A 225,438-nucleotide genomic window follows, 5' to 3' on the forward strand; every position below is an offset into this window, starting at 1 on the left:
CTTTCTGCTTGTCCATTTCTCCCTTTCTCTCTGACATAATGGTTTGCCCCTCAGCCTGGGGGTCAGTTGGTTTCTTTCTGCAATCTCTGTCTCTCTGATGGTCACTCAACTGACATCTGTATACTTGCTCCCTGAGAAAACATCGTCCCTCGGGCCAGAGTGATTGGAAAGCTATATTCAGGCTATCAGCATGTACTGCATTCAACTAAACAGAGAGAAAAATAACAATTTACATTATGTCCTTATGTGCTACAAATTTGCATTGATGAATTTGTGTGTCAGTTAACCTCATCTTTAAGTATAATTTCAGAATTAAACTTTGTTCCTCATTTGCAAGTTGCAATTAATCTACATCTAACAAATCAGGAAACCTGAGCAGGTGTGAGCTGGGACATGCGAGCAAACACTAGAGTGTAGGATGTGTTAATCTAAAAAATATTTAAAATGCTTATCAATAAATACAATTTAAAGCCAAGTACAAAGTGTATTTATGCAATTCAATATAACACTATGTGTTTAAAGGAAGGTTATTTTGATGCAATCCTGTGCAGCAGGTGATTAATAGCTGCAACAGTGTGCCTGGTATTTTATGTTTCTGCCTCTGCGTGTGTGCGTCATTGTAGCCAAATGTGGCTCTGGAGACCTACTGTAGCAGAAAATGCCAGAAAGACTGTACCTATGGCTACTTTTATGCGTAATCTATCTGTCTGGACTGTCTAGACGTTTGTCAACACAGCATTTCAACTGTCAAAGATGTGTTTGTGAAACTTTATAGGTGTATCCTGAACAATGGGCCCTTGAAGTTAAACTGAAGACCCCCGTCTTTAATATGTATTTGTAACTCCTCACATGTATTTTCATCTGATATATTAGCCTAGCGCAATTTTTCCTGTCCATCTGGATTTACCCAAGTTTCTCCTAAAGGTGCCCACTGGTAAATGTAATAGTTCTGATGTTCCGCTTTTCTACTCTGCTAGAGGGCTCAGAGCGCTCAGAAACAACATGCCTCATTCCCCTTTATACACACACTCAATCAAGCACTTTTTTCTATGCTTAAGTGATTTCTATCTAACATCCACATGCATTTACACTTCCATGAGCAAGTTAAGGTTCAGTATCTTGCTTTGGCTTGCAGACTGGTGTAGCCAGGGATTGAACCACCTACCTCCTGATCCACAATCACCCCACTAAAGAGTAAAGTTACTCTTTAGGGTGAGCAAATAGTACTGCCTGCATGGATTTTCTCAAGGTGCTCCAGGTGCCTCACACAGGAATGCATTTTAGGTTAACTGTTGTTATTGCATGTCTAAATGGTCTATTGTTGTGATGGAGGATTGCTAAGTGCACATTTCAACACAGTGGAGCGCAGTGTCTGAAAAATGTTAAAGTAATGGCCAGTCAGCACTCAATTCATTCAAAGTGTCCATTAAAAACAAAAACATAATGGCCTTAAAAATATAGACCGTGTAGACAAAAAGCACTGGGACACCTACACATTATGATTGCAGGAGCTGTCTACCCATACCATAGAGCTCACGGTGCACAGTTTTCTGCTAATGTTAATGCCAGTAGAGATCTGGAACACCTCAAGCTGATTTAGTCAACAGAGTGTTAGTGGATTTTACACACTACACGCTTCAGCACTCTGTAACTTCACGTGGCCGAGTTGCTGTGGTTCCCAAAATGCCTCCACTGTGTAATTACAAACGGCAAAATATAGGAGGAAAGACATTTTTAAAACTGACTTGTTACAACAGGTAAATACTGTTACAATACTACTCTGCCGTTCAGTGACCACTTTAGCACGATCCATTCTTTCACACGTTTCTAAAGGTAGTGTGCATGGCTAGGCGCTTGATTTTATACACATGTGGCAACACCAGAACTCAAAGATTAATAGGTGTCCATATAGTGGATCTATAGGTGTACATGCAAAATCCTTTTTTTGCATTTTACACTTCAGATTGCAAATTCTCCCCTTTTTCACTCATTTATTCACACCAGGAAATAAGAAAAGCGAGAAGTCTACTGATTTAATTCTGTCAGACACTTTATGGATTTATGCCTGTATGAATATTGAAATAAGACGAAAAGCCAGAGCAAAACTCAAAACAACCGAAACTGGCTCACATGTCTTTTCAGTTCCCTCAGTCTCACACTTTTTACTCACATACATCCACCTGCATGGTCACTCCTGCGCATCTCTGCTCTGAACTATTTTCAGAAGTGGCATGTTTTAGTGTTCTAATGGATCTCAACAGGGTAGGTGTGTGTGTGTGTACACATTGTTGCACTTTCCAAGCCACTTTTCAGGGTTGCTAAATGGGGGAAAGGTAGACAAAAAGAGTTCACTTAAGTTCACAAAAAGGTGTTTTAGCTATGAATAGCAACAGTACAGTATGAACAGGATGACATGTAGGAGAGGAGGGTGAATGAATGACACCATATTTCTTTATGTATTTATAGCCTTAAAAGCTTAAAGCCTTAACATTCTTTGTGAGTAATGAGGGGGTGTGGTGGTGGTAGTGGGGCAAGGGCTGGAATAAATACCTGTTTCCTGAAAGCATCTGAGGATGACTCAGGTCTGAGTACAACCTCTTGATAGTTGGATACTGTACATGTTTTCTCTGCTGCTCCCCTTTTTCCAGAACAAAACACTCATTCTGTTTCTGTGAGCGTTCACGAGTAGAAAACTGTGTGCCACTGACGTCAGTAAGACTTACACCTCTATTTCTGTCCAGCTAGCCAAACGCCTAATTATTACACTGATAAAGTAATGTGTAATTTCTTTTTTTCTGTGAAGCTGGACAATTTTGGTGATGTGTCACTCCATTACCAAAGCATGATACATAATACATGTAATTCAATGCAAGTGCAACAAAGTGTGAAACTGCATCACTGTGGTACAAATGAGCTGACCTGATGGTGCGGCTGACCCGCTGGTGTGGCTGTTGTCACAACACAGTGTGACACTGAGAAAGTTGCCCTGCTGGTATCCGCTCACAGAAGAGTGTGTGTGTGTGTGTGTGTGTGTGTGTGTGTGTGTGTGTGTGTGTGTGTGTGTGTGTGTGTGTGTGTTGTTCTGGGATAGATTTACTGCAGCCTGGAGTGATGGTGAATGTAGTAGTACAGCAGAGCTGAAGACTCCCTCCACAAAGTTCTGCAGCCTGCAGCCGGACATTAATGATGCATATAGATACTTGCAAGACTCCAAATTTTTTGCTTTTATAAACTTATATTGAAATAAAAATTGTGAGACTTCTTTTTGGCATAAATATAGTTGTTAAAGTGAACAAATACGGCATTACAGTGCTGTGCAAAAGTCTTAAGCCACCCCATATTTCTTTATATTTTACTAGGAAAATGGGAAATAGGTGCAACAATTGCGCTGGCAGTGTGTTTGGGATCATTTTCGTGAAATGAAGCTGCTGTCAGTCACACAGTGGAGGCTCTGTCTGGTTTATTGCTGCATTTCCAGATGGTATTGCATGGTGGATCAAAATCTGACAGCACTTTTCTGTGTTCATAATTCCATCAATTTTGACAAGATCCCCCAACATCACCATGGCAGAGGCTCTACTGTGTTTTACAGATGACTGCATCCATACAAAGATCGGAACCAAAAACTTTAAATTCACCACTGCATAAGACCTGTTACCATCGATTTTCAGCCCAGTTCTTATGTAATTAGCATACCTCAGCCACCTGTTATGTGTCGACACAACACTAGTTTATCCGTTCAATTACGTGCTATTTTCGGTTCAGTGGTTCAGAGAAAGTGATCTCTTAAACTTTACAAGGACGGAAGTGAAAATATGTGAAAATGAAGGTAAATCCAAAGCAGAACTACGGCCTAATACCACTTTAAAAAACTCTAAGACTCCTTGGAAGGAAACAAATTAGTAGTGACTTTCACAGTGACAGTCCTGAATATCAATATTCAACTTGTATCATAGCTTTAACTGACAGAATAGACAATAAAAACTGTAGCATAACATTATAATTGATTGTTTAATATGTAAAATATGTAGTTTTAAGCAGCTTTAGTTTAGCTCTTTTCTTAAGTGCAGTAACCCATATAGCAAGCTGGTGTGACAGATAATGAAAGTATGGACAAAGCCTAATTGTAGTATGAAATGTTATGATTGTAGTTTTAATGTTTGACAATGTTGACAATTACCGTAATAAAAGCAGCCATCAATTATCTCTTAAAATGTCCCTGCATTCCTGACATCATATGCTAATAATGAAGCCCACCTATTTACCCTGTCTTTCTGTGACATGTTTTAACATGTGTGAAAATATGTCATCAACAGAGACTCATACAAAAGAAGAGACTATTATGCCCTGCTAGCAGTCAAGAGCTAAGGGTATGTTTAAGTGGAACGATATAGATGTACTATAATAGTATAAGGAGGAAACTTGGCTTTGTGGTAAAGCCTCAAATAAGCTTCCCCAAAGTGACAGAAGCAATAAGATGTATTTGAAAAGCTCAAAAAACTAAAACAACAAAAACTAACAACACAGTTTTTAACAGCTTTGATTAAAAATGTGGCCATACAGGATTTTATTAAATTTACTGACGATGATTGGCGAGTCAGATCACTATATTACAATCCACATAAATGATGCTAAAAACAAAGTTTTGTCTATTTTCATTCTAACACAAAGCACTTCACACCCTCTCACAGTGTAAAAGCGTTTCCTGTTATTACCTTTGGATGTGAAAAAGAGCTAAAACTGAAAGGAGCTTTAACTGAGCTGAGATGCCAATACAAAGGATTGAAACACAATTTTACACCCACAACTATTTCACTCCTCTAATTTTTTTACAGCACTGACGATAATTACCTTTTGCTTTTAAAATAAGCCATAATTTTAAAATAACTTCCGAAACTAGTAATAAAGTGTTTACCAAGGCCTCTTCACGTTCAGAACACGGTGTGATTTCCATTAATTGCAATCTGCATATCACAGGAAGTGCAGGTGTGATAGCTTTAACAATATAACAGCGTTTTTAGTATCATTTTCTTCCTCATCATGATCATTATGCATGACCCAAATTACACCAAAATGTATCTAAATATCTAATCAAAAGCACATTGTCCACTCACAGAGGTTGGTGATATATGCTGTGTACCATTATTAGTGAGATTTAATCGCAGGTTTGAGTAGGAGGCAGATGAAATCAAGATGGAAATGTTCTAAATACAGTAAGTGTATTGATTTATAGTGTGGTTTGCTCTGGACTTCATTCATATCTGGCGTATGGTTTGCTAAGTAGGGACTGACTGAATTTGATTACTTTCTTTTCATGATGAATCATTGATATTTATGAGATTTTACATTATCACTAAAAACAGGGAGGTTTTTTTTATGTAGCTATTAGAAACTCTTTCAGTGAGAGTGTGCCTTGGGAAAGTCCTTGCACTTCCTTAGTTGGGGTGCCTGTTTTTCATTGCCAGTCACCTGCAGAATAAAGCTCCAATCCTGATCTCCACTTGTAACCAGTTTGTTGTCGCTCCTTGTGTAGTACAGTCTCTCAGGCACACTATTGTCACACAGTTTTTTGTTGGTGTTTTGCTTGCTCGGTTTAACCAGTCATGCTTTTCTAACTTTACCTTGTCCACCTTAATCAGTTTAATCAGCCACGGTCGCCCCTGAGCCACGGTCGCCCCATGGCTCAGGGGGTTAGGAAGCATATCTGTAACCGGAAGGTTGCCGGTTTGATTCCCGGCCTCTCTGTCCTGGTCGTTGTGTCCTTGGGCAAGACACTTTACCCTACCGCCTACTGGTGTTGGCCAGAGGGGCCGATGGCACGATATGGCAGCCTCGCTTCTGTCAGTCTGCCCCAGGGCAGCTGTGGCTACAACCGTAGCTTGCCTCCACCAGTGTGTGAATGCGAGAGTGAATGAATAGTGGCATTGTAAAGCGCTTTGGGTGCCTTGAAAAGCGCTATATAAATCCAATCCATTATTATTATTATTATTATTATTAATCACAGTTTACTCCAGTGTCAGTGATCCATCCCGTCTCAGCCCCCTATGCAAGTCTCATTGACTGCTGAAAACCCCTTGTTTTTGAGCTTAGTTGAAATGTGCACTTAGCTTTCATTTGAAGAATCTCTTGGAGCTGTGGATTCCAGCACAATTCACCAGTGATTACTTCTTCTTTTTTTAAGTTTTGGTTTTAAGAAACTTTTTCTATGTATGTCAACTTTGTTGTCCTTCTGGCAAACATCAACAAAATGTTTAAGTTTCATCAGATGTTTTTTTTATCATGTTTTTTCTCTATAATATACATGTAATCCATTATTTCTATTCCTTTTCAAAGCCTGCCAACAACATGTGCTCATGAGCATATCATTTTAAGGAAATTTCACTGAACATGGAAAATTTGGTCGTAACAAACAGATTTATTCCCACCAGCTGTGGCGATGTTTGCTGTATAAAAAGTGACGCCTCTCTGTGTGCCACCAGTTTTATTTTTATCCTGCTGATACCTCATGCCTAGGTTCTCTGCAGGGGTTGAAGTAGAATTTGGCAGGTGGGGGAACCCTTTAAAGATCTGGTGAAGCCGTGCAGCGCGGGGAAAAGAATCACTTAGAAATGAGTCACATAATAATTTGCACTGGGAGCTCCAGTAGATTTTCCTTTGACCATGAGCTGCAATCAGCTGACCTGTGGTGCTGCTGCTGGGTTTAAGAGTCACTAATCTTTGTGGAAACAAATGAATTGGACAAGATAGAAGCAGATGTCATATGAGCCATAACAACAGCTTTTTAACACCTAACCAATATAAAGCCACCCGGGGGAGAACAACCAGAATTTGGCTAATGAAAATAAGTAGCACGATTAACCTAAATTTAATTCAGAAATTAGTGTAATTCGATTACTTTTTTCAAATAACGAGTAAAGTAAGGGATTACTATTGCAAAAACGGTAATTTTATTACAATTACTTTCCCGTAGGAACGCTGCGTTACTGCGTTACTAAGACCGTGATTTTTTGCGAGAATGTCTCATGACAGTGACGTAAGCGAGTGCAACGTTCGTGACAACAGCTGTGTGCAGATCAACAATGGATAATATATCGAGTACAGGAGAGAGTGTGAGCGTGCAGCTTTTAAAGTGTGGAAGTACTGACCTTACTTTGAGTTTGATTCCATAAAAAGTGACAAAAACATTAGTGTCCGTTGTGCGTGGGAAGAAAACTTTTTTTTACAGCGAAAAAACCCCCTAAACTTCCAAGCAAGCACCGAGTGCGCTACGACGTAATGGGAAATACACAGAGAATCTCGCGGATTCTTCAACTGTGGCACACCTGCACCAGGGTAAACCTCCGCCTACCCCACTCCTGCTTTACAGGTGAAAATAGAGCAACAGGACCGCTAGTCTTTGATTTTATTTATTTTCTGCTGTGTTTCACTTGCATCTATTTAAAAGACTGAGTGTAAACACAAAAAAATATTTTATTTTATGTGCTGGAATGTGCAGAAAATAAGTTTAAATGTTAAACAAATTTCTTCCAGTCAGAGAATGTTGCATGTAATTAAATTTTTGCTTGATGCATAAAGTTAAAAGATTAAAACTGATAAAACAAGTTAAAAAAAGAGACTTTTCCATTTGATTACATTTTGTATGATGGATTATGCAGAAAAAGTAGAATTGGGCTGAAAGATCTATCGCTTTATCACCTATTCAGGTTGTAAATCATGTTTTTAAAAAGTAACTAAGTAACTAAGTAATTAATTACTTTTGAAAATAAGTAATCAGTAAAGTAACAGGATTACTTTTTTGGGGAAGTAATCAGTAATTAGTTACTGATTACATTTTTCAAGTAACTTGACCAACACTGGTGCAGAGTTAGAGTGCAGTACCAGTCCATTTGCTATTTTAACAAACAGATGAATGCTGCCTTTGACCTAACCTGACTACATACAACACACCATGCAAGTACTGCAAACAACCCAGGTTAGCCTGCACTAAACTCTACTAAACTAACTAGTAATTATTCATTTATTTGTTTATTTGTGATTTGTAGTATTTTGTTGTAGTTTTGTCCATACAAAAACATTTAAATAAGGTCTGCAACACATGTTTAGATCCGTTGTCTAATTTTGTTTAGCCATTTGAAGTGTTAGACCAAAAATCAAAGAAGCTGTTGGCTAGATGTTGAATTAATGTGACCTTAGCTTTATTGATGACTGCATTAATGAATGCATGTCAGGAATGAGAAGGAAACATAAATTCACTTGATATTAAATATTAAACTGCCTGTCAGATTTTATAACTCATTATTTGAAGGTGCTGGAGTGGTGGATCAATATGTGGCCTAAAGCCTTGAAGGTTCAAATGCACTGCACCTTAAGAAAACATCAGTAAATAGAAGTGGTCAGTGGTCTGGTTAGCCTAGGTTGAGGTAAAAGAGCAGTAGTAGTAGTAGCAGCCACGTCATTGTGCCACTAATGACATTTCATGAAGAGAAACGACTAATGACACAGATTTATCTTGAAGGCTAAACAAGTCGTCCAGCTTGTAGGCGACATTTCAGCTCCCAAATAATTCATCTTTTTTGTTGTTTTCTTGTTTGTTGTGTCAGAGCAGGATGCATCATTGCTACAAATCTGTCTGTGAATACGGTCACGTAGATTATGTAAATAATGTCACTGTGATATGGAACTGGAGGGTAGCTGAGACTGAGGGTTTTGTTATTCAAATGTCAAAGATCTTTTTGACTCTGTCTCACACCCACGTGTAGCAAAAGCTGACGGTCTGATTAAATCCACCTCTGATGATGAGGTTGTTGCTAAGGATGACTAATCAGCTGATAAATAAGCAGATGTTTTGACCTTAGTGATGTAGTGTAATGTGAAGGTTTCTTGTCCTGCGTTTCAGAAGTTAGTGGCACTGTACAATGTTCTGTTTGTTTATGAGGACATACACGTTTCATCTTGTGATGCTCTATGTACTCCCCCCCCCCCCCCCAATTCCATGAAATATTCATTTGCTAAATCACACCAAGGATTTTTAGACCAGGAGGTGTAAAAAAGATGTGAAGATTTTCACATATGATCCATTTGAACTTTTACAGATGGGGGGGTGTAGAGTACAGCCTGGGAACTGCAAAGAGTTACTCACTGGGAGCAGATTGGGTCAGAGGGTAGCGTGTTTTTATGTGTGCATGTGTACGTGATGATCTGTACACATGCATGTTCACACATTAAAGTTTTTCAGCCGAAAATCTCACTTTCTCTCCCACACGCCATCATAATGTCACACACCAGAAACCATATTTTACCCCCTAACATGCAGGGTTGTACTGTATCACTCTCTCTCTCACACACACACATTGGTATTCTGAGTTTTCTCCAAATTATACTGTCCCACTTACACCACTCCATCTCCTTGTGAACACTGTCCTTCACACTACCACCATCTCACAGAGACATATGTCAGTGACACATGTGCCCGTGAGTGAGAGTGGATGTTCTTAAAGATGGAAATGGTACTCTGACATAACAAATCTTAACTCTGGTGCCACTGAAGCTGTCTTTACATAATCTGATCATGCACACGACCACATGTATATTCCAAGTGTCAGGTCTCATAATGGAAAAGTTCGAGCTCCTCGAAGCCTAACATGATAAAGAGGTCAGTGTTGTTGTTTTAAGCTAAACAGCCATATTTGAAATGGGACAATTTGGCACAGCTCAGAAATTTGACTTGTATTAGTGAATGTCGGAGGCACATGTTTGTGTGAATTAAGACAATACCTGAAGAAAACAATTTTTGTTAAAGACGAGATAGATTTTAGTGCTAAATTCAATAAACAGACAATAATCAAAGGATGCCTAATACAAAAATCTAACTAGGAAACTTACTATGAGCAATGGCAGATAATCTGACAAAGGCTGTGAGGAACACTGGGACTATTTATACACATAAGGCAATAAAGCAAATCAGAGGGAAACGGACCAAGTAACAGAAGTAACTAATTAAACACCGAAGCAAGACACCAACCAACACAGAAATTTGATACAGAGTAATATTTGGATGGGGGATTACCCAAAACACAAGGAAGTTTACATAAAAAACAAACTAATAAAGAGAGATTAAGGATTAAGGATCCTTGAAGACTAAACTGAGAGCACATAGTCAAAAAATTACTAATAACAAGGAAGATGATGATACAAAACTTAAAAGGAACTAAAAACCCTGAGATGATTTTTAAATTATGTGGAATTAAACAGAAACTAGGAACAAGACTAAAATGACTGAGTCTGTGGCACAAAGAAACACAATAACATAATCCTTTAACCATAAGAGTCTTACTTATAATTACAAAAGTAAAGCAAAACCCAACTGACAGCTGAACCTGAAAAAGCTTCAAACTAAGGGCGCCAAACAACAAAATCCACAGACCACGACAGTAAGAGATGTGTGACTGCAAAGGCAAGCCAGAACAGTCAGTAAGAAGCACTAAATATGAACATAATTTTGTTTGTTTACAAGAACACCCTACGGGGTGAAAGATTGGGAGTTCACCGAATGAAGCCTTTAAAATTCTTAATCATTTACAGGAAAAACTGCTGGTAATGCCTTAGCTTCGGGGTGCATTCACAATCAAGCCACACCGGCTTTTAAGTAATCCCTGTAAAATTTACAGAGATTTGCTTCAACTGCAGTGATGCTGCAGTTGTTTGTTCGGTTGTGTAGTTTTTAAAAAAAGTTAGCAATTAAATGAATTATCTTGTGCAACCATTAACATTTTCTTCTTCATGTATTCAGTTTAAATCCGTGTTTTCAAACAATTCCCTGAAAAATCAATTACTACCTCCCACCCAACGCCCTCAGAATAAGATGATTTTGTTGTTTATACACTAACAGTACTTATATTTTATATTTTTAACTTCATACTAAGACTATTTTTGAAGTTACAAACCCTCAAAGTGCAAAGGGTTGTTGCACTTTATAATTCGTGGCATTTTGATTCCAGTATTATTGAGACTATATTGATTCATAAGCACAGAATGTTTGACCCGAGTGTGCCCGAGCAGATAAGGGCACTGAACACAAGAGTCACAGCAAGTGGATGCCCTCTGCAAAAGATTAGTGAAATGGCATTTCACCTTAAGGCAGCAAAATATGAAGAGCTCATCCATTGATCCTGAGACCATCTGTGATCCAGGCCCTTCTGTGTGCTCACATTATGAGGATTTATAAAAAAGTTTTTGAAGACCTAAAGATGTTTGATGAATGGAGTGTCTCCAAACTATGATATAATAGAACATTTCACAAGTTTCAAAGTATGACTATGATAGAAAATGCTTTTGACACACGGAAATCACAGCTAGATTAAAAGCCTGATGTTCAAATGTAGAAATGAGACATGTCCAGTGTTGGGTAAGTTACTAATTTAAAGTAACTTACCCAACACTGGACATGTCAGATGTTATACGTTTTTTTGGGGGGGGTTTTTTTGAGCTGCCATCTATCCACATACTGACATGACTCTTAAAAGTTTACCCAAAATGTACTTTTTCAGGTTTTCTCAACTTTTATCTATTTCTCTACTTCAAAGATTTCAGATTAAACTGGTGCAGCTATGGTGACGATACTGATGCAGAAAGTTGCTTAAGGAGAGAAATCGTGATAAACAAAAACAAGATTTTGGATTGCAATTTAATTGCAGTTTCTAACTAATGAATAATCTAATGAACTTTTTTATATAGCTGATTTTATATGGGATCTCTTCCATGTAATGTGAAGGGATAGTAGAATCTGTGTGGCGCTCACAAGATTAAGATTTGCAGTAGAAGGAGCATAATTAACGGCTAATAACAGAGGTCCACACACCACATTTAATGCTTTTCTGATAAACATGCACTTATTATTTATAAAGGTACAGGTGAATTTGGCAGCAATTACTAAAGTTATAGGGAAAAAATGAGAAACAGGTTTCTTTTGATTGCCTTACAATTAATATCTGTGAATAAATATGCCTTAAAAACTACCCCGAGGACAGATTGTACTCTAATAGGCTGCACATCATCTCTAACTATCATCTTCAAAATTGCAGCATCACATGGAGGGTTTTCAGATCCAGATGGCTTTAGGAGAGGTAATCTCCCTATCAGCTCCCCGACTGTACTGACAAACACGCCAAAGAGCATGTCTGGATCCACCGCCAATTCTCTGTTGACACAAGTGGCCTTAACCTCACCAGAACACTCAATCCTGCACAGAAGTTCAAAACTCTGCACAAGCCGTCAGTTTAAACAAATATTTTGCTTCTTTTGCTTTTTGCAGTTTTGCTTGCTCATGAAATGAGAACATGGAGCACACGTTTAAGTAAGACTTAGTTTAAAAGTTGCACTGTAGTAAGTGTTTTGGCTGCTGCATTGCTAGCATTTCATAGTGTCTGATACATCCAGTTCCTTCCTATGTTATTTTAGAAACCATGACAATGGAAAAATCTACCATGTCCTACTTACTAAGTGATTCATGCATATTTATGCATATTTATGAAGGAGTAATCCCATTAAACATGGCGGCATGTCTCCACTGAGGACTATTTTGAATGCATCAACATTAAAAGCCACTTTTCAAAATATGCAACCTTTATGCCTTCTCTGAGTGAATACAAGCAAAGGTTTCAGGCTTGAAAATGACACTTAGCGCACTCATCACGCAGAATGTTAATGGAGCAGATTACAAAACAATAGTGTGTTATTGATGGATGATGAGTTAGTTCTCAGTTACATGTCCAGAGACAATGACTACAACTCAATCCTTTTAAAGGCCTCACCTTTGATTTACTGGGGAAACCAGTATTAGTAGTTTCTTTATGACAGTCTTCCATGTCAGTCAGAAGTAACAGAAAAATGATAGAAAATTATTTGCTATATGGCAAATAAGTATGTTCTGCACCCCCATAGTTATATCTCATAATGGTTTGTCACACAGATTTTAGCTATTTGTTCAGTTTTGCAGCAACATCTGAATAACTTTGAGAAACAAAAAGACTTGCCTGACAATCAACAGCTTATTACCAAAAGTTTGAGTGGAAAGAAAGTTTGTGGACCTTTTTAAATGTATAAAGAGGATTATATTCACATAAAGGGGGTATGGGGAAAGGTGTGCATCAGATACTGGGCTAACAAACCAAGATCTTATATGGTGTTGCGATGGATGGATAGAAGGATATGACTAGCGTCTCCATTAAATAATAGCACTCTCACTGCACTCTTAATCGTCACTACGATGCACAATTATTTTAGACTTACTGATCAGATTTAACAGAACATCAATGTTGAGTTTAATATAATCAGTTATGAAGAAAATCAAATGCTGATGAGCAAATCACAGAGAAATGATTTATTACGCTTTGCAAATATTTTATTGGAAGTTTATAAACAATATATTTTATTAATCATAAATAGTTGAGTGTAATATCCATGATACTGATAAAGACACAGCTGTACAAATGTTATTGAAGAAAATCATCTTTATGGCCCCGTTTGTCATTCCCATTGGACTTGTATTCGTCAGACTGATGCACTTGTTATGACGCACATGAGCTCCATAGAGCACCAGGAGGTAGGCGCAGACTGATGGTTCCCAGGATGGAAGTTGTAGTCTGAAATTTAAATTTAACACAAGCTTTTTCCCAGTTACCAACTCAGACAAAGTGCGAATGTGTTGAAATTTAAGGACGATGACGTAAAATGTGGTCTACAATATTATGTGCTTTTCCTGGCTGAGGCCAATATCGTCTTGGCTGGTAATCGAAAGAGACACTAAATAGTAAACAGGATGGTTTATGAGGGTGGCAGATGAAGCACAAAATTACATACTGAGCTTGCTGTCAAATATATCAATTTTTACCAGTCTCTTAACTGGAACAGTGGGAGTGGGAGAAACTTCAATGACAGACTTTACAGAAAATTGTGGTAAATTTACATTGTAGACTTTAAGCATGAATCAGAAAACCAGTTGAAGTGGTTATGATGTGGCCTTTTAGTGTTCACGCAGACATCAATATCAAGAATATCAATGAGTGAATGGCTATTATTAATTACTTTGAAAAACATGTTGAAAAACTTTGGGAAGCATTACTATGGGAATCCAACGCTGTAGAGCACCTACAGTCAAGTTTTCATAAATGTCAACCAAACCAGTGCAATCAAAACACAAATTCACACCAACAGCTTTTCATTTGAGCTCATTGCAGCTTTTATGTACTCAGCTTGTTGTTTAACTGTCTTTAATTTAGGAAACCTCTGTTCAAACTCATTAACTGCAAATTGTATAAAGCATGCAGTGCTTTATTTGTCTTCTTCTTAAGAGAATAGGTCTCCAGGCAGCTATCACTGGCTATTGTTAGCATCTCATTTGGATGAAGAGGCAAAAGTATGCCAGCTAATGTGACAATCTTTCTTTTTTATGAATGAAAAATTTCCAATTTTTGCTAAAAAAGCAAAAAAAAGAAGAAGAAAAGAAAAGCAGATGTAAGAAATTCAAATGTTGCTTTCCTCACACTATGGTATCAAATGTGAAACTCAGTATATCTCAGCATGTCTTTAAAACATATGAGGAAACTGGAAAAGTGGAGGACAAAATAAGTGGCAGGCCTAAAAACTTGTGGCATCTGCGGCAGATAACTAGCATTTAGCTAGTTATGTTTTTAAGAAATAGGGAACAGCAAAGACCTGATACAGAACCTGAAAAATCCATCTGGCCCTGTTGCCTCAGTAGAAGATTGGCTGTCCCTTCCATTCTTAATGGAGAGAATATCATCCATCCATCCATGCTGTTGGGGGTCGTGCCAAAATGGATCTAGTTATGCAGGAAAGCATCATCTGATTTTCATACACCATGCAATACCATCTGGAAAAGTTCCAGTAGCAATGGCTTCATTTTTCATGGATAGAGAAAACACACAATGGTCTTCCCAGAGCCCAGACCTCAACATTATTGAAGCAGTGTAGGATCATCTTTACAGAGAACAGAACAACCAGCCAACATCCAACAAAGAGTTTTGAGTATCCTTCAAGGAGCCTGGAGAAGTATTCCTGAAGAGTGCTTAAATAAATGACAAGAACTGAGTTGCCCACCCCTGCCTACGAGAGTTCAGGGTGTGATGAAGAATAGAAATGGGCATGCAAACTTTATTGTTGCCGTAAATACTGTATTTTTTTTTTTTATCTTTTACCTTTTTATTGAAGAAAAATAAGCACATCATGCAGTTTGCTTATTTACAGCTACCCTCTTAATACAACTCTATCTTGATGCTGAGTGATGAGGTTGGAACAAGTCAATAGTTTTAAATAACTAAAAAGTGTTGATGCATAGTGTATCTGATTTTTTTAATTTGAGGTACTGATGAACCTGATATTTCAGATTCAGCTCTTCTCATTTGTTGAAGGTTAAGGTGCACATGAATACCAATGCCACTCTCATTTCTTTCACGTGAACCAACAGACAGGAAATGGTTAGTTCAGTGGAAAACAAGTGGAAAAAAGAGAAATCAGCTCACCCTCTTTTATCTGAAGGTTATGAAACAATTCCAGATCTTAAAATTATTATTAAACAAACCAACAAATAAATCAATCAAATAAAAACTTATTAGGTGTGGGATTGTTTCTCCTGCCTTGGTTTTCAGAAGCCGTCCTGTAACTTGAAGTCACTCAAAGTAGCACAAAGAAATCTGCAGGCCCTTCAAGTGACCAGTAAACCCAAGTGAGGCACGTGGCTCTCACAGATTTTTTAGTTTATTACATCAGCTGGGTGCATGTCCTAATGGTAATGAGGTAATAGCACCCGACCTTCTTGATCAACCATTCACATTATCCTCTTTTAATCCCTGCACACAGAGCTGTGTGGTTGATCTTGCAGCCCTCCCCTTCAATCTTCTGCTCTGTGTACTTCACCCACATTGAGAGCACTGTGTGTTTCCCCCGCTTCTGACTCATCACATGGCCCAGTGTGTGAGTCGAGAGTATGCATATTAAACACGAGCAAAGACAAGGATCAGGAAAGTCTACACAGCTACCAAATCTTTGTTAATAGGTTTAGTGTCTTGGTGACCCTCGGGCAGCGATATCATAAATATATGAGAGGCTGAATTACACCAGGCTGGCGATGAATTGATAATGACAAAGACCAGCACAACAGAGTTGGACTGAAAACCAATTTCTGAAACATGGCTAAAAAGGAGAGCTCATATAAGAATTGAGAGGACAGGAAAGAGAGTGTTAGTCAGCCTGTTCCCTCTCTGCTACAATCATAATTAGGCAGGCAAATGGCATAATGAATATAAATTGCAGGAGAATATATTAAGGCAGACCGTCTATCCCACACACTGCCTATGCTAACCAGACTCTCGAGTAATAATGACAAGAAAACAAAGGTAGTGGTTCGGTGTTTTGTTTTGTCAGGCCAGTGAGTATGTGTAGGGTGTAGGAGGTGGACACTGAAGAGCCTCGTCTTTTTGATCCAGGTGTTATGCGAGTGCCTGAAATCATGGAGCTTTCAAACAAAGTCCTCCATTTTAATGCCATCTAATATGCTCACCTCTGCAGTCTGAATGTGTGGATGGATGACAATATGCTTAAACACAAATTTTGCACCATTTTTACTTTCACAGCATTTAGTGTTTGGTTCTATGCACTCCTTTTTATCCCCCTTACACATGCAGTGAAATATCATGACTTCGCCTGATATTTGTGCTATACCTTGGCAAATAATGGAAAGTGCTTCTTGTTTTTTGTCTATTGCCCAACGCACTCAGCAGAAAATTACTTCTCAATATCCTTAATGAATCTGTGACCATGTTAGTGTCGTCTAAATGTCTAAACAAAAAAGTAACTCAGTTTTCAGGTTCAACAAAAGCTGAAAATGATACGCTTCATAAGTAAAATTTATAGCTGAATTCTTGCATTGATTTACATTAGGCTGTACAGTACCAGCACAGTTTTCTGGAGCAATTATTTGATCATACGTAGTGGATGGCGAAACAAAGGTGCTACAGTTTTGCCAGTAAGGCCCTCAAGTTGTGCTCCCCTTGAGATCACCTCACAGTGTCCATTCCCTGCCTCCAGTTGGATTTCCTGTTGCTGAGGTCCAACCTTCTTGCCCAGTGGTTATTGCAGTTGTTTGTTTGATCTGAGTGCATTCCTTCAGCTAACTGTAGATCTGTTTATTTGACCTCTGACCTTCAGTGTCTCAGCTGACTGTTCATTCCTGTGGCTTGAAGCCTGAACTTTAACAGAATCGTCCCTAAAGAAGAAAACAAAAAAGAGAATATTAAGAAGTCAAGGATTAGGCGTATTAAGTAGACCTTGTTACTTTGAATATTATGTTTTAATACTTCATTAAAAATACTCGAGTCTGTGGTTCTAAAGTTAAGAAGAAGACCCTGAACTGTGAGCATGTACAATTTTTTCCATCCAGTATCTACTTCTTCTCCACAGATCTAAGATTTTAAACTTAACCCTACTGTTCGGAGTTGTTACATTTTCTTCTACCACAGAGTGTGAAGGATAGTTTAGTCAGTAACACTGAATACAAAGTATTTGTAAATCACTCAAATCCTGCAGAAGAATAACTTGATATAGGTAATGAATAAATGGACTTCCTGCATGCAAAAGCCCTACATTGGGCTTATTGGCAGCAAGAATGCTACAATATATAAAATATTCAAATAATGTAAAGTGCCTGAGAAGAGCTTGTAAAAATTCTTGTAGATTTGGTGATAAAAATGTTACTGTGAGGGGGAAAAATGGTTGTTTTATATGTTTAAAAGAAACGCAGCTTGAAAACAGGACCTCACCTCGCCTTATTTATTATTTCATTATCTCAGTTAACCAACTTTTACTTTCAGTAGTTCCTTTTTAGATTTACTGCACTTTGCAGGTGATTTTTCAGCCCCGCCGGTACTGTACTGCCACTCAGCTTGTTTACTGCCTCATATACCGTTCTCTCTGAGAAATTCACATCTTCTGCAGCCATCTGCTTTCTGTTCATTTCTACCAAACCATGACAGTCTGAGTAGGCTTCGTGATAAGCTTCAGTGATTAGCATAGGTTAAAAAGTAAACAGGCCTCATGTGTACACACTGGAAACTTGTGTTCTGCAGTGTGAGTGCATGTAGTTTTGCAATGATGTTTGACAGAAAACACTGAAACTGAGGTCAGGTGAATCAGACGTGCGGTTTAGAAATTAACGGACTGTGACAGTTTGCAGTGTTGATGATCAAATTTGCAATCATCGACAGTTCAGAATGAGGGGGACCTGACCTGTGAGTTTAGGGTGTTATTCTGAGGGTGTTGAAGTGAGAAGGGTGAGTATACTGAACACACAGTAAGGCTCTAGTCACCAAGCAGAGTGTGAAGGTCTCGTGGGAGTGTCCAGATGTTACTGTGAGAGACTCAAGCCGCCTCCCTCTCGTGCTGACATTTTCTAGAGTCTTGACATTCAAAGCTCCAACAAGAACTACTCAAAGAAAAATAAAACGATATTTGCCTATTTGCATTTAAACAATGGAAAATAAAACTGTAGTGTGATAATAATCCCTCTTTAAATCCATTTGGATGAATCGTCTTGTTTTTTGTCTTTTCATCCATGTTTTATTTTCAATGATGTGGATGCTGTAACGCTCCATTGTGATGAAAAGAGAGTTGAGTGTAAAAGAGAAGTTGATTGCAGTCCCAATACATCCCTACCCTTGCCTATGATCACAAGCTCAAGGTAGTGGCTGAAAGAATGAGACAAGCAGATACAAGTGGAAGAAATAATCATGGCTTGGATCAGCCTTGGAGATTGGGTGAGAAAATTTCAGTTCTTCAGGAGGGACTCATAGAGCTGCTACTCCTCCATGCCAAAAAGAGGTGTTCCGGGCATGTCCTATTAGAGAGAGGCCCCAGGGTGAACCCAGAAATTACATTTCTTGGCTGGCCTAGGAATGCCTCAATGTTTCCTTGGATTGGCTTCTCTGTTTAAGATTGTCCTGAAAACAAATAAATAAGAGAATGAGTGGCTGGATGACTGGTCAGATCTAGTTTTCCATTTTTCCTTTCATCTCTTGTTTCGTTAGGGATCCTTTGTGTTCCTGTTTTTTTTTTTCGTTTGTTTGTTTGTTTGTAATCATTTATTTTATTTGTCGATCTTCAACTTCATTTTGGCTTATTTCCTGCTCAGCAACCTACAGGTCATCCACATAATTTCAGGGTTAAGCCTGGATTTTCTGTACTTGTGCAGTAGGTCAAACCTGCTTGGGAGCAGGTTATGTTTGAGATCGGAATAAACAAATTCACCAAATCAGTTCTCTAAAAAAATAACGCTGCCATTCCTGGAATCCATGAGACCTCTGTGTATGGGTAGTAGGAAGGTCTAAAGTTCTCAGAAACAGACAAACACAAACAGACAGGGGAGAGGAGAGCAAAAAATGAGGAGAGACAGAAGATGATGGACTGAAGGACCATGACACTAATATATGATCCTAAAACAAAGCACCTGGACCCTATATCAGATTCATACATAATCTTGTCACGGTTGCAGTGGCAGACCGTGTGGAGAGTGTGTTGAGGACCCAGGTGCGAACACAAGTGAGGATACAGGGGTGCACTTAAACAAAAGCGAGCCTTTTATTGTGGCTGATGATCAGGAAAGAAACAAACAAGAATGAGGGCAGCACAAGAGCAGTAACTAAACAAACCTAAACTGGGAACAAACTATGCTATGGCTGGTGATACAAAAGACTGGGCATGGAAACACGGAGGGTGGGAACACAGACGACGCGACACAGACTGTATGAAACACCGAGACTAAATACACATGAGGGATGATCAGGGGAAGTGGCCACACATGGGAGCACAGCTGACACACATGAACCTAACGACAGGACAGGAGAGTGCAACTGAAGCGACAGCATGGACTTGACAATACAAGACACACAGACATAACACACGAAGGGCAGGGGAGGCTTAATACAAGGGTAACATAATTACAAATGGGATGGACTAACTTAATGAACCTAAACAAACAATAAACATCAAAATAGGCTAAACACAAAACACTGGGTCGCACGACCCAGGACCATGACAAATCTAAGCTCTGAGACTTGCTCTGAGATAATTAAAAACCACCAGGGCAGCAGCTGAAAAAAATAAAAATGTCTTTAAAACATTAATCAAATGAAATACTCTAATATAATCCATCAGATTCTTTTCTGTCATAATAATACAGCTGTGGTAAGGATAAGTCTGCTAACTCACACAGTCTGCATATTTGATGGCTTTCTTTCCAGGTTTTAAATACACTGAATTATTATTATAGTGTAGCCTATCCCTCTCAGTCTCATATATTCATACAACACTTTTACTACTAAACTACGACACAGAGCTTTACCTCTCACACACTCACTGCTGATTTCTGTGTGTTACTTTCAGATGGTTTGATCTTCCTCTGTAAAAATTAGCCCCTCTGCTCTTATCCTGATTATGATTGGTCATGTGAGTCCAGCACCACTTTTTTCATGCAAACACTCAGGAAACTCTGGGTTAAAATATTGAATTCAAAACCAGCTTAGCATGACTGCTTATTCTAATGGCCAATATTACGGTAAGCGATATTGGAAAGAGGCCCTGGGTACATTAGCACAGCTCTTGCTTGTGTCCTTAAAGCAGTGATTCTTGCACAAAAATTCATGCTTACACCTCTCAAATTTTATCAGTAATTTACTTGCTGGGACCACATTTTCATTAAGACTGGACAATGGCAGATGGAGAATCATAAATTCAGGCTGTGGTTTGGGGAAGGCCGGGCGGATCCTCGTGTACTAATAAGAATTGAATGAATTTTAAAAGGGGTGTGGCATCAAAATGAAATGTTTGATGAAAATCTCCATCACTTGCACCCCATAACTAACAATGTAATCCATATACAAAGTGAGCAAGCAGGGGATGGCAGGTTGAAAAGACAACGAAGTTGCCCGTCAGACAAGCAGAAAAATTGTGGTGATCAAAAATCACTGTTGAAGTGAAAAAAAATCTCCATAAGCTGCATTTTAATATCCCCTCTTTCTCCCTGCCATAGACCAGTTTTTAAATAAATTAAAAAAGAATCAGAAAAACTGTAACCACTTCCAGGAGTCACGTGAACTAGAAAGCAAATTGATGTATGAATGGAAGGTATTTTCTTACATACCTCTGTGTACTTCACATTATTTGTGAAAAAAGCAACTTTGGAAATCAGATTTTAACAGCTGACCTGAATTTTATGGAGTTATTTGCAGCTGAATATGACTGCAAGTATAAAATACCAGACCTACAGTTTTCACATCTGGTGATAAGTGCTCTAATCAGGGCACAGACAAGTCTGTTCCCGTCATATCCTGTTCCTGACATAAGATCATGACATGACTCAAGCTAAAAGGAAAGCTTTTCTTTGATTTACTTCGGAAAGTATTGCTGTGCGGCTCAGGGACTTGGTTGACGCCATTACAACGTAGGTACAAGGCGTTGCCATGGCAATAAAAGGGATTTCCTGTTCAGCACTAAGAGCACAGCACATATTACCAACTGAGCCCTCCACATCCTCCACAGGTGATCCCCCAAAAAATCTCGTCCCACGTTCTCGTGCAGAAAAAAAAAAGCATGATGTTATGCTACCAACGACAAACCCTGTTTTTTCACGGGTGCATCACCTCGCCTCCCACTGCAGTCTGCTTGGAAGGCCAAAAGTACCCAATTTAATAATTAGTTGTTGGCTTTACTCATTTCTGATGAAAAACATTTTAGTGGTGCACCACTCCGTTGTAAACACTCTCTGCAGTGACATCATTGCAATTGCAAAGACAAAAAGACGTGGTCCACTTAAAATGTAGAGAAAGTGGTACATGTAAACACATTTTACAAAATCAACAGCCAAGGCCAGTTGTGGAAAGTAAAGTATAAAGTGCTGTGTAAATGTTTTAATTCACCCCTCATTTTTTTTTAGTTTTGCCAGGAAAATGGAAAATACATGGAGCAGTTTATTGAAAAATACACAAAAATGCATGAAAATGCAGTAATTAAGGCAAAAACAGAGTTTTTACAATTCAAGCAAGTGTTGAAAGTCTATATTTGGTATTACCACCTTAATTCTTCAACACTTCCAACACATAGACCATTTCTGATGAAACTTCAGTGAACGGTAAGCGATCATCTGAAGGTTCAGATCTATCTCTCAGGTGCTGTGTCGGGTCTTTACAGGATTTTATTTTTTCCTATTTCTTAAGGGCATCATATATGGTTTTATCTTCTGCAGCAAGCTACAATAGATTTTAATAACCAACCAGTAGATATGCTTCTACCAATTTAGACTTGCAAGACCTCCCATGTGATTGCAAAACTTTTCTGTGTTACTTTTACTTCTTAAAAGAATCGGAGAACTTGTTCCCCTCGTGTCCTCAAAGTAAGAAAAATAAGTGATCGTTCTGACAAGTCAATTAAGGTGTCAGTCAGCAAGTTTCATATAATTTCAGGATTAAGAAACCGAGACCTTTCAAAACTCAAACCTATTATAATTGCAAGTACGTCATTATGAGAGCGGAACCTCTTTTCTGAGAACCACTTATTGTAATCATTACAATACCGTCATGAAGAGAAAGTAACAGGAAGTGAGTTATACAGCTGGATGACACAAATGTCAGGTCTTTGCTAGATTATGTCATTCACTCATTCCTGAGGCCTCTTTCTTTGCTGTCATGCGTTTCAGAATTTTCTGTGAATACTCTGATTGGAAATACAATGTTCGTATGCAAATCCTTAAATTATGAATGCAACATTCAGCATTCAAATCCATCTGTTGGTCCGTGTCACATTTGGAGCCCGGTTCTTACGATTATCATTCCTAATGTGCGGTCCCAAATTTTCCCCTGCTGTCCTCATTTCGGTAGAATAACATTTGACTGAGAGCAAAAGACATCTTGTGACATTTGGCAGCATTACATAAACATGGTGAAAGACCAGGGAGGGGGCGTTGTGAAGTTTATCAAAGATGTTGACTTGCCTGTTGCCTGTTGAGATGTAGTTGTCAGCAGGATGTCTGGTGCCAGAACATCAGAGTTGCTGAAAACCAGACAGTGATACCAAATACGCTTGTCTGCAACCTCTAAGGCAAAAACAGACAATTTATGCTACAGGAGAAACTAATGACTTGTCAGAGACTAGATGTGTTTTTGTGCCCGGTGTTCTCATTAAAGCCCTGCTCAATTTGCCTCAGCTTTTCTCTCTTTATCTCCCTTTTGTGCTTATCTCTCTTTATTCCCTCAATAAATCACCTCAGTGTCATAGTGCCTTGCAAATTAAACACACATTTAGGTGATTGCATGAGGGAGTCAGCTTCTTGGTTTGGGTTTTGTTACACACACAAAAAAGGGTGTTTCTCCTGCAGAAGACTGGCAACGTGTCCAGGGTAGTACCCAGCCTCCTGCCCTATCATAGCTGAAATGGATAAGTTTAGGAACTTAAAGTCAGGATGCTTTCAAAATGTTACGTGTAGTTTCAAAAAATTACATTTTACCAAGAGTAGCACTCATAATGAGGTAAAGGTGCACTGGGCAATGAAACTGATCTATTAAATGCCTTTAATGCATTTAATAGATCAGTGCAATCTCCATTAACTTTGTGATGATGCGCTGAGTCTGAATATCATAACAAGCATCACAAAACCACAACAAATAAAAAGAAAATTTATTATCCAAGCAGAAAGAGGTTGCTTTAATTTAGGTTAACCGAGAATTTTAACTTTATTTGCATGACATAAATTAAATACTTCGCCATGGTAACTTTTCCCTTTGTTTGGTGAAGATAAACATGGCTTCATGGCTGGATTGCATGGCTTCTTTCATTTAAAAGGGATTGTGACTACAGGGGTCCAACAAAGAATGGCCACACATCATACTGATGTCTTCGGAAATTTATTTTTCTCTCTCTCTTATTGTCTTCAGACACCATGAAAACTGAAGAAACACAAAGTTTACAACATAAATGTCTTTGATCTTATTAAAGTCTCTCATGTTAGTGTCCATAAACATTCGTGAGCAAGCAGAACAGAAAAAATGCAAATGAATGGATATTACTTTTTACCAATGTAGAACAGGTATGCAACATTATATGAACAATATACATGAAACCATACCGTGTGCGCCTCTTGGACCACATACAGAATAACATTAATGTTGTGGCTGTAGCTGCATCTGTAGCTCTGTATCCATGGTAGCTCCACAATGCCATGCTTGTGCTCTCAGCCAAACTCTGGTCATGTGACCATTACAAACTCTACCTAATACAAACTTTACAGCGCTTTACATCATTAACAAACCATTACTTTCTAACTACATATTTTAGTTTTTTTAATCAATGCTACACTTTTATCATCTTATCCAATACATTTTTAATTCTTTCCAACAAATGCATGAACTAAATTAAGCATGAATCTATCACAGAAACATATGAAATAAACAACTTCATTTTAACTGTCTCAGGGACAGTGATTACTTCTCGAAAAGAAGCCAACACTGCAGTTTCCTTCTGCTGGTTTTAGCTCAGTGCTTTTGTTTACCTTTCTTAATCTAGCTTCAGCCACTATCTTCCATATCTTTATGGTATTGTTCATCATCTTTATCCGTCTGTAGTTGCTTAATCTGGTCAAAGAGTTCACTGCCCTCTATCCTAGACATCTCCATACCCCTACTAGAATCTTGTTACCGCTGCCACCAGCCGTCTTTCCACTCTTCAGCCACTTTGTTGTTACTAATCCCACTCATTTCCCGATTCCCTAACTGCCTTCCATTCATTCTCCTTTCCCATTCATTTTTTTCAATCATCAGTTCCTCAGAGTAGTGCTTCTATCGTCTAAGCGCACTCTCTTTATTCATTACTACATTTCCATCTTGGTCCTTTATCACCCTTACCTGCTACACATCACTTCCAGCTCTGTCGCTGTCTAGCCATTCAATAGAAGTCCTTTTCACCCTTCTTAGTGTCAGGTCTCACTTCACTTCACTTTAAGCCTCTTCCTCTGGCTCTCTTTGCTGAACATGCAGCCTCCCAGTACTCCTGTACTTTCTCATTAGATCACCAATTCTCGTTATCGCCTTTCCTCTGTCCAGAGGATACCCCAAACACCTTCTTAGCAGTTCTTCTCACCACTTTTGCTGTACTTTTACCTGAAGCCTGCCTCAGCTTCTCCCTAAACCCTGGGCAACATTCTTCCTTCTTCAGCTTTCACCATTTAATCCTTGCTTCTGCCTTAACTCGCTTCCTCGTGTTGATTTACAAAGCCATTCTGCAGGCTACCAACCCATTCCCACTAGCTACAGTCTTCCATGTCCCGTTTCTTTTAGCTTTGTTTGCAGCTTCTGCATAAGATACAGTCCTCCTGTGTATAGCTTCCTCCACTCTGTCACCCTATGTTCCTCCCTCTTCTTGAAATATGCCATTTCTGTCCTTTTCAGAAAATCCAACCTGTGGTGCAGCTTACGCATGATCACCTCCACACTCATGCTCTCGCTTCCCTAAACACACCTTTCTCCATTTCTCTTCCTGCGTCTTCAGCCAAGGGTAGCACAGTTTACACCAGCACCCTACTAGCCAACAGCACCGGAGGTTGTCGTTGTCAGACCTCAGTATGGAAATCACATTCTTGGTGATCTTGATGACACAATTTCCAGGTTTGAGGACAAGTGGGAGATGTACTTCCAGTTCACAAACTGACTTATATTAAAGGAACAAATACTACATCACAAAATAACTCACTAAAACAAACCACAAATATACAAATTAGCATCTACATTTTCTGTCATCTGCCTCTCCAGCTGAAGCCCAGGACACTGTGTTGGGAAGATCAGTCACACCACCACTCTGCACCACAGATTTCCATCAGATGCTCAGGCTTTTAACAAAGACACCGTAATTTCCCGCACCTGTGCATGTGAATGGAGAACACCTTCCTACAGTGGTCATATTAAACTCCATCAATTGGACATTATTTACTGCAGGTCCTAGCTTTACCATGGCAACTTTGGAAGTGATTTTGCATAATCTCCACGTGTTAGCTGCGTATCACTTTACTAACTCCTGAGTGATACCTGCTGTTTTAAAGTAGTGCAGAGTGACTCTCTCCTACTGGGGCAGCTTTTACCAGATAATGTCCCAGCAGTTCTTTGCCATTTCTGTTAGGTTTTTGTTGTTTGGTGTCTATTTTTTGTTTTGTAGACTAGACATATTATTTTGTTTGCTCTGAATGGCTGCTGCCCATTGCACCAAAACGGAAGCTGCGCATATCCAGTGTTATTTTGACCGGACACTACAACCACAATTTTTTTTTTAAACTTAAATCTATTCAGAGCACTCAACATTACGAAGTTAGCTTTCCTGTTCCAGGAAGTACTCCTGCTGATTTACCTCGTCATCATGTTTTATTTTTACATTATTTTTGTCCTGGTTTGCTTAGCAACAGGATCATGAATAACATCCTTGCAGTTGTTTTAATGGACCCCAGTGATATTATTATGTTGCCTAGTGAGAGATTCATAAAAGGGCCAGCGAATCATTTTTGCTCACCAGATGGGGACTCTTAAGAGTCTCAACTTTTCAATTGATAAACCTTTTGTGTTTACCAGCTCTGTGAATGGGAAAACCTTTGGTTAAAGAGCATTGATGGGCCTCCCTTTTAAATCCATTACCTCTGTTTACATAAAATCTAAATTTAAATGCATCACTTTATTATAATGAGCAAAAATATTCTAAAAGCTGCTCGGTGCTGTCGTCTGCCTGATGGGGCAATGGATAAATGGTGCTAAGGCATACTGTGACCTACTGTAAGCTATTCTGAGTGTCTGAGGCCAGCCATTTGTGCTCTGAGGTTACAGGCTGCATCGAAAAAAGTTAAATTGACATCCATTTGTATTGTTCCACTTTTCCAGTTCAGGGTGACAGGAGCTGTCATGGGGTGCAAGAGAGGGTGCACGGTCACAGTCTGTCTCAGGGCTAACACAGAGACAGACTACTGTTCATGCCCATATTTGCAACTACAACCAGTTTAGAATCACATAAGGAGGAAGGCATATAATGCAAACTCAACCCAGAGAGGCCTCAGGCGACCAGGATTCAAATTCATTACCTTCTCACTGTGAGGCAGCAGTGCTAATCAGTGCACTGTGCTTCCTTGCTTCTCTCTGTAAACATTTTAGTTTTATAGTCCATTTCTTAACTATTGTTTTAGAGATTCTGCACAGCAAACTGATGTTTCCATCAGGAGGGTTTTTATTTTCAAACATACGAGCATGGATTACTTCCAAAGTAAAATAAAAGCATAAAAGATGTGAATGAGAGCCTTTTAGGCTTTCAGACACCGTTTTGAATAAAATTCTTATTGGTCCCTTCTTTCATGGTTTTTGTAGGAACCTCATGATTCACACATGCTCCTCTTCGGAAAAATATGAGTCTTTCCTTTTCTGCCTTCTGGCTTTTTCCCACAACAAGCTGCTGTAGCAATCAGTTATTCAAACAGCAAACTTGCCAGTTCTTTTAAATCCTGGCATAAACAAAATCAGAAATTTGATATGGCAATATCCGCTTTAAAAAAAAAATCTATAAAGTATTAGATATGGCAGCAACCTTTAACATTTAAATGTTCCAAACTGAACTTTGGTAACAGACATCAGAGGACTGCAAATGGGGTTATCACGAATGAGTCACCAGGAAGCTTCTATTCTGCCGTTGGCTGTAATGGCCAATAGCTGTGGGGATAGCGCTATGAGGTCATTAAGGAAGATGACATCACTGGGCAAACCCATGAGACTGCAGCAGGTTGTCTTGCTCTCCCTCAGTCTGTCTCAGATTCAGGCGGTGCCACACTACTGGCCATATGAGAAATTAATCACCAGGTGACCCACACCCTTACATCAAACAACCCTCCCTCTGTTTCGTTTGTTAGCATGTAATAAAAAAAAATCAAGAAAAATAATGTATTTTTAAAACAAGACACTGTAATATCTGCTTGCGCTTCCTGAGCTCCCAGTTTAAGCCAGCTGACCCCATCACCTGCTTTCTTTCCTCCTCTCCTCCGCCTACCATTCACTTCAACCTGGTAAGCCCTGCATGCTTGCAATACAGAGTGGGTAACACATGAAGGAAGCCCACACATGAGCCCAGATATAGCTAGCACACGTCTATGACGAATCCCACAACAAGACTAAGGACACCTCATGATAAATGCATGAATGGAGGAGGGTGAGAGGGAAAAAAAAAGATGTATCACCCTGGAATTGATAAGAAAATGTGTGAGCCGGATATTTCTTTGTATGGTTAGAGCTCCTACACACAATCTGCTTTAAAAAAAAAATACACTGAATGACTCGCATTTGTCTGATTGTGGGGAGGGATTCCTGTGACTATTTTGAGATTGTGGTTCAGATTAATCACTAAGTGCCGTGCATGAAGTTTGAAGAAAAATACAAGCTGGAGAATGTCATGTAAATGAACTGCCGACCTACAGCAAGTAGGACAGCATGAAGGAAATGTTAATGGTACATTTGGCTGTTTGTAATGACAAAAAGATTTTCCCTTTGAGAATAAAAATAAGCTGAGGAGGGGGAGTGGAGGATTGCCTTAAGATATTTTTATTTACTTATCATATACATGTGATAGCTACAGTTAATGTAGCAGTGACAATTTACATTACCTACACAAGGAAGAGCCGTTGACATACATCCAAATCAACAACTGACTTTTACTATTAATGGAACCAATTTGAACCAGTAAAGCCATGAATATGAACAATAGGCTTTTTATTGGAACGCTTAAATGCCAAGCTAAAACAGCTGGTGCCAGACATCAGTGACCAACCTAAGCAATTAAAATAGACAGAGTGCTTATTGCAGGGAGTATTTTTAAAAATAAATAAATAAAGGCACGTCAACCTACACTCTTCTTCTTCTTCTTGTCCTTTAGTACATTGCTGTAGGTGCCGCAGGTTCTCTGGCTTGACCAACGATTATCTTCCACACTTTTCGATCTAAACTCCGCCAAGGACGGTCCCAAGCCCGGCTTTAAAAGGAGGAGGGTGGTCACCCTGCCGAGGTGACCAGAACCGATTAATCGGGGAAACTTGGCTCGAAACCAATGGAATCTCATCAACCTACACTGCAGCACAAAAGGGACAAAATCTGTCAAGTCTCAAGTCACTACCAGAATTCAGGTCCACCACATTAGACACAAGGAACGATGAGAAAACCAAAGCCTGGGACAAAGGAAAAAACAAGGTTAGGCCACTCTAACCTTGTCTGAAATTATGATTCTCCGCGTAATTACTAAAAACAAATTTAGAAAAGATAGAATCTTATTCTTACAGAAAAGACTAATTAAAACCATTTTAAATATCACACGGCAGATGTGCAGCCTTAGAGCGACGTGGGTAGAGGTGCAGTTCGGCCTGGAAATCTAAAAATTGAAATATATTTAATGATTAAAGAAACAGAGGGTAGCTTGGAGGGACTATCCCTGCTACTTTACAAAACTCCATTAAAATACCTGTCTCAGCATTAGGTAACACCAGAAGAAGAGACTGTGTCTGAGCTTCTGACAGGAATGAAAAATGGGTCCTTCTCGTAAAAGTTAAGCACAGTTCTCAATACCAAGCTCTACAAAGATCCAAAAGGAACTTTTTTCCCCCCTGTTGCCCATCTCTTCAGTGGAAGACTACAAAACCCAACTTACTCTATTGAATTCTTTATTGTTCATTTCCAGATTTTCGTGCTGCATTTGATACAGTCAGATCCACTGTGAGTAATTTGCCAATCAAGGATGGATCAGATGTTAATTTGGCCAGCACAAATGAATCTGAGCTCCAAACACTCATTACCGGAATGACACATCGTGTTCTCATAATGCCACAGTCTGCAGTTTACAGATGGGAAAAGTAATTGTGAAATGTTGTAAAGCTCTGACACTCAAACTACAGATACAGCTGTGGAGCAGCTTTGTAAAGGGTTAAAAGTGGCCTAAGATGGTTGCTTAGTTCTTCAGAAAAGATTTTTCAGCAGATTACAAAACCTTTTAAAAATTCATTTGAGTTGGAGTTGATAACCAATAGATACAAAAAAAGGATACAAAACAAATGAATGCTATATCCATATTCTTTAATGGAGAGAAATGTGGGGTTTCTGTCTATAACAACAGAATAATGAAGTTGGAGAACACATTTATGTGGATGGAATATTACTAAGGCACATACTGAAGTGTTTCATGACATTTATCAAAACTGAAGGGGAAAAAAGTCCCCATGAGACTGAATTTTACTCCTTTGATTAAATTTGAGCAGGTCTGATCGTACGGTGGCAGCTTTATTATCTCTAAATCAGAACTGGAGTCACCATTAAATTGAGTCTAGGTTTCAGGAGATGTGAATGACTCAGGCACCGGTCAATACTGTAATATCATGTGTGCTGCTGCAGCATCTGACCTCCTCATTAGCTCTTGTTACAACAGACTACTCTGTTGATTGAACAGATCGCATCACAGCACAATGTTAGCAACATACGTCACATATTATTAAGGCTTAGTGGTTGGTTTGGTGGAGCGCTGATGGCAACTATGGAAAAATACAAAAGCTGCGGAAGGAAGCAATCACCAGCAATGCTGTAAGCAGAACTGTCACCATGTGCACCATAAATTGTTTGTTTATCTGAAGAATGGCTCCTAAGATCAGGGCACAGTATCTTATTTTTGATTTATTGCATATCTTCAAGCAGAAAAATCATCAGAATTTCTCACTAAAAAAATCAATCACTAAGCTCTTTTAAGAACAAATTACTGTCAAAAATCAGCTTCCAAAAGCAACGAGGATCGTGATCTGCATTCGGAAATAAACAAGGCCATTACCAAGCTGTGTGGGGGCATTACAAACAAGTAGAAGTCACGAGTCTGGGTTAGAGTATGTACCTGGTCTTCATGTCATTAGAGGTTTTGATTTCAGCGCTATGATCTGTAATTCGAATACACAATAGCAAAATCATTACAAGTAATCTCGGTGCAAAGCAAAGGCAGCCGCCCGCGCAAAAGTCCTAAATCTGCTGCTTTATACATCTTATCTCCAGCATAAATAGCTGTAATTATTTGGAATCATTTGTCCTGAGGTTATTCGGCATAACAATTGGCTTGTTCTTTTGAAAACTCACAGAAAAAAAGGTCTAATTTCAGGCACAGTTTTGTAAGATGTTACATATTTGAAACAGGTTTATTTTTCAAGCACACAAACTAAACCATTGTGCATTATTTCAGAAAGCTTCTCGACTTTTCTTAATCCTTCCAACTGTAACTGGTAGGGCTCCATCATAAGTGATAACCTGTTTTTTAGAAGGACAGTTAGAGAAACATTCACATTTCAATTATGATATTGGAAAGAGAGGGCTTTGGTGAGTGTGAGACGGAGCAATACAAGACCAAGAAAATGAGACTACCCAGCTGTGGAAGAAGCCACCAGGATTAGCTAGATTATACTGCTAAGCTGCTTCCAACTGGTTCTTTTCCCAGCAAAAACAACTGAATCAAAAGCAAAGTCTCTGCTGCGATGCCCTTTGAGTCTCCGCTCCGGTATGTGTTTGAGTTTACTTTGTACTCTGTGTGTGTGGTTGGTTGCATAAGTGGGTGTACGTGAATCGTGTAAATACAAATGTAGTTATGGAGGTGTGCAAAGGTGTGGGTGTGCAGGTGGGTACATTTGCATGCACCAACTGTCTTTTCCTTTAAGAACAAAAGCAAAAGATATATAGGGGTGGTGCACTTAAATTATAACTAGTGGGTTTTTGGCTTCTTTGGCAAACTGATTTTAAAGAGCAGATAGTAAAAGAGATAAAGAGCACTAACCTCACAACTCTGTAGTATTTATGAAGCAGGAGCCAGCGGCTTGTCAGCTTACTTTAAAGAATTACAAAAAGGCCTAAAGAGATCTAAAAGCATCTGGAAAGAAATAATAAAATTCATCTTTTTTAGGCATTATGTAGCAGAGTATCTCATATGGTCACAGAGATCAGAATTGTTTGTGTTTATAGTCTACAGGGAGTGCAGAATTATTAGGCAAGTTGTATTTTTGAGGAATAATTTTATTATTGAACAACAACCATGTTCTCAATGAACCCAAGAAACTCATTAATATCAAAGCTGAATGTTTTTGGAAGTAGTTTTTAGTTTGTTTTTAGTTTTAGCTATTTTAGGGGGATATCTGTGTGTGCAGGTGACTATTACTGTGCATAATTATTAGGCAACTTAACAAAAAACAAATATATACCCATTTCAATTATTTATTTTTACCAGTGAAACCAATATAACATCTCCACATTCACAAATATACATTTCTGACATTCAAAAACAAAACAAAAACAAATCAGCGACCAATATAGCCACCTTTCTTTGCAAGGACACTCAAAAGCCTGCCATCCATGGATTCTGTCAGTGTTTTGATCTGTTCACCATCAACATTGCGTGCAGCAGCAACCACAGCCTCCCAGACACTGTTCAGAGAGGTGTACTGTTTTCCCTCCTTGTAAATCTCACATTTGATGATGGACCACAGGTTCTCAATGGGGTTCAGATCAGGTGAACAAGGAGGCCATGTCATTAGTTTTTCTTCTTTTATACCCTTTCTTGCCAGCCACGCTGTGGAGTACTTGGATGCGTGTGATGGAGCATTGTCCTGCATGAAAATCATGTTTTTCTTGAAGGATGCAGACTTCTTCCTGTACCACTGCTTGAAGAAGGTGTCTTCCAGGAACTGGCAGTAGGACTGGGAGTTGAGCTTGACTCCATCCTCAACCCAAAAAGGCCCCACAAGCTCATCTTTGATGATACCAGCCCAAACCAGTACTCCACCTCCACCTTGCTGGCGTCTGAGTCAGACTGGAGCTCTCTGCCCTTTACCAATCCAGCCACGGGCCCATCCATCTGGCCCATCAAGACTCACTCTCATTTCATCAGTCCATAAAACCTTAGAAAAACCAGTCTTGAGATATTTCTTGGCCCAGTCTTGACGTTTCAGCTTGTGTGTCTTGTTCAGTGGTGGTCGTCTTTCAGCCTTTCTTACCTTGGCCATGTCTCTGAGTATTGCACACCTTGTGCTTTTGGGCACTCCAGTGATGTTGCAGCTCTGAAATATGGCCAAACTGGTGGCAAGTGGCATCTTGGCAGCTGCACGCTTGACTTTTCTCAGTTCATGGGCAGTTATTTTGCGCCTTGGTTTTTCCACACGCTTCTTGCGACCCTGTTGACTATTTTGAATGAAACACTTGATTGTTCGATGATCACGCTTCAGAAGCTTTGCAATTTTGAGACTGCTGCATCCCTCTGCAAGATATCTCACTATTTTTGACTTTTCTGAGCCTGTCAAGTCCTTCTTTTGACCCATTTTGCCAAAGGAAAGGACGTTGCCTAATAATTATGCACACCTGATATAGCGTGTTGATGTCATTAGACCACACCCCTTTTCATTACAGAGATGCACATCACCTAATATGCTTAATTGGTAGTAGACTTTCGAGCCTATACAGCTTGGAGTAAGACAACATGCATGAAGAGGATGATGTGGACAAAATACTCATTTGCCTAATAATTCTGCACTCCCTGTATAAAATTGGGAAGGTAGTGGCTAAAAATTGCTCTCTATCAGTCTTTATAGTAGTTTGCTAAACGATCAGAGGCTTGAGCTTCACTTTACTTCACAGACCTGAGTCTAATACTAATGTTTTAACTCTAAGCATGAGTGCCATTTTGCAACAAAGTGTCCAACTGATCCTTTAATTTGTCAGTTTTACTCCCATATGCATTGAGCATAATTTTTAAATCATGTGTCAGGAAATGTTTTTTTCTTTTTCATTACACATTTTAGCAAAACTTCCATCATGTCAGTGAAAGTTTCGCATCATTTTCCTGCCCAATGGGCAAAGCAGTGAGTGGTAAATGGAGACAAGCTCATGTCCGTATGTTTCGTCATTCCCTCTCCTGATACGTGATGAATACAAATAACATGACGGTAAACCAAATGAAAATCAGTAGGTGGCTCCCAGTGGCATCCTGTCTGCTCAGATGAGTCCATATTGTAGCCACTCATAGTGACCGTGTGGGTGGGAGACCCTGCTATTGTGTGCCAAACCCACTGATGATTCAAACCTCATGCCACTTTCTGCAGATAGAAGGAAGACTAAGTTGAGCCCTGTGCCTCGTATCGGGGACCTACCAGTTGTCAGCAGCCTGTTCTGGGCGTTTGGCCCAGTTATCAGTCATAAACCACATGTAATGAATGATGGGTGCCGTGCAATGTGTCATACAAGTGGTTTTCTGGCTGAGATGGACAGTGACAGTTAGGCCCAAGCCCTGGGCAGTGTGGGAAGAGGTGTAAACGAAATCATCATTAACTCCCCGCTGTGGTGTTTCATCAGCACACAGACTCTTGAGGCAGACATCGTCGTCACTGGTTTTGTGAAACACACGTCTCAGCATGGGCATGCTGTTATTTTAGGCAGTGATGGGATATTCCATTTACATACTGCACAAACAAAAACAAGAGCAAAGGGGAGAGAAGTAAACAGGTAGGACATTAACACAAATAGGGTAGTGAGACAGTTCTGGGAACTTACTTTGATGGATTTGAAAACTATAGTTTACAGTTCATACTACTGAATCAGGTTATAAACATAGATTATTGACTTGGAACATTTTTGTAAAGATTCTGAATCGGTAAATGAGAAATTAACTTGGCAAATGCTTTATTATGAGCTACGCTAATAGCTCACTGATGTAAATATCTATAGATAGATAGCTGGGGGGAGGGCAGGGGCACATGCATCGCACAGTTGCTGCAGAATTGTGTGCTCTATATCCATGCTGTCATGGTCTGTCCGTTGGTTTGTGTGCTAACTCTCTTCAGGTCCAGGTTGGGTTGAGCAGGCAGGCTCCACCCTTCTGAATTTTCCACTCCTCAGCCAAGACCACCTGTGCCTCATCAAACAGGAAAGGAGGGCCACCCTTTGCTCCCATCTTTACCAGATTATGTGCAATTTTGATAGGTAAACAGGGTAAATCAAGTAGGGTTTTTTTATTTTTTATTTAACCTTTGGTGTTCTAGCATAACATTTCCAGTATTTCCCTGCTGGCTGATGGAGTGGACACTCATACTCACCTGTTTCCATCAGGCTGGATTTTATAACCTCGACCCTTCACTGTTTGCTCACCACTACACTTGTCTGTCCATCTTCCAACATTTCCATGCTGCGGAACCAAACCCCTCCTGGATGTTGCCTTCTAATAAATCAAGTAAGCAATCTGAATCAGCCACTTCTACTCGTGGTGGATTTTTCTCCGTGGACAGTTTTGGAATTAACTGACCCCATTTTATACCCGTTTCCTCTTCTCTAATCAACTGATGTCTGTCACTTGTGCATTATCCCAGAACTCCATGAAAGCCCTTTTGTTGTCTAGAACTATCTGCATTGTTTCTGGATGTTGAGCTCACTAGTTTTGCTGGCCTAGCAGTCCTGACACATGCTGCAAATTTCCCATTCAACCACATCCCAAAGGGTCCTCTACTGGGTTTAGATCTGGTGACTGAATACAGTGAACTCACTGTCATGTTCAAGGCACCAGTTTGAGATGATCTGAGCTTTGGTACACTGTGGCCATAAAGGTACGAGCATGGTAAGCAACAATACTTAAGGCTGTGGTGCTTAAATGATGATCAGTTGGTGCCAATAGGGACAAATTGTTGGTAGACAATATTCCCCACACCATTACACCACGTGCAGCCTGAACTGTTGATACAAGGCTCCATGTTATCATGTTGATGGTAGGGTCTTTTTTTAGTAATCTTTTTACAATTGTGGTGAGCTTATCCAAACTGCAGCTTCATTTTCCTGATCTGGGCTGATAGGAGTGGCACCCGGTTTGCTCTTCTGTAACCCATCTGCTTTAAGCTTCGACATACTGTGCATTCAGAGATGCTATCAGTTCAAAGCAGCATGATAATGTGCAGTTTAACCCATGTGCCTAATGAAGTGGTGAGTGCATCTTTGGTCAATCACTCAGCAAATCCAAAATAATTTGGTCTTGTCCAGCTTTGGTTCATTTTCACTTGTCACTTTGCAGGACCTGTTAGCATCACACTAGTTAAAAACACGAGCATAGTTTTTAAACACACACTCTTCAATTGACTGAAAAAAAAAATGACTGAATGAGCACCAGCTGTTCGGACAGATGTTCTCTGCTTGTGTCGCCACCGTCACAGAACATTTCAATGTAATAACAGAAAATCGGGGGGAGCTTGTCGCAGATTGGAGATATTTACTTTGAAGCATGTCATTAACCATATGAGACAGTATAAGTATATTTTAACCAAAGCGCTGATCCTTCCCAAAACAGCAGCTGGAAACAAAGAAAAGAAAAGCGTTAGATGTGAAGTTCTTCTGTTGTAAGTCCTGCAATTTATTTCCCTCATGCCTCATTGTGGATTTTAAGCTCTTCATCTGGCCATAAGCTGAACTGGAGTACTGTCCTGTTCATAGAAAAATTAAAGCAGGGGCCTAACCAATAATTTATGAGTTGGAAATGAGAATGTGTAGGAAGGCATTAACTGTTACTGAAGCCCTTTATAAAGAGGCCCTCATAAGAAATTGGATCAATATATCAGTGATTGGAACGTTTTTTTGGTTTTTTTTAAATGGTGCATTTCGGAGAAGTAGATGTCTGAGATGGAGCTACTCATGTGGAATATATATCAGTAGAAAGTCTTTTGTATTTGTACCAGCTTTTTCTCTTTGTTTGTTAACACCCTCATCATCTTGCATAGTGGGATAAAAATGTGAATATTTAATGAGGTCATCCGCTGTTTCTGGCTTTCTATTTAGCAGTCAGTACACCCATCGTCTTAACCTTTCCCAGGAGCCGCAGGGCACATTCACACAGGCCATCCATCCATCATAGGGCTAACACAGAGAAACAAAACAGGCTCTCATACATACCCAGGCACGATTTAGAATCGCCAGCCTCACAGAAAGAGCCCAACTGCTTGTCTTTTTCAGCTTTGAGCAGTCATTCTGTGCATGTCAACGTTCCTCCTGTGTTTTTGTGCCCCGCCGTCGACGGTCGCTAATAATCTGCAGAGACGCCAGTAAAACGTATTTCTATAATATGCAAACAGAATGGTCTGTGATCAGCATTTGATGTGTGCCACGAACTACAAAAGTAAACCCAAAAGTACTGCACACCTGACAGAGCTGTGAGTAATTTTTTTCCTGGTACCTGGCAAAGAACAGATGACAGCTTTTGCTGACTGTGAAACACTTGAAAAAGAGAAGGGTGAGGGGACAGACCATGATCTTTCTTTACCAAGTGTGAGGAGAATAAGATGTTCTGATTTAATGAATTTGACATTACAGGTATGACATAAAAACAGCTTTAAAAATAAATGAGTAACAGTGAAGTGGTTGTCCACGGGCAGCAGATGTACTAGTGTTGATCCGTGGTTTCATATTTCACCTTTCTTGGGATTTTCAGCCTTTATTTTTTTGTCTACATAAGTCCTATGTATGGGTAATTTTTGTCATCTTTATATCTTTTGGGTCGAAGCCAAACAGTAAACTAATAGTTTTAGTACAGCATATCTAGAAATACACTGGTACGCTGTTGAGATTTTATAAAAAGAGTCTCCCTTTGAAATAGATATTTGGGTGTTAAATGTGTCTGATATTGACCAACATGCAGCGAGAATAGTGGTCACTCCTGTGGACCTTTTGTTTGTGAGGATAAAAGTACTTTTAAAGCCATGTTGGCCAGACTTTCATGACCTTTGATATGTCTGACTAAACAGCATGTGCCGCTGTAACACAGGGCACATACTGTATGTTGTATATTGTGTATGTATACATGTATGATACATGAAATTTCATGTAAAGTTTGTGGGGGGCTTGTTTTAGCATTTTTCTGCAAAATATGTAAACAAGGACAGGGCAACATGACTTCAGCTGCAGTTGGGCTTTCGAGAACTCTTAATTAAGTCAGACTGGAGTTGATCTTTGATATAATCTCTTAACAATAGAAAAGCTTCAGTTTCTATTAATCAAATTAAAACCGTCATATAGCAGCGACAAAAGGATCCTTCAAAACCCTCGAGACTCTAAAATATTTTATAGATCTAAGATTTTCTCTAATTGCAAATTACTATACAAGTGATTGCAGAAACCCTGAAATTAAGCACCAACAAGAGCACTTGTCTTTCCCCCCCTTCAATTATAAGCAAAGATATCTGCACTTTATGGGATGTGATGGAGTCTCTGACGCACGTTGGCAAAACCCGATGACACATTTTAACACAGAAAGTCACAGTGATCTGCATCTGGCCACAGAAGTAAACCCCCTTCTTGCCTCGTTTAAAGATGCTGTCATACATTTACTGCTCCTGCCTCAATAAAAAGTCTTTAATGGCCAAAACAATTCCCATTCCCCTGCATGAGTCTATGAGCACAGGAGCAACCTAATGACTCAGGAAAGACCAGGAGAGCCATTCAGGTAGGATGCACATTTGCTGACATTATATTAAAAGGATTTAGTCCCAGTTTGTATGTAAATGAGGGTGGAAAAGATATTTTGGTAACACTTTTGAGTATAATAGCCACCAGCACCTACTGTCACAGAAATTACTGTCGAATTAAATGAAAACCTCCCTGATCCTGCCTCATTTATTCAATTTCTATTTATATAGCGCCCAATCACAAAAACAGTTGCCTCGAGGTGCTTTATATTTTAAGGTAAAGACCCTACAATAATAAAAAAGAAAGCATTCAAACCTGAGCACAAGCTTCACAGAGGCCGGACTGATTATGAAGGTGTTCAAAGTTTTATTTTTACATTGTGGAAGAATTCCTGTTTTTTCAAATACATGACAGTAAAGCCCTGGGCCTCCAGACTGATCAGTAACACCCTGGCAACCACTAGTTGCTAGGGAAAAAAGTATGTTCCCCAAAGCTGACCACCAGAATTTTGGGTTGCAAGGACATCACTAACCAGCATGTTTGACTGGGCCTTAGATGACAGTGTGAGTTTGCACTCTATTACAGTAAAACAACAAGTGAAGCATATTTTCATTTCATTTACAGCAGACTTTTAACTGAAGCCAGACCAACAACCTACAGTAGAGAAAGTCATGCATGCTTTTATTACATCTAGACTGAATTACTACAGTTCATTACATGTTGGACTGAGCAACACATTAATATCGAGATTGCAACCTGATCATATTTTGCCCATTCCTGAGTTGCTGCACGAGTTTTCTGTGAAGTACCAGATCAGTTTCAGAATATTGCATCTTACGTATAAGTGTCGTATGGACGTGCTCCTATATACCGTACCATTAGATCCACTGATCTGCATCTCCTGGCAATTCCAAATTCCTGATTGGCGGATACAGCAGGCATTCTTCATTGCAGCTCCAAAACTCTGGAATTGTCTCCTTTTTCAGATTTGGTCAAATCCCACCTAAACCCAGTCCCAACAGCCTTATGTCACTTTCCCCAGAACATCTCTTTTACTAGTTTTACTCTCCTTTCTCATTGTTATTTGCTACTTTAACTTTTATTATTTATTTATTTGTTGTTATTGTTCTTAAAGTATTTGTATTGGTGCTTTTATATTGCTGCTGTTGTGGTTAACTGTCCTATATGAATAAGCTGTCTTGACTTGAGTTGTTTATCTTACAACAACAAGCAGTTGTACCTCCATTGAGACCCACTTTCACCCAGTTTTCTTCTGATTGGCTACCACTTGCAAACAGGTTTGAACAGTAGGTGGGCGGGGCTTATGTGTTCTCCAAGACTAGAAAATACTGCCTAGAACGGAGTGTTTAGAGCAGGCTGATTGTACTGTGCATACACTGATACACTGTCTTCATTGCTTGAAACTTTATTCTTCTGCACATAGAACAATATGTAACGCAGTGTTGACTGTATGATTTAATAGTGCAAACTGGATGCTTTCCAACACCTTTCCGTGTATGCAGTTGAAACTCTGTGCCCTTGCACCCATTAACTCCTTAATCCTATCAAGGATTTAAACAATCAATACTGAGGATCTTTTATTAGATTACATTGCTCATGCTTTGGGTTAAAAACAGCAAGCCCATGTCTGCGTTCATCAACCATGTCTGCTATTTAAAGCATCTTCTCCTACTCCCCTCCTCATCCAGATTTAGGATGTGACTAAATTTCATTCACATTGTGTCTCCATGCAGCCTGACATAGCTGAATGATGAAAAGCTGTGTGGTAATAAGTGCATCACAGATAGAAGCATGTCAGAACAGTATATTTCCATAAAATTGTGACGTGACCGTGTTTTTTTTTTTTGTGAGTTTTTTTTTTTTTTTTTTTACAAAAGAGTTTGCACCAAGACTTCAGAAAGCTTATAAATACACATTTCATTTAGTTGAACATGTGATGTTGCAGAAAGAGAGGTGTTTGTCTTGTACAGCAGTGTTACACCGCAAGAGGGGATTTCTTAGTAAAAAGAAATCATCGTGAGAGAGACGAATAAACAGAGATAAATGAGTCTGTGAAGGTTCTCAGAGATAAATGAGGAAAAAAAGAATGTTTTGTAAAAGTTAGTTAAGCCCACTGTCCATCAACATTTTTACATCTACTGCTGGCTGATATAAGCCTTGTCTTTCAGTCTCACGCCCCCCTGGTGTTTGTTTTCTTCTGATTTTTCTGATCCTTTTCTTGAAAACACAAATGTGTGTTGATGTCTTGACAGGTTGTTTTTGTTTTATTTTTGCATCGTTTTTGTAAACTAAAAACATGCTATCTTAAGTACCGGTTTCAAGGATCCTATGCCTGTATCTGAAAAATAAGTACATATAATGACTGAATTGCTGCCGCTTTGTGTTATCAGGAGTGCTGTTTGTTTTTTGCTTCTGGAAATGGCCATTTTATGCAACTACAGGACATGAACTGAGAATACTGAGAATTGTTGACTCCAGGTGATGAAGTTAAATTCAGTGTTGGCTGACTTTGGTTTAGCCATTCAGGGGTAAACAGCTAAAAAAAAAAAAGGTCTAGCCTTACTTTTACATCTTATTTGAGCAGCATTTAAACAGTTGCACCAGTCCATCCACCACTGATGGAGCACTGAGAGTGTTGCACCTGTGACACTTCAGATTTCAAATAAAATACTTGAATAAAATGTCCCACCGCAAACTATATGAGTGAATTCCAAGCACACAGACCAAATTCCCTTAAATCTGGTAAAGCAACAAAACAATAACAAAAAAGACCACATCTTATAAAATAAACCTAAAACAATGCAAATTTGTCAATTTTCATGTATATCATTTAAAAGTTATCAATCTCTTTTCATTCTTCTAAATACAATGAAATTAATGGTCACTCGGTGCGTGTACATACTGACAGTATGCAAATAATAAAAACACAATAAAAAACATAATAAATAATTAAAAAGAACCACAGGTTTGGATTACAAGAGCAATCACTGTTTCATTTTGAGCCACATAGCGAGAGATTATAAAGCGCCATAGTCCGTGTGTGAAGGCAGGCAGCAGTCTCCACATCTGCTGGCAACGAGCCTAATTATGTGCGGCCCTAAACAATTGTTGGAATTATGTAATTCTCTTAACAATAGCAAATTAGAAAAAATGTCAGTAAATTTATATGTGTGGATGCAGTGCTGTGCAAAAGTATGGAGTCGAAACTTTCTTGTGGTCTTGAGCAAAAGTTCTCCAGGCTGTCTGAAAGGCTTTTCTTTGGACACTGGCTGCTTTTTCATTCGTTTTCAGTCCGGTTCGTGTAACTGAGCATGTTCATAGGAATATTTCTTCATTTGTTTTTTAAGAGACTTAATGCTGATCTCAAGCATAAAAAATGAACCTAACTGAAAACATTAACTAGTGTTGTGTCTACACATAACAGACAAGTTAACAAAGAGCTATTATTTGAAAAGTTGACATATATCAGGTGGGTGTGCGGGGTTTCCTTTAGAAATTTTCAAGGAAATTGGACAAATGGGGGCCAAAAAAAAAAAAAGAAATGTTACAGCTATAAAACTATCAAACTAGCAGTATCTGAAAGTCATGCCCTTAAGAAAGAGGACAGAATCTGGCCTTCAGCTGACCCATCTACTGCCTCGTCAAAAATGATCTCAGAGGACTGAAAATCAGCAGCAACAGGTCTTACTGATTAATTAATCTAAATTAGAAATGTTTGAGTCCAGTGTCAACAATATATACATTGGACGTGGAGAGTGAGATGCAACAGTGGAGTTTGAGATTCATCCAAAATTATGAAATTATGAGTTCAGAAAAGCACTACCATATTTATCCAACACCTGGAAAGCACCTGATTGTCAGCTGCTTAATTCTTAGCATAACAATGACCCCAGACACACTTCCAGCCCTGTAAAAGCATACCTGAATAGAAAACACATGATGGGACACAACCAGTCATGGATTGGACCTCAACGCTATTGAAACAGTGTGATATCATCTTGACAGAGAGCAGAACCAAAGGAAGCCACTGTCAAATGAAGAGCTTTGAATGTCTTTAAGACAGATAAGACAGAAGAAGTTGGTAAAAACATCTAATATTAAATCACGCCAGCAAACACACAGAAAGGTCACGATGGCAATAAAGCCAGCTTAACAATGCAAGTAATGACTGCAAAACTCAGCAGTTGCCGTGGAGGCACTGAGAAAGACCAGATAGGTACACAACTGGGAAATAAACAGTCTGGCTTATTCTTCAATCGTTTCTTCTTCACCCACTTCACACCAGTATCTGTGAGTGGGTTTAGCAAGGGAGAGCGTGCCAGACCGATTATATTTTTACCTCACAGACGTAAAATAATCAGATGACTAAATGTGATATAATCACAGTGAGGAAAATTATGAGTGAAAGTGGGTGTTAGTGGGCTTCAAGATAACAGAAACTGGCATGAACCAAAGTATCACGGGGATACTGTCGCAACACGGGAACACGTGGATACAATACATCTGCTTAAAGCTGCACTGATCAGTACTTTTTAATCATCAGTGGATCGTATAAACATGTAAGTCGTGACTGCGGTTGCTCATAGTGACAAAGTGGAAATCATCACCAAACTCTGAGGATTCCCACAGCTCTAGAAAGAATTTATTCTTTAAACTTTTTGTGATGGTTTTTCCCTCCACCCTCCCTGCTTTCATCTTCTACATTTAAGTAGCAACAGGCAGCTGCTTTTAAGCTCCAACACCCCGCTGTTCTGAACTTCAATTTATCAGACGGACAGACAAATAAACTGTAATTCAGCAAATGTTTGCACACTTTTGCCACAGAGACTCTTTAAAATGTAAATGCTGTTTGTCCAACATGTTCCACATATTTTTTAAGTACATGAAATAATTGCTTGGTGCGATGTTTCCTGTTTTCATTCACTCAGAAAATATTCTGGTCTAGTTTGCCAGATACACAGCAAAGTCATCACATCACCAACAAAAAATTTAATAGCAGGACACAGCAGGGAAGAGTTCACAGGTTTCATGAAAAGGAGATAGCTGAAAGAAAATCTTCCAGCTATCAAATCCAAGACATGAACCAGACAAACTCAGACAAGTCTAAACGTCCAGTAAATTCTTAACTCATCTTTACTCCACAAGGCCAGCTTCCTGATTCCTGTTCTCCTGAAGGTAGTGAGCAAGACACTACTCAAGGTATGCAGGATTTCCTGTATGGAGGGAGAATACAAATACTAAGTTGCAAAAATTAGAAAAGCAGGCCAAATAACTAATGCTGTTTCAGACATGCTCCAAAGACACCTGTTAGTGATATTAGTGAGCATCCTAGTGAGTATACTAATAATTTCCCCTTTTCTTCTTACTGAAAAAACATGTGCTTCATGGTGTAGTGGCAGCAAGTGAAAGGTTGCTGGGTCGATTCCAATCAGGAAGGGCATCTTGTGTGAAACTGTGACATAAACAGTCTGTGCTAATGTCATGTTGATAAAGCTAGTATGCGCGCTGCCTTGTTCTGGGACCAGGTTAGACAAAAAAAAGTGTTTTCCATAATAACATTAGATCTAGACTTCATTAGTGATATTATATATATATATTGTAATAATGGGCTTGTAAACTGAAATTTAGTATCATAAAGTCAAAATTGAGTGGGTTTTTCTCCTTAATAAGTACTTGTCTTACTTTGTGTCCTTGGGCTTCACTAATAATCCAAGACAGCAGTAATTTGCCACACGGAGATTTAACTTAAGCCTCTAAATTGTGAAGAAACTGTAATAATTCTTCAGGTATTCTGTTTTGTTAATTAAAGATGAGGTTGAATCCAGGACTCCCACAAAGCCTGTCAAACCTTTTTCTTTTTTTCTGAGTTAATCTGGTTTAACAGGACACTTTAATCCTTAACAGACAGAATTTTTGTCTTGGAAACTTGCCCGAACTATTTGAGAGGAAGCCAAAATTTAACCAAGCAAGTCACTGCCTACTTCTGCTTATTCATGTGCAATGTGGTAGGGAAGATGGAGTCGGCACCAGTGTGCTGGCATATGCCAGAATAAGAAGGCATTTAGAGCCTTTGCTGCCCCAGCATGTCTTTATGCTGCAGGTAAGTGGGCAAAGAATTATGAAAGACCAGGCACAGATCAAGTATTTTAACACCAGGCAGTGTAACCATCATTATGACTTGAATTAAATAATGTTATTCACAACTTATTTGATATTTAACAATCCCATTTAATTAAAAAAACTTACCAAAGACACTGCCTCGCAGGGCATTGATGATGAAATGTTTCATCCGATTCTACCTTCATTTTCTTTCCGCATTGTTTCGATATCCAACAGTGTCTCTGCCACACACACGGAAGCTGCTTCTGTTTGTTCCACAGCAGGTTGTCACAGCAGCAGCTTTTTTCTGCAGGATGTATGTTGTGGGTTTTTGAAAACACTGCGAGCTGCTGACCTGCAGAAACTAGGGCAAACCTACCGAGATATGATGCAGATGAAAGTGTCTGATCAAGCTGTCATTCTGACACAAATGTCCTCCATGGTGGGCGCAATGAATGCAAATATGCACAAATAGTAATAGCCCAAAGGTGTAACGGTGTCTTTACTTTTGAAGAGGGAAGACTGCTGGGAGAGAATGTCTTAGATGGAATAAAAACTCAATTTTTGTGTATCTGTGTTGATATGGCACTCTGCCACATATATTCGGACGACAGCGAAGAAAATCAATTTACGCAATCACTTCATGAGGATCCGCCACCCCTTTGGTGACAATCAAGCCCCCATTAAGTAAAAATTCATATTTATTATGAGCGTTAGTTCTCAGTTAGTTAGTTCTCAATGTAAGTCGAAGGCATGTCCTCTGAAGTGATGGGAATGCAACTGTGTTTTTGTGAGTGCGAGCATCTGCACATGCAACAGAAGCGGACAGAAAAGTAAAATTGAACAGATCAATATGACTTTAGTGCTAAAATCCTTTTTTGTCCCTGCGTCAAGTCCCAAAAATCTTTTGTGTGTGTGTGTGTGTCCTGTTACTGAAAGAAATCTATTGACTTGCATATTTTCCACCTTCCTTTCTTTGCTGTCTCCACTGTGTGTGCACACCAACATATATGAGCACAAAAGAAGCTGCATTTCATTTTTCTGTGAAAATCACTGAAATATGGCGCATCACTTTTGTCTGCAAGAGCTGAACATAGATTAATACCAGGCCGACAAAGTGTAAATCTATGAAATGTGAGAAAAGGAAACACTGACAAGTAGGAAACCTGTTGTTTTGTCAAGTTAATCTGGCCTAATGAATACAGTAATACGGGTATTATGTGGTATTAGGTTCATATGGTGTGTGAGTGTGTGTGCCGGGTGTGTGAGAGTGTTCATATCTCTGAGAGAGGGAAGAAACACATATCCATGACTGATTGTTCATGAAATCTAAAAATGTGAATAATGAAAACCGTGAGGAGCACATGTAAAATTAGCCCCACATTTGTTCACGTGATGATGAACAAACTGGGGCACTTGAATTAGAGGACCATGCTTTGAAAAACAGTACAGAAGAAAAAAGAAAGTAGAAAAGAGCTCATCATGTTGTCTCTGCATTGCCTGCTTCTCTCTGCTACACCAGAAAAATGGATTTCCGGGAAGCCCAAATATGGCCAGGCAACGATGAGGTGTGCAACAGATGAGTCATCCCTCAGACTCCCACACTCCCTAGCCTTGCATGTGTGCAAGTCAGAGAGGGAGAGAAAGCAGAGTGAGACAGCAAGCGACAAAAGAAAGAAAAGCATTGCAAAAGCTGTGTAACAGCAGACGTTTAAAACAAGTAATGGTGTTCACATTATAACAACCGCACATTCCCACTGAGGAAGTAACACGGCCGGAGAAGAAAAGCAATGACTGTGCAAACATTAATCTCTGCACTCTGCAATATAAGCCAGTTTCCTCTCTCCAAATCCACGCAATGCTCTACCCACAGCACTGCAGCCTGCTCACACTTGTATGTTTCATGTGTCGTGCATTGAAAAATGCATTAAAAAATGTGCATTAAAAATGTATTCTGCAAGTTCTGCACACAGGGTTTGAAATTAAAAAGCAAATTTTACATTTCTTGATATTTATTTTTTACTTTTACTGCATTATACATGCAATGGCACATCTTTCAAATGCACAGACTGCAATATACAAACCTTATGTCGTCCTAGAGGCGCTGTGAATATGTTGTTCACAGTGATATTACAATTGAGTGCTTAGAAATAAAATGCATTTACTGAAGAAACTGAAAAGCTGACTCCAAAAAGTGTTTTTTGTACAATCACATGCTAAGCAAGAATCAAACACCACTCGCATTTTTGCTTCATTTTTCCACCCCAGAGGTTGCAATTAGCAAATATACAAAATAAAGCTATTGCTCTTCAGATTATCTGGACCAAAGTTTATGCCAATTCATCTAGAAGTTCCTGAGACTTTCAAACAAAGCAGTCAAGATACCCACTCTGGTCCACGACTAACCTTTTCTTTTATCATGCTAATAGCCATGCTACAGACAGAAAGGTTAATGGAAACATTCAGGTTATAGACTAAATTTATGCCTCTGTGATAGGGAGCAGGGAGAAAAATGAAGTAAATGTATAAAGTAAACAAATACTGCCAGTAGTGTTGCACAATTAAAACTGTTGCAACACTTTTTACACAGCTTAGAGTAATTCAAGTCTATAATTCAAGTCTGTGGACCCCTCATTGGGAGAGAAGGAGTATAATCCCCTCTAAGACAGAGCTGTTTATCTCTCTGCTGTCTCTGTGTGAGGAGACAGGATTTTACCGAAATGTTAGCAGTAACAAATGTTAACTATATGAGAACCGGGAAAATTACACGGCTGTGACAAGGACAGATTATGCACTCATTAGTCCATGACATTGTGTTCCAACTGTAATCCAGTTATATTCGTTTAAACAGGAGATGCACTTTGAAGACAGTGATAAAGGTGTGATATGTGTTTTTTCACTGTATGAAAACCAAGCAGCACGGGGGGCCGGTTTTAATGTTTGATCTGCAGGTAGTCACCCATAGAGACATGGAGCTGTGTGGGAAAACTCATTAATGGCATTCTTACCACATTTGAATGTTGATATGTCTGTAATATTTTTAGGCTGCCATTGCGCCTTCCATTGAGTATTTTTACTTTCTTGAGAACAAACTGTAAACTGCAGAGCGTTCATAAGATGGAAATAATCTTATGAAATGCCAAATGCGAAGTGCGATGTTCATGTTACGTAAAACTCTCTTTTCAGGTTTGCATAAGACTCTTGAACTGTTTTAACTCGAGAAAATGATCTACAAAGGAAAGATTTGACATTTTAAGATAAAATACATTCTCACATTTTCTCGTTTGTCTGATAGAACTTGAACTTCTCAAAATATGTTTCACAGAGGCATAAATGTGTGTCATGTAAAAGGATCATACTCATTTTAAATCATGTAAACATTACACTGACCAGTCACTTAATTAATGCTTGTTATTGTGAAAGTCTAGTCAACCAATTACATGGCAGCAACTCAATGCACTTAGGCATGTAGACTGAAATTCAAATTTGCTGAAGTTCAAAGGCGATTTTAGTGACTTTGAACATGGCATGGTTGTTGATGCCAGACAGGCTGGTCTGAGTATTTCAGAAAATGCTGATCTGCTGGGATTTTCCCACACGACCATCTCTGGGGTTTACAGAGAATGATCTAAAAAAGTGAGCGGCAGTTCTCTGGATAAAAATATTCTGTTGATACCAGAGGTCAGAGGAAAATGATTAGACTTTTCAAGTCAGCTGAATTAATTTCATTTCAGTTATATGGGATTAGGAAACAACAGTCTCCTCAAGGTGCTTTATAGTGTCCTGATTTGGTGCTTTATAAATAGAATTCATTTTAATTTAATTCAGCCTCACAGGATGGCAACAGTGGACAACTACAGTATGCAGAAAAGCATCTCTGAACACACAACATGAAGCTTAAATCAAATTGGCTACAGCAGCAGAAGACCACACGCTGTAACACTTCTTTCATTTACAAAGAGGACACTGAGACTGTAATTTGCACGGGCTCACCAAAAGTGGAAGATTGTGAAAATGTTTCCTGGTCTAATGAGGGTCAGAATTTGGTGTAAACAACATGAAAGCATGGGTCCCTTCTGTCTTACGTCGATGTTCAGGCTGGTGGTGCTGGTGGTGTAATGGTGTGGGGAATATTTTCTTGGCACACTTTGAGCTCTTTAGTACCAATCGAGCATCATTTATAGACCACAGCCTGCATGAGTATTGTTGTTGACCGTGTCCATCCCGTTATGACCACAGTGTTCTCATCTTCTGATGGCTGCTTCCAGAAGGAACACGTACCAAGTCACAAAGCTCAAATCATGTCAAACGTGTTTCAGGGAGTTCACTGCACTCATGTGACCTGAACCTGTTGAGTTTATGCCACAAAGAATTAAGACACGTGTACCTAATAGTGGCTGATGAGTATATGCCATATGAGTCTGTCTCTTCATGCAAAGCTCAGCAAACTGTCCGATGACTGTCGTCTTATATTTAATGGATCGGCATGAGCTTCTCATATTAGTCGTCATAGGATAGCAAGGTTGCATCTGTCCTTAAACCGTCCCTTTAAAGCTACTTACAGTTTCTTTAGTTTCTGTACATTCTTGACTTTTTCTGATGTGGTTAGTTACAGATTTACAAGGTAAATGAAAAATGTTATGTCAGTGTCGCTTTGATTCCTCTACATTTATGTCACTCTTTTCAGCAGCTAAGCAAGAAATGAGTCAGACCCTCAAGGCCAGCCTGGCTTTTGTATTATCCAGGTTTTTCATCCTCTCTCTACTTGTTTGGGATTCACCGCACTACTCATCCACAGGTAACACCATGTATGTCTTTCCTGTGGCCAAATCTGTTTCCTCTGAGGGGACCTGTTGTGAAGAGGCCTTCCTCTGGCACTCAGTGTAACGAAACTCCTGTGAGTCATTCTCCTGCATGCCTACATCTCTTTCGCGCTCTCTCCCTGGTGTTTATTAAATTCACACCACCTGCCCTATCAGTGCATAATGAATCTTGCTCTTTCACAGACGTGACGATGACAAAGAACAGTTCGGTGCGTGCTGTTAGCTCACTGTAATTGTTGTCGCTGAGAAAGTCATGAACAACGGGAAAGCTTCCACTGGATTAAAATGAACATTATGTTCCATGCATATCATTCATTTTGTTGGTATGATCCGACACAAACGCACAGTTCTCTTGGGTGCACGCCCTGCCTGTCCACCTCAGTTTGACACGTGGACAGGCAGGGTGATTTTGCTTCTGTTCTTGAGAAAAATCTAGGGGGTTCAATTCAGCATGCGCTAAATGTTAAGGGAGGGGAATCAATTTTCTGTCTCAAGTCAATTTTTTATTCTCTGCCTCCAAATTGATGTCTAAAACGATTCTACTGCCACCCAGTACACTCAGCTGTTGCAGTGAAAAATGGGAAGTGGACACAATGGGGGAGTTAATGACCAGTTGATGAGCCCTGAGGGATATTGATTGTGAGGAGTGAGACCATCTTAGTGTAGTTGAGTGTGAACTGTAAGTACCTTGAGACCTTTAAAACGTTCCTTCATAATCTTCCTTCTTCTCAACCTTGTCTCTTAAAAAAGTATTTATCTACCATGCTGCCATCCAGGATATGTTACTGAAATTGTGTGGAAACTTTAATTAGTTTATTTGGTTAAAGTTGGGGGGAGATTGTTGTCTTGGTTAAATAAACAGTGCGTATTTAGTTTTCTAGTATATAATCTTTCCTGAACTTCAATCATCCTCTATGACAGTGTGTGTGTGTGTGTGTGTGTGTGTGTGTGTGTGTGTGTGTGTGTGTGTGTGTGTGTGTGTGTGTGTGTGTGTGTGTGTGTGTAGTGCAATATCTAATGAGATTATGCTCTTACGACTACAGAGCTACCAGTGGGGGGGCTGACCAAATCAAAATAACAATAATATGATGTTATATAAGGTAGATCACCCAAACAACAACAGCCAGCTCGTGTTTGTTTTCATGCTGCCACTTATTGTCCGTGCGGTACAGTATGTCCTGGTACATCGTACAGTTTTTTCCCTGCTCTAAAGGTGAGTTATGGTTTGTGTGTGAGTGTAGCAGCTTTTGACCTTTTATGGCTATGTTTTATAGAGGTTCAGTGAGTTTGTGATGCGCTTTAGAGAAAGGGATGTGAGGTTAACATCCTGCCACCAAACACAAGATTAGCTTTGACACGTGTCCACTCACTATGGGGACCTGTCAGGGGTGCACCCCGCCTCTTGCCCTGTGATTGCTGAGATAGGCTCCAGCACCCCCTGCAATCCTAAATTGGATAAGTGGTAGAAAAAGTACGGATGTGTCCACCGACTGACAGCGGCAGTTGTTGCTGTCTTGTCAATCAGTGTTTGAAGGATGAAGACAAAGAAAAAGGCGAGAAAAACGATGAGCAGCAAAAGTCTGACTGGCACATGGCGATAAGAGTGAAAGTGTGGCATGAAAGACACCTTTGAAGATATTCTTTTCTCACTTTTTCTCAGGTTTAGTTGTAAAGGGAAAGGGGTCTCCTTTTGTCACTGAAAGTAGGTCATCGTGTGAAAAAAAAAATTCAATTTTCATGTTTAAATGCAAATTCCCACGTATTATATCAAGTACGATCTCTTTTATTTGTAGATGTAAGCCAAATTCTTGAATTGAGAAGTGAGTTTTCCTCACCTTTTGTTTTCTTTCACTTCCAGGGAAGCTCTTATCAGTACTCCCACTAATAACGAGTAATTGAAACCATTACTTTAACTATCAGTACACATGAAGTGGCAGTAGATAAACAATGATGGGCAAGTAGGCAAGTAGGTGGTCATTTAGAGGGAAATTATGCCACACTGCAAGTGTAAAGACGTGTTTTTTTTACAGCAGAACTGCTCGTTTTTATGTTTTATACATGTATGTGTGTGTAACTTTTAACCAAGATTTGAAATAAAAGCCATCTTCCAGTGATTTGAAGAGCAAGTAGAGCATCGGAAATATCATTAAAGCTACTTTAGCAGAATTTCAAATCCACGCCAAGCATAGCTGTTGGAGGCCTGCCTTGCTCATGCCAGCAGACACCCACCAGGATTTCTGTTTTTGCCTTTTGTTTCAAGTTACTTGGCCAAAACCACACATACGCAAAAAGAAAAAACTAAGAACTGCATATCTGGCTGACTTTTAAAAGTGAATTCACACCGGGTGCCAGTACGGTTCACCGGGTCAAACAGGCGGCCTGCACATGTGCTAAAAAGGCTTCTCCAGGGGTCTCAGTTCAGGTCTGCCATGGGCTATTTCCTTTTGCGCTCTCTCTTTACTCTACCATTCTGATCAGAATAAAGGCCAAAACATACACAAAATCAATTTAAAAGTTAGTTTACACATGTGCCAGATTAATGGGATCCACTTTATTTTACCGGATGAAAATATGAAAATATTTATTTATGAAACCTCCAGATTAAGATTAAACACCCTGGTTAGGAAAGTGTTCCGTGAGTTATTTATCTGTATCATATAGCAGATTACCAGCTACATCTGTACATATAGTTTTGGATTTGTTTCTGCTATAGTTGTGTTTTATTTTCTTTTTCTTTTACAATAGGAACTACAGCATTTGCTGAACTGTTTACTCTCAGGCACTAAGCATTGTGGGCTTTTTGTTGTGTTTTGTTCTGTTCTGTAAATGCACTCTTTCCACAACTTTTCCAGGTGAATCAGGTGAGTTGAGAAAAGATGAACTGCAGTAGTTCATCTGTGTTGTAGCGTCCACAGGATGTAGACCTCTTTAACAGAGTGGTGTGCTGTCTGCTTTGTGAGGGGTGATTTGCAAGCCCAGGTCATGGTAATTGGTTTTGGACGAGGACCAATCCACCGTATCCTTTTTTCACCCTCTACTGTGTCTGTGTCCTACTTTTGCTCTCCACTGTGAAAAAGGAAAAGTAAATAAAAACATTTGTATCTCCTGTTTTGTGTTGTTCATTGCCTTTCTTTCAAGCTGTCAGGAGTATTAAAGCTACAGCAAGTGTGCAGCATGAAGCAGATCATTTGTGCAGCATCTTATTTAGTTAGAGTCTCAGCAAATACGCTAATTGTACGTGGCAAAAAGCTTCTGCACACAGGCACAGCTGTCTTGTTATGCAAGTACCTGTAAGATGCATGCGATGTTCTTCTTTCAAGCAGACTGCAGCTGAGCACATTTCAGACTGAACGATCAATGTAAGCACTGAGACTTCAGCTGCCAAAGAGTAACAGGGACAAAAAGCCTCTTTAATGTCTGTCTCTCCAGTTTCATCCAAATTTTTGCAGTGCATGTAATGTACATGAATCTCAAGTAGTAACCGGTTTTCAAAATCTTTCCTTTATTTCCATATTTACAATTTTTTTAGTATTTGTTTATATAATTTGAGCGTTGCCAATGCAGAAGCCCAGCTCTGTGTTCTCCTGGTTTCGACATGAACAGGAGGCCAGCACAACATGCTGCAGCTTCATCTAAAGACAGCACCATCTAGAGTCCAGACACCTTCATAGCTGCTGGTCCATGAAGGCAAACCAGGAGCTGAGCATGAGAAATGACCTCAGTCATTTTGGTGTAACTAAAGCTGGGCTTAGTCAACACAGGTGCAAAGCTGAAATGGCTGAAATTGGGTAGAAATAAATACCTTTCTGACACTGCTGTGATCTTTGAAAGAGTTGTAAATGTACCTGTTTTAGGTCTTAAAGTACAATCAAACCACCAATTTTTTTTTAAATCACCTGGTTCCTTGAGAAAACTACATCCTGTGAGTCACCTGCATGTGGGGATTTGCCTCCGTTTGGGCGTGATGCTTTTTCTGGGCCCATGCGGTCCTCTCGCCTCCGAAATACTTGTGTAGTAAGAGGGCTGTCCTGGCTCATGTGGAACAGAATGCGGAGGCGAAAGGTAGAAAGGTGCACTGGTGTTTCCTCAAAACCTTTTTTTCTCTGTTACAATGGCATATATGGGCATTTGTTTATATAACTGTGCCTGCAGCAGCCCACGCCTCCCTCGCAAATGAGCACCGGCAAAGCAGAAAGCATTCACAGGTTCAAATAACTAAATGGAGCGGTTTGGGTTTTGAGTTGTTTTGAGCTAGATCGCTGTTTATTAGCCATGGTGCATGCTTGTTAATTACTCTCACATTCGCTGCAGGCATGCACTCATTTGCACAGTTGCTGTTATGGCCTCTGAGCAGCTCTACTTTAGTAGCTGGAGGTGAGGAAAGGTCTGGTAAGCAGTAGACAGTGAACAAACATGCTCTACATTTATTTGCCCAGACTGTCTGGAGTCTTCCAATCACAATTCCTACCACTGTTTACCTTTTTAGTCACAACCAGCATCCACTCATCATCAAAATTCACAAACTCTCCTGGCCCTTTAAGTCTGCCATCCCCAGTAGGCGAGCTTAATGAGGGAGGGTAGTTGTTGAACAATGGGTCAAACTTGTCCCCAGCTTCTCACATGCTGGGACGTCTAATGGCTCATTTGATCACACAGCTGGACGTATATTTGGTATTTCCACTCAAAAGCACTCTGCTCAGACAGCAGAAGAAAAGAAAGTATAATCTATCCGAATAAACGTGACATAAATGTATTACTGAAGGGGTGAAAAGTTATGGGACAATGTATGCATAGAGGATGCTTGCTATGGGATACAGCATCCACAGCAACAGGAGCGCAGACAACATGTAGCTTTATGACTAAATGCAGGTTAATGGCAGGGTTACAGTGAACTCAAAGAACTGCCATTACTGTAGACAGTATGATATGATGATAATGGATAATGTACAGTAAAAGGGAGCCCGACTTGTGTTGTGTAACAAGTGGCTTTATAAATGTCGAACATGGCTCGTAATATGATGCACAGGATGTTGTTTTGCAGTGACAGTTTGTGTCACCCATGTGTAAAGAAATACAAACGCTGTTGTTCCTACTCATAACGCCAGCGTCACAAGCCTGTGTGCTGACTTCAGTCCAAAAAACAAATACAATTTTGCTACAGCTGTTCTCGTAACTCTGTGAAATGTCATTAAGTGTAAGTCGCTGAAGGGATTTGGCAAGACGTCCTACACACGCAAAAGAGACAGTTCAGACAGTTTCCGTGAAAAGAAAAGACGCTGCCTTCAAATGTAGAGTTTCAAAGCCCTTACAATTAAATGTGTGACACTACACAAAGAGCAAAAGTAGTTTACGAGCCAATTAAAGTCAGCTCGGGTTTTATTTATTGTTGTTAGACGCCTTCAATTTTATTTTATGCTCTAAAATCCATACATTTAGTTTACTTACATGGAACAGTTATTAAAATTATTCATAATAAAAGCTGAAAACAGAGAATGTTAGGTATTTGTGAGTGGTGAATAATCTGCAAATGATTATTTAAAATTTAAAATTTTCTCCACAAAAAATTAAAAAAACGGAAAAATAAAGCTTAAGTGATTCAAACAGTGACAAAATCCAACTTTGTCCCAGTTATGCGAAGAGTTATAAAGGTTATTTTAAAAAAACGTGTTGTCTGGGGGGGGGGGGGGTTTCGTTTTTTTTACACTGTTTATGATCACTCTAGTCATTTTTAGTCTCATTCGGAATCCAGTATGTAGTTGCATCTTGATAGAGGTGCCATGTCTGGCTTTTTAATTGCATTCTGAAAATGTGCAAAACAGACCATATTTCCAGATTACTCATACAAAAAAACACATTCAGCTCTGAAGGTCACCTTAACCACAAAACTACGGGGTCAAGTTGGTCCCTTCCTGACTTGAATATGCGCCACACACACACCCCTTTAAATGTACTACTTTGTAAGTCTGTGGTGACTCCGCACTTAAAGAAGATTCCCATGCCATCACAACACAACTCAGCATGACTCCTCCCTCCCACTAACCGCGATGAAACTGCGGGACAGAATTTAAAAAATACAAAAAAGGACAATGACTGATGATCAGTTGTTGTAGCTCCTCTGCTTTACACTTCCTGAATCATGCTGTTTGGGCAGTCATTTATTTATTCCGATCTCTTTTTTTCTGTCATGTAGTTCTGCTAGGAGAGGAATCAAGCCAACATTACACCAACAGGCAGACACCCACATTAGGTTATCCCTTTCACACTTCGAGAACTACCCAGATCCACCCACATCCCCAGAGAGAGCGAGACTGAGAGAGAGAGGGAGGGATGCGAGGGGGGGGGGCGCCTAGTCCTGTGTGTGTGTGTGTGTGTGTGTGTGTGTGTGTGTGTGTGTGTGTGTGTGTGTGTGTGTGTGTTTTAGCGAGACAGACAGACGGAAAGAATGTGCGCGCCCGTATTTCCTCCTGCATTACCACACCGTCTGCACCACACCTCGACTTTTAATTGGTCGAGGAGATACCGCCGTTTGCATACATCATGTTCGATGCACGTGTGAGCTTGCAAAATACCCCCACATGACCGTTTAACAACTTTTACTTTTCCCTTATCTAAAGTAGGGGATCGTCCCTCGATGAGTTTCCGCCACAAATCAAATGTGTCTGACATTAAAAAACATAATCATGTTCGCTATATGATATTAAATGTCATAATATAATTAATATAATATTTATTATTGTAAAGCCACGTTTTTCAAAAACGTATCTTTCAATGTCCAGCGTTCGCGCACACAAAGTCTTGTGTTGCGTTCGTGTTTATGTGAGGACAATTCATCTCTTTATGTCGTCCCCGTGGCTGCACACCTATTTCGTTGATCCTCTTTCCGGTACCTTTGGCTCTGCGTTGATATCTGCGTAGTTTGGTGTTCATAATCGTTTGTCTCTGTCTCCCTGCACAAATCCCTCCCCTCTCTTCAGGCTCCCTCCCTCCTCCGTGCGCTGACATAGTCACTCTCACACTTTGGCACGCACGCGCGCACGCACACAAACACGTCTCCCCCGCACACTCCCCCCGTCTTGGTGCTGTCTCATTCACTTCAGTACTCCATCCACGCACAAACTCCAACTTGAAGCAGGGGGGGCGGGGTTGGATATATACAACCAAGAGCAGGCCACAAGCTACACTCAGACTGGACCCACTTGCAGTGCAAAGACCACAAGCAAGAAGACTCCGAAGCCGGGAGTAGAAGTACCAACATTTATCCTGGAGCTTAGAGCGAAAAGACAAGCGAGACCACGGCGTTTGGTTCTGCGGACTGTCTGCTGGAGCTCCGATACAACCAATTTGTCACTCCGCTATACACCAGTTTCTCTGGATATAGCAACTAAACAAAGTTGGTAGTAAACTCTTTGGAGTTTGGTTAGAGTCGCTTTATATTTCTTTGCTTGTGAGATTGGACTGCACTGAAACTTGGGATCGACCCTCCTGGGTCGGGCTGGACCTGGCGCATCCTTTTCGCGGCGTCAAACACTGCGAAAGTTTTGGCCAGAGCGCAGATCTCAAGACTTTGAGTCGGGTCAGACTTTGAGATATCCTCAGCAGCTGCTATCCGTGTCCAGATTCCAGATACCTGGGCGATCGGTTAGAGAGCCACTGACCAGACTTCAAAGAAAACGTTTTCAAGGTAAGAAAAGAGCACACGTGGGGGTTGTTTTTTTTCGTTCTTTCGTTGCTTCATCTCTTAAACGTGCCTTATGTGAGTGCGGGCTTGTTTTTTCTGTGTTTCATAACTTAACATGCTGTTAAGACACTGAACACTGAAAGTTACAAAGTGATTGTGTATGAGTGTTGTCCTCCGGCAGCGGAGTTTGTTGTCACTTGTAAGTCGCTGTCTGTGGTGCTGAAACTCTCGCCTGTCAGTGATCTGATCTGCTCTGTTCGTGCAAAGCGTTTCTGCCGAATCGTTCTGTTGTTGTTCTTTGTAGTTATTCAGCTCTTGTGTGTAACCCATGTTTGTTCCTTTAACAGCCCCTACAGCTGATCCGCACAGCTGCTCTGAACTGTTAGAAAGTTCTAGCTCAACAATCCTGGAAGGGTAGCGATAGTACCATGTCATGCCGCTCTGATTTTGGCAACAGGTTGTTTGACAGAAGTTTCTGGTATAGCTGTATCTTTTAGACTACATGGAAGATTTGGGTGTGGCTGTGAAAGATGTTAGAATCTTTTGAACTGTATAAAGCAGAACATTTAACTATTGCAGATGCTTTTTAAGTGATGCCCTCAACAGCTTACATCGTCTGACTACTCCATGTAGCAGGATTTCAACGATAACTAAGACAGAGACTTTGCACAGCAAAAAGAAATGTCTGCATCCCTGAAAAAAGCCTACAGACTGAGTTTATTTAACACACATGCACTCTGCAAACTGTGCCTCCAGGTGCCTAGAGTCCATGTGAGCAATCGGTTGAGTTTCGCTGTTTGATATTTTTACTGTAGCAAAGCCATCTCCAGTGGTCTAGTTTCCTGCACACGTGTGCAACTACTTGCAATGGGTGCAGCAAACAAAAAAGCGAGCAATTTGTGGATGAAGCACAATCAGTAATGGCTTCAGAAATTGCTTTTCTTGAGTTCGGTTCAGCAAAAGAGAGCAGCTTGCAAAGAAAAGACAGAGGTCGAGAAATACTGATTATCTGTTTGTTATCCTTCCTCTACTGCACTCAAACATACATACACACAAATCTACCAGTGAAGAAGGAGACAGATTCCATCTCAAACAGCATTCAGACAGAAAAGCTTAAGTTTCACATTTCAGTTGATACAAATCTAGATAACTAAATGTATCTGCTTTCAAAGTGTTACATCAGATTAAAAGTAATTGGTTTGTCTTAATGGATTTTAATATTAAATATCTCTTCTGGGAGATAGTATTCTGACTAATTTCAATACTATCCTCTTTATCACATCTTAACCAAATCAGAACTCAGTGCTTACTACAACCCATGGAAATTATCATAACTTTCTGATTTACACAGTAATATAGTTCTTTATTTATTCAGGTAAAAGTCTCATTAAGATCAAAACTCTCTTTTACAAGAGAGACCTGGCCAAGACTCATGCAGATGTCTTAAACATCTGCAGGTGTTTCTTAACAGCCTGTGCAAATGTAACATTTCATCAAATGGATGCTTTTTTGCTTTTTGCATTAATAAGTATAATTGTTTCTTTGCACCTGACACGAGTAATGCAAAGCTTGCTGTATGTGCCATAGAGGAACTGTGTATGCCAGCAAAAGCAGACAGCATGCTGCGGATTGTTATTTTGCACTTTTTATGTGTTTCACACTGATCTGCAAAAAATAACCCCGTCTCCATAACGACAATCTGCCTGCTTTTTAGGCTGCCCGCTATGCAAAAATTTTGTTGACGACAGCAAATGGAAAAAGCAAGACGAAAGGGGCAGAAAGACTGGGTGTGGGGTGGATGGGGAGGGTGAGCAGGGAGGGGGGGGGTGTTGAAAGAGAGCAACACAGACTTTTTCAAAGACAGCTGGACCTTTCTTTTCACTCTGTGTCTCATCCGATGCCCATTCATGGAGCTTCCGGTTGTTGGGAGGCGGGTGGGAGACACCCACCTACACAAAGCAGAGGTCTTTGCTGCGCTGCTCAAAAAGAGGAGAGGGAGGGTTAGCGAGAGGCAGGGATGGATGGAGAGAGGTGAAACGAGATGTGAGGAAAGTAATTATGAGTTCTCTGCCTGAAAAGTGCAGGTGCCTCTCAAAGTGACTGCCACTATAGGCATCAATTGTGTGGCTGTGTCGCTGCCCCACCTTTATGATTAACCCTATGGCAACATGTAGCCAATACAGGCTTTTACTGAAATAACATGTTTAGTATCCTGCATACACATATCTTACAATTCCTGATCACAGCTTATGTATTAAATGTTGCAGTGGATGATAGCTTCAGTGAGCTGCACTGACAACAATCAGTCAAGTATAGCTGAACATGAAAAAGAATAACCCTAAAAGGTGTTGCTGAGCAACAGTGTTTTGTCCTCCCGTCTGAGCTCAGGGAGCATCTTGGCCATTTCTTCTGTGAGTCCAGTCGACTACACAGACTTTGTAGTGACTGTGCACTGCTTCTCCAGGCAGGATTAGTCATATAGTGGCAAAGGTTGGAGTCTCTACAAGATAAAGCAAGTTCTGTACAAAGTATGCCTGCAGGATTAGTAAGACAAAATAAAGAAAAGTAAAGAATGCAGCAGATGTCTAATGTGCATGCATATAGCTTTTCAGCAGAGCAGAATTAAATGGTTCACTAGAGTGGGTTTCAGTGATTCACAGGTATGATATGTGCATGCACCTCGCCTAAAATGCATGCTTTTTCCCTAATTATGCACAGAAGACAAGCATTAGTCACCATAGCTGCATAGATCATTTCACTCACTGCAATGGTATGTAATGCAAAAGCAATTTTATAAATGCCATAGCAGGATATGAAGTCACACACAGACTAACCATTTCACTTGTTTAGCATTCAATAGCAGGGGCGCATTGCACAAATGATGGAACTAATAGGCGTCTGTGGTTGCCAGTGGCAATGCTTGTATGAACGTCAGACTGACGCACACGATTCGCAGTACAGTTCAGTGTGTGGGAGGAAAGAGCAAAAGCTTGGAGATACCAGCTTGCTGTGAAGGACTGTAATTGCACTGCCTGAGTAATTATGTCCCAAAGAACAGGGCATTTTAGATCACTGAACATACCCCGAAACGCTGTGATACAGATCAAAGGCAGATTCCTGATGCATAAATATTAGTCTGACAATAGGGCCAATTAAAATGCATATCATGGAAGTGGAAGAAATGCATTGTATTTGAAGAAAGCGCCTCTCATGCATACTAATATGTGGTGTTTTGTTTTGATTAGTTAGATGTTAGTGCATACTGACAATTTTTTTCCTCTTCTTCATTTCTCTGTTTTTCTGCAGCTTCCTCTTTGATACAGACATGGCACATTGTCTGAATTGCTAAAACTTAAGCATCCAACAATTCTTGAGAGGGGTTGTGAAGATAAGTAAGAGATCTGAGTGCAGTAACTTGCAACAAAGAAGTCAAAGAAACGACCTGGTTAAACCAGAAATCACAGCTATATCAACAATATCCTCTATCTAAGCCGACCCAATGGCGTGGTCAGCTCTTACCGGCCCCTGTGTGGCCCTCGTCCTGCTCTTCTTCGGTTTGACCTCCTGCACTCCTTCTGGACCTGCCTCTCCCACCTGTGCTACCCTGGAACAGAGCCGCTTCTTTGGTGTTTTCACTTCCACGACCACCCTGCACTCCACACCATGCTCCTGGACCCTGCAGAATCCTGATCCTCGCCGTTACACCGTCTACATGAAAATCACCAAGCCCACCGAGTCCTGCGTGCCCCGCCAGATCCGGACCTTCCAGTTCGACTCCTTCATTGAGACCTCCCGTACCTACCTGGGCATGGAGAGCTTCGATGAGGTTGTTAGGCTGTGCGATGGTACAACCACTGTCACCTATCTGGAGTCAAGCAAGCAGTTCCTGCAGATGCGCAAGGTTGCTCCACAAAACGGCCTGCAGATTGTGAACGGTGAGAATGATGTCAGTGAGTTCAAGGCTGAGTTTCTGGTCGTGGGGAAGAGGAACCCAAGTATGCCTGCCTGCCAGATGCTGTGCCAGTGGCTGGAGAAGTGCCTGTCCAGTAGCACCCATGATTACCCCTGTGGCATCATGAACACCCCCTGCCAGTGCTGGGAGGTCCCAAAGAGGAAGCCAGGAAGCTGCTACAGAGGCGGTGTCTATGTTGAGAAATGCCTTCCCATTCCCAAAGACAATGGACGTGATGCTGAGATTATCAGTAAGTTTGTAACTTGAGTGTTTTGATTTGTGCTCAATCCCCCTTTTTTCCCCAAGTATGTTCTGGCTTGCTTATTATTTGCTTAGCAATAATCAAATAGGTCAGACTGTTGTTGGGGTGGTTAGATAATGTTGTGCAAGACCCCACAGCTCTGCATGCTTTCTACAACTCGTCTGTTAGCGTGTGTGTCTGAAGAGGAGCTAAGGTAATGATCCTCGTCTGCAGAGCGGGGCCATAGGCAGAGGTTGTGTACTTAACCATCGCAGAGTAATGAGGGGTAAATCAAAGGTGTTAGAGAAATTCGCCAGTGCATGTTCACACCTAAGTGGCAGGACCTCCTGAACTGCACACACAGTCAGCTCTTCATTTTATCTAGATGCTTGACAAGGAGGCTTAGTCTTAGGGGGAGATAGAGGGCATGTTTGTCTGTTAGCCCGGGGCAGAGAAGAACACAAAGAACTCGCAGCCAGCTGGCACCAGAAATCGAAGTGCCGCACTTGAGGTTGTCATAGCAACGCACCAGTCAGGCTAACACACACACACTGCTCTGCTGTGGTTCACACCATGTGGTTAAAAGCAAACATTCATCATTTCAAATTGAACTTGTATTGCTTATAAAGAATCGTCCTTGCTCATTGTCTTTACATAAAACATATATTACTCACTTCCTGTTCTTTTATTGGAAATGTGATTGAAAATCAGCTACATTACAACAGTTTAAGTTTCCAACTTTTGCTCAATATCTCTCTCCCTCTTATCTCTTCCTGCAGAGGGCTGGTCTGGTTGGGGCCGCTGGTCCGTATGCAGTCAGGAATGCGGTGGCGGAGTCCAGGTGCGCAGCCGAGCCTGCCAGCCTGATGATACCGCGTGCGAGGGAACAGTGGAGGAAGGGCGGGCTTGCAACTCTCAGGCATGCATTGGTAAGCCCAGCTCTAATTTAGTCATGCAACTGAGAACGATGGTGCAGATGATGCAGATTAAGTAGTGTAATGGCGTAATTTTCAAACTCTTTCAGGCAAGGAGCGCAACAAGAGCCAGGGTCTGCGGGCCATAATTGGGTTGAGAAGGGACAATGCTGATGATTCTAACCATGGAGTTGTTGCCACTCAAACAGGTGAGATAGCAAGCACTTGTTAACACTTTTGCACACTGTGATCCAAGCCAAAGGTGTTACTCAGGGCATCTAATTATCATCCTAACATTTCTGAGTGTTAAGGGGCTGTGATGACCCTCTATTATATCATGTTCATAGATGCTACTACAGATGAGTGGACCCCCTGGAGTGCATGCTCAGTTACCTGCGGGGAGGGCTGGCAGGGCCGAAGCCGTGTCTGTGCTACTTCCTCATTCACCACCCAGTGCACCGGACCCCTGCGCGAGAACCGGCCATGTAATAACACAGTTGTCTGCCCTGGTGAGTCCCTGGTTGATCCTCTTTAATGTTGCAGAAGGAGAAAAGAAAAAAAACAGAGAGAGCTGTAGAAAATTGGAGAGACACCTGACGTCTTTGAAGTGTATAATACAAGTAGAAGCCATTATCTCTTAATTAGGTTCCTTTATGCAACATCAATCACAAAAGTAAAGTAGATGACGAGATGCAGACAAGTTATAAAAACATCTCTGAGCTCTCACAAACTGAGATTTAGAGCCTGAAAAAAAGGGCTGACTGTCATCATCAAGGAAACTTCACTATCTTCCACCTAGCTGACTGCCCCACCTAGTGGAGAGTTTATAAAATGTTCTAGGACATTAAAGCTTACATTTTCATCCTGTGTTCTATAATATCCTTCATCAAAATACCCCCTTGTGTTACCTTTGTGCAGTGGATGGTGCTTGGGATGAGTGGACCCCCTGGAGCCTGTGCTCATCCACTTGTGGCCGCGGCTATCGTGATCGTACCCGCACATGCAAGCAGCCCCAGAATGGCGGAGAGCCTTGCCGTGGCCCCTCAAAGCAAACCAAGTTCTGCAACATTGCTGTTTGCCCAGGTGAGTCATGAACCTTTAGACTGTAAGTGCTTATTTAAGTGTAAGTATAAAAAAGACATACGTAATCCTCATCAAATAAGTTCTACTGGACTCATGTTCTTTTACTACTGTCCTTAAAAATCTATGACAACTGACCCTGGATATGCTATTTAACCCCCCTTGGCGAAGTGATTCATAGACGGGAGCTAATTAAGCCACTTATTGGCATCACCACCATCACAAACAGCGACTGCAGTGGCAGGTTGATTTTACATCTGACGCATCAGAATAAAATCCTCTGTGGGCATTAGTCAGTAGCTTTATAACAACTGCCAGTGACTCATAATATGCTCACGGTCATTCAGCCACCTACACATGTACTGAAAAGATTTAACTCATTTTGAAGTCACAGCAGCAGTTTGTTAGTTTTTCCCTACTTTGTTCACAGTTGGTTTAGTCTGTGTTTTTCCTTCTATTTTTTAAATCAGAATAAAATCTCATTGCAGTTGCATTTTACTATCAGCAGATGTCTCTGTCGTCTACAGCTAAATCACTGCTAGTGTTTGAAACAGAGAGTTGGCAAAGTCATTTACTGAGAGGATTATAAATTCAATTTGAAACTGAAATGTTTAGGAAATTAAGTCATCCTTAGCTGCCTATTTGCTGTAATTTAATTCTTTATTTTGACCAAATTTTCTAAAGACCACGAGGAATATTACATCTATTTTATCATTTCAGGACAGCATTTAATAACAATTTTGATTCTTTCTTTTTTTTTTTTCAGGGTTATTATGCTCTTAAATATAAAAATAGGATGTGAAAATTGGTTTCTGTTGTCAGTCAATCTTCAATCTTAGTTGCATTTCTGAGTAATTTATTTAAAAATACATTACAAGAAAGATGGCTTCCGTGGTCAGTGTAATTGCGTGTGTTCTATTTAAGGAGAGTGGATCTTAGAGGGTGAAAGGTACATGCAGTCATGCTTGAAGGGCAGATTACTGAGCTCCAACTTTCTGTTTCGTTTAAACTCAAAAAAGTAGTTCATGTGAAATGTTAATGTACTGGTGACTGTGCTATGATGCCTCTGGCCTGAGGGCCTGTCACGTCTTCACAAAGTTATAACTTTCCGGCGAACGTGCTCTTCTGCCTCCCTCTAGTGGACGGATTCTGGAATGAGTGGTCTGCCTGGACTCCATGCTCTACCACCTGCTCCAATGGCACCATGCAGAGAACCAGGGAGTGCAACGGGCCATCTTACGGGGGTTCAGAGTGCCACGGCAGCTTTAAAGAGACAGCCGACTGCTTCCTGAAAGAGTGCCCTGGTAAATATATGTATATATACACATATATATATTTATATATGTTTATATCTATATATCTAATTCACTTAAAGAAAAAAAAAAGAAATGAATCAGGCATTTCACAGTACAGAGTTAATGCTGTAAAATATTTTGTGTGTAGTTGATGGACGCTGGCATGAATGGAGCTCATGGGGCAGCTGCAGCAAGACTTGTGGTGGAGGCAACCAGCAGAGGCAGAGGGTCTGTGAAGGGCCTTTCTTTGGAGGAGAACCTTGCCCTGGTGATTCTAGAGAGCATAAGCGCTGCAATGACAAGAGATGCCCTGGTTAGTGGTCTTGATACAATAAATAAACATAGTCTCAGTACAGCGCAGCCCAAATACAAAGAAAATAGATTTCCTATCTTATCTCACTTGATTCATTTACCTGTCAGAACCCCATGAGATCTGCCCCGAGCAAATCACTGGAGATGTCGTGTGGAAGCAAACCCCCGCTGGAGACCTGGCTGCCACTGGCTGCCCTGCTAATGCCTCAGGTAGAGTAACACTGATGTTTGATGTGATTTGTAGTTTTTATTTCCGCCCCTTAGGTGCTTAAACTATATAACCCCCCACTATGCCAAAAACAAGATTTTGCTTTCTCTTTACAACAGGTCTGATTCTGCGCCGCTGCACTCTTGATGCTATTGGCCTCGCCTCCTGGGAGAACCCAACTTACATCAAGTGTGTCTCCAAGAACTATGAAAACATTCAGATGCTGGTAAGCCCTGAAAAACATGCCCCAGTTCATTAAAATCCTAAATGCCTCATCTGTTTTTTGGGAGCGCAAAGGCTCAGACTAACCTCTTGACTCTCTGTTGTAGTCGAGGGACTACAACGCCAAAGCACAGATGGGGCGAAGCGTGGATGGGGTCGCTGAGGTGATCTCACGCCTGAGAACCTCCTCTGATAAAGGGGCAAGTTACAGCGGCGACATCTTGGCCATCATGGAGATCTTGAAGAACACCACCGAACTCTACAAAGAAACTAGGCTGAGACTGAGCAACTCCGATATAGAGGTGAGGCCTTAAGATTTGTTAGCAAGGAATTCAAAAAGCACCGGTGTTGGCACCTTCTTACACCTCTGCCTCTATTTAATGATCTGCAGAACTACGTCCAAACCATCAGCAACTTACTGAAGGAGGAACATCGTGACAAATGGGATGAAGCACAGCTGGTAGGTGATAAGGGGGTTCATACACAAGTGATTCACAGTAGATGCGAGCAAGCTGGAGAAAAAGAGTCTATTTTCATGACATTCTCCAGATGGGATTATGTACAAGAAAATAATTAGAATTATGGCTCTAACATCTAGAATTTCTCAATTTGTTTAAATATGTTCTTAAGTTGTTCTTACAACAGACCGGGAAGAACATATTCCCCCCTCCCACTTCCATGATGCTCTGTCAGTGTTCCTGCTAAAGCGAGTGATGAAACAACTCCTACTAATTGAGTTCCCAAAGAGAGACAAGACTTTTTAGATAGAAAAGTTCAAAAAGAAGAAAACTCCCACCGCATCTTGCAAACACGTGTTTGTGTACAAACTGAAAAACAGGAGGGTGGATTACTAAGGCCATTGCGACACAGAGAAAAGCACGTCAAGGTGACAGCAAGGGAGAGAGAGAAACTGAATCAGGGAAAATCACTACTCCCACTCGGCAATCTGTGAGCCTCCATCCCATCCTACATACTGATGGCTGTTGTAGGGAGACACAAGCTGTACATCTCATGCAAGCACACACCTTGCGCCCACATCGCTGCAGTTGTGCGTCAGAAACACGCAAGTCGGGCAGCCCTCCCTTCCACTGAGCAGGAGAGAGTGGACGAAAAAACCTCAGTATGAATCAACAGCCTGCCCATTTATGGCCTTAAGGAAGTTCCGAGGTTGCATAGCAGCAAGAAACATTTTTTCTCCTCCTTTTTCAGTCCACTGCAGAGCACTCTGAAAGAATAATCACAACCCTAACAGTCAGAGGGACAGGAAAACTAGATATGAACATGTAATTAAGGAACTGCGACTTTGCCTTTCTACACAATTAAATCCATTTGCACGCTTTTTATACAATCAAACTCAATCAACTGAATTCACCTGTTATTGACTCCTATCCTTCTCTCTTTTGTCTTTTTCTTAACCAGATGGGTGCCACTATTAAGGAATTCCTCCGCCTCGTTGAAGAGTTTGTGAGCATGATTGGGATGCAAATGAGTGGCTTTCAGGAAATTTATGAAACCACTGAGAATTTAGGTGAGCCCCAATTTCCTCTGCCAGCCTCTCTCTATCCCTCTCATGTCTGCTCAGAGTGATTTGTCCTTTCTCCACCCGGAGAGTCCATCAATCTTAATCTCGCCGCTGTGTATCTGAACATACAAACGGCAGCAGGCTGTCATCTTCATCAGCTATGCCACCTCCAAAATGCTGCGGCAGTATTTTTAGCATAACATGCGTGTGGTGCCTTTTGCACAAACTTATCAAACTTTCAATTAGCACTACAGCGTGAAATACAAACGTCACACGCTGAATCACTTTCTGCAATTTGCATGGCTGTTTTGGCTCAGTGAAGGTGACATTCTCACAGAATTTAGTGGGAAGTGACTACTATGGTCAGCTAGCACTACACACGAAACTGCAGTGTCCTTGGCGCAGTTTGCATCAGTTCATTCAGACAGTTTTTCAGCTGTTGCAGTATAAAATAAACAGAGTTGAAATAGATGACCTCTAAGTGCTGTTTACTAACAAAAAGCCATAATGTCTAAATTTCTGTTCCTCTCAGTGCTGAGCATTCACAAGCGCTCTCCGGCTACAAGCTCCAACTTCACCTTCACTTTGAAGGGCTGGAGAGACACGTCTGACTGGGTCAGGACCTCTGAGGAGAAGGTCACAGTGTCCCGTGATGCTCTGTCCGTTGAGCAGTCAGGTGAGAATTAACAAACGTGTATCGATATCATTTTTACATAATTTATTTTATGGGGGAGATCAGCCAACATGCAGCCTTGTGAACATGATTTATTTTTTTTGCTTGTTTTTTTCTAGATGGCAGCGATGCGATTGTGACTGGCATGGTCCTCTACAGAAACCTTGCATCCATTCTGTCCTTCCATAGGTAATACAATCTCTCTGCTTATGTGTATGAAACTGGCCTTCCATGAAATGCATTTTGTAGCCACTAGATGGCGCCCCTTTGACTTTATCCTCCTGTATTTTCTTGCATTTATGAGTCATTTTTACTGCTAAGCCTTACATCAGACCATACCCGCGTTCGTTCTGCTGTAATGTCTCATTGAAATGTCCTCTTTCTCCACAGCAACACTACCCTCCTCAATTCTAAGGTGGTGACGGTAATCGTCAAGCCCAACCCAACTCTGCTGTCATCCCCCGTTGAGATCGAATTCCCCCACCTTCATAATGTGAGTCCCTAATGGTTCTCCAAACTAATGGAGCCTCACGAATAAATATCACCCCCCTCTGGCTGTTTGCTCACTACAGCGCACAAGGCCTGACATTTTACTGACATTTTCAGTGACACTGTGACTTTTACTTTACTTGTGTCAGTTGAAATTCATGGAAGATCACAGCACAGCCAAGTGGTCGGCTGCTGATGATGATGGTGAATGATGATGATGACAAATCATGCGTAATGATTAGCCTCTTGTGCTGATAAGGAGCTGTTTTTAGTTTCATGCATGCTTTTACAAGAGAGTGTAAGAAATGTGGGCAGGTGGCTGGCAGCAAGCTGTTGCATCTCACACATTTATAGTAAGGTGTCCCAACCCACGCGTTTCCCTTTTCTGTAGCGATTCCTCACACTTTCTTCTCCATCTGCCTCTTCTTGCAGGGCACCATAAACGAGACGTGCCTCTCATGGGACGAAAGCGAAACGTAAGTGGTGACTAAAGTTGTTTTTCTTCTTATATGTGCGTCTAACCATCACTCACATGAAGTCCTGCATGGTCTCGTCACCTGATCTGGTGCTAGCTGCTGTTTATCTCCTCACGTAGAGCTGACGTCCCTACAATAGCTATTCAGCCCCCTCCACTCCACGGGCACTACCCACTGTTAATCTTACTCTCACCGCAGAGAGAGCAATAATTTCTCATCCATTTTTCATGTCAATCACTTTGACAGCAACACAGAGGAATGCCACAACATGTTCATTTTTTTGAGCCCCATGCCTGAAGCTTTAGGACTCAATCAGCTGTCTTACACACTTACTGCAAAGCACACAGATGCGAGAAATGACAGCCCTAATGAGCCACACTGGTTGCAACTGAGTGACACTTCACTTTGATCTAACAGTCTCCTTCGTCACTTTAAACTAACCACATCCCGAAGAGGGAGAAATACAAAGGCGGCACCTCTAACCTCATTATTAGCATCACAGTGAGCTCACTGCTGCACCTTTAGGTCAACTGCAGAGTGTCAGCGTAAAGACGATGGACACTGTCCCTCTCCTTCCTCTCAGTTATGCTCATCCGCCACCGCTGAGGTTAATGTCTGTGGCATTTGGAAGTTTAGTTTTTTAAAGATGCTTACATCCATTTGAATGACTTGCCCTGGATCAGTCAGCCTCCAGACCCACTATGCCACTCTTGAGCAATACACAGGTGGACAATTTGCATATAGATAGACTTGTATACTTCAGAAAGACTGATAAGAAAATACACCTGCACCTCACATAATAACCAGAGTCTGAGAAAATGTAATTAACTCGTATACTTTCAGAGAGAAGGCATGTGCCTGTAGTCAAATTAGATTCTTTTTTGACAGCGGATGTGATTAATGGCAGGATAGAGACGGTGGAAATGGCAGAAGATGGAGCTCGGGATGATGGCAGAGTTGGGGGGGGGTCGCTGTTTGCTTACAGAGCTGCATATGTCTGAGAGTGCTCTCATCGCAGGACATGGTCTTTTTCTGTGACATTAATGGGGTCACACATGCTTTTTAAGACCTGCCTTTCATCACAATTCAACATGCAACCTTTAGCCTATCACAGCTCAAACAGAGTGCACATTAAAAAGTGCAGCCCAGCCTACTTAGATGTAGACAGTCATAATAGTTTTACCCTGCAGCTGTCCTCCCATGGCAATCTATACCAGACTGGACCTGCTGGCTATAATACCCTTCTCTGTTTACCACCCAGTCAGAGCCTGAGGGTGCTGGACATTGCCTTAAAGTCCCCTGTGCTCTCTGGCATCTGACATGTGCTGCTGAGGTGTAGGTTTCCTCAAAATTGAGAAAGGATCACAATTCACATCGCCTCCATATTCCTGTCCTTCTATTTCTAAAGAGGGAACATCTTGTCCTTTGTCTTCTTATCCTCCATAAGTTGGACATCTGTTTGCCTTTTATCTCATGTCTGCTGAAGAAAGATAGTATGTAGCAAGAACTGTTGGAGATTAAGACTTTTATGAAGGTCTTTTATCACTAATTATGTCACAGATGGACCCATCAAAAAGAAAATAACCTGCAAATAAGTTCTAAAATAAAACAGTTCAGTCGTAGTATGTTATAGAAAAAATTATTTATTCACATAAACGGTATTTGAATGCATAGATATGTTTTATATATACATATTTTCCCACCACTTATATAACAAAAACCATAATAGTAATCCATCAAGAGACATTCACACGAGAGATTTCTCTGATCTCTCCTCTCCTAACCCGTTGTTGCCTTCCCTCTCCTTCTCTGTGCAGTTCCTCTCTGCTTGGGTCTTGGTCTGCTCGGAGCTGCAGAGCGGTGCCCGTTCATTCATTCAGAACCAAATGCGTGTGTGACAGCCTCTCCACCTTCGCCATTTTATCGCACGTCAACTTCGACTCGGTAAGTTATCCATCTGATCATAAAATAAGCTTCTTTATTCCCTCCGATGTACATGTTAAGTGTTTAGTGCAGTGTGCGCGTGAATGCGGTGCAGTGTGAACGTACAGTGCTTGTTTTTCGAGCGCTTTGCTGTAGCGCTGCCTGCCAGCGCTCCTTTGTCTCCGTACAGGTGCCGCTGATCGGAGAAATGCAGCTTTTTCTGGGTTATGTATATTTAGCGGGGGATAACCGAGCAACATGTTGATGTGCGCGGATTGCGTTTAGATTTTGAATTCAAAACCTTGCGAGTTGCGTTTCGGGCGTGCACATTTTTATTTTGCTCGTGCTTGTTAATTTGATGATGATTTGTTTGCTGCAGCTACATAAATTATATTAAAAAAATAGAAAAGATATATGTTTTATCTGTAGTATGAAATACGTTAATGCCTAGCTGCTTGTATTAGAAGAAAGATCGCCTGCGAATGATTAATTCAACACCATAAAATAATTTTCTGCCCGTCGGACTGCATTTATTGTCCGATTATGGTTATGAATAATGCACGTTTGTCCAAACTATACGGAGTTAGTGCAGCTTGCATGCCCGATGCGCTGATTACCAAAATGTGCCCTTGTGCATCGCTTTATTTCATGCGCAAAGACAATGTGTAATTTTCCCCCTTTAGACTGTGTTGCCTCTAGAGCATCTTCCTCTCCAGTTGCCTTGGTAACGGCTTCTGCAGCGCAAACTCGGCCTGTGTGATTTTTGATAACTGAGATGCTGAAGGGGGGAACACACAGTCACATCCCCTCCTCCTCCTCCTCTCTGCTATACCCCTCAGGACAGAGGAAATGGTCTGTCCATCTCCGATCTGATAAACAATCAACAGATGTCCATTAGTCTGAGGAAATGTATAGTTTAAATACGCAAATTTTTCTTATTTCCTTAAGTGTGCAGGCAGGAGTAAGACAAACAACCAGTGAATTTGGTATGCAGTGTTTTTCTGCTGCTCAATCCCCACTGAGGATTGTCATTTTTTCCTCCCCAACCTGTTGTTTACATCCTAGATTTGATTTGCTTTGTTGTTGCCAGTCTAAATAGTCCCTCCAATATTTGTTACAGGCTACACACACACAAACGCACACACACACACGGCCCTCCCCTCATTCCCCCGCACCACTAAAAATGCAGCTGCGCCAATCATTTCGTCTGCCAATATCTCTGAATTCTCGATTACATCCATTCCCCTCCTCCTCCTCCTTCTTCTATGGCCACAACACCAAGTCTGAAATGCCAGAGAGGCGACCAATGAGAGACAGACGTCTGGTCATGCACTGATGCACCCCCCCCCCCCCCCCCCAATCCATCCTTTGATGTGTGCTGTGGACATTTTCAATAACATCTTCCTGCAAACTGTATAAACAACACAAGCGAAATGCACAAGGCTGAAATAGAGAGTAGCGGAAAAACAGCCAGACACTGCAGTATGTTAGCTCTCATTCGATGGTATCGTTTCACGAGTTCTGAGGCAGGTGTTTGAAACACCATGGTCCTGTGGGAACAGCCCACAGCTTGAACAGCCGATTCCCTCGACCACTACTTAGTGCTAGTAAGGAACACCTTAAAAATGTGCACGAGCTAAGATGTTCCACATTTAGATTTCTTCACAAGTAGCTGATGCGATTTGGTGAAGGGCAGGCAGAAGACATGCCTCATATGTAGGTCAAGCTGGCTTTCTAAATTCTAGTCAGTGGCCCATGGTAAAGATTCAACCCAGATATAGAGAATGAGAAAGAAAGGGGTCAGGACAAACTGTATGAACCCTTTTGTTCTCTTTGCCTGATTTAGTAAAGTCTGGGGAAAAAATACAATGCACTTCTATCTGCCATCTGTTTTGGGCCCCTTCTGATGTAGCTGGATAGATTTTGAAACAAATTTGCCACACTAAATTAGTCTTTGGCTGCCACAGGCTGGACTTCATGGTAGTGCTTTAATATCAGGGGGGGGGAAACCCTATGTGGAGCAAATACTGAGATGAAGAGGAACAATCCCTCAAGGCTCTGTATTGTACCATTTAAATTTGGGGGCACAGTGGTAAACGTATTAGAAGCTGTGCTTCTCATGTGCCCTGCAATACAAGAATTTATCACCATCATAAATCAAATGAAGGCCAAAGCAGACTCTATCTCCCTCTCCTCTATCAGGGCTAATTTGATACCTGCAGATTCATTTCATTTCAGGACAGTTTTCTCACTCTCCCTTTGCAGCTGTTATCCGTCTTTTCCCTGTCAACACATTATTAAAAATACAATCACAGCATTTGTCAAAGACAGATTTTTTTTACCAGTAATCACACGCTCTGTGGTGATGACAACTTGATCAGAGGTGTTAGATTAACTTAAACCCTTATTAAAGCCACGAGGGTAGGTGTTAGACAGAGATTCCGGGCACACAAATTGTGCGAAACTGCACAATTATCTTGTGGGGGCTTTGCAGGTGCGTTAGCCAAGCAGCAAGGGTGTTTTGAAGTCTCAAGGAGATGAGATTTGTGTGCACAGCGGTGACCTATTGGCCCTCTAGGTGATTGAGCAGCAGGGACGAAAGACAAAAAACAATCCCTCCTCTGTTTCCCCCACCAGAGGTTCGGTGACAGGGCTGTTTGAAACATGGGATGGTCACCGCCGCTGGCAGTGGCAGGCACCAAGCTGCTGTCAGAGATCAGAAGGGCAGGTGGTGGCAGATTAATGCACAGGTGATAATGGTCCACCTGTTCACCCCTCCAGGGATGGATGAGGAGCTGCTGGTTGGCACAATTATGAACCAAAATTCGGAGGCACAGCTAACAGGGGAGAGAAAAGACGAGCACAGGATGTCTGTCAGTGATTAGACTGTCGCTGTAGCAGCTCAGACTAATGACTGATTACGGCAACCCTACCTGAACTGCCCTGGGATTTGAGCAACCCCGTTCTTGCCTAATGGAGAGAGATATCTGTGTATTATTTTCACCTCATTTGCTGACTCAAATGCTCAGTGGAGAAATGCAGTGACCCTGACCATTTGTCTAGCTTGCTGGTCCATCTTTCTGACATGTCACCTTGCCTCAGCCGTGGCCTGATTGTGCCATTCAACTGTTTGCCTGTGGGGAGCTGTCTGCTATTCCAGATAGCGCATACCCAGAAGCTTAGTATCCTGAGTGTGTATGTCTGTGTGTGTGGCTTTTATTGCTGGTTTCTTCTCTGCATAAATGTGCATGTGTGTTCATAATCAGCTCTAAGAGGCATGCGTGGTCTTGTCTCCTCTCTGTAGAACATGGACAAGGCACTGCTCCCGTCCGTGACTCTCATCGTTGGCTGTGGGGTCTCCTCTCTCACCCTGCTGCTCCTCATCATCATCTACGTCTCCGTGTGGAAGTAAGTATCCCTCCGAGCAACGATCAGCCATGCTAGCCTCTAATATTTTATGCCGTGTTCTGTGTTTTTCCCTTCCTTCTGCCCGCGCATTGCCAAACTCACTCTTTTTTCCTTCCACCTTTCCCAAACTCTAGGTACATCCGCTCAGAGCGCTCCGTTATCCTTATCAACTTCTGCCTTTCCATTATATGCTCCAATGCCCTCATTCTTGTTGGACAAACTCAGGCTCGCAACAAGGTAAGGCACTTTTCTAAGCAATCCTACCCTCTCTTTTTCAAATTTACTGCTTAGGGGATTGACACAGATTTCTCATCTTTCTATCTCTCCCTTCCTTCCGGGCTCCCACAGGTGGTGTGCACTCTCATCGCTGCATTTCTGCATTTCTTCTTCCTCTCTTCTTTCTGCTGGGTGCTGACCGAAGCTTGGCAGTCCTATATGGCTGTCACTGGTCGTCTGCGCAACCGCATCATCCGCAAGCGCTTCTTGTGCTTAGGCTGGGGTAAGCGTCTTCACGCTCGTGTCGCTCTCTTTTTTTTTTTTAAATCTGTGTTGCATCATTTGTTTTCTCCATAGCTTTTTATCTTTGATGATCTAACTTTTCTCCCCCTTTTCTGTCTTGCAGGCCTTCCTGCACTGGTGGTGGCTGTGTCTGTGGGTTTTACAAAAGCTAAGGGATACGGCACTGTCAACTAGTAAGTCTACTCTAAGCCTTCTGTTTTTGTCACTTCTCTTTACTCTAGAATTTCTTTTGAGGGGAGAGAAAACTCTTGTCTTAGCTAAAGAATTAACATTCTTCCTTTTCATTTCTAGCTGCTGGCTCTCTCTTGAGGGTGGACTCCTCTACGCATTTGTAGGCCCTGCTGCAGCTGTCGTTCTGGTTTGTATTCTGACTTTGACATCCCAATCCATCACAATACATAGCTGTTTGTAAATGCATCACCCATGATCACACTGTTTCATCCATGTATTTTTTTCCTGCACACAGGTGAATATGTTCATTGGTATTCTGGTCTTCAACAAGCTGGTATCCAAGGACGGCATCACCGACGTGAAACTGAAAGAGAGAGCCGGGTAGGTCTTATTGATCTTCTCAACACACTCGAGTATTGTGCTTATCGTCCTTATCAGTGCCATTACAGGTTCATTGATGATGTGCTTTGATATCACGCCGCACAATCAAACAACTGAAGTTGTTACTAATCTGCTGTTCTCTCCTGCTGCAGGGCATCACTGTGGAGCTCCTGCGTGGTTCTGCCTCTCTTGGCCCTCACCTGGATGTCTGCCGTCTTGGCCATCACAGACCGCCGCTCAGCCCTCTTTCAGATCCTCTTTGCCGTCTTCGACTCACTGGAGGGGTTCATCATTGTCATGGTGCACTGCATTCTGCGCAGAGAGGTAAGAAAACAAATCAATAAGACAAGGTAAAAAAGATAAAAGGGAATTGGTTTGATTTGGTTGTTTTTTGATCAGGTTACCTAACATAGAACATAGACAATGTTCTCAATATTTTCCCCCCTTCCATGCATTAGGTTCAAGAGGCTGTAAAGTGCAGAGTAGTCGACCGCAAGGATGATGGAAATGGAGACTCTGGCAGTTCCCTGCACAATGGCCACACCCAGCATATGGTAAATTTCTTGGCTTATTGCCTTTTTAATGTCTTGAGTGCCTCTTGAATTTACCCTTAAATGAATATATGCATACATTAAACACTGATAGAATGTTTTTGTTCTTTTATCAGCCGTCTGATAGTGAAAAGGATGGAGATTCAAGCAGACAAGGTGAGCCCCTTTTTACATCAGCTTTTTCCTTTCTTACCCTTAACCATTTTTCCATTTGCATTTCAATATAAGTGAGCCTTGCACTTGCAAAAAAAAGAGACCATTTTTATTGGACCAAATTCCTTAGACGTCCATTATTTTTAACTCTCGCTCTTGCAATTCTGCTTAAAAGGAATGAAGAGCTCCTCCGAAGAGAAGATGCCTCCTCCTCAGATGCCCCTTCCCATGGGCTCAAGCTACCACACCCTGCCATCCAACCCCAGTAAAGGTCACATGCAGGCGGTTCCTGAGTACTCCAGCCACACCCTTACCCTGAAGAGAGAGAAAAGCCGCCTGGCAGGAGGAGTCGACCCATCCTGCGGAAAACCTGTGTATGTCTGCGAGGGAGAGCTCTTCCAGCAGCTGGACGCCGATCTCGCTCAGGCAGAGGGTGGTGTCTCTGATGGCAGCGGTTACGTCCTCATGCCCAACACTACCTCCACCCTGAGGGCTAAGCCCAAAGATGACACAACAAAGTACAACATCAGCGTGGAGCAGCTGCCGCAAGCCAGACTCATGCACCTCGGCGGGCCCTTTGCGGAGCCTCAGGCTGCCTTTGGAATGAAGTCGATCCCCCCTGATCAAGTCAGCGTGTCATATTCAGAGAGAGACTCCCCCATCCAGAACATCCACAACATGTCCAGTGAGTCTCACATCACCCACAGCAGCCTGGAGAACACCTTCGAGTCCATGAACTCAATGATGTCCAAGAGTGAGACCATCTCCACCCTTTCCATGAGCTCCTTAGAGGTAAGAGAAGATGGAATAGTTGCTTTAGTCTCCTTTTGCAGTTTTCTAATAAGTTTCTAAAACCAAACTGACCTTCTTCCTCTCGCTCGTTTTCTCACAGAGACAGAAATCTCGTTATGCTGAGTTGGACTTTGAGGTAAATATCATTTGGATATTGTCTCTGAAAACATTAGGAAAATGACTCGTATAATAAATGCAATGCAACAATATACTAATTTCATTTTTTTACATGTACTCTAGAAAATAATGCATACCAAGAAACGCCACCAGAACATGTTCCAGGACCTTAATAGGAAGCTGCACCATGCTGAGAAAGACAGAGAGTCTCCTGCTTCTGACAGCAAGGTAAGAAATCATGATGTCATTGTTGTAGCTCATCTCCATGCACATTATGTTTCAGGAATTGAAAAACACAGATAAATGGGAAATGCAGAGGCAATGTTATTGCTAAAAAAAAATAAAAATTTACGTGGTGTGAAAATGACCTTTGTGGAATTAAAACAATGTACAACATAGTGTATTGTGCTATGGTTGTAAGTGCCTTGAGGTCATTTGAATAAGGATGTATTTTCTTCCTTCCTTCTTACAGTCTGTGAGATGGAGTGTGTCTTCAGGAGGAAGTGACAAAACGAACCACAGCGTGAGTGTTTATATACAACCTCACACTCTCAAAATTTACAACCTATAGTCAAGACACACTATCATAGTGTCCACATGCCTCAAAGAGGAGTCATTTTCGCCAAATGACAAAAATGACTTTCATTATCAGAAAATCACCTCTGATGAAGCCCATTTCATTTCAATTAGATCAGGAATTGCCCGGAGCTAATGAGTGACAGCAACACTAAAGTGACCTCTCTTTTGTCCTCCTACAGGACAAGCAGCAAGGTCCTCTGGAGAGGCCATGGGAGGGAGTCCGGGGAATACCGGCATCACCCCCTGCATGGGTGCGCAAAGACCTGGAGCCCTTAGCTGCCTCGCCTCTGGAGCTGCACTCTGTGGAGTGGGAGAAAACAAGCACCACCATCCCTCTGGTGGGGCAGGACATCATTGACCTGCAGACAGAGGTCTGAGGGGGAGGAAGGGGGCTAGCGAAGCCGCCTAATTTCACCTCGATCACCTTTTTTGGTTTGGGAATGGGATCCTGCATGGATAGTGTAGGGGAAGCCAAGAAAGAGAGGAAGTGAGAAAGTAGGTCCCAGAATCAATGTCTTCAAACCCTCAGCCAGAGCAGGAAAGAAGGAAGAGAAGGAGGGATGGTGGAGTGGAAGTGATGGTGAAGGAGATGTTAATTGTAGCTTCAGAGTGGACTTATCAGCATCTCTTATTAGAGTGCTGTAAAGGTCATAGGGGTAGTGGAGTGATCAGTGGAGTCCACGGACCAGGACTGTCTGTGGTTCCATTAATGCTTCACTGGGAGTTTCTTGAGCGCCACAGCCTGGGTTTCAGAGCTGTGGTTGACATGTCTGTGCTTCTTTTTCCTTCTCAACTTTGGAGAAAAAGTGAATCATTTTGAAACGGCGCGTTCTCCCTGCTTCTTGGGAGTAACAGCCGGAACTCCTGGCTGATTTTCTTCCAGCCAAAAAAAAACCTTCCAAAAAACAGGACAAGGCAAAGAGAGCATATGGGACCAGTTTCATGCTCCAATACTCTGATGGGCGCATACATTTTGCTTTTGTGAAGTGGGTTACTTTATTGTTTTTATTAATCTTTTTCTTTTATTTATTCAGCTTGTGTGTTTGTTTGTACTGCTTTACATCTGGAACTGCAACTCCAGAGCTGAAAATGACTCTGTGCTGAGAACAAAACACACTCCTCTATTGGAGAGCTTAATCACGCTGATAGAGTTTCTCACTCTTGTTATCACCATGGCTATTATAATTCCAATTATTATTGCTGGTGTTATGATTAGCATTGTTTCTCTCATTATTGAGTTAATAGCATATTTTGATTTTTATTCCTTCCTCATGAAGTGTCAGGCACAAGATTTATTGCTGTACTGTGACCTATGACATTATTCAAAAAAAAGAAGAAGAAAAGAAGGATTCAATGCACCCATAATGTGTTCGGAGCCCATATCGACTGCATCGGGACAAACAATGCTGAGTGGTGATGGAGGTGGTGGTTAGTTACCATTTGCTGGTTTCCTCCAGTATTCTGCTTCGATACCAAAACACCAGCACCAGAAAGAACACAGACTCTCAAGCGGGAAGAGCAGTGCACTCTGGAAAATGCTGGATAGAGATGTGAGGAGGTGGCTGGGGACACCACCCTCCCCTCACAGCTAGCACAAGATGCAGGCTCTTCCATGTTGAACATGTGGATTCAAGGGTTCAGAAAGGCCTTTCATCATCGCCCTTTTGTTTCTCAGCCTTGCAGGACTTTTGGACAGAACAGGAGGTTCCTGGCTCTGAAATGACTTCCAAGTTCAGCGTCAGGTCCTCAAAACTTCAACACATTTGTGTTTTCAGCCATCAGTGTGATATAGTGCAATATGATGGGCGCTTGATGCTCAAGCAAGACTGATAATATAATTTATATATAATAGGCCGAGATTTTTTTTTTACTAATGTTTCAAAATTTTTATACCATCTTCCTCATATTTACTGAGCATATAGATGCTTTATGAGAATACTGTATAACAAATCTGTATTAGTAATTCAAAGAATTTATTCACTAGAGATCTGTTAGCACAAGGCTCCATATTTGGAGCTCTCTGTGACAGGTAGATGATAGTACTGAGAAAAAATGAGCATTATATAGAATGAATGATAGCCTATGAATATCACATAACTGTGTTCCAGGATGTTTGTTATTACTCTCAGCTGTGTAGCGGTGGGTAATTGAACCTCATGTCTTCTGTAACAGTGTTGGTAACTCAACAGTATGTACTACCAGTCAATTCCCCTGCCCCGTCAAAATTTTCTGCCCCACCCAAAGCCCAATTCATACCTCGAGTTACTTGTATCGAAAACCCGATTGTACTTTCTCGTCACGATGTTTTTAATGTTCTGTTTTACCTCCTGTAAATGTACAGTTTTCACAGCACAAAATGAATGTGACTTATTTCTAATAAAAAATATCTTATATTACAATACGTGAAAGAATGTGGCCTTTAATTTAGTTTTTTTTTTTTTTTTTTTTTTTTTTCATTTTTACGGGTAACAACAGTGTGATGTTAAAATACAGTTTTATCCTCTTAATATTCACATTCGCAACAACTTCTACAGAGTCTCGTGTGCCTGCTGTCACGTAGCAGTTCCTAAAACCCAGAACGAAACGCAAGGGAAGCTAAAAATAGAAGTTCAAAAGTGAGAAATTGTAACTAAGAAAGGAAAAATGCTGCAATACTACAAAGAAAGATGGAATACAGACAAGTAAATTTTGAACTCCTGCCACATTAAAGCCTCTGGCAAACATTTCACTCTTTCTCTCACTTGAGATGTGATTTGCAGAAACATAAAACAGCAATCTCTTAAGATGATAGAAGTGCAATTTTCCTCTGTTCTATTTTCATGCTTTGCAGGAAGGCAAATTATTACCAGGAAAAAAATATTTTTGAAGTTGAGTAATGAGAAAACAAACAAATTTGACAGGCGCTAGAATATGATTCTGACCCCTTTAAAAATAGGAAATGTGCTCGGCAGTTTAAATATAGTTTTGTCTACTTTTGTCTGCAGTATTCCCACTCTGATTTCTCTCCTGCCCGTAATCAGTCCTTTGCTTTAATTGAGCCAGTGCGCTGTAATTCTGCTGCAAGGCATAAGCAAAATGAGATTTATATCATCCATTTGTAGAGCACTGCTCATTTCGTGAGGTCACCTGGAGAGCAGACTGGATTATGAGCAAATGGTACTTTACTGTAGGTGCAATTTTCGCTGCATTTTAATGTGTGTTATCAAATCATATGATGTGCACCATTACATCGTTGCTTATGGATCATTTTTGCTTTGTGGAACACTTTGTGCTAATTTATTATCTCACCAAAAGTCATCTGCATAGCATATGTGCAGTGTGCTAATGATGATTCACACTGCTGATATAAAGACTGTTTTGCAGCTGCTGTGCACTGTGACCTATTGGTGTTATATATATATATATATATATATATATATATATATATACACATATAAATATTCATGGGTGTTAGGAGGTTGCAGAAGAAAACAGACAGAAAAGATCTATAGAAAGCTATAGAAAGAAAAGCGATGGATTGGGAAAACAAGGAGAACAAAGGGGGGAAAGGGTCTGCTGCTCCATTTCAATCGGTCGCTGTCTGAGTTAGGGCTTGCCAGGGACACAAGTTATACACTCACACAAGCAATTTTAATGCAGCTATAAAGATTAGATGATTGCACATTTCCTAATACCCTCTGTATAGGACACAGCCTGTTTCTCCTAATCAGCCATTTAAAAAAGAAGCCAATCCAATCAAAGTCACAATAATTATATGCAGATGCAATGTCTCTCCCAATGCTAATACCATCCAAAAGCTGTCAGTGGTTTCTCATACACACACTAATTCTTTCCCTAATTCTCATTTCAACCCCCAAATGACATGAAATCCAGTATCAATTAGCACCTTGCTGGCTAACAGCGAGATCCTGGCTGTCTCTTAATTGAAGAGGTTACTATAGAAACAGAGGATGCTAATCCTCAAGATGGAGAAAGAAGAGAGGGTCTTTAGGCCTCCCAAGAGAAGTAAACATCTTTTCAACAGTCAGTAACATCTTCTTATTAGCTGACAGCAGTACATTAAATTATTATAATTAGAAAGTGTGAAGCAGCAGAAAAGTTAACACTAAAACCCTTCAGTCTTTTCCAGTTAATATCTTTATTAAGCTTGAGGAAGTAAAAGATCTATGAGCTTGATTATCTTTTTCTTGTCTTTTCCCTGTAATTCAGTTTGAAAGTTAATTTAAAATGTTTCAAATTATTATCCGTGCACATATGTTAGTCACAAACAGATATTTTGACTCATCACCAGTTACAGCAGGTATATTAACAATTGCTGCACTCCGCTCCTTTTATGTGTGCTGGTTCTCTGTGAACGTTTACTGTGCTACTTAATGGAGCTCAGCCATTATTATTATTATGCTTATGTTTGTTTTTGTTTTTGTTCTTTTTCTGCTGCCATAAAATAGGTCTGTTTACATAGACTTAATAGACAGCTATACTAGCAAGCATCCTCATGCAATGAGCCGCACCACAATTATATGTTTTTAGTTAAATCTGCAAAAAAAGATAACACAGGTATAACATTTTGGCATCAACAAGGTGATACCCAAAGAGCTATTAGCTGAAGACTCAGCATATCTGGGGGAGTGGGGGCGGGGATCTTCTTTGGTTCAAGCCAAAACACAGTTGAACATCTTTACAAAATTACCATCATGATAACCCTGCAATGCCACCTGTAAAGTGTCTAATTCACTTCATTCTTCATTTTTCAGTATAACAATGATTCCAACACCGCCAGTGCAGTAAAAGCATGCATGGATAGAAAAGCACACAATGTAAAACTATCACTGAAAGATTTGCCTCGCCAGAGCCCAAATCTCAGTGAGGCATCATTTTGACAGAGAACAAAATAAAAGGCAGCCAATATCCAAAAAAAAGAGCTTTGAATATCCTTCAAGAAGCCTGGAGAACAATCGTGAAGATTACTTAAATAAATTATAATAGAGCTTGCTTAAGAGAGTTCAGTCTGCATTGAAGAATAAAATTGGCTACACCAACTATTAGCAGCTATTTCAAGCTTGTTAGAATAGTACAAATTCTGTTGTTGCCTTTATAGGCAATATTATACAACCCCAATTCCAGTGACGTTGGGACGTTGTGTAAAACGTAAATCAAAACAGAATACAATGATTTGCAAATCCTTTTCAACCTATATTCAAGTGAAGACACTACAAAGACAAGATATCTACTGTTCAAACTGATAAACTTTGTTGTTTTGTAAATCTTCACTCATTTTGAATTTGATGCCTGTAACACATTCCAAAAAAGCTGGGACAGGGGCATGTTTACCACTGTGTTATAACTTTTAACAACACTCAATAAGTGTTTGAGAACTGATGACACTAATTGTTGAAGCTGTGGAGGTGGAATTCTTTCCCATTCCTGCTTGATGTACAACTGCAGTTGCTCAACAGTCCGGAGTCTCCATTGTCGTATTTGGCACTTCATAATGCGACACATATTTTCAATGTGAGACAGGTCTGGACTGGAGGCAGGCTACTCTAGTACCCGCACTCTTTTACTACGAAGCCAGGCTGTTGTAGCACATGCAGAATGTGGTTTTGCATTGTCCTGCTGACATAAACAGGGACGTCCCTAAAAAAGACATCGCTGTACGTACCTTTCAGCATTAATGGTGCCTTCACAGATGTGCAAGCTACCCATGCCATGGGCACTAACACACCCCGTACCATCACAGATGCTGCCTTTTGAACTTGCGCTGATAACAATCTGGATGGTCCTTTTCCTTTTTGGCCCACAGGACACGACATCCATGATTTCCAAAAACAATTTGAAATGTGGACTTTTCAGACCACAGCACACTTTTCCACTTTACATCAGTCCATCTCACATGAGCTTGGGCCCAGAGAAGCTGGTGGCGTTTCTGGGTATTGCTGATATATGGCTTTTGCTTTGTTTGGTAGAGTTTTAACTTGCACTATAGATGTAGAGCCAAACTATGTTAACTGAAAATGGTTTTTCAAAGAATTCCTGAGCCGCCGTGGTAATATCCTTTCCAGAATGATGTTGGTTTTTAATTCCATTAGAAAATTCTAAATAAATAGTTTTGCACACTCTGGGCAGGGTAAGATTACACCAATAACAAGTGGATAATCAATACCCTGCATAACAAACACCGATGGCAACACCAAAACTAAAGAAAGGCTTTAATACCTGCGCCTATTATTGATGCCACTATTGGCATAACTGTCATTTGCATGACCTTAAAAGGTGACATTTTATCTGAGATAAAACAGTAATTACATAAACCACTTCACAGTTGGACTCATTGAACAGTTGGATTAAATCCCTGGAGCCAGTCAGTGTCTTTCAATTAGTGCTTCCTCAACCTGTCAACATATTGTAGAGCAAGACAGTCAAATTGCACCTGCTCATTCACCCTGAGAAGAACATTAGCTTCACGTCTGTGTAACGTAATGTAATGTAATTTCTGCAGGTGTGGAAACACCTGCATCCTCCACAGTAAATTGTTAGATGTATTGTGGTATTCCAAATTATAATTTGAGATCTGGTAAAATTAAGCAAACTCTGCCTAGTAATAAAATCATGTCATATGAGCAGAAACTGTTATTATAATAGACACCGTGTTGGATCTGTTTTCTACATTTCTGCAGAAAATACTGAATGTTCAGTTTTGTTGGACGTTTGTATATTGAGTTCCTTTGTTAATCTGTATCTTTAATTTAGAATATGGGCTTTATATTTCCATAATTCATTGTCTAAATATGTATTATGTATCTCAGTATTTACAATATAAACTGATAGATAGAAGAAATCAGATTTCAGCAATGATTCTGTTAGTTTAAACGCACTGTGTCATGCTGTTTGTTACAAAATCTGTGCCAGCTTTAAGTCATTAGTGGGGAACAAAAACTCTGCTCAGAAGATTAGCTACATCCATTGTTTTCAGCTGTGGCACAGCATGTCCTTCAGCTCAAATGACACTCGTGTTATCCAGAGCGTAACTGATCCAAAAGCTTGACTGTGAGACGCTTAAACTGTTGGGTTTTTCTGCTTCTGATAGCAGAATTTCTCTTGAATATGAATGTATATTTGAAGCAATTCCATACCACTCAGGAAATCAGCAAAGAGAGCCAGCATGAGGAGAAGTGCTGTAGAGGTTGATATTATTATGGTCTCCCACTGACCTCAAATAAGCACTTCAACCTGCCCATACAAACACATGCACACATCTGCATCTCTCTCTCTCACACACATACTTTCTCTCTTTCTTGCACTTTCCACTCTGATTAGGGTTGATAAAGGATCACTGTGCATTAAAATATGCCTACCTCCCATGTGGTTCCTTTACTGCTTAATGGCAAAAGTCCAGGTGTGGTGGATTACAGCTGGCTCGTGCGTCATAGCTAAAGGCCACCATTCTCTTGAGAGTGGCTTCATGGTGGGCTACTTTCAGATGGTGCGCCAACCCCAGGGCCAACTAATGAGGCTAATGAATGTCTTTGGGACTGGTGGAAAGAGAGCTTAAATATTACAGTGAATATTGACCAGGCTACTCAGCTAGACTGTGGAAAGGCACTGGTACTCCTTTGTGAAGAGAAGATATATATTTTAGTCATGCTAATTGCACCTACAGGTACTGACTGATATTAAAAGGAATCTTGGTGATGTTGGTGTGTCACAACAGGATATCCCCATTTCTTTTCTTGTGAAAATGTTTACAAATATATATATACAAGGAATATTTAAATTTAAGGAAGATTATGATGTGACTATTGAATGGATTGCCATAAGTAACTAGTTTTGATCAAGGCTGTTATCAAAAGAATAATTTTAATTGTACATTACTGTGTTCAGTACTGTATGAATTGACGTCCTGCAGTAGTCTGAGCAGCAGGTGAACTACAGGAGGATTTTGGGTCACCTGATTAAGCTCTAAATATGCGCTTAATTACAAAGGAAACATTTAAAGCTGGTCTAAGGGATGAAAGCTGAAGGCTCTGCTTGTTTTTTTTCCTTTTAAGAACCACAAGTAAGCCAGCAGTCCTAGATGAAGTGCTCTATTGGGGCGATATGGTCTTTAAGATAAGATGGAGTTTGATCATTTAAGAAAAATGTTTAAATTCAACACTGAAGTTAAAAGGGGTCAATGAGGAAAAGCTAATATTGGAGAAGTATGGGATGCCTTTCTAGTCCCTATCAGCACTCTCACTGCATTCTGGATCAAATAAATTACAGTAGTCCAGCCTAGAAATAATGAATGCTTCAACAAGTTTTTCAACCCCTAAGTAATGCCTTGAAGAGCTTTTTAATGTTGCAGTGTTGTATGTTTTAGAGAGATCTAATGCTGTTTCTGCCTTTTATTCAAGACTGAATGTGTAAATAGAGACTACAAACCTCTCAATTGTTTGTTAATGGTGCGACAGCGGTTAGAAAGAGTTTGTGCTGCTAATTCAATGCTAATTCTGGTAGTTAGTGTCTGCAACTCTGCTTTGCCAAAAGACCTTGAATGTACATCACACAAAGAACCTCGACCCCTTTATCAGTCCTGGTGGTCACCATGGCAACAGTGTCTGCATCCAGGCAGTTCATGAAGGCTATTAGAAACAAGGGGTTTCTGCATCAGTAGCCCCTGTGCAATAGCTAAGCTCAATGCACTCGAAGGAAACTAATAAGTCTGAGTTCTTGTGCAGAATTTATCTGGGATTATTTTTACAGAATATCAAAGCTTACAGTTCCTCGGAATAGAGTTATGATTATGCAGCAATATAATAGTCATTTAGCAAAGCCTAACTGCATACACTAATATCGATACAGGCACACTACAGGTAATTCAGATAACCTCAAGAATACTTTAACAAAATCAAAGTTTCACATGATGTCAGATAATGAATCTACATTTTAAAGGGTTTTTTTTTTTTAATTAAATCTGCGAAGGTCAGTGGGCATTTAAGGGAAATGTAGGGTACTCGTGGGTCTTGTAGTTCAGAAGCATGCCAAAGAAGCCCTATTATCTCAACAAAACTTTTCCCCAGAGGTGTGAATGAATTTCTAATTGAAGTGCTGTGGTGAAATTATTGATGCACTGCTAAACAGGACATATATGATATCCAAACATGAGATTTTGTAATAAGCCCTGCACCAGAAAGGCTGTTAAATGCAAAGGTGATGTGAATTCTCATGAAATGTTATGCAAAATTAAAAAACTGCAAACATGCTAAACGGATATCGTGGCAAAATTGAAATAAATGTCCATCGATGCAGAGGGTATGAAAAGAGACTGATCATGCAGGAACATTGTGCCACATCTTGTCTTCTGCATGACCTTACTTTGTCTTTGCTCAGGTTAGTGCTGTTGCCAGGATACAATTTCCTATGGCAACACTTGAGCCGAGGAGGTGAACAGCAGTGAAAGGATTCAGGTAACCGGCTGCTTTGCATCCTGTGGACCGGAAGCCCATACATAGACATATGTGCACATCCGCACACATAAGCAGCCCTCAAAGTTCAATTTGATTCAGCACAGCGGCTGACATTTTTCTCTTGCACATAAAATGAAATCAGACACAATTTGGGCAATTTTACGTTAATCTGTTATGCATATTAAAGTTATTTATGTCTAATATACTGAAAATTATGTGGTCATGGATGTGCTACATGTTATGTCTAACAGAATTAGTCACTTCTTTGTGTCTTGTGTGCAATAATGATCACTGCTGCACAGAAATATTCACTCGGTTTCTATCCTCACTTCAATAAAATGAAAGTAACACTTATCATGGTGGACTGCAAGAGTAGATGAGATTGTTTGCGTGACTGTCGTTCAGTGTTCAGTATATATATGAGCCTTAATAATGGGAGGAGCTGCAGCACAGCTTAAAGTTTGAGAAACTCATTCCCCTGAGAGACTTTAAAGCATTGCCATATTTATATAGTCATGTTTTAATTAGTTGGTAGTGTGTGTGTGTGTGTGTGTGTGTGTGTGTGTGTGTGTGTGTGTGTGTGTGTGTGTGTGTGTGTGTGTGTGTGTGCATTGTTGTTTGAGTAAATAAATGTCATTGTGGTGTTGTGCCCTAAAATGTAAAGCATCAATAACTATTTAATTAACTAACTAGATATATGAACAGCAGCTTATTGTATATTCATTGCAACAGACAGCAGATCCTCTCCGTTTATATGAGTGCATACTGCCACCATTCGTTGGAAGGGCATTACTACCTCAGCCGTGCACATCCTGTTACTAATTCTGAAGCGTATTAATATTGAAAAGCATGTCACTTAATTGTCGGATCTAACCTGGTAAAGCAAAATGGTCCCCTTTGCCCCGTCCTCCATAGTTGCAGACCAAGGCTGTTTCACAGAATAAAGTGTCTCAACAGGTCTGCATGTTTTTCTCTTTTCTCAAGCACTTCCACATCCTCATGGTCATCACTGAACTTAACGGTTTCACAGGAAGCAACACGTCATTGCAAAAGCACCACGCCAACACTTGCTCATTGACCCTCAACTCTGCTGGATTCAGATGATGAAAGTGTCAGGGATGCTGAGCTTACACTACTCAGTGCTGCGATGAGCATTGTCGGGTGGGGTGAGGTGGTGAGCGGGGCCTCTTCATCAATGGGACTCCATTATGACTCATCTGTACTAAACACCTACAACCTATCCTTGCTGTGCAAAGCTTCCCTTTGTCCTGCCGAGTGTGTCTCATCCAGCACTTGAGAGATGAGGACTCGCTGTCTATATTTTATATTGTTGCAAAACACATAACTGCATCAGACGGTAAATTCAGTCTTTCACAATTTATGATATGTTTTCCCACTTATGTGCGTTAGACTTGAGTCCAGGAAAGAATTTATTATGTTAGCGTAAATAGACTGAGTGAAACTGAATCGGAATTCTTGGTTGAATAGGGGGAATGAATTTCCGGTGACAAACAGTCCTCAGCTTTTCAGGGGCAAAAACCGACTGCAGCCTCAGTTCAGTGTAACTACAATTACAAGCATAAACAGTTCATGTCATTGTATGGAAAATTCGAATTGTGTTGAGTAACTAGAAAACTTGCTTAGGCTGCATTATTCAGTTTCATAAGAACTGTCCCTCCTGCATATAAATGCACTCTCAAAATTGTCCAAAAGATGGTAACATAGAGTAAATGGACTGGTTCTTATGAAGCACTTTTCTGCTCAGCTTGAGCACTTAAAGCAGTTTATACAACATAAATGTGAATGTCTCATTCACCCATCATCTAATCGAAAGGAAAAAAACATATTTATCAACATGTAGAGCACTCCTTACGTTGTGGTACATCTTATCTCCTGTGGTACATCACACTCCCATGAATGCACCGGGAGCAGCCAGGGATTCAGTATCTTGCCCCAAGGATACTTCGACATGCAAACTGGAGCAGCCAAGGATCAAACCGCCAAACCTCTGATTTAGTAGATGACCTGCTCTGCCCGCTAAATTACAGCCACCCCTCAAAGCTGACCTCCTGTGAGGTCAGCTTTTACAAGAACTGGGAAATTTATCCACCAACAAAGTTCAAGGTGCAGTTTTCTGTGTAACTGGTAATGTATTTCTTTTCACAAGCTCTCCTATAACACATGAAAGTATGCCAAACATCAAATTAAGCCAGCCTGACTTCTGTTTGACCGTAATCTCAGACAGTCATCACCTCCTGTACCCAGCAGTCACTGTTCTGCCTTCTCATATCAAAGCTTATGATTAATTCTTAGAAAATAAACTTCAAAATAATTCACCATTATATATCTGTGAAGAGAAAAATCAGTAAATCTGACACTACCTGGCTTTGTGCAGCAGTAAATATGTCTAAATATTTGCCATCGAAAAAAGCTAACTCAGCGAGGAATTCATAAAATACAACAAAAACAAACCAACATGATCCCCCAATTTTTTTAAAGGTCCCTTTAAAACCTTTTGTTTTCAACATGTTCTTTCTAATCAAACGTTTGACATGATTTGTTCTATTCAGTATGCAAATTTAGTCTATGGGGTTTTTGTTTTATTTTCCAGAATAGCTGCCAGCATTTTGACTGTTATAAAAAAAGGACACTTATTAAAAATTGTTCATTTTTAGTATAATTGTGTCCTTCTGAATACAAATCAATTATGCATAGCTTTAGGCCTTGTTGAATTTCATTTTAAATCTCTTTTTTACCCTCTAATCTCAGCCCAAATTGTTTTAATCTTCCTGCCAAGTACAATGAAACAGTTTTCCTCTACCCTCAGTGCATTAACTGCATATCTCCAGTATATTTTTATTACAGCAATTAATCTTTGCTTGGGTTACATATACTTGCATTTTCTGCTAAGATGTGTACCCACTGCCTCCTAGTGTATCCGTTGGATAATAATCAGAACATTGAGTTCATTCTTCTCTGATCATTCTCTTGTAGGCAAATTCATGTGCAGACTGTCTTTGTCTTGCTGCATGACCCACTTTCTCTTGAAACTGTGGCCTGGAATATTTCCTTTAGAATTTGCTGGTATAATTTGGACGTCACTGGTTTGTCAGTAATAGCAAAGCAGGTCCAAGTTATGTATATATACACCACCACGTTTCACAGTTGGAGTACCTGACAAGATGCTCACTAAAACCCCACTGTGATCCCATTAGTTCCTTGTCAAATCCCTAGCAGATCCCGTTCCTCAATAAATAAATTGTAATTTATCATGTTTTTCTCTCTCATCTTTTAATTAGGTTCTGCTTATCTCTGCGTATCTGCTTGTTTTTGCAGTTATGTTGTGCTGAGGCATCCAGCACACACCCTCTCTTCTTGGCCAGAAAAAAAACTTGAACTGAAATAAAAGACTTTGTTCTGTTTTCAAAATCATCTTTGGCTGATGTAGATAAATATCAAGGAAATGAGAAAGGACACCATCACAAAATTTAATATATAGATATACAGAAAATACTAGCTTAATTTGGATTTTACCATACCATGATAATTAATCCCATTAATATCTGTGAAACAAAGTTGACTTGGATTGTTGAGTGTTATGTGCTTTGTATATGAGAAGCTGTAAATAGGGCAATCAGCTGTCCCTCTTTAAGTGGGACTGCACAGTGTTGGCACTCCTGTCCCACATCTTGAGATCACATCCTACATTTTCACTTGCTGCACAGGACACTATTCTAAAGCCTGGCTCTTACTCAGTGAGTGTAAAAGGAAAAACTTTTTATTTTTATTCAGACGTATGTTAACCTGCATAATATTTTGCCAATTAGTGGATGTTACAAGTTACCAAAAAGGCTCAGCACTAGTAACGTGCACCGCTGTGTTTGTCCCACATTAATTTGTTGGGATTTGGTCATCTCAGCTGTAAATAGAATATCAGTCCTCTACCTGCAAGATGGTGTTTTCTACAGGCCTCCAAATCTGCTGTCAGATAGCAAACATCCAGATATTTTAGGAAATTTAAGCATCCATCATTTGGGGTTAACGTCAGCTGCACTCCATAAGTCCATATCCAGAGAGCAATAAAAGATATATATCCTTAAAAATATGAAGGATCGGGCTCAAGGTCATCTAGATGTCTAGATATTGGAATTTCAAATGTCTCTTTTTATTTATTTATTTTATATTCATTTATTTTTAGAAAATTATTGTCAGTAAGGATTTGAAATTTTAAACTTTTCTGCAATTCCTATCACCTGGGATTACATCCAGACAAATCAGAAATGTTGTGGTGTGAGGCATTTGAGAAACTGGACTGATCCACTTGAAATTACATTTAATGTGTATGCACGCGATTTGTTTCTTAGATCTTATGCAGATGACTTCTGGACTGAAAAGCTAAAAAAAATCACCTGAAAGTGCTGAAACAAGCTGAAATACGAAATTTAAGATGGAGCCATATGGACGGAACTGCTGCACTTCTCCCCCTCGCCGGGTGGTGGCAGCAGCAAGCGCGCATGTGCCACAAACTGTATGCTCCACGCCCATACAAGGCGTTTACTTCAAATTTCCGCATTTTGTGCTAAAAGGACAACTAGTCGCACTAAACTTTTCTCTGTTTTGGTGCAGTTGTTTTAGCTGTTATTTGAGTGGCAATGGCGAGACTTCTTCTGGGGGCAAACCTGAGGAGATGCGTCGCCTCTCAGATCAGAATGGCATCTGATCAGGTAAACTTTGGTGGGTTTGGTGACAGTTTTGGACGTTAGCAGCTAGCTCGCTAACGTCTGCCATATCAGTAAAAGGCTCGCGAGGAAGCCAGGTGGTCAAAAATGCGACTTAATTGGTGGAAAAAGCAAACAGTGATGTTTGTAAATAGAGACGACAGAAGATCCCTCATGGCTGCAATGAAAAACACGCAAAATGATGTATGTGCAGTTTTATTTACCCCTAAACACTTTACTGACTCACTTTTTTGCGACATGTCAGTTGGTTTATGGCTATATAGACTAAGTATGTGACATTAATTGTAACGCTGTTCTTATGAACAGGATAAAATAAATATTTTATCCCCTTTTTAGTTGTGTAAATACCTGAAATCACCAGCATTTATGTGCAAAACTGCTGAAATGTGGCAAGCCCCTTATCTTGGAAGGAAAAATTAATTAAATTAAGCTTTATTCATTGTTTCAAACATATATTGTTGCTGAAAGGAGTCCGTGAAAGAAGTGAAAAATCTAACCTTACTGTGTCATTTCAGTTGAAGGTTGGCACACCTTATTCAGACTCCAATGAAAATGGTCAAAGGTCAAAAAGATCACTGTAGTCTATTCCACATTCTGTACACTCAGTATGAGCTGCTGCCTGGCACACTTCTACTACAACATCCATCTGCCTCCTTTAGAGGTTGTCACAGCAGATCGATTGTCTCCAGCTCATATCACCCCATCCCTAAGCATCTTCTTCTTTATTATATTCATGAGCCTCCTCTGACATCTTCCTCTTTTCCCTCTGCCTGCCAGCTCCATCTTCAACAGCCTTTATCCAATATATCCACTATCCTTCCTTTACACATGTACGAACCATCTCAGCTTTGCTTCCTTAACTTTATCTCCAAGTGCTCGAAATGTACTCATTTCTAAACTTGTCCAATCTGGTCATCCCAGTGAAGATCTTTACATCTTCAGCTGAGCCTTCTGTCATTTTGTCAGTGCCACCATCTCCAATGTGTCAAGATTTTAACTTGTGATGGATGAGCGTATACTTGTGGGTCAGATGGAAAATAAATGCACTTGTCTTGATTTACAGAAATGTTGGTCCTAATATAATAGCACTTGCACTTTGATGTCTATCGTTTTGTTTTTTTTCTTCTAGCTTGGTGAGTTGGGCAAGGGAGCTGGGAAAGGTGGTGGTGGAGGAGGCTCTGTGAGAGAGGCCGGAGGTGCATTTGGAAAGAGAGAAGTAGCGGAAGAGGAGCGATACTTCAGGTAAATATTCCCTGGGATTTTTATTTTTTCCCCACAACACTTTCACCCATTAACTTTTTTTTTTGTTTGTTTTTTCCGCTTGTAGGCAGAAGGAGAAGGAGCAGATGGAAGCACTAAGGAAGCATCATACGGAAGAGATTGAGCACCACAAAAAGGAGATTGAGCGTCTACAGAAGGAAATCGATCGCCACAAGGGCAAAATCAGGAAGCTTAAACATGACGACTGAACCTTGTTATTTCTCTTTAGGAGCCCAGACGTATCAAAAGGTTAATGGTTATTAGGCATTGATTTTTGTCCAGCTTATGTAAAGCTGAGGTCATGTTAACACTATAACTTCAAAAACAATAAAATAAAATGATTAATTTTCACATGTATCCAGAATTAATTGCCTCTCCTTTATTGCCTAACTTTTTTTTTTTTTTTTTACTTTGAGCTTTGATTTGTTTTTTAGAAAAAGGAGGCTGATCCTGTATGTAGAAATGTGGCTCCCATTGGATTAAAGCGGTGCCAGTTATAGTTCATTCTCCGTGGTTGGATAGCTGATGGAGGGCTCGTTTTTGATCCCAGCGCTACCCGCTTAGTTTGAGTTGCAAAGCCCTTTTGAGCTTGGCCCCGGTTATCGCCTGGTTTGGTTGGCGTTAAGCTCAGCTCACTTCATTGCTTATAAGCGGTAAGCATACGTCTTAAACTTACTATAAGCTTCAGGTTGTCCGATACGAGCACGCCCGGCCTGGCCTGTCAAAACGAACATACTCGGCGAGTTTTCGTCCACATCTCGCGATGATTTCGAAGCAGTGGCGTTGTTCCGGCGAGCCGACGACGAGACCGTATCTGTCTGGAAATTTGTCTCGTGGGTTAGACTCAAACATATTCCGCGCATTTAGACACTATTTGTATGTCCGATAGGCTAGTCGTTTCACGTTTTAACACCCGTCGGAGTTAGTTTCCTGATTCGCTCTGGTGAGTTTCGCTAACTGTGTGTTTGCCCGTGTACGGGGCGCGCGTGTACTTGATTTGCGAAAGGTGTCTTTCTGCACGGCGAGGCCTTCGTATGTAAGCTCGTTAGCCAGCTAGAAAGCTAACCATCATCATTGTTTTGTTTTTTTCCGCAAGGGCAAGATAACGTATTCGGGGATCCCTCTTGACTAAAAATGCTGTAAAATCTATCCAGCGTTGTCTACTTGTAGAAGAGGGTGTTGTGGGGTCAAAAACATATGGACGTAAATACATAAAAAGAAAAGCATTCATTTCGCTGGCTTGCAAGCTGCATGTGAAGGGGGGCGGGACTGAGGCTGTACGTGTTTTCTTGAAGTGACCAGGTTGTTGTTGTGCAGTACATTATAACGTGTCGACGCCAATTATAGTTATTAAATTACATTTATAAGAACTACAGTTCCAGTGAGTCCTATTTTTTATTTTTTTGTAATTAAATAGAAAACATAAAGCTTGTAAATCAACTTGATTAACTGCACTTGAGTTGATGACATACATAAAGATTGAAATGTAGTTTAGGATCGTGGATCTTTCTTTTTATTGGTCTGATTTTAAGTAAAATAAACTCTTAAAAAGAACCATTAAAATGTATTTCTTTGCTTTGCTGCTGAAGGAGAATGGCTGCTGCTGAGGTAAACGGTAGTTCTGCCCCGGCAAAGGAGGAGGAAGAGCCTATGGATGTGACCACAACACACACAGAGAACTACCAGACCCTCCTTGATGCTGGGCTGCCCCAGAAAGTAGCTGAAAGTCTAGATAATATCTTCCAGACAGGTGAGTGGCTGTTTGTTTATTTCCACTAAAAGAATAATGTATAGCTGCTTTTCTGTAGCTGAGCCTGATGCTGAACGTCCATTGTACCCGTAGGCCTAGTGGCATACGTTGACCTGGATGAAAGGGCTATCGATGCACTGCGGGAATTCAATGAGGAGGGAGCGCTTACTGTGCTGCAGCAGTTCAAAGAGAGCGACCTGTCCCATGTACAGGTATCCACATAGGAGAAAATGAATAGACCCATGTCTATTTGCCCTTGACAGGAGTTTTAACTTGACACAAATTGTTGCAAATTGATTATCTCATTTGATTTTGTTTTTCATTGCAGAATAAAAGTGCTTTCCTTTGTGGAGTTATGAAGACCTACAGGCAGAGAGAAAAACAAGGAAGTAAGGTACAAGAGTCCACCAAGGGCCCAGATGAGGCAAAAATAAAGGTAAACAAAGTCATTTGGCTAAGCTCTTTTGTGTAGCGGGTCAGATTGAATGTCATATAAACACGCCTCTGCAGCCGCAGTTCAGTTAATGTTTGTTTTGTGTGTGTGTGTGTTTCAGGCCCTGTTGGAGCGCACAGGATACACCCTGGATGTCACTACAGGCCAGAGAAAATATGGGGGTCCTCCACCTGAGGATGTGTTCAAAGGCACTCATCCAGGCAGTGGAACTGAGGTAGAGAAGTGATTGACAGATTAAAAAATTGTCTGTCATGATTTCCAAGGCTGGGTTTTATTATTTGAGTAAGATTGAGAAAATATAAGCTAAATGTCATTCATAAAGACTAAAAGCGTAATGTTTTGCAAATCATTACGCTCTCTCACATTTCTTTCCCCTCTGTCCTCTCCTCAGGTTTTTGTTGGAAAAATCCCCAGGGATTTGTATGAAGATGAGCTGGTGCCGCTCTTTGAGTCTGCTGGTCCCATCTGGGACCTCAGGTTAATGATGGACCCTTTATCTGGTCAGAACAGAGGTTATGCCTTCATCACATACTGCAATAAGGATGATGCACAGAAGGCTGTGAAGCTTGTAAGTAATGTCGCGGGAAATATCAGTCCATATTTTAACAGCTTGAGGAGAAATAGACTTAAAGGTTTACTTATTAGAAAGTGTAATAACTTGTGCTTCACAGTATTTTCAGCTCATTTCACTCATTTGTTAACTTGTCTGGGGTTTTTTTGTTGTTGTTTTTTTTTACAGTGTGATAACCATGAAATCCGCCCTGGCAAGTACTTGGGAGTTTGTATATCTGTTGCAAACAATCGCCTGTTTGTCGGATCGATTCCAAAGAACAAAACAAGAGAAAGTATATTGGAAGACTTTGGCAAAGTGACAGGTTTGTTTCTAACATGCAGGTTTTTGTTTCTTAGAGACTCATTTAAACAAATTATCAGTGCTTAAAAATGATTGATAAACACACACAACAATGGTTGTGAAAGTCAGATGTTATTGTTTACCTCACAGAGGGTCTCCAAGAGGTGATATTGTATCATCAGCCGGATGACAAGAAAAAGAACCGTGGTTTCTGTTTCCTCGAGTATGAGGACCACAAGTCCGCGGCACAGGCTCGCCGTCGCCTGATGAGCGGCAAGGTCAAAGTGTGGGGGAACCCGGTCACTGTGGAGTGGGCTGACCCTGTAGCTGAACCAGACCCAGAGGTCATGGCTAAGGTTAGTGATTTTAGTGTCCCATTGTTTAATACACATCAGGAATGCTCTGCATTCCAGTGCGACAAACATACTGTTTCCTCTGTTGTTACAGGTAAAGGTGCTCTTTGTGAGGAAGCTGGCAACAGCAGTGACTGAGGAGCTTCTTGAAAAGACCTTTTCCCAGTTTGGAAAGCTGGAACGAGTGAAGAAATTGAAAGACTACGCTTTTGTCCATTTTGAAGAGAGGGATGCTGCCGTAAAGGTGAGTTTCTCGTGCTTTGGCCAAACCTTTTTGCTTGTGTGACGATTCCGTGAGTTTCTTTTATGAGAAACTGATTGTTTTGTTTGATTAGGCAATGGAGGAGATGAATGGGAAGGAACTGGGAGGAGAAGAAATTGAGATTGTCTTGGCAAAGCCCCCAGACAAGAAGAGGAAAGAGCGCCAAGCAGCTCGTCAGACTACCAGAAATGCAGGGTGAGTCAGAGACATCTGACTGGTCAGCTGACGTCTTCTCATTTAAGGAATCAACTGCTTGAAGTGATATCTTCTTCTTTCCAGGTATGATGACTACTACTACTATCCACCTCCACGCATGCCTCCGCCGGGCCGAGGCAGGGGCCGTGGTGGCCGAGGGGGCTATGCCTATCCACCTGATTACTATGGCTATGATGACTACTACGATGACTACTATGGCTACGACTATCATGACTACCGTGGTGGCTATGAAGACCCTTACTACGGCTACGAAGACGTGTACACCATGAGGGGCCGTGGTACTCGTCCCAGCAGGGGAGGTCCACCTCCTCCCAGGGCTCGTGGAGCTCCACCGACACGAGGCCGGGGTGGCTACGCCCAAAGAGGGCCACCCCTCGGTGGTCCGAGGGGTGGCCGAGGAGGGCGAGGTGCCCCTTTCCAGCCTCAGAGGGGCCGCGGTCCTCGCGGGGCCAGGGGCAATCGCGGCGGCAACGTCGGCGGAAAGAGGAAGGCAGACGTGTTTAACCAGCCTGACTCCAAGCGCCGCCAGACCAACAACCAACAGAACTGGGGGTCCCAGCCCATCGCCCAGCAGCCCCTGCAGCAAGGGGCCGACTATTCTGGTAACTATGGTTACAGTAATGACACCATGGAGTTTTCACAGGATTCTTATGGGCAACAGTGGAAGTAGATGCACCAAAAGGTATTTGGCAACAAAAAAAAAAGAAAAGAGAAAAAAAAAAAGAAAAACAACAATAAAAAAACAAAAAAACAAACAGGAGATTGGCCACAATGTTTTTGATTGACTTTTTATTCTTCATCCTTCGTGGAAAAAAAAAATCTGTATATATCTCAGAAAAAATAAAAATAAATGGACAGACCCCAGAATTGGCTCAAGATGATTGGCTGGAAAGCCTTTTGGCTGAAGAAATGAACGTAACCGTTGTGGTGAATCATTTCCTACTCCTACGGTTACATTGGGACACGTGTCTTTAAAAAAAGAAAAACACTCAAAAAACGCTTTTATTGTTACTTTTTGTTCCTGGTTCTTTTTAAAGCCAACAATGAACATTTACACACACAAAAAGAAAAAAAGTGGACATTTCCTTCTCAAAAAGTCTGAGACAACATTAAATAATGAATATTGCCTTGCAGGAAGTTTCTGTCCATGCCCCTTTCCTCCCTTCTCCTTCTTGTACTCCCTTTATTTGTGGTTTCTCATAGTTGCTTTAGGGACTTGCTTGTAAATAAATGCATATGGTAGAGCTTTCTTACGTCATTTTTTTTTCTTTTTGTTTTTGCAACGGTGGAGAAAAGAATCCACAGGAAGGAAGAAAAATCAAAGTTTTGTAATGTTTAAAGTGTATGCCTAGCGTTTCTAGATATAGACAAATTGTGTTTTTTTGTTTTTTAAACTGATACCATAACTTCCTATGTTTTCTTTAAACTTGCCCAGTAGAATTTGGTTTGGCTTACCTTAAGAGCCATAGCAGTTTGTTCTCTGATGTTCTTTGTATTTATAACTTTTACGTTTGTTCCGTTTCAATAAAACTCAGCTGAGCATCAGTCAATTGTCAGATACTCAAATTCCGTGTTGTCATTCAGTATTTGATTTGATTTTTAATCTCAATTCTCTCATTTGGATGAATATCTTCTTTTCCAAGTCAAATTCTTTCTCTCTCAAAGGTTAATCACAAACGACTGAAATTGCGCAGTCAGACAACGGGACGAGAATTCGAAAGGTGTCTGGATGATACAAAAGCAGGATTTATTTTTTGTATTCCTTATTCTTCAGACTGCAGTAATATCCTGCACACTGAATTCATGTTGTGAATGTTGCAGCAACAATTAAAGGGACCGCACTGTAAATTGGACTCCTTGCAATTACCCAAGATTGTTCCTGTCTGTCAAACGGTGAACAACCAGCCTACCGTCACTTAATGCTGTCGTTTATGACGAGAAGATGGAAAGCAATTTACTCTTGTGAAAATAATGCAAATGCTTATTGAGCTTTTTATTGACCGGTATAACATTTAATAATTGGAGAGCAGTGGGTAGCTAACACAGGATTTTCACAGGTGTAAATTTCCAGCACCTCCCAGCTCCAGTGTTTTGTTTTTTCCCCTCTTTTTTTAGGGCTGACATCTTATGAAACTTAAGCTCTGTATCCACAAACTTTCAAGACAAGGACAGTTTTGGATAATAGTAGAAAAAAAATTATTCACACGTCTGTGGTCCTGATACTGACCTCCTTACAACATTTAGAGCAACACATTTGACTTGGAATGGATTTTCTGCAGCTAATTTCCAAAATCTGCACATCATCTCATCGTCTTTTTCTCTCCTTTTGAAGACCCCAAGGATCTGACCATCCAAATTTCCTAAAACGCACCTCCAGCTATAGCAAGCGATCACCTGTCAGGATCTGTTTAGAAAACTTTTTGTTTTGTTTCTTTTAGCCATTGCGTTTTGGTACCATGGTGTCATTGTATTTTGTTTCATGTGTCTGTCCTCTTATTCCAACCTGCCTAGGTGGAGAAGCATTGAGAGCGGCACCGCTAGAATGAGGAACTCACCTGAACGGTACTCAAGGGTGAGCTAGCCTTGCACAGAGTACTGTCTCCTCTTCTCTAGCTAATTGTAATCACTGGAGAAACACTAGCCCTAATTATACACTATGCTTTTATCATCTCTTTGCTAATATACTCTGCTGTGAATCAACGTTTTTTTCCTTGGGTTTTTTTTTTTTTTTGGGGGGGGGGGGGATTTTTTTTTTTTCTCTCTCTCCTCTTTTCCAGGCTATCAAGAAGAATCAAAAATTGATTGAAGAATCATTGAAAATAATAATTCAAACCGGCAGATTTCTGGGGTTTAGAGAACATGGGAATAATGGGTACTTCATTCACAATTATAATGTCAATTTTTCATCTAAAGGTCAATGGGAGTCGTGCACAAATTTAGACTGATTAAACAGCCAGAAGGGCAGCCAGCCAAGGAATTTGGTAAGCATTTGTAAACCTAAAAATATGCAAAACACCTGCTGCCTGTCTCAGCTTACTGCACCAAAATCGTCTGTTGTCTCCACGCGTTCTTTAATTTGGGCGGTGGGTGCGGAATGGACACTTTTCCCCTTCTGTGCCACTAGAGGTAGCAGCTCTGCACCAGCACTACCAGTGGTGCATTGTTTCCTTTGCCGATGCTGCACTTATTGGCTATTTTCAGAGCTGAATAGGTGTTAATTAGGGGGTCCATATTTACTAGAGAAGTTACTTTTCATATTTATTCAATCCGATTTTGAGCTGCTAACTTAAACATCTGTGAGACTGGCCTGTGTTTAAACAAAGGCTGCACCTCTAAACTGATGTCTTTACCCTTTACCGCCACAAGATGGCAGTAGAAGGGCTACATTATTTGTGTTTCACAGGTAAGCCGGGGATGTAGAGCTAGTTACTGACACACACACATTTTGATTAAAGTGCCTGCAAATGCTGGAGTTTCCATAACAGCCTCTCATGTCAGAACTGTGTCTTTATATGTTGCCTCTTGTCACCAGGCAGTAAAGGAGCTGCCCCCATCCATGTGAATGGGTTCACAGAAATGGAAAGGACTGATTGGTAAGATTGTTCATTATCAAGTAATACTCAGAAAGACTAAATATGATTTTATTTTTAGGTTAGTTCATGTTTTAAAACAATGTTGGATGTCCTAGTTCTAAACTTCCCAGAGCAAGTAAGTCTTATAAGGTTTTCAGAATAAAAATATATAAAGTTATGGATTTTGTGGATTTTATAAATGAGCATCATATGACTCTCTACAGTCATGTGCAGGGTTTGATGGTTAATGTTTAAAAATCGATCAACCAGGATTTCTTTTAGCAAGCTTTTTGTGTATGTTTTCTAGGGACTGCTATCCCTGATGATAAACCACATACCACAAGATGAGGAAGGTGCAGAGGTCCAGAACCCAGGGAGGCACATCAGCAACGTTAGGCTCAACAGAAGTCAGAGGTCAGAAAGTTTTGCAATGTAGTAATTGTATAAATGATCCCCTTCTCAGCTGGAGCAATGTTATGCATCAGAGATGTGAAGATTTTATAGCGCTTGATTTTTAAATAAATAAAAACATGTCCTTTTTTTTTTTGTCTTTGGACAGAAATCGAAGAAAAAGATGGACACGTGACCCACAGCTCCATCAGAGGCCTTTGGCTCCGCCTAGTAGGCTGCCACTGCTCATTCATCCAGCTCAAAGATTTACTGCTGGAAGAGGGAACGATCTATGTATCGGACTGTTTGATACATGTTATTGCACAAATAAATTTGCAGCTTTGTGTGTGCATATTTTTTTTCTTTTGTATAAACACAATATTATACCACTACAGCATTTCTGAGATCTCATTAGAAATCACTGAGTGCAGTAAACTATAGCTGACTGTCTCATAGCACATTTCCAGTCAAACCAGTGGAAATGGGCAATAGGAGAGTGGGCATATGTGGCTCACTGTAGACCTCAGCCAATCAAGCTGACTGTACTCAACTCACTGCCTCACATCACTCAATACAAATAAATACAGGAAGCACAAAGTTGACCTAAGCAAAGGAAATTTCATGCCTTAAACGTTTAAATAAATATTGCATAAGTCACACAGGATGTCTGCACCATGGCACTTATAAGTATATATTCTTAGACGTTCAGTCAAGTGTGATACATTGAATACGCAGATGTGAACGACAGTGGGGGCTGGTTTGGGGAAAAAGGCTGAAGACGTGTTACAACAGAGTCCTGCACCAGCTTAAAGATTTTAGCAAAGCGTCGTGAAGGAGTGACCGCTGTTTGTAATCCGTCGCTAAATGTTAAATGTTGGTTAAAAAAACGTCGAAGCGGAAGTAAAGTCTTCTAGTTCCTGTCATGTCAAAACATGCCAATGCAATGTTTTTAATTTGAAAAACTTTAAACCTTTCTAACCCAGCACATTCATTCACTTTCATATTTTTTCAATATTTAAAATTGTTATAAAACGTGTGCTTACGTTACGTAGGTTTATTTTTAATCTGTAGTCACGTGATGTCACGACGTCACATGTAAACCCGAGCGAAGATGGCGACCGCCGAGGGAGAGTCTTCTGTGCATAATGTGTCGGATGAATTATTTCAAAATTTTTACACTGAGGTAAAGCAGATTTAAAGTTAGATTATTCACTTTAAAGTATCGGTTGCTGTCTTTGCACCGACTGAAGCCGGTTATTGAGCGATTACCGCGTTTATCACCTACGAGGCCTGCTGACATCAGCTAACGAGAAGCTAACGTTAAACGAGATGTTTGTGAGCAGCTTCAGTCTTCTGTTAGTACGAAAAAAAAACACTGTTATTTGGGCTTATTTTATTCATTATTATCAGCAGCTAGTACTACAAGCCATGTTACCTAAACTATGGCTTGCTTAATAGGAGTTACTGCGTTGGCGGGCCTTTTATGAAGCTGCTGCTGGGTCAGTGTACATGTTGACCTGTATTTATTTAATGAGGATAGCTTCCTGAAAAAATTAAGAGCATCCTTCTCGTTCTTCGTATTTCATTCTTCGGAGCTGGCTGACATAATTCAGAAGAAAATAAAAATGTATTCCGGAAGCCTTGTTTGCCAGGACCTTTGCATTGTGAAGTTTTTCACTGTTTTGTTTTGCTGCTATTCATTTTTAAAGGTGAAGCAGATCGAGAAGCGAGACTCTGTGTTAACCTCCAAGCAGCAGATTGACAGACTGCTCAGACCTGGCGCATCATACTTCAATCTCAACCCTTTTGAGGTAACCTAGTGCACTAATGGTGTCGTTTTTGTTTTGTTTTTAATTATTATTATCATTGTTAAATATGCTACCTATCAATGTATGTATGTAGCATTTTTAATAATTCATTCACACTTCACTTCTAATTAACAAAGGAACTGCAATAATGTATATAGCTTTTAGGAACTTATGTAATTGATATTTATACTTGATGCTTCCTTATTATTTTCATATCTGTATCTTATTAGACCTAAATCAAAGAAGAGGAAACAATTTTAAAATGTACCCTTTTAAATGTTGTGCTGATCTTAGGAATCAAATCATGTTTTTTTTAAGTGACAGTCTTCCTTCATTCTGTGCAATAATTTTGATTCCTCATACTACTCACTCAGCCAATCTGAAAGGATCTGTGATTGACCAAAGTTACCTGTCAGGGACAAACTTTTCCAAAGCCTAATAACAGAACCCAAGAGTTATTATATTTTTCAAAGCTCTAACTGCTTATGATGTATCAATGCTATGAGATCCAACGCTATTAACAATTGTCGATTTCAAATCTCTTATAGGTTCTGCAAATTGATCCAGAGGCAACAGATGATGAACTGAAGAAAAGGTTTCGGGCGGTAAGGAAGTGTTATGGAGAAGAGGCTTTTCAGTGACCTCATTTTTACAGACATGGCGTGTTCTTTGCAATGCTGTTTTTGTTTTTAATTTTAAATCTCTTTTACTTGGCAGTTGTCCATTTTGGTCCATCCAGACAAAAATCAGGGCGATCCAGACAGAGCGCAGAAAGCGTTCGAAGGTAACAATTCTCACGTACATCACTTATTGGCTTGTATTTTTGTACAGCTCCAAGTTAATTAAAATGGGTTTTATTGGCTATTTGGACACTCAATAAACTCTGGAGGAAAAAAAAACAAAACCTAAAAACCAGTTTCTGTCTCATTGTTGTTTTTGTACAAATTAAAATAAAAAGTATGAAAACAACAATTTGACTTTGTTAGAGCCTCTGTGATACAGTTATCTGCTAATCTTACATTAAAACCACTCTGTAATCGAGCCTTAATGTTATACTATGTCTAGCTGTGGACAAGGCATACAAACTCTTACTGGATCCAGAGCAGAAGAAGAGAGCCTTAGATGTGATTCATGCAGGAAAGGAATATGTGGAGCATATGGTGAGTATTTTCCACCATGAAAACAAAATATCTAATGCGCGCCCCCCCCCCCCCCCCCCCCCCTTTCCATGTTACTCAGTTTCATTATCTGGACTTTTTTAATGCGATGTTTCTTTATATTTTAAAGGTAAAAGAGAAAAGGAAACAGTTGAAGAAAGAAGGGAAACCACTGGATGTAGAGGAAGATGATCCCGAAATGGTAAGTTCTACTGAGGTACTGAGACTTTTATTATAATTTTATTGTAATTTCAGAACCACAATGTTTTAAAGGGAAGGCATGTGAAGAATAGTTCTGTCTTTATCACAAATCACTGGACTAGCAAGATGTAAAAAAGAGGGATCGTGCTAGCACTGCAAACCAATAGCAGAATTTTGCTCCAGGAAAGACATTGAAGTAAGTTGTCCCGAATTCAATAAATGTTGAGCAATGAAACAAACCAACAGAGGCCCAGAAGAGTGCAATCAAACAATGAGTTTATTAAAACACACACACTCCTTCCTCAGGAGTATGCAGCATCACATCATCACACACAGCATCACACATAGATTGTGAAGACATATCTGTTGTGTAAAACCTTCTTTAATAGACTGAGCATCAACTCTGAATGAGCACAAACATGCAATGTGTATAAAATAATTATAGCTGCACCTGTAATAAAAAGGTTAATATGGTGGCAATAGCTTTAATAAACATATTTAATGCAATATCAATGCTGTAGGATATATTATTAATGCAATGTTAATAATGCAGGTTATATTGTAGCAGTAAAATAATTTCTGTACCTCCACAAAGTGTAACTTAATAGGGGGGAGAGGCTTTTAAAAAACAATATTTTGGGGCAAACTCTGTAAACCTTTATTTTTTAAATCTGATTTGACTGATGCGTGTAGTTTTTATGTGGCAGACACCATTGAAATTAAAGTACTTTGAATAAATGCCCAGCAGTGTTACCAAAAGGCAGTGAAGGTGAATGAGTTTAAATACCTGTGATCATCTATCTAAAGTAACAGAATGGTGAAGAGCAGAGTAGAGGGGGTGATTTGTGACAGAAGGATGAAAAGGAAGGCTTTCAAGATGGTAGCGAGATCTCCTATGATGTATGAAAAAGCACTGACAAAAAGACGTCCAGAGGACCAGAATAGACAGGATTAGAAACAAGTAGATCAGAGGGACGGCTCGGGTTGAGCAGTTTGGAGACAAAATTAGAGAGGCAAGGCTCAGTTGGTTTGGACATGTGCAGAGGAGGGGTAGTAAATATACTGGATTGAAGATAGAGTTGCCAGACAAGAGGGATGAGCACAGAAAAGATTTGTGGAAGTAGTGAAGGCTTTATGTGACAGAGGATAATAGGAATAGAGGTAAATGATCCACTGTGGTGATTGCTAAAGGGAACAGCTGAATTCACAGTTAGTTCAGAATTGCCAGTTAACCTAACCTAACATGCAAACGTGTCAGCCCTGGTTTAGTACTTGGGACCTTCTTGCTATGAGGAAACAGAGCTAACTACTGTACTTCATATCATATATGTGTTTTTTATTTTTCTTTCTCTCCAGTTCAAGCAAGCAGTGTACAAACAGACCATGAAGCTGTTTGCAGAGCTGGAAATCAAGAGAAAGGAGAGGGAAGCAAAGGAAATGCATGAAAGGTAATTGGTGGGATTTTTAAGAACTTGGTTGCTGCTCTGTATGACTAAAACATTCACCCGTCTTTACCACTTGGTAGTTTGTTTTAGAAACAGAGAATGTTTTCATTCATAACATCCTGGATTTCTCTCAATTTACCAGGAAAAGGGCGAGAGAAGAAGAAATCGAGGCAGCAGAGAACGCTAAGCGACAGCGAGAGTGGCAGAAAAACTTTGAGGTGCGTTCTTGTATGCCAGTTGTTACGCATCTGTAAATAGAAACACGATGACTGTGCTATTTGGATTTCTTAATTGAAAAATAATATTTTTATTTTCTTCAGGAAACAAGAGATGGACGTGTGGACAGCTGGAGGAACTTCCAGGCCAAAGGAAAAAGCAAAGAGAAGAAGAACAGGTCCTTCCTAAAGCCCCCTAAAGTCAAAATGGAACAGAGGGAATGATGTAAAACTGGACTTCACTCAATTAAAATCCACTGTTTAAATGAAAGAAACACTTCTGTGTATCCTCTCCTTGTTGTCTGCGGTCATCTGTGTAATCATCATCACAGCCATCAGCATTGTGTCATAGGACAACATCCCGACCCCGACAGCTGTAGTTTTGTACTTGGCTTTTCTAATGTACATATTTATGATGTGGAGCTGGAGATCATACCTGCCCCGGTTAATAAAGAAATGATGCATCTTCCATTCGTGTGACAGAGGGTGGAAACATGGTTTGCTGTCATTTGCTTTCTTGTTCTCCTTGTTTTGTTTTTTAATAAATCTTTGTCTTAACAAGCCTACTTCACTGTGGTCTCCAAAACTGTTAAAACTTGCAGAAAAAAGTGAAATAACTAGATTATGGGATACAGATATCTATAAGCTATGTGGCATCTATGCTTCTTATTATCTGGCTGTCATTGATTCCTTTTATAAGTAGAATATCAACTGGATACAAATTTACAAATGTGTTGTTGGAACAGGCATTCTTGTTGAGAACCTACATCTCTGTGCATGTCTTCTGTGTATTCATAATGTAAATTTAAGCAGCTCACCATTTTAAGTTATGTTTTGGAGAAAATAAATTTTAAAAAACTGCTTAGTTTCTGTTTTGGCTTTTTTAAGGACAAAATGAAAAAAAAAAAAAAGACTGAAAATGAACAGTGGGAAAATAAAATAAAAGTTTAATAATTCAGTTTTCTTTGCAGTTGTACTCAGCAAACATCATGAAACAATGGTGATAGCTACAGTCTATAATTTGTAAAACAAACATCAAAATAAGAAGCAGCATTGTCTGCCAAAGGAAAAAGAATACTTCAGAAAATACAGAGTAATATAAATGTTTCCCGTCCTCTTGGGTTACATGGTGAGAGCCAGTCTCATTTTCTCCATCCAGTCTCATTTGCAGAAAAATTTGCAAAAGCATGCGGCTCATTGGAAAAAATCTAAACGTCTTTACGCGTCCCATCTCACATGACTTTGCACTGATCTCCTGCACCTGCACCAGGCGCCGTCACAGCAGGGGATGCATTAGTAGCCCCCATCAATCCATCCAGACTGAGGCCCTGAAAGGCTCCAAAGAAGGAGTCGTCCTTGGCCGGGGTCGGTTTCCTCCTGGAAGCGTTGCTCTGCTGCAGGCACAGGTGTTCAGGTTAGATAATGACACGCTGATAAGTCAGTAGCATTTGAATGTAGCTGCTCACTTACCCGTGGGAGGCAGTGATGGCTCCTGAACTGAGTTTTCCTGACAGCCCTTTCAGCGTTCTTCTTGGCCAGCATGGCTTGCTGACGTTTCCTTTGGCAAACAGCAAAGAGCAACATTTAGCGTGGCACATGGGCGAGGAGCTTATTCATGTGAGGAAGAGTCTTATCCTCACTAAGCCAGGTCTGTCTGGCCAAGAGTCTTAGCTTGATGACAAGATAGTAACTGAAAACCATTGTTTTCTTAAAATACAACAGCAACTCTAACTCCTGTTTATTGTATTGCAAAGAAAGCTAAAAGTGATCGTGAAAAACTCCACACACCCTGGCAAAACCACATTAAAAACTGAAATTCAATCAATCACATGAATGCTTCTGTTTAATTTATTTATTTATTTTTACCTTTCCCTCTTCAGTTCATCCTGGTAAGCTCTGAGCCAGGAGTCTGGCACTTTTTGGCTGTTGCAGGGAACGCTTCTCCTCCTGCTGAAGCTCCTCCTGCGGGTGAAGCTGCTTCTGCGGACAGACTGGCTCCTCCCGGCGCCCCTCTTGGCGGTGCTTTTCCCCGACACACAGCTGGTGAACTGCTTCAGGGGAGCGCCCAGTGACATTAAGGAATCCATTTGCGCCGTTTGTAGATGTCGCTTGATTTATCAGGTAGACTTTTCCGAGTATTTAAGGCAATATCAGCATGAAGGTGCGCCTCTTTGTTTGGGATAAATATTCAGCAGAAGTGAGGCTTTTATTGGAGACTGTAATCTGCAAATAAAAAGTACAAGCAGAGAAAACTTTAATACCTCTATATTGAAATTTAAAAAAAAAGAAAAGAAAAAAATACTATCCATCCTTTATTTGGAAAAGTCTTTGTCTGTGTCCATCAAAAAGAGACACCCTAAAGTCACAATTTTACAAAACATGTTGCACATGGTTTAAAGAAACAATGACTGACCTTTGTGCGTTCTCCTGTAGACACAATGGGCTGATGATATCATTTGTCAAAGCTGTAAAGCAAAGGATCCATTTAATGCTCTGCTGCCAGCACTTCAGCTTGTGTACCTGTAGACACCTCCGCTCCGCAGCGCTCTGCTCTTATGTGGATTTGACTGATGACCTTGCAGGTCTCCAAATTGGATTAACTGAGGACGCAACAGTCGCTTATCTCATTAACAACAGAGTAGCTGCAAACAAATCTGCACATGCAAACAGATGCTTAAAAAAATTTACATCCAGGGGACTGACGACGACTAAGCTACACTTGGTTGAAAATTTTCATTGTCAATTTTAGCAGCTGATGAAATTATTTGGAAACAGGGTCAGAGGAAGCCTGACAGATGGGAGCTGATCAAGTGGAAGGCGGAGGATGACGCTTTTATGACGCACAGAGGACGACTTCTACCCAAAGACGAGACAGTTTCATTGACTGGAAGGATCAATTTCATTCACAGATTCGCTTCATTCACAGTGAACTCAGACAAATTCAGGTCTAGAGAGAAACAGCATTCACAGTGTCTGAAATCCCAAACCATGCACTATATACTCAATATTTTTACTACTGTTCATGTCACTTAACCATTAACACGTGTTAATGGTTATCCAACAACCTGTGTGAGACCAAGCAATCATTAACAAATTGGCACCTTATTTTTAAACACTATAAAGATTTACCATAAAGATTGAGCTGCCAGCTGTGCCTCTTAAATCCTGTTACTGCTGCACTGCTTTTATAGATTTATACGCTAGTGTAGTATCCAGTGCCACATACTCTAATATTTACCTGGAAATGGTATGCATTTAAAGTACTGCTACACACTGCAATTATATACACATATTAAGGGTAAGACTCTCATTATTGAAGCATACTAAATACTATATTAGTGTGGAATTTCAGACAGTCTCAGCCTGCCCACACCACCATGAATCACCTGTGTTTGATGCTACAAGAGTGCATTTCTACCATACAGATTATTTCCATTCTGCATATGAAGGTTTTTACATTTAACACAAAGAACTGGACATTCCTCAGGTTGTTAGAAAACGTGAGAAAATGACCAGAAAACCTACATCCCACATCTTTGTATGTCAGTCAAGCACAGTTTCAATTAAACAGATTCAGTTTTATCATTTTCTCTTAAGGTTAATGCATAGCAGGGTTTCTATTCGGTCTGCTGTTGTTTGAGAAAGAATGGGGACAGCGAGGTTAATAAAAGTACTAATAAAAGTACTGACAGGTGGGGAAGTCTACATGACGATCCATCTATACACCTGTTGCAACAGATCTTGTGCTCAGCTCTCTTCTGCTCCTCAGGAGGTGACAGCTGAGCGTAGATTTAAAAGGGTAATGACAGAGAGATTAGTTAACAGGATAGGACTGGTGGAGGAAAAACATCCGACAGTCGCTGCCAAAAAACCCTGTCATTAGGGATTTTTTATTTTTATTTTATCAGTGTATGCAAAATGCCTAAAACTATTAAACAGTTAAGATACTTGGAAACCAGGATGAAAATTATCCCATTTAAAAAAAAAAAGAATACACTTAAAAAGACCCTGACTCTAGTGATAGTCTAAAGTGTGGCTGATGATCCAGAGAAGAGTGCCCCAGAATAATTTGCTATAAAATCAGACTTCAGTAATCTGAAAATGCAGGTGGTAAAATGTGCAAATGATAAAATCTGATATGAATGAATCGCATGCATCTCAATTAAGATGAAAGCTTTTAGTGCCAGTGGAATCCAAGAGACAGTTTGCAGTAAAAATGTGAAAGATTTAAAGAAATTACTTCAAATTAGAAAATAATACTCACCATTTTCCTTTTGTTCACTCAAGCATCCAAAGACCTGTGTGACAGCTACGCAGGTCATCCAGCAGAGGCATCGCTGAGGTAAGAAACAGAAATGGTAACCACCTTTAATTTTATCACAGGCCCAAACGGACACAGCGGAAACCAGAAGCCTTTGGCAAGGAGGACTTTAATTCTACACAATAATACATATATACAGTTTTATACGCTTTAATTTCATACAAAAAAAACAAGTCATGTACAGGTTGGCGGTGGGGACTATGACCTAGAAGAACTCATAATAAATACCATCAACAGGGGCTGTGTGCTTAACCTCGATAGAGAGACGTCAGGTCTAAAAATGTCAAACATGGAAAAGGCAGTTATTGGAGTTTGAATGAGTGGGAATGTTCCCACAACTAATGCTTACGTAAACCACTGAGCAAAACATAAACGCGTCGCCCACTCCATCCAACAGACACACACTCTCACACCCAGAAATCATTGCATGACAACATATTTATCATATAAGAGAGGCAGCAAAGACCCATGTAGGGGGAGTGTCCCGTCATTATTATCTTCTTACATTACTGGTGAATAGTAATAAACCCACTAATTTATGGCAGATTCTCCATATAGGGGACATTTCTTTTATAAAACAAGAAGTCTATGTGCAGGTCTTTAATTAACAACGTAGACAAGAAGTTGAGACACTTGCCTCTGCCACAGATGTTTGCAATACTTTCCAATTTGAATGATCAGATGTTTGTATAACAGAATCTCTTCTCCATGTCTCCTTTTTTTACCCTTTCCTTTCACCTCAGAATCGGAAGACTTTTTCATCTCCAAAGCTGATTCTTTTTTTGATGACAGACTCTGGTAGCATTTCCTTATTTTCTTTACATGCTGGTTAAAATAACAGGTAAACAGAAAGAAGGGTGGAAGGTGTTTCAGAAGTCTAAAGGAAGACAGGAGCTGCATAGTGGGCTACTTTGGATACAAACAATCTTCCATTTAAAGATTTTTTTTTTTGCCTCTGCCGAGGTGAGAACTAGAAAAGACTTCACTCTTTCCCCCACATCTTCTGTGGCTTATTTTCAGTCTCTGCTGCAAAAACATGCCTCTTGTGGCTACAGAGATTGACGCCAGAGGAGCGAGAAGTTAAGGTGTCCATGCTTTAATGACAGATGAGGCCCCAATTTATTCAACAGTTCCCACTGCTCCACACAGAAAGGACTGTAAACCCTTCATCATTCAGTCTTTGGAGGGTTGTGGGTCACCGGCTGATGTCCCGGTTGCCCTCCCAGCTCTTGGTGCCTGCAGCCTCACTGATCCCTAAGTTCTCAAAGAAAGGGTGTTTTAGAGAGTCAGCCAGTGCAAGCCTCTTGGAGGGCTCATACTCCAACATGCTTTCGATGAGGTCAAACAGCTGGTGGTGCTCTTCCGCCTCGGACAGCAGATATCGCTGAAAGAAGGGGGAAAAAAAAGAAAAAGAAAAAAAGTGGAAATTAGTGGCAATAAAAAAAAAACAAAAAAAACTCCAACATGAAATACAAGAAACATCTGTTGCATCATACAGGGAACTTTTCATCCCCACTAATCATCAAATTCATGCCCTTCTCACTCACTCCACTTACCCGTAATGGTTTGCAGTTTTCTCTAACATATTTTCCCGCTGAGGAGCTCTCATCCCAATCAAGACGACCACGATAGAAGTATTTCTGCTTCCTGAGAGAGTAAGATTAGTTTAAAATGTTGCTTTAAAAATATGTTTGCATCAGGCACATTTTTAATTTTTTCACATTTTTTCCTTTACTTGTGTTTTTATGTTCTCTTACCGAGTTTTACGAATCATCCTGGAGGGCACTGGTCCCAGGATTCTTTCCATCATAGCCAAATGTTCCCTGTTGTCATGAGTCTGCAAAAAATATAAGATAAGCAAGAATGAGAGGGGAAAAGACTCACACAGAAAGGAAGAGAGTGATTCAGTAGATAATCAGAATTTAACTACTTCAGGTTCTGCTGTTGCATATGGTGTCTTCGGTTTTAGAGAGCTCACCAGTGGCAAGGGTTCATTCTTACCAGCACTGAATAATTGTACACTTGCATTTACAAGGACCCATTTACATTAGAGCTTTAACTAATAGTTGAGATTTCAGCAAATAAATCAGTTTACAAAAAGTAAATAAAAGGCGTATTCTGCTGAAACAAACTGTGTGCTGCCGTGTACCTGAAACAAAGTGAAGCCCAAGTAGTACTCAAACAGGATACAGCCAATGCTCCACACATCGCAGGGATGACTCCAGCCCAGCTCTGAAACACAAAAGTATAAGTACACTAAACCACCACAGGATTACAAGAGGACAGGATTACCACCTTGTGATTGTAAGCTTCCCACAACCAGCCACGTTTTAATTTACATCCATTTCTGGCCAGATTCACTCAGTGTTTGCAGTGATGACTGGGAATGAATTTAACAGGAAAGACAGACACACACACTCTCTACTTCTAAGTTTAGGCTTAAAACTTTCCTTTTTGACAAAGCATATAACTTGGGGCTGGACCAGGTAACTGTGAATATTGAGTATCAAGCCTGGTTCTGCCAGAGATTTCTTCCTGTTTAAAGGGTTTCTTTTCCTCCAAAAGTTTTTCGTTTGCACCGTCACCAAAGTGTGTTTTTGGTCATTTGGTCATTAACAGACCAGAAATTATATATCAGCACAATCTCTGTTTCTATCTCCCACTTATAATGCCCGGGAACGTGTTTTTGAACAACATTATGTTACAGTCAGTTGATCTTTTATCATCAATTACTTATCAGTACATTATTGAGTTTAAAGCAACATGCACACTGGAAAGGATTCGCATGCTTGCTGAAGTCACACAAAAAACATTCAAATGATCCAATTTGTTTTTGATGCGAGTCATTTTGCACTCCTTACATCAACCAGCCCCAATTTATCTCAGCATAAACTGCTTTCAGTAGATACTTATTGTACCACTGATGATACACTTGTGTAAAAGTGAATATTTCACATACTTGAATATCACATATCATAAATCCCATTTGCTTTTCCTAACAGAGCAATCAGCCTGTGCCTGTTTGAACCCGTTTCTCTTTTTTTTGTTTGTTTGCTTTTTAAAATAACTTCAAAGCAAACTTTTGGTCTTCCAGGCAAAGCATATTGTGTCAACTGAAAAAGCCACAGCTGCTCATGTGACTGGGCCAAAGATTTGTGGATATAATCACAAAACCATCTACTGCACATCTATAGCAGTTCTCACCTAATATGACCTCAGGGGCACGGTAATGCCGCGTGGACACAATGGTGCTGTGGTGCTCGTGGTCAAATGTGGCACTGCCAAAGTCCACCACGCGTACTGCCGTGCTCTTAACAGTCCGCTCCTCTCGTTTCTGGAAGATGACACGCATGTTTTTCAGAAATGCCCATCTTTCTCTCAGGAGTAAATCTGCAGTAGAGAAGCTTAGCTTTTTTTCCCCTTAAAATATAGCAACACGTGTTTTCATATCTATTCATCATAACTGCCAGCAATAAGTAACAGGAAAACTTTCCTCCACCTACAAGAAAGGTGATACATTTTCATAAAAAACTTTTTTTTTCTTCATATGTAAAATGAACAAAAAGTAGCCCTTGAGTTTTGGAACCAACCTGCCTATAAACAAATATGATTGTTGGGTTTTTGTTTTGTTTTTTTAAACTGTTTTCCTTGACTCTTACCTTCTCTACGTTGTAGGACATGGTGAAGTCTGAGTTGACAAACAGGATGTTCTCAGGCTTGAGGTCTGTATGTGTCAGCTTATTGTCGTGGAGAACTACGGAGGTAAAAAGCAACCTTCACTGATTAAGTTATTCAAAATTGTCAGTTACCTTGCATCACTTTATACAAACTGTCTACTCACCATTTATTACAACATATAATACTAATCATAATACTAATAGAAAAGCATCAGAAAAGCACTACTAGAATATCTCAGTAAAACCAAAATGAGAACATTAACAACAGTAAACAAGTTAAAGGGCTTGGTGAGGATATGTAGCTTTTATTTACTAAAGACAAACTTGATAAGTCAGTGGGGCCAACACCCTTTTTGCTATGATGCCCTCCTGTGGTAAATGTCTACCACAAACACCAGATGATTTGAACAAGTATAATCATCAAGTCAAAAGCTAAATTACAGCTCAAGTTATAAGAATCAATGTCTTCCCTTTTCACAGTATTCCTAATTCCCATCCAATTTATCTGTAAATTTCACAGACCATAAAGATACAACTTACATTTCACAGCAAGACAGATTTGGTAGGCCATGTGTCTGACGTGACCAATTGAGTAGGGCAGGTAGTTGTTTTCCTTCAGAAAGTCAAAGGTGCTCAGAGCTAGCAGCTCAAAGGAGATGCACATGTGACCGTGGTAGTCAAACCAGTCATACATCTGTACACATAAACTGCAAGACAGACAAAGCATGGGAGGTTCAGGGAGTGAGCTGACAAATTCACTTCAATCACGTAAACCAGCTTAAACCTCGGAGTGAACACAAGACACTAAGCAATACAGGTTTAACCACAGTGCCGTATGACTGAGTCAGAGCTCACAATTTGTTATCCGGATCCTTTTCATTGATCTTCTCCAGTACATTGATCTCCAAGCGAGCTGCTTCCTTGTATTTCTCCACATTCTTGATAATTTTCAGAGCAACGTGGGCTCCTCCCCTGTAAAACACAAGAGATTATGAATACAAACACTAGCGTGATGAAACACACAACATGCCTTAATTTTTTTTTTTTTTTATGTAATCCCTGTGTGCAGCCCTGAATGCTAAACACTAGCACTTGTTTATTTATAGATTCAAGACAGAGTAGTTAACCGCCTGGCAATGAGAGCAAAGGCTCCAATTATCAAGTTATTTATAGGACGGGGGGAAAAAAAAAAAAAAAAAAATTATATATATATATATATATATATATATATATATATATATATATATATATATATATATATATATATATATATGTGTGTGTGTGTGTGTGTGTGTGTGTGTGTGTGTGTGTGTGTGTGTGTATGAAAAGTCACTGCAGCAGTTCCAGCTGGTTGGAAGACATTAACCCATAACGACGGTACATCACGATCTTAAGGCCCTGGGCATGAACATGAACTGATGGACATTTCTAGCTCTGTCACAAGAAAATAAATCTTCCGCAGGGAGAGAAGCACAAATAGCCCCTGTTCACATGAGGGGCTCACAGTCACAGGGGACTAAAATACTCTTGAGCTGATTTTCAGTATACATCACAATGTGGTGAACAGAACCAGAATTAAAATCAGAAATGTCTTTCTGCCATGTCTGGTGTGATAATGTGACTCTAAAATTACCGATAATGAACAATCTCAACAAGTTACTTGAAACATAAAACACTGTTTACCTTAATAAAAAAAAAAACTATGTAAATCCTTTGTGCTGTCATTGATTCACAGTGGTCCGTAAATTGTATTGCACAGGTACAGCAACAGACATAGCGATAATTTAAGACTAATTATTTTTCTTATGAAATTTCAGGCTGTTCATCATCACTATCTCTGAAGAAATTCTGGCCAATCAAAAGCCTACAAACAATAACACAGTGAGACATCAAAAAAAGAAAATAAAGGTGCACAGCCTGGAAATCAGTTTTCCTTATTCACATGTAAAAGTAGAAACAAACTTCTCAAAAACCTTCACCCTGGCATGAGTTTTTCAAAGGTCAAGGCAAAATGGATAGAAAAGGCTATTTTTTTCCCAAAATACATGTGGCTGTAACCATAAATAAAAGACATTTAGAGAGGTAGTTTCTTTCTCCTACAGAGGGTTTTATGCAATACCGGTACTGGTCCACCCTGCTCAATACAGGCTGCATGTTGCCCATGTACTAAAAATGGGTTAAACACCTCTGATGTATCCTAATATCACAGCCCAAAACAAGCACGGAGAGGCTTTTGTTTCTTGTTGCTGAGGAAACAACAATTCCCTAATGAACTACTAAGACACCCAGAGACTGAGAGCTCACACACCTGCGATGGTCAATGCACCGCATCACCCTGCCAAAGGTGCCTTCCCCCAAAGTGCTGACAATCTCATCTGCAACACAGTACAAAGAGAAAAAAAAACAAGAGAGGGAGAGCGGGGGGGGGGAAAAAAAGAAGCATTAGAAATGTGGACTCGTGCAGGAATACACAATGCAAAAGTGTAGACAGGCGAATCAGTGCTAGCGCCCATCCCCTTTCCGAATTGCTGCCTACTGAGTCTGGCAGGCTTAAAACGTTGCGCGTAAGGCTATGGTAACTAAATGGTGTTATGATGTAAACCAAAGGGGGCAAACATAAAGCACTCCCTTCCTTTGATTACCAATTTGCAGTCATTGAACCTATTAGAGTGCATCCTTTTGTCTTTGCCCAAAACGATACAAATGCTGTATAAACTTGAAACATTAAAAATAATATGTATTGTAATCATTCTCAAATGAAGCGTTTAATGTAAAGAAAGTCTTAAAATGTGCACTGGTTGTTCTAACCTTAGTGAAATTTGCTAAATAAGTGATGTGACCCTGAAACCATCCGAGTGAAAAACATCTAGCTTAAGTTACAGATTTAAAACTGTAACTGAGTTGTAAGCTAAAGCGCAACATAAACAAACAGCTGCAAATTGGATTTCTAAGTTTAGGAAAGTCAAATAACCTGTGAAACATAAAGGAAATGCTCCACAGCTTAAAAATCTTAGAAAAAAAAAAAAAAAAAAAAAAAAAAAAGCAGATTGTATCTAAAGTCCCTCCTAAAATCTTCAACATTCTTGCAATCCACCCTGCTATTTCAGCTAGAGCGAAGAGCATTCTAGCACGGCATCATCATCATCATGATCATGATCATCAGGCACTCCCCATGTCATGTAAATGCTCTATGCTTTAATACTCATATGGAGAAGGGTTACGATAGAGTAGTGGCAGTGAGTACATCTCTCTTGCAGGACGTCCCCACTCCGACAGATCAGGTGCCCTTCCTCGTCGTCCCTCACACTCAGTGCACGCGTCCGGCTGTTGCTCCGCTGTATTCACACCCAAACGGCCATCAGCAGGTCACAACACGACCGAAGGGGACAGGGGGGGTTTCAGGGGCAGCCGCAGCCACGGCGTCAGGTGGCACAGGTGGATGAGGAGGGAGGAGGAGGGTGGTAGTTGATGTAGTTGTGGTTGTAGGTGGGTTTCATGGTCATTGGGCGATTCACGCATGACACCACGTGAAGGAAATATATAACGATAGGGATATAGTGCAAGGGAACAAGTCAAAGATCACATGTTGTCCTCTGCTCCTCTCCCGCCCCCCTACCTTTAAACCACAGCTGCTTACAAACAAGGAAGCAACTGGCACATCCATTCATCAACGCAACAACCAATTAAAACAATAATATATATAACTACTTCAAAACTTTGCAACAAGATGAAAGATAAAATAACAACGCCATAAACATTCAAGCAGGACTTCTTTAAAGATAATCCCAGCAGTTATACTACATCAAATTCAAACCTTTTCCTCATTTATGTTCATAATAATACTTAACAGGTGTGATTAACCACACCCCACACAAAAAGAAATAACTAGAGCCAACTCATTTTAAATGCCAATAAATTTTAATAAAAATCTAATGCACTATGGTTGGCAGAACATTTTCACTTTTTTCATCATTAAAAAAAATAATAATAATAATAATTGCAAGAGCCAAAACAAAAATCACAAGGCTTTCTGCCCTCTTATGAATAAAAAAAATAAAGTAATAAATTACAGTAACAATTATCGGTGACAAAATAGTGGCTGAAGTACTAAAAAGTGTCTGTATAAAAATGAAAATGCTCTACCATAAAAAGGAGAAAGAATTTTTGAAAAAAAAGAGCCAATTAGAGCCAAACCCACCTATTCACAAATATAATAAAACCCCTGTGACAGAACAAAAATAAATCATAAAGGTTTTACTACTTACCAAATCTAGGGTCTGTAAAGAAAAGGTTAGGACAGGACAGAGGCAGAGAGAGCTGAGTGAAAGAAACAGGAGGTGGAGGTAGAGGATGAAGACTTAAAGCACAAACTCAGGTCTGGCTGTACTCACCGAGGAGGATGCGCTATAGGACCTGGTTCTACGCCGCCTTCGTTTGTGCTTACGCCTGCTGCCTTTCCTCCGGTACGACTCTTCTTGTTCACGCTCCCTCTCACGGCCGCGTCTGTAGTCGTACATGTTCGGCGAGAAGTCACGTGGATAGTAACTTTCGGCTGCTCCATGTGGCTCCCTGTCTCTGTCGCGTTCTCTGCTCTGATCAAACCGTCTGTATCCCTCGCAGTATCTTCTGTCAAACGGTCGTTGTTCCACTGACCGATTGTCATAGCTGCGACTGAATAAGTGAGCAGAGAAATATCCTGAAACCTTAGGACTGGCAACCAATAATAAAGTGAAAGAGGGTTAAATATAACATGAAAGAGTAAAAGCCCAAGCTAATTTGACCATAACGCACCTCCGTGACCGTACATAGCTTCCTTCCTGTCTGTGTCCACGTCCCCTCCTGTCTCGGTCTCTTTCTCTGTCACTGCTGGAGGAGTAAGTCGGCGTTCTTCTGTGTCGATGTCTTCGCCCTCTGTAACGATCCTGGTAGCTGGCTCGACTGTCTCTTTCCGAGGACGAGTATCGTCTTGTGTGAGGCATCTGGTGTAAAAAGGAAACAAATTAGCACAGAGTACCAAAATATGTTTAAGGAAAGTCACTCCTTACATTCAAATTATTGGAGCAGCTGATCACTGCCAAACTCATGGGATTTGAGGGACTAAATACCTGCACGTTTCTCGTGTGTAATTACAGACCCCCCCACAATACCGTAAAGTTCAGAGTTATTCCCCAAAGGCTCAAATCAGGACTGTGTATATCAGCACAGCTTTTCCACATATGGGTTCACAAAGCAAAAATCGGTGTTACCTTACTGAACAATACTCCCTTTACTTTTTATTTTTTGACCTTTCGCCAATAAAAACGTATTAAACCTTAAGTAATTTGAACTCCGCACAATCCAGAAGTCTCGCGAGTCTTCTGGGTTCCCTGATTTAACTGTCGTTATGTTTTAAGAATTTAAATTGAAAGTAAAAAGACAATTTCATAACAAACTTTATTGTCAACTTGGAAACAGGCACTTTTAGCATCATACGTTCAACTGCATGACAAGTGTAAATATTATTTTTACTGTTTAATTAAACTACCCTTAACCTAGAACTAGACATTTCTGTAAACGTGGTTATATAGGAGGCCACCCTCAGAACAACAGTTCAACTTTCCTTCATGCCTAAAAAGGCAACAAAATTTTCCAAAGGACCTAAAACTATGCGCAAAACTATTGCAACGGGTCTGAAAATACTGAAAATAAGAAGAACAGCGTTCAAATGAGATGATATAGCTATAATAACCCTGTTGCATGACCATAATAAACTTGACAACCCCCAAACCACACAGCGGTGCATCAAACCATTGCAAAGCCATTAGCACTGTAGTCAGAAGTAATTATTAGAGCAAATGAGTTCAGTTGAGCTTTATCCAACGCAGAGTGAAAGCACAAGTAAATGCCAAGTTAATAAATTGGTCGTGGCTACTCATTAAGCGTTGCCTATGCTGTTTACACACATTCCAAGACGATGCAACACTCGTTAAACGTAAGGCTAAATTACCGTTAAGGTCGTTAATCTCTGCATGGATTAGTAAAATTAAGCATCTTTAACACTCCAGCCCATTTACTAACAGCACCAACATTTCAAAGCCAGGAGAGAAGTAACTAATCAACAAGCGACGTAGTATCTATTAGCATGCACTGCTAGCAACTAGCTAATGTAAATAATTTGACCGCCATCTTAACTTAGCTACGTTCGTCAAGCTAACTTGCTACTTACGCTAGCAGCCGCGCTAACTGCAGAATCGCTATGTAGCTTATTTAAATAAACACGGTGTTTACCGTTTTAGCAGCGAGCCCTGTACGTTTATCCCACAAAAAATCCGTGGTGGCGTTCCACTTTTCTCCTCTACCTTCTCGCCAGCTCGATGTTCAAAGCTCTTTTGCTATCACCTAGCCAGTTTCTTTTTTCTGTCTGCTTAGTACAGCTAGTTCTGGTTCAATTCGGCGCTCGTACCGCCCTCCTGTGCTCAAATGTGGCTACTCCGTTCGAAGGTAGACATCCACAAGGAACTAGTGAGGAATTACCACCCCAACCTACAACCGTTACAAGTCCTTATTAAATTATGGACAGCTGATTTTTTTATCAGCTACCTTTTAACTTTTGTTTTCTCCATGTCCAAATATTTGACTTACTGTTTTAAACCTTTTAAAATGACATACCTGTGGTGGTATACAAATTACTATGGAGAAAGGGCAGTGAACAGATTTAGGAGGAAAGGCTGAGATGGTTTAGACGTGTAGATGAAGGATAGTGGATATAATGGAGGCAGATGGCGGCATTCTTGCTTTTATAAGCTTTTACATGTTAAGTCACACATTTTGATTTTAATTCCTTGTAGTTTTATTACAAACATTTTGATTTATTTCTTTGGTAAAAACAACTTGAAAATGAGCTGCAGACTTTGCAGCCACACACATATGAAAGATGCCCTCTTTTTCACTTTTTCAGATTAACACACAATAAGTTTGAACCTACTTAGAAATTTTTATTTTCGTTCAGCTGTACAAAATCTGTTATAAAATGAATACATTTGCATCAGTACCATCTGCACGATCTGAAGGCATTATCCCCAGGAGTAAGAGAAAAGCACAGTAGGACAAACTTAAAGCATCCTCATAGTCCATCAGTTTGATGATGGTGATGGCTCTAAACCACACAAAACAGGGAAACAGAGAGACTAGTAAGCCAGCAGGGATAACCAGGATAACATAATTTTTCTCCACATACGAAAGTAGTTTACCATTGACTGAGGTAGTGTTACTCTTCCGCCCGTCCTCCTTTTAAGTCTTATTTAAATTCTCATTCACACTAATCATTTGTTCCAAGCAACTGGAGCCTCGGTAGATCCACTCCTTATGATCATCATCCTAAACATGAAATGAACACACTACAGTAAGTCACACAATTGAAATAAATATAACAGGATTTAAAAAAAACAGGAACAACTTAAGATGGAACAGACCAGAAAAACAACTTCCATCAAACTGCAGTCGATCTCCAGTACTTTACACCTCTGCAGGAATCCGTTACGTTCCACGTTTACCGTCTGTCCGACATGGTACTGCGTCATGGGTGGATAAGGCCACTTCTTTAAATAATTCTGCATGAAAAGCTTGTGCTTTTCATCTAGGATATCATCCAAAGGGTTCTCCACTGTCATAGAAAATGGAAAATCTTCTTAGTAGCAGTATTATAATAGCAGCTGCTGTGGACAGCAAGTATAGAAGAATTAGGATTCTGGATTTTATAAAATTAGATATTATGGACTTGACAACACCAGCTGTCATAAGACGACAGGCGGGGTACACCTGGACAGATCGCTAGTCTGTCACAGGACTAACACAGAGACAGACAACCATAAATAACCTGAACTTACGCGGTTTGCAAACCATGTGCATTGCACGTAAGCTAGCATACACTGGAGTGTGATCATCAGTAAAAATCAGGAACCTGGAATATAAAAATTAAAAGCAATTTTACACTTTTTTCCCACCTTCACAATCTGAATTTATCACCAGAGTAAAACACACTAACCTCATGCGGTTTTTTCTGGAGGGGACCTCTGCCATGAAACCAGGCACGAACTGGTCGTCTTTGCTCCGGACCACCACACGCGCACCGACAAGCAACTCATTCACCTTTGGCATGTGTTCAAAGGCAATGTGGTGACCAGACACTAGGCTCCTCCCCTTCTCCTTAAAGTTGACCTTGTATTTCACCCTGCCGTCTTCTGAAATGATTAAAGAAACATTGGAAACACTTCAGATTATACCACATTTGCTTCTACGTACTGCTTTTCTTGAAAGAAGAAATGTCAAATACAGGTGCATTTGTTAAATTAAATGGGTTTTTTTCTCATATCAAATGTATCTATTTTCTTTGAGAGCGTAATCAAAAGCGCTTAAGCGCCAGCTGTTAAGTTACAGCATCACAATCTGTGTCAAAATGTGCTGCCAGAGGAATTCAGTTGGTGAGGCCCAAACACCAACAAACTTTAAACTGTGGTAATGTCACTCATATGTCATATCGCATGGTGTGTGTAATAACAACAAGCACAACCACGACCACTCAACAAAATATAGAAGAAAAAAAAAAAAAAGAGTAGAAAAAAAAATCTAAACGTTGCTAGTCTAGCCTCAACTATGGGACACGGATATGTAAGAAACATACCTTCCTTTAGCATCACATAATTTCTTTTGTTTACTTTGAAGTTTAACATTTTTGTTATCTTAGCCACCAGAGCAACAGTGTGTCGAGCTCTGCTTGCCGTGACATCCTGATGACAATCAGTGTCAACAGAGCTACAGAATGTCTCCAAATAAATGCAATTCATTGCTTAACGTACTCACTACCTCAAAGCCATTTCACAGATTACACTGATTAAATGTCAACCAACATTCCCAACTACACAAAACAAGACGTCTTTAATCGACGAGTAGCTGTCAAGCTAAAGACAAATGTGAAACTTTACAATCTGCTTTGTGCTTACCAATAGAGCCTTTTCTTTATTATTCTTACCCTTTGTTATTATTTCAACAATTGTCCCTGGATGCCAGCTCAAAGGCCTCTTTCTGGCCAGGACCTTCATGTTCACACTGATCTCTTTTTGTGGCACCGCAGCAGGGGTCTTTGTGGATGAGGACTGAGAAGCAGCTGATACAGTGGTTACAGGAGTTACTCCTGTCGGCGTAAAAGGAGCAAAATGTCATTTGACGATTGGATAGATCTTATGATTTCTGTGTTTGGAAATCTGGTAGTGATCTGTTCCTCAGTGTACAAAGCAAGATCTTTAAATTTGCCAATATTTTCTACTCTTCAACAATATAATACAGCTTTAAATCAGCTTAAAAACACACAAATCTAAGATCTGGGCAAAAAAAAAGGGCGTTTTTTATGTTTTTCCATAATGTATATTTTGTGGTCATTACCTAAAGCGCTTGCTGGTTTTGGCGATGTTTTCGTTGCCTTGCTCTCAGCACTTGTGTTTGTGTCGGCTTGTGATGACTTTGCCGTTTTGCCTTTTGCATCAGGAACTGTACCCGCTTGCTGCGTCAGTGTTTTCACTGGGCTGCTTTTGGCGCTGCTTTCTGCGTTTGTTGTCAGAGTCGATGTCTTTGCTCCGCTTCTGATGGAGTTTCTTCTCTCCTGATGTGTTGTGTCATTCTTAGTGTGTTTTCCATTCTTTTTGGCCATTTTTTTCCTCTTGTTTGAACGTGTACTTGAAATAGAAAAGTCGGTATCACTCGAGTCTCCGCTGGGTTCCCACTGCATGTCAGACCCATCAGTGCCTAAAGACTCATCTTCACTCCAGTGATTCTGAGGTGATGGAGGAGATAGAGAGCTGGTCATTTGAGATCCAGTCATTCTGGTCAGGACCACTACTGGGCTCTTCAAAGCGAGAGGGTGTTTTTTTCTCAGAACTCTTTCTTGTTTTTCGCTGTCTTTTGGCTTAGATGAAAAAGAAGCCGAGCCATCAGAAGCCAGAGGTCTGTGGACTTGAGTTTCTGAGGGAGCAGACTCGCATGACAGTGGTGATGCTTGTCCTAAAAACAGTAAAAATCACAGGTTAAATTGTAGCTTTCAAACAAACCTACCAAGTGCACATTTTTTAATTCAATTTTGCTTTACCACAGCTTGCTTGGTTATTGTCATCGTCCAAATCTGTGTCGCTGTACTCCCATTCCAACAATGAGTAAAGTTTCTTGACAGTATCCTCACATGCAGCCACAGACCTGAATGACAAAAACAAAGAGAAATGAATGAAGAGAAGATAGAAAACACAGAGAAAGTAACCAGTGTACAGGCTCTGATATTTAACATAGCACATTCATGCCTCGGAAGAGATTCTGGCAAATCATCAGGCGACTCAGGAGGGGAAAGTCGTGCTCTACCTGCACTGTGTATAGTGCAGGTGGAGCACTGCTGACTTTGACTAAGAATATTGTCGTGCGGTGGAAGGAATACTTATTAATCCCACTGACACATCTTTCGTAGAGGAAGCAGAGTCTGGAGAAAAGGGGGACCACGGTCCTCAGCCAGAAAAACGGTTGAGTTGCCACTCCAGGTCAGAGACAAGTAACTTCCCCGAGTGGAGGTGCTTAAGTATCTCTGGGTTTTGTTCACTAGTGCAGTGACTAAAAGATCGAGATCGCGGATACAAGCAGCAGAAATTAGCTTTCTCCGAAGGGTGGCTGACCTCTCCCTTAGAGATAGGGTGAGGAGTTGGCCATCTGGGAGGGGCTCAGAGTAGAGCCACTACTCCTCCACATCAAAAGCAGCCAGCTGAGGTGGTTCGGGCATCTGACAAGGATGCCTCCTTGGTGAGGTGTTCCGGCATGTCCCACCGGGAAGAAGCCCCAGGGCAGACCCAGGCACGCTGGAGAGATATCTCTTGGCTGGCCTGGGAATGCCTTGGTGTTCCCCCATACAAGCTGGAGGAGGTGGCCGGGGAGAGGGAGGTCTGGGCTTTTCTGCTTAGGCTGCTGCCTCGGATAGGAAAATGGATGGATGGATGGCATCCATGCCATCATAAATACATAAAGAATCATCACATTTAGAACAAAATCGTGTCTTTTAAAGAAAGCCAAAACAACTTTTTTTTATCTTAAATTTTTTATCTTATATCTTAATATGTTATGCAATGTTCTAGTTAGTGTGCGTTGTATAAAAAGTAAAGGATACACTCAGTACACTTAGTGCCCAGGTTGCAAAAAAAAGAAAAAAGGTTATCTACAACACACATTGTTAGAAGCCTGTAGAAGGACGTGTTATTTTGGGACAGTTTTAAGGCAAAGTAGGTGGGATTAACTAAATGTCATTAAAAGCTCAGCAGGGACTACCCTATTCAAGCACTTGCATGAAATTTTTATGCTTTTGCTTCCTTGCAAGAATAAATTATTAATAAATTATGATATATGTCAATTACAGTAGATATTCATTTAGAAAGCTAAAAACAGACAGAGAAGTTCCTCTTTCTATCACGGTCAAAGGAGCTTGCAAAGAAAAGCGTCTGGACTTCTTTAAGTTGCTTGGAGACGTTTCACCTCTCATCCGAGAAGCTTCTTCAGTTCTAAGGTCAAATGGTGGAGAGTCCCAGATTTAAACCTAGTTGGAGTATCCCCCCGCAGAGGGACAAAAGGACCCCCTGATGATCCTCTAATCGCCTGAGCCAAGGTGTGAAACTGGGTGTGGGTCCCAATCAGTCAGGGTTTCGGGTGAGCTCATTGTGAAACCTGGCCCCACCTTATCATGCGAATTCCTGAGGTCAGATGGCCCAGGATGTGAGTGGGCGTTAAGGCGTCTGGGGAGGGAACTCAAAACTGGATTATAGATGGCAGAGAGTTGATGTCGTAAACCACCGCCTCTGTTCAAAGATGGTCGCTCACAGTGGACATACAGGGAGTGCAGAATTATTAGGCAAATGAGTATTTTGTCCACATCATCCTCTTCATGCATGTTGTCTTACTCCAAGCTGTATAGGCTTGAAAGCCTACTACCAATTAAGCATATTAGGTGATGTGCATCTCTGTAATGAGAAGGGGTGTGGTCTAATGACATCAACACCCTATATCAGGTGTGCATAATTATTAGGCAACTTCCTTTCCTTTGGCAAAATGGGTCAAAAGAAGGACTTGACAGGCTCAAAAAAGTCAAAAATAGTGAGATATCTTGCAGAGGGATGCAGCAGTCTCAAAATTGCAAAGCTTCTGAAGCGTGATCATCGAACAATCAAGCGTTTCATTCAAAATAGTCAACAGGGTCGCAAGAAGCGTGTGGAAAAACCAAGGCGCAAAATAACTGCCCATGAACTGAGAAAAGTCAAGCGTGCAGCTGCCAAGATGCCACTTGCCACCAGTTTGGCCATATTTCAGAGCTGCAACATCACTGGAGTGCCCAAAAGCACAAGGCGTGCAATACTCAGAGACATGGCCAAGGTAAGAAAGGCTGAAAGACGACCACCACTGAACAAGACACACAAGCTGAAACGTCAAGACTGGGCCAAGAAATATCTCAAGACTGATTTTTCTAAGGTTTTATGGACTGATGAAATGAGAGTGAGTCTTGATGGGCCAGATGGATGGGCCCGTGGCTGGATTGGTAAAGGGCAGAGAGCTCCAGTCCGACTCAGACGCCAGCAAGGTGGAGGTGGAGTACTGGTTTGGGCTGGTATCAGCAAAGATGAGCTTGTGGGGCCTTTTCGGGTTGAGGATGGAGTCAAGCTCAACTCCCAGTCCTACTGCCAGTTTCTGGAAGACACCTTCTTCAAGCAGTGGTACAGGAAGAAGTCTGCATCCTTCAAGAAAAACATGATTTTCATGCAGGACAATGCTCCATCACACGCGTCCAAGTACTCCACAGCGTGGCTGGCAAGAAAGGGTATAAAAGAAGAAAAACTAATGACATGGCCACCTTGTTCACCTGATCTGAACCCCATTGAGAACCTGTGGTCCATCATCAAATGTGAGATTTACAAGGAGGGAAAACAGTACACCTCTCTGAACAGTGTCTGGGAGGCTGTGGTTGCTGCTGCACGCAATGTTGATGGTGAACAGATCAAAACACTGACAGAATCCATGGATGGCAGGCTTTTGAGTGTCCTTGCAAAGAAAGGTGGCTATATTGGTCGCTGATTTGTTTTTGTTTTGTTTTTGAATGTCAGAAATGTATATTTGTGAATGTGGAGATGTGATATTGGTTTCACTGGTAAAAATAAATAATTGAAATGGGTATATATTTGTTTTTTGTTAAGTTGCCTAATAATTATGCACAGTAATAGTCACCTGCACACACAGATATCCCCCTAAAATAGCTAAAACTAAAAACAAACTAAAAACTACTTCCAAAAACATTCAGCTTTGATATTAATGAGTTTTTTGGGTTCATTGAGAACATGGTTGTTGTTCAATAATAAAATTATTCCTCAAAAATACAACTTGCCTAATAATTCTGCACTCCCTATAGATGGCTTCTTTCACTCCTCTTTCAAACCATCTGTCCTCTCTGTCCAAAATGTGAACATTGGCATCCTCGAAAGAGTGACCTTTGTCCTTAAGATGCAGATGGACTGCTGAGTCTTGTCCTGTGGAGGTGGCTCTGCTATGTTGTGCCATGCGCTTGTGAAGTGGCTGTTTGGTCTCTCCAATGTAGAGGTCTGAGCATTCCTCGCTGCACCGTACAGCATACACCACATTGTTAAGTCTGTGTTTTGGAGTTTTGTCTTTCGGATGAACCAGTTTCTGTCTGAGTGTGTTACTGGGTCTGAAATGCCATGCTTGGAGAAAACTCTCCTAAGTTTTTCTGATACACCGGCTACATAGGGGATGACAATGTTGTTGCGTCTGTCCTTCTTATCCTCCCTCGCTGGTGTCTGGTCTTCTTTTCTGTGCCTGTTTGCTGACTTTAAGAACGCACATTTAGGATAACCGCACATTTTGAGTGCTTCCTTTACATGTGTGTGTTCCTTCTTTTTTCCTTCAGGCTTAGAGGGAACATGTTCTGCCCGGTGGTGTAGGGTCCTAATTACTCCAAGTTTGTGTTCCAGAGGGTGATGGGAGTCAAAGAGGAGGTACTGGTCCGTGTGTGTTGGCTTCCGGTAAACTTCGATGTTGAGGTTGCCATTCTCTTCAATGTGCACGGCGCAGTCCAAGAAAGGCAAACAGTTATCCTTTGTGTCTTCCCTGGTGAACTTGATGTTTTTATCCACAGCGTTAATGTGCGCAGTGAAGGATTCCACTTCTTGTGTCTTGATTTTGACCCAGGTGTCGTCCACATATCTGTACCAGTGGCTGGGTACTCTTCCTTTGAAAGAGCCAAGAGCCTTCCTTTCCACTTCCTCCATGTAAAGGTTGGCTACGATAGGTGACACGGGGGAGCCCATGGCACAGCCATGTTTTTGTCTGTAGAAGCCTTCGATGTATTTGAAGTATGTTGTGGTAAGGCAGAGGTCTAACAGTGTGAAACTTTCTATCACATTCTTCCATATATGGCAATCTGTTTCACCCTCCAGGTGGTCCCTGAAGATTGACACTTTTCTTGACTCTTGTTCTGTCATCTGTTACTAGGCGAACTCAAATGCAGTTAGAAGCAAAATGTGTCCCAGGCCTTTAGCCTAGAATGAATACTATCATGTATGTTTGCAAGCGTGCATGCTTAAACCTTCTGTTGCTCTAGGTCACTTACACCATGGATCGCCTGGACATTCGCGCCACGCGAAGCTTAAGACCTTTAAATAGACCGAGCATCACTCTATATAAGCACAATCCTGCAATGTGTGTATAAAAATGATTACAGTTGCACATGCAATAAAAGGTTAATATGTAATTATGATCACACCTGCAATACAAGTTTTAATGTAAGGCCAACCGCTTCAATAAATGTATTAATGAAATGCTGATTAATGCAATGATAATGATGATAGTTATGAATAGTAGCAGTACAATATTTTTCTCATCTCCACACTCCATATATAACAATTCTTGACTGTTGCTCGTTTTTATTACATTTTATTCCAACAATGAACCAACAAGAGAATGAACCCCAAAACCAGTTTTTTGTGTGAGTAGTTAAGCATGTTAAAAGCATGTTTGTTTTTTTTAAAGATTGCCACACTTAATGCTTTCATATTCGTTTACAATGACAACACTCACTCGCAAAGTCTCAGGAGGCACGCGGCCTGTTCCTCTCTCCTTTTCAGCAGAGACTGCAGCTGATTGCATTTCTCCAGCAAATCTGGAGAGACCCGTTGGGTCTCCTTAGCCTTGTCTATTATCCAGCACTCCTCTCTGCTCATCTCAGTCTCATCTCCATCCATAGTTACTGCAACACACAAAGGTTTCACATATCAGAGATTAATTATTACTAATGTTATTCCAAAAAAGCATAGATTTTCTCATGATGCAGAAAAGAAATGAACAATGCAAAGTCCAAACATCTCAAAGACTTACACTTGGGGCTCCTAACACACTAGAAAAGATTGACATCACATCTCTTAGAGGAAGGTCAAGAGCCTTTGAGTGTTTACCTGCATAAATAAAGCACATATTAATAGAAAATGGTTACATTGTGCTGTGGTTTAGCTAACTTACCGCTGAAATGAATCACTAATTTATTGAGCTAGAATGTTTCTGGACAACATGGTGCATTCTAGTGAGAATAGGGAGCAGGTGAACGAGGTGGAGGTGCACTGGACAGAAAAGGAATTGCATTCAGTAGAAGAAAGACAGAACAATTGTTTGCATGACAGGGAGACGGGTGTAAAAATGACGATGCAGGAACCAGATATAGTGAAGAGGGATGAGTTTAAATAGTCAGAAAAGCAACAGAGAGGTGAAGAAGAGTCCTGGCGGTGATTCGTGACAGAATGATAGCAGCAAGAGTAAAACCAAAGGTTCACAACATGGTAGTGAGACTGGAGATACAAGGTTTAGAGACAGTGGCACTGTCAAGAAGACAGTAGGCTGAGCTGGAGATGTCAAAGTTGAAGATGCTCAGATTTTCACTGGGGTGACCAAAAGGAAAAGGATTAGAAATGATTATATCAGAGGGATAGCTTGGGTTAAACAGTTTGGAGACAGCTGAATAGGTGTGGTTAGAGATGGTGCAGAGGAAGGATACTGGCTATAATGGACAACAGATGCCAAGCGGGAGGGAAGGAGGAAGACCACAGAGGAGGTGCATGGATGTCATGAAGGAGGAAATGAAGATGGCTGGTGTGAGAGAATAGGATGGAAAGGATAGAGTGAGATGGAGGCAAATAATCTGCTTTACTGGCCCTAAAGGGAGCATTTACTACAGGGAATGCTCCCTCATAAAACCTGAGGTATTTTCTCAGATTCTTGGAAATGTAAAATTCACATTTGATAAATTATTCAAACCAACCATCTATTACATGTAACCATGTCTTCATACTGTGTTACCACCATATAACATTTATAATGTTGCTATGAAGAAGGTCGTGGCTCAAGAGTTGGCAGTTCGTCTTGTAATCGGAAGGTTGCCGGTTCGAGCCGCGGCTTGGACAGTCTCGGTCATTGTGTCCTTGGGCAAGACACTTCACCTACTGCCTACTGGTGTTGGCCAGAGGGGATATATATATATATATATATACATACATATTGGTGTATATATATATATATATTTGTACTATTCTTAGTTAGCGTATTGTCTGTCTTGTTAATGTTTGTTTATAATGGAGCACTGTAACAAAAAATAATTTCCCCCAGGGATCGATAAAGTATTCTGAAACCTGGCGAACATCTGGTTCCTCTGCATCTAGGTGTGCGGGCTCAAATAGGGGGGATTAAAAGTAAATCAGAAACACTTCTCAAGCTCAAGGTCGTATATTTTTAAAAAAAAAAGACGTCCAGCCAGGATAAGGTGTTAAGGGCTTTACTAAAAATAACTAACTAAATAAATAAAAACCAAAACACCAGCATCTGATTTTGTCTTGAGACTTATTGGTCGAAGCTAGCATGGACTTCAATCAGTTAGCCGTGGAGACCGTTTCATCCTGACTCTGCGCCTCTTTATCGCACAAAGTGTATCCAACCTGATAACCATTCTTTTAATTTCAGCTAGATTAATTAATTTGATTAATTTTAATTTAAAATGTCAAATAAGAAGCAAGCCATACCTTAGCTTTGTTCTATGGTCTTCTTCTCTTCATGTTGCTGGGTAGACCTGTGAGACTCACTGCCGCCCCCTGCGTCCGGAAATACGACCGACAATCTTCTACTTCTTTTTAAACCGATTGCTACGTATGGAACGCAGAGTTATTATAGTTTTGCATTTTCTTATTAGTTTTACTTTATTTTTATTAGTCTTCCAGATGACTGGATGTTTAGTTGGTTCCAAAGAGCCTGAGGTGTGCCAAGAAAATATCCCCCACACCATCACTCCACCACCAGTCTGAACTGTTGACACAAGGCAGGATGGATTGATAAACATATGATTACACAACATTTGCCATCCAAAATGTTGCATCAGAAATTAGGATCGGTAAGACCATGCAACGTTTTCCAACTGCCGTGATCCATGGGACCTCAGTTTCCTGTTCTTAGCTGACAGGATTGGTACCTGGCGTGCTGCTCATCTGTGCATCCAGAGATGCTGTTCTGCATACTTTGATTGTAACGTTAAAGGAGTTGAGGTTGCTTTTCCTATCAGCTGGTCATTCTCTTTTAATCTCTGCCATGAACAAGGCAGAGACCTGTGGCTCACTTGATGTTTTCAATTTTTCAAACCATTCTCTGAGTAAAAACTTAATAGTAAATTTAAATTGAACAGTGTTGAGCTATACAAGGCTCTCTCGAATAAATGAAAACTAAAGTATTAATTTTGAAATGAGTATATTTTGTTGGGTAAGTAAACACATAAATATGTCTGTTTAAGACTGATTGTTTTGGTCTTTTTTGAGTCTTCGTCAGTTACATTTTTAAGTACAGCAAATTAATTGTTTGGTGCTTTGCTTCTCAGATAATTCATACTAGTCTAAAATTTGCACTTAGGAGCAAATATGAAACACTACCTTGCATACATCCATTTCCCTTAAGTTTCCTCTCTGCTACATTCCTGATATGTATTAAAAGGTATTTATTTAACTAGTGTGACCAGGTCAAAGTGTAGAAAAGATATTAGATAGCTAAACTTCTATGTCAGTCATTTTTATATCAGTAAATTTAGCAGGTGAGAGCTCAGATTTATCTTTAAATTACAATTATGCACTCCAGTAAAGGAAATGAATGAGGCAGAGGGTATTTGCTTGCATATGACAAGCTTATATACAAGGCTTTTTAAAAAATTTTTTATTGTTGAACGACAAAGGATGCAACATAACAGACACCAAAGGCAAAATAAATCAGAGACATAACTGTCATATCAATCTGTAAATATGAAAAAAGGTTTATATGAATTGTTCCCAATTCATAAAAAACAACACTGAAAAAAGTGAATGAACACACATCAGACAAATTTCTATTCGTGGCCAAGTTAATAAATGAGGGTATGAACATTTTCACATAGAACTGTTCAAAAAAAAAAGTTGAAAAAATACAGCTGCTTAACCTTGCTGTTAAAAGTTGTGCAATTATAAAGTGCCATTTCTTTAGAAATTGAAAAAGAAAATCACCGTTCGCATGTTTTCTAGGAAAAATTATGTCTTGTTTCATTCGGCAGTGCGATGGTCCACTCAGTCACTTTGCACAACTGTGCAGCAAATTAAAGATTACAAAATTAGCACCCCGTTCAAACAGGTTAAATCTCCTCCTTATATCCTTGAGCCATTTATTTGCACGCTCACAAGCCAATCTTCTTCCAAAGAGATGCAATGGCACATTTCTGGGGGTTGTGAATGCTATTCCCAGTATTTTCACAGCATCCACTCTCTGTGGATATTTAGTCAGAGTCAGACTCATTCATGGCCTCTCTCCTCACGCTCACTTCCAAAAATCTAGCCTGTGCATGTTCCAGGCGTATGGAGCCTCTGTAGATCCACTCTCTGTGATGGTCAGCCTGAGTGAGACATAAAAAAGGCACACTGTCAAGGAAAGGTGATTAGGAAAAGAAACGGGAGCGTTGTTTGTTTGTTTTTTTTAGTTTTGGATTATTTAAACATAGCCAAGGCGGACTTACACTGGAGATATGTTTTTAGGTTAAACATGCTGTCTGTAACTCATAATTTCAAACCCTCCTGAAATCCTGTGCCACAACCTGACAAGCACCTCTGTTAAATATATTTACTGAAGTATGAATAAGCATTAGATCTGCTGTTGACTGGTTAAAATGTAAAGATAAAAAAAAAAAAAAAAAAGACACCCACCTGAAAAACAACCTGTATCAAGCTGCAGTCGATCGCCTGCACCTCACACCTCTGCTGCTCTCCGAAGTATTCTGCATTGAGGCTCTGTCCAACCCTGTATATGGTCAAATGAGGGTACGGCCAGTCCTTCATGTACTGTTTCATGAAATGCTTATGAAAGCCGTCGGGAATGTCGTCAAACATGTTTTCCACTGTTGAAATAATGAATTAAATACGTAAGTGTGCTTCAAATAAACACTCTCCTGTCTGCTGCTTGCTGCAACTGTGAGTAAAAGAAAAGCCGGAGCACAGCACAACTTACACGGTCTGCAAACCAGGTGAAAAAAAGGTAAGCCGACATAGACCGGCGTGTGATCATCCATAAAGACCAAGAACCTGGAAAATGAAACAGCGATGTGTGAGACACTCGTTTCTTCTGACAAAAAGCCCGTGATTATGTTTGTTCATAGAGGTATGAACACCTGAAGCGGTTCTTTCTGCTGGGGAGCTCGGCTAAAACACCAGGCCGGAACTGGAACTTGTTATCCTGGCACTGAACAACAACCCGAGTGCCGACAAAAAGATGCTCTACCTTTGGTGGGGTGTCAAAGGCAATGTGGTGACCGGATACTAGAATCTTCCCCTTTTCTTCAAAGCTAACTTTGTACTTTAACCGTCCATCTTCTGGTAAAGAGGAAGAAAAATTTTTTTTAGTTCCTACCATTTAAATGCTATTTCCTTTTTGAATAATGGTGGTTCATATTTAAAAGTGAAGTACTGCTGTCTGAACACATGTCAGCCTGCCTAGATTTTACCGCATGTACTTCACAAATTAGAAAGAAAATGAAAATGCATCTTTTATAAACAGGAATAACATATTTTAAGTTATTATTCACCTTTTTAACGTTTCATTTGTCTTTGCCTTTCATTTTCAGTTTATTTAACAAGGGTTCAAATTCTTTTAATTGCTTTGGAGCACTTTGGTCAATGTCCTTTTTAAAAAATTTAAGTTGCTGGCTCATGCAGTGACAAACGCAGAAAACTAAGGATAATAAAAAAAATGTGGTTATACTTCATTAGGTCATGTCCACAAGTGCAACAGTTTTCCTGCATGCACCATGACTCTATCACTATCCTAAATATGCCCAATGGAAGCAGTGCGCCCTGTAATTGACTGATGTCCAGAGTGTGCAATCCTCTCGCCCACTGCCAGCTAAATATGAGAAAAAAGCTGAAAATCTTAACCACACTGAGGTCACATCCTTAAATGTGTATATTTTGGTGGACAAGAATCCATCGCTTAAAGATATTTTCTTTACGCGCCTGGTTCTGCCAGAGCCTTCTTCCTGTTAAAAGGGAGTTTTTCCTTCCCACTGTCACCCAAGTGCTTGCTCATAGGGGGTCATGGGGCGACCGTGGTTCAGGGGGTTGGGAAGCTCATCTTGTAACCCGAAGGTTGCTGGTTTGATCCCCAGCTCTGTCTGTCTTGGTCGTTGTGTCCTTGGGCAAGACACTTATCACCTACCGACTACTGGTGATAGCCAGAGGCGCGATATGGCAGCCTTGCTTCTGTCAGTCTGCTCCAGGTCTGCTCCTGCTACAACTGTAGCTGCCTCCACCAGTGTGTGAATGTGAGAGTGAATGAAGAGTGGAATTGTAAAGCGCTTTGAGGGTCTCGAAAAGTGCTATATAAATGCAATCCATTATTGTTATTATCATATGATTGTTGGGTTTTTCTCTGTATGTATTGTTTTAGGGTCTACCTTACAATATAAAGCACCTTGAGGTGTCTGGTGTTGTGATTTGGGGCTGTATAAATAAAATTGAATTGAATTGAATTAAAAGATATTTTTATACAAATATACAAAAAAAAACAACAACAATGAAATGAAATGCTCTCATCTGAAAAGGACTAACAAGTTTAAAGGGTAATAAACAAACAAAGAAAATCATAATTCCTGGAAAACCTGCAGTATTTTCTCTTACCCTTTGAAATTATCTCCACTATTTTCCCACGCTGCCACTTCATGCGTTTCTTCCTGGCCAAGACCATCATGTCCACTTTCACTTCATCCTGCGGTAAGTTAGGATGGATGTTCGTAGTTTCATGAGAGCAGTGGGCAGAAGTTGGTGATATCCCAACAGAGGGGTTTATTTCTTTGAGGGCAAAAGTAAGAAGTGGAATTTTAAAGTTATTTGAGAGTTTTGAGAGCAGGATTCAAGTGGTAATGTTTGTGGCCTTACCACTGCTGTTGGAGGGTTTCCTTGTGTCACCGCTGCTGTTCTTGTCAGATTTCTGATTATTGTTCGAAACCGAAAAATCGGAATCAGTGGAATCATCCTCTGGTTGCCACTGCATATCAGAACCGGAGCTGCTGGAGAATTCAGCTTCGCTGTAGGACTGCTGAGGCGTCGGCGGTCGCAGGGCGCTGATCTTATAATCGGGCAGTCTGGTCAAGACCACCACTGCTTTCTTTATTAGATTAAGAGAGGCCGAGCCATTTTCCCATTGTGTCATTTGGCTGCTGGTTTCATTTGTGGAGTGAATGGGCTCACATGCCGATTCAGACATAGTGTCTGAAAAGAAAAAAAGCATCAGTGAAACTTGAGCCATCGCCATGCCAGACTTTCATCGTGGTGAGAACAAATCCTGACAACTGTAGCTTGCCATCAAAAGAAAATGAAAATGCTATCAATCAAATTCACATTTAACATTTGTTAAAGCTGCCTTTTCTGTGTGTCAGAGGAGATCTCTTATATAAAGTCCACTGATTTTCACTCTATACAATATATGGTTGCTTAAATATAATTCCCAAGGGGACGAAGGCTTTTTCACCCTCTGTGGTCTGACTCTTCATCGATAATGACCTCAACCTTTTGCCTCAATCTCGAAGGCCATGATTGTAATTTCCATGCTCACAATGGTCCACTTGGTTTTTGTTTGTCTGTTTTTTTTAATTACATAAACCCAAAACCTGTGCTGTCAGGTTAAGAATTAGAGGTTTAAAATCTAATTAGGTGCAAAAATCAGCACATTTTTAAACTACCATCTGCCGCTGGTTTGTTTCACACAACAACAGCACAAATAAATTAATCAGAAGCTAGAAAAAAGCCTTCTGTTTACAGATAAGCTGTTAGATCTTTAAATTTGCCAGATTTCTTGTTACCTGTGCAGCAAATTGACAGCAGCCACTGCATCTCTTTCTAGCAGCGATATTTGTAGCGTTAAGTGGGGCACAGCATTTACTGTACTGCATTTTCAAGCACTACTTAATAAGTCAGTAGTAAATATACAGGACCAGTAAAATGCTGATCCAGTAGCCAGGTTGAGCCAGGAGGGAAAATGATGAACATGCCCTGGTTGCCACTGAAATTGAAATTAACTTGGATAATGCTTCAAAATAAGTGGACAACGATGACCCGAAGGCCTTTTCTAAACATCTCTTTAAGACAGGGGTGTCCAACTCCAGGCCTCAAGGGTCAGTGTCCTGCAGGTTTTAGATGGGTCCTTGAGCCAACACAGCTGATTTAAGTTGCTAATTACCTCCTCAACATGTCTTGAGGTTCTCCAGAGGCCTAATTATTTGATTCAGGTATGTTGACCCAGGCTAAGGTCTAAAACCTGCAGGACACCCCTGCTTTAAGACCACACACCATTGTCAAAACATTATGATGAAAATATGGTGAATAAAGTGGTGTAAAACATAAACAGAAAGAAATAATATATATATATATATATATATATATATATATATATCACTAACATGCAAAATATAACACTCCAAATGGCAGTGACTCAGTCAGGCCAGCCACTAACTGTAGAAATACCTGGTGTCAGAGCTCAGCTCACAGCAGCATGTTTTAAAGGGGTGGCCAGGAGCAGCTGGAGAGTAGACAGCACCTGCTGTTTCATTAAAGCGCCACCCAGCTATACCTGTGTGAGCAACTCGGTTTAACTTAGCAAGTTTGTTGTGTAATGTCTTAAAAGTATGTGACATGTGAGCAGTGAGAATGTATAACTTTAATGTTTGTGACAGTACAATCAGAAAAAGAGTATGACTTGTCTAAAGGGCTGCAGGAGAAAGCCTTTTCTCTTTAAGAAAGAACATGGGAGCACTGCTTAGGTTTGCAGAGTTGCATCTGAACAAACCAGATAATTTATGGAACAATGTGCTTTAGAAAGATGAGTTCCAAGGTGGAGATGTTTGGCCATAATGCACAGCATATTAGCACAAACACGGATCAGTCAAACTGGCTGAAATGCTCTGGCAGGACTGTGCATAAATGAATGCATAAAACCTAATTAAACTGAAGCAACATTGTAAAGAGGAAGTCATACAGAAAACATTTGCATTTTCATTTAAAATTTAATATCTGGATCAGCATTAGCACCAATGCCAAATGGCAACTCCTTGGAAGTGAAACTGTTTTTCGCAAAAACAAACAAAAAACATGTGACATCACTGTGTCCTGAAGCCCTGAGAATGAATCAGAAAATGTGAACTTTTTTGTTTTTGCTGCTACAGGAGTGCTGTAGCACCAGGAGACTCTGAAAGCTGTTTAAAGGGCTACAGCTGTGCCTACTGAGAACGAACAAATAACAAAACAAAGCTGTGTTTAGACACATTTCCTACCTACAATCAAGCTGCGTGGGGGTTTACCTCATTTAATACAAACACAAATAATTCAACCACTTACCTGATGTTATGTCTTAATTATCCGCTGTAATGAGAGCTGGAGCGGCAGCTACATATCAGGCTAACACTGAAATCACTGTTTTGGAGTTTGCGTCATAACTGTACTTTTTTTTCTTTTTTTTCTTTTTTTTTTAATATAAATGTGTGTTATCCAAAATTATCAGGCAGGTTTTTCCTCCATCTTAACAGACTTGTTGTTTTTCTCCTTCTTCTCGGCGTTCAAAAGTGGTTGTTAACAAATGAATCTGAGAAGTGCTGCCCCCTATCGTCGTCTCCCCGGTATTGTCCTCCGGCACACGCCATTTTGACTGCAGGCTTGTGTCAGCAGCAGTCTACGAAAACTTAAATAATATGATACCTTTTATTATTTATATAATTTTATGTTAAGAAGCAGTTTCAAACAATATTTTAGACATTGTAACACTATAGGGAGAAAAAAAAACTACAATCAAGTCATCGCTGACTAAATAGTGGTATGTTCTTTTAGTTAATAAAATCAACCATATTCTCAAGTGGACATATATAACACTTCGAATCTATAAATAGTCTTTTTATGAAGGATGTTCTCGCTTACGGCCATACCACCCTGAACACGCCCGATCTCGTCTGATCTCGGAAGCTAAGCAGGGTCGGGCCTGGTCAGTACTTGGATGGGAGACCGCCTGGGAATACCAGGTGCTGTAAGCTTTTCCTCTTTTGTCCAGCAGAGGGCGCTACCGCTCCAGGGTAGACAGTGTTGAAGCAGCAGCCAGGGTAACAAAGAGCGCATTGAGACCACTCATGCTGAATTAAATAATGGTTTGGAGCATAGACGGTCCACACAGAAAAAGTTTTGTATGACAAAAGCTAAACTAGAAGACAGAACTAGGTGAAGAAAAACATGTTAGTTGACCAAAGTAAACAAAAAAACAAAACTAGATTTCAGTTTTTCCCAAATATGGAGGGAATCATGGTAGCCTGGCTTTTTTAAATCTCTTGCCTCTTTAGTTTAGTTTATGCCTCAGACAGAAACTAAATATTTTCAAAACAATGAAAGCTAAACTGAAATGAGCAGCTTCCCCACTCTGGAAATTCGAGGAACTGAAAGTTAGAAACTGAACATATTTGAATACAAACCTGTTTTCCTTCTTTTGCCCTCACTCTGGTTTTGCTGTTGGTTGTTGCTCTTGTGACTAGTCTGTAAAAACCTTCATAGTACCTGTAAGTCCTGCCTACAGCGGTGTTGGAGGACTGTAGGGAAACATGAGCTGCTTTTGATTGTTGATTAATTGTGAGTATGAACACAGAAGATGCATCACATTTAAACAGTTTGACGTACAGAAAAAGAAAACCTGAAATTTGCTAGTTGCTAATTTAATGAGAAATACTTGTGAGAAACATTTTCAGTAACAACCCAACAAAGGCCAAAAGCCTTAAACATGACAGATCTTTGTGTTAATGCTTGGAACAAAGTCTGATTTTAACAGCTCGGTGCTTCGAGCCCTCAGTCTGAAACACTGAAAAGCATCACGAATGCACGCCTCATGTCTTCCATGAGACTGCTTGCTTTTTGCTCAATGTCCTGAAGCTTTTTTGTACATACATTATAAACCACATGATCTTAAAAGTATGCACCCACACAGTGGTAAGATTGCACTCTCACCCCACCCCTTCTCCCTCTCTCCATCTCAGGTGATCTGCTCCTCCTGGTAGGTGGAGGTGGAGATCGAGCCATAAGGGTCCACGACGGTCTGGGCGCAGCGTACCACCGTCACCAGAAGGAAAAAACACAGCAGGAAGAGAAAGAAGAGAGCAAAGCCCAGGTCCACGTCCACCTCGAACTGCGGCACGGGGTGAGACGGCTTATCCATGTGGTCAGCGATAATGGTGAAGGGAGACAGTTTCCGTTTCTTCTCCTTTTTCAGCGCAGCAGCATCACTTTGGGACGGCGTGCATGCTCAAGGTGTTGGTGGTGACTTTGCGCATGAAAGAAAAAAGGTGACAAACAGCTTCTGAATACAGAGGCAGCACATAACCAATGAAGTCTATCCTGGCTGCATGGAGGACGACACTTTCAATGCAGAAGCAAATGTCTGGTTTTTATTCCAATCAGCAGCAGTTTGTCACATTTCTGTGTCTAACAAAGGGAGGGAAAAAAAAACACCTGGAAAAACCGTTAGAATGCAAAATATTCCACCATAGATTTAAATGTTGCACCTGCAGGGTTATCTTATCAATGAGCCCATAAAAACTGCAGTGAATCACTTCGAATCAGTTGTTAATTACAGTTTATCCAGCAAGTCTTCCCCATAACTTGTTCATTTAAGAGAATTACAACATTTGAAAAGCCAAAGAAGTGACTGATAGACTCTTTTTGTCTTTAATAATCACCACTTTCTAATTTCTCCTGCAGGAACAGGCACAGTAGCTCTCGCTAAATGATCAAAACGTCCACAGCTGTCTGGACACATTTCTGGAAACACAATTTCCAAACTACAGTTGCTAAACTCGTGACTCTTCTGGCAAAACCTCACAAACTCACCCTCACAAACCTCACAACACAAAAACTGCTTTTGTCTGCGTCATCCCCACAACAGGTCATAATAACAACAGTATGCAGCATTCATTACACAAAAAGTACAAAAAGGTGTGTGTGTGTGTGTGTGTGTGTGTTTAGGACACATTTTCAACATCACGTGGTCGTCTTGTAATTCTGCAACCACCACATTGATGATTTAGTAGGTCACCAAGCTCATGATCCATCATAATGCAGTTTATTGGCTGTAAAGCTACGAATGTGACCTTAACCTTGAGCACACTTTGCTTGTTATGTGTTCACTGTGTGCAAGTTTCACTAAACATCCTACCAGCGTTTGCCTGGATGAGCTAAAAATGACAAAAATATGACATAAAAACACAAACAGACCCTCCCCAACCTTTATATTGTGTAGACGTACCAAAGCACTGGTTTATACGGGAAAGAGAAACTGATTCGCTCTCTGTGCTACTTCTCATTCACAGTAGAAAAGCAGAACACAATAAATGTTAATGTTTTATATGTACAGCAGAGCTCTCTTACTATATATCAACATAAGAGAAAAATATTGAGACACTTTTTTGTAAGTAAATTATTCTGAGGCATCCATTTCTTTTTTTCTTCAGCTCGACCTCGCTCTGACCTGCCACCAGTTTGAACGGCGACTTAAGCAACAAGTGTGAGCAACATTTGTTACTGTGTGAAACTCACTGTGCGAAAATGCGTTTCAGCGAACTTTGAAAACAAAGTTGAGTGAGATCTGTAAATCGTGCCTAATGAGGCAAAAACTGCTTTAAAGTTTTCCCCAAAGAGTGACTGAATCAATACATTATCTGAGGACACTGAGGATGAGTAAAGTTAAACATGTATCCAAGAACCCCCCCCCAAAAAAAACTGAAATAATTCAAACTCACCATCCGTCCCGTGCAGGACTTTTCGCTGCAGATCCTCTCCAACAAAACTTTTCAAAAGTGTTCATAGCATCCTGCTTTCCTCTGAGGCTCCTTATTACTCCGATTACATGAGCTGGTCCTCAGTTACAAAAGTCTTTACCAGCCTCCTCTTTCGTGATTGTCAAGAAAAATGAGCAGCCCACAAATTAGCTCTTGCACTCAGAGACACATGCATACACATGCAAGATGCACAAGCATGCACTTGCATCTCACGACCTCCCCAGGGCATGTAAAGCCTTATTAATACTTAAGCAGGAATTGAATAACGGTCTACACAGTTCACAAGTGACTCAAACACCCCACTGCTTTTGTTGTCCTGTCAGGAGGATCTTCATCACTGTCACCGATTAGCCTTCACACCAGCAAAACTTCGGCACCTCAGGTGACACTGAGCTTATTCTTTACACAGAGCCGAAAAGGTAGCGAGGGAAGGAGGGGGAAACTTGATGGTAGAGCAAAAGGAAGAGATTTAAGCAAGAAGAGTAAGATTGTACCCAGAGGAGGAGGAGGGGGGGGGGGGGGGGGGGGGGTTGGCAGCATGGAAATGAAAGCCAGAGGAGCAGAAACAGGAGATGCATTAGCAATTAAATTGCAGAGCAGGATGTGAGAGAAGGCTGGAAATTGACCCTGCCACTTTAAAATGGAGATTGTTACAGTGATGCTGCCAGTGACATGAACAGTGTCCAGGCTGTAGTGTAGGGCACGGCGGTAAAGTGATCCCACTCAATATGCAATTAGGTAAGGAGGCCTTTTAGACTGAAGCCAAAATACTGTAGGGAAGAGAGAGATGGGCGGAGGAAGAATCCAGAAGTGGTTACGTCTTAGGATCTTAAATGTTAAACTTTTAGACACTTTTGTTTGTTTGTTTTTAGGACAACTGGGGGAAAAAAATAAAATAAAAAATCATCTTGAGAAATGTGCCAGGCGGCTGTGTGTCACCAGCACTTTGTGCCATCTGATATTGTAATAGCTCCACGGTGCCTCCGGGTCTACACCAGCAGAACCAGTGACTGATGTACAGTATTCATGCCAGACTGCATTTACTCCACCTACACAGGGCTCCTTAATGATGACCATATCATTTTGTGTTCCAAAGAAAGGATTCTCAGATCCGCACATTCAGATGAGAGAGAATGGGAATAATGACAGACTGTTATTGGGACTTTGTTTTCATGTAGTACAAATAGTTTATGGAAAAGAACAAAAATGAGAAAAGAGAAAAAAAAAGGTCTGAGTAAAACTTTTAGGACTATCAGCTACTTCAACTTTTTTAAAAGACCCCAAAAAGCTGAAAAATGTCCAGTATGTGTACATGCCGTATCATTTGTGTCAATAACAGGCTTCTGACAAAACTGCACTATACATTTTTTTATGTATTTATTTAATATATGTAAAAAGTGATATAAGTGCATAAATACAGAAAAAAGGTCATTCTGGTTGCTAGGCAACACATGGTAACATCATGTGGTTTTCTGAATTAGATCTTTTTTTATATATAAATGTTACATTTTTGGGAGCTGTCAGTTAGCCAGTTTCACGTAATGACAAAATAAATAAATAATAATTTTGATTTACCAAATATGTTTTTTTCAGTCAAACATATTTGTAAAAACACACACACACACACACACGTAAACAAAATAAGGAATTAGAGGAGTTCACCACGGCCCCGGAGAACTAAATATATAAGAAAAACTATGTCAATTGGTCAATTAATTGTCACGTATCCAAGTAGGAACTAAAAGCACTGCTCAGGAAAAATAGAAAAACAAAATACACACACACACACACACACACACACACACACACACACACCAATCCACCAGTCTAATCTGCCTCGGGGGCTTCTGTGGCTGGAGGCTAATTATTCCAGTTTTCTTACACTTAAGTTTTTTGTGTAAAAGAAAAACCATTCATTCATAAAACCATTCAACGGTTAATCGTCTCCATTATCATTTACTTTAACCTCAGGTTCTACTCCATTATTACCTCAGTGTTAAAAATGCCAAAACTCTTAAGTTTAGTTTGAAATGAAAAGGAAAAAAACCCCACAGAATTGTTATCCATGTTTATCTTTATCATTCTGGTCATTATGAATTTTACATCTCAGCAGCACATAATGCAGAATAAAAACAACTGAGTAGAAGCAAAGCTTTTCAGAAGGAGCCACAGGCAGCTGAGTCATCGACGGGCTTTCAGAGATCGTGGGACGTCTGTGATGAAAAAGGGACAGAAATCACTTTTCTTTCTTCTTTTCTTTAAACAGTTACTTGAAATGATGAAGGCCTTTGCACATTACAATGAAACAGAAAATGTAAACCATACTCTGGGGTGTAATTCTTTTTCTTTTACTGAAGATTTCCATTATTTTTCTTCTTTTTACAACACAAACAAAAATATTTAGAATAAATATAAAAAAATCTAAATCATACTCCAAACAAAAAGGACAATCAGCTTGAATCAAAACGCCATCGAGCCCATTTACTCCAGTATTAATCAATGCCGATCTACAGAAGAACCCATAAAGTGCATGTTGTGATGGGAAAAACAACACTAAATGGAAACGGTACCGACTTTCAGCTGATGAAGATTCACTAAACAATTTTCGGTTACACTCAAACAAATTGCTCCCAAATTTAAACCATGGACTGGACTGAAACAAATAAAAATAAAAACTGTACAAATCAAAAATAATTTTAGGCAAAAACAAAACTAAGACTTAAAATGATCTTGTGTGCGTTTGGCTTCTCAAAAGAAAAGATTTTAAGACACACTAATACAAAAAAAAAAAAAAAATCATCTGCATGAATCAGAGTGGGGTGTTTGAAACTCAGGACTTCAGTAAATGGACTTAGAGCCCGACATGGTCCACAGAAAGTCACTTCCACAATTCAGAATGGTGCTCATCACAAGGTCACTGACTTCAGTTTGGTTATTTAGAGCAAAAACAGAGGAACAAAATAATAAAGTTGGTAATAGTCAGGAGAGTGTTAACTGACCACGAGGAGGAACTACTACGGCCTCCCCTGAAAACACTTCCAGTATTAAAACATGAAGCTACAAGCAGGTGGGTTTTGGACGTGTAACTTGGTCAACAGCGCAAAATCTTGGCAAACAGCACAAAAAAAAAAAAAAAAAGAACAAAGAAACACAGAAACAAAAAACAAAAACAGAAAAGGGGAGAAGACAGAGGAAACCACTCAGCTGCTCTGGTGTGAAGCACCATCATGGTTGTCTATGGCAGTCTTCCCCACATTTCATTTAGTGTAAATCAAAGATGCGCAGTCAGCTTTCAACTGGACTACCCGGGTTTAAGAAAGGAGGATGGATGTGTGTGTGTGTGTGTGGTGCCTGCTGCCCCCTTTCAACCTGCCGCGCTCACGTTCTTTGGCTTTCAGACCAGGGCCTGTCATTACTTGACGTGCAGACCTCACAGTCCAATCAGTCCCTCTTACTGTGGTTGTTGTTGAGGACAGTGTGGCCGTTCTGCACATGCCCGTTTCTAGACTTTTCCCTACGCTCGCAATCGCCGTCTTCATCGTCTGACTCAGTTTCCTCCTTATCGCTCCTCTCGTCCTCGACGATGTCCTGATGAGCCAAAAACAAAAACCACAAAAAACAAAAAATGAGACGGGGTAAAATTTTACAACTGGTAGTGTGAGGTGATTGTGTTACACGGCCGGTTTAATAAATTCAAGAAATGCAAAAGCGGGTGTTTCTCACATTGCCCGGCAGGAATTTGACGACCATGCGCAGGATGAGCACCGCCCAGAAGATGTGCAGGACCTGCAGCACACACATCAACCCGTTGAAGAAGTAGAAGCCGAAGAAGGGGGTGTAGAGAGTCAGCGGGTACACAAACGTCGTATGTATGATCCTGAATGAGAGGACAAAGGCAGAACAGAGAGTCCAGTCAGAGCCACCTACAGCCAGCTTCAACAGCCCATTGAGAGGAGCCAGGAGGCTCCACAATGGCTCTGTTGTTGCATTTCCAGAATAAAGTCAGAGGAAGTTTCGAGCAAATTTAGGAAAATTCTACTAAATAAAGTAAACTACCCATTTACCTGCACAGTGCTGCATTAACTGAAAAAGAGCACCAGTAATGCTTATTCATCACAGTACTTTTTTTCCCCTGCTTCCCACCCCAGAGGGAATTTGTGTGAATGAATCTGCCTGTTACGAACGTGTACACAGCAGCTATTGTGACACAGAGAGAGGACGCATGCTAAGAACCAGGGACAATATTGGTATGGACACCTTACACCTCCACTTGTGGGGTGGAGTCCTTTCACAGCGAGGAAGAGCAAAACATGAACATGAAGGACACCGGAACAACCTGTTAGGCCATCTCTCAAAAGCCACTTGTGCTCAGTGACGTAATTTACCACAGTGCCCAAAAGAAAACACTGGAAAATTCCCATCATGATAATGAAGATGCTTGGTATCCGTGCAACAGCGCATTTCTCTAATGGCTTTAAAAGTTTTTGGTTAACCTCTGAGGCACAAAGGAATTACACAGATGATGCACTGTATCCTGTAACTGTATCCTTTACCATTTCTAACAACGGAAAACATTTATTTGTATTTATACTCTTTTTATTTTTTACCAGAAGGGGAGGATTATGAGGCGGGTGACAATGAAAACTGCAGCAAACATGGTGAAGATGAAGTTGCAGGTCCTCCTCCAGCCTGCATAGTTGAACATCTTGGCAGACTTTAAAGAGAGAAAGCATTCATTCATTTTAAAGTCACAATTATTCATTCTCATAGCTTTGTATGATAGTAGTGCATTGCTATAAATGTTTTTGCATTATGGATATAAAATCTCAAAAAAAGGGACACGGGTTGGAAAATAGTATTAGCTAGAAACTAATAAAGAGAAACTGATGTGCTACACATCAGTTTCTCTGTATTCAAACTGTCAAACTGCATTGTCTAAATAGAAACAGAAAGAAAGAAACTGAAATATGGAGACACAGATAGTGAAAATGGAGTGATGAGACAGGTAAACTGAAAGAAAGAGGCAATAGAAAAAAAAAGAAGATGGACAGACAGAAAAGTAAAGAAAGAAAAGAGATGCAGAGAGATGACAGAAAGAAAAATGGACCGATAGAGGTAGAGAGGGGTAGATAGAGAGAGATGAGAGTTAGCTCTTCATGCATTTTCCTCTAGAGGGCAGGCAGTCAATGCTCTTAAGATTAGCATGGAGGTACTCTGCAGTGTTTGTAGGTATCAAGGCAGAGGGCTGCTTGATACCTGCTGTGTGATTACATACATTCATTTTGTACCATTTCCTGCCATGTTAGCAGGTTGTCGTCATACCTCCATTAAATAGTCAGCGGCATCGTGAACCAACATGATCAAAGTCCCTGCCCGGATGTAGTTGACCAACCAAGAAAAACTGATGAGGGCGATGGTGGCCACATGGTGAATTATCTGTTCTTTGAAATCCTGGCGAAAAGACAGAAACGGATGATGCAAGAACTGAAATCCACCAGATTTAGTTACTTATTGATCAAGCTGTAAAGATAGGCCACCAATCGACCGCATTTGTCTGGTAGATGCAACTTTTACAAATCATTAACTTCTTGCACGCAGAGGATTGTAGAACTTCAGCGGTATAAAAAGAAACTAAATACACGTTCAAAAGAGTTAGAATAAAAGAAAGAAAAGAAAAACTCAACTGAAAGTTACAAAACAAATCTTCAAATCGGAAGCTGATTGCAGCTCTGATGCTTCCCAGATAAGCCTAAAAAAAAATCCTACATTTCGGTTTAAAAGATTAGTTCCTTGAACTTGTGAACCAGCGTTACAAAACAGGCCGTGGCACAGAGGCCTCACAGTTTGCTTACAACAACATGCAAACCTGTGGACAAAATGGTAAATCAGTCTCTCCACAGTGAGATTTCCACAGAGCTCTGGTCACACATTAACTCAGAGACGCTAAAAAGCCAACAGCATCCAACCAAAGGAGCAGCTCCGTTTGTTGTTCACTCACTATGACTTTAGCAAAGAGACGATAAAGTGGAACCATTCACCATCGATAACGCCGTTCTGAATGCAGAAAGTACCACTCGATACAATAAAGTCAGGACTTGAGGAGAAAATCAATATCCAAACCTCAAAATACATTCTCAGTGTCATACGCACTCACTGGGGGAATTCTCTGGATGGAGGGTTGCTGAGGGGTTTTATAGGATAGACATCTAACAGAGCTTAAAGACAAAACAGTATCGCTTACTTTTCGCTTGACATCTGACGCTACGCTGAAAATCAGTGAGATGTAGAAGCCTAGTTCGATCATGTAGTACCAGTACTGTGAAGGCAGCAGCGGCTGGGAGAGTAGAGGAAGAAGAGTTATTTTAGCCATTGCTCAGGTCATTATTTGAATGAAAGCAAGGCCACAGAGCAGTTTTAAATACCATTTTTGGGAAGTTCTCCCATATCAGCTTCACATCGTAGAACCATGGTTTCTGAGAGGAGAGACACAATCAGCGTATTAGTGATGGTTTAAGTGTTCAACACAACAGCTCAAGCACTCTAATACACAAATGACAAGCAATACAAGCACAGCATCCCACAGCGTGCAGACACAGTTCAGTTTCTGTCTTTCTGTGTAGCAAAGAGACTTTCTATTTCACCAAAGAACAGAACAAATGTTTTCACTCAGCACAAAGGTGTTTCTAGTCATGACGCAGATGTTACATATCCAAACTTGAAGTGAAGTTTCACCTTGCGTTACCCACACAAATACAGTCACCAGAGTGTTTCTGGAATCCCCCTATTATTTGCCCGTAAAAGCCAAAGTGAAGAGGACGACGATGACTGACAGCTGGAATCAAGTTACAATTCAAACCTTACCATGAGCTTCTATGATTTTACTCGCTTTACATGTTAACTCTCCTTTTTTTTTTTTTCTGTCTCTGTACAAAAAAACAGCTCCAGCTGAACACAAATAACTTTAATTAGCTGGTCAGTTTTGTGGCTGAATCTCAGGAGACGCACTGTAGGAAACAATCTTCAACTTGCAGAAATGCATTTACTTCTATTAACCTTTGCATAGTCGTTGTTTGCAGAGAAACTTTGCTTTGTGCAAACATTTCTGACAGTATACTCACATCAATTAGGACTGCCAGGCCAGCAAAGAAAGCAAGAAGGTAAAAGGTAAATCTCCAACTGGAAGAGAGCGCACAACAATCTCAGAAATGTAGTTCTGGTAAAGCGTGACTTCATCATACAATATCGTAACACTGGCATGGCACATGCAAAAAACACCAAGACATGTTCCTACTGTGCTAATGTTGCTTCTGAAGTGATCCCATTTTATTTTTTACATATAGTTTACATATAAACTAGAAAACCCCATTCCACTACTGCCTGGAAACACCTGGTTTACATTCAGTGTTTTTTTAAATCTGGCATCTATCATTTTTCTGCTTGCAGTCAGTATCCTCTCTGCAATATGGGCGGTTTTGCAACAGCATTTAAAAAATGTCCTGCTCCCTTTTTTGTGGGTGTGTCTGGGTTAAAACCCAAGGTACTCATGATAAAACAGTCATCTGTGCACAATGGATAAGTGATGGATAATATAAACAAAACATTTTTTATTGTTGTCGTAATGACAGCTCATACAAAAAGCTTTGCAAGGTTACATCCAATGAGCCATTCTTACTGTCTGACACAAGTCCATTTTAAGACAGTTGACTGGGCCATTTCTAGATGTGCAACCTGTTGGATGTTTCAGCATGCAGAGAAAGCTGTAGCTCTCTACTGTGATAGATGTGCGCTTTAAACACAGCCTATTTTGCCATCTTTCAGCTCCATGTTTTTATTCTTAGACTCTACTATACCAGCATTGCACGACTGACAGTTCAGAATAATGCTTAGTTATCTTTTACTAGGCTATTGTGCAGTCCAGCATTCATCCTTTTTCAGGCAATTTTTGTTTTTTGTTTTGTGCATTTTATGTTCAATATAGGTATTTGTTGTGCCTGAAAATGAACAAATAAATGAAAATAAAAAATGAAAAATCCTCTGTGTAAAACAAGTTCCTCGTCCTTTAAGGCCGCTTTCTTCTGATTGGCTGGCTCTCACAAACAGAAGATTTGAACAGCACGTGGGTGGGACTGCTCACAGCCACAGCCGTGTGTCTCAGATGACTATACTAAGAATATCCTTTCTCTGACGTCATTATATACATGTGCTGACGTCATTATATGAAACTTTTGCCACGTTAAATAGAAGTATCAACCATAGTGACAGCAGATAGAGCTGCTTTATGGTCTTTTAACGATGCATAAAAAAGAAAAATGCATTAAAATAAATGCTATTAAAAGCCTCCTTCACGTGGCTTTACTGTCATGGGGACCTGTATTCTCACCAAAGCAAATTATTATTATAGCATGATACTTTGAAGCTGAAGTGTCAGATTTGGTAGAAGGATATGAAATTGTTATTTTACCTTGCTTCCCTAAATTTTTTGAGCTTGCTGGGTCGGTCCTGGTTCCTCCGGCGCCTGAACCACCTCTGGACCTGTCGCACTGAACACCCTGTCTGTTTGCTTAAACTCTCAATGGAGCTCTGACATGACAAGCAGAACAAAGAAGAGAAGAGTCAGCGCTGTATTTATAGTTGCAATGATGTCAGTCAAATGTCTCATAAAGTGTATAATACATTTCCTTAACTAGAAGTCTTTAAATATGTTAATTTCATAGGTGACTTTGGGCATTTTAACATGGGAGTCTATAGCAATTTCAGCAGCCATCTGATACTTCTGTACCGGCTCGATGACACTGCTTGGGCCAACCACATTAGATTTAGATAAATCTATCGTGGTCTCTTCTATTTAAACCTTAAACACTAAAATCTTGCATAGAGTACGAATTAAACACCTGTGACGTATGCAAACACAGGTACCTGTTTGGGATGCTTTGATGTGCTGCAGAAATAGGACTCCAGGACTGGATTTGGAGGAGCACGAACACGCTGCTTGTCACTCACTCCCAGAAGAGAGGCCAGAGGAATCGCGACAGTCCTAGGGGAAGAGGAGGAGAAGGGGTACACTTGGGTAGAAAATGAGGCTTACACATCATTTCATATTTGTCAGAAAGAAACATGCAAACCAGGCAGACAGGTGTAGATTAATAGGCAAATGACAGTGTGGGACACAAGTGTTAGAGAAAACTCACTGCTCAAATATCTGCCTGATGATGAGGAAGCAGAAAGCGATGGGTATAGTAGCCCAGAGGTCCTGAGGTTTAGGGAACACTTTGCCATCGTGATCCGTCAAGTCAGCCCAGCCGTGGCCTTCGGGAAACCAAATCCAGTCCGCCCATATCAGTTCACTCAGCCGAGACAGCATCCTATAGACAAAACACAGAGAGAGGAGTCTGCATGTTATGGAAGGAAATTAAGACAAGTATTAAAAAGAATATTTTGTCTGCTTGGTGATCTCCTTCTAGATTTTCTATCAGATAAACCCAGCAACTAACTCAGCCGTGACCGTATCCTGAGAGGAAGCTCTGCAAACTGAAAGCTGAGAGTAATTAGTATTGATTGGAAGTTATTAATCTAACCAAGCGTCTCCAACACACACCATCTCTTACACTTCCTGCTCTAGATAAATGGGAGTACTGAAGGCAGTATTGTTGTGTGTGTTTTCCAGCACACACAACAATATTTAAAAAACAAATACATAAACTGTCTGGGTCAGCATGAAAAAACAAAAAGAAAAACAGGTACCATCTCCAGCAGTTGCCATGCTGGATGTCTGACAGCAAAGTCTTATCCGCAGATTAACGCAAAATGCTGCGGCGCCCAAGCTCAGCTGCCATTATGTGTTTAATTAAATAAGTACTCACTGATTAATGACATACTGTTTATCTGAACGGCAGACAGGAAATTGCACAACAGCGTGTACTAATAATCTCTTAAGCGAGACAACATGATATTCACCATTTGTGGTGTTTATTCATTTCCACTGTAACTTCTAGAGAAAAGAGAACTACACAACTGCTCTGACAAGCTCAGTTAACACAATGATTACGGTGGATTTCATCATACACATGTTAAACAAAGCAATTACAGAAGTCAGGGCAACTTCTTTTTATACAACTTTCTAACTATGGGGTTAGCCTCTAAGACAATCTGATGAGGAAATGTATAAAAGGATATGCATTGCATGAATTCTAAATGTTGCTTTTCAATGCCTGAGACATCAAATTAATAATAATAATAATAATAATAATAATAATAGGAGGGTCACATTGAACACTCCTATTTTAAAAGGGATCCCCAACTAAAGATTTTCAGTGCACTTTCATCATGTGCTCCTTCACTTTAAAAAAAACAAACAAACAATCTAATTCGAGTTTCACGTTCACACACATAAACATGTTCCATATCTACCTTTCACAGTATAGCAGCATATGAGGGGTTTATATCCATCAGAGTAATTAATCTGACAAAACTGAACACTTATGGATGGCTGCAGTTTCTCACATTCCCCTGTGATCAAGGTCATGACTGTTCGTTCTATTTCACAGCAACCTGTCCTGCAAAGGTAGTGCAAAGTTTACTACGTTACAGGAAAGGAGTCTTTCCCGTCTTTCGTATTCCTTAGACTTGTTCATGCCCTTGCTACAGTATTGTTTTGTCTCTTTGTGCTGTTGGAAAACTGATATACTCAATCACAATGATAGCAATGGTAAAAGAAAAAGAAAGGGGGGAGGGGATGGCAGATGTTGCTTATATGCTAAAAATGGATCATTTTAGCTTGATGTTAGATCATTGCCAGGCAAGGTGATGACATATTAATAAACCATATATAATTAAACTTTTGTGGCTTTAATTTAGATTATGCAGTTTTGAAAATACAACAGCAGAATGCTCTTCTTCTGCACTAAAGGGACATAAATGCTAAAAAGGGTCATTTTAGCCTGTTGCTAAGTGATTACAGGCACCATGATGACATTGCAATATATGATATATATGTAAGAGCCTGAGTTTGCTTATTCAGATGGCCTAGGAGTAGTTTGCAGTCGCACACGCACGCACGCACGCACGCACGCACGCACACACTAGACTTTCCTTGCCCCTTGTATTTTTATTTTACTAATTTTTTTACAGCTCCTTTGCCATCCAGCCACTGGTTATGTTGTACTCCGATTTATAGTCAGCTGAATGTACCAAAGGCACTGATCTTTTGGAGGTTGTTTTCATCTACTGTCCTGGTCTTTTCTCCTCTTCTTATCCACAGGAAACCTGTGGGGACCACACTTTGGAGCACAACCAGATTACATCACTGACCCAGCATGCACCTAACGCACAAAGTAATGGTGGCGTTTGTAGGTCATAACATGTTAGGATGTTTATGAAGCAGTATTTTGTTGTGTTTTTAGCCAAAGAACTACCGTACAGAATTTTTTTATGTAACTGCATAAAGGCATTAAAGAATCTTCTAATCTTCTTCCAAATAATAATAATAATGGATTGGATTTATATAGCGCTTTTCAAGGCACCCAAAGCGCTTTACAATGCCACTATTCATTCACTCTCGCATTCATACACACACAAAGACAATGATGTGACCAGGGAAACCAGTGCTGTCATGAACCAGGTTTCGAGTGAAATCTGGATTGAGATGTCTTAAATTTCGAACTTTTGATTTTAATTTTTGGACCAAAAACAAGGAGCAGAGTCAGAAACCTAAAGAGCAGTATGACTGCTTTGTTATTAGAGTGTGCAAACAGCAACATAATCTGCAGTCAAACAAACTGCATGATCTCAGCGTAGTTACAGGCAAAACCTCAAAGGAGGTTTAGTCACCTATGGATTCGGGCCATTTGAGTCGGAACATTGCTTTACTGCTTCACATTTTTTACTGCAGACAGTGTTTTGTGACAGTGTGAGCAACTTTCTGTTGCTAAAAATTGAAGAGGAAAATCCAGCTTTATGTGTGTGTGGACTTTAACCTGCTTCGAATCTGCTCGGTCAGCCTTAATTTGGCTTCAGTGGGACGGCTGTTTCAGAGATACAGCGACTCATCTGGAAACAGCCGCAGTCAAATATCAACTATCTTGTTTGTTAGAGTTACTCAGGTTGATTTGAGTCAACCTGTTTCCTGTTGTTTGTCAACTCTCATGCCTCAGTGAGAAACCCTTTTCTGAAAGTGTCCACAATGTTGCTTAGCTGACTGCAGATCAGGTTAAGTCTTTTGAACTTTACAAAAGGAGAATGGGTTCTCTATAAAACATTATAGATATGTTAATGAGTGCAGGTTTATTCAGTCCTGAGTGATTTATGGAATTTGGGTGAACATGCAGAAGGACTTTCTGTCTAACACGGGGAACTGGAAACCGACCCGCTCAGGCTTTGAGGTACACATTTGTACCTGTAGTTGGTCCAAACTAAACTAGCAACATTTAAAAGCAAGTGAAAAAATGCAGCGATAACATGCAATAAAATTCCAGAGGCCTAAGAGTTTATAGGTAAGTGACAGCAGCACCTGCCTTTTTTACAGCAGCAGTATCTGCTCTGATGGTGTAACGTTTCCTCCAAGTCTTCCTGACTGGAGATCAATAGTTGGCGGAAGAACACCAGCCGCTCAGCGATAAGCTGAAATAAAGCCGCATATTTTCTTAACCAGCTTTTGTACTACTTAAGCTTCAAACTGCATGCATTTGTTCTCACATGATTTTGACTGCTTCATAACAAATCTCATCTCTTCTATCTCTGTGTGAGAGCTGTCTAGGTCTCTTACAGTTAATGATCAATATCTTCTGCTCAGTTTTTCTGCATTTTTAACTACTTAAAAATATTCCTTTGAAATCTAAATTGACAGAGGTACAGAGAAGACAATTAGTTTTCCTTAAGGCTAAAGGATTCACTGGATAATCACAACTTTCACTTTCATACCTTTTCAAAATGCTTTTCCTCCTTTTTAGCACATACAAAATCAACAGTAGCTGCTTATAATAAGACTGGATATGAGATCAGGGCCAGTCACACAGACTGCAATTTGTCCATGTACTATAAAGAATCATAACTCATCTTTCTTTTGTTGGTTTATTTTAAATAAAGTAACCACATTATTGCGGTAGAACTTACATGATATATGATAGATAAAGGATATATTTTCCTACTCTCTTAATAACTGCAACTGTTCAATACTTTGAATTTAAGAGTTAGACAACTGTAAATGTAACTGGTGCCACTTTAATCATTTTTATTTTGTGAGTTAAGAAATGGTTGACCTTAAATTAAGAATCACTTAAAATAAATACTGTACAGATCTTGCTGAATCAATTCCTGTACAACCAACTCATTTTAAGGTGGACCTAATATGCTAAAGTGTTTTACCGCAGACTTCTAGGTTTCTTGCATGATATCATGCATCACTGCTCAAACGTTGTCCAATATATTAGACACAACCACCTGTTGCTAAGCAAAAATTTCTATTACCCAAAACTGGCCACTGCCTTGAAGTGGTTCCCAAAGGTTGCTGGTTGTTGCTGGTTGAAATCGTTTGCAAAGAAGGTGCTGCACTAAAAACTCCTTGTGATTGCTTTGGTTGCTAGCAGATTTGCCAGGTTGCCTGTGATTTCTGATGTTTGTCTGCAAATCCTCACCAACTACTAGTAGTACAACTTGGAAAAGTGCAACACAAATGAAAATCAAGGAGCCCTGACTTCAAAGTAAAAGTTGTGCCTTGGCGCTAGCCAAGCCAACATGTTGGCAGCTTTTACTTTGTAGCTTTTACTTTGAAGGAAAAGAGTCTCCATCTCCAGTTTGTGTCACACCTTTTCACTACTGCTCAGAGGATAGCTGGAAATTGTAGACAAGTCCATCACTTGCATTCAAAGAACGATCACAGCAATCAACCAATGAATCCAATTACAAGATGTTTTTTGCCAACAAGTTGGGAATATATATTTTTTCCTTAGCAACAGGTGGCTGCCAGTGGGTCACTGACCAGTCTATAGGCTTGTTTGACTACTGGCTCGATCATATTAATATTTTCCACCCACTTACGACAGGTTGTTGCCAGTCCCCTGTGTGACTGGGGAATCATTCATTTCATCCTACACAGTTGCTATCAGTGAGCTTCTGGTAGAATGAAGGTCTAAGGATTTTTCACAGTGACTTTTTTTATACTCTCAACATGTATAATCCATTGGTGGCCAACTAAAAGTATGCAGGTCTAAGGCTCTTGTGCACCGGCTTTTATTTTTCTGACCTGGAAGCTGCATCCATCTTTTATAGCATCTGTGGTTGACATTCTGTTAGGTCAAAGAGTCTGTGTCACCTTACTTTACAGAAGTGGCTCTACCCACCAGCTTCCCAAACTTTGTTTACCAAAGACAAGCCAATCAGAGGAAAGCTAGCTTTACAAATTGGTTTCAGATTATGAATAGAGAGGGCTGCACCAAAGCCTAGTAAAAGATGAATAAAGATTATTTTGAATTTGAATCAGGCCTGCAAAGCTACCCTAGTAGCACACAAGAATTGAAAGTTGGAGCTAAAAAGTGAGGTTCATACGTCCTCTGTAAAGTTTTCCAGTTAGTGTGTGACACCATCTACGCTGTTTGCGTAAGCGTGTGCAGGGAGTGGCTGCATGAGATTAAGCGTGGTGCAAGCGGGGAGTCTCCCGGACATAGCGGAACAGCCTGTCTGACTCACTGAGATGGAGCCTTGAATAAGTTTCCCGAACAACTACTCTTAACTCTCTTATCAGAGAGTGCCACTTATAATACTCAGCCTGATGAGAGTTCTACAAAAGAGCAAGATAAACCAGGCTAACCTCCCCTGAGTGTTTACGTTAGAAAACTTTTCTTTTGCGGACACTTAAATTGCACGCTCAGAGATATAAATGGCCGTTTATCTTTAGCAAACAACTTCCTAACGGCGGCTGTTTGCGGTTTGCACACTTTCATGACCTTCTTTTTTTAATCGCGGTGTTCCCACAAAACAAACACAACCGACATTCGGGACAAGTAAAGGCCTGCTAGCTTAAAGTGTGAGAGCTACTTGAACGTCCCCCTAACTGGTGAACCGGAGACGGCGCGTGTCAGCTAAGTTTCATGGGTATCTTCCCCCGCCCGGCTGAAACTTCACGTAAATGCTCCAGGGAGGGCGACTCTCCTGTTTCTGTCTAAAAATAGCAGAAATGAAAAACAGTGTGTGCGTCCGAGATTAAGTGTAAAGGAATTAAAGTTTTGAGGGAGCTTTGTACGGTCTTAACCGCATCGTGTAACGGTGCCGTACTCACCTCTCTCCGCTGTTTGTAGTAAGCAGGTAGTCCTAAAATGTATGGCGGCGGCTCTGATGCTGCCGCTGCTGCTTCTGCTTCTGCTCGCCCTCTGTTCCTGTAGCAGCTGACGAGATTTCAGCTAGTTCTCGCCATTAAAGTCGCTCCAACTTGACCGCTCAGTGAGCTGTAATCTACTCTTTCCTCCAACCACAAGTTCGCCACATTCTCAGTCAAGAAAAAAAACAAAAGCCCGTGTCGCACTTTTCTTCCTAAACTCTCTCCTGGGGTCGTGATTTTAGCTGGATCCAAAGAGGATGTCAATAACTTTTGTGTTTTTTTCCCCCTCCCCGTTTCATCAAAGTAGTCTAAAGCTGTTTCCGCTGAACTGCCGGGTTGTGTAATTGGTTGGATATGGTAGATATCAAGTAAAAAGAGGATGAGACGGGGGAAGGCGATTTAAAGTGACGTTAGCCTAGTCTACATCTATGAGGAGTGTTTAGTGCCACACGAGGCGGAAACGCGCCTCTTTTTAGTAGTAGAGTCATTTAGACACAGGCATTCAGCCTGTGTCTAAATGACTGCTTCCACATTCAGATCGTATCAGTGATGATGGTGGTGTAATTTTGCAGATATTATCGTGGCACACTTTGGGCCTCTTAGTATCAACTGAGCATGGTGCCAATGTCACAGTCAACCATGTCCATACCTTTATGAGCACAGTGTACCCATCCTCTGATGGCTGTCTCCAGAATTAAACACACCCTCTCACAAAGCTCAAATAATCTCAAACTGGTTTCTTGAGCACGCCTGTACTCGAATGTCCTCCAAAGTCACCATAGGTCAGTGTAATGGAGCACCGTGTCCATGAGTCTCATCACGGATGTGCAACTGAAAAATCTACAGCAACTGTGTGATGTCCTTAAAATCTTTGAGAAATGTTTCCAGCACCTTGTTGAATCTGTGCTGTGAAGAGAAGCGCTGAAGACAAAAAGGGGTTCCAACCCACTACTTTATATTATTAGATCATAATAACACGTATCACTTTAATGTGACCTGAGGATTCCCTCGAATCGATAGCTTCCCAGTTTCACACACAGCACGCTCTGCTTAGCAGTGTTTTAGTTGTGACCAGTGCTGCAGCAGACTTCAGTTCAGGTGGAAGTGTTTAATTTTAGTTTGTCGCAGCTGCAAAAATGAAAGAAATTTGTTTTGTTTTTTTAATCTCTACAAAACTAATACTGCTGATTCTGAACTGGCTAGTTTCCATTAACAGTGGTGCTTCAGCTCACTCTGCTGGTGATACCTGGTTACATCATTTTTTTTATGTACGCTACATTAATATAATGTTTAAAAGGAAGTAAGATTAATTTTTACATTAGGTGTTTTTCACAAGCTTCTTAGCAGACAAGTTCATTATTTGCTGCCTTTAGGCCATGTTCAGACAGGCGATAGCACCAGCTGAGTGCTCCTGTAAAGATCTCTAGTAGATAAAGAGTTTTCTGTCCTCAGAACTCACAACCGGAAAGCTACACACCCCAAACAAATGTGCACTTACCTCTACATACTTATGTGCCGTCTTTCTACGCAGACATTAGCCATTTCCCCCCTCAACGTTACATTTTTCTCCAGCTTTTTTCTACTTCTCGTCTTTGTGGCATTAATACCTCCTCATAAATCGAAGCATGCCAGAGGGCTAAGGCATGTTTAGACTGATCAGACCAAACCCAAAAGGCTGTGCCAGACAGACTCGGTGCATACCCCAGCTGTGGTTAAACACACACCTCAGCCTCCTCCCTTGTCTTCATAACTGAGCTGAATATTTATGCATGCACAGTCATCAGAAATTACGCTGCCAAAAGTGGCCCGACAAAATTATGTGCATTAAATCTGGGCATTATGTTAATCATGTACATAAATGTGCTTCATTTACCAGTGACGGTCCATTCAAGCAGCCCTACAAGGAAATTAAATGAATGGAAAACTTCCTTTGAGTAGTTTTCAGTCAGTTAGGTCCACAGTGGAGCCACCAAACCTCTGGAGGATTACAGATATTTTTCACTTTCAATTCTTCTTTAGGCCTTTAGAGAGCAGCAAACCTCCCAGAATAACCCATTCACGATCATACGCCCAAACTTGATTTGATTAGTCTCACAGGGGAAAAAAGGAAAAAAAGAGCTCACACTGTGACATTTCTTCTAAATTGTACTTTATTTTCTTTTAAAGACATATGTTTTAAAACAGCGATTGTAGAGAATAAATAAAGAAACGTTTTTTTCCACTTCCATAGGTACATTTATGTAATTAAAAACTCTATAATAGCAGTAGTGTTCATCATCATGAAGACCACAGGAATCCTGTTTTTTTTTCTTCTTTCTTCTTCTTCTTCTTAAATTAAAAAAGAAATTGTCACATGTCCCCCGCCGTCAAATTGATTACCAAATAAATTAAAACGTAAAAAATCAAGATAGAAAAATTCCCAGCCCTTCCTTCCGCTTTGTTAATTTTTAAAAGTTGTGGCAGCAGAGAATGTTAACTGGTGAAGTTTTAGAGTCCTCCTTTTTTTTTTTTTTTTAAACCAAAGTATTTACAGTGAGAGGAAATCCATTTCTCTTCCAGCTTAAGTACCCCCATTGTTTTTAAATTTACATATAAATAATAAAACTAACTCTACATAACAATATTACAAATGGTAATCATACAGAGTAGTATTTTCTTTTGCCTCCGACTGTGTAGACTGGCCTTCTGTTAACGCCGCAGACCACAAATCACACTATACAGTAGAACCCTGTTCAGTAGAATAACATCAGTGATATGCTTTTTCTTAACATGTATATCTTGTTGCCAACAATAGATATGTACATATATAAATGAATCCAGCTGTGGAATGATAGGAACTCGGGAGCACTTCTCATATTGCGGATGCTGATTCAGTCGATGCGTTTGTTGCTGATATTACTGCTGCTGCTGCTGCTGCTGCTGTTTGTTTTTGTAAAGCGCATACACGTGATACTGCTTTATGTGAAGTGTTGCTCCTGTGCTATATGGTTGGTCAAACAACCAAAAAAGGCTGGGACATCCCAAGTGGTTTTTCTTGATTGAACACTTTCCTGGGAGGTGAAGAAGGAACAGAGGAAGAAGAAAAGGAAAGAGGAAAAAAACAAACCAAAGTATGAGTATTATTTTTAGATCAAATCGCAGAAATCAAACACAGAAGTTTAAGACTTTGGAAGTGGTGTCTGCATTACACACTGCTTGCACTGATGCCTCAGGGGGAGTCTGAGTAATCAACTAGTGTCCATGCAGCTGGAATAGGGACAGTCACACTGCCGCAAGTGTATGCACGCTCTTAGAAAATTGTCTGTCGTCTTTTATTGCAGGCAACTTAATTCAGAACATGCACAGTAAGAATTCTGGTGGGGATCAACTCTTTAAATTTTAGATAAAACAAATAAGATATATATTTCATCAGAGGGGCATTCACAAAAAGAAGTATTTAATTAAACTGCAGTTTCTCAGGAAAACTCATTTTTGCATCACAAATTCATATTTTCTAAGCAAACTGCTGCAAACACAACATCTGCAGGTATGAGAATCTATTTATTACCTTCTGAGACCTTTTCCTTTATGCTTCGTTTATCTAAAATTGAGAGAAATTGTGCAGTACGGCAGTACATGAATGAATATGAGTCTCCTGCTCTCAATCATAAAGGCTATGCGAAGCCTAGCTCTAATTAAATACAGCAGAATTTCAAAGATATTAACTACGTCAGTGAATTTAAGTGAAGTATGTATAAAACTGTGCACAAATACTGTGGGGTGTTTTACATTTGATACATTGTAGCTATTAAAAACACAAAGACAGCGCAGAGGATTAGAGGGGAAGAAGGGGAAACTGTGTCAATGGCTGTTTAAAGTGATTTTTTTTTTTTTTTAAATGGAGTGGAATAAAACTTTATTAAAATTTACTGATTGTTTCTGGGGACTAGAAAAATTCTGTAAGTAAAATTTTTTTTAACTCTCCTGAAAATTCACTTTCGGATTTTTCAGCAGTTTCAGACTTTTTACAGCACGATAAATGATTTTTTTCTTACTTTTGACTTTATGACCTGCAGATGCTCTGATTGTTGTTTTGGTTTGGATAAGAGGTGGACTTTTTTTTTTTTTTTTTGGGGGGGGGGGGGGGGGGGGGGTATTATCTCAACCTTATGATTATTTATGGTTATTTCTTCTTAGCTTTTGGAGTCCCAGAATTCCTACAGAGGAATGTAGTTCCTCAGCCAGCAGCACGTGTCACAGGAACAAAACAGCTTTACCCAAAACCTTCTAGTTAGTGTCTCATTTGACACACACACACATACACCAACAATTTTCAGATTTTACTCAACACAAAAACACTCGCACTAACACGAGATGTGATCACAAAGTTTTAGGATGCTGCCACCGAGGGCTTCAATAATTCAGATTTAGGTTTGGCCTCTTCAGGGTCACCCGAGTGAGCAACTCTGGATCTCTTCTAGCTCTGCTGACCTTTCTAGATCGCAATGGACATTAGAGTTGCTCAATCATTTTCAGTGTCAGGTTTGACCAAATATCCTGTGGACGATTATCACTGATGATTAGACAGTCGTAGGATCCACTGCAGTTTCCACATTTTCCAAACCTGAAAGTGATGCATCAGGTAAGGTGTGGAGAAGGGAGTGTGCTTCTAATTAATTTGTACCCAATGATGAAACTGACAGGACAGTTTAACTGTAACATTCTGAGGCATCTGTGGGAGAACATTAAAGGCCATGTCCTAAATTTGGGGAGAGGGGCGGCCGTCATTGTGTGGTAGATTGTTTTGGCCTTGCATTCATTAGCCACCCTGCTCCTCAGATTTAGGGAGCACATCTTAAAAATACACATTAGGCCAACACAGAGTGGTAATAAAAATGCTTCCAGAGAGCAATTTTAAATTAGCACAGCAGGAGATGAAAGATGTGCAAAAGTGCACAAGGAAGTGACCTTGAAGAGCAGGTTGGCCATATTTTATCTAGGTATGGTTTGTGATTCATAAGCTTTATGATTGCACCTCGTACAACACTGTGTTCATCTCACACACGATCAGTCAGTCGTACATAAATACTCTGCTGTCAACCATATACAGGGGCACGTATATATTTTCTTTCAGCCTCACAAAAAAATAAAATAAACATGGACAAAGTTCAGGCACAAAGTCACATGGAATTGAATCACGACAAAACGAAAACCTCGCACTCACCGAAAACTACCACACCATCCAATTAAACAGAAGGGATATGTAAGAATGATAATCATGACAGACGACAAAAATGAAACCAATCAAAACCAAAGAGATGTCCGGGAGAGGTCTCGTGTATCCATATTTGATGGTCAACCAGCTAATTTAGCTCTTAGCACTGAAGCTTTTAGAGGACTTTAAAGGCAAACAGCATGTCATGATAATCAGTTGCTTACAGATGCTGAGGTAATTGACGATTACTGATCAGTGTTTGCAAGGATTAAAACCAGGATAAAATAATAAAAGAGGAAACTCACAGCACACCAAACACAGTTCATGGTCGCCACAGTAACCCGCCATGCAGTTGAGCATGGTGAATCAAGGCAACGGCCCAAACCCCCCCCCCAAAAAAGAAATAAAAAACCAAACTGCTAATGGCAACCATCACAGGCAATATCGCCACAGCAACCAACCAACACAGGCCAATTAACTTACAACGCAGTGAGAAGGAAGGGGAGGTAGTAGGTTTTAGAGGTTGCTAGGCAACTGTACCCATAGCGACGCACGTCTTCACCATATATGTATGGACGGGACAGTCTTGAGAGTGGTGTGGCGTTTTTTTGTTTGTTTGTTTTTTCTCTCTTTCTCTCAGGAAAAATGGCACATATGGCACAGCACAAAAACAATAAAATGAAAGTAAAAAGAAAAAAATTAATGAGGGACAGCAGTAGGCATTCAACCCTGTGACAGAACACTGGTTAGACAACATTTGAACCCATTAAAAAAAAACAACTAAATAAATAAAATAAAATAAAATCTACTTCTCAATACAGAGTGAGCAAAAAAAACAGAACAAGCCACTTTTACACAACAAAAGGTATCTTCTGATCCTGTTAAAGACTGATGGTATTCTTAGTGCTTTCACCTCATTAAAGTTAATCTACTGTAGGGTTATTGACTTCTTTGGTTCCACATGAAAGACAGCCATTTACCCCCCAATTACATCCACTCTGTCTCCTTAGCTTTCACACACAGTTCCAGCTGTCTATCAATCCCTCCCTTGAGCTTCCTCCTCCCCAAAAAACTCCTCAAATGTGTCGATATATAGAAACTCACCTCCTTCAGTAAGGCCTGTTGGCATCCTTGGGCCTCTTAAGCTGCACTTTCAGTCTCTTCATGCCAATCTGGAAGCCGTTCATTGCCTGGATGGCAGTCTGGGCGCTGGATGGGTTGTCAAAACTCACAAACCCTAAGAAGAAAAAAGAAATAAAAGGCAGTGTTATATCACAGCAGCATTTCTTTCTGTGCAGGAAAGAAAGAGACACCTGTGACCGTCAAAGTGACTCACCAAAGCATTTACTCTGATTGGTGGCACGGTCGACGAAGACCTTTGCAGAGATGACGTTTCCAAAGGGCAAGAACATCTGCAGTATCTCAGAGTCAGTGAACTCCTGTGGCAGGTGGTAGATGAAGATGTTACAGCCCTCGGGACCTGTACACAAAGACAGGGCAGCCATAGAGATGCACACAGGTTAAGCGGTCAGTGAAAATGGCAGTTTTTTTCCTCTGTTTTCATATAATTCTGTGCCAAACTACCTCCAGCTACACAGACTTTGTCTGCAATGTTTATCTCATCCTTTTTTGTGTGCATATTAAAACATACAGATTTAAGGAGCGGTCTTTACAAATCTGATTTTTTGCTGCAACACACCAATGTGCTTTTAAAGTTTATTATATATCATTATTTTATATAATAATTTCCCCAATGAGCCTGTGTGAACCGTACCACATAAAGGTTGCCTGATGAGTCTTGATTTCTGCTCTAACTTTCAGTTGGTAGGTTTCCAGTGTACCCATCTTCTAATGGTTGCATCCAGCAGGATCACACACTAGTTATAAAGCTCAAATTATAAAATGGGTGGAGTTCAGTGCACTCAAATGACCTGCCAGATCCCAGTTCAATAGAGTGCGTCTGGGATGAGAGACTCATCATGGATGTAGAGCTGACAAATCTGCAACTGTGTGATGCTATAATGAAACAAATTTGAGGAATATTTTCTAGCACCTTGCTGATTGTATCAAATGAAGAATTAAGGTAGCTTTGAAGGGTAAACATGGTCCAAGCCATTATTAGCAAGGTGTACCTAACAAAGTGGCCGGTTTAAATGGCTGATAACATTTTGTCAACATTTCCCTAAACAGCAGAACATTTTGGTGGTTTTCTGTGATGTAAAGCTTGTTTGATTTGTGGTAAATTAGCCAAACATGTAAAACCCCATTTTGAGTTTACCTTCTCTTTGCTGCAGCTGCTGCGGCTGCTGAGGTTGCTGGGCCACCAGCGTGGGCTGGTGAGGGAACGGCTGTCCCACCAGGCCATAGGCAGCAGGGTAGGTGGCTGATGGAGAGGAGGAACAGGTGAGCCGAGAGCGGTGGCGATGCAAGCAGAACACTGCACACTAATCATTTTTCACTTAAAACATCTGACAGAGCTGCATCCCCACCTACAGGTTTGCTAAAACTGGGCTATGTTTTGCATAAAGTTTGTGATGTGTGACTCACTTTATATTGCTGGAGGTTATTTACACTTTGTAATATATGTGCATGTGTTGACTTTGAATGAGAGTTTCTTCTTTGCACATGCAGCAGTTCTGACATCCAAAAGGTACTGCAGCTGCATTTGATTGTAAGTTTGCAATTTGCATTCGTAACCTGAAAAGGTTCTTACTTAAATCTAAATCTACTAAATAGAGTCCAACGTCACTTAAAGTTTGTAATTGTCCCTGTTCTAACACAAAACAAGGACTTCTCTACCACAAATACATTTCTAGAAATGCATGGTTATTTATTAAGAATTTATTAAGTTATATTGGACATGCGTGCCACTGTAAATCCTGATTCTCACCTGTATAGTGCTGCATGCCTGTATAAGCTTGCTGCAGGGGGTCCAGCACAGGACTCTGAGCTGTAACACAGTCAACATGTGGTTAACAACTTACAGCATAGTAAAAAAAAAAAGTCATGAATGTTATTTGATATATTTAATGTTATATGAATGCTACACAAGAGGTTTGTGAATCTGAGGATACAGCTATAATCTGTGTAGGATGCGATGCCTGTACCTTGATAGGCATGGACCCCGTTAGTGTACAGGGTTTCTGTAGCTGGCTGGCCGTTGGGTGGTGCTGGCACAGAGGGGTAGCTGTTCACTGCGATTGGTGGAGGCAGAGCAGGAACGGGTGTAGCTGTGATGGAGGGTGGAGTGCTGGTACCTGCAGATGATTTCAAAGTAACAGCAATACTCTGTCAGTGCGCCCCAGGGTGGCTGTGGCTACAATGTAGCTTGCCATCACTAGTGTGTGGATGACTGGATATGTAAAGCGCTTTGGGGTCCTTAGGGACTAGTAAGGCGCTATATAAATACAGGCCATTTACCATTTTTATTTTTATTTTCTTTTCTTAGAATTTGCACTTTTTGCACAGTTTAAACATTTGATACATTTCATTTGTTCTACTCTAAATAAAATATGAGTTTATGAGATTTGAAAGTGGATTTGCGGTTACTGTGCATGAAAGATCTCTATTGTTTCAGTGGGTGAGAGGAGGGTGGTGATGTCACGTACTTTCACGCACCAATAGAAACCTCTGACGCAAATGTAATGACAGCTGTTTGACTGATTAGTTACTTTCAATCAAATTTGAGGTTTTGTATCATCGTTACATAGAAACGATCCTTTAAACAGAGTGAACCGTAGCCAGCAGACTGTTACCAGTTTTCAGAAGTCTTAAATAAACCACGCAGCAACTTTAAGGGTTGAAAATTTTGAATCTAACGACCACTTAAGGTTGGCTTCAAAAGCAGGTGAATTGCTCGCTTATCCTGGCAATTTCCACCTTTATTTAAATATACAGTTTATATATAAACTGTATAAGTAAGTGAAATACATCTCCTACTCCTATTTTACCTTAAAAAGTAAGAGTTAACTTTGAGACAGAATGAAAAAAAATACAGAATAGATGTGTGTAATTTTGTCCTCTCTGGTCCACCTCTCCTTGTATATCCGCCCTCATACTTCAGGCAGAAATCTAATCAAGGCCAGACATCTCTGCCTCTCATTACCTGAGGACGGGGTGATGGATGCAATCGGCGTGGCAATGATGCTGCTGGGGTTGAGGGCAGCGAGCTGCTGCATCTGAACTGCAGCCACGGTGGCAACAGGAGAGAGGTAGGCCGACTGCGCCACCAAGGCCTGCTGCTGCATCAGCTGGAGGACAGAGAGAGAGATGCTGTGATGGATTGAGGAGCAGGAGTCGGCAAAACTGACATTTAGAGTAAGTTCGGAGTCCGTGTTTCGGTGTGCAGAGGCCATTAGTGTGTATTCTCAGACTTGTAAAGTACAGAAACACCAGCAGACTTTTAAAGCATGAAGACGCTGTGCAGAGGCTCGTCATCAGACATTTAGTGAGCGATTTGTGCAGATTAGAAATGACTCACGTTGTTCAGATTTCCCTCATCAACGTGCTCCAATAATGAGATTCAGTCACTAAAATTGATGTGTTTAATATTACTGTGACATCTCCAGACCCGAGCCTCAATAAGAAAACAATAAGCAATATTTGATGATTGATGATGTATATTTTTTTTCTCCTGTTTTTCACTATTATTAACATTTGACTGTTATTATTGTTATTAATATTGACATCAATCTAAATTACACAGACATTTATTTTCATTTACTGCGAAGCAAAATGTTCAACATTTCATCTCGTGGACTTCTGCAGAATGACAGAGGGCAGAGGTCACCAAATTAACAATCAATTATATTTATCAGATGAAATGAATAAGCAGTAATAGGCCCATAACTCTTCTTTTCCTGAAGTGTTTGTATTATTTTCAAATTAACTGACATTACCAACTACATCAGCTTGGCAAAAGGCTTGTTTATTGCCCTGTACACTTGTCTATATGAGAGTAAAATAACATGTTTTACTGCTTTTAATAGATGCATCTGCAACATCGGTCACTTTTATTTAGTGAATTGAAAAACGAGTTATAATGGGGACTCCAATTTGCCCCGTAGGCCTTACGTTGAAAAACTACACGCTCAACTCAGCAATCTAATATTTTTAATTCAATTCCATTCAATTTTATTTATAAAGCACCAAATCACAACAACACTCGCCTCAAGCTGTTTTATATTGTAAGGTAAAGACCCTACAAGAACACAAAGAGCCTGTAATAACATTTTTAACAGTAGACACATATTTGTTGTTTTCTGTATTCTTTTATTCCAACTGTCGGCTCTATATGATGTCAAAAAAGGTTATAGCAATCTTGAAAAGCAAAAAAGTTCCTGCTGCCCCAAATCATGTGATCACATGGGCAGTCAACCTGACTGAAATAAAAGATTCAAAGATCAGAGTTAACACTGTTTATGCAAGAGAAAGGATAAATGGAGAGGCAGCACAAAGCTGCTGTAATAAACTCCAGGAATTAAAATGTGAAGATGGAAATGAGTATAATAGGTTCTCTTTGACTTATTTATTTTAAATGATGATAATTATTATCTCCATTACTTATTTATCTAACTAATTTACCTAATAAATGGATCTCATTGGTGAGACTAAGTCAGACCAGCCTCCAATAGCTTTGGGGGATCCCAAGGGACTAGAAGGGGGACAGATGGGGGACTGATGGGGGTTGTTCCAGAGTCTAGTGACCTCCCATGTGATGGCTTGAGTCAACAGTCTTACTTTAAAGGACGCAGAAATAAATAAGTGCTGTAGAGGGGGAAGAAAATATACTATAACGTTCCCAAGTATCAGTGCTCTGACCCATCCTGACTCCACCAGCAGTCATTGAGAACAAAAAAAGAGAAAAGAAAATTCCCTGTTCTTACTTAAATCCCTTTGTTTCTTCCTTTTCTCTCTTGTTTTTGTTGTTTTATGTTTCCCTTTAATAAAACAGAAAACATGAATCTATATGTTTGAAGGGTACATCTAAGCACCGCAGAGCACTCTGCCTAGTGACCTCACTCATCGGGAAAAATCGCTTCCTGATGGTTATAATCCCTCATTACGATCAAATCATGGGAATAATTAGTCTTTAGTTCACGTTGTGTGCTCTTCACCTTAGCTGTAATAAGGATTCATATTGACAAGACTTTATCAATACCCAGCGGCATTATTGATTCTTCTTATAGGTCAGATTCCTTATCGATTCCCTTCCTGATTCCTATTCGGTTTCCTGTGTGGGAAGACTGTGGCAGCATCGAGAGAGCTGCTTTATTATCTCTGAGTCTGAACACCGTGTAGAAACAGAAGGCGCGCATCTGACTCAGTCGTGCAAAAGCCACGAGTCTGACGTCACAGTTTTGCAACATGCAACTGTTAGAAATACGTGCCAGCCCCGATAAGAGAAACTGACAAGCTTGGAATCAAAACACATTCAGTGGATTGGATCATTTCTTCATTCACATCTCTGAGCTGTAAACAAAGAATTTTATTGAACCCCGCCTTCGTTTTTGTCTAGCTTGGAGCTTTACCTGCAGTTTCTCTAAATTACCCTTCCATTGAGCATTTTTTAAAATTTTGTTTTTATGTGACCTTTTTTCTTACTAAATTACAAACACATCAATCATGAGTAAAAGTCTCGAGAGGCCTCGTTAAACATCATAATCTGAACAACTGTAAATGAGGCAAATCTGAAACCATTTGCAGTAAATGGTCAATTAGCGACGATGACTTTATATTGTTATTTGAGATTTTTTTCCCCTCCCAATTATAATCATCTTAATATCATATGAGACATCTCTTTTGGATTGAAATTCTGAGTATAAAATGCTTGAATAGAACATTACAACTCGAGCGTCTCTCGAGTAGCTTTTTCTTTTATGTTTTTTTTGGGGGATTAAAGGATGGTTTCTGTGCCTATATCTTCCATCGCACTAAAATAGCTCAAAGATGATGATGAGAAAGCCAGATAGAGAAAACAAAGTGCAGAGGATAGAGCATTAAAAGAAATTGCACAAAAACAGTTCACTTTTGATATTTTGGGATCAGAATAAATATTTTCAGCAACATGTTGTAGTGCTCTCATGACAGATAGTGTGTGTTTTGGGTGAGATGTGTATGTCTGCGGGTCTTCCTCACGGCCTGCGTGTAGGCGTTGTAGGCCCCGAGGTGCAGGGTCATGGGGCTGATGACTCCAAGCTGGGAGGCCACCTGCTGCATCCGTCTGAGCCCTCGCTCTTTCTCAGAATCTGCAAACTTTACCACCAAGCTGGACGAGGCGCCCTGCGGAGGAAAAGGCAGAAAAATCAAAACTCCATCTGTCCGATGCTTTTAGCATCAACGCTCAACATCAGCAAGAGGTTAAAACACGCACAGTGGAAAGATTACCACTGTTACCACCACTACTCTGAGCATTTCTTACTGCATCCTAACAAAACTGGTTAGAATCCAATATTTTTACCTTACACATGCATTTTCCACAATGAATGCATCACTCAAAGACTCAGCGTAGTGTCTAGAGGGATGTTTGTGGAGCTCAAGGCTAATGACACTGACAAAAGCGGTTTGTGCCATCATCAAATAAGATTGGAGGTTAGAGCTAAGTGAACATTTTAATCTGAAAAATAGATCTCTGAAAACACAAGATCGGAAATGATTGATTCGAGTAAAACTGCAAAAGGCTGCAAGGTAAACTTAGAAAACAAACAAACAAAATAAAACAAAAACATTTATCAGTCCACAGTTTGACAAACCGATGACTCAGGCCTGCGGGTGCACAGCTAAATGACTCCAAAGGAAAAACCCAGAGTAGTCACTGAAGTAAAAAAAAAAAGAAGCCCAAAATAAGAAACTGATGGCTTAAATGAGTCACTGGAGCTGTTTAACTTCTATGTTCATTTCCCATTCTCCCTCACAGTGCATGGCTGCATGGAGCATTACACAGAGAAAGCTGCTGCCTCCCCCCCCAACCCATCCAAAAAACCCAACCCCATGGCTCCATGACTGGAGTTTGCCACTTAGAAACTCGAAAATGTTATTGTGGACTAACAAAGAAAACTTTGAAATGTTTCTGAAGAGCAGCCAGCGCTACTTATGTCCTAAAGAGAGGATAATGAATACCAGTGAAGAGATGGGAAACCTGACAGCTCGCCATCACCGAGGGGGAAATAGAAATCCCATGTTTATTAAAGCCTCTCACACGATGGTGCCTAGGTGACCGTCCAGCTAAAAGTTTTGCGATGCAGCAGAATGATGATAACAATCATCAAATTAGATCCTCTACAGATTCAAATAAAGGTAAAACACTCCTTGGAGTGACTGAGTTGGAGCTGAGACCGTACTCTAAATGAGTGAAATGACCTTTTTTATGCTTAAACTTAAACTGCCTGAGAGAGCATAGAGACCCAGAAAAGGTCTGAAAAATAATTGCTTGGATGTGTTGGATGGATGTGTTTAATAAAGGCTTACGTTCGTATTATTATTAGCTTAAAGTGTCCTGATTTAGACGAGCACATTTTATGATCCATTACTGACGTAAACGAAATAAACAAATAGGTTTTTATTTTAATTTTGATGCCCTACATCAAGCCACACTGCAGTAAGACCTCCAGAGATAAATCATGACCGCATTTTACAAAGAGTGTGTCCTCTATTGTGTGTGAGTGTGTGTGGAGGAGGGGGACAGAAAGGAGAAGTGGTGACCATTAGCTGAGTCACCCTGTGAGTCTCTAAATGACTGGGTTTGGAGCATCTGAGTGCGTCTGCTGGGTTCATTTGAATTTGTGTAACCATGCTGCATGTGCAGCATGAGTGTGCTTGTGTATGTGTGTCAGAAAGAGTGTATTTTGTGGACTTACAGGTAGAGTACGACTTCCGTGAAGAGCGTTGATGGCGGCCTGGGCCTCTGCGTTGCTCTGGAACTTTACAAATGCACACCCTACATGAAATGACACATCATTAAGCACAGCCCCTCTCTCACACATACACACACTTACACACACTATAACAAAAACGCTTCCCTTTAAATATACATTAGAAGCCATCTTGCATCTAGCATTTCATCTGTTACCGTGGCACCATTAAGCATGGTCCACAGAACATTCATTGCTTCATCAATCACAGCCCGTAAACCACCAAACGCATCATTAGCTATGACCAATAAAACCTACTGCACTATTAGTCGTGCCTCGTGCAGCAAACGCAGAAAAGTCAAACCTCTGTGTTTGAACTGTCGCGGACTTTGATTTACATGGAAAATATCATTAGCATTGTTGTTACTGACAATAGTCATTTATACGGTGGAGTTGCAACATGCTGCGAGCTTTATTCTTCGGATTTAAATACAAACGGTAAAACAAAGTCAGTCCACACTTCTACAGTCGTGACCGGGAATCTGGCTGCAACCAGTGGCTTTAAAGGATGCTCGACTAAAGGCTGCTTTTGTAAATTGTGGAGGGCATAGCTTAGCAAAATCATCTTAGTGCTGATGATTTTATTCAGTGGGACAAATATGAATTATTGCTAAGGTTTTTAAGTAGCTAAGCCATCGGGGGTAATAGAAATAAGATATGACATGGCTAATTGCATCCATTTAAGCAATATTTAAGTATTTAAATGTTTAAACGATGAGGTTTCAGACTATTTAGAGTAGAGTAGTAGAGTTTGTGGACAGGGGAGGACCAGCAGGGAGTTTAAAAGTAAACACAGTCAAAATTCATATTTGTAGCTCTTTAAATGTGAGGGGAGAACAGTTTTTACCTAATGAACATAGATGGATGAATGTTTTGCTGCTAATGTGTTGTTTCTGTGAATAATACTGTATCTTTCTGTAATACGTCTGGCGTTTATCAACTAAACAAAGTCCAGGAAGTCTCGCTAGATATTAAATGATGCAGTGACAACCATGGAGACAAAGAGTGGTATAATAAAAGCAGAATAACATGTAGCCATTGCTCACCATAATTTTATATTTAGTAAGACTTCCTAGACTTTATAGTTCCACCTGTTTAGCTGAGGAGCACCGGTCAGCCATCAGAGCTTTGCATAGGTTGTCTGTTATCTTCACCAAGGATGTAATGTGCATGGTTGCATTAGTTTGCCTGTTTGTTTGCTTGTTATAAGGATTAATCTAAAAATATGCGCAGATTTGCATGAATATTTTACCAGAGGCAATCCTCAGCTGGACTATGAAGTAATTGACTTTGGAAGTTAGTTCAGGAGTTTCTGAAAGGACTCTTGAGTACTGTGATGCAGGACATTTTCTGTCATATTTTCAAATATGCTGCTCAAATGTGAAAAGAATAAAATAACAATGCTTCCAAGAAAAAAAAACGAATCCAGATTTAGATATCGTTCTGGGACTGTGCATGTTGTGGAGGGAATGTTCAGCCTTGATGTTGGATGTGTTTCACATGGCATGATTTCACATTATTACCTTTGCTGGTACCGTCAGGCCCGCGGAGCACCGTGCACTCCTCTATGCTGCCGAATGGCTCGAACATTTTCCTCACATCGGTGTCCGTCTGCTGCTTTCCCAGCATGCCCACAAACAGCTTCCTGTCTTCTAAGGGGAAGGAGATTACCAGGATGGGAGGGAGAAAGGAGAGTAATGTGTGGTAATGTGAGTGAGATTAAAGACGGGGGGAGAAAGAGATGTATTTGTGAGAAAGGTAATGCAAGTGAAAGCGTGCGGGGAGGGGTGGAGAGGGTGGAGGTAGGGGGGAGAAGCACCATGTCACTGTACATGCACGAATAACAGAAAATGACAACAGGGTGACAAGCAGTTGCAAAGAGGGCTGGACGTTAGCCTGCTGTACTTCGGAGCACCACCAGAGTGCAGTAACATGAACGGCACAACAAACAGCATCTGGCGGTGACTCAAATGTTTGTCACCCTCTGTGTGGTCAGAGAAGCTGCTCCGTCTGTCCCTGTCTGTGAAGGATCAGACCAGCGATTCTGCATGTTTGAGCCCATTCACTACAAATTGCGCGCGCCTTACATTCCTGCAGATTACTCTCAGAAAGAACAACCGAGTGATATATGTTTTGTTTTATTTTTTTCCCCCCAAAACTGTTCGTGATGCCATTTCTTTCCAATTTATTTCCGTATGATAATCAAATGTCAGAGACTTGAAGCTTGAGATACAATCAGTCACAGCGAACGTGCCATTATCCTTATTGCAAACCTACATACAGCCTAAATGTCAAGAAGATTGCAGACGATAAATGTGGTTTGATTAGAAACACCTGCCTGGGTGGTGTGTTGATGGGGAGGGTTTGGGTATTGGCTGATGAAAAGCACAGAATTTGCTCACTACGCTGTGAGCCAATCAGTTTCAGAAAACGGATAAAAAAATGAAAAAAAAATCACGCGTTTATATATATATATATATAAAAACAGCATATAAACAAATGCCTGCATCTGCATGCTTCTTGTCTTGTGATACTAAAAGGAAACCAAAGGATTTCTATTACTGTTTTGTGAATTTTAAAGAGCTAAAAAAAAAAAATCTAAAGTGTTGATCCTTCAGGCTACTGGCATAGAATCTAAAATCACATGTTCAAAATGTTAAAAACTTGGACTGACTTTTAGGAAAATGGGCCCTTTTCACAGCAGGCGTTTTGATTTGCCACAGTGTGACAGGGAGCCAGCATGCACAATACCAGAACCCTGAAACTGAAGCAGCTAAATGGCATTCAGCCATCATTAATTTTATTATCTACACCTGTGCTTTTCCTACTGTGGCACGTCAAACTCCAGTGAAAACAGGCCTATTAGAGACAGTGGATGCTGCGAGAAAGAGTCTTGGATTATTTCCTGGATGTCGACTCAGATGTGAGAGCTTTTCCAACAGCACAAAAACTGGAGCGTTGCATATTTTAACTTCATTCTTGCAAAAACCTAGCACATGTGATGCAGCGGCTACTGTGTCTGAAGCAAATTTCAAGTTTTAGTTAATATCAGGATCCTTTAAGTCACGTGTGTAGGGTTAGGGGTAACTTTTATTTTAGCCCTAAGCTAAATAGACTTATTTTATTTATTTATCTTTTTTTTTTTTTTACCCTTTATTGTGATAGAACAGTGTAGTGGAGAGAAGACAAGAAACCCAGCATGAAGATGCACAAATGGCCCTGGGGCAGATCTGAACCCAGGCTCTACGTCATCCCCACAGCACATGGGCAGCCCACTCCACCCAGCTAAACCAGTGCCCAGATAGCCATATTTTAAGAAAATAACAGATTACATTACATTTTAAATGCACTCTCACACATTTTGACATGTTTGTTTTTCCTGTTCCTAAATGTTTTATAGGTAGGTATAAAAATGCGTGGACACTGAATAAACCCAAACCAAAATCACCAACCTAACTCAAGCTGGGTGTCTCGATGGAGGGTAAGAGGTTAAGTGATCAGATGCTTATTATACCCTTTGTACTTTTCTTAATTACTAGTTTAAACGTAGTCCTGCAGTCTCTAGTGATTTGGTTATCTTTAAAATTTGCATCTGGATGAAGTCAGATGTGACACATGTGAGAGAGTTTACCAGGTCACCGGCAGCCCATCTGGGCTTAGGGTTTGGTAAACATTACAGTCTAAAAATCAACAAGCAACATCTCTTGGTTTCTGAAAATTCTCCATTCAGATTATGACTAAAAACAAACCCAACCCTAAAGGGAGAGTGAGCTAGTGTTATGCTTTGAAAATCAGCAATGGTAATGTAAAATGATATGAGGTATGAGAGATGAAGTATCTTTAATACCTCCTGTCAAAACCTACCAGTGTTTTCTTTTATGATAGCGTAAGTGGCTGTGTGCAGTGTGTGATGTACAGGTGTAGTTTGACAGCAGCAAAACATCCATCTTGACAGGCAGCTGAGCCGACTACTCAGTCTGAACAATAATCTGCTGAAGGGCTGATAAAATCTGTCATATTTTCAGTGTAGATTGCATCTTTTAGGAAATAAGGGGCCTTTAACATCAGAACTTTAATAAAACATCAGCTCCACTGTGTCCATGGTGACGGTGCATGACACTCTGGGTTATGGCAGCTTGTCTTTGTTTAGTGCGGCTGGAAGAGGCACATTTTTAACCAACACCACAGGACACAAACCATGATCTCCTGGCTGATAAATCTGAAAATTATGGCGCCGCTAACTGCCTCAAACTGTGCCGTTATCTCTGCGTTCGATTTTGCGGTAACCAGTGCAAGGCCACGGTGTCAAAAGACAATTTGTGATTTATGGTGAGGCACAGGAGATCTATCACATATATAACTGTCATATCAGTGCACACCATTTAAACCATCTATCCATTTTTGTAACCACTTATCCTACTAACTATGCAGTGTGAGTGAGCGAAACCCTAAAACAAAGATGTTCAGAATCACCGATTGACCTCAAAAGCATGTCCGTGGGTGAAAACCAGAAAAACGTGCCAATCGTTTACATCTTGCTGTCAACTTACAGTCCCAATCATCGCGCTGCACCGCTGTACTTTCCCTTAACGCATCCTCCACTCAAGCACTTACCTCGTGCAGGTGTTTTAATGTCACTGCAAGACTAACTGACATGTTATCGCTGATATTTCTGGAGGTGTTTATGTTTGAACAGGTGTTGTGTGTCTGGGTTGGGGACAGGTGTCTCTTACCCCCTCTGCTTTCGCTGTCTGCAGGCTTCACTTGGATTGGGCGGTTCATCTGGAAAAAGATGACGTAGTCGGTTTAAATGCAGGTCAGGGCTAATCAACAAAAAGAAAAACGCATTCATTTTAACATGGCAAAAAGCATATAAGCATGGAAATAACTGGCACAAATTGGAGTTTTAATGTGGCAAATGTGCCCCTTGCTGTTATGTAAATGACAAAAGATGATATTCATGTTTGTGTGCTTTATATAACCATTTATGTAAATGCAATTATAACTGTAGTACACATTTGTGCTTGTTTAGATGTTTGCAAATGTGGTCTGTACTCCAGTCGTTTATATTTACACACCAATTTCTCTCCTTTCCTTTTATTGGGCCAACTCGACTCCAACAGGCCACAGCTGACACCGATATGTGTGATATTACATTTGCAGTGTCATACAGTCTCTCTTTCTCGCCCCACCTCCTCTCTCCGAGTCTCTCTCTCAGAATCAGCTCTAATCCTGCCGTCTATCGTTCCCTCTCCCCCTAACACACAAAACCAGGAAAAGCACACACCCACGCGGGATTGGGGAAGTGATAAGATTAAGAACACTCGCCAGCTAATCTGGATTAAAGGAGCACGCAGCATCAGAATAGAGAGAGATTCTGAGCCTGACAGAGGCAGAGACGGATGTCGAGAGGGAGGAATATCAAACAAAAACGCGAAAGAAAAAGCAGGGAACACGCACACACTTTACATTAAGTGACCTTTTTCGCTATTCATAAAAGGCCGCTTCGCCGTCCTCTTCCTGGCTATCCGACTATTCAACCTCCAGACGAAACAGCAGCTTGTCCTTCAAATGTATCAAGCATGAAAAGGACCATTGAAAGAAAGCAAGCAAAATAATGTACAAGGGAGAGCAAAAAGGGAAGAAGAGCGGGATTGGGTTTGATTTGGGAGGGGGGGGGGGGGATGTGCATGCGAAGAGAGGAAGGGTGATGAGTCGAGGTGAGAGCAACAGAGTGACACTCTGTTAACTTTGGCTTAATGAAGGTCTTAATTATGGAGCTGGTGACATTTCAGCCAGTCGCTGATCCTGTGTCACTGATTGATCCACTGTGATCAGTCACCAGGAGACACTATTGATTGGTGTCACGAGGACCCGCATGAACAAACATCTGTGCTGAACCACGAGCTGAAATATCCCCAGCACCTGCTATACAAGGCCCCCGTGTCTTCTCATTCAGAGCAGTCTAATCGAGTGTACCAATTAATAGGATGATGGAGTAGATGGAGGGGAAGGCTCAAAAAACCATCTTCCAATCAGCTAAACAAATGGAGGTCTTGCTCTGGCTGGCAGTGAATAATAATTTTTTAGTTTAAATTTTTTACAATATGCTAAAGAGAAGATATCATCATTCCAACCGAGTCTGCATGCTAAAATTCATGTACTCCGGGTGAAGCTCGACAAATATACCTCACAGTACGTTATCGGCACAGTTTCTTGTTTATACCAGCCAGTTATCAGGCAGGAGAGAGTGCAACAACAGCCTGTGCAAAATAAGTATTACCTTATTTACCACTGTTTTTCTTCGCTGTTGTTGCCCATGCTGTGATTTAATCTGTATTCTTGCTTTATTCTTCACACATACACCTTTCTAAAGAACGCACCATGCTATTAATGGATCTGTACTGTTTTAGTGTGAACTGCCCAGTTACTGAGATATCAGCTTTGGCCTGGTTATTATAAGAATCCACAAACCTTATTGTCAGCAGTTTTATGTTGGAAGCATTTTCTTTTTACTGTCTACATTCACTACATTACAGCCGTAAACTTCATAAAAAGACAAGCATAGCTTTTGTGATGCCACTGTTTGTTTGTTTTTTCAAAAAATCCCTGCTTCAACGTTCTTTTAGACTTTAATAGAGACAAAAATCAAAGTCATGATGATCATCTTGTGTTCAGTAAACAATGAAACTAATGTCTGAGACTATAAACTCATCAGGAAAGCATTTACTGAGTTCATTAATGCACACATCCTGTCAGATGCTAGTATGCTAGCGTGGGCCTCTCAATGTGTCAGTAGTCATCCGTTAGCAGTGGCTATAGCTTGTCAGACTGAGAGAACATCAATGTGTTTGTGCATGTGCATATGGAAAAACTTGTGAAGGAAGGAAAACTGATGGTGGACCAACATGCTAAACAAGGTGCTGCTGCTTGTTTTGTTTTGACTGATCTGAGATCCATCTACATCTACAAGCTTCTGTGATTCTCACTATTATCATCATTATCTTAACATATAACCACCCAAGCCAGTATGTGCAATGTAAGAAACTCCTAATAACTCCTTTGACATGTATTTAAGGAAAATCTTGATGCTGGACAGGGGATGTCAAATCCTGAACAGGTGCAGGCTCCACCAGGATTTTCAGATTAGCATATATAAGAAAATGTTGTTTGACCAGACCAAAGTTTAACCAGCTGTTCTACCAAAACTCCACCTTATTTTTTTTTATTCATAATTTTAATACCCTTGTAGATACTGACAGTCACTCAGTGTCTGAGCTATCAGTTATTGCACGCCACTCAATCATAGCAGGAAGGATTCTTCCACACATTGATACAGACATCTATAGATAGATAACTAAAAATAGAAGCTATTTTGGGGTTAGCTCTCTCTTAAAGCACCTTAAGTCAATGCTATGAATTAATGGCATTAAATTAAGTGGCAAGTTTGATTGACATGTTTGAATGATGCTTATAAAAAGCCGCATGGCCCATATTTCACTGTGGGAAGACAAATAGTGAAGGCCGTGGTGGTGGTGGTGATAAGGAGAAGCACAGCAGATGGCTCAGGAGATTGGAATTAGAATATACAAGAGGAAAAACAGTGAGAAGTGGAGGCCATCAAGGCTGTGCCACTTCAGATCTGCACAGCAACCGGCTGCCGGTCTGATAAAGACCATGCTCACATGGCCATCGTCATGACAACCCCAGAGATGAGAACCCCCACATCAGGTAAACAAGGTTGCCCTGAACAACCTGCAAAAGAGACGGGTGGAAAACAAATGAGGAGGACAAAGGGTGCTTCTAGGTCAAGAGATAGAGGGATTAGATGTGCAGTGGAGGAAGGGAGAAGACGAGCAGGGGGAGGAAAGATGAAAGAATAAAAAAAAGAAAAAAGAAAAAGGGATGGTAGCGGCTTCGTTCGTGCCTGTTGAATGTTGGCGCTGCCTCGAGAGCAGATGCAGAAGCAGGGAGAAAAATATCTCCGTCTAAACCTCAACCACTAACACACACTTTACAGTAATTTGCTCTCTCCCCTCCTCCTCCTGTTGCTCCCCTCCCCTCCCCTTTCTCTCTTAGGCTTGTTTACAAAAACGGTCCCATACTGTGCACAGACAACACGCATTCAAACCTGCCTGATCAACAGCCCATTTCACCACTGTGTGTTTTTGCTATTGGATTTTTCTTGCTCCCCCTGCGCTCCATGTCCAAACACGCCATGCAGATATTATATATACAGTCATCCAAACAATGCTCCGTCGGCTCCTGACGGTCACAGTGACGCGAGCGCACATCTACACATACTTAATCTTTTCTTTCTGTGATGCCGCGGGGGATTTCACGAGCATTATGAAATATTAAATCCACAGATTATCCAATCAAATAACAGCTCGACCCCTTCGCCATAATGCATGACCCCCCCCCCTCTCCATGCCATCAAAGTTCATACACTGCAACAACAAGCCCAGAGAATCTATATCGTCAAACTGATTTAACAATTTGGACTAAATCTGCCAATGTATATTCAGCATCATGATTGCATTTAGGAGTATCTACATTTAATAGCTTTAACCCATTAAAAGAAATAGGTAATACAGACATTGCAAGGGCAGAGAATTTAGCTGGGACTGGAGGGACGTGTCCCCAGCAGTGATTTGGGTAATTTATTTTAAATATTGTGGCGAGCAGAGACGCACTATGATAGACATCAGCGAGACTGATTGAATTTCCCTTTTCAGCTACTTATTTTATTATTTTGGGGGCATTTTGATTTTATTACAAAATGACAAAAGAGAGAACAGAGAAATGTGCTCAGGAAGCAGCTCTCTCTTTGATCTTTAACAAAGCACAGAGCATCACACTGAATCTAAGTGGTCTCATCCCAGGGCATCAAATACTGCCGTGCTGTCAGATGGTGCTGGAGTCACATAGATATGCACAAGGTATGCTTTGGGATCAATCCCATGACGCACTGACGGCTATAATGGATGCCAAGCATCTCTGCATCCAGAAGTTTGTTACCTTGGAGACTATCTCTTGCTTCAGATTTTGTGTTTTTAACTAGATTTAACTTCTTTTTAAAACTCACCAATTAGTTTTGATTTCTCTCGCTTTTTACTTTCACTTTTACTCTGTGATTAAATATCGATAAGAAAAGAAAATCCTTGGTTATGTTTAGAATGAGGTTGGTATTTAGGTTAAATATGTCCTTTCACACCATTAACCCTGCAATTGGAAACAAGAGGCTTACCCAATGTGTTTAAATGTGATGCCAGGCTGTAATGTACAAGCTGGGAGCACCAAAGCCAAAGGCTACAAAGTGAGTATCTTGACAAGATGTATTTAAAGTCTTGGACATGAAAACAAGCTGACTGAACACACCTACACTATATGGAAAACAGAATTAGAGCACAACAGCTAATTTTTTCATTTAGATGTTTTCAGTCCCATGACCACAGGTGTGGTCAAGCACATAGCAACGCAGTCGGCTTTTTCGAACATTTGTAAAATAATGTGAGCATGATGCTGTAATAGGATGCCACCATAGCGACAAGTCAGTTTGTGAAATTTCTTCCGTTCTAGATATTCCATAAATGGTATTATTGGCAAGTGAAAGTAACAAAAGTCACAACAACTCGGCCACAAAGTTGCAGACCATGTAAATTACAGAGCTTGGTCGCTGAATGTTGAGGTGCACAGTGCGTAAAAGTCACCAACTGCTGAGCGCCAAACCTCCGCTGGCATTAACATCAGCACCGAATCTATGTGCCATAAGCTTCATGGCATGGGCTTCCATGGTGCTCCTGTGAGTGTAATGCATAGGTGCGTTTGTCCATAGTGTATCTGTCCTAGAACAGGGATTATCATCAGCACAGCACTCAGAGTCACAGTGCCCCACATAAAATAAAAAATGCTAAAATAAAAATGTTTAGAGCTATGCAGTCTTATTAATAAGGTTTTATTTATCCAGGGAAGGCTAACTATACATGAAAAAAAATTGTCAGACCAAAATCGCAGCTGTTAGTTTAAAAAAAAAACCCAGAAGTGCTTGTTTATCATTGCATATTTTACTTTCTGACTAATGTGCTTAAACACAATCTATGCAAATCAAGTTTACTTAACTCTCTTCCAAGCAAATGGAGACATTTTAAGCACAAGGATATTTCTCAGACTTTGCACAACAGTCCTTGTGCTTAAAATGTCTCCATTCCCTTGGAAGGATGTTAAGCACAAACAGATTCACAACCTTAATAAAACACACAAGGCTCACCTGTTGTAAATACAAGACTGAATAAATGGCTTTTATTCTCTAAAAGGGCTCAAACTAAGTAGCCTGGTGTATTTAGGTGTATTTAACACCCTCCGCAATCTTTTATTTAACAGTGTACAGATTGAGGAGTGGCCATCGCCACCGTGGAAATGCATTTTCATGTGCTACAGCAAGGCAAATGTGTTTTAGATAGAGTAAAGCATACTGATGATGACATTTTTCTCGCCTTACTATTATGACCTGCAGAGCTGATGATAATCTGTCTATATAGTAGGCTGCTACTGCTGTGTGAGTGGTGGGGAGGGGGCCACATTTCTGCTGCCTGTTTTCTCTCCAATTTCAATACATTCTGCTTGTACGCCCGAAAAAGCTGCCACTCTGAATGGTAAATATATCAGCGGAGACCGTCACCCCGCTCTTTCAAGAACATTTACAACAGGGAGGCAGAGCTGGAGGGGAAGAGGAAGGGGGAGGAAGAGGGAGGGGAGGTGTAGCTGGGTGGGGCGGGAGGGGGGGGGGGGCACAAAGACAATTTTCCATCTTCGCCTCCCCTCCGCTCCATCACACAGCGCTGGTCATTGCATCGTGCTGGTCGCCTAGCAACCTGGCATCCCTCGTCCCAGCCGTCTCCAGGCAACCAGACCTGCGACCGTAATCAACCTGCCACCTCCCACCTCCCCGCACCGCCTCCTCCTCCTCTCCCCCCGTCTCTGTTCCCTCTCCTGTCTCTGCTGCTTTTTGCTCCCTCGGTTCTCCATCCACCTCCTCTCTATCGTTGCAAATGCACTTACGCTGAGACGCACTTGTGAATTCACCCCGTGGGGAGAAGAAGAAACACAGGTGGAAATTGGTATATTAACAGGCATAAAAAAAAATAAAAAAAATAAATAAATACATAAATAAAATAAAGGAACAGAAAAGGGAGATTGCAGTTGATCACACAAAGAGTTGGAACAAAGCGGCACACAAAAGCAGAGATGCACAAGTGCGCTCCGTTAGCGTTTGCACACGTGGATGCACACACAGATGCGCACACACATGGGCAGGCAGCCACATAAAGCGGAGAGAAAACTCAACCTTCTCCTGAATTCAGTCAAACACAAAGAGACTGACAGCACTTGTGCAGTTCGATAATATTTAAACAATGTCCCAGTCTTCAGTGTCAAAGCCGCTTCCCAGTGTTGTCTCCGGCTCTTACAGGGTTCACCAGTCTGTCCGGCGCTGACAGTGTCTCGAAGCTGACATTCAGCCGTTTAGCCAGACAGACAACAAAAATCCTTCAAAGTGAAGAAACCGAATATCAAAGAGTAAATTCCTAACAATACTCGAGTTGACTCTCAATTGTTTTGTCTGTTCTGACTGTTAAATATTCATGTCAAGTGTTGTTTGACTCGAATCAGTGGAGCAGAGGGGGAGAAAGAACTGAATCACAGGCAGATTTCTGTGTGTGTGTGTGTGTGTGTGTGTGAGAGAGAGAAAGAGTGCAGATAGAGTCCATGTCCTACTTTTTTCCCTTTTTTTTTTTTTAACTTTAACTGGCACGATTTACACATTTTAACTCCACTACAGTCCATGCATGCTCATTAGATAACCAGTCCTGCACCAAAGTTCAAAGAGCCTAATGAGTTTTGTGGCAACAGCCCTTCTCTGCTTTTGTGTGTGTGTTCGTCTAGCAAACACACACTCCCCAACCCCCCCAAAAAACACACAATTCCTCAGTAACAGATGTCTGTATTTAAGCTGATAAACACACTGCCTCAACGCACCTCCAGCCTTCACCACCCTTACACCACCCACTGTTCATTATGTCAAACTTTCATTCAATCCTTCCTCCCCTCCCCCTACCCTCTATTATTTCTCCCTCCCCGCTCCAACTTCATTTATCCAATTTCTCTCTAATTCACACCCATTTACCACCTCCATAAATCCGATCTGCATTCATCATTACAGTCGCCCCAGAGTGACGTACAGAGGACGAGCCCTTTTTTCCCCCCTCTGTTGTTGTCACTCTGCGCCGCCTGTCCTGCCCAGCCGTGCATTTATATGCATGCATATGTAAATGAATCGACGCGTGAATGCACACTTAACTCCAGATAGATTCATCAAGTGAACGCACTCGCTCCGAGGCGCGCTAATTGCTATCATCATCAGCATCATCCCCACAACTCGCTGGCATCAAGATATAGGTTGCATGTGGAGGCGCGGATTTATCTCCGTATTGTCAGTGGAATAAAAGAGTTATCATGTTCACATCACGGGAGCATGTTTAAGCCTTTAGACTTTCTGTTTTTGTCATATTTTTTTTTAAATGCACATGAAAATGCCAATTTCTGATAAAGTGAAGCTGAAGGGTGGAGGCTGAGCAAGTGTACAAAGCTAACAGGTATACAAGAGATTGTTAACATAACCCTGCAACCCACCATAGCTCGTGTGCATCTACAGTAGGAAGTTTGCTCAAAGATTAAGGGCACAAATTACAGCACTGCGCACTAAAACTTCCTATCTCATATCCTGTGTAAAAAGCCGGAGCTATATTTAGTACGTGCATTTTTTTCAGACTATTGATAAAACCCTTCTGTCTGCTCCGTCTGACTCCTTATGTCTGAGTAAATGTCAAGCTTAGTCAGATGTTCCACCACAAAGAGGGCTCTTTCCTCTCATACGTGCAGCTTAAACGCAAAGAAGGCCTCGCAGCGCAGATTTCCCTCTCATACACGCGGCTGATAGTGAATGAAGAAACCCGAGGAGAGCTCAAAATAAACCCTGCAACTTCCCTCCATCCATCCATCCCTATCTTTGGATGTGTACTCCCCCAGGAAACACGTGCACACGAAAGCAAACAGACAGTTATGCACACTCGGGCACACAAAAGCACGCACCCTTCATTAAACCGTGTAGGTGTGAACACCTGCCCTCCCTTCCCCCAGCTGCACATGCAAATTCACTCCAAGTACACACACGGCTGCTCCCCCCACCCCAAACTTGGGCACAGGCTCTCTATTAGATTTAGATGTTATTCATTTTAGATATTAGATTTAAAATGAACAGCGAGGCATTGTTGCAAATATTACTTTAAGGAAGCATTAAACAGCTTCGTGACTATCCAAATGCATATGATTCTCATTAAATGAAGGAAAAGCTTGACATTTTGCCTTCTTGTTGAGAAAAATCACCACGGCTGTCATATCTATACAGCATTTATAAACTAGATTTTGAAGCTTGTTAGCTTAGCTTGTTAATCCGGCTGTTGAAACAAGATGATGTGATATTCAGAGGCACTGATCGATGCATTTTATTCCCTTTGGAAAGAGATAGATGAAAAGAGCTAAGCTAACTGTTTTTATGCACAATTTCAAACTAACAAGGTTGTTTTTTTCTTTATACAGCACACAGCAGGAAGTAGTCCCCCGTACTCCAAACATGTTTGTACTTCCTGGACAAAACATGCTGGAGGAGAACATTAAAAGATGCCAATGAAGAAGTGCCTTAAACTTGTATTCCATGTGACTGCCATCAGAAGGCGAGATCTGTGGTTGCAAAATGACTTTCTGTCCTATAGAAGTTTTGCACGTGACGTCATGCACACATTACCTAAGAGCTATCTGCCATATTGGATGTGATACAACCACCAATGGTTAATTGGGTGACTTCCTAGAAATTGCTTGCTGTTGCTAGGTAAAACTGGTTGCAAAGATGGTGCTGCGGCAAAAACCCTCCTTGCGATAGTTTTGGTTGTTTGCAAATTGCCACTGTTGATTGTACTTTTGATGGAAATTGCCAACTTGTCTGCAAACACTCACCATGTACTAGCAGAGCGGGCAGAAAACGTTTTTTAAAAAAGGCACCACGCGAAAAAGAAAGAACCTCAAGCTACAGAGTAAAAGTTGTAAAAATAAAAAGACAAGTTTATTTTGAAGGCAAACAATTTACGTTTTCTGTTTTTGCCACACTTCTCACAGTTTTACAACTACTTGGTGAGTAGTTGGAGAGTGTTTGCAGACAACTGGGCATCTTCCATGCAAAGTACAAGCAACTGCAGCAATCTACTACCAACTGGAGCAATTGCAAAGAGGTTTTTGGTGCAGCATCCCCAGATTCACCTCATGACTGGTAGGAACCTCCAGCAAACAGTTAGAGAAAACACATTTTCCCTTGTCAACAACTCAGTGAGTGCAGGGGATCAACCAGTGGTTGCAGTTTTAGCAACTGATTTCTCAGCGATTGCCATCAATCAGCTACCACTCCCCAACCGGTCGAGGAATGCTACATTTTCCCTAATGACCGGTGGTAACCAGAAGTTTGCAGAGCAGTCTCTTGGCCTGTGTGATTCTACATTTTCACATATTCAAAATGGTGCACAAGCTATCATATGATCACTGCGAAACCTCGCAGAAATCTTGACCTCTGCAAAGACTTTCATTGTGAGATTTTGGGCTTAATAGTCACTCATATTTAATAAAAAAAAATGTAATATTGTAAATCTTGGCCATACTATGTTTAAAAAGTAAGAATTATCCATGGTACACATACTGTTTCTCGGTCAGACCTTCCCATCTTGGTGGCATCAATTTTTAAAAAAATTTTTTATTGTGTTTTTTTCATTAGTTTTTTTTAAACCAGACAAAGTCACAGCATCAGTGAAAAGGCTTTTCTTGAGGTACCAAAAAAGGACTTCAGCTAAGCTACGTTAGCCTGCTGCCTGCCTGCAGGTTAATATTTACTGGACAGAAATGAGAGCAGTATTGATCGTCACATTCCTCTTGACAAGAAGACAAATACATCCCAATATGTCAAAATGAATTTTCCTTTAATCTATTGATTATTTTCCTGATTAATCACGCTCTTTACAGCCCATTGTGACATTAACATTATTTTTGTTTTAGACAAAAAGTGGCAAACATATTCAGTTTACTACCACAGAGGCCCAAAAAAACCTGAATCTTTGCTGTTTTTGCCAAAAAAGACATAAAAAAATTAATGCATCGTGAAAATGGTGCTGATTCATTTTCAACTATTTTGATTATTTCAGTTAATTTCAGCTCGACTGACCTTATTTGACATTATTGAGATCTAAGTTCAGTTTTGGAGGCTGCTTTACAAGATGGCTATGATTAATGTGGCATAATGTGGACGTTATTATCTCAGAGTGCCTCACAACAGCTGACCAGACCAGACAAATAGCCTGAGACAGTGCAGAGATAAAGCGATAAGAACAGAGGGGACAAGAGTACAAGATGTCCAAACAGGACAGAATGAGTGCAGCTCAGGAAGCAAATCTTCTTTCTCAAACCTCCATTTTCACACTCTGAGTGAATCTGCTGTTTTTTTCATTTATTTATTTTTTACTCGTGCCCTTTCCCCCCCTCCTCCATTCTCTCGCTTTCTTTCCTCGCTTTCAGATGAATGTGCTTTTGACACTCTTCTTCCACCTCACACTTAGAGACGGACTCTCTCACCTGAAATTAAACACGAGGCCAGGTGCCACTCTGATACAACCATCTGTTCGGCCCTGTTCTTTCTCTCCCCTTTTTCCCCTCTCATTGCTAACAATGAGAGGGGAAAAAATAGTGCAGAGGGAAAAAAGGGCTGTAAGACTGACCCTTTCTTCTCAGAGAGGAAAAATGTATTTTCTTAAAATAAAAAGCAGTCCTGACTGTTAATGAGATCTTTCAGCTTTCTGTACATTCAGGTGTGCTTTCATTTAAGCTCTCAGTCCTATAATTGCTATCATGTTTTTCCTTTTGTATCACCCTGGCCATGAGATGCCAAAGTTAATTATTCTTTGGCAGTGCAGGTGCAATTAGATGACAATTACACCACAGCTGGTGGCAGGGGTGGGAAGCAGATCTTGTCCGTGTGGGCGTGTATGGAGCTAATAAGATGGTTTTCCTCTCGCTCTCTTTTTTTTCCATGGCAAGGAGGGGGAGGGCAGGGAAGGACTGGGAAAACACTTGAGGGTTTAGCTTGTTCCACACGGCTTAGAGGTAAGAGGTTGTGAGGAAAAAGAGCTGCTAGAGTAGCAGAAGGGGGGGGGCTTTATCATGGAGCATTGGGCCCTGCTGATCAGCCTGCGAGAGGTCAGGAAGGTCACGCTACTGTCACACTAACAACAGGATCTCTTTTGTTGCCACGTTAATACCATCCTGCCCCTTCAAACTGTCCCTGCCTGCCATTACAATGATACCCTACTGCTATAGTATTTTCTCCCCCGATAGAAAATGAATGCTTTAAATAATCAAACAGGCATTTATATTTTAAGAACAAAAAATGTGGTTTGAGCTCATAAAAATCTGCTTTTGGATTTCATCTCCTTCTTTTGTAATTTAGACGTAACAAAGACAGCATTTGACCTGTACCCTTAATGATGAGTTCTGACACCTCAGTATATATAAATAAAAATGTGGTTTAACAACCATTAGAATAGTTTCCCTGTTTTTTCAAGGGTAGCTGCACAGGCAGAGACCACCCTTGCAAATGTCTGATCCACACCCAGTCGTTTTGTTCTATTTGCAGTCCTGAAATATAACCGAAATTACTCAGAAAAAGAGCTTCAAGGGATACTCCTGAAGTTGGTCATGTTCATTATACACACCTGGCTTTTTCTTTTGGGTGTTAGCGGGTAAGCTAACATCAGCTAACTCGCTAACGTGTTTGATTTACTAGCTAACCTCGGCTTACATCCTTGCTAACGGTGTTATGCAGAAGGTTAAATAGCAAAATATTTCACATCAGTTTAAATTTTTCATCTTTACGTGAATTGTGGCGTCTTTATTGTTGTCTGTTTGAGTTGCCAATTTGTCGATGTTAGTGATTTATTCACTAAAGCTTTAGGTTAACTTTTGCTAGTATCTAAATACTAGCCTCAATCTTACATGATAGAACCCTGAGCACTTGACACAGAGGTAAGACACTTTAGAGTGAACATCTTTTACATTTTTATACAAATTATTTTTTTAAATATTTTTTTGTATTTAGATTATTCAGCAGGAATAAATATACAGTAAATAAACTGTACCAGATATAGCTAAAACTTACATTTCTTTACATTTTAATTCAATGTTGTACTGGATTTGATGCCATTACCAGTCATTAGACAATCCCTGACTGGTTGGTAAGTAATCAATAGAGGATGCGGGGTAGTAAAAACCCCTACTTGCAATTGTTTTGGACAAGCATACTGCTGCAGTCGCTTGTAGTTTATACGAAAGGCTACGACTTTGTACCAAACGCTTGCTTGAAAAAGTGCAACACGGTGAAAGTTGTACCTCAGTGCTGCTCAGTCAACACATTCACTTTGAATGCAAACAGTCTCAGCTATGGATTGTGTTGCACTTTTCAGTTTTACTATCTTGTCCAAAGCAGTTGGTAAGTGAGTGCAGATAAGTCAGCATCTCCCACTGCAAGCTACAGCAATATGCACGTAACCAAACATATCACAGCACTGTATACCTCTTTGCGACAGATTTCAGTGGTTACCAAATGGTTGCCAACCAGTCTCTAAGTCTGTGTGACAGGGGCTTATTCACTAATGGTCACATGACTGCAAAATCTGAATAGTTCCTAGTCAGATGCCAGTTAAAAAAAAACTGTCGAGCATCAGTTTACAGGGCTATTACCAAGCGAGAGATTCTATAAAGGTTAAAAGGTTTAAAAGTTAACCAAGTAACACACTGAAAAAAACTGTACAACCAACCACATATAAAACTGGATAACTATTTATAAAAAAAATTCTAAACAGTCTTTATTTCTGTTTACCAACACGTCATGGATGGATTACTTTTTGTCTGTCAACTACTGGTTTAATAGATGATCTATTAATAGTTACTGTCTATCCTCTACTTAGAGTCTCTAAGCTTGTCATATTTTGACGTTTCTAGGCTAAAAAAATGTATCAATTATGAAAAAATCTTTAGCTGCAGAGTTACACTTTTCACCTGCTTCTTCTCTTTTCCCTCAGACTGGTAACGACAAGTTTCATGTTAAGATGGTGCGTCTAATAAAATTAAAAATTATAAAAATAATAAGCAAACTTACTTTTTTGCTCCACAGGAGTGACAGGAGGGGACTCCTCTTTGATCAGGGCGTTCTTAAGGTCGGCAATGAGAGTCCCCGAATACACACCTCTCTCCTCCCAGATGGACAGTATCCTCTCTGCTGATTTTATCACCTTCGAGTCACCTTCACAGCTACAGAGAGGGGAGATGATAAAAACTATAATGATGGCTGCTGGATTTATGTGAGTCCAAATGAAACAAATGAGAGGAATGATGGACAAGAAACACTGAAAGGTAGAGAGCAGCAGAAAGAAACATTGCACCAGTGGAGCACTTACTACAAAGCACTTACTTAACCAGCTGGAAGGCGTCTAGAAGCACCTCGGCGAATGCCGTTCGGTAAACGATGGCATTTTTCCTTTTACAGTTCTGGATGACGTCATTGGCGAGGTATAGCAGGTTGAGCCTATGTGAGGCGTCAGCTGTTGGAGGAAACAGGGCTACATTTCACTGTGTGTTATACTTGTATAACTATGCATGTGACAAATAAAGAACCTTGAAACAGAGGCGCTGATGTTAGCTTGTTTGAACCAGACTGCTTCTAATGATGGTGCTTTTATCTGCGGCTGTTCATTCCCTTAAATCTTTCATCGTTTTTACTGTTTTTGTTGCTGCACAGCATGTGTCCCATTTTTAAATGTGCATATGAAAAAATCTGACTTGAAACCAGTTGAGCCGGAGAAGCAGCTCAGCTCTCTTTCACCTATTTTATTAAATATAGGTCAAAATCAGTAGTGGTCCAACATACTGCTTAATTTATTATCAATTTATAATTTTTGTACTTTATAAAAAGGTCAACATTTTTACTTAACGCCCAGTTAAACTGAATAAATGACAAAAATCCATTATAGACATGTGTGATTAAGTCTGAAGTGATAAATCAGATTCATAAACAACACAGAAAAGATAGCATGCAGTCAACAGCTACCAAGAATATTTAATCAACAGCTAACTGTTAAACATGACGTGAAATCATCTACACAATCTTTGTTCACATTTTATGACCTAAACAAGGAGTTTTAAAAATGCCTGTTTTATGGTTTATACACACCATGTGTCATTTTTATTTGCAGTTTTTTTTATATTTATGATATGATATCAGCTCATAATATCTCCTGGGCAATAGTTTAATCAGTGCTTGATAAAATAACCAACATCCAGATGCAAAATAAGTCTGCAATGCAACTAATTTCAATTCTCTGTAAGTAAATAATTTTGCTTTAAATAATCAAGTCTCTATTAATTCTCTAATTGTCTAGATGACAGATGAAAGCCACGCTTCTTACTCATCACGAGTAGAAAAGCAAAAGGCTGTTGTTTTCCTTATTATGCTGAGGGTTTGAACCCTAAACACAAACCCCAAACACTACAAAACAGTTTACTTTGAAATTTCTCCTGCAGCACTGAGATCCGCGAGTGTGATCACGTTAGAAGAACAAAATTGTAATATGCTCAGAGATCACTCTAAATTCTCCAAAGTCAAACACCGTTTCAGGTAACTGTAAAATCACTGCGACCAAGATTAACAGCGAAACAGGCAAGCGAGAGCCAAAGACAGCCATCTATGAATACCTTCATTAAAAGGTGGAAACAATCAGCTCGAGGCTTCAAAATCGGTGACATCACAGTGGCTAGTCATCTTTTACATACAGTCTATGTTTTAACTAGAGATACAGTGATCTGGAATCAGCTGATTTTCTAAATTTTTAGACTAGTGACTGACTAGTCAGCCTCTTGTATATTAAATTACAAAGCGGCCCGTTCAACGCATGTGCAACACATGCACAGCAGTGCAGGCATTATCAAAAGGAGCCTATCCTAGCTGCCATAGGTCAAGAGGCGGGATACATCCTGGACACGAGTCCACCTCGCTGCAGGCCTAACACACAGAGACAGAACTATTCAAACACACCTCACTACAACTCACAAAACCCACTAACTGCATGTTTGTAGGAGGAGGTCAGAGTATCCAGAGAGGACCCACGCAGACAACAGAAGAGCATGCAAACTCTAAACAGAAAGACGTAACAAGATGATGGATTTGAACGCAGGACCTCTTGCTGACGGGCAGCACTGCTAACCACCACCCCCTCACCCAATGAAGAACGTCTCCAGTTGAATCAAGCTTTCCAAACAGTAGTGTATTTTACATTTTTATTCTCTTTCTGTCTCTCTCACACACACACACACACACACACACACACACCAAGCCAGCAGAAGCTGAAGAAATTACTGCAAAAGACGTCACCAAAAGGTCAGTGAACCCCATCTGGTGATGGATATTGATACAACTTCATTGATTCCAAAGCCATTATCGATTCTGCTTGATTAGAATTCAGTGAGAGAGATGGATCGAGAGGAGGGGGAGATGGAGAGAGAGAGAGAGAGAGAGAGAGAGTAAGAAAGACAGAGACACGGAAAGGAAGAGAAACATCAAAGAGAATAAGAGCTGGCAAAGTCACTCCAGCAGTGAGCCTCATAGCTGTCTCTTCCGACCCATGACATGTAGCAAGATGACTCATGCCTTAACTGGATGGATATGTCTGGATGCATCACATATGAAACATAAGAGGAGGGGAGGGGCAGCCTCTGACCTTTATTGGTGCAGATTAGCTAAAGGGGGAAATCAACCCTACATGTCAAACTTGGTTAATTTTCCCAGGGTCCTGTGCGGCATGGTCAGATAGCCCGGCATGCCAGTTATTCTGCTTCTTTGATGTAAACACATACACGTACGCCGTCAAAGACTCGAAAAGACAGCCACACACTCACCCCCGGTAGCGTCTTCTGCTCGTGCAGTGCATTCTGGGCTTTCAGGGCAGACTCACGTGCACAGTATGTCAGGAAGGCACATCCTGGAGAAACACAAGGGGCACGAGATCACTCATATAAGTGCATTGATTTTTAATGTCTATATAACGTCAGCTGGCAGCCACCCTATTATAAATATACCATTCGGTCATATGTGTTCTTATTTTATTGAGATTAATAAACACTAAGAACGATTCTGGGTCAACGTGCATTCACATTTTCTAATAAATGTACACATAAAAAGCCCCCGTGCCTTTAATCAGACTGTCATTTTTTGTTAAGCAGTTCCTCCTGTGGCACCAGAGATCTATGGGATTATTAAAATAATATCTATTCAGACACAAGCAGCCTGAATGAGTATTTAATATCATGCTGTTCAGGCAAAAATGTATGCACTCCTACATAATAGAGAAAGGCCTTCATTAACCTTTAGGGCTCCACACAAATCATGAATATGTAAATGTATGCAGAATAGGTGTTATAGGTGTTAGAGGACCCAAACCACCTGGCCTATATGTCTCCCCAATGACTGATGGTTTATGTGGATTTATAAAAGCTTTTGTTTTCTGCCCTCAGATTTGCATTAGGAATGACAGCACGGATCATTGTTCAGCTTCGGATCGCTCTGCCAGCTTCGGTCCATCTGTCAAACAGGATTTTGAACACGTCGAGTTTTCCTCCTAAATATACGGAGCCTGCCCACCATGTGACGAGGGGAAGTAGTAGTAGTAGTAGAAACAGTAGTGGCAGTGGGTGGCACCAGTTCTTTCAAACTGAGCGATATCGCCGTATGATACTAATTAGCGTCTGACAAAACACTTGGTTTTTTTAGATGTATCTCAGACAAATGCGTTCCTGCTGATGAGAATTTACCAACATTTAAGTGAAAAAGTACACTCACATCTGAACTCAATTCAAGGAGTTTGGAGATGACAATTTTGCCCCTCTGTGAATAAAAATCAAGCTGGCAGGAGGGAACTTTTTTTAAAATGTTTGTATCTTTAAATTCAGATTGTAGCATCATGAGGTAGGCGTAAAAGGAAACCTTCCAGCGTACCCCGAAGCCACGTATTCATGGAGTTAATAGTCATTTTATGTTTGTTCTAACTGTATTCAACAGTTTTTCTGCTGCTTCCTGTCGTGTAGTTGTTTCCACGGTAGGCTTAAGGTTTAAAAGCACATTGGCCTTGGTAAACCTCAGTCAGAATCACTGTCAATGATAGACAATAAAAATATGATATTTTATTTGTAACTGTAGCAAAGTCTATGTGGCATGAACGGATATTTGTCCATGCCAGAGAGCGAGTAAGATAATCTTTAATTCTTTTTATTTTAATTTGTATTTTTTAGTAGAAACACTAAACAGGATCTACAACATAAACCTTCCACCAGCTGTTCATCACAAAGGCTCCAAAGGGACAACAGCTCGATGAGAAATCATCCCACCTGACTCACACCTATTGGAAATCAAATCAGAGCATATACAAGAGAAAGCTTCCCCTGTCACTGCACAACAAGCTATAAACCAACAAAGGTCAGATTCATTATTGATTCTTTTACTGACCTGATCCATGTTTGTGTGTTTTTCAACATCAACACGACTGTTTTAAAACGTTTTTACGTTTAAGATCCCTCCTGTTCTTGGGCAGCCTAAACCGAATACAGCATTTCCATTAGTGAGAACACGTCTTTTATGTGCTCTAAGAGATGAAGGGCATCTACAATCTGATTTTACATGTTTTTTCCTCAGCTTATGTGTAAGAAAGACTTCATTCTCTTTGAGCCTGAGAAATACTTGAAAGTGGGTGTGCAGAAGCTCCACTGCCATGCTTGACACCATTGCTCTGCAAAGTGAAAGAAAAAATATTCCTCTTATCAGGAAGAGGAACTGATACAACTTTGACAAACCGGAAATTTTGGTATGGATTCTTCACTGGAACTGGTTTTTAATTACTGTCCCTAACTCTGTACAGTGATCTGTGGTTTTACTATTTTTGTTTAAACATAAGATCTGGGATCTTTTTTTTTTTTTTTAAATCAAGACATTTCTGTTGGACAATGTTAATGTTTTCCAGCTTATCTCCAGACAATCTGGTGCACTGACTTAATACTACTTACAATTAGGGTGCAGTTAGTAAGATGTAGGTATATTAAAAATACCTTAGTGCAGTAGTAGTATTAAGTAAGTTCGACCCCACCCATATGGAAAAGATATATATAAATCTTATAAAGTTTGTATCTGTCTTGTGTGAAATTTGTATGAAAAGCATACAAGAGTGAAAAAAGATATAAGATCCCTTGAAAAATTATATAAATGAAACTTGTATGTTTTGGATACTTACTAAAACAATATATGAAAGTAATGAGAAAGTGGCCACTTTCATGAGTAAATCATATAAGCCTTATATGATTTACTATATGAAGTAGGCCACATCTTATGCAAGTCTTTTATAAGTTTTTTCTATTTCTTTTCCATATGAGCACCCCTGTTGTTTTGTTTAGGACAGAGGTGGCAAACATAAGGCTCGGGGGCCTGAATCAGCCTGACAAAGGTGCCATTCTGACCTAATCTGACCCCCAGCTTTGGAAAATACAACAAAGGGCATATGTTTTTGACCTTTTAACTATATTTTCACAGGTTTGACAGCTTTTTCTGCTGATAAAGATGTCCCGCAGCCATTAATACCACGCCAAAGTAGTTAAGTAATAGATAAACAATTAGGTTAGTCTTTTATTGTCATTGCACGTGTACATGGGTGCTCCATACCAACTGTGCAGGACTAAAATATAAATAGTAAGACAACAGAAATGCATAACAAGCAATAGGAATATATACAAAACCAGAGGAAGCCCCGCAATAGAAAGACACTGTCTGTTAAATGACAGAAACAGAAGTTCCTGTCTCACTGTCTAATATTGACATTTCTATTAAAAAGGAAGCAAAATCTTCATCAATTAACAAACACTTTGTTTTATAAACACAGGAGAGTCTGGAAAGTGAGCTACCAGAATGTTTTCTGGTGCTTGTGTTTTCCTACATTTATCATGTAGGAAAAAAACGATATGCTGTTGAAATTGCATTATTTATCTAATATTAAGATATCTCAGGGAATAAACGTGTAGTTAAAGTTTCACTCCACCAACCCACCTAAGAACAAAGCGGGCTGTATGTGATGGTCAATGTAAAATGAGTTTGGCATCACTGGTTCAGGACTTTTCCAAAATAGTAAAAAAAAACAAAAAAAACAAAACACAACCCCCCCCCCCCCCCCCCCCCCCCCAGATATGACACTATAGAGACAAAAATGTCCACTTGTTTTATCTGATGAACACAAGGTTAGATTTAATTTACAACAGTACAAAACAGAAAAAGGAGAGCCAGCAATGCCAAAAAGCTTGATATACTTTCTATTAAATTAATAATCAAATTACTGTAACAAATCTGATATATTAATTCGCACATTTAACAATTTCTTTCTTATTTTCGTTCTCAAGTTCATCCAGAAAGCTTTGGTAGCTTCCAGTTAATACATTTAAATGCTATGTTTTTAAATGTATTTATTAAGTGTTATTCAGATGTTTAAAATATCTGTCTTCACGGTACACCACTAAGCCTCTGAAAAATCCCTAACAGGCTTTAAACTGCATAAATGGAAAACTCAGGTGTCAGATATAATGAAACAGTCATATCTTTAATGACAAAATGGAGACAATGTCTAAAAGAGGATAACACTATACTGCAATCACAGAGGGAGAACCACAACTCTGCTGTTAATAAGGCTCCACGCTGAACATACCTTGCTGTCTTCATCAGCAAAAGACAGTGATGAACTTTAAATTGAAAGCAAATGCTAAAACCTCACTAGAGTACAAATTAATGAACAGTAGGTATAAAGGTCTCAATAGCAATGGCCTTTGTCTTAAATTACTGGACAATTCCAACAATATGAATGATCCTTAAGCTGCAAGTCAAAATAAATTACTCGAAAACTATTCAAGGGCTGTGCATGAGATTTATTCACCTGCTCTGCAGAGAATCAGAAACAGACCACTATTCTCACGTCTGCAAGAAAAAGTTTGTGAACCTGTTTAAACTACTTCTGCACTGATTATTCATAAAATGTGAGCTGAATCTAAATCACAAACATAATCCAATTACACAAATAAAATACGCACATTGTACTTTTGTTGATATAATCTCACAGTGAAGGCTTGAAAATGTAGATTCAACCGTTAGGAGCTCCACTTAAGCAGATGCTGCCTGAAGCATGGATTGTACAGGGGAACATTTGATACATAGCGATGACACTACCCAAGTGAAAAAATGTATAAGGCAAAAGGATTGGTCCTAGCAAGGATTAAGATTTACGATATAAGATTTGTCTTCTTAGTGTAAGACTGGTGGGAGCTGTGTCTTAATTACAGTTACTAGAAAGCTAGATGTGTGATCAAGGCTGCAAAAGCATCTCCTAATACCTTGGCAATAACACAAAGTACTGACTGATTTATTATAAAATAAATAATAGAGCCCCACTGAGAACCTGGTGCAGTTTGACAAATTTCCAAACAAACATGTAAATAATCAAAGTGTCGGTGACAACTCCAATACTTAAAGTGAGTTTGTGTACTCAGTAACATTAGTTTACTCCAGCGGGCCACACGAGGAACTAAAACTGCTGTGGAAGGCCGCACCTGTACACTGAACTCATTCTGCTTATTGTTACTTTTTATTTCTTTATACACTGCTTCTGGTGAAAGTAGATTTTTAGACCCCAAAAAAATCAAAAAGACCCCAATTGTGGCCCCATGGATAAATTAACTGCCCAGCGCAGGTTTACGGTAACAGAATATATTTTGTCTACATCAGGGTTTTCAAGCAAAAGGCACCGGGGGACAAATTTGACCTGCCAAGGACTCCAATACGACCCACTTTTACAGCATTTCCTACTGAGAAAGACCTTCTCCTTGGCCATTCATACTACAACAGTGTAATATGTAAAGGACAAAAAATTAAATGACACAGAAATTCCTGTTTTTTTCACTATCAACAAAAGAAAATTCTGTTTGTTTGTTTATACACCCGGTCCAAGGTAAGAAAAAGAAAGAGAAACAGAAAGTTTACTGCGAATTAAGAAAAACTTCCTGTTTTATAATTATCGGACAGTCTGGGAAATGAGTTACCAGAACTTTTGCTGTAATTTTACATATTAATTTCTTACAATGTAAGCACAAAGAATCATACTGGCAGGTTTACTAGAGCAACATTTCTTAACGTGTAGACCAAATTAGATGAACTGTTGAAATTGCACTTTTTAATATATTAAGATATCTCATTATTTAATGTTTATTTAAATTTGTTTACATTGACAGAAAGGAGGGTTTCACTCATCTGTCCCAATTACAATCAAAGTAAGCCGTATGTGGCTCTCGATGTAAAAAAAAAAAAAAAAAAAAAAAGAGTATGACATCGCTGGTCTATATATTATAGATGGACATTGGTGTCCCGCCCCATCCAAAACGTCACTGTTCCCCATGAGCTGACTACAAATAGTTCAGTCATACAGTTTGGTAACAAAACTGTCTTTCCAGTCTCATAACATGTAGTGATCTGGTAGGCTGTTAAATCTTGAATTTCCCGTTGTAGCCTGTAAAGCTGGCACAGGCTGACCTCTTGTAGCACTGTCAGAACTGTAAATTTGACAGGTTCACTACTCTGCACATTAGTTTATAAACTATTTGTAGACTACGCGGGTAAACGCAGGCTATAGTGTGCACATGGATGACAGCTTGAATGTCCCTGCTGTCAAAGGAGCGCCAGTTTTAAACTCCACCGTTTCCCGGCATTTCAACCTAAGGCAAATAGGACAAAGACCTTAACGCGCCCGGATAAAGGTATGATTCGTCAAACAGCAGGAATAAAAACTATATTTAAAATATGTATAAGCACAAACATCTCATTGCAACCATTGCGATCGTTGAGCTCAAACGAGTTCAAAGGTGCAGGCAGTAGGGCTACTTACATTTCTTCAAGCACTTGATCCAGTGTCGCACTATCACACTGTGGTACTTCTTGTTGTCGATGCACCACGCTGACAGTCCTTGAATCGAGTCCATGGTGTTGGTCACATTTTGTAACTTTCTGTCCAAAGTGGACTCCAGAGAGCCGCTGGTAGCGGTTCCGGCTCCCGCTGCCATGTCCGGACGAGTTTGTTGGTGAAGGCTAGCACTTAGCTTAGCATGCTAGCTTAACGCAGCACAGGCATCTTTGCACTCAGAAGCCTCTCAGCCTGCTCCGGTTGCTAACCCGTGTCCCAATCCCTGTGTGTGTACAAATTATTCACGGTGAGCTTCCTTATCGCGGCTAAACAGTCATATCGTTTCACATTGAAGGACTAAAACTCAGCGCCTCGCGGCATCCTGTGGATCTGTTTACTCGTTGTTGGTGGGGTGATGAAGAACACTTCCGCAAACACTGCTCGATTATGGCGCCACCCAGTGTCACGGAAGGTGACTTTTCTCTTCTTCTTTGTTTTTTGTTAGCGACACCAGCTGCGCGTTATTGGTAGAGCAAGTGCACTGTTTACTGTTTGTTGTGGCAGAGGAGTTTTAATTCTGTTTTAATATTTAAAAACTAATACAGTGCTGTGCAAAAGTCCTGAGTCACCTCTCATTGCTACATGTTTTGCTTCCAAGGAACCAGACTTTCTTGTTATTTTGGTAGTCTTCTGCAATAGTTCTTCAGGCTTTCCGAAGGTCTTTCAAAGTTGCTTGTTTTTTCACTTATTTTCAGTTGAGTCCTTGCAGCTAACCATTTACAGATGAATATTTTCTTTTGTTAAGCCAACACTGACCTATGAATTATTGGAGCAAAAATGTGGCCCTACACATAACATACAATTTAAAACAACCTGCCAACAAAAGCACACAATTTATTTCCAATTTGTTAGTTGAGTCAGTATAAAATGCCAAAAATTAATACTTATACACCAATGAGGTGATTTCCAAATTAGCCATTAAAACTTAGAATTTCTCAGGATGTTGTGCAGTGTGTCCTCAAAAAAATGTTGAGAAATCTACAGCAGATTTTTAGTTCATACCAGTGTGAAGCCAAATGTTGTTTTTGTACCATTTAAAGAATGCAGAGTAAATAAGTTCGTAGTGTATGAGGTGTTCTGGTCAGAAAAAATACTTTGCTGTGAAGAGAAACTTTCCTTTTTTACCAAGCTCACAATTGGGCCTGCTGCTGGATCGGGTGACCCTGAACCAAGAATAATACAAGAATAAAAATGCCTTTATATAACCCACACATCGAAAATACCACTTTTGTGCTTTCTCCTCTCTCTCTCTTCCCTGTGTCTTTCTGGTGGGATCTCCTGCTTTGGAGAAGCATGTTCCTGACCTGCAGTTACTGGCCCCACCTTGTTATTTGCTGTGTTACTCGTGGCCTATCTGCACCCTTGTTTTTTCCTTTTCAATGCAGCCTGAATGTGCCATGACCGGTTACCCTAACCCCAATGATGTAGTGTGTTCACCTTCCAATAATATGCTCTAAATTGATGCTATACAAGTAAAACTGTACTTATCTAACCCATGGAATAATAAAGGAGCCTTATAAAAATATTTACGGGGTAGATTTAGTGGCTGGAAAGCCGAAAACTTAAACATCAATGCAGAAAAATGCTGATTTTGCTGATTCGTGTCATTCTGTACTTATCAAGAAATCACCAGCAATAATTTCATTATAAGAAATAAATTTTCTAAAACAAGTGAAAATTAAAGACATCAAACTGTAAAATCTGATTTTTTTTCTTAACTCCTTTATCACAAATAAAAAGTGTAACCCAGCACAACAAAAAATGTACTCCAGGATGCTACATCTTAACAGACTAACACAACACACCGCTGCACTATTGTTCTCCGCCTTGTGCTTCCAATTTCTGCTTTAAATAGGAAAATTCATACACAAGTAAGGACAAAGCCTGAGAAACATTCACTTTTCAGTGGCATATGTGGCAAAATGACGTTACCATCGTTGGTTAAAACAGTACACTTTTCGTATGACTTTTTCTCGTATGATTTAATGTCAGGCAAGCTTTATGTGATAAAATAAGGCTCACTGGTTAAAAAAAAAACAACCCAAAACAAAAAGATCCCACCAGAGATGAAACGTCATTCAACATGAATGATACCTGATTATAAAATATGGTGGTACAAAAAAATATTAAGGTATTTAATAGATATGGAATGGAAAGTGTTTTGTTTATCGTATTCCCCCTGATATTTCTTAATAATGACTCAATAGAAAAGCACTTCCAGGGTTACAAATCCATTTAAAACAGGGCACAAAGGGATGTTTTTTGCCCTCATGATGACACAATGCATTTGGAGCTTTTTTGTATGAATAATAAGCTAGATTTGCTCAACTGCAATCAAATGACATGTCCTCCTCCCCCACCCTTTCCCCTACAAAAACCTGTAAAGCGCTCATCCCAGGCGTAACACACACCAAGTCTGCTGAAGGGAATTAAGGTTTTCAAGTACTGCTTTCATAAATAACATCACAAACCCTTTAGTGTGTAACATTTCCTCATTGTCATCCAAAAGTGCAGCTGCATCAATTCAAAGTCACACAGGATTAAATATTATATTATTCCTGTTTAATCACCTAATAAGGAAAAAGTGACCCCATGCCCAAGGTCAAGTGTAATAAAATATTTCAAGTCCACCTATCTACAGCTAGCTTACAGAATAAAAACCAACTGAAAGACCGAGCTTCTTTGGTTTCTAACTCGGCTCAGTGATTACTAGTCAGTCATGTTCTGTGTGGGACTACATCTGTTCTTAATAAGTGCAGATAAAAAAACAAAGAGCGTACGTTAAGTGCTGCGACACTAGAGTAAGCTGCTTGTGATATGATAATGCATCATGGTTTAATTTGGCACATTTTGGCAGCGGCTTCACGCCTTTATTCTACTGTATGCTACAATCAGACAGCTGGAAAAAATACTTTTTAAACTTTCCTAAATAAAATTTCGAGTCATCTGAGTTCAATAATGAGGTATATTTGTAATCAATTTGTGAGTTGCTTCACGATAAACTAAGCCGCTAATTAATTTGTCCTATTTTCTCTGGGAAAATAGTGCAAATGCAAAAAAAATGTAAGCAGCCGTGGAACCAATCGTCGCTTCATAAAGTATTTTATATTCAACTGACTCGTTTTTTTCCTGCTACAAACACATTTTTCATCAATGGCATGAAATCCTGTACTGCTACTGCTTAGAGCTGCGTTCGATGATATGAAAACGTACAAAGCACAGCACAGACTGTTTTAACACATGTAAAAGTATTTTCAACATTTTTTAACTTAAAGGTCAATGTATACAAAAATCCATTCAGACAAACACTTTGAAATAACTCTGGTGTCATTAAAAACCCAACACTGGATAGTTAGGGGTTAATGACCATCTCTGTACAGTTCTCCTCCTCCTGGTTTAATGTTCCTTATAAGCATCACAGACTGGCTCCACGCCCAACTTTATTCTTATGTAATCGAGTCCGCCCTCTGCTTTCAGTCTCGCTGGCATGCTGAGGCACCTCCATGTGATAGCGAGGTCAGCTAAGGCCAGCTAAGGTGAGTCACTTATAGTAATGATGTTGCTTGAAGACACCGAGCTGTCTTGTGTAGCTGGGCTGCCACATGAGGAGGAGGGCGGAGAACTCTCAGGGTGCTTCCGATTGTCATGTGCTCTCCTGCTACATAAATATGACGGCCTGCTTAAAGTGCCAGTCCTGTGTGTAAACTCGTGTTCAGAGCTACAGCTGTACCCAGCTGCTTCGTCTGCTTCTTCCTCTGGAGTTTTCTGTTCTATACGGGATCCGCGCCAACACGTGGAAATGGTGTCTAGTGAAAAGGCAGCATGGCAGCTCCCGTGTTTTCCGTGCTTGGCTGGGACTTTGCCAGCCTGGGCAGAGTCTGGCCAGCTCAGTTTTCTCTTCTGCAATGGGAGAGCAGAACCAAAAATAACAACACATCAAGGCCATCTTGGAAGAGAATTAAGATCTTTGAGCCAAAAAAGGACAATAAAGCAGATGAGGTTGACCTTGGGGAGACAGAATACTCTACTAAATACTAAGATGCTTTCTAATCATTTTTAAATGTACATTAATTTGCTTTTTTTCTCCTTCATTCCTTAAAATAATACTATTACATTAAACAACACTGTCACAGATATGGTGACACCAGGAGGAAGCTCACCTTTACTGGGATGTGGAGCTGATTTTGGCTCCAGCGTGCTGCGACTCTGGGTGTGGTGGTCTTGTTTGGTGTGTTTGTGGATGTAAACGCCTCCCGAGGGAACCACATTTTGAGCAGCATCTCTATTTGCAGCAGATTCTGAAGATATTTCTCACTGCAGAAACAAAAGAATTGTACAATTACCCTGTGGGGTAATAGGGACAATGATAACACTGTTCATGCTGTTAACACTGCTATTAATATTAGGTTTTCTTTTTTGAATAAAGTTATTGTGAAAGGCATTTTAACTTTATTAAACAGGATAATGTGGAGAGAGGGTAGGAGCAGTAAGGACTATAACCTTTGACATTTCGATCAGCTGCTCAACCAGGTGAGCATTAGGTATCATTTTTGGTGGACTTACCCCATTTCAGGTTTCTGTAGGATTCCAAGAATCCTCTGCAACCTGTCCATAGCAACACTCTGCTGGAAACTGGTTAAGCCTATCAAAAACACAAGCAGGTACCTGGATATAACTACCAGATTGGATGCAATAAATAATGAAGATCATTTAGGATAATGGTCAGACACATACCTCGGTCAAATCGGCCAGTCTTTAAACCATGAAGCAGCTCGAGGAGAGGATGGATAAACCTGTGCAAATCTGCACACTGTAATGTTAAAGGCAATAATAAAGACTGTTAATATAACTAAAATCTGCTATTTACTAAAAGTTAACACAGCTAAAAACTTCTGTTTACTAAAATAAGACCTAAAGATTCCAAAAGAGAAGTGCTCACCTTCTGAGCGAAAGCGATGTCCCCTGGTGTCACTGATGACGATAATGTGTGGTCTTCAGGAGAAGGGGCAGAGCCTGGAGGTTTAGTCATCTCAGAGCACTTTTCAGACCGGTCACACTGAGATCTCAAACGCAGCTGATTGGTATGAGGAGGTAAACCAATGTAGCTTCCAGAAAGTGAGATTCCTTCATCGGCGGAAGGCAACTTTCCAATCCCACTGTCCCCCTCTCCCTCTGAGAAGGTTTCAGCCTCATCTTCAGTCTGCTCAGTCTCACTGAGCAGAAAGCTTGGAGTGGAGGGTAGCGAGTCATAAGATGGCCATTTGGAGGAAATACCTAATGAATTCATCTGTGGAGACAGTATTGAGGAAATTCTTTTAAATCAAGATTATGAATAAAAGTAAAGTAATCAGTAGCACAGCAAGAAGATCCAGGGTTTGAATCCAGGCTTTTTGCATGTTCTCCCTATGGGTACTCTGGCGTCCTCCCACACTCCAAAAACATGAATATTAGTTAACTGGTGATTCAGGAGGTCATATTACCTTAAACAAATGATCAGTTTTGATGCTTCTGGGGATACATCTCTGAATTTTATGTCTCTTAGTTAGCCTTAACATACCTGCCCTTCAGCATACAGTTAAGAGCCAGGCAAAGAGTCTTTTTATTGTTACTTAATAGAAAACTTTGCATTTTACTGCTATTCAAACAATATTTTATCACAGTCTTAATGTTTTTACTTTGGCCAAAGACCTAGATTTGTTTGGTGGGCACCAAAATGTTTTAAATGCACATAAAATAGAAGATCACTTGTAACATTAACATGAAAAAAAATACAAGGCGCCTTAGTTATAATAGCTGCGTATTTGATTGAGTAATACAGTCATTAAATGAAAATCCTATCCATATGTTACTATAAAACACTTATCAGCCCTCATGTGACTGCAATGCTGCAGCACGATGATTTCATCACTTTTATGCAATATCTATTAGAAGTGCACTTGTTGCCAAGAACAGTGAGTTACGTCTTCGCAAATTTTCAGCAACCGCAATAAAATCCAGATGAGGACAGAGCCAATAACAATCAACTCTGATAGATTATGACCCTGGAAGAACACGAAGGCCCTCCGACCGACGCAATCGCAGGTATTCACTTTAAAAAACGCGCAGTTCAATCGCACGAGCCCCCTTAAATTTTCGCAAAAGCCTGTTACATAAAGTTTGTTATAGCACGTGTTGCTGCAAATGTTAGTTGCCTTGAGCTTAGTTTGTTTATATCTGCACTAGATTTTTTTAATCACTGCCTCTTAAGGCTGGATATTACGTATTTAATTTTAATGGTTAAAACTGGAGACATATGGGAATCTGATTTATGTAAGGACACACATGTGTGTACGTCTGCAGCTGATAAGCTGGTAAAACGCAATAATCATCTTATATACCAGTTATAACATGTTTGCGATAACTGGGAATAGTCTAGAAAACCGTATCCCACAAACTGAGTGATTGTTAGCTGAAAATGTCTTTAAGAAAAAGCATAAAAGCAGTATTAATACCGTTTTCATTCTGTAATAATACCCGTGGTCAACCAGCTAACTGGAAATTCGCTATGTAAAGGTGTAAATGTAAAAAGTTACTGTTTAGTCTATCTGAGGTAAAAAATAAAACGCAGGCTTTATATAATAAGTGAGGAGCCACCTTTCCCTAAAAAACGTTAAAGTGTAGGAAAAGGACGGAGCTTCTTACCTTTTGGACGGAGGAGAGTTGGACTCTTAAAAAAGGACAGCTAGCGCTATTTGAACTAGTTTAAAAAAATAAATCAAAGCTCACAGAGGGGACTTCCACAAAAACTAACGGCTCTACTTGTGAGCACAGCTGTAACTCCTCTTAGCCAGTCCCTCCTCGTTTCTGCTACCTCCGCTCGTGGCGTTTCACTTACATTGGGAGCTCTCCTACCCGCACGCGAACTACCCACTGAGAGCAACGGCCTCTACACGTGCTGGAGCGTGTACGGAGCCGCGATTGGCTGAGCCCAGAGCTGCTCTTTTCCCTTTGGCCGAGAGGCTTGGCCAATCGGCGGGACGCACAACGTCGGTTGGTTGGTATAAGGGTTTGGATCCCTCCGATCCTTCAACGGCCGCACGTGTGGTAGGTGTGGATGCAGAGCGAGAGGAACAGCACGAGGCAACTGGCATCTAAAATGTTGATATGCAGATTGAGTCACATTATAGAGCCAACGAGTAATAACAGACCACGCTGCTGGTCCCCGCGCGCACATACACGTACACACACACCTCTACACTCTGGAGTCTTCTCCTTTTTCAGTGGGGGCTGCACCCCCCCCCCCTTCCCCCTCCATACTCTCTCCACCCCCCCCCCCTTCCCCCTCCATACTCTCTCCACCACCCCCCCCCCTTCCCCCTCCATACTCTCTCCACATTCTTCCAAATTCGTCATGTTACTTAACTGAAGCTCTCCAATAGGCTTGCATGTGATGGACCAAGACACCCACGTCACTTGATTAACATCATTAATCAGAGAGAGAGAGAGAGAGAGACATGCACAGTTCACAGCAGGGTCTTTCCGAAGAAGATTAATATTATTTAAAGGGATTTTGTGTCAGTCTTGCGTTGATAACTTGCTTTCTGGGGTCACCTGCCAAGATAACACCTGAACATCTTCCATGCATACAACAACAAACCAAACCACTAATTGGGAGATTTAGATTTAAATAAGCATGCGATAAAGGTCTATTGAAGCAACAACATAATTTTGGCTTCAGATTACAGTGCAATCTAATATAACCTTTATTAAAATAAACTCTAGAAACAATAATTTTATTTATTATTAAGTTCATGTCAACAAGCTGGACAAGATAAGAAGATGTGGCAACATAGGCCTATTAAAGCCACAGAGGGAGAGAGAGAGAGAGAGCCCATTGGAAGGCAGGCTTACATAATTATGTAATAAGATATATGCTTGAGGAGTGAATCACTTGTGTCACATGCAAAAAGAGGGCTGTTAACCTGCAAGTGTAGGTGGGTTTAGTTGATTAAAATAGCTTTTACAGACAAAAACAAATGTTTATGATGATTTCGGTACAACACGGGGAACAGGTGAATAACATTAGTGAAAAAAAGAGAGTGACATAGAAAGCATGGCACAAGCCAGATTCAGCACTGCCACAACTCTGGGTGTGGTGGAGGGAGTCGAATAGAGTTCGAAATCTTTTATTATACCGTTCAAACAAAAGTGATGCAGTGCCATTGTGAACAGAATGCTTAAATTACGTAATTTAACCTGGACCAATGAAAACGCAGTTCCCAGGCAGTGCGTGCAGGTTCTTTATACAAATCATCAGATCAGTAATGCTCTTTTTATGGCACATTGTCAGTATCGCTCTTGTCACACTGGCTTGATTCATGTTCCTAAAGTTTGCACAGGTACACTTAGTTCCAGACTTTTTGATTGCGACACAGGTACTGTAACCATGCAAACAGCACCAGCCATCAACTGATAAAGAAACCGTGTAAACAGGGGAGCCTACTGCCAGCAGCAGTATATGCAGACAACTGAAGAATTATAATTGAATCAAGGATGCAGATGTTCAACATATGCATGAATGTTCTAATAGCTTTGGCCAGGCATGTTTTCTTTAAAGCTTATGTATATGGGGCTATAAAAGTATTTGACATGAGCTGCACTACAATCAGACTTCTTAAGTGTCACTGTTGGCTGCTGGTTCAAATTAGAAGCCATGGGTGGCAACATATATTATTCTAAGTGTTGACATGTCCTCTGTGCAGTCGATACTTATGAGTGGAAAGGAAGCTGGCAGTGTGTTTATGTTGGGTGCAAGCCAACAAAAGTGTTTGCGCCTGTCTCGATGATATTACTTTACCAAGTCTGCTGGATGCACAGTCTACATCATAAAGAAAGCCACAGATTAAACCTTAAAATAAAAACTGAACTATGGACCAATCACCTATTACTTAATACTGCCTGTACCCCATCTGATCCACCTCAAATGTTGTTGGAAGAGCTTTTCTCTTATTTTGATTGAGCCTTGTTATCTATTACCAATGTTCCCCAAGCAGTGACTGCTGCCTGTGCGTAGTTATACGTGCCCAAATACACACAAGCGTGTTTGTTTGGCAATCTTTGTAATAACCAAACATGATACCTCCCAAACCCTTAGCCTAACCCAGGGATTCCCGAGAGGTGTGGCGAGGCCTACTGGTTTAACTTGGAGCAGGTCCAGGTATTCCTTCGGATCTTGTAAACATCCTGTGAAAGAAAACCCCTGATCCAATGTTTGACCTAGTCCTGCAGTTGCCGACTGGTGGGAATTTTGAAGCAGCAGAGGTGGTTAAAAAGGTGGTAACATATCAATATAACCACCTTTGCAGATGGCTCCATTCAGTGTGGAGCAGCAGGCCTACTCTGATCTTACAGTGCAATCAAAAGAACCAAGGTTAGATATGATTCTTCCTTTTATCATTCCTGGGACAAATAACGTCAGTTATTCACTAATGTCGTTTTCAAAGGAGTGTACTTGTGACCAAATACCCCGGTTTACTCCAAATCTCCCCTGACAATAACATCAGCCCAAAGCTGCACGCCGGGAACTTCATGGCATGGTTTTCATGACTAAACAGCTCCTGTAGGGTGGCCCAAGTAGTATATATGTTTGTAGCTATGCAGACACTCACTATTTTAATTTGGCCATGTTTTACACATTACTCTGCCAGCATGGAGTTAAAACTCGCAGCATTGTTTAACAAAATCACCAGTAACAAACTGTAGCTGTGGATAATCCACAGGACAGTTCCATGGGAACAAAAAGTAGTTCCAGTTAACCCTCCATAACAGTTAAATGTTTTTCTGCTTTTGAGGGGAAATTTGTAACTACTGCGAGGATTAGAACCAAAACACTTTTCACTACTGTTAGATCCACTAGTCATACAAATTAGCGTATCCTTTAAAAACAGTTATGTTGTGAGGATAGTCAACCTTTTACAGTGTGAAATATACACAGGTCATCTGTCAGAGCTCTCCCCTCAGTCCTTACAATGCCACCCACTGCCTGAAGACAGAGGACAGGATATAAACATGACCTGGTAACCTCGGAGATAAGTAAGCGTGGTGAAAATGTTTAACTTTCCCTGTGTAAGTGAGGAGAGAGCAAGTGCACACATCAAAGCCCCCTGCTGGAAACAGCCGAGACAGACGTGCGCGGCCGACGCGCCTCGCTTAAGCAGCATTGCAGGAGGTGGCCGACATTGTCGGTGGACATTAACGCCACACTGTGCATTAGTGACCTTGAATTAATTTACAGTACGATGCTGCTGAGCCAAGACCTCATTCACACACACACACACAAAAACCCAAAGCATCGCAGCATTGTTTCCTTCAGAAAATGAGGTCGCGTTAAACTACTTCCAGTGCCATATATGGGCAAAAACATCACCCAATACACACACAGCTGAGTTTACAGAATACACCAGTTTGTTATTCAAATAAAAGATCAACTGTGATAAGTCCTAAGTGTCTAATTTATTAGAAATGTTCAAAATGGAGACAATTAAATCACATTTTTTGTGTTTACAATGTGACCACATAAACACCACTTTTGTCTGCGTTTGCCTGGTCCTTCAGGCTCAGGCAGCAGCATTATGTTGGTCTTGTTTGCTTCTTTCAGCTTTGCTTCCCCAGTCTTATCCAGTCCATCATTCCTTTTCCAACAGGAGCCATCTCCCTAGCAGCCGAGCCAGGGATCTTCTCTGTTTGTCCTGGAGATAAAGGCAATTTTTCTGGCCATCTCCGTGTGGTATATACGCCTGCAGTTCTCAAAGTTCTTCCGCTGTCGTTCTCGGCAGGGCTTCTCGTAGTATCGTTTGCGCTTCACTGTGTCAACAATGCCATCCTGAGTCAGAATCCTGGAGTAAACAGAAAAAACGTGTGAATAGATTAGACTTAGTAAACAGAAAGAGCAGTAAAAGTGACACAAATGTAGTCCCAAGTGCATCAGTTCCTATTAGATGTCAGCCTCTGCTTATAAGTGCTTAATATGCTAAAACCATTACATTTTTATTCATCTTTTTTTTTTTTAGACTAATCGGTAACTCACCCAGACAAAATGTCAAAATGTAAGAAGTACAACAGAGAACATTACGTTTTCAGAGTCTGAGGGCATGCAAACACAGTCAGCTTCTAATGAGACTGAAGCACGGATTCATAGGTAAACTGTAACCAGAACTGCACCTAACCACAGCACAAACCGTAACTGGCTCCCAGCCATAGGATAAACTGTAACTGGGATGTAATGCCAAGATAAACTGTAACTTGTTCCTGACCACAGGACAACATATACCCTTTAAATATGTATTTAAAATAGTCCAAATAACAGAGAGGACCAAAAATAAATAGATCTTGAAATGTTAGTCCTTCAAAAAATTGTGCGTGCTCTGCTTTTGGATCCAAATAAACATTTAAAAATTAATCATCTTGAGCCATAAAATCTATGCAAAAATAATGTGCAAAAGTCTTGGGCCACCCCTCATTTCTTTATATATTTTGCTAGTAAAATGGAGAATAGTTGCAGTGATTTGCTGACCATTTCTCAGCAAAAAAGGCAGAAGGATCTCTCAAGTTCTGTGTCAGGTCTTTGCTGGATTTTTTTCAATTTATGAAGGACATGACAGATATTCAGATATTGTCCATTTGCTGTAGATAGGTTTATAGGCCTGCAACCTCTCCAATTTTTAAAGAGGACACTGCACACCATGTTGAGATATGTACTTTTACTCCTAGAACTTTACATGTAGTGTTTTAATTTGGAAAAGCGCATTTTACAGAGAAGTACTGCTACTTTTAAGTTACTTTCAGATCTAAAACCTTCTTCTACTACCATGCAGTACAGTCTTTTAGCAGTTCACTATACAGACTCTTGTGCACTGTAATACCATCTGTATCGGGGCAAAGGACTCTGCACAAAGGCTGGAAGATCATGGCTAATGTCTTTTAAAATCAGTCCTTAACACTTTATTTATCCTTTATGATTTTCTCACGGGTCACACAGTTAATTCATGGTCCCGTCCAACTCCCCACCCCCCACCGAGAAAAAAAAAAAACTAGAATTCTCCCTGCTTTTACTTTGAAATCCAAATGTAACAACTAAACAACAGAGCTAAATAAAATTGTCGAAATGTGTGAAATTACTGTTTTTTCTAGCGCAATTTTAAGTCGAATTTTTTTTACGTTATGCTCTTTAAAAACCGCGAATGATGCTAATATGCTTAAAATACGCAGACTTTAATCAATTTCAATTTAAACGTGTAGTGAATTTCGCTTTTTGATTACATGTATATCTATCTTAAAAATTAAAACACAAAAAAAGCCTCAGAAAAAGCGTATTCTGTAAACTGTGTTGTCCCCACTGCGCAGGCGCAGCTCTGTGACATTGAGCAACAAGCTAGGCTGGGCCGTTAGCGCGCCTCTGGTCGGACAACAAACACATCTGACAAACAACGTTAAATTCAAAAACCTCGCAGTGACCTGTTTAAAGTCTTGTACGCGGCATCCACATCCCCGTTTTGGACCATCACCGTCCGGGAAATGAATCGAAGGTGTCTCGCCATGATGAGACCGGTGCTTGCTCAACTCTCGTTCGGCTGTAAACGCCTAACGACAAAAGGTTCCGGACACAAGAAGCGCTGCATAAACACAAACACTAGGGGGCGTTTGACTCAACCGTTTTAGTAAATGGCATCTTTCCCGTGGTAAAGGCTTTTCTGCCTTTTTTTTTCTCCTCCCAGATATTTTATTCTAAAATTAAATTTTCAGTTATGTTCGAGACTCTACTTTACTTTGAAAGACACGTATGCTTCATAAACCCTTTTATCATTTTGAAATATTTCTTAAAGGTGAAAACTTGAAGTGAAAATGTATTTATGGTCATCTGCCTCTGTCTATCTTCACATCCTCCTTCACTTTATCCCCGAATCTCCTTTGTGGGCTTCCTCTTTCCCCCCTGCCTGGCAGCATCTTCAGCAACCTTTGCAAACATATCCGCTATCCCTCCTGTGCACGTCCAAACCATCTCAGCCTTACCTCTTTAACTTTGTCTCAAAATCACTTGACCTGAGCTGTCCTTCTGATGCACTTATTCTTGTGTATCCTGGCCTGTCTCAATAAAAACTTCAACGTCTCCAGCTCTGCCTCCTACAGGTAAAAACAACACCCCTTTAGTTTTATCTACGGTATTTAATCTTTTATCCAATGAACTTCTGACTCCATGCTGTTGTTAATATTTGTTATTTTGTTATTTTGATGAGTAATGATGCAGGAAAATGCTCTGTTCTACATATGTTGGACCTCACGTCAGCTTTTGAGACTGTTGACCACCGCATGCTCCTTGAAAGGCTAAAACACTGGGTGTATCTGGAACTGCCTTTGAGTGGTTCTCCTCATACATCACCGATCCTATTCTGTGGTGGTCTCCGATTTTAGGTCATCCTCTACCTCCCTTATTTATGGTCTCCCTCAAGGTTCGGTTTTGGGGCCTTTATTGTTTTTAATATATCTTCTCCCCTTCCAGCATATAATGGGCTCTTTTGAGGAGATTTCTTATCACTGTTATGCTGATGATATTTCTTTTAAGCCCCAGGATTTATCTAAGCTTCAGCTTCTGAATGACTGCTTAGATTCTATCAAACGTTGGATGGCTGCAAATTTTCTCCAACTCAACGAGGGGAAAACTGAAGTCCTTATGTGCGCTCCAGACAGATTATTATCCCAGATAGTGAAAGCCCATGGTCCTCTCTCGGTCTATGTTAAATCCTCTATCAGGAATTTAGGTGTCACTTTTGATTCGACTCTTACATTGGATGGGCATGAGAATTCTCTGGTTTGTTAAGCCCTATTTTATCTCACTCTGAACTGGAGATTGTTATACATCCATTTATTTCCTCACGCTTGGACTATTGTAACTCACTGTTTATGTGTCTAAGCAAGGTTCTCTGGATCGTCTGCAGGTTGTGCAAAATGCTGCAGGTAGGCTTTTGACAAAATCCTCTACGTATTCATATGTAACACCATTGCTATCTCAGCTACACTGGCTTCCTGTTGAATTCAGAGTCCATTTTAAGATCCTGGTCTTGACTTATAGAGCTTTGCATGGACTGGCACCAGCCTACATCTCTGATCTGCTACAGCCCGATGTCCCTAGCAGGTCCCTGAGGTCATCTGATCAGGGCTTACTTGCTATAAAACAGACTAAGAGGAGAACTAAGCTTTTGCCACTGTGGCCCCTAGCCTGTGGAACTCTTTCCCCCAAACCTTAAGAACTGTGGACTCAATAGTTGTTTTTAATAAACAATTCAAAACTCAGTTCATCTGCTTTTGGTTAATTTTTGCCTGTTTTATATTGTCTGTTTTTACCTTTTTATGACTTGTTATCTTATGTGCTGCACTTTGTGACTCTGTCTAGAGAGGTGCTATATAAATAAAAATGTATTATTATTATTATTATTGTTGTTGTTGTTGTTGTTGACAGAGTATATATGCATTGATGGATGCTGATTAGTTATAGAACCCATGCACACAGTCATGTGTGCAGGGGTTCACAGCCTCCACCCAGGAACTACACAGCCACACACACACACACATACAAATAAAATAATCTGAATTAATCAGAGAGAGAAAATCAAACAAACAAACAATCATGTCTCTCTAGAGCAGGGAACCAAACTGCTGCCATTAGAGGCTGTATAAAGGGAGATAGCTTTCAGGGGAATCACAGCTTCATGGAGTTACATCTGTTGTCATAGCAGCAGTGAGAGCAGTGTCCGGTGTTATTCTTTCATCAGGGCTATTCTCCTCTCTTTCTCCTCATCCCCTGTGCTCTGCTGTTGTCCTCTGTCTGAGGTCAGCTAGCGGTGAATGCTGCTGTGTGTAAGGTGGGTCTAATTAATCTGCCTTTTCTCTACATAACATTGCAGATGAGGTCAACTCCCATGTTTCTGTAACTCTATAGGCTACTGTATCTGCATGGTGCCACGGGGAGGAATGCTTAGACAGCCTGCACAGATAACATCATGACTCCTTTTGTTGGGTGAATGCAGTGCATCGTGTTTCCAGAGGCATCCCGTCTCATCCAGCGCTGCTGAAACCTTCTTGGCACTGAGTCTCTCTCTCTCTCTCTCTCTCTCTCTCTCTCTGTGTGTGTGTGTGTGTGTGTGTGTGTGTGTGTGTGTGTGTGTGTGTGTGTGTGTGAGAGAGAGAGAGAGAGAGAGAGAAACATAAAATGGAAGTTTGCATCTACAAACTCTGCCAGTAAGTTTCATCCACATTATGATCACACACATCCCACTGATGATACTTATGTGAATATTCAAATAGTTTATTTATCAGTTTCTGCTGATTTCTGCTGATTATTGTCATTGCATTGCCCAACTTGCGATCACATTAATTTAACCTGTTTTTAAATTATTATTATTTTGTCTGTTTTCCCATGCACTCTCTTCTTCATCGCACTTGTACACTGTGTTTGGTTTGGATTGTTGAACCCAGACATTTAAACTCATCCACCTTCACTCTCTCTCTCCTCTTTGCATCTTTACTGTTCCGTCTGTCTACTCTCACAACCGATCACAATGTTGTCTGTGAACATTATAGTCTGTGGAGACTCCTTCCTGGCCTCGTCTGTCTGCCTGTCCATCACCACCACAAACAAAAGTGGCTCAGAGCCGATCCCTGATGTAATCCCACCCCCACCTTGAAACCAACTGTCACTCACGCTGCACACCTCCTCACTGTCTCACTGTCCTCATACATGTCCTGCACCACCCTCACATATTTCTCTGCCACTCCTCACTTCCTCATCAGCACCACAGTTCCTTTCTTGGCACCCTATCATATGATTCCTTTAGATCCACAAAGACACAGGACAACTTCTTCTGACCTCCTCTCAATATATTTAATGCACAACAAACCAAATGTCTCTAAATGTGAATGACCTTTTTTATTGTGTTCTTGTATAAAGCAACTATAATTGTGGTTTGCATGCAAAGGAAAGGAGCATTTGAACTGTGATTCACTGAGCAGATAGTAATCAGCCCCTGTCCAGTTCAGATAAAGACAGAGTGAGATGATAATATAAGTTTTATCGGGTATATTAAATATAAGCTTTTTCATTCACATAAATAAACCAGTTATCAGTGAAACATGAGTCTTATTGGCCACAAAAACAGTCCAGGGCATGTTTCAGCATCTCCTTTCCTCCCTTGTTGGTTGATTCTGTTCATTCTTTTGCTTTGCTTTGATAGTTATTGCTTTAGATTTTGTCTGCATTAATCACACGCACACCGGGCCACCCTCTCTGTTTATGTAGTCCTGCACTGCTCTTGCGCTGAAAGAAAGGGAAACACATTTTTAATGGGCTATTGAGCCTTGTTTTTGCTGGTCCGATGCACTTGAGTTTAAACTGGGCTCTATGTGGACGCTGGATTAAAATGAGTTTGACACTCATGCTCTAAAGTTTTAATTGCAGGGTGGCAATGCCGATGGCATGTTCCTGGATGGATGCCTCCAGCTGGCTGTCTTATCTTTTCCTTTTTCATTACCAGCCTTTCCAACCCAGCTTTGGAGCTAAACACATTAACCTGATATCTGATTTGACATTCCAGCCCTTTAAAACCAAACACCCTTGCTTCTTAAATAGTCCTAAACTTAATAAGTAATACGTTTCAGCCTCATTCCATGTTTTTTTATTATCAGGAGCTCTTGTCAAATATCTGGGAGTAACATAGTGCCATCTTAAAAACAATTAACGCTTCTATTTAATATCCGAGCTGGCAGCCCATCAACATCAAAGGACTTACTGGAAGTGAATTCTCCAGCTCTTATCCAAATCTTTCACCATGCTGACAGAGGTGGAGGGTAGACTTGGAATCGGGGAGCGAGGGGGAAAGTCCCTCCCTGCCACTGGCTTCTGCATTGGCTGGACCGGCATCAGATCCAGGCGAGCAGTCAGCCAATGAATGGAGGCTCAGATGCAGGCAGAGGAGACGACTTTACCAACCGGTGAACGCGGGAGGACAGACATATAGAGAAACAGTGACTGCGACCAGAATAGGTTTATAATCCGCTGATAATCCAATAATATTAATTTCTGCAAGTGCTTGCACAGAAATGGAGAATAAAGTCACCGATTTCTCTGGAAAATGGAAAATGAAGTCTTCGGAAAACTTCGAGGAACTTTTGAGAGCGCTTGGTGAGTGAATGGATTTTAAAAAATTATTATATTTGGACCTTCGCATCAATTAGCTTATTTAATTTGCTTTCTTGAAAAAAATGCAGAATAACTGTATTTATGTATTACAAAAGAGGAACATCTTATTTTTAAGTATAAAAAATTATTTACACGCGGAACGTTAAACATGCATGTTTTGCACTGATTTTAATCATGAACTGTAAAACAAAAAGGAAGGAGGTGGGATGCATCTCGATAGAAAAAAAAAAGTCCTGTCAGTCATTTTGGCATTATCCGTTGGGCTCAGAAATCGGCTGGAGAGCCGAAGCGGTCTGAAGTGGCTCTGCATGTGGCTAAACTGGCTTTCTCCTGCATAGTGGCTAATGTGGTCCTGGGAATATTGGTTCTGTTAAGCCACACAGGCTTTCTACTGAAAACAGGAGTGAGAGGTCAGGCGAGTGCCATCCGGTGGCATCCCTTAAAAATGTGAAGACAAATATCCTATGGAGGACGATGAGACTAGGCTCATCTGTGGCAAGCTCCTGCTCATGCGGTTGTAATTAGAGCCACTGTAAACGGAACTAAGCCTCGACATGGGCCCCAGCAGACTGCCAGGTCTGAGACTGACTTTCCTACAATGCCTGGGGCCTCTCTGGCTTAATCTAGGGCTGTGTGTGTGTGTGTGTGTGTGTGTGTGTGTGTGTGTGTGTGTGTGTGTGTGTGTGTGTGTGTGAGAGAGAGAGAGAGAGAGAGAGAGAGAGAGAGAGAGAGAGAGAGAGATTGAGTGCCTGCTGCTTCTGTTATGCATGAGCAAATCTGGTCTGAATCAGATTTTTGGGGTGTTTTTTTTTAATCACTGAAGCCAGTCCAACTCACACAGCAAAAGGTTACATTCACAATAATTTACATCCCTACTCACAACACTTCCATGGTGCTATTCATTCAACCTTTTCTTTTCTTGCTGTATTTCTACAGAACAAAAGTCACAAAGTGTTTTATAGAAACATAGAAAACGATACAAAATAATAGATGGAACTACTAGAGGAGTTTAAACTGATGCAAGTAAATAAAAATGAGGTTGCACTGGTGGGTCTTCTTGAAGGTATCAACAGTGTCTGCAGATCCAGTTTAAGGACTAAAGGACCCCCTCCAAAACCCCAAATCACAATTTTCTTTGCTCTTCATCCTGGACCAGGTACCATCAGGAAGATTTTCTGGTTGAAAAAGCTCCCTAATATAGAGATACGTCTGATCACAGTGATCACCAAAATCTTAAACTGAACCCAGTGTAAAGAAATCAGAAGTGGTGTCATATGGGACCTGGTAAGAAACCTTCCAGCTTTAGCAGATGTGTTCAGGCGAAGGAATAACACATTACCACAATGAAATAAGAAGCCTGTATAAATATTTCTATTTCAGATTGAGAGACAATATTCACTTGAATAACTCTGTTAATATTTGGGTGGCTGTAGCTCAGGAGGTGGAGCGGGTCATCTACTGACTGAAAGGTTAGTGGTCTGATCCGTGCTTCAGTCTCCAAAGTATCCTGGAGCAAAATACCGAACCCCAAGTTTCTCTCCAATGGGTTCATCAGAGTATGAATGCGTGTGAAAGACGGAAAAAAGCGAATGGTTGAATAAAAAGCTCTATAATAGATATAAAGTGCTTTGAATGGTCAGGTAAAAAAAAGAACTGTATAAGGACCAGCCCATTTACCATCGCTCTTTGAGAAGTACATCAAAGAACTGCAAAGAGAAACATTCACACCTACCCCAAAAATGACTACAGAGACTCAAAAATGACAACAAAAAGAGAGACGCAAAACTGCAAGACACATTCAGATGGACTCATTTTCTACAGTTTTTCCAGTTGTCTATGCACACGATGCGTCATACCTTATCTGATTCTTATCTTCAGTGATCATTATTAGAAATATTTTTTCTAGAAAACCAGACTCTTATCTCAAATCTCAAAAAAAGCTGAGGATTACAAACGGATTTCTTTGAAAAGTGGCTCAGGCTGTGAGGATGAAGAAACTTCAGGTTGTTTTTCATTTGACAGGCTAATGAATTACTTTTATTTTTGCAGTGAACTGTGCCTTTAACAACAGAAATAAGTGGTTTCATACCAGTGGTTCTGTATGTTGTGCCTTATTAAGAGGAAATCCCATGTGCTCTTCATTAGCAGGAACCATTTTCTGAAGCTTGCCATATGTCTGTGAGATTAATGCTCTTGTTTTTTTTACGTCATTCACTATAGCCTGCATGTATAGACTTGAAAGAAATGAATCACAATGAACATTTCCCTGCTTTATTTTTTCAGACTTGGGTTACTGTGTGGCAATGCAACAACGCGGACTGTTTTGAAAATGTTTAGGCTTCCAGAAATGATTTCGTGCATAACCTTTGTTATGGAGGAATCAGACAATATTTAATTTTGTTGAAGGGTATGCAATAAAACTTCCCAGCACTGTGTCCCATAAAGACGTTGTAAAATTAGCAGAATGTGGGGAAATCAGAGTAAAACATGCATGCCCTTCAGATAAAGTTTGCCTGGCACGCACAGCTATGATTATACTCATTCCCCACTGTAAAGACCAGCACTGCACAGCTCTGGTTTCACATTTGGTCTGCATGTCTGTGGTCAGGTGTCAACGTGTTCTTGAGGAAGATTGCAGTGGCAGCGGCGTCCAGCCCGGCAGTGGAAATCACCCAGCAGGAAGAGACTCTGTCCATCAAGACATCCACCAGCGTCCGCACCACCAATGTCTCCTTCACCGTGGGTCAATCTTTCAGCGAGACCACGGTGGATGGACGTCCCTGCACGGTACACGTCTCTTTGCTTCAAATTAACCAAAAAACACAAAAACTGTGCAATGTTAGTACATGCATACCGGGATTTGGCCAAGGACAGCATAACTAGCCCCAGCTCTGTGCAAAAGAAACATATGGAAATAATTTCAGTGCAACTCGAAGAGATCTGTTTTTCATCTTCATACCGAGTGGGTGATGAAGGACAAGCCGTGAAAACATTTTGACGTGCAGCAACCAGCACACTGAGCTCCGGTTATGACCAAACCTGAACTTTGCTATAACTTAATTCAGGCATTGATACGTTTTCTCATGTGAATCCCTGCAGAGTTTTCCTAAGTGGGAAACAGACAGAAAGATCAGCTGCGAACAGACTTTACAGAAAGGCGATGGGCCGAAGACAGCGTGGACCCGAGAGCTGACCAATGATGGAGAGCTCGTACTGGTACGTGCAATAAGTACAAAATGAACAGTGCTATCAATTTGAGTCTCAGTGTAGATATTTTAGGACCCCCAAGTAAGATTTGAATTCATTTTCAGCTTCCAGGAAGTAATACATTCATAAAACCCATGTTTTATTCACAAGAGGACAAAGAACACATGTCAAATCTCTAAAAGGAGAAAAATATTGGCTCATTTTGAATTTCATAACAAAAACATTGTCTTGCTGAAACATGCAAGGCCTTCCCTGGAAATGCTGGATGGGAGCATATGTTGCTGCAAAACCTGAATGAGCCTTTCAGCACAGATGCTGCCTTTCCAGATATGCAAGCTGCCAATTTCACAGCCCGCTCATTTGCCTCCATGTCATCTCTGATGCAGAATTTTGAACTGAGTGCTGATAACAAGCCAGAAAAGTCCCTCTCCTCTTTAGTCTGCAGGATGTTGTGTCCATGTTTTCCAAAAAAGAATTTCAAATTTCGGTTCGACTTACTAAGGAAAGGTCTTCCGCTTTGCCTGAGTCCAGTTTAAATGAAAAGATGCCTGTGTTTGTGCATTAGAGGGCTTTAATTGTCATTTGTGGATGGTACAGTGAACTGTGTTCACAGACAGTTATTTCTGGAAGTGTTCCTGAGCCCATGCAGTGATTTTTATAACAGAATCATGTCTGTTTCTAATGTGATGCTCCCCGATTGCCTGAAGACCACAGGCCATGTGATTTCTCCAGATTGTCAGAATCTTTTAATAATACAAACTACAATGATGAAATATTCAAAGTTTATTATTATATTGTTCTGAAATTGTTCCACAATTTTGTAGACTCTAGTGTACGTCTGCTGAAATGTTTTCCATTTCAGAGTGGTGTTGACCAGTTACAGTTAGAGCAGGCTGTGCTTGAATGGAGGTGAAAACTACAGGTGAAATACATTTAAAGTAGGGAATTTGCTCCAGTGTGGAGTACACAAGGGCTATGTCAAAAGGATTATATCATAATTTGTAAAAAAGCATAATGAAATCTGATGTCCCCTGATGTTTGTTTCACCCCCAACCCTAACCACCCCCTAAGACTGGTTCTGCTGGAGGTTTCTTCCTGTTAAAAAGGAGTTTTTCCTCCCCGTTATCGTCAAGTGCTTGGTCATACCTGATCGTTGGAGTTTTGTGATTTGGTGCTGTATAAATTGAATTCAATTGAAGCTTGCCTTTGTGTGCTCAGTTTTATGTTTTAAAAATTTTTATGCATTATGATGTTGGTTTAGCATTAAAGTTGAATATACTGGGAAAGTTCAGCCTCTTCAGAGATGTAATCATGAGACTGTCAGCTGCTGTCCTAACAAAGATTTCCCTTTCATGTAACTACCTTTAAAAATCTGTTTTTTCCTTTGGGTAAAAGAAATGTTGACAAAATAAGCTGACTTTAAACACATCCTGCTCCAGGACACCTGTTCTCAATCTTTTTCTTGCTGACTAAATGGTTGTTAAACAGCTTTAAAAAAAGAAAAACACGAACTGTGTCTTATCTGTGTCTGTGTTGCTGTTTTCTTTCAGACAATGACTGCTGGAGATGTTGTCTGCACCAGAGTTTATGAGAGAGAATGAAGTTGTTTTTTTTTTCCCCAGGACTGTCATACAATACTTCTGTTTTGTGCCTCATGCATGGTTTACATTTACTCGCCTTGTTTTTCTTCTTCTTCTTCTTCTCAGAGAGTCGGTGTTGGTCAGGTCAAACAGTGCTCAAAATGCTTCAGCTGGTATTGTTTTTATAACAGTAAACTTATTCATTATGTATCATACTACATTCCTTTTTTAAAAAACAAATAAAGCTTTATAGCTGTGTCTAAATCTTTTTTAAAGATGTTAATAAACAGTTTTATATAAATCTGGTTTCTTTTCAAGCTCTCATTCTTTATGTTGTCCCCACCCGGCACCTCCTATTCCCGTCTGCATATCACTTTACATTACTGTCTGCCATTTGTACACCCTTTCCCCCAAAAGCTGTTTCCATTTGCAAACCCTTGTCCTCTATGTGCTCTCTTTCATCACTACAATATGCATTTGATTAGTTTGAAAACTCCCAAAGACAATTCATATTTCATAAACTCTGCTTTGAGAGACACTTGGCAAAGACGAGGGGGAAAGAGGGAGTGGAGAGGAAAATGAAATGAGTGAGGGGAAAGGGAGAGGGTGGCCATGAGAACATTAGTTAGCATCAGGGGAGTTCATACACTCTATGCTCCGCTTTCCAGCTGTGCCTACATGCAGAGCATGCTCATTAAAAACTCCATTGCTTTCTTCTCTCTGGTTCTGTGCCCAGTTACAAAGTGTTGACCGACTTCCTGTTATGTTGTGCTGGGACACTTCCAGCTATTTCCTCTCTAAAATATAATTTGTCACCATATTGGGGTGCGAACAAAACGAGAGCCAGTAGTGAACAAGAAAGTCTACCCTTTGCTCACCTAAAACTCAGCAGCGTGGTTTAGTCTGAGCCTCACCTTGCTGTGAAAAATGGACCTCCGGGGTCTCAGGGACTTCCTGAGAAGAGAACAGCTATGGTTCACAGACAGTGATGGTTTTTCCAGGTTTGCAAACAGTGTGCAGACAAGAACCCCTCTGAAGTGCTTCCCAGTTTATATACACATTGCTGAGCAAGCAGCAGGTGGACTTGGCCTCCTTTAGGATGACTGTCATTAATAACCTCAGTGGAAACGTGTGTGTATTTGGAGGAGAAAGTATCAAACCTTTTTACTCAAGTACAGCCATGCACCTTACATTTTATCTCTACTAGGACTACCCCTGTCTCTTTTTTGAACTGAGGGGTTTCTGTCATATTTCAAGTCTGCTTTGAAAACAAAATGACTGAGTGTGCATAAGAATTTTTCGACTTTTCGATCAATCCTGATCATTCATGAGAAGGTTTGGCTCCAATTCATCCCAAAGGTGTTCTCTTGAGTTGACTGAGTCAGCACTCAGTGCAGGCCAATTCCTTTCACTGGAGTTAAGGGGGTAAGCCCCACTTCTAAAAAAAAAACATCCCTGCACTATAATCGCCCCTCTACCAAACTTTACACCAGGCACAAAGCAGTCAGACATATACTGTTCTCCTGGCAATCACTAAACCCAGACTTGTCCAACAGATTGACTGAGGGGAAAGCGTAATTCGTCGCTCCAGAGAACACGTCTCCACTGCTCGAGAGTCCAGTGTAGGTGTGCTACAATGCTTTGCACTTGATGATGTAAGACTTGGATGCAGCTCCATGGAAACCCATTCCATGAAGCTCTCTCTTCTTGAGCTGATCCAAAAACCACATGAGGTTTGGAGAACTGTAGCGATTGAGTCTGGAGAAAGTTGGTGACATCTGCGCACTATGTGCCTCAACATCCGCTTATCAGATTTGGATGGCTGACTGAAGCTGCAAACGGTGCACCGAAACCACTGAAGCAAGAATTAAGAATGGGATGTCACTCAAGTTCATATGGATTTGAAGGCAGATGTTTGAATACTTTTGACAATATAGTGTGTATACTCACTGTTTGTTAACACAAATGCCAGCCAATCACACGACAGCAGTTCAATTCATATGCATTTAGTAGGGATGCAGATATGGTTGGATGAACAAAGCTAATTTAAGTGACTTTGAACGTGACATGGTTGTTGGTGCTGGAAAAGCTGGTTTTAATTTTTCAGAAACTGGTGATCTGCTGGGATTTTCCATCACTTGGGCTTACAGAGAATGGTGCAAAAAGAGAAAATATCCAGTAAGCGCCAGTTCTCGGGGAGAAAATATTTTGTTGATTTCCAAACTCCTTTGAGTGTTAGGAAGGCAACAGTAACTCAAATAACCACTTGTTACAATCACGTCGCCATTCAGACTGACTGCAGCAGCAGAAGACCACACCAGGTGCTGCTCCTGTCAAGTAAAAACAGGAAACTAAGGCTACAGTTCACATGGGCTCATCAGAACTGTATAACAGAATATTAGAAATTTGTTGGTTGGTCTGATGAATCTTGATTTCTACTAGTAGGGTCAGAATTTGGTGTAAACAACACCAGTGCATTGATCCATCCAGCCTTATATGAACACTTCAGGCTGCCGGTGGCATAATGGTGCGGGGGATATTTTCTTGGCACACTTTGGTCCTCTTAGTAGCACTTTAGCTTGATTTAGATCAGGGGTGGGCCTCAAGGGCCTGTGTCCCTGCAGGTTTTAGATGTATCCTTGATCCGACACAGCTGATTTAAATGGCTAAATTACCTCCTTAACATGTCTTGAAGTTCTCCAGAGGCCTGCTAATGAATTAATCATTTCATTCGGGTATGTTGATCCAGGGTGATATCTAAAACTTGCAGGACACCGGCCTTGAGGTCTGGAGTTGCCCACCCCTGGTTTAGATGCAGGCCAGCACGGTGGCACAGTGGTTAGCACTGTTGCACCACAGCAAGAAGGTCCTGACAGATCACCTTTGAGAATCGGTGGAACAGGAGATTAACATAATGGATGTGCAGCCAGCAAATATCAGTACAGACCAAAATCTCTGCGGAATCTTTGCCACAAAGAATTAAGGCAGTTCTGAAGGCATAAGCCTCAAATAAGCCTAAATATAAAAGTCGTTTTTTTTTTTTTTTTAAGGCAAACCTGCGGCATAATAATAGCTATCATGTTAAGATAGTCCAGCAAAAATGCCTGAAATGCAGAAGATTACAAGTGTACAACAGCAAAGTGGAGATAAATTAGATGTATTTAAGCAAAGTACCTAAAAATGTGTACTTGAAAAACACTGAAAACACTGAAAGTATTATGTGTGACCAAGTATTTATGGCTTACACAACCTCAGCCATGATGTACGTGCTTTTATGTCTCACAACCAGAATGTGTCTTTTGAATGGCCTCAATGAAACCCGCGGCATTGTGTAAGTGCTCAACAAAACCGCAGCACTTTAACTGCACTCAGGAGAGGCTGGAATGTTCCCTGCTATTTGCTCAACAAGAAAACTGGCATTGCGCAAACACACACACACATAACATGCCCAGAAGTCTGCCTAAATGACCCCTTTGACTGATGGTTGCAAGCCTCATAGGAGCAGTCCAAACTGGTCCCTCCTTAGCTGGGTCACTTTCCAAACAATTCTTATGCCAGTTCATTCCTCAGGCAGTGATGTCATGGAGTCTCGCATTGCTCGATTGGCTGAGGAATTCTGTGGTTTTGGACTGGGAGGCACCCGAATCCAGCTTTTGATCTGGGGCCATTTGGACCAATCATGACGAGACCCATTAGAGGAAATGATGAGTCACAGAAGTCAGCTGACAAACACAGATGCTGCTAGCTGTGACCATAAAGACAAATGAAGCAGAGCCTGTGAGTAGGTTTAGGAGCAGCAGTTAAGCTACAGAAGTTGCCGCTAATAATTCTGCAACCTGTGAAGAGTGTAAATATGGCACTAAATTATATATTATATTATATATTATTCATATTAACTGTTCCAGTCAATATTAATAATATATGTGTTATAGACATTATTAAGGTTGTCAATGAGGATTTCTTTTCAGTGATTCCCCCGAAGGGGAATTTCTGGCCCTTTCTTAATGGAAATATTCCCAAAATTATGGATGCATAGCTGATGACCCCCCTGAAAAAAATGTGTGAGCAAGAAGGGTCCAAATGCACCGAGCCCTCCTTAACATAGCTCAGTTTACATATGCTAAATAATTAGTCGTAATTAATGCATGCCTATTCATGCATGAAGACAAATATTCATAAAAACTCACTAATGTACAGTAACTATATCAGAGTGTGTGCTGTATGTGTGTGTGAGACAGCCTGTGTGTCTGTAAGGAAACCCCATGACTGTCCTCTCCCACGTGACCCCCAACGTGATTTGCAGGAGCAGATAATGAAAAGAGACGAGGCTGGATTGTCTAAACTCATTAGGCCATGAAATGTGGATAAACTGGTGGAGCTAAGGGTCCTCTCTGCTCCTGACAACAGGGTAATATGTGAGAAGTTAAAAAAAAACCCCAAAAACTTTAAAGTTTTGCTTTAAAGCATCCTGCAAACGAGCTGGGATCAAAGGAGAAGCACAAGTGTCAGCCTGTGCCAGAGTATGACCTGTAAGAAACTCTGAAGAAAGCAAAAAAAAAATGTGTAAGAAGTTTTTCTTTGTCCCAGCTCTTTAAAAAAAGGTAACTGAGGTTAAATCTGCCTTGTGAATCACATTCAGCTGAGATCAGCTGTGTGCAAGAGTGACATCTAATGGAGGAACAGGTAATTGCCTTTTTATCATCAAAGGAGAAGTTCAGGTTAGCAAAAATAGTATCAGAGACTGAGATGAGCCATTGATGTAAGGGTTTATTTTGCACAATTTTTAGCATGCAGCTGAAATTTCATAACAGCACAGAAAGATTCATGGATGAAGTATTTTGGTTAATAATTTTAAAGGGGGCTCAGAAGCCATCACCGGGCATTTTTCAAAATGTTTTTGACCAGTCTGCATAAAAACTGTGCTTCTACCTTTGATGGTCTCTAGGTTTTAGCTGTTAAACTCAAAATTTCAATTAAGCTCATTCCAAATGGTCTCACTGTGATCAACACTGAGGAGAAGAGCAAAGTGTAAGATACACAGGCAAGCAAGGTAAACAAAAAGAGAGCCTTTATTGGCCAGCGTGTGCACACACAAAATACAAACGGTTCAAAGCAAACAGAAAATCAGGAACAAAGTGTCACGGTTCCTGGACAGATCTCTTTTGTTGTGGAATAACACATCTGCCTCCTCTGAATCAGTGAACAAAAGGCAAGTGTTTATTTTCACTATAGCTTTAAAGAAAAACCCAAAAAACTACGTGGGCCAGAAAAAAAAGGGCCCACATTCAAAACGCAAACACCTTCCAAAGCTGGCTGGAAAAAAATTGAAAAAAACAAGAATTCAAAACTGGAACGGTAAAGCATCTTTAAAAGGAACGGAACGATCACAAACTAAAAATGAACCACTAATATGATGAATGTATAGCTCTTATTAGAATGATAAATCTAATAGAAAACATAAATCAAAACCATAGAATAAGCAGCAGCCCAAACCTGAAAACAAAAACTTAAGATTTCAAAACTCAAAAACACCACAAAACTGCAGAGCATGACACTCTATATATTTTTGCATTATAGAGATTTTATATTATATTTATGCTTAGTAAAAATCTGCAAGAGAATATCAATAAAGCACATTAATAATCTGTAAAAGAGCAAAATTGTGCAATTGTAGGTTAATGATTAAACCTTTGCTACTGGTGCTGGTTTCTAACTGGGTGAGACACTAAAGACTGACAAGACTTACCTGTGAGTGTTTGACACAAAAATATATTTTTAGAGGTTTTTACCACTTTAAAGAAAAGTAAACATGGCTAACAATTATTTTAAATTATATTAAGTTAATAAACAATATGCAGCTCATTACCACAGGGTCAGAGGTCAAACCAGTATACATGAACCCCAGTTCTATTAAGATAGAGCAAGTCCAATGTTCTTTATTACTGATTTTTAGAACATTAACTCTTTTAAAAGTCAGATTAAGCAAATAATCCAACCTTTAACCCCTTTATATAGGGTGCTGTACCAGAAAGTATTGTTAGTTACCATTTAGGGCCA

At 40.5% G+C, this 225,438-nt stretch overlaps 13 protein-coding genes and 1 non-coding gene across 31 annotated transcripts; 6 read left to right on the forward strand and 8 right to left on the reverse strand.

Moving 5' to 3' along the window:
* The first annotated feature begins 56,619 nt into the window (after positions 1-56,619).
* LOC113014728 (adhesion G protein-coupled receptor B1-like) lies at positions 56,620-79,561 on the forward strand. Of its 2 annotated transcripts, XM_026156440.1 has the most exons (32): positions 56,621-57,185; positions 60,489-61,384; positions 62,155-62,304; positions 62,400-62,498; positions 62,637-62,798; positions 63,208-63,372; positions 64,509-64,673; positions 64,813-64,977; positions 65,085-65,186; positions 65,304-65,410; positions 65,514-65,708; positions 65,798-65,866; positions 66,826-66,934; positions 67,461-67,604; positions 67,721-67,790; positions 67,992-68,094; positions 68,523-68,566; positions 70,384-70,510; positions 73,794-73,897; positions 74,032-74,134; positions 74,246-74,396; positions 74,520-74,589; positions 74,708-74,774; positions 74,883-74,968; positions 75,121-75,292; positions 75,427-75,522; positions 75,636-75,675; positions 75,848-76,464; positions 76,565-76,600; positions 76,705-76,809; positions 77,054-77,104; positions 77,340-79,561. In XM_026156440.1, exons 2-32 carry the CDS (start codon positions 60,682-60,684, stop codon positions 77,535-77,537), a joined length of 4,575 nt encoding a protein of 1,524 aa, XP_026012225.1. In that variant the 5' UTR covers positions 56,621-57,185; positions 60,489-60,681; the 3' UTR covers positions 77,538-79,561. The 2 variants fall into 2 exon arrangements, with proteins under 2 accessions (XP_026012226.1, XP_026012225.1); XM_026156441.1 differs by lacking the exon at positions 77,054-77,104 and having other exon boundaries at positions 56,620-57,185.
* An 11,586-nt stretch (positions 79,562-91,147) lies between these two features.
* On the forward strand, positions 91,148-92,966 carry atp5if1a (ATP synthase inhibitory factor subunit 1a). The gene is made up of 3 exons (XM_026155922.1): positions 91,148-91,330; positions 92,475-92,587; positions 92,673-92,966. The coding sequence occupies exons 1-3, from the start codon at positions 91,259-91,261 to the stop codon at positions 92,812-92,814; spliced, it is 327 nt and encodes a 108-aa protein (XP_026011707.1). The 5' UTR covers positions 91,148-91,258; the 3' UTR covers positions 92,815-92,966.
* Positions 92,967-93,098: 132 nt separating this feature from the next.
* LOC113014407 (heterogeneous nuclear ribonucleoprotein R) lies at positions 93,099-100,807 on the forward strand. 7 transcript variants are annotated; one of them, XM_026155917.1, is made up of 15 exons: positions 93,372-93,548; positions 94,195-94,355; positions 94,449-94,567; positions 94,684-94,791; positions 94,910-95,023; positions 95,201-95,377; positions 95,549-95,684; positions 95,813-96,018; positions 96,110-96,259; positions 96,351-96,472; positions 96,557-97,095; positions 99,005-99,474; positions 100,026-100,086; positions 100,373-100,479; positions 100,625-100,807. In XM_026155917.1, exons 2-12 carry the CDS (start codon positions 94,199-94,201, stop codon positions 99,037-99,039), a joined length of 1,863 nt encoding a protein of 620 aa, XP_026011702.1. In that variant the 5' UTR covers positions 93,372-93,548; positions 94,195-94,198; the 3' UTR covers positions 99,040-99,474; positions 100,026-100,086; positions 100,373-100,479; positions 100,625-100,807. The 7 variants fall into 7 exon arrangements, with proteins under 7 accessions (XP_026011700.1, XP_026011705.1, XP_026011702.1 ...); XM_026155918.1 differs by having other exon boundaries at positions 99,005-99,065; positions 99,407-100,086; XM_026155919.1 differs by having other exon boundaries at positions 99,005-99,065.
* A 712-nt stretch (positions 100,808-101,519) lies between these two features.
* dnajc8 (DnaJ (Hsp40) homolog, subfamily C, member 8) lies at positions 101,520-105,847 on the forward strand. The gene is made up of 9 exons (XM_026155921.1): positions 101,520-101,638; positions 102,165-102,266; positions 102,812-102,868; positions 102,981-103,047; positions 103,329-103,423; positions 103,551-103,622; positions 104,978-105,069; positions 105,209-105,284; positions 105,387-105,847. The coding sequence occupies exons 1-9, from the start codon at positions 101,567-101,569 to the stop codon at positions 105,504-105,506; spliced, it is 753 nt and encodes a 250-aa protein (XP_026011706.1). The 5' UTR covers positions 101,520-101,566; the 3' UTR covers positions 105,507-105,847.
* A 3,845-nt stretch (positions 105,848-109,692) lies between these two features.
* Positions 109,693-119,804, reverse strand: clk2a (CDC-like kinase 2a). Of its 6 annotated transcripts, none has more exons than XM_026155890.1 (14): positions 119,547-119,804; positions 118,071-118,258; positions 117,671-117,950; positions 117,545-117,556; positions 116,524-116,614; positions 115,588-115,654; positions 114,135-114,251; positions 113,820-113,986; positions 113,262-113,356; positions 112,807-112,936; positions 111,752-111,834; positions 111,360-111,439; positions 111,159-111,249; positions 109,693-110,986 (listed from the first exon to the last, which is right to left on the reverse strand). In XM_026155890.1, exons 2-14 carry the CDS (start codon positions 118,256-118,258, stop codon positions 110,798-110,800), a joined length of 1,590 nt encoding a protein of 529 aa, XP_026011675.1. In that variant the 5' UTR covers positions 119,547-119,804; the 3' UTR covers positions 109,693-110,797. The 6 variants fall into 6 exon arrangements, with proteins under 6 accessions (XP_026011675.1, XP_026011672.1, XP_026011671.1 ...); XM_026155887.1 differs by lacking the exon at positions 119,547-119,804 and adding an exon at positions 119,266-119,385 and having other exon boundaries at positions 117,671-117,944; XM_026155886.1 differs by lacking the exon at positions 119,547-119,804 and adding an exon at positions 119,266-119,378.
* A 428-nt stretch (positions 119,805-120,232) lies between these two features.
* Positions 120,233-130,488, reverse strand: setdb1a (SET domain bifurcated histone lysine methyltransferase 1a). The gene is made up of 11 exons (XM_026155892.1): positions 130,400-130,488; positions 128,712-128,788; positions 128,415-128,583; positions 123,397-123,500; positions 122,697-123,311; positions 122,287-122,448; positions 121,303-121,498; positions 121,145-121,218; positions 120,731-120,921; positions 120,509-120,635; positions 120,233-120,414 (listed from the first exon to the last, which is right to left on the reverse strand). The coding sequence occupies exons 3-10, from the start codon at positions 128,576-128,578 to the stop codon at positions 120,549-120,551; spliced, it is 1,593 nt and encodes a 530-aa protein (XP_026011677.1). The 5' UTR covers positions 128,579-128,583; positions 128,712-128,788; positions 130,400-130,488; the 3' UTR covers positions 120,233-120,414; positions 120,509-120,548.
* A 1,007-nt stretch (positions 130,489-131,495) lies between these two features.
* Positions 131,496-137,546, reverse strand: LOC113015288 (histone-lysine N-methyltransferase SETDB1-B-like). The gene is made up of 7 exons (XM_026157242.1): positions 137,261-137,546; positions 134,807-135,139; positions 134,549-134,719; positions 133,045-133,246; positions 132,885-132,958; positions 132,584-132,774; positions 131,496-132,276 (listed from the first exon to the last, which is right to left on the reverse strand). The coding sequence occupies exons 2-7, from the start codon at positions 135,132-135,134 to the stop codon at positions 132,160-132,162; spliced, it is 1,083 nt and encodes a 360-aa protein (XP_026013027.1). The 5' UTR covers positions 135,135-135,139; positions 137,261-137,546; the 3' UTR covers positions 131,496-132,159.
* A 281-nt stretch (positions 137,547-137,827) lies between these two features.
* LOC113015451 (5S ribosomal RNA) lies at positions 137,828-137,946 on the forward strand. The gene has a single exon (XR_003271121.1). It is a non-coding gene; the product is annotated as a 5S ribosomal RNA (ribosomal RNA).
* A 4,836-nt stretch (positions 137,947-142,782) lies between these two features.
* cers2a (ceramide synthase 2a) lies at positions 142,783-156,456 on the reverse strand. The gene is made up of 12 exons (XM_026156282.1): positions 155,996-156,456; positions 149,916-150,089; positions 149,644-149,761; positions 149,189-149,307; positions 147,846-147,903; positions 147,150-147,200; positions 146,969-147,061; positions 146,050-146,178; positions 145,335-145,441; positions 144,451-144,604; positions 144,183-144,315; positions 142,783-142,940 (listed from the first exon to the last, which is right to left on the reverse strand). The coding sequence occupies exons 2-12, from the start codon at positions 150,086-150,088 to the stop codon at positions 142,909-142,911; spliced, it is 1,167 nt and encodes a 388-aa protein (XP_026012067.1). The 5' UTR covers position 150,089; positions 155,996-156,456; the 3' UTR covers positions 142,783-142,908.
* Positions 156,457-158,513: 2,057 nt separating this feature from the next.
* On the reverse strand, positions 158,514-191,329 carry celf3a (cugbp, Elav-like family member 3a). Of its 6 annotated transcripts, none has more exons than XR_003270961.1 (13): positions 191,234-191,312; positions 174,871-174,919; positions 171,661-171,789; positions 170,084-170,163; positions 168,366-168,509; positions 165,334-165,478; positions 164,336-164,485; positions 164,119-164,178; positions 163,507-163,611; positions 162,565-162,708; positions 162,333-162,465; positions 161,712-161,857; positions 158,514-159,084 (listed from the first exon to the last, which is right to left on the reverse strand). XR_003270961.1 is itself a non-coding variant. In XM_026155832.1 (12 exons), the coding sequence occupies exons 2-11, from the start codon at positions 174,917-174,919 to the stop codon at positions 162,338-162,340; spliced, it is 1,134 nt and encodes a 377-aa protein (XP_026011617.1). In that variant the 5' UTR covers positions 191,234-191,312; the 3' UTR covers positions 158,514-159,084; positions 162,333-162,337. The 6 variants fall into 6 exon arrangements, 1 of the variants encoding a protein (XP_026011617.1); XR_003270960.1 differs by having other exon boundaries at positions 161,712-161,861; XR_003270963.1 differs by having other exon boundaries at positions 161,712-162,465; positions 171,661-171,786; positions 191,234-191,329.
* On the reverse strand, positions 188,374-197,772 carry LOC113014367 (regulation of nuclear pre-mRNA domain-containing protein 2-like). The gene is made up of 3 exons (XM_026155833.1): positions 197,293-197,772; positions 188,754-188,883; positions 188,374-188,593 (listed from the first exon to the last, which is right to left on the reverse strand). The coding sequence occupies exons 1-3, from the start codon at positions 197,465-197,467 to the stop codon at positions 188,410-188,412; spliced, it is 489 nt and encodes a 162-aa protein (XP_026011618.1). The 5' UTR covers positions 197,468-197,772; the 3' UTR covers positions 188,374-188,409.
* A 1,295-nt stretch (positions 197,773-199,067) lies between these two features.
* ciarta (circadian associated repressor of transcription a) lies at positions 199,068-204,286 on the reverse strand. The gene is made up of 6 exons (XM_026156658.1): positions 204,049-204,286; positions 202,307-202,654; positions 202,102-202,177; positions 201,931-202,009; positions 201,528-201,681; positions 199,068-201,267 (listed from the first exon to the last, which is right to left on the reverse strand). The coding sequence occupies exons 2-6, from the start codon at positions 202,652-202,654 to the stop codon at positions 200,899-200,901; spliced, it is 1,026 nt and encodes a 341-aa protein (XP_026012443.1). The 5' UTR covers positions 204,049-204,286; the 3' UTR covers positions 199,068-200,898.
* A 3,552-nt stretch (positions 204,287-207,838) lies between these two features.
* Positions 207,839-210,001, reverse strand: mrps21 (mitochondrial ribosomal protein S21). The gene is made up of 2 exons (XM_026156125.1): positions 209,860-210,001; positions 207,839-208,241 (listed from the first exon to the last, which is right to left on the reverse strand). The coding sequence occupies exons 1-2, from the start codon at positions 209,940-209,942 to the stop codon at positions 208,061-208,063; spliced, it is 264 nt and encodes an 87-aa protein (XP_026011910.1). The 5' UTR covers positions 209,943-210,001; the 3' UTR covers positions 207,839-208,060.
* A 4,252-nt stretch (positions 210,002-214,253) lies between these two features.
* crabp2b (cellular retinoic acid binding protein 2, b) lies at positions 214,254-219,686 on the forward strand. The gene is made up of 4 exons (XM_026157419.1): positions 214,254-214,576; positions 217,203-217,381; positions 217,694-217,810; positions 219,352-219,686. Exons 1-4 carry the CDS (start codon positions 214,495-214,497, stop codon positions 219,400-219,402), a joined length of 429 nt encoding a protein of 142 aa, XP_026013204.1. The 5' UTR covers positions 214,254-214,494; the 3' UTR covers positions 219,403-219,686.
* The last annotated feature ends 5,752 nt before the right edge of the window (positions 219,687-225,438 follow it).

The sequence above is a fragment of the Astatotilapia calliptera genome, chromosome 22 (genome assembly GCF_900246225.1).
Source record: "Astatotilapia calliptera chromosome 22, fAstCal1.2, whole genome shotgun sequence".
Classification (NCBI taxonomy): domain Eukaryota; kingdom Metazoa; phylum Chordata; class Actinopteri; order Cichliformes; family Cichlidae; genus Astatotilapia; species Astatotilapia calliptera.

Excerpts from the sequence above, each read along its gene's own strand:
- mrps21 (XM_026156125.1), bottom strand. The coding sequence starts at position 209,942 with ATGGCGAGACACCTTCGATTCATTTCCCGGACGGTGATGGTCCAAAAC. Across the intron at positions 208,242-209,859 it reads GCGTACAAGACTTTAAACAG|GATTCTGACTCAGGATGGCA; the intron begins GTCACTGCGAGG and ends TGTTTACTCCAG.
- dnajc8 (XM_026155921.1), top strand. The coding sequence starts at position 101,567 with ATGGCGACCGCCGAGGGAGAGTCTTCTGTGCATAATGTGTCGGATGAA. Across the intron at positions 102,869-102,980 it reads TGAAGAAAAGGTTTCGGGCG|TTGTCCATTTTGGTCCATCC; the intron begins GTAAGGAAGTGT and ends TTTACTTGGCAG. Across the intron at positions 103,424-103,550 it reads AGGAATATGTGGAGCATATG|GTAAAAGAGAAAAGGAAACA; the intron begins GTGAGTATTTTC and ends TATATTTTAAAG.
- ciarta (XM_026156658.1), bottom strand. The coding sequence starts at position 202,654 with ATGAATTCATTAGGTATTTCCTCCAAATGGCCATCTTATGACTCGCTA. Across the intron at positions 202,178-202,306 it reads ACATCGCTTTCGCTCAGAAG|TGTGCAGATTTGCACAGGTT; the intron begins GTGAGCACTTCT and ends TTAACATTACAG. Across the intron at positions 201,682-201,930 it reads CTACAGAAACCTGAAATGGG|TGAGAAATATCTTCAGAATC; the intron begins GTAAGTCCACCA and ends TTGTTTCTGCAG.
- setdb1a (XM_026155892.1), bottom strand. The coding sequence starts at position 128,578 with ATGGATGGAGATGAGACTGAGATGAGCAGAGAGGAGTGCTGGATAATA. Across the intron at positions 121,499-122,286 it reads TGTTGAAATAATAACAAAGG|AAGACGGCAGGGTGAAATAC; the intron begins GTAAGAATAATA and ends TAATCATTTCAG. Across the intron at positions 120,922-121,144 it reads GCACATGGTTTGCAAACCGC|TGGAGAACCCTTTGGATGAT; the intron begins GTAAGTTCAGGT and ends TTTCTATGACAG.
- LOC113014367 (XM_026155833.1), bottom strand. The coding sequence starts at position 197,467 with ATGGCAGCGGGAGCCGGAACCGCTACCAGCGGCTCTCTGGAGTCCACT. Across the intron at positions 188,884-197,292 it reads GATCAAGTGCTTGAAGAAAT|CTGACGCCTCACATAGGCTC; the intron begins GTAAGTAGCCCT and ends TTCCTCCAACAG. Across the intron at positions 188,594-188,753 it reads GACGCCTTCCAGCTGGTTAA|CTGTGAAGGTGACTCGAAGG; the intron begins GTAAGTGCTTTG and ends CCCTCTCTGTAG.
- LOC113014728 (XM_026156440.1), top strand. The coding sequence starts at position 60,682 with ATGGCGTGGTCAGCTCTTACCGGCCCCTGTGTGGCCCTCGTCCTGCTC. Across the intron at positions 63,373-64,508 it reads CAACATTGCTGTTTGCCCAG|TGGACGGATTCTGGAATGAG; the intron begins GTGAGTCATGAA and ends GCCTCCCTCTAG. Across the intron at positions 73,898-74,031 it reads ATCTACGTCTCCGTGTGGAA|GTACATCCGCTCAGAGCGCT; the intron begins GTAAGTATCCCT and ends CCCAAACTCTAG.
- crabp2b (XM_026157419.1), top strand. The coding sequence starts at position 214,495 with ATGGAGAATAAAGTCACCGATTTCTCTGGAAAATGGAAAATGAAGTCT. Across the intron at positions 217,382-217,693 it reads TGGATGGACGTCCCTGCACG|AGTTTTCCTAAGTGGGAAAC; the intron begins GTACACGTCTCT and ends GAATCCCTGCAG. Across the intron at positions 217,811-219,351 it reads ATGATGGAGAGCTCGTACTG|ACAATGACTGCTGGAGATGT; the intron begins GTACGTGCAATA and ends GTTTTCTTTCAG.
- clk2a (XM_026155886.1), bottom strand. The coding sequence starts at position 119,289 with ATGCAGAGATTAACGACCTTAACG. Across the intron at positions 112,937-113,261 it reads TGTCCTACAACGTAGAGAAG|AAACGAGAGGAGCGGACTGT; the intron begins GTAAGAGTCAAG and ends GTCATCTTCCAG. Across the intron at positions 110,987-111,158 it reads AAAACTGCAAACCATTACGG|CGATATCTGCTGTCCGAGGC; the intron begins GTAAGTGGAGTG and ends CCCTTCTTTCAG.
- LOC113015288 (XM_026157242.1), bottom strand. The coding sequence starts at position 135,134 with ATGTCTGAATCGGCATGTGAGCCCATTCACTCCACAAATGAAACCAGC. Across the intron at positions 134,720-134,806 it reads GAAACCCTCCAACAGCAGTG|AAATAAACCCCTCTGTTGGG; the intron begins GTAAGGCCACAA and ends TTGCCCTCAAAG. Across the intron at positions 132,775-132,884 it reads TCACCTGGTTTGCAGACCGT|TGGAAAACATGTTTGACGAC; the intron begins GTAAGTTGTGCT and ends TTATTTCAACAG.
- celf3a (XM_026155832.1), bottom strand. The coding sequence starts at position 174,919 with ATGAACCGCCCAATCCAAGTGAAGCCTGCAGACAGCGAAAGCAGAGGG. Across the intron at positions 164,179-164,335 it reads CGGGGTCCATGCCTATCAAG|CTCAGAGTCCTGTGCTGGAC; the intron begins GTACAGGCATCG and ends ACTGTGTTACAG. Across the intron at positions 163,612-164,118 it reads AGGCATGCAGCACTATACAG|CCACCTACCCTGCTGCCTAT; the intron begins GTGAGAATCAGG and ends CCTCTCCATCAG.
- cers2a (XM_026156282.1), bottom strand. The coding sequence starts at position 150,088 with ATGCTGTCTCGGCTGAGTGAACTGATATGGGCGGACTGGATTTGGTTT. Across the intron at positions 147,201-147,845 it reads GCCTGGCAGTCCTAATTGAT|AAACCATGGTTCTACGATGT; the intron begins GTGAGTATACTG and ends CTCTCCTCTCAG. Across the intron at positions 142,941-144,182 it reads TGTCCTCAACAACAACCACA|ACGTCCCACGATCTCTGAAA; the intron begins GTAAGAGGGACT and ends TTTTCATCACAG.
- atp5if1a (XM_026155922.1), top strand. The coding sequence starts at position 91,259 with ATGGCGAGACTTCTTCTGGGGGCAAACCTGAGGAGATGCGTCGCCTCT. Across the intron at positions 91,331-92,474 it reads TCAGAATGGCATCTGATCAG|CTTGGTGAGTTGGGCAAGGG; the intron begins GTAAACTTTGGT and ends TTTTTCTTCTAG. Across the intron at positions 92,588-92,672 it reads GAAGAGGAGCGATACTTCAG|GCAGAAGGAGAAGGAGCAGA; the intron begins GTAAATATTCCC and ends TTCCGCTTGTAG.
- LOC113014407 (XM_026155915.1), top strand. The coding sequence starts at position 94,199 with ATGGCTGCTGCTGAGGTAAACGGTAGTTCTGCCCCGGCAAAGGAGGAG. Across the intron at positions 94,568-94,683 it reads GCGACCTGTCCCATGTACAG|AATAAAAGTGCTTTCCTTTG; the intron begins GTATCCACATAG and ends TTTTCATTGCAG. Across the intron at positions 96,019-96,109 it reads ACCCAGAGGTCATGGCTAAG|GTAAAGGTGCTCTTTGTGAG; the intron begins GTTAGTGATTTT and ends CTGTTGTTACAG.